The following is a 282,340-nucleotide window of genomic DNA, read 5'->3' as shown; positions in this document are numbered from 1 at the left end:
AACCATAATTATAGCAACTGTAGCATGATGAAAAGGGAGTCATGCTCTATCTGTGCTTATATGTAACGTTATCAATATATAAAATATACAAATTATTCTGACATACTGATAGTAAGCGCTGCTATATCATGGCCGTCAGATGCTGAACTGGTCTTCTGCTGCAGAGTCTTACTTAGATTATCACTACATCGCATGATTTCCTTACCAAGGTTGATACCAGAAAGAACCTGGGTCTTCACATTGATAATTTGTGCACGGGTTTCTGAGTCTCTTGAACCTTCATACGACATACCCCTGAGAGGGACTGAAGCCCATAGGAGTTGTCTAACATACACTTAAAGCTAGTAGCCCGTTCATCTTGTAGAGTATACGTATGCCAGTTCAGTTGCTCGAATATTGTGTCCCGTTTGGCGAGTACTTGAAAAGTTTTTAAATTTTATGATAAACGGTGTCCAGTGAATCTCTAAAAACTTTACTTTCACGTATTGTATCTCCGACAGTCAGGTCAGCTGTCGGTTGTTCCTTCTTTGAGTGAGCGGTTGACAGAATATCACTGATATACTAGTATTTAACCTGCTTTGAGAGTCATTTGCGCCACCTTGTAGCAGCTTCGAGAGAGTCGCCTGCGCCACCTTGTGGTAGTCGGATTGCTCCTACTGACACGTTGTGTCTACTTGACTCCTTGCAATTAAATGCCGTGTCTGTATTTTAAAGTTGTAGCCACGAAGCCGCGGCCCCGTTACGGGCAGCTTGTTGAAATATTAGGGCCACGGCCCTCGCGGCCCCAGTTCCTACACTTCTGTGTCAATGATTATTAACTATAGGCTACATCCTTGCATTTCCGAATACATTTTAAAATACACCAGAGCTGTTCTATAATTCTTTTTTTTTTTCAGATTTTAGGGGGAGCATGCCCCCAAACTCCCCCCACAAAGTGTCTAGCTATTATACTTATTCCAATTACATATAGCAACCACCCATATGCATTCCACACACATGTTTTATTTGTTATGTAATACTGTTAGAGTCTCATGCATGTAATATGCCATGACTAAATGAATAAACTTGAAACTTGAAACTTAAAGTAAAGCTCACTTTGTATTCATGATTAGTAGATCTGAAAGAATTTGCATATTATATATGACAGTGGTCAAAACTAGGAGCTATAGTTTAAATCAAACTGCTTCGTAAGCTTTCATGTTGCAATTTCGTGTAGTTCGAACAGCAAACTACTCAATACTGCATGAACTGATCAATATATTTTTATCGTGCATATTACGTCTTTGGTTAACTCTTAAAGAATCTTGGTTGTAAGCAAAACCCCAGCCCTCCCTCCGCTTTCCCCACTCAAAGTTCAAATAGTCGGCCCCTTACTTAAAGAAAACCGGATAGTAAAAATAACAGACAGAGTTACCTCCCGCGGATAAGAACGGTAGGCCTAAAGTACGAAAATAAGGTTATTTTCGCGAAAATAAGATTTTTTTACGAAAATAAGCCATATATTTTTTATTTCTTTATTTTTTTAAATTCTTTCTTTGGTTTCTTAAAGGCTATATTAGTATATGCTTCTATACGAAAAATGAGCGATTTTTATCTAATAATAAAGAAATAATCATCATTTATATGCAAACCGCGCTGATTTTACTTACGAAAATAACCGTAATAAATGCGAAAATAAGCCATATATTTTTTATTTCTTTATTTTTTTAAATTCTTTCTTTGGTTTCTTTAAGACTATATTAGTATATGCTTCCATACGAAAAATGAGCGATTTTTATCTAATAATAAAGAAATAATTATCATTTATATGCAAACCGCACTGATTTTACTTACGAAAATATCCGTAATAAATGCGAAAATAAGGCATATATTTTATATCAGTTCTTTTTTCTAAATTCTTTTTTTAGTTTCTTAAAGACTGTATTAGTACATTCCTGCATACGAAACATGAGTGATTTTTATCCAATAATAAAGAAATAATCATCATTTATATGCCAACAGCGCTGATTTTACTTAAGAAAATAACCGAAATAAATGCGAAAATAAGCTATTTCTTTTATGTCAGTTTATTTTTTAGATATTTTTCTTTACCTTTCTTAAAGACTATAACAATACATGCCCCCATACGAAAAATGATTAATTTGAATCTTATAATAACGAAATAGTAAGCATTTATGAGTCAGCCGCGCTGATTTCAATTACGATAATAGCAGTAATAATTGCGAAAATAAGCCATATCGTTTAAACTTTTTTTTTTTAAATTTCTTTGACTTTCTTAAAGACTATAACAGATAATGCCTCTATGTGAAAAATAAATCATTTTTATCTTTTAGTGAGAATAACGGGAATTATTAACGAAAATAACGGGAATTATGTATTAGATTACGGGGATTTTAACTACGAAAATAACTTTAATAAATTTACATATTTTTAATCTCTTTTTATTATTTCTATTTTTTTATGAATGATACATGCATCTCATTTCAATGGGTTTCATCCAAATATAAATAAATGTAATGTTATTCATAGTTTATGATGTCACCATCTTCATTATATTAATATTTACAATCATCAACAGGAAAACGGCCTATATATATTTATATATGCAGAGAGATGCAAGTTTCGCATTTTAATAAACGGGAATAATAATTACTTATATGGTGAAATTTCCGTAAAATACATAGAAAAATAGTTTATATCTTACAAAATAACGATTTATGTCTCTTTGAAATAATGTGGTATATAATAATTATATTCCTTTAATTGCTACTACAAACAACATATCACGTCTGATTGGATTATCACACCTTGATTAATTGTTTGTTTATATAAAGCACGTGTATATTATCTGCAATGCGCATTGCAATTAACAACCAATTAAGCGATTGTGCTGACATCGGGTAACGCTTTGGTTTTTAAACTTCAAAGAAAAGTACGACTATTATGAAAATATTTCTTTCTTCATTTGAGAAATTGCAATTATGACTCTCAGTATATATGCATGTAATTTTTTGTGCGCGTTATATTTCGTTCATTCAAAATGTCGAAAAAATACGCTTGTAACGTGTGTTCTCTAAACTGTAAGACGGATTGTATATTGTGCGAGGTGAGTTTATTTCCTTTTTTTCTTTACTTACGAAGACTGTCATTTATAATCGGTCACCTATGATTTTCCTATACGATTTCTTTTAAAATTTATTAGCGCATTCTTAAAAAGTATGAGAAAATTATAGGTGACAGATAATAATTGTCTATGAGTGTATATTTAAGAAATTTGAATCGAAACAACAGAATAGAACAGAAATATAATACAGACTTGTACATAGTATATCGTCTACAACATATCATTATTTGTAAAGTGTGAATGATTTATTGTGAAATCATTAATATGCAGTGGGGGACTTATTTTCGTGGATTTCGTGGTTTAGTCACCACTGTTGTAATATTGTTGTAATGGTTATTACAGAAGGATATTCATTCTACAAAATGACAATTTTAACCGTATAATATATAAAATAAGAAAAAGTCAATTTATGTATAATTTATTCACAACTACAATACACAACTACAAGCATGATAAAGGCGAGCGAAACAAGTGTAATCAGTATAAATTATCTACATCCTTTTATTGGTCTGCATAAAACACCGGTGTATAACAAAACTCAGTATCCTCAAGCCGCCTTCAACTTTTCCTAGATTGTCCAGGATATCGTCTATATTCACTTTGTCCAATATATCATTTCCGCCTAGATTGATAAACACATATCTGAAATATATAATAGAAGTTAAGGCATTATACAAGGTTATCAAAATATAAATCATTTCAACAAATTCTCATCGAAGTCGTAGTTACATACTGTTTTCGTTTATAAATTCTGAATTATAGCCCATCTGAATTTAGGCATTATGGGCATTTCCTATTTGCAGCACGTGCAAATCGTGCAAAACTGCACAATCGGGAGAGATAGAAATATATGAAATAAAAAAGTAAGTAATATAGCCACGTTATAAATACTTAATAAATGGAAAACATTAACGAAAAGGTTTAGTGTTAAAAAGCAATACATAAAAACGGTATTAACCTTGGTTTATCTGCAACCATTTCATAGAATTTGTTCCACATCTTTCTTTGTGTTGACATTCCTGGTACTCCATAAAATTTGTAATTGTGTCTTAGATCTCTGTTTCCTCTGGTTGTGTAATCGTCTAAACGAGAAATATAGCTATCTCCAAAAACAGCATACATTTTTTTTCATTCATTCAGCAGTGGTTGATATGACATTGAAGGAAAAGTAACACATATATATATTGGTGAGTGATTAACATCATGTCTATAGTTAAAAGTGTCAAATTAGTTATTTAGTACTGTAAGCTGTGAATACATCCCAGAAAAATATGAAAATATTTTTAAGGTATTTTGTTTGCGTTAATAACAATATACATAATTACTACCTTTAAATCAAGTTTGCACGTGACGTGTTACGAACTTCAGCATTACGTGACATCTATTTTCGGAATTAATTTTTGTAGAAAGTATTATTTAACATAGACATATATGCACCACTTAGGATATCGGTATAAATTCTGTATATTCCAACAGAATACTATGTAGCTTATACAGCATATAGTGATGTAGATAATTTTTCATATTTCAAAACGTAAATATAAACTGCAACTTATTTGACAACATGTAAGGAAAGAGTAATGGACAAAATGAACATATTTTACAGTAATCCATTTAAAGATTATTGAAAATTAAAGATACATTCAATAAATAAAAAGTATTGGATATTACATTTTGTTAAGAAAGGAAAAAAGGTCATTCTTTAAATTAAAGGGAAGTAATAATATTTGTTCATCTTAAATACTATAACACCATACATGAAGTAATAGACTATTAAATACTTTTGAATTTTTTTTGTTAATGTGCGCGCGCGTGTGTGTGTGTGTGTGTGTGTGTTAAAATTCTTATAAAAGCAAAACCAAGGTAACGCCTCACCGAACTCAGTTTATAAACGCCCTTTCGGGTGTTCAGCTAGAGCTATATTAATTAAATTGAATAAAAATACTTAAAAAAAAAAAGAAATAAATGCTATATCATTTGTAGAAATATTACGATTCTGAATAGTTATAGAATTTTCCTCTGTTTTCAGACGTGCAATACATGGGTTCACTACAGCTGTGAGAACGTGGAGAAAACTGACCAGAAAGAATGGTCCAGAATCTCACTAGCTTACATCTGTGTCAGATGCCGCTGTCAAGACGACGGTTCTTTTGATTTCTTGATGGGGTTAGAAAGGCTACGTCAGGTAATTATTTTTTTTGTGTGTATTTGATAATTGACAATTACAAGTCAAGTCATCTGTAAGACATTTTCAAGTTGGCATTGTCTTAAACAGAATCTACCTATTGAGTGCGTGTACCCATCAATCAACGGCTGTAAACACATAGCATTTCAAGCATTGAACACCACATTCCGCCCGCCATTTGCGGATCCGGAAAAAGGGCGCATCACAATCATGTGGACAAGCATGTCGCGACCAGGCAGTAACCATTTCACAAACAGTAAGAAAACCAAGAGAGAATGGCTTCCAAATCATTTCGTGCCACTGGTAGATGCCACTAGAGAACGACCAATTGATCATAGCGAGAGTACAGCCGCATGCGCAAGAAATGATACAACAAAATCAGTGTTTGCGTCACCGAACAGATTTGAAAATTTTTCTGTCTTAGATCAGCCTGTGTGTGAGGATATGATTGACAACGACGCACAGGAAATCACAGCCGAGATAAAATCACAGTCACCACAAAAAGTGTCACACTCGCCTGAAAAAAAGTCTCAAAATTTGTCTGTCATTATTGAAGAGAGTGAATATATCACAGAAACAGTGTCACCATTGAATAGTAATGTAACGAATAGTGCAGGCAGTGATTCCGAGGAAACTTCACCAACTGATGATGTCATTGACACACACATACAGATTGAAAGCCCTAATCAGTCACCTATTCAGTCACCTATTCAGTCACCCATTCAGTCACCTAACGACAGTATTCAAGATAATAGTGAAGAGGAAGAGGTTGAGTTCAATCCAGGTCCACTAGGCAATAAGTTTATGGATATTACGGAAACCATAAGAATTCTTAAAGGACCCTACAGCCAGTTAAATGAAATTCCAACGGGACGGAAAGACGGATACTATTATGTACTGAACAATACTGAAAACATTGAAAAAAGACAGGAAGGAAAGCGCTCAAACTTCTGGGATGATTGTGGAGCATGGAAGAACGCCGCATCCCCAGCAACATACTACGTCGTTCATGAAGGAAAGCTAGTGTCGGTAATAAAAAAAAATGGAGTATTTTGCACAGCTAAACAGATCAACAAAAAGAGGGAGTTTATTCCATTAGAACCGCAACCAGATCCTACCACTGTGTTAGAAATTCATCGACTTTACCAGGCATTAAAAGCCTCTCCCACTGGAAAAGAACTCAGTGGAAACTTAAAAATCTGCCAGACTTCATTAGAACACTTTATGATATTGTTTTAGGGGAACAGATTGAGAGGTGTCGAGCAATACGGGGGGCTGGTAACTTTAAACTTGACAATAACTTTGCGCACCATTTCATAGACATTGATCGTTGGTCAGTTATCACACAGGAACAACGTGAAAAACGGGAAATAAAATTCAAATCTGATAAAGGGAGATGTAATCAAAACACTGTTGTTTCAACTGATGGATTGAGAACAGTGCTGAAAACACCTACAGCGGGGAAAAAACCAAATCAAATAAAACGGAAACGCGCTGAAAGAAGCCAAACACCATCTGCTAAAAGGAAACTAATTCAATAGTGTATGTCGGTACAGAACAGTGTTGCACTGTCTCTAGCGTGATTCGCGCCGACATATGCTATAAAACACATTTTAGTAGGAGTGAACAGACCTGTTTGTGAAATGCTTGGCTTCTAAACGAAAATAGTTGTATGTTTTGAAACTAATTCAATAGTGTATGTCGGTACAGAACAGTGTTGCACTGTCTCTGGCGTGATTCGCGCCGACATATGCTATAAAACAGACCTGTTTGTGAAATGCTTATGAATGTGTATGTAAATATTCATGATTTAATAGAGTATTGTATTACAAATCATAGATGATATATGTAATATTTTGTTATGTGAAATCCTGGCATTTTAAAGAAAACAGTTGTATGTTTGATTGTTCCTGTTATTTCATGATTTAATTTATGAATGTGTATGTAAATATTCATGATTTGATAGAGTATTGTATTACAAATCAAAGGAATCCTGGCATCTTAACGCCAACAGTCGTATGTTTGATTGTTTTCCGTTTATTTCATGATTTCATTTATGAATATGTATGTAAATATTCATTTTTTACTCTTAATGATATATGCGATGTGATATTTTGATATGTATTTATTTCAATGAATGATGTAATGATTCATAAATGTTCCTGCATGTATGTAGATATTCATGATTTAGTAGAGTATTGTATTATACAGTCATAGATGATAAGATGTAATACTTTGATATGTATTAGGTACTATTAACTCTTATGCTGTAATGATTTGTACATGGATGATATATGTGATGTGATATTTTGATGTGTATTTAACTCAATGAATGATGTATTGATTCATAAATGTTTCTGTGTTTTCATGCTATTTTTTTGGAATATATGCTTGTAAATATACCATGTCATCAAAATTTATATCTGATTAGAATATTTATTTTACTATCATATATGCTATGTCTTGTGTATTTATTTTAATGTATGTTGTATTGATTTGTAATTGAATAGTATCTCAAATAGCAACAACTTTCTCGACATGTCTTTACATTCTTTGAATATTTGTTAACTTATATTTTGAGCTTGTAACTGAATACACAGAAAATTTTGTAATTTTACTGGTATTTATACTCGTATATATTTATGCTCATGTGAAAATAATAATAATTAGAAATTCATTATGTGTTGTTTTGAAACCCACCAGTGACCTACCACTATTACTCGGATATCCTGTCTCGAAACTGAACAAAATGATGTCACAAATAAAAAACAGCTGCTGTTGCCTTATTTTCGCAATTTAAACAAGTCATTATCGTAAATGAATGAAACGATAATCGATCTCTATCTTATAACTAGTCTACCAAATTTCAGTAACTTATTTTCGCAAATAAAAAGCTATTTCGTTACGATTTGAGGTATGTTAATAAATTTCACTAATTCATTAATTTTCGCTTCATAATTCACTCTATATACTGATATAAATTAAAGTTGAATTAGATAAAAAATAACTAAAATATAACTTATTTTCGCTGATAAAAAGTTATTTTCGCAAGCGATTTTGACGCATTATAATTAAAAATCGCTTATTATTTCCTAATTATTGGACTAAAATCCCTTAATTTTGCTTTATAAGTGTCTAATGATCGTATCTTTATAATGATATATACTAAAGTTCATTTAGATAATAAATAAATAAAATATAGCTTATTTTCGCACATAAAATGTTATTTTCGCAAGCGATTTTGACGCATGTTAATTAAAATCGCTAATAATTTCCTAATTGTTGGACTAAAATCGTTTAGTTTTGTTTTGTAAGTGTCTAATGATCGTATCTTTATAATGATATAAACTAAAGTTCATTTAGATAATAAATAAATAAAATATAGCTTATTTTCGCACATAAAAAGTTATTTTCGCAATCAATTTTGACGCATGTTAATTAAAATCGCTAATAATTTCCTAATTGTTGGACTAAAATCGTTTAGTTTTGTTTTGTAAGTGCCTAATGATCGTATCTTTATAATGATATAAACTAAAGTTCATTTAGATAATAAATAAATAAAATATAGCTTATTTTCGCACATAAAAAGTTATTTTCGCAAGCGATTTTGACGCATGTTAATTAAAATCGCTAATAATTTCCTAATTGTTGGACTAAAATCGTTTATTTTTGTTTTGTAAGAGTCAAATGATCATCTCTATATAATGATATAAAATAAATTTTAATTAGATATATAATAAAAAATATATGGCTTATTTTCGTAAAAAAATCTTATTTTCGCGAAAATAACCTTATTTTCGCACTTTAGGCCTACCCGATAAGAAGACGCCATTTATGTGTACACTGCAAGGATTGGAAAGTGCATGTCTTGGCATGTCTTGGCAATTATGGGAGTTCATACTCTCTGGAATATTTTAGAGGAAACTGGAGTAGAAATTATTACAGTGCGAGATTTGAGAGGCAAGAAACTTGCAGTCGACTTAAGCTCATGGATTGTTGAATTACAGCAAAGTAAAGTTTCCACACAGTTCCGAAATGCTTACATCAGGTAATTTTCTGATTTTGGGTATTGAATTAATAAGCTTCATTTGAACCTTAATTTCATATACATTATACATTTTGTTTCGACGTAGATATATTATATAACGGACATACAAGAAGAAAGTGATAATCATTTTCTAAAGAATTAAGATTACAAAATTTACATTTTCTATCATTTCGATCACTGTTGTTATATCTACCTCTTTCTATTTCCAAATTATGTGATGATAATCTAAATCTACTAAGAGCAATTCGAAACGTTTTATCTTCAATTATATTTAAGTATTTTTCAAAATTAAATGAATGTTTAAATCTACTATACTGGTACTGATGATAAACCCAAACAGAAAATGAGGTTTTTTACCTGAAACTTTTTTATTTCTGCAAATTGTAATCAATGGTCGGTATCAAAAGAATGCTTATCCTTTGCTGAAAACTTTACATAATTCAAATTTATATTTAGTAAGCAAACTCACACGAAGTGAGGCCCTGAAAGGGGTATTTAAATGGGGACTGTATGAACGTTGACTGATGATAAATATTAATTTCGAACACTTTGTCATTTACAAAATATTCTTGGTATTATTATATTGAAACTTTCCCCAAAAAGCTGCAACAGTCATTCCTGATCAAGTAATGAAAAGTTACCAAATGTCAGGCCTTCATGTTTCGACAGTGAGCATGCGCAAAAAACATCCTCTTCCCCAGTAATTTTGGATAAATATTTTTTATAAAAATAAATGTAAGTCATTTATTTATTCAGAATATTTACCAATTTTGTTTTTGTTTACACTAGTTGGTGTTTTAAGTGGAAACTATTAGATGGTGTGTTCAAATTTATAAATAACCGATTGCAATCGAATATTTCCAAGGTGGCCGACTTTATCATCTGTCCGGGTTTATCATCAGTACCAGTAAGAGAGTAATCGTTGAGAGATTCAAAGTCATTATATTTTAATACAGCATTTATACTTACCATTATATCATTATCGCCTTTTTACATATTCTTTGATGTGTCTTGTGATGTCAAAATCTTCAAATAATTTGATTAAAATTGTATTATTTTCTGATGTCTGTTCCTTTCAAAAAGGTAAAATAATGTGAAATACTTGAACCAGAATCTCTGTCAATATTCAACAAAAACACTAAAAACTAACTAAGTAGGGGCCATGCATCTTCTAAGAGTGATTTCCTTTGCCACATTTGCTTACTTAATCACACTTCTTTGGTAGCTAGTACTTTTACTTAAATTGACTTTCACTTTACTAAATAATTCCTATATAGCTTCTCTCACATTTTTTCTACCAAAATGTCAGAAATACATCCACAATGAATTTTTAACAAAAAACACATTAGTGGCCATGCCAAGTAAAAAATTAGTGTACAATAACCTGTCTGTCATCATGCAACTAGACAAGGTGCCTCCCTTTAGTAGAGTCAAGCCTGATAATGAAAATCCCACTTCTTGGCAACCATTTTAAATGACCATTTGACTATGACAAAGCTGATATTAGGACTAATTGTGACCTCCACCAAATAGCAATATTCAAAACCAAACTTAAGGATTTTCTATTTTCATATGAACCATATTAATAATTCATACTTTTTCTTCAGAAATCTGTTTTTTCGTACGACTGACTTCATGAAAGAAGGTGTAGAGTTGGTATTTGTTACTGATGGTAGAGCACCAGAACTCAAGCAGCAGGCGTTACTGACAAGACAACAGAATCAGTTTGGTTCATCGTCCAGTACAGCTAATACAGGCAGACATTATCTTAGAAATGCTGCGTCATGGGTACTATTTTTTTTTTATCAGTTTAAGCCATATCATATTGCTGGGACTTGACAGCTAGGACATACCCCAGTAAAGCATACTGAAGTTGCATAAGCACTTCTTTTGAGGATACTTAAAGATACTTGTTGCACCAGTATTGACTGAAAGATGAAGGTATTGACTGAGAGGTGACTGAGAAGCAAGAGTAGTGGATGTTAATGTTAAATTGTAATGAGTGTACTTTTGCAGAGAGAAAGGTTTAAGGAGAAATTTAAAAGAAAGCAATAATTTTATTAGGAAGTCGATGCCTTTAATTTTATTTTTTGTGACGAGTTATGTTTGTGATTATAAATGAAGGTACTTCTTGTATTTACTTACAAAACCAAGAATTGCCTTTGTTACAGTGTGTTGAGATGCTGGGGTACCTGGGGTTACCGTGTGTACAGGCTGCTGAGGAAGCAGAGGCTATGTGTGCCTATCTCAACAGTCAACAAGTATGTATATCTCAGAAAGGCTTATCCTCACGTATGATTCACATTTGCTTTTTACTTTTACCATTGCAGTTACATTTGAATAGTGTATTGAATAGTGTGTTTTTCTTTGCCGAATTTATATTTATGCTATTATTAAGACTCAGTCATTGGTGTAGGTATGTCTACTCAGCTATAGACAGGTTTGTCAGCAATGAAGAGTACTTCCATATCTGTAAACCAGAAGTAGATACCAATTGATTGAAATCATGTTCAGTTTTTGCTGCAGTTGATAATGTTGAAAAGCTTAATTTCTCAGCTTAGTGGTAAATGCAAAAATGATGGACCACCTCGATAGCCTAGCTTCGAGTGCGGGAGATTGTGGGTTCGATCCCTGGCTGCGTCATACCAAAGATGTGAAAAATGGAACCAGTAGCTCCCTTGCTTGGCGCTCAGCATTAAAAGGGAAACTGGCCTCTTCTCTCATACCCTCGTGGCGATGGATTCCATCAGGAATGAAGTGACTAGAGTGATTAATATAAGTTGTAGAACTTCCTTCACAAATGACCTAAATTGAATTATGTATGAACTAAATGCAAAAATGAAAGCATGAGGGTACTTGACCAGGATGTGACATTTCTGTTTATTTTGGGTGGTTTTACTCTTGCAATTATGCATGGCCATTTTACAGGAAAGTGTAAACTATACTGTTAATTAAACAAATCGGTAAATGTATCATCAACTTCAAAGTGTGATCTCCAGTGGTAATAAAGCTGTTCATTATTTTTGTTTTGTTTAAGTATCACCTTATTTATCGTATTTGTTAACAAATGACCAAAACTGCACAATACTAATAAATATCCAAACTGTCCTACAGCTAGTGGATGGTTGTCTAACAGACGACAATGATTTCTTCCTTTATGGTGGAAAAACACTTTACCGGAAACTATCTAAACATAATAAGGTAGGAATATTCTGTACATAGTTTTATGATAAGTCTAGTAGAACTGGAATAGAGAACAAATGCACATACAACTTTGACTTGATAGTGTAGGCAGTAAAAAATAGTTGTTAGCTCATCTTAACTAAGGGTGAGCTTTTAATGTAGTCGTATGATACGGTTTCCACCTGGCTTCAACATTATGCATTCTTTGCTTCCAAAGGATCTTCCTACAGATTTTATTGCTTTTCCATGTTATGGTTTATCATGTCATAAATTATTTCATCATTCAGAAAAAAGTGCCATTTTAAGTTTCAAAATTTACTTCCTGAATACCTGTCTGGTGAATTTGTTTACAGTGGCTCACAAACACTGAAAAATGGTTAAAATATCACAATGAATTGCAGGTGAACAGTATGTGAAAATTTTCTTTGGTAGCAACTGTGTTACTGTTGGACTATATATTTGCTGTATGTTGCTGTCATATTTCAGATGTATGTTATTGAAAAGTTTGATATGGATAAGATAAATGCTGACTTAAGACTTGAGCGGAGAGATCTGGTAGCACTGGCGTTGCTGTTAGGCTCCGACTATGATGAGAAAGGTGTTAAATATGTAGGAAAGGAGAAGGGAAAGGCACTTGTAGAACTCCTCAAATCTAGAAAACTTGACGTGCTTGACAGGTAATGTAAAATAAATTTCAGATGTATATCTGTTTCGAAGTAAATATTTAGTGCAAGTGAGATTTAACTGAAGAAATTTATTACTGAAGTGTGAGAGTATATACCCAGTATGATCAAGTATACACTTGTCACACAGTATATGGTCTATCATTTTTTGTTCGATTTTCAAATGAGGCTTATTGCCAGAAACCAGTGTACGCAGTCACGCTTTTTGTTCCAGTTTTGAGAAAATGCCTTTGTTTCAGCGCTACTGTTTTTCTAACTCTAGCTTATATCTTTTTAAAAAATTATTCCACTTTTTAACATTGCACTGAATGCTTCCAAACATCTTCGAATGACAGCTGTAAGCCAGGCTTCATCACTCTGACTTACAAATAACAAAATTATGCTCCCTTTTCACCTAAGAAAACTTCCATAAAGCTTTTGTTTCTAGTGTTATGTGGAAGATTGCCACATAAGCTCAGTGTGCTGTCATCAACCCTTACCCTGCTAAATTTTTAGCTCACCTGTCACAAAGTGACAAGGTGAGCTTTTGTGATCGCGCACCGTCCGTCGTCCGTCCGTCCGTGCGTGCGTGCGTAAACTTTTGCTTGTGACCACTCTAGAGGTCACATTTTTCATGGGATCTTTATGAAAATTGGTCAGAGTGTTCCCCTTGATGATATCTAGGTTAAGTTCGAAACTGGGTCACGTGCGGTCAAAAACTAGGTCAGTAGGTCTAAAAATAGAAAAACCTTGTGACCTCTCTAGAGGCCATATATTTCATGAGATCTTCATGAAAATTGGTCAGAATGTTCACCTTGATGATATCTAAGTCAAGTTCGAAATTGGGTCACATGCCGTCAAAAACTAGGTCAGTAGGTCAAATAATAGAAAAACCTTGTGACCTCTCTAGAGGCCCTATTTTTTATATGGGATCTGTATGAAAGTTAGTCTGAATGTTCATCTTGATGATCTCTAGGTCAAGTTTGAAACTGGGTCACGTGCCTTCAAAAACTAGGTCAGTAGGTCAAATAATAGAAAAACCTTGTGACCTCTCTAGAGGCCATATTTTTCATGGGATCTGTATGAAAGTTGGTCTGAATGTTCATCTTGGTGATATCTAGGTCAGGTTTGAAACTGGGTCAGCTGCAGTTAAAAACTAGGTCAGTAGGTCTAAAATTAGAAAAATCTTTTGACCTCTCTAGAGGCCATATTTTTCAATGGATCTTCATGAAAATTTATCTGAATGTTCACCTTGATTATATCTAGTTGAAGTTCGAAACAGGGTCATGTGCGTACAAAAAGTAGGTCAGTAGGTCTAAAAATAGAAAAACCTTGTGACCTCTCTAGAGGCCATACTTGTGAATGGATCTCCATAAAAATTGGTCAGAATGTTCATCTTGATGATCTAGGTCAAGTTCGAAAGTGGGTCACATGCCATCAAGAAGTAGGTCAGTAGGTCAAATAATGAAAAAACGTTGTGACCTCTCTAGAGGCCATATTTTTCATGGGATCTGTATGAAAGTTGGTTTGAATGTTTATCTTGATGATATATAGGTCAAGTTTGAAACTGGGTCAACTGCGATCAAAAACTAGGTCAGTAGGTCTTAAAATAGAAAAACCTTGTGACCTCTCTAGAGGCCATACCCTTGAATGGATCTTCATGAAAATTGGTCAGAATGTTCACCTTGATGATATCTAGGTCAAGTTTGAAACTGGGTCACGTGCCTTAAAAAACTAGGTCAGTAGGTCAAATAATAAAAAAACCTTGTAACCTCTCTAGAGGCCATACTTTTCATGGGATCTGGGGGCCTCCGTGGCCGAGTGGTTAGAGTCGTTGACTTCAAACCATTTGCCCCTCATCGATGTGGGTTCGAAACCTCATTTGGGGCGTAGAATTCTTCACGTGAGGAAGCCATCCAGCTGGCTTACGGAAGGTCGGTGGTTCTACCCAGGTGCCCGCTCGTGATGAAATATGCACGGAGGGGCACCTGGGGTCTTCCTCCACCATTAAAAAAGCTGGAAAGTCGCCATATGACCTAAAAGTGTGTCGGTGCGACAATAAACCCAACAAAATAAATAAATAAATAAATTTCATGGGATCTGTATGAAAGTTGGTCTGAATGTTCATCTTGATGATATCTAGGTCAGGTTTGAAACTGGGTCAGCTGCAGTTAAAAACTAGGTCAGTAGGTCTAAAATTAGAAAAATCTTTTGACCTCTCTAGAGGCCATATTTTTCAATGGAACTTCATGAAAATTTATCTGAATATTCACCTTGATGATATCTAGGTCAGTTATGAAACTGGGTCACGTGCGGTCAAAAACTAGGTCTGTAGGTGTAAAAATAGAAAAACTTTGTGACCTCTCTAGAGGCCATATTTTTCATGAGATCTTCATGAAAAATGGTCAGAATTTTTATCTTGATAATATCTAGGTTAAGTTCAAAACTGGGTCACATGAGCTCAAAAACTAGGTCACTATGTCAAATAATAGAAAAAACGACGTCATGCTCAAAACTGGTTCATGTGGGAACAGGTGAGCGATTCAGGACCATCATGGTCCTCTTGTTATAATGAACTTGTCCATCTTTCATTTTGGACAGAACCATTATCTGTTAAAAGGGGTGCTTACCAAAATGATACTGACTGAATGTTGAACAGTGCAGATCATGGTCAGACTGCATGGATGTGCATGCTGATCATGATCTACACTGCTGTCAAAGGCAGAATCAATCGTGTCCAGTATGGTAAGGGTTAAACAGCTCTTGGTAATTGTTAATACAAAGTAAAAACTCAGTGACGATGTATTCATTTCACTCAGTGGTTTCACCAAAATTGTTAATGTCAAGCTTTTTTTGTTGAAAACGGAATTGTGATGATATCTGTTTGAGCTGTAAACTCTGGTGAACACCCCTGGACTGTCATGTCCCTCTTGTAATACGTTACATTAAAAATAATATTTTGAATTGGAAATTCATTTCCATCAGTGCTAATTGTTTTGCAGGTTACTGGGTTGGAAAAACAATCAGGAACTAGATAGTATTGAAGAACAGTTGTCAGCAGAAACAAAACAGTCTCACTGCCGCAAGTGTGGACACCTAGGTTTGTATCAATTTTTCTTTATGCCCCCGAAGGGAGGCATATTAGTTTTCAACTGTCTGTCCGTTCATCACAACTTTAACTTTTTGCATGAAGGCACTTTACTCGCGAACCACTGCACCAAGGACCTTCAAACTTCACATGCTGATAGTACTTATTGAGTACACAAACCCTACTGACTTTAGGGTCACCAGGTCAAAGGTCAAGGTCACCAGGTCAAAGGACAAGGCGCTGTGGGGGCATTTGTCACCATTAGTGACAGCTCTTGTTTCATATGGTTTTTAGCTCTGATGCTCCAGCTAAGCTATATGTTCACGTGGTGTCTGCTGTCATCTGTTTATGGTCTGTCAGTTTTTATTTTCTTTATGCAACTCTTCTGAAACCATTTATTTGATGTTGATTAACTTCCCTTTCCAAAGTTGTTATAACGATTCCAGTTGCCAAAAGGGGCTGCCAAATTTAAAATTAGATAAAAAGGGTTGAAAATTATTTCTGACATTTCAGAAGAATTTGGCAGAAATGTTTCTTGTATAATTCTTTACTAAAATTGTTCAAGCTGAGCAATTCAGAACAAAAACACAGCTGCAAGAGGTTCTTTTAACCCTTACCTGCTAAATTTCTAAAATGAACTTGTCCATCTTCCAATTTGGACAGTACTATTAACTGTTAAAAGGGGTGCTTACCAAAAACATACTGGCTGAATAGTGAACAATGCAGATCATGATCAGACTGCACAGATGTGCAGGCTGATCATGATCTACACTGGTCGCAAAGACAGAATCAATCGTGTCCAGCATGGTAAGGGTTAGGACCCTACCAGTTAAAATTGATGTTGTACTACTACAAGTTTGCCCTCTGTCTGTCTGTCTTCTGCTTGTATAAAATAATAATCTATGCATAACTTTGGATAAATGAATAACAAATTAATGTAAAATTTTATCAACTACTGCTTTATAATACTTTATATAAATGTGTAGTTATGCTATTAAGTTAATGCCACTATTGACTGACGCTACTTTAATGCATTACTTTTACAAGTGTTTGAAGCTGATAAGAAATAACAGGAAACATCAGATTGAAATAATTGTGTCTCCTTCAAAGAAGAGGAGGTATATTGTTTTGCTCTTGTTGGTTAATCTGTGTTTAGGGTATACAGTAGTAAATAACTTTGCTGTATGTTCTGTATAAAATTAGCAATCTTCTGAGAGCTGTAACACATAGCCAGTTCCATTTTAAAAAAGGATTACTAGCATTATGTTTTTAAATGGCCTATAAACCACAAAAGAACACCTAGAGAGATTTTTAGTCTGACAGGTCAACAATATGGAGTATCTTCCAAACTGACAGCTAAAATGTGTGTAATAAGGTTTGTTTACATTTCTTTAAATGCAAAAAATCTCCTTAGAAATGCTACCAGAATGTCAGGTATAGGTCCACAATGAAATAAAAACAGGACCTGAATACATAAAAATAAAAATGCCACTGTAACGGGAAAAATGGAGGATTCTTTCTTTCCACCGTTATCTGACTAGCCCAGAAGTGCTGTTTGATTACCTGTTTAGTACTATTCTACCTTTAGACACTTAAGTTTCCAACCATCAACTGGTGAATACTTTGGCCTTTGATAATGCATCATAAGACAAAGGCCTGTGGTCAATAGGAGATATTTGAGAGCAGTAGATCAAAGGTCAAGGTCACAGTGACCTTCAGACTGAAATAAAGGCTTCAGCTTGATAGAAAGAGAAGACTTGGACCTGCAGTAGTCAGACTTCACAAGATGATTGCCTATGGTCAGTAGATAATCATTATTGTTTTGAAGTCAGTAGGTCAAAGGTCTAGATCACATTGACCTTAAAACTGGAAACAGTTTCAGCTCAGGAACTTGAGAAAGCTTGTCAAACTTTGTAGGAGGATTGGCTTAGTCAAATGATAACTGGCTTGTAGGTCAAAGGTCAAGTTCATTGTGACCTTTAGACTGAAAACAGTTTCCAGACAGTAAGTGTGAAAGACTCTGCCTTATGTCTGTCAATTTTAATACGATAATTGTGGTGAAATGATGACCCTTATTATCTTAGGTCTGTAGGTCGATGGTCACGATCGGAGATTCAAAGTGGTTATTAATCAATTGCTTGGAAAAAGATGGGGTCATACAGCAGTCATAAGATCTGTTTTGTTGTTAGGTCAAAGGTCAAGGTCCAAACAAATTATACACTCTGTAACTGTTTACAGGCCATCATAGGGTCATAATGTGTTTTACAACAACATTTTGTGATTTCCATAAGATTGATTTTCGGACCAGTTCTAAAAAAGTACATGCTCTATGTATTTTAGGTCGTGTTAGTGCCCATGAAGCATCTGGCTGCAGTGTGTGTGGGATTGACTCAGGATGTCAGGAATCATCAAAGGTTACGTGTCAGTGTGCATGGCACAAACAAGAAGCCCTAAAGAAGCAACATAAACTTGAGCTATCACTTAGACAGAAGTCATTGCAGAATGAATCATTTCCAAATGAGAAGGTATATTCTTATAAAAGATATGATATATTTTTCCTGTGGGGTGGGGTTGGGGGCATATAGTGTTGCTGCTGTCCTAGTCCAACTTGTGACATAACTATCAGTTTCATTTCATTTCAGTCTGATATTACGTCCAGCTCAGCCATGTCCGAAAACAGAAATAATCATTAGTGATTACCATCTGAAATAAGGCTTCTCTTTATGAAAAACAAAAGAAATATAATTTACTGTAGGCAATACATTTATCTCTTGAACAGAAATGTTATTTCACATGTTCTGCAATAAACCTATAGAAAAACATTATCAAATATATGCATGAAAATACAGCATTTAGCAGTGTGAAGTCGTGCTCATTTGCTCATTTGCTCACCAAACTTTATTCTGGGTGTTTATGAAGGAACAAGCATATGAGAACAGATATGGATAGATCTCTCCCCAGATCTGTTTTGTTTTCAAATGTAGTAATTTAACTTTAGATCCATGTACAATAATGAAATACTGTTGAAAAATGGTGTTAAACCCAAAACAAACAAACAAAACAAAACAAATAATATTGTGCTAATACACTTTATCAGCCTTGTGCTCCCATTACATGATGGTGAATGGAATGCCCCAAAAGTGATGTAATAAAGCTGTGACGTCACCAATGGCGAAAAACAAATTGATAATTTAGGTCAGTGGGTTACTTTCTTCAGGTACTGCGAAGTGCTCGTGACATGACATATCGCATATTACTCTAAAACAAGCACAAGTCTTAGAATGAATTTGCTATTCAGAAGTATTTTTCTTTTCGCCATTAAATCATTATGCCAGCAGTCATGTCTGAAAAACTAGTTTATGAATTATGTCCCCCCCCCCCCCCCCCACCCCCCATTTCATAGCATACCAAATGTGTAGCAATTATATCAGTTTTAATGTTTCACAAAGGGGAGTAACAAATCAAAATTTTTTTTTTTGATGATAATTTAAAATTAGCTATATTTTTAAAATAAAAAAGTTTTCACATCCACACTGAAAGTTCTTTAAAATATGATACGATTGGTATCTTTATGTAATTTGAAAAGAAATTATTAATAAGAAAAACATTCGTTACAGAATAGAAGTATCATTCACTAGGCTTATTAAAATACCAATCTTTCAGGTGATACAAGAATACCTTAATCCACATCTCCAGTCATGTAAGGAAATCACCAAACCTTCAATGAATGTACCAAAACTAATGGCATTCATGAAATCTCATTTTGGCTGGACATCTGACAAGGCTTTAGAAAAATTGGTTCCCATTGTGATCTTAAATGAGCTTAGAGAAAAGGGGAGCCAATCTGATCTCATGTTCACTCCAATCAGGTAAGGACTTAGCAGGGCCTCCACTTGGCCTCAGAAAGTTGTAGCCACTTTTTGAGAGAAACTGCCATATTGAAGCTGAATTGCTGAAATTTGGCCACATTTCAATAAAATTCTTGTAGCCACTTTCAAAAATCTGTAGCCAGTTCTTTGAATTTGTAGCATTTGGCTACATTGGCGAATGGCAGAGGAGGCCCTGCTTAGTATGTTTTAATATAAAATACTAGCAATAGGAATTGTTTATCAGTTGAGCATGTAGGAAATGACAAGAGCAGTGATCTAGAGTTTGTACAAGTAAAACTGGAAAGATGTGATGTGACCTTACCTGTTGATTATAAAAGTCAGCACAGAAGGGTCAAACTTTCTCATGCTTATTTAAGCTTGACTTTATGAAGGATACAAAGAGCTATGAGGTACAGACAAGTAATGAGTTACAAGTAGTATGAGCTTCAAACCAGTAATTTTTCATGTCTGCCCTGTAAACTTTTTTATGCATGAATGGATATTTTAATAACTTGACACAAACATTTACCATCTGTAAAAAAGACAGTGTGTCACATGCAAGACTCGGCCATCTATCTGAAAAGTTACAGTCACAGAGGTCAAAAATTTGAAAAAGTTTTAGTTTTTTTTTTTCTTGTACAGTCTGAAACTCCTTTAAACATGGATGTATAATCAAATTACTTGGTGTAAACATTGCTATAACAAACTTAACATGTCCGTAGCAAGACTTTGAACCCTAGTTCAAATGCTAGCTCAAAAGTCTTGTTCAGACTTAAGACACGCACTTCTGTGCCCTTACATTTAGTAGCACAAGTAATGCCCTATGGTGACGTGTCTAGTTTTATGCAAAGACTGATATTCAGATAACATGGCACAAACATTTACCATAAAAGACAACAGTGTTATGTGGCATAAAGGTCAAGACTCTGACTAAGTTATGTTTGAACTTGGTATTGTCAAGGTTAGTCTTATTGACCTTCACTTATCAAGTTCATTGCTTAAACAGGTAAGTGGTTATGCTTTTTTGTTTTTATTTCAGTTTCACTGATAGGAGCATAATAAATATATTCTGTTTCAGGATATTGAGAAGTTGTAAAGAAAGTCATGTAGACTGTTATGAAGTGACATGGGATAAAACTGGTATGTTAATTCTTAATGCAGGTGATGTAACTTCTTAATTAATGTATTTAAACTTTTTACAGCTCATGTTTTCTTCTTCAGACAAAGCATTTGATTATATTGTTTGCTTATTATGACTTTATTACAGTTGTACAGTACTGTTGTGGTTAACTTACCCTAACCAGTCTTCTTAGCTTTAATGTTTTTGATATTAACTTACCCTAACAGTTATTTCTGGCTTTAATACATATAAACTCTGTCTTGCATGGTGAAAACTTTTTTCCTGATTTTTTGCACCTTTTGAAAAATAAAGATTATGACTTTATTGATTAGGACTGAATGTAAGTCATTTATAACACAGTATAAATGGCAAAAAGCAATTGATTTTGCCTTTGCGAACAGTGCAGACCAAGATCATCCTGCACATCTGTTCAGGCTGATTTTGGTCTGCACTGTTCGCTATTCAGTCAGTAAATTTTCAGTGAAAATCCCTTCGAATACTAATACTGTCAAAATTAAATGAGCCGTGCCATGAGAAAACCAACATAGTGGGTTTGCGACCAGCATGGATCCAGACCAGCCTGCGCATCCGCGCAGTCTGGTCAGGCTCCATGCTGTTCGCTTTTAAAGCCTATTGGAACTGGAGAAACTGTTAGCGAACAGCATGGAGCCTGACCAGACTGCGCGGATGCGCAGGCTGGTCTGGATCCATGCTGGTCGCATACCCACTATGTTGGTTTTCCCATGGCACGGCTCAAATGATGGACCAATCCATTTTGAAAATATAGCAGGGGTAAAGGTTAAAAGCCTTACTGAAAGTAAATCCCCAAAAGGAAATTTAGTTGTTTTGTATGCACTATTAACTGATAATATTACAAGAAATCATGAGTGTTGCTATTTTCTCAGACATAGCATTTTTATGCCCCCAAAGGGAGGCATATAGTTTTTGAACCGTCTGTCGGTCTGTCCGCAATTTTCGTGTCCGGTCCATATCTTTGTCATTGATGGATGGATTTTCAAATAACTTGGCATGAATGTGTACCACAGTAAGACGACGTGTCGCGCGCAAGACCCAAGTCCGTAGCTCAAAGGTCAAGGTCACACTTTGACGTTAAAGGTCATTTTTCATGATAGTGCATTCATGTCCGGTCCATATCTTTGTCATCCATGGATGGATTTTCAAATAACTTGGCATGAATGTGTACCACAGTAAGACGACGTGTCGCGCGCAAGACCCAAGTCCGTAGCTCAAAGGTCAAGGTCACACTTAGACGTTAAAGGTCATTTTTCATGATAGTGCATTCGTGTACGGTCCATATCTTTGTCATCCATATGGATTTTCAAATAACTTGGCATGAATGTGTACCACAGTAAGACGACGTGTCATGCGCAAGACCCAGGTCCGTAGCTCAAAGGTCAAGGTCACACTTAGATGTATAAGGTCATATTTCATGATAGTGCATTGATGGGCGTGTCCGGTCCATATCTTTGTCATTCATGCATGAGTTTTAAAATTATTGGGCATGAATGTGTACCACAGTAAGACGACATGTCGCGCGCAAGACCCAGGTCCATAGGTCAAAGGTCCTAATCTCTAACATCGGCCATAACTATTCATTCAAAGTGCCATCGGGGGCATGTGTCATCCTATGGAGACAGCTCTTGTTTGGAGGTATGATTAACTTGTAGTGATAGCTCTAGTTAGTGTATTAATTAGAGAAGATTTACAGTCCTACACACACATTCTTACCATTAGACCAATTCATTTATTGTTTTACCTTTCCCTTGTTTTGTCTTTTCATCATACAACAGACAAAAATGACTGGGCTGGAACAAATTTTTCAACTAACATACAGAAGAAAATAGAGAAAGGTTTGTTCAGCACTGTATACCCAGCCATGGTGTCTCAGTATGAGAAGTCACAGATGCAGAGGAAGTCAGCAAGTGGTAAATATCTATATCTAGAAGTCTGTTAAAAAAAGTTTGTGAGGAACATTTGCAATATCATTTGTTGTAGTCTCTTATATACAGTGAAGTAAAATGACTGGGATCTTACAAGAAACAGGCAACTAAACAATCAGAGTCAAGACCCAGGGAGGTCAAAAGCTTTCATGGCAAATTAAAAATAAAAGTAAGACATCCAGCTATTTTTTTTTCAGCTCACCAGAGCACTATATTTTTTTATATGAAAATGCTGTCTATATTTTTATTATATAATTAAAGGTTCAAGAAGAGCTATTAGTATAGGTGTATGTTCTGACCTCCATTGTTCATCTTCTACAAATAACTTAAACATTTTCTATTCATAAAATGACACCAGACTTTGTATGTGGCATCCTAGCATAGACCTTTCTCAGGTTTCTTGAAATGGTTTACTTGACCCATTTTGGAGCTAAAAATGGAGAAAAAAATGGTTTAATCAACTCTTTTCAGGAATCACTTCATGGATTTTAATCCTTGTATGGGCTTCTCTAAAATTTGTTCAGAGGCCACCAAAATTAGAAATTTGAAAACCCTTTAAACTAGTTTTTCTGATGAACCATGTGATAATTTTTAACCGAAAATGGGCTGTTCCTTGTATTGGCCTCTTTTAGATTTGCTACAATAGTTCAGCTTCTACTTTTATGTTTTGTTGTTGAGTTTAACAGTCACAGTTATAGGTCTAATGGTGACATTCCAGCTTTGATAGTGGAGTAAGGCCAATGTTGCCCATGTGGACATTATGTCAGTCACTGATTGACATCTGGGTGGAATCACTGACCTTCCACATTCCAGCTGAATGACCTCCAGGCATGAAAGAATTTTACACCCAAAGTTTGATCCTTTTAGGGGCCACAAAAGCTAAAAATAGCAAATCATAACTTCTTTTCCTTGCGATGATGCATGTACTTTCACCAATTTTGGTACATATAATCCTTTATTTGTCTCTGCCAAACTTGTTAAACTTTTACTCCTTTTTGGGACTGCCAGAGCTAAACGAAATAAAAAAAACAAAACAACTCTTTAAGCCACTTCTTTAAATGAACTTTTGATGTATCTTCACCAAACTTGGTCTGCTGCATCCTTGTATGGACTTCTCTCAAGTTTGTTAACATGGTTTTAGGGTCCACCTGAGCTAAAACTTGAAGAACTAAAAACAACTTCAGAAACCTTTAAACAGCTTGTTGTTACTATTCATTAAACTTTCATGTGTTTTGACATATATACAAGGTCAAACTGTCAAGGTCAAGAGAGTGACTTTAGGCCATCATCGTTGTTTTGCCTTTTTGTAAATCATGCCTTTTTTATCTTCAGGAAAGAAGAGAAAGCCTGAGGTAGACAAAGGTCAATTAAAACTGACACAATACAAAAAAATCAAGAAAAAGCTGCCTTTTAATGAAGAAGAGAGTGGGAGAACTCAGAAAACAGATTTTGTTGATATTTATGACATCAAAAACGTAAGTAGTACATCTACAGACACAGCAAACAAGACAACAGCAGATCACAGTGAAGATGCTGATGAGAAAGTAGATACTACTAGTCATGATATAGTATCTGGCTCTAAATTAGATACCAGATATAATGTGGAACCTGAAACTTCATGTAGTATTCCCATTGGGTCTCCATCTGGTCAAAATAGAAAATCTCATGGAAATGCTAAACTGCAAAAAAGTAAGATGGGTAAAAAAGGTGGGAGTGGAAAAAGAACAGTTGACAAAAAATCCACAACAGACTTGTCTCAGGCTTCTATTAAGAACTTTTTTGCAAGGAGAGAAATTAAGTCCGACACAAAAGCTATGGAATTCAAGCAAAATGACACAACTGCCTTCAAGACATTAAATAATTCAACTGGTTAACAAGATACTGTTAAAAGAATATACTGTGAAATCATAAATATTCGTGGGGGACTAATTTTCGTGGTTGAGTCAATCCACGAAATTTAATCCCAACAAACAAGTAAAAATCCCATTCATTTTATGTTGTAAAATTGAAATCCACGAATTCATATCCCCACGGAATTTCTGTTTAGACCCCAACCATGAAATTTCATGCCCACGAAATTAAATGATTTTACAGTAAACATAGCTTGATCTGTAAGAAAGGGAATTTCAAACTAGAGATATTTCTTGGTGCCAAAGAAGGATATCGTTGATTCAGTGGTGACAGCCACTCAAATGACAAAGAGTGTTTCTAAAAGATAAATACATGTTATTCCATCCATAACAAGTAACAGAAACTGTACAAACTATAAATTAAATGTATTGAAAGTATGCACATCTAGACACATACGTTTTAAAAAGTGAGTTATTTCACATAGTCATACTCAAAATATATCCCTTCATTCATTTATACCCCTAGTTTCAAAAATTACCAAACTGGGTCAACACATGTATCACCGCCAAGGGGTAAGGTCACTTTCCCATATATGTTCAAAGCAACTTTTACCCTTATCATGCTGGTTCCTATTGATTCTGCCTTTGCAGCCAGTGAAGATCATGATCAGTCTGATCAAGATCTGTACTTTTTGCCATTCAGTCAGTATCTTTTTTGGTAAGCACCCATTGTCTTGTTTGATATTTCTCTTAGTATCCTGTGTCAAATATTCTTGACAGAAAACACTGGCACTACTTCAAAATAATTTCATAGACATCCTCCTTGCATAACCATCTACCAGAACTGTTAAATCACACATTGTAATTCAGGTGATAAATCTGGGGCCATCATGGCTCTCTTGTATAAACCATTAGCCTGGACTGGTACATCATTCAATCTGGGCAGTACCATTAATTATTCAAGGGGTGTTCACTGAAAATTTACTGACTGAAGAGCGAACAGTGCAGACCATGATCAGACTGCACAGATGTGCAGGCTGATCTTGATCTGCACTGGTCGCAAAGACAGATACAATTGCCGCCAGTAGGCTAAAGGTTAAAGTATCCAATAAGGGCAATTTTATACATTTTTGATACCTTTTCATATACTTGTCTTGTAAATGATTTATAAAAGTAAATTTTCAGTCATTTGATTAGTATAATTTTAAAGAACTTTTTGTATTTTTCAGAAATATCCTTAATTTTTTAAAGCTTCGATTTTTAAAGCGTTTTTTAATAACTTGAAATAGTTCATAATTCTGATTTACAAGTACAAAAAAAAATTGTCTGTGTAAATTTCATCTTTTTACTGAAGAATTCCAAGAAAATTGTCAAAAATACATTTGAAACCCAGTACATTGGTGATATGTGACATAAACTGAGTTCACAAATGGTTTACACAGAAGTTTTACAGGAGGACGCTAGATTGCTAAGATCAATGAAAACTGGTGTTCAGGTGTTTGTTATTTGATATTTACCACACACTTCAAGAAAGTTGTCTTTGTTTAAAATGTATGATCATATTATTCCTTAATACCATGGTAATATGTGCTTCCAGCACACTATTGATATAAGTTGAAGAGGAGGCTTTCTGTTATTGACAGTCTACCTTTAAAGTTGATTAATCAGATTTTCACCAACTAATGCGTTTGGTCAAAACTTTAACAACTATTCTAATATGCTTGTCTCTGTTAAAACACTCTTATGCTAGAATGACGTCACATTAACAAGCGCTGAGGTCAATGTTTTTGTTGCAACAAAGAAAGAGCGGTTCTATATTTTATCTACTTTTTAGATCAAAGGCATATTAGAATCGAAATAATTTATTGCAAAATCGTGTTTTAACACTATTTATACACTCGGGCGTAAATACGTCGTACAAATAATTGCATGAGGGCGTAGCCCGATGTATAACAACCCATCATGCATAAAGTGTTAAAACACTCTTTTGCTATAAATTATTTCTTAAATCATTTACACTTATTTGTGTTCACCGTGTCTTTAGTACATGTTAGATTTTCACTTGAAGTATTTTCAAAATTTGATTTTTCTATCTCCCTTGTCCAACCTAGATAGTGTTAATTTCAACACAAGTATGAATTTAATAGAGCAATGTTGGCAGTAAATATTTTGCCAGGCAATAACAGCTTTTGTACACTTTGATATGCTTGCAATAGATTATTGTTATGTTGATTTAAACTCTTGTTATTTTATTAATCACTGTACTGATCAAAATATGATTTATACTCTAGTCATAAATATTAAAGATTTTTATACAGTTTTCTCGTTTTATTTGCATCCTGTTTTTGACCATACATATTATATTTAGTCCCCTACCCATTTGTCACCTGAGGTAGGGTTTGCCCCTATCCATCAGTAAATCTGCAATATCATATACAAGATTACATTAAAAAAATGAACGTGACTTGAATCCTTAAGGACGTATGCTAGAATTTGGGGCGAAATTTTTCCCAATAACAGAATTTCTTCAAACTTTGGATATTGAAAGACAATCATCTAAGAAACAAAATTATGCAATAAAAATCAAAGGTCACCGTTACTGAAAAAGAGTTAACTGTCCTTGAAAAAGGCATTTCCCTCCAAAAAATACATTTTCAAGGGCAGATAACTCTTTTCAATACCAGAGACTATGATTTTTATTGCATATATGATTGTCCTTCAATATCCAAAGTTTGAAGAAATTCTGTTACTGGAAAAAAATTCGACCATCTCATATTCAGGGAATTCTAGCGTAAGCCTTTTAATAGGTACATTTTTTCCTAGAGTCTGGTACATGAGTGAATGGCAGTATGAAGTATGCACATTCTTTTATTTTGTTGCAGCATGAAACAAATGTTGATTGCAAAAGTCAAAAGATGAATCTGGTGTTTTTTTCAGTTACCTTGGGAGTTATTATAATAATTATAATAATGAATATAAGAATTAAATCTGTACCTTTATTTAGGGAGATAACACATTAAAAAATATACAGTTATGTACATCTTATTTCAAATTTAAAAATATTCCAACAACGTACATGTACAGTCAGAAATATGTAATCACTGGAACAGGTAACACAACATACATACCATCACCATTTGCACATGATATGGTCAAATGACTGACCTATTCATGTATTTTACCATAGGCTCTCATATTTCATATGGAAACAAAACTTAATACGCATTCTAACTCCAGCAAATTTGTTTTCCTATTAAAGAAAGAAGATAGAAAATTCTTATGATATTTGAAAATGAACAATTGATGATTCTGTAATTTATAATTTAGATAGGTCTTACTTTTCTTGCTTACTGGACTGGGGTTTCTGGTGATTTAACCAGTGCTGGAAAACTCCATCATACACTCAAGGGTGTAAACCGACTCGTGCTGTATATGACGTATAACGAACTACATCTATGTAGTAATTTCCGAACTATATCTATGTAGTAATTTCATGCCTTAATTATTATTTTTAACATAAAACTGGGCAAAAATCAAATACCTTCATAGTTCCTCTTTGTTCCTTATTATATATTTATCGATTCAAAAAATGTTATTTTACAAAAAACTGTTTGATTATGGTAACATAAATGCCCTAAAGTTCACTTGCACATATTTAAACACGACATTAAGAGCTCTTTCATAGCATATCTAAGACGTTACAAAAAACTGTTTGATTATAGTAACATAAATGCCCTAAAGTTCACTTGCACATATTTAAACATGACATTAAGAGCTCTTTCATAGCATATCTAAGACGTGCTACTCGGATAGCATAAATGACTGGGTTTAAGGTTTGGTTCAGAAACATAAAGACGTAAAATCCTCCGCGCAGTTGGAATGGCGGTGTAAGCTGTAGCCCTATCAGTCCCACGACAACCGGCCACATGCTGACGTTGAAAACCATCAGAAGAAGTCCTATGGTCACCATAACATGTATACTTCTATGTCGCCGCTTTTTACTGGAGTTACCTTCCGTAACGGGATTTTCCCGATTCGCTTTAGATACAGTTCCATTTGATTTAAATCTACATGTTTTTGTAATATTTTCTGGAGTGTTGTCCATCTTGGTAGTATTTGCTGTAGAAATTCTTTCTACCTGTTCAACTACTTCCGAACGTCTTGCAAAATGCATTTCTGATGTTTTTAATACAGCATTCCTTGTTTCTGACGACTTCATGGAAGGTATCTTAAGAATCCCTTCTGATGCCTGAAAACAGGTAGATGAAAACGTGTTTGTTTCTTGACAATCATGGAAATCTGATACAAAGCGGGAATGTACTGTTTCTGAAAGCTCAGAGAGGGGAACTTCTCGAGGCCGTTCTAATGACTGAATTTGCCGAGAAGAAGTTTTGCCCTTGATTTGTTCTTGCGTTTCTGAATGCACTGAAGGAGGTGTTAATACAGACACGCTCCTCTGGAAACTGTCCGCTATAAACACTTTCAGGGATGCCATACATTCCAATCTATCCGATATTTGACTTGTCATGTTATTGAACTCATCAGTTGTTCCACATTTCTGAAGAGGTAACTGACTGGATGTAACTTGATTTTCAGGACATATTGCCGATGTAAAGTCGAAACAGTCGGTCTCATTTCCAACAGTAGTATCTCCATTCGGAGATGAAATATAAGAGATGGTGTCGTCTGTAATGGTATTCTTTTCTCTTTGGTTACGCTCATGCATTTGGTTTGTGAAGTCTTCTGTATGAACTGGGTAGAGAATTGGCTGAACAACTCGTATTTTCCGCCATAATATTACAGAGGTTACGACAAAGAGAACATTAGTGATGAGCCAAGGCACTGACGTCATGATCGTCTGAAAAATTATCACTGACCTTGAACTCAAACCCAGTGCTGTAACATTGGAAAAACATGCATTCTTGTATTCTGCGAGTTCTTTACCCGGAACAAAATATGGTATAGCTACAAGTATAGAAGCGCTAATCCATATCGCCACACTTCGTTTGTAGGGACTTAAACCAGGTCTTTGTAAATGGTTAATATTCACTGCTACGCAATATCTGTCCATACACAAAGCTAAAATATGATTTAAAGAAATACACTGCATTGTAACATAAAGGTACGTTCTTAAATAACATAACTGCAAAGGCCACTGTTGGAAAGGCACAATCCACGTGATGCAAATCAAGGTGTTTACAATAGAAATCACAAAGTCACTCATAATGTTGCATATCATATTCTTTGTGTCCCTTATCCAAACAGCATTTTTGTTACGATAAAAGCACAGTAAGAGAATTCCATTCCACAGTATTCCGGGAATTGTAAACCCAAATACAAAACAGTTTGATTTTGCATCCTTTTCAAAGTTCGTAACATTATCATTTGTCACTGTTGCGTTCATAAAATCGTTGGTGAAATTCATGCTGAAATAGTCATATTAACTTACAGAATCTTAAATTATCTATGCTGCTGTTTGAATTGCAATCTGCATCAATACAATGAGAATTCTGCTAGCACCGAATAGTGACGTCTTTTTCCTGTCTTTTATATACCGATACTGCAGAATAATTGAGTCTGTGCAAACATTATAGGTAATAAACTTGATGCCAAGCATCTACAATTAAATTCATTTTAGAATTATTCTGGTAATTCTTTGTTTTTCGTATGATATTAATTGAGATTAAACACCTGGGTACAATAAAGGAAACCAATAAAATATTACTATTTCTGAGTTTATTGTATCGTACAAGACGTGCAGTTTGTTGACACATGAGCACCGCCTACTGGTGCCATCTGCAACTCGTCTGCAAGTGCAAGTACAAAAAAGGGCCATAATTCTGACAAAATGCATATCAGAGCTATGGTTCTTGGCCTACTAAGTCATCTAATGATGACAGACAAATGTGCAAAGTTTAAAAGCTGTAGCTCTTACAATTTTTAGAAAAGGTGGACCTAAACAAAAATTTTAACCAACACCGACGCCGACAATACCTCGTAGATTTTTTTTCAAAAATCAGTCGATCTAAAAATCTTATAAAATTTAGCACACGTCTGACATTTATACAATACAAGCGGATAGCTGACAATTTAGTTTACCGGTATTGAAAACTGGCAAATATCGATAAATTGTGCCTACACAATTATTTAAGATGTCCTTCCTTGCCATTCAGATAATATATACAATTATATGAGCCGCGCCATGAGAAAACCAACAGTGCGTTTGCAACCAGCATGGATCCTGACCAGCCTGCGCATTCGCGCAGTCTGGTCAGGATCCATGCTGTTCGCTGATGGTTCCTCTAATTGCAATAGGCTTTGAAAGTGAACAGCATGGCTCCTGACCAGACTGCGCAGATGCGCAGGCTGGTCTGGATCCATGCTGGTCGCAAACGCACTATGTTGGTTTTCTCATGGTGCGGCTCATATTAAAACAAGATGCTTAAACTGGCCTAACCTGCTCATCTGGTAGTATTGTTTAAAGTGTTTACCTCTAAATTTAGCTGCAATCAAGCTCAACTGTTTGATGAAATTTGAACGGAGATGTTTTGCAAGAATATTTCATACCAAGTTTTGTGACCATCAGTATAAGAAGCAATTAAAAGTTTTTTTCTGATTAAAGCTCTTGCAGCCCCTAAGGGTAACCATCTACGGCTACAGTCCAGCTACTTATCAGGTTAGGACTCCTGAGGGAACCCTTACAGAAGAAAAAGGCCTGCTGCATACTCTTTCTGTGTACATACAGCGTATATGATGCGTACAGGATGTGTACTGAAATCAAGGGCTTTAGATAGTACGCAGGATATACACCGCACATACACCGATAGTATGTTTGTAGTACACTTTTGACATGCAAATGAGCTCTGCTGCGTACTACTTGCTGCGTACATGCTGTGGACTACATAGTACACAGGATGTACGCTGGAGGAATTTAGTATGCGGGAAATAGTACGCGGCATATACGCGGCACATACACTTTTCACATGCAAATGAGCCTGCGGTGTACTACCCCTGCGGCGTACATGCTGTGTACTCCTGCAGCGTACAGCGTACATGCTGTGTACTCCTGGCCCGAGTCCTGCGGCGTACATGCTGTGTACTCCTGCTGCATACATGCTGTGTACTCTTGTGGCGAAACTGCTGTGATAATGTAAATTCCTTACCCCACCAACTTTCGTATGCAAATGCTGATCATTTGGACAGAAAAAAGATAAGTGACATGCATCAATAAGTATTTACCCTTACCAAAATAATGTAGATTGATGTTATCAAATAAATTAGTATGCTTTTCTTCATCCACTTTTCAATGAAATAAATCAATTTTTGTAGCATGTAATTTGGTAAACATTTGAAGAAAATGGCATAACTGCATCAAGGGGAAACAACTTTAATGCAACTAAATATAAGTGTTATGATTTATTATAGACTATCTGTGCGTAGTATGTATTTATTTTGATTAAAATCCATCTGAGAACAATCTAGGACTGGAATTATATAAGCATTTATACACTTTTACGTCCGTAAAAAGTAGCGCACCAAAAAATTTTGGATTGATTTTTTCCAATGGGATAAGCGCAATTAGCCAAAATCGTTCTGTAAATATACGAACGGCAAATCCGATGGACAACTTTTTAATTTGGTGAGGCCCTAATGAGTTAACATAATGAGCATTAAAGCCTTTATAAAACTTGATAGAATGGTGTTTTGCTTAAGAGTATTCAAATAACAGTGAGAGCTATTAATTCTTCTCATTCGGGCGCTGTTGAGGCATTATCTTGGTAATTATTTTATGTATTACAAAATGTAATGCAACGAAGTTCAAATAAGGCTTTTCAATTATCCAAGTTAGAAAGCTCCAGGATTAATTCAAAATGAAAAAGAATATATTTTTACACTGCATGCAAGGTGCAGCTCAGAAATCACTAAGATGTAAGCTTCACAAAATTTGAACATTGCAAATAGTTTGGCAAATTTTCATTATTCAGAATACCGGTAATCTGAACTATTCTATGCTATTAAGATAAAAGTTACTCGGAAATCAAGTTCTTGCTTCCAAAAAAAAAAAATGTACAAATCCTTCCTGCATGAAGTGTACTTCAGACTTTTACCTAAAAAAATTCAAAGTATAAACACCAAAAGAAAATGAACAAGTCCCTCCCGCGTATATGAAGTTTACTTCAGACATTAACTTATAAAAAAAAAACTAAGTATAAATGCCAAAAGAAATTGTACAAGCCTTTCCCGCGTATATGATGTGTACTGCACAAATTTCAAAGTATCTGTGGTGTACATGCAGTGTACTGTTTTCTTGTACAAGTCCCTCCTGCGTACATGCAGTGTACTCCTTAAATTTTCAGAGTCTGTGCTGCGTACTTGAAGTGTACTAGTGACCTCCTGCGTACATGCTGTGTACTAGTCGAAATAGTACGCAGCATGTACGCGGCATGCGGTGTATGTAAAATGTACTCCTCTGGCGTACTACTGTGTTCGCGGCATATACACAGCAAATACGCAGCATGTACGCCACAGAGGCTTGCTTCTGTAAGGGAAAGGCTGATATGTTGGGAGGAGGCACCCACCTGAAAATGGAGCTAATTTCAGTGCTACATCATCCCTGCACTCGTATATAAAGAAATAATTGTAAATAAGTTCCGTTCACTTATGTAAAGATTTAGATAATTAGAACTCGAATGTCATGTTCCCCCACCTTGCAAATAAATTTCAAACATGTAAAAAAAAAATATCAAGTGATTTTTTGCAGGAAAGAATGCTTGGTGCTCATGAAGGACTCTATCCAACCATTGGTCTGCTTTACTAGGTTGCATTCTTTGCTTCAAAAGGATTTTAACTACCATATTAACAGGCGTGTGGGTGCTATAAGTCTTCCTGTACTTAGACTCAGTGTTATATTTTCTGGTCCTTTGGGATCATGGAGAACATTCCATTATATGCTAATAAAATTCTGCTAAAGCTGATGCTAGGAGGTATTAGTGTTGCACTTATCATTACGTCTCGTAAACAGACTCAGTCAAACTGAAAATGCTGTTGTGTTGCTTGGCTGCATTCTATTATTTACCAGATTTTTTAGCGCTCAAAAGCGCTTTCAAAGGATCTTTTCACAGAATTTGTCATCAATGTTGTTATATTTTCTTGTCATTTTAGATCATGTCCATTCAATCTTGATATACAGAGTTCTGCTAATGGTGGTTCAGTGGAGTAGGGGAGGGGGAAGATGCATGAGAGATGTTTCACAGTGTAGGACATCTCATGAGTAAACTCGGTCTGTAATTATCTGCTTGTTTACATTCTATTTCAAAGGATCTTACTGATCTTAATGAAATTATATTTGATTTCCCTATTCCGTTTCATGTACATAATTTTAAAACACTTGATGAAAATACTGATATTATACAACATTTTAGAGGAATCAACCGTGTGGTAAGAGGGACATCATAGTTTTTCTTCAAATGTAAGGATTGGTTTCCATTATTAAAAGTCCATTTTGATAATAAGGTATTTTCCATTGCAAATATCAACATTTTAGACACCAGAAACTGGGCAATTTTTTTTTATTCCTGTAAAAAGTCATAAAACTTGCTTGCGTTTTATTTGGATAGAAATGCTTTTTTATAACTGCTAAAGAAACTAGAGCTATCACTAAAGGTGATGAATGTACCCCCCGCATGCACTGACACAGTACATTGCAATTTGACGCACACAAGATTGCATAATTATGTGGACTTTATGTATATAGACTGTATGTATACAGTATAGTAACAAAAAACAAAGTCCCATAACTATGCAGAATATTTATCTAAAAGAACGTAACATGCACCATGCACAACTAGGTTTGGTACTGATCACTTGTGTGGAGTTTCATTAAGTTGTGTGCAAGGGTTTGGAAGATTAGGCGCGCACAAGATTGCATATGCAGACTGTATGTACATAGTATGTTAACAAGAAACAAAGTCCCAAAACTCTGCAATTTTTGTTGTTGAAAGAACTTAACATGCCCCATGCATAACTACTGTTGTTACTGATCACTTGTGTGAAGTTTCATTAAATTGTGTCAAGGGGATGAGGAGAGATGGTGCGCACAAAATTGTGTCTATGTATATAGTATAGTAACAAAAAACAAAGTCCGGTAACTCTGCAAAAAAAATTTCTGAAAGAACCAAACATGCACCATGCACAACTACTATTGTTACTGATCACTTGTGTGAAGTTTCATTAAATTGTGTCAAGGGGATCAGGAGAGATGGTGTGCACAAGATTGTGTCTATGTATATAGTATAGTAACAAAAAACAAAGTCCCATAACTCTGCAATTTTTTTTTCTGAAAGAACCTAACATCGCTTGTGTGAAGTTTCATTAAATTGTGTCAAGGGGATGAGGAGAGATGGTGCGCACAAAATTGTGTCTACGGACAGACAGACAGACAACCTGAAACCAGTATACCCCCCCTTACAACTTAGTTGGCGGGGGGTACAATAACAACACTAAGTCTAGTTATATTTCTGCCTTGTTTTACATATACAGTTGAAACTCAGTATCTCAAATTCAAAGGGATCAAGCATTTTACTTCCAGGTAACTGAAAGACTTAACCCTTACCATGCTATATTTCTATAACCAATTGTCCATCTTCCAATGGGACAGTACCTTTGACTGTTAAAAGGGGTGCTTACCAAAAAGATACTAAATAGTGAACAGTGCAGATCATGATCAGACTGCATGGATGTGCAGGCTGATCATGATCTACACTGGTCATAAAGGCAGAACCAATTGTGTCCAGCATGGTAAGAGTTAAAATGATATTTTGTGCACATATTTTTTCGGGACAGGACTTGAAAATGTCTTCGAAATGGCCGGAACATTGAGATAAGCGAGTTCTAGATATTGAGTTCTAACTGTATTTTCATTCATCTAAAAAAGTGTTTTGCTCCATGTTTCAATACTGTGACGACCTTTCTGCATTATTATAATACACATTATTCTTGTAATGCCAATGCAAACTGTTCAGCTTTCTGATTTAATGTGGACACTTTCCTGATATATCATCTACCTAGAACATTCTGCACCTGTACACATCGATTTAAAATAGATAATATACAGCAATAAATTTTGTTCAAACAGTTCAGATTTTTTCATCTGACTGCCATTTGACAGGTAATTCTTAACAAAACATCTGCTCTAGATTAGATAATTTCTCACAATCCTATGAATCTGTGTTTTCTGATAAAGAAATATTTTCTTGTATTGCTGTTATATCTGCAATCTTTACATGTTGTGTGTATGGATACGACAAGTATCCTGATACCGTTACAATTATTTTGCTGAAACTATCTTTGTCACATATCTGGAACATTGACAACAAAAATGACTAAGTTTTGTCAAGGGAGATATATAGTTAAACAAGAGCACCGCCTACAGGTGCCATCGCTCCTCTGCAGTTCAGATTTTCCAAGTACAAAACAGCCATAATTCAGACAAAATGCATGTTAGAGTTATGGTTATTGACCTATGTTGTCCCCTAATGATGATCAACAAGTGTGCAAAGTTTCAAAGCAGTAGCTTTTACAGTGTTTGAGAAAAGGCAAACCTAAACAAAAATTTTAATCAACGCCGACACAGACAATCAAGTGACGACAATCCAGCGCTGATTTTTTTTCAAGAATCAGACAAGGTAAAAATCAGAAAATATCAGTACTAGGACCCATACAAACAGGAAACACTAATGATGCAACAGAACAATAGTGTTGATTTTACTGAATGTCTAATTAAGAATGGAAGCAAAGGACAAGTGTCATTTAAATTAAGAAGAAGTCTCACCCAAGTATCAAACAAGTTCAAATTAACCTTTTGCCTTTGCGACCAATGCAGACCAAGATCAGCCTGCACATCCTTGCAGGCTGATCATGGTCTGCGCTGTTCCCTATTCAGTCAGTAAATTTTCAGTGAACACCCCTTTGAATAAGAAGTGGTCGTGCCAAAATTAAATGATGGACCAGTCCATTTTAGAAATTTAGAAGGGTAAAGGTTAAGAGACAACATAATTGTCCTGGCCTAAATCATTTTATTTTCCAAATAATATATAACAACATGTATCACATTAAGAATAATAACATTAATCAAAGAACATACTTATGTAATTCTTACAAATGCATTTTAATTTAAAGACAAATTTACAAATCAAGTAAGAAAAAATTCTAAAGATTGTGTATAGCATTAGTATACTCTTGATTAAGGTGATGCTCAAACACTAAAATATGTCCCTTGCCAATAAAACTAGGGTTTTCAGTAGAAACAATAGGTATACAGGCATTTTTTTAATATCATTTTGGGTATTCCACCACCAGTGGAATTGGAAATTGTCTTAATTGGGAAATTTTGCAAATTACCAAAATCTATGTAAAGATGTTTTTTGTGTAAAATATTAATGGACTGCATTTCAGTAATTGCTCAACAGTATAAAACCCTAAAAGGTCACAATCATTTAAAAATTTTAATTCAGAATTGGGAAAAAAGATAACTTTTTTGGCTTTGGGATAATCACCTTTTACCACAGGTAGATTTATAGGGAAAATAAGCCCTGGTATAATAAAGTTGAAGATGTTTTGGTTCATTAAGGAAAACTTCACTTTTTACATAACAAGGGAACTTGAGAGTTACAATTTTACTGAAGTCTATTAAAACTGATGTACTTGTATACACTGAAAAACAAGAAACGGGGCAATGCCACGAAACCAGGTTTTCAACACTTTTCATAAGAATAAAAAAGTATACTGAATCACAGTGCACCACTTTAAAGCACAACCCTCACCCTAACCCTAAACCCTAACCCTAACCTAACCCTATTTTTAGTAACAATGACATTGACCTTGATTCCAGAAACCCCAAAATCAATCCCAAGCTACAACTTTATAAAAGTTTTCTTTACACCAAGTTTCATCATGATTCTCATTCCTAAGTTAAGTTATTGACCGGAAACCCTTCTTCTATTTTAAGTAACAGTGACCTTGACCTTGACCCCAGAAACCCCAAAATCAATCCCAGCCTTTGTCTTGATATAACCTACATACATACCAAGTTTTATTCAAATATCTTTACCGAAACAAAAGTTATTGACCGGAAACACCAGTTTGACGCCGCCGCCCATCCGCCCACCCAACCAACGACATACCCCAATCTAATAACTCAGGTTTTCAAATATTAATGAACATACCAAAGTAATTTTCTGTATCCCATTATTTCTAGTTTATAACATAATTATGCACTGACAGAATTGGTTAAATTTAATTGGTAAAAACATCTCTGGAAACTGGAAACATTTAAATTATTTTATAGCTAAGCCACCCAGCTGCATGATTACAACATTTTCATTGTTCATGTTATATAAAGTTATACAAAGACCACTCCCTAATGATACATTATATTCCTACAAAGACATATACCTCTATATAGCAAAACTATAAAAGGGCCATTACTGTGGTAAAAATAATCACAAACAAGGAGCTGCGTTCAATAAATACTTGATGCCCCCAGTGGCATCTTTGTCGATAGATTTTGCACCTAAGTCCAAAACGAGGTCAAGGTCAAGGTCAAACTGAGGTCAGGTGATGTTTGAAGATGAGGAATGGTCACAGTTTACATCTGTATTAGTATCAATTCATTCTTGTAAGGGGTATTGATGCTAGACAAAATGGTCCCATTTGGTTAACCAAGAGATGGCCCATATAAAGCAACCTAAGTCCGAAATGAGGTCAAGGTCAAGGTCAAACTGAGGTCAGGTGATGTCTGAAGATGAGGAATGGTCACAGGTTACATCTGCATCAGTATGAAGTCATTCTAGTAAGGGGTATTGATGCTAGACAAAACGGTCCCGTTTGGTTAACCTCGTACAGACGGACGGACGAACGAACGAATGGATGAACAAGACAATCACTATATGCCTCTCGCATCAGTAGATGCTGGGGGCATAAAGATTCCTTCCTTTATGGTCATCTGCACATCAATGTTATTAATCTGTGAAAGTTTGAAGCAAATTCAGCTAATAGTGTAAGAGGAGTCAGACACACAAGATTTCTGGACATAACAGAGGGCAGGAACATATTGATAATGAAAATTGGACTAGCAGCCAACACTACTCATGTGGAAATAATTATGGTCCAATCCTCTATACCACTGCCCTCTCCATGTGACCCTTCAAATTGACCTTGTTGAGGTGTCCTTGACATCTCAACATTAGCTGGGGTTCTCCGCTTTGGTAATTCTGGTGTCTTACTAGTAAAAAAGTCATCAATTCCATCATCTTCATCAAGATTTACTCCCCCTGACTGTAATATTTTGTCATTTGCTTCCAGTAAGTTATCAATATCATCATCTAAATTTTGATCCAAGTCAGGAATTTCTATATCATCAAGATTTTCCGTCAGGTCCCAGGAAATGTCAGTTTCTTTCAAGATGTTTCCATGATAACCAGGAGAACTGTCTCTGCTGTTGCCTTGGTTACCACTTGCAGTCTCATCTGGTAATTTCAATTCATCAGGTGCATCTGTTGATAAAGGACAAAATGGTTTTTCACAATAACAAGAGCTGTCCGTAAGACAGCCAAGCTCGACTATTCGAAATATTGTCCCAGAAGCAGGAAAATATTACCCAAAAAGGTTAAATATCAAAAGAGTTTTAAGTTTAAAAGGGGGCATAATTTGACCAAAATGCATATCAGTTATGGGACTTGCTGCTATCAACTAGTTTTATAACCCCGAAGGCACATGTGAAGCTTCAATTCAATATCTGCATTAGTTTTGGAGATAGAAACTCGCATGTAAAACTTTAACAAGAATAAAGGGGGCATAATTTGCCCAAAATACATGCCAGAGTTATGGGACTTGACCCAGTGAGGATGGTAATTGATCTAGAAAAAGAAAAAATAAGTTTCAAATCTATATGCCTTTTAGTAATTGCTGTATGTACTTGCACGCAAAACTTTAACCAGGATTTTCTAAGTCCAAAAAGGGGAATAATTTGCTCAAAATACATGTAAAAGTTATGGGACTTGATCCAGTGAGGTTAGTAATTGATCTAGAAAAAGAAAAAATAAGTTTCAAATCTATATGCCTTTTAGTAATAGCTATATGTACTTGCACGCAAAACTTTAACTCGAATTTGCTAAGTCCAAAAGGGGGCATAATTTGGCAAAAATGAAAGTCAGAGTTATGGGACTTGATGCTATCAACTAGTTTTATAACCCCGAAGACACATGTGAAGTTTCAAATCAATATCTGCATTAGTCTTGGAGATAGTAACTTGCATGTAAAACTTTAACCAAAATTTTCTAAGTCTAAAAGGGGGCATAATTTGCTCAAAATACATGTCAGAGTTATGGGACTTGACCCAGTGAGATTGGTAATTGATCTAGAAAAAGAAACAAGAGGACCATGATGGTCCTGAATCGCTCACCTATCCCCAAATGACCCAGTGTTCAACTGAGTATGACATCGTTATTTCTATTATTTGACATAGTGACCTAGTTTTTGAGCACATGTGACCTAGATATCATCAAGATAAAAAATTCTGACCAATTTTCATGAAGATCCATTGAAAAATATGGCCTCTAGAGAGGTCACAAGGTTTTTCTATTATTTGACCTAATGACCTAGTTTTTGAAGGCACGTGACCCACTTTTTAACATGACCTAGATATCATCGAGGTGAACATTCTCACCAATTTTCATGAAGATCTCGTGAAAAATATGGCCTCTAGAGAGGTCACAAGGTTTTTCTATTTTTCGACCTACTGACCAAGTTTTTGACCGCACATGACCCAGTTATGAACCTAACCTAGATATCATCAAGCTGAACATTCTCACCAATTTTCATGAAGATCCATTGAGAAATATGGCCTCTAGAGAGGTCACAAGGTTTTTTCTATTTTTAGACCTACTGACCTAGTTTTTGACCCCACGTGACCCAGTTTCGAATTTGAATTAGATATCATCAAGATGAACATTCTGACCAATATTCATGAAGATCTCATGAAAAATATGGCCTCTAGAGAGGTCACAAGGTTTTTCTATTTTTAGATCTACTGACCTAGTTTTTAAACCCACGTGACCCAGTTTCGAACTTGACCTAGATATCTTCAAGGTAAACATTCTGACCAATTTCATGAAGATCCATTGAAAAATATCGCCTCTAGAGAGGTCACAAGGTTTTCCTATTTTTAGACCTACTGACCTAGTTTTTGACCCTACGTGACCCAGTTTCGAACTTGACCTAGATATCATCAAGGTGAACATTCTCACCAATTTTCATGAAAATCCATTGAGAAATATGACCTCTAGAGTGGTCACAAGGTTTTTCTATTTTTAGATCTACTGACCTAGTTTTTGACCCCACATGACCCAGTTTCGAACTTGACCTAGATATCATCAAGGTGAACATTCTGACCAATATTCATGAAGATCTCATGAAAAATATGGCCTCTAGAGAGGTCACAAGGTTTTTCTATTTTTAGATCTACTGACCTAGTTTTTAACCCCACGTGACCCAGTTTCAAACTTCACCTAGATATCATCAAGATGAACATTCTGACCAATTTTCATGAAGATCCATTGAGAAATATGGTCTCTAGAGAGGTCACAAGGTTTTTCTATTTTTAGACCTAATGACCTAGTTTTTGACCCTACGTGACCCAGTTTCAAACCTGACCTAGATATCATCAAGGTGAACATTCTGACCAATTTTCATGAAAATCCATTGAGAAATATGGCCTCTAGAGTGGTCACAAGGTTTTTCTATTTTTAGATCTACTGACCTAGTTTTTGACCCCACATGACCCAGTTTCGAACTTGACCTAGATATCATCAAGGTGAACATTCTGACCAATATTCATGAAGATCTCATGAAAAATATGGCCTCTAGAGAGGTCACAAGGTTTTTCTATTTTTAGATCTACTGACCTATTTTTTAAAACCCCACGTGACCCCAGTTTCAAACTTCACCTAGATATCATCAAGATGAACATTCTGACCAATTTTCATGAAGATCCATTGAGAAATATGGTCTCTAGAGAGGTCACAAGGTTTTTCTATTTTTCGACCTAATGACCTAGTTTTTGACCCTACATGACCCAGTTTCGAGCTTGACCTAGATATCATCAAGATAAACATTCTGACCAATACTCATGAAGATCTCATGAAAAATATGGCCTCTAGAGAGGTCACAAGGTTTTTCTATTTTTAGACCTACTGACCTAGTTTTTGACCCCACGTGACCCAGTTTCGAACTTGACCTAGATATCATCAAGGTGAACATTCTGACCAATTTTCATGAAGATCTTTGAAATATATGGCCTCTAGAGAGGTCACAAGGTTTTTCTATTTTTAGACCTACTGACCTAGTTTTTGATGGCACGTGACCCAGTTTCGAACTTGACCTAGATATCATCAAGATGAACATTCTGACCAACTTTCATAAAGATCCCATGAAAAATGTGACCTCTAGAGTGGTCACAAGCAAAAGTTTACGGACGCAACGGACGCACGTACGCACGGACGGACGACGGACGACGGACACCGCGCGATCACAAAAGCTCACCTTGTCACTTTGTGACAGGTGAGCTAAAAATAAGTTTCAAATCTATATGCCTTTTAGAAACAGCTGTATGTACTTGCACCCAAAACTTTAACTAGAATTTTCTTAGTCGAAAAGGGGGCATAATTTGGCCAAAATGAAGGTCAGAGTTATGGGACTTGCTGCTATCAACTAGTTTTATAACCCCGAAGACACATGTGAAGTTTCAAATCAATATCTGCATTAGTTTTGGAGATAGTAACTTGCATGTTAAACTTTAACCAAAATTTTCTAAGTCCAAAAGGGGGCATAATTTGCTCAAAATACATGTCAGAGTTATGGGACTTGACCCAGAGAGGTTGGTAATTGACCTAGAAAAAGAAAAAATAAGTTTCAAAGCTATATGCCTTTAATTGATGGCTGTATGTACTTGCATGCAAAAACTTAACCAAGGTGTGACGCCGACGCCAGGGTGAGTAGAATAGCTAGACTATTCTTCGAATAGTCGAGCTAATAAAACTGACTGCTTGAATGTCATCATGCTTATTTAGTGGGGTCATTCTTTTTCCGTTACATTCATATAAATGTAGAAAACCTAAATGCCAAGGTTCAAGTAAAGTATTTTCATAGAAGAAGTAACATTTCAGGAACGAAGGTTTCTTTTTGCCACAGTGTGGTTCAGACAGTATTGTATGCTTTACACAAAAGACTGGCATAAATATTTTGTACTTTACCCACAACTTATATAATCACTGCACAAAATTAACACGTGAAATCATTTCACATTTGTGACCAAATTAATATAAGAGCTAAATGAACAAAATTTTAAGTGTTCACTGAAGAAGACATATTTGGAAGGTAGCATTTGAGCTGCTTTTCAAAATCATATTTTTCAACCAAACCTGACTTACAAGATCTTTGCTCAGTTTTGTCCTCTGGTGGTGGAGTTTCCTCCACAGCTTTTTTAAACATCTTTCGTATTTCCTCACTTAGTGGGCTACGCTCCATTACAAGTGACCGTGACAGAAAATCTTTAGACACAGGAGTTTTTGTTGCTGTAAGCATGTAAATATACACATTATCTAGTGATTTGTGGAAAAGGGCTATCATAAAACTGATACATAAACTAGAGCTGCTTTTGAGAAAAGCGCATGTCTCCCACAACTGCCTAATCATTTAAATAGTAACTCCGTCTTTATATATTGTTTATGCACCACAAATATACCTCTGAAGAGTAAAAAAGCCGATTTTCGGTAATTCAAGGGCCATAATTCCGAAGTGCCTAGGCCGATTTGGCTAGTTATTGAACTTGGCCAAAGGCTTATGGTCAAACACATTTTGTTTAAGTTTGGTGAAGATCGGAAGATGAGAAATGTTCGACTTAGAACGCGGACAAGAGTAAAAAGGCCGATTTTTGGTAATTAAAGGGCCATAATTCTGCTGCCTGGACCGATTTGGCTAGTTATCAAACATGGCCGAGGACTTATGGTCAAACACATTTTGTTCAAGTTTGGTGAGGATCAGATGAGAAATGTTCGACTTGGACAAGATTTGTGACAGACAGACACACACACACATAAACAGACTGTGTGGTGGGAGACATAATGACAAGTGAAGTATACAAACATCAGCAATGTTTTTGACATGTATGCTTAAAATGAACTGTCCTAAATCATTTTATTAGAAACCCTACAGATAAGTTAAACAATTACTAGCAAACAATTATGACCAAGTGATTTTGGTGACTGAATTCATTGTCCCCCACTGTTCAATTCCTTCATATGAGGAAGAACATGCTAGAAGGGTCAGTGGTTCTACTGAGGCAACCACTGTCAGTTAAAATCCCATACTGAAGAGCATTGGTTGAAAAAACAAACAAACAACTTCAACCAGCTCTAAATTCGATCCCAGTGACCTTGACCGTCATGATATTTGACCCTTAATTATCAGATGACTGACCTTTAACAAAACTAACCCTTATATGAAGTTTGGTGATAACAGGATTAGTAGTTAAGCTAAATATATAAAATATTGGAAACCTGAGAAGCTTGCAATAAAATTTTGACATGAAAGCAAAGCAAATGGTGACCGTAGAATTGCTGGCGTTTGTAAAACAACCCTCATTTTTTTATAGTCAAGCAAAAACAGGAAAAGGAACAGCTTACTTGACAGCCTGAGTATATCCCCATTTTCTTGATCAATCTTTAACAAATTATGTAAGCTGTGCAATCAAAGAATCTTTCAAGTGAACTGGATAAAATGAGCATACCTGGTGAAGGTTTTCCTTGGAAAGACATGGACAAAAGGCCAGGAGACATTGACTGTTTTCCTAATCCACTAAGAGACTCATTCATTGATAGGGACAGTGGCTGCCTTTCATGAGCTCCTGTAATAGTAATAAATTTTTAGCTTTCTGAAGACTTTTCCAAACAAATCGTAATGTACAGCTAAATCTGTGATAGTTTTTTTTTTATGCCAGAAGCAATAAGATACAATAATGAGAGTTCTGGGTAAAACTGAATCCCGACTCCTGCAAAAAGTAAGGGGTTTACCATATTCTCCCACTTGCGACTCTAGACATTGATTGGACAAGATATCACCTTTTGCTTAATCAATCTGCTTACAACAATAAACAACTGCATATCTACCTCAGTCATTTGTCTTGTTCTTTAACCCTTATCCTGCTAAATTTCTATAATACACTTGTCCATCTTTCAATTTGGACAGTACCATTAACTGTTAAAAGGGGTGCTTACCAAAAAGATACTGACTGAATAGCAAACAGTGCAGACCATGATCAGACTGCACAGATGTGCAGGCTGATCTTGGTCTGCACTTGTCGCAAAGGCAGAATCACTTGCCGCCAGCGGGCTAAGGATTAAAACTGTTATGATCGCAGTCAAAGTTATCAGTAACTTACCACAGTTTCTTATTATAAAGCAATGATTACTATGGGGAAATCTGACTGCTCTTTCAAACTAAAAATTTAATCCAAATTTAATTTTAGTAACTGAAACAAACTGTTTCATCATTCTATGATGCTGGCCTTTACCTGGCGTCTGAAAGCTCCTGTCAATAATGATAGCCTCCCTTGGGGAATTCTCCAGTGATGGAAACTTTTCTTCATCTATCAGCATCTCTGGGCTCTCAGGGGAAGATAACTCTCTATGTATTCTCTCTACAATAAAATAAGACTGCATAATTAGTATGTATCAAAGTTTGCTTTACATTTCTTCCTTCTAAAATTTCCATTTCTGCTAAAAACACATTTTGCAAAGCAAATATAATGTGTTTCAGCTAACGTTTCATGTTTCTCAATCTTTATTCCTATTAAACTTAAACACTGAATACTATTTTCATTGATTACTATTTACACCTATCTTTACGTCAATTTAGACCAGGGTAGCTAAATTTAAAACCGAGTTTGGCCACTAATCTCAAACCGCCAGCCTGTTGAACAGTATAGTCTTATAACTGACCAAAGACACGGTTGCATTCTTAGAATTGACTCCAAACTTGTCTTTGGTCATGTTTGCTTTCTCAGAATATACTCCTACTTATGATTTATAATCACTGGTCAGTCATTTTTTATTGAGATGAATTTTTAAGGTATACAGAAAAGTAGACAAGTGTGTACCAGTAGGTGGTTGCGGTGAAAGCTGTAGCAGACTTCTATCTATGACTATAGGTTGTTCAGTGGAACGCATGGACATCTCAGACATATTGTCATCTTCCTCTAGTTCTGGTCCACACACATTGTCAATCTGTACATCTTCCTCCTCATACCTCCTTCAATGTACAAATATACTGCCCATACAAAATACCACTTAATATTAAGGTTGAATGTGGTTTTTGCCAGTGATTTGTTTCACTCAACTCAGGTTAGAATGTTTACTGTCAAATTAAAAGCAATGTCATACAAATTTTTATGACAGCATTAACACTAATCAACACTACTGAACTGTGATAAAAATTTCTTCTGCATTAGTGACAGAAAAAGTAATGTTATTTTTTGACAGATCGTATCAATTTGAACAGTCTTGGTAGAGGGTCACCCAATAAACAGTTGTGGGAAATTATTTCCTAATTGTGCAAACAGTTTCTAAGAGAAGTTTCCACTTTGGACATACAGGGGAAAATAACAAAGCCCCCTAGTTGTGAACAACTTTAATAATTGGTTGAGGGTTACATAAGGAATATTTCTGTGAACTGATTTCAGAATTGGATCAGAAGTTTTAAAGAGGTCACTTATAAGCTTTTCTGTTTTTAGCTCTAGCAGCACTATGTGCAGCCAAGCAAAACAGACTGAACAATTTTGGAAGAGAGCATCCATACCAAACTTAATCAACTTATCCAAATAGTTTCAGAGGAGATGCCGTTTGAAGAAAATATGAAAAGACGTATCCGAATATTTGGTGCACATGGATGGACAGCAAAAGATAGTATTAGCCGACTAAACAGGAGTAACACAATGCAGTCATAACGAAAAGTTTGAAAGATGAAAAAAATTTGTAATGTATGGTGTTGTAAGTTTTCCTAAAGTAAAGACAAATATACAAACCTGTCAGGTGAAACATTAGCGGGGTATTGTACTGTATCTTCCTCTAGATCGTTGAGACCATCTTGAGTGACCTGTCTGATCCCCTCTTCAATCATTCCTTCAATAACGTCATCATTCAGTTCTCTTGCACCTTCTGTCCATGGTGAGCCATCCCCGTCATTTCCTCTTTCTGTAAAGTCATCAGCTACCTGTTCTGTGTTTTCTTTATCAAGTGACATCCCAGTAACAAGACTAGCATCTGCGGTATTATCCGGCAACTCTCTGTAAATGTTGTCATGATCTGCCTCTAAACTTCCCATCATTCCACTCTGTGCAGTATGATCACATATACCCATATCACTTGTTGGTCCCATGCCTTCTGTTAAGTTATCAAGATCTATCTCTGGTCCTTTTATGTCGACAATTTCTTCCTCATTGTTGTCTTGTTCATTATTGTCATCAAACAGTTCATTAGTTGGGGTTAGACTTTCTCTTGACAAGTTTTCAGTTGTGTCAGGTGTACGAACAAGACTGTGAGATTCAAAAGCCTCCATACCTGCAAAATATTTACATCTGCTTCTAAACATGTACCTTTATATGTGAGGAAACTACATAAAATTGCAATAATTTTCTGTTAGGATAAAGTAAACTGTGTGTCAGATTGCCACAACCTGTAATATGTGTATTTTTACAACCGAGTTCTCAGTATTTGTATAACTGTACCATACAGGAGATGAAGGTAAAGGTAAGCTTTATTTAACATGACCAACAGACAACATGAGCTTTAAAGCTCTTGTGTGTCAAACGTAGTATCTGGTAACAGATACTTACCTAGGCTTATTTTACCTCCTGGTACAACCCTTTAAATACTGAGTGCCAAGCAAGGGAGCTACCAGTACCATTTTTCACGTCTTTGGTATAATGCAGCTGGGAATCAAACCCCCGACCTCCCGCACTCAAAGCGGACACTCTACCAGTGAGCTACTGAGGCGGTGTACTGAGCTACTGGTGGTGTAAAAAGAGTATTTGACTTGCATTGTGTCAGATTTTCCCTTTCCAAATTTATTATATCCTAACTGTACCCTGAATGTCATGTTTTAAAGCCATATTTTAAGTTCCTCAAGTGAAATTGATCATGAATGTTACTGATTTAAGTTTGAAGATAAAACCTCCTTGCTGTGTCAAAAGTAAATGTGTGTATGGGTAACATCTTCAAAATTTGAAGGTATGGTAGGTAGGTTTAATTGGATGGGACAGAAGAAATGTAAATTTTACATAGATCAGAAACAAGCATTTTACTGTTACACTTAATGAACAAGAAGCTGCATTCAATAAACGCTTGATGCCCCCGGTGGCATCCTTGTCGATATAAAGCAACCCAAGTCCAAAACGAGGTCAAGTTCAAGGTCAAACTGAGGTCAGGTGATGTCTTAAGATGAGGAATGGTCACAGGTTACATCTGCATTAGTATCAAGTCATTCTAGTTACGGGGTATTGATGCTAGATGAAACGGTCCCATTTGGTTAACCAAGAGATGGCCCAGATAAAGCAACCCAAGTCCAAAATGAGGTCAAGGTCAAACTGAGGTCAGGTGATGTCTGAAGATGAGGAATGGTCACAGGTTACATCTGCATTAGTATCAAGTCATTCTAGTAAGGGGTATTGATGCTAGACGAAACGGTCCGATTTGGTTAACCAAGAGATAGCCCATAAAAAGCAACCTAAGTCCAAAATGAGGTCAAGGTCAAGGTCAAACTGAGGTCAGGTGATGTGTGAAGATGAGGAATGGTCACAGGTTACATCTGCATTAGTATGAAGTCATTCTAGTAAGGGGTACTGATGCCAGACGAAACGGTCCCATTTGGTTAACCAAGAGATGGCCCATATAAAGCAACCCAAGGCCAAAATGAGGTCAAGGTCAAGGTCAAACTGAGTTCAAGTGATGTGTGAAGATGAGGAATGGTCACAGGTTACATCTGCATTAGTATCAAGTCATTCTAGTAAGGGGTATTGATGCTAGATGAAACAGTCCCATTTGGTTAACCTCGTACGGACGGACGAACGAACGGACAGGACAATCACTATATGCCTCCCGCATTAGTAGATGCCGGGGGCATAATAAAAAGCTTAAGATATTGTATTGACAAATTAAGTGTCCATTCCTTCAAAATTCCCTTCTTGAGAAAATTTTGCAACAAAAATGGTAAAAAACTCTAGTTAATAGGGGTATCCTTGTCGATTTTTTTAGGCATTAGTAACAAGCAGTTTTAATTTACTAAATGGAATTATTCAGACATAAAACAGTCTTTGCGAAATTAATCCTACCTGAATTGAAAGGAGGCAAGATTTTTCCTTCCCCCATGATTTCCTCTACAAGAAGATCTGTTGGTGTTTTCCTGCCTGTGCCGGTATGATGATTAGCATTTCTTGCCTGTGAGTAATCTTCCCCAGCACCTGACAACTCTGATTTCACAGATCTGTGTGAAGCAGACGACTTTTCAGATCTTGATGTAAGTGTACGGGATGAAGAAGCGTTTGATCTGTCAGAACATGCTGACAATGGCCTAGATGAAGGAATACCAGTCTGCACTTCCTGTCCGTCTGCTTCCTGTCGCAGACTGTCTCCCAGCTGTAATTTTTCCATCATAGTTCGTGGACTGGGTACTTTAGTGAAAGATTGTTCATTTTTCATATCTCTAGTTTGTTTTTCTGTACTTCTGCTTGATTTTGGAGTTGACTTTACAGAAGCTTTACTGCCTACAATATGAAAAGGATATAACTTAAATTTTTAATAATATAATGGTCAACAGGTCATAAGGTTTCAGCCCTAACGTAAACTATCTTAAGTTCCTTCCAACTTTTGACAATAATTTGTACTGCAAAACAACTGTTATAGAGTTCCAGACTTTGTATTGTATATCATTATTCATTAAGTTTATAATCATAATAAAAATCAGTTTAATTATAATCAAATATTTCTTTTAGTATTAACAAGAAATCAGCGACATTCTGATCAACAATATATCAGCAGTAAATGACAAACTGAGAGGGACCATGATGACTCTATACTGCTCACCAGAAATTTCACAACTTATTAACAAGAAACATTTCTGCCAAATTACTTTTGAAAAAACGGCCTGTAAATTTAGACTTTTATAAAGTTTCCTACTAAGCAATATAGAGATACTAGACCACAAGCTAAAATGCTGTTTGAAGATTTTTCTTCTGCGATGTTTTTTATTCTAACACGATCCAATTCATTTTCCTATTAAACAAAGAAGGCTGAAAACAGTGAATTATTATACAACAAATCACTGTTCTGACGTCACAATTATTACGTCATGGCGTCAAACGGCATAGCGGTGCGCTTGAAAAGAAACCAATTGAAAACGGGCAAATATTTAATGAATGTCGTCAAGGATGTACTTAAAAATCCTTGGTAACGTGTTAGAATCGAAATAATATATCTCATTTAGTCATTTGCTCTTGAATAAATCATTGTTTGTCATTCAGATGCGTATTATTATATCACTCGGGCGCATATAATTCCTTCGCATCTGAACTCCAAACAATGATTTATTCAGCGACAAATCACCGGATGAGATATATTATTTCTTAAATAAATCACAATGATTTGAACACTGTTTCTGGTGTCAACCAAGGAACATATATGTAAAACAATTTTGCAAGAGTTTCCACTACATATATATATAGAAAGAGAGAGTGAGAGACAGAAAAGTGACCATGCCCTCTAGGGTCATGTTTTTATAATCTGAACAATCTTGGTAAAGGGTCATCCAATAATCCTTTATGTGATATTATTTTAAAATTGCGATTGTAGTTTCTGACTTTTAAATTTTCCACAGTATACATGTATGGAAAAGTGACCATGCTGTCTGGCAACCATGTATTTTTTTTTTTTTGATGAATTGCAATAATCAGAACAATATTGTTTGTGTATCACCTAAGAAACATTTCGGTAAAATTTCTGGGTCATGATTTGAACAAAGTTTGTAGAAGTCTACTAGGCAATGTTACATATCAAATTATCTAAGATCTAGGCCTTCTGGTTTATTTTTAGCAAATTTATGAAGATTTCCCTATGAACAATCAAGTAACCCCTGGAGATGTGTCAATTTGACCCTGGGGGGTCAAGATTTGAACAAATTTTGTAGAGGTCCACTAGGCAATGCAACATGTCAAATATCTAAGCTCTAGGCCTTCTGGTTTATTTTCAGAAAATTTTGAAGATTTTTCTATGTACAATCAAGTAACCCCATGGGGTGGGGTCATGATTTGAACAAATTTTATAGAAGTCTACTAGGCAATGCTACATGTTAAATATCTAAGATCTAGGCCTTCTGGTTTATTTTTAGAAAATATTTGAAGATTTTCCTATGTAAAATCAAGTGACCGCTGGGGCGGGGTCACATGATTTGAACAATTTTAGTAGAGGTCCACTAGGCAATGCTACAAGTCAAATATCTAAGCTCTAGGGCTTCTGGTTTTTGAGAAGAAGATTTTTTAAGATTTTCCTATGTAAAATCATATGACCCCTCGGGCTGGGTCAATTTTGACCCCGGGGTCATGATTTGAACAAACTTGGTAGAGGTCCACTAGGCAATGCTTCACACCAAATATCTAAGCTCTTCAGAAGAAGATTTTTAAAGTTTTTCCTTTCGGTTGCCATGGCAACCAGAGTTCTGCATGGAATTCAATTCTTTGAATAATTTTTGTAGAGTTTCACCCAAGGAACATGCCTGTTAAGTTTGAATGAAATTGGCCTAGCGGTTTATGAGGAGATGTGGTTTAAAGTAAAAGCATACGGACGCCGGACGGTGAGTGATCACAATAGCTCATCCTGAGCTTTTGGCTCAGGTGAGCTAAAAACTCATATAATTTAAAAGTATCTTTTTTAATCTTACTAGCTGTACTTCTAGCAGAAGTGGGTCTAGATGACTGTCTTGAACTTGTCTGTGATCTTGCAGGTTTAGGTATGGATGATGGCTCCTGTGGCCTAAAATGGATAACAAGTATTAAATGAACAGGACAGATTAATCTCCAAGTATTTGTATCTGTTTGGTGTTTAATTTCCGTTCTCAAAAGAAATTCAGTAATAACTGTTTTACAGTAAGTTGACAATTTTTCAATAAAATCCATTCTCTTCATTACATTGCTTTTGTTGGATTTTATGTCACATAAAGTTAAGTTCATACTGCAATTACACAGCTATTGACGGTCGAGAGACCCCTCTAGGCATTATTTCAGGCATGCAAGGACATCAGAGTAGAACCAATGACATTCAATAAGCCATAAGTGACATGTGGCCAATGCAGACTGCCAAGGCAGTAAAGATTTAATATGAAGCACTGCACTGGTAGTGTGAGCTTCTCTAAACTGAACCAGTCTGACAGGAAAATTTGTCATCCATATGTAGACTGTATACAAACAAATGTGAACTTGATTTTGCCAATCCTATAGAAGTATTAATACTGATTTTACCTGTTAGAAAGCTTGAGAAGTTCAGGTTGTTTGAACAGCTGATCCGGCCCACGTCGTACAGCGTCTCTCATCTGTTCTGTAATCTGATTGGCTGCTTCAGGAGTGTTAGTTACTATATATAGATACATCTTATATATAGTGAACATACAAATAACAAGTCAAAAACTATCATATATATGAAAGTTACAAGATGGCTTTACATCATCATTTGTTCTATTAATACATCTACAACAAAAAATCCCATAGAGTACAGAGAAAGTCAACAAATTAAATTACAATCTATTTTAAGTATTTAAACCTATATAAACATTTGCTGTTTAAGCAGTATCTGTAAAACTGATTCAGTATCACATATACATTTATGTAGTTCTGCATATTTTGTACTTTCACAACTCTTTTTAATCAGCTACCTTTGAGTAATTCAAAATCCAGTAGAAATTATACATTTTTACACATACCACTGCTTGGTGACTTGGGAACTCCTATTCCTCCAGCTGGTGTCTTTCCCTGCCCGGGCGAAAAACTTGGTTGCGGTGAGGGGCCAACCAATCCTAGTCCTAGAGACTGAAAATCAACAGCCATACATGTACATCTTGTCCAAGATCATTTCTCAAACAAGGTAAATGTTGCTATCTAACAGGGCACTGCTTTTTTATTATTTTTTCTACTAAGCTGAAATCTCATTATCTGTTTACAGAGAAATTACACAACCAACTGTTTGATTTATCTGTTATGTAAAAAGGTTTTTCCATCTTTCTCTTTAATGTAAGACAATACTATTCTTATCATAATCATTCTGAATAACTCTGGTAATAGGTACACTTTCTATTTTCAAAGAATCTAGATTCCTTAAAACAATTTTGATGATGTATCTTATCTATTTTCGGAACTAATTTTTTTTTTTTTTCCAAAACTCAATTGACTTTATTTGTTAATGGATTATCATAAAATGTTTAGGATATCTTAGTTAGCATAAAAAACATCATTTCTCTGTACACATTTTGTCATCACTGAAGATACCTTAAATATTCAACACGATTGATATAAACATCATATGCACTCCCCCCACCCCCCCACTGAAAATTCTTGATAGAACAAAATATAATGTCAAAAGGGGGAGGAGGAGCAACTGGGAAAATCTGATATGAAATTGCCAAAAATATGTGACACTGTATGGCTACCAAGTTCTGCTGGAACTGAATGGAAATTGTAGCTCAGTTCTGTACATAAGGTATAGAATGATGTAGCTGGATGTCAAGTCTAAATGGGCGTAACTCAAAAATTTAATAATCAGGCACAAAAGTCCCTATAATATATGCATGTTAACCATGTATATCAAATTTCATTTGAACTGAACAGAAAATGTACGAAGTGAGTACAAGGTACTGATGTAGTTGTGAAATGTTCGATAAGTGCATAACTGAAACAAGAGCGCCGCCAAGCGGGGCAATATACGCCCAAGGCTTACATCATAGGATGGGAGCAAAATTTTAAGAACTTGACAGTTGTAGCGCCAAAGGACTGGAACAACGAAAGGAAAACTTCAAAAAACAAATCTAAGTCCACAAAAAAAAATTCAAAGTCTACAAAAAAATCCTTATCAGGTACAGGTATGTAAAAATATACCTTAAAATTGGAGGTACCATCCATGTTGTACCACAGAAAAGTGGTCTCGGTTTTTCCCTACGGCCAATAATAAAAAAGTTTCAAAATAAGCTATTTATAGTAACATAAAAGGGAAGTAATTCAAAAAAAAAATTATTGTAAGTACAAAAAAGAGATCTACCAAATAAAAACAAGAGCTGTCCGTAAGACAGCCAAGCTCGACTATTCGAAATATTGTCCCAGAAGCAGGAAAATGTTACCCAAAAAGGTTAAATATCAAAAGAGTTTTAAGTTCAAAAGGGGAAATAATTTGACCAAAATGCATATCAGTTATGGGACTTGCTGCTATCAACTAGTTTTATAACCCCTAAGGCACATGTGAAGTTTCAGTTCAATATCTGCATTAGTTTTGGAGATAGAAACTTGCATGTAAAACTTTAACCAGAATTTTCAAAGTCCAAAAGGGGGCATAATTTGCCCAAAATACATGCCAGAGTTATGGGACTTGACCCAGTGAGGTTGGTAATTGATCTAGAAAAAGAAAAAATAAGTTTCAAATCTATATGCCTTTTAGTAATAGCTGTATGTACTTGCATGCAAAACTTTAACCAGAATTTGCTAAGTCCAAAAGGGGACATAATTTGGCCAAAATCAAGGTCAGAGTTATGGGACTTGCTGCTATCAACTAGTTTTATAACCCCGAAGACACATGTGAAGTTTCAAATCAATATCTGCATTAGTTTTGGAGATAATAACTTGCATGTAAAACTTTAACCAAAATTTTTCTAAGTCTAAAAGTGGGCATAATTTGCTCAAAAACATGTCAGAGTTATGGGACTTGACCCAGTGAGGTTGGTAATTGATCTAGAAAAAGAAAAAATAAGTTTCAAATCTATATGCCTTTTAGAAATAGCTGTATGTCCTTGCACGCAAAACTTTAACCAGAATTTTCTAAGTCCAAAAGGGGTCATAATTTGGCCAAAATGAAGGTCAGAGTTATGGGACTTGCTGCTATCAACTAGTTTTATAACCCCGAAGACACATGTGAAGTTTCAAATCAATATCTGCATTAGTTTTGGAGATAGTAACTTGCATGTAAAACTTTAACCAAAATTTTCTAAGTCCAAAAGGGGACATAATTTGCTCAAAATACATGTCAGAGTTATGGGACTTGACCCAGAGAGGTTGGTAATTGACCTAGAAAAAGAAAAAATAAGTTTCAAAGCTATATGCCTTTAATTGATGGCTGTATGTACTTGCATGCAAAATCTAAACCAAGGTGTGACGCCGACGCTGACGCCAGGGTGAGTAGAATAGCTAGACAATTCTTCGAATAGTCGAGCTAACAAGAGCACTGCAATGCAGAGCAATATACACAAAGCAAAGTCATATATGACCTTTGACCCTTAAGTGTGACCTTGACCTTGAAGCGAGTCATCCGGAACATGCACTCTGCACATCGTTACAATGTGGTGAACATTTCTGCCAAGTTTCTTTGAAATCCTTCCAGCAGTTCAAGAATTACAGAGCGGACACGAAACAAACTGATATGACTTTTGACCCCTAAGTGTGACCTTGACCTTGAAGCAAGTCATCCGGAACATGTGCTCTGCACGTCGTCTTGGTGTGGTGAACATTTGTGTCAAGTTTTGTTGAAATCCTTCAAGGGGTTCAAGAGTTACAGAGCGGACACGAAACAAACTGATATGACCTTTGACTCCTAAGTGTGACCTTGACCTTGAAGTGTGACATCCAAAACATGTGCTCTGCACATCGTCTCGGTGTAGTGAACATTTGTGTAAAGTTTCCTTGAAATCCTTCAAGGGGTTCAAGAGTTACAGAGCGGACACGAAATTGCTAACGGACAGACGGATGGACAGACAGAAGGACAGACAGACGGACACCAGCATCATAACATAATACGTCCCTTTGGGCGTATAAAAATAATAACTGGACATGAAATTCCCCAAAATATGCACATGTCCACTTTGTGCACACCAGATTTCATTTGAAATGGGTGGAATCTGTATGAGTAAAGATGTAGTTGTAATATGGTCAAGTATTAAAAGGGGCATAACTAAAAAATAGTAATTGGACTTAAAAGTCCTGAAAATATGCACATGTCCACTTCATGTGGATGACATACACCTACCTTCAGTTTGAATTGGATGGAAACTGTAGGAGTTGAGTACACAAGGTACAGATGTAGTTATAATATGGCTAAGTCAAAAGAGAGGCATAAATCAAACAAGAGCACCGCCTATGGATGCCATCGCTCGTCTGCAAGTGCTGGTAAGTATGTAAGAAAAGTGTTCAGAATTTCTAAGTACAAAAAGGGCCGTAATTCTGACGAATAGCAGGTTAGAGTTATGGTTCTTGGCATACATAGTCAACTAATGATGATAAACAAGTGTGCAAAGTTTCAAAGCCAGATGTATACCAGATCAAGTTTCTATATCTTCCATCTGAGGTAAAACTTGGGCTAGATTTGACAATAAAGGATAAGCTGTGCCATCTAGGCAGAGACAAATGTAAACGACTAAGTCATTCAATGACAAGTTTCAGTTACTGAGGTATTACCAGTGGAAGTTATCAAAAGTTCTGTTTACACAATGCCCCTCTAGTTATGGACTAACTTTAAGATAAATTGCATCATTTTTCAATAAGTTGGGACAGCTTCCTTTACAATAAATTTCAGTCTAAGATTGTTTAACACAAGGACGACGATGGAATCCTTAAACATGATGAAACTATTTAGTAAAGTTTCGTATATAACAAGACATGTGTAACTAAGCAAATACTCTATGGGGCAGATTTTACTCTATTTCAAGTGTGTAATTTTATTTTACAGTGTTTTAAATGATGTTGTTTTTTTTATATATATAAGCATGTTTTAAAAAAGTTCTTATTATTCCATTTCTTAGGGAGCATTTTTTTTAATGCCATGAAACAGTTTCTTCATGCTATCAAGGATTCCACCAATTAATGATTTGTTTTTCTTGGAAAGTAAGAAAGAGTAACAACAATTTTGTTTAACTACAACTTTATTAAAAATTAAAAGATAATGCCATGTAACAGATAAACAATGTTGCCAAACAATTAAACACAAAGTTTTTATGAACACATTTAAGACTATAGCACAATTTTCTTTGTAAATATCTGTCTTTTCAAACATAAATATGAACAAAAACATTTTGAACACATATTGGTGGAATCCCTGATAATCTCAAAACTTAACAAGAGCTGTCAGTGGACAGCGCGCTCGACTATTCTCAGTGCTTGATAGTATAATATAAGCAATGAGTAAAACTTTAACATTACAATAAGCATATTCTAAGTCAAAAATGGGCCATAATTCAGTCAAAATGCTTGATAGAGTTGCCTCCTCCTTTTTACAGACTGGGGTCATGATGGTAAACAAGTATGCAAAATATGAAAGCAATATCTAAATGGACTTTGAAAATATTTGGGGTGGTACGCAAACATTAACATTTATTCTAAGTCGAAAAGGGGCCATAATTCAGTCAAAATGCTTGATAGAGTTGCCTCCTCCTTTTTACAGACTGGGGTCATGATGGTAAACAAGTATGCAAAATATGAAAGCAATATCTCAATGGACTTTGAAAATATTTGGGGTGGTACGCAAACTTTTACATTTGTGTGACGCTCACGCTAACGCTCACGCCGACGCCGGGGCGAGTAGGATAGCTCCACTATTCTTTGAATAGTCGAGCTAAAAATCACAGCATACAAATAACAGCGTATCAAAAGGATGATCTGCAAACTGACACATTTATATATAGATAGAATTACACATGATGGTACTACATACAGTCGAACTTCGTTCAATGGAACTTGACAGGACCTGCAAAATTTGTCAGATTTATTGGTAGTTAGAGCCATCAAAAATTATCTATTACAGAGATTTTGTCGGGACATGACGATAAGTTCGAGCAAAGGGTGGTGTTTGAATTATACGAGTTCGAGTGAATGAAGTTCGAGTGTAGTTTAAAATGTATATGCGCCGTGCCAAGAGAAAACCAACATAGTGGGTTTACAACCAGCATGGATCCAGACCAGCCTGCGCATCCGCGCAGTCTGGTCAGGATCCATGCTGTTCGCTAAAGGTTTCTCTAATTGCAATAGGCTTTGAAAGTGAACAGCATGGATCCTGACCAGACTGCGCGGATGCGCAGGCTGGTCTGGATCCATGCTGGTCGCAAACCCACTGTGTTAGTTTTCTCATGGCACAGCTCATATGTTGTTTATTATGTGACTGTAGAGAAAATTCTATACATATTTTTTAGATACCCCCAGCAGGGCAATACAACAGTCTTTTTAATTAAAACATTTAAGTTTTAAATGCAAGTAAGTGAACCATGCCTGCCATAGTTAAGTTTTAACGTTAAACAATGCCCAGAAAAACACTTCCCCAGTGTAAACAGTTGAGGTAACTGTTTGTCATGATGCAATGCACTCTTTTAATGGGGTGAAAATGAATGCCAGCTTTATAAAGCAATTTGTACAGACAACTTTTGCATAGATTTCCGACAGAAATATTGCCGATTGAGAAAGTCAGTCAGTAGGAAAATAAAACCGAACATGTTTTAATGTTCCTTTTGGGCTTCTATAGAATTTGTAACCTGATGTTTCCTCAACCTGAACAGACCTTAAAGCATCGTTCACAACCTGATCACACTGCACCGACCTGTTGCATGACTCAAGATCATTGGCCACAGTACCTTTAATGGAGTTTGAACTTTTCAGCCTACTGTTACTCTGACCAGTGACACCACTGTTTGAAGCAGCCAGACTGGAGTTATCTGGGTAATCAGAAGTATGTCTCGAGTATAAATTCACAGAATAATCTCTATCAACATACCCAGTCCTTGAATGTCGGGAAATTTCTTTATTTCTATTAACCTGACTTTTAGACAAGAAATCCATTTCAGTTTGACCATTTCTTTGCTTTCCTACACCCAAGTCCTCAGTACTAATTGTGATAACATCATCAATTTGGCCATCAGTGCTTGTTTCAACATATGTGTAAACCTTAGGCTCGACTTGCTCAGTAATACACAAACTTGCACGTTCATTTTCACATTCTTCCACAAATGACATATCTTTAAGTGGGGAAAATTTCCTACAAGGACTTGAATAATTTTGTTGATCATGTGGAGAACTAACATGTTTAAGAATGATATCAAAATCATCACATACGGGCTCCTCTTGTGTCATGTCTTTCAAGGGCAGACAACTTTTCAGTGAACAGACCTGTCCTGACGGACTCAAAACGCCACCTAATGGGGCCTTCCCTTCAATATGCATATCTTTCAAGGGCAGACAATTTTTCAATGAACAGACCTGCCTTTCTGTTGGACTCAAAATGCCACCCAATGGGACTTTCTGTTCAATATGCATGTCTTTTAGAGGCTGAAATTTTTTACCTGTCACAGTAACCTGTTCTGAAATACCTGAAGATGATAAATTTCCAAATGAAATGGGAATATGTTTTTCACCCTGATCTAACAGATTTTCTGTATTAGGTGAAAAATTTTCAGCAATATTCCTTCCTGATATATCAAAGGGCCTAGCAACCATAGCAGGGTGTTCCTCAAACAACTGACTATGCTCTGTAAGACCAGACATCTCAGAATTCTTGTAGGAAATGTAACCTGAACTACCTGAATGATTCAACAACTCAAGATTCAAAGAATCAGGATGAAGATTATGTGACCTTAGCAGTTTTTCAAACTCCTGCACTTTTTCTGGTGTGATTTCCTGACCACATTCATCTGAAGATGCATGCGAAATAGAAGTTGTTGAAAGACTATGACCAGCTAATGCCTCAACATAACTAAACTGCTTACTTAGCAGTTTCTTCTGACCAGAATTAAGCAATGAATCAGGACTGCCCAATTTTAACAAAGAGGGGTCAGGGATTTCCTTACTACATTTAGCAGCAGAAGAGCTACTTGGACTTGGACCACTGGAAACTACAGCAACAGCAGTCTGATCACAAACACATTGAGCACCACACTCCATACATTTACTATAACCAGCTCCTATGGAATACTCCCTGGATACCTTACTTTTGTCTGCAATTTGACAGATTTCTAGATCTCTATTCTTTTGTGGAGGACGATTTAGATCTATATCCTTACATGCTGACTTTCCATCGACTTTGTTATCCTTTAATTTTGTAACATTAGTCATTTCTGTTTTACCAGGTTTACATCTTGTTTCAATTATTTTTACTTCACACTCTATGTATGTATGTACATCCAACTGTTCCTTAACATTTCTTGTATTTAGTTTATCAACTTTGTTATTTTCTGCAACTTTACCACTACATTTATCAGTTTTAAATTTAGTTAATCTCTTCTCCATATGCCTAAAACTTTTTTGGCTTAATTCAGTGTTCTGAATGGTCCTATTTTTGGCATTTTTACACTCTACCTTGGGAGCAGGTACATTCACAGACAATGGTTGCAGTTTATTACATGCATTTTTGGTTTTAGTCTCGCCAGATACATCGTCTGTTTCACTTACTGTAGTTCTGATAGACTCAGGAGACTTGTCCTCAAACAATGCTGCATCTAATTTGGCTCGTAATTTTTCTATTGAAGATTTTAACACTGGTATACGCTCCGCCATCTGTTGCCTATGAAGAAATAATGATAATAATGATTTCATATCATACATATCCTTGTTTTCTATGCTATATCAAAATATTTGTATAAAGGCACCTTGGGATTACCTGCCAAAACATTTGATTATTATTCTGAACTGCTTTAATAGAAATTCAAAAGACATATGATCTCTTTAGAATTTATTTACATAATAAAAATACATGTACAAGTAAGCATCATTTCTGCATCTTTGGTCCATTTTGCACTCTTTTTCTTTCAGTTCTTCAGGCATTAGCACATAGGTAATCATTAGTTCATATTTTTTCTTTAAAATCTAATCCTGGACAACTCCATTCATGTAAAGTTAATACAATACAGTAATATGTTAACTAAGAAAAGACACACTCCTCCCTTCATAACAGAGATGAAGGACAAATGAGGCTATCCAAGGTCTTTGTGCAAACAACACTGACAAATCAAATCAATGCTAAAACTAGAACTGCTTTTGAGAAAAGCGCATGTCTCCCACAACTGCCTTATCAGACTTTCATTGCTTTGATTACAAAAAACAAGTTTCAAGGGCCATAATTCTAAAGTGTCTGGGCAAATCTGGCTAGTTATCGAACTTGGTCGAGGTCTTATGGTCAAACACATTTAGTTCAAGTTCGGTGAAGATTGGATGAGAAACGTTCGACTTTGAGTACGGACAAGCTCTGTGACAGACAGACAGACACACACAGACAGGAGTCAGTAAGTCTCCCACACCACTGTGTGGTTGTAGACATAATAAGTGCACTGGATGTGCAGTTTGATTAAACTATACAAGTTTTTTTTTTCAAATTACAAACAACTGTTTTGTTGAAAGACAATTGAACAAAGATGTACCTGAGTGTTTGAGCATTTTGTGCGTAGTTCTGTTGTACATGTACTTGTGAAGTCAACTTCTGAACTTCTTCCTCAAACTTTGGAACACCAACTGTAACAGGAAGTATATAGTTACACATTGGTATTACAACCTAAATGGCAGTGAATTATTATGGTTTTGAATATTATCATATATCATTTGGAACATACACAAAACAGTTTCATGGTATTGTAAATATAACAAGAACACCGCCTTGCGGGTGCTGACACTCATCTGATTTTTTTTTTGTATAATAGAAAAATTGTCCCACCCGTGATTTTCTAAGTCCAACAGGGCCATAATTCTTGCAAAAAGCAGGATGGAGTTATGTTTCTTGATGTACATAGTCAGCTTATGATGGTGAACAACTGTTGCAAGTTTCAAAGCAATAGCTTGAATAGTTTAGGAGAAAAGCTGACCTAAACATAAAACTTAACCAATAAATCTGATATTTTCTTAGTCCAAAAGGGGCCATAAGTCTTGCAAAAAGCAGGACAGAGTTATGTTTCTTGCTATACATGGTCAGCTTATGATGGTGAATGAGAAAAGCTGACTTAAACATATGACTCAACCAAGACAAGAGATCACAGAGTGATCTTGGCGCGCACCAATGTGCCATTTTTGAGTGTTCCAAATTTCAAGACTTATTGACTAGCTCAAGGTCAAATTTCATTTCAGTACATAACACTGTGCATGTGGTCCGAAATTCGAAAGCTGTAGCTTGAGAAATGTGAAAGTAGGTCACTAGGTCAATGTCAAGGTCAAAGTTTGTTTCGGTACACAATCTTATGCATGTAGTCTAAATTTGAAGCCTGTAGCTACAGAAATGTGAAAGTAGGTCACTAGGTCAATCTTAAGGTCAAGTTCATTTCAGTACACAAAGCTATGCAAGTGGTCCAAATTTGAAGGCTGTAGCTTGAGAAATGTAAAAGTAGGTCACTAGGTCAAAATCAATGTCAATTTTAATTTCAGAATACAAAACTATGCATGTGGTCCAAATTTGAAGCCTGTACCTTCAAAAATGTGAAAGTAGGTCACTAGGTCAATGTAAAGGTCAAAGTTCATTTCGGTACACAAAACTATGCATGTGGTCCAAATTTGAAGGCTATAGCTTGAGAAATGTGAAAGTAGGTCACTAGGTCAAAATCAAGGTCAAATTTTATTTCGGAATACAAAACTACGCATGTGGTCCAAATTTGAAGCCTGTACCTTCAAAAATGTGAAAGTAGGTCACTAGGTCAATGTGAAGGTCAAAGTTTTTTTTGGTACACATAACTATGCATGTGGTCCAAATTTGAAGGCTGTAGCTTGAGAAATGTGAAAGTAGGTCACTAGGTCAAAATCAATATCAAATTTCATTTTGAAACACAGAACTATGCATATGGTCCAAATCTGACGCCTGTACCTTCAAAAATGTGAAAGTAGGTCACTAGGTCAAAATCAAGGTCAAAGTTTTTTCCAGTGCACAAAACTATGCAGGTGGTTCAAATTTGAAGGCTGTAGCTACAGAAATGTGAAAGTAGGTCACTAGGTCAAAATCAAGGTCAACTCATGTCAAGGTTCATCTTGCCACTCAAAAATATACATGTGGTCCAAATTTGAAGGCTGTAGCTACAGAAATGTGAAAGTAGGTCACTAGGTCAAAATCAAGGTCAACTCATGTCAAGGTTCATCTTGCCACTCAAAAATACATATGTGGTCCAAATTTGAATGTTGTAGTTATTGACAAGAACATTTTAAAAGCTTTTCCCTATATAAGTCTATAATGAACCATGTGACCCCCGGGGCGGGGCCATTTTTGACCCTAGGGGATAATTTGAACAAACTTGGTAGAGAACCACTAGATGATGCTACATTACCAGTATCAAAGCCTTAGGCTTTGTGGTTTGGACAAGAAGATTTTCAAAGTTTTTCCCTATATAAGTCTATGTAAACCATATGACCCCCAGGGCGGGTCATATTTGACCCTAGGGTATAATTTGAACAATCTTAGTTGAAGACCACTAGATGATGTCACATACAAAATATCAAAGCCCTAGGCCCTGTGGTTTTGACAAGAGGTTATTCAAAGTTTTTCCCTATATAAGTCTATATAAACCATGTGACCCCAGGGCGGGGCCATATTTGACCCCAGAGACATAATTTGAATCATCTTGGTAGAGGACCACTAGATGATGCTTCAAACCAAATATCAAAGCCCTAGGCTCTGTGGTTTTGGACAAGAAGGTTTTCAAAGTTTTTCCCTATATAAATCTATGTAAAATATAGAAATAAACAAAGGGCCATAACTCACTCATAAATTGTTGAACCAGTCTGATTTTCAGGGGGACACTACTAGGGTACCAATACATCATTCTGACAAAGTTTGGTCAAAATCCCCCCAGTAGTTTCTGAGGAGATGCGATAACGAGAAATTGTTAACGGACGGACGGACGGACGGAATGACGGACCACGGACGCAGTGTGATTTTAATAGCCCACCATCTGATGATGGTGGGCTAAAAACTGATTTTCTTAGTCCAAAAGGGCAATAAATCTTGAAAAAAGCAGGATGGAGTTATGTTTCTTGATGTACAGCGGTCAGCTTATGATGAGTGAACAACTGTTTTCTAGTCCAAAGGGCATAAATCTTGCAAAAAGCAGATGATATGTTTCTTGCTGTACAGGGTCAGCTTATGATGTGAAATGTTGCAGTTTAAAGCAATAGCTTTGATAGTTTAGAAAAGCTGACCTAAACATAAAATCATACCAAGCAAATCTTGATGTCTTCACTAAGTACAAAAGTTCAAGGGGGGCCAATAAAACTACTTGCAAACAAGCCAGGAATGGAGTTATGTTTCTTGCTGTTCAGGGTCAGCTTATGATGGTGAACAAGTGATGCAAATTTCAAAGCAATAGCTTTGATAGTTTAGGAGAAAAACTGACCTAAACATAAAACTTAACCAGGCAACGCCGACGCCGACACCGATCAAGTGATGACAATAACTCATCATTTTTGTTTTCAAAAAATCAGATGAGCTAAACATATAATATCAAATGTAAGGATACAAACAAAATATATCACACAGAGATAATTAAAATCAAACCAGGCTATAGACATTACCATGTGATAATAGTTTACGTACATGTTCATCAAATATTAGGACTTATTGATGAAAACAAATCTGTACAGTAAAATTAATCAAAGCCTTTTATTTTTCTTTTCAATATAAACTAACCCTCATTGATTTTTTCCAGGTATAGATGCAGACAGAGATTCCAAAGCTGAAGAACACTGACAAGGTTTAACCTTCCTCCCTGGTATGTGTTGTCCACATTACGCTGAAACATTTAAAATATCACATATCTATGCAATAAAGTTATACAAATCTTTGATCCTCGGGCGGGGCGTATGTTCTCCGTGACTATTTGATAAACGACATTGCGTCTGAAATCATTAGTCCTCCACCTCTGATAATTCATGTGGGGAAGTTGGCAGTTACTTGCGGAGAACAGGTTTGTACTGGTACAGAATCCAGGAACACTGGTTAGGTTAACTGCTCGCTGTTACATGACTGAAATACTGTTGAAAAACGGCATTAAACCCAACACAAACAAACAAACAAAACAAATCTTTGAACCAGGTAAAATATGTTTTAAGCTAATTTCTATAGCTGAAAGGAGAAATTTCTTTTAGATGTCATCAAGGTGTGCACAAATATATTTATGGAGAATTTATATTGCCCAGACTTTTGTGGTTAAGGAATGCCCCCAAGTCCCCCTTTAGGGGCTTCATTTCTTGCAGAGATGGTCAACTTGGTAGAAAACTGATCTTCTGTAGCTTGAACCCAACGTGGTGAGGAGCAGGGATTTGAAATAAGTAATCTTAACCACTCAGACACATGGTCCTAGGATAAGAAATTACAGAGAAACTTGTGAATTAAATATCAGGTTCTTTAAGGAAAGAGAACATCTACAAAACAAAACTGTGTTTTTGACAAGTGAGACATTTACCTTGATTTGACCTATATTCAAAAACATTATTCAAATATTTCTCACTTACCCTTCTGATTTCCTCCCCACACTCTCTCAGTAACATGTCAGGAACTTTAACACTGATATCAGCAGCATCTAGCCTGTACTTGTTGATTGTTCTCTCCACTATAGACTCTACAACTTCACGTTCAGCTGCCTCCGTACGATCAAAATCTTCCAGCTGTTTCCACATATCTCTCACCTGAAGAAGAATGAAATGTGAATAATCATAAAACAAGAATTTTACACTGCGTATTAATTCATTTTTTCTTAGTTTTTGTTTCCCTTTATAAGAAGTCATCAAGGAACTTGTTAAATATTCAATTTTAAGTGTCTGCTCTTAAAAATAAACATGGTCAGAAGCTCCCAATATATTTCTAAATAAAGAAAACAATTTTGTTGCATACATATTCACATTCAAAAGGGTAAAATAAATATACATGTACCTGTTGAATTCTCTGAGCTCGTTTAATTGTTCTTGGATCAAATTCTGGGTCAAAATGTTCACTCTGACCACTTCTTCGCTTCCCTGGGCTGCAAAGTAAGTAGCAAACCTTTTTCTCATTTTCAATTATGCATAAATTATTATCAAATGTAAAATGTTTAAGCAAAAGGGCCAAATATGCCAAACTGTTTCTCCAGTGGGAGACCTTCACCTTTTGACCTTGTTTCTGAGTTTGGTGAATCATAACAAAAAGTTACAAATGTATTTGTAGGCTTTAATATTTATTACTTTCCCCTATACAGGTTGCTGAGTAAAGAAGCTTAGCTTCCCTCAGCATGAATGTTGATCGCGGTAAGCTTATATTCCCTCAGCAAGGTTTTCCAGAGATGAAAACTTACCTTTCCCTAGTAAGGTTGTTAAGTGATGAAAGCTTAAATTCCCTTATGAGGTTGTTAAGTGATAAAGTTTACATTCTCTTAGTGAGGTCAATGGGTAATTAAAGCTTACATTCCCCTAGAGAGGTCGATGAATGATGAAAGCTTACACATTCCGTCTGTGAGGTCATTGACAGATGAAAGCTTACATTCCCTTAGTGAGGTCATTGATAGATGAAAGCTTACATTCACCTAGAGAGGTCGATGAATGATGAAAGCTTACATTCCCTCAGTGAGGTCATTGACAGATGAAAGCTTATATTCCCTTAGTGAGGTCATTGATAGATGAAAGCTTACATTACCCTACTGAGGTTGATGAATGATGAAAGCTTACATTCCCTTAGTGAGGTCATTGATGGATGAAAGCTAACCCCCCTAGCGAGATTGTTGACTGATGAAAGTTTACATTCAGTGAGGTCTAGAGTGATGACAGCTTACCCTCCCTTTGTATGTAGTTGATTGATGAAAGCTTACCCTTTCCTAGTGAGGTCTTGAGTGGTGAAAGCTAATCTTCTCATAGCGAGGTTGTTGAGTGATGAAAGCTTACATTCTCTTAGTAAGGTCTTGAGTGAGGAAAGTTTACCTTCCCTCAGTGAGGTTGTCGAGTGATGGAAGCTTACATCCACTTAGTGAGATTGTTGAGTGATGAAAGCTTACCCTCCCCTTTTTAGATTGTTGAGTGGTGACAGCTAACATTCACTTAGTGAGGTATTGAGTGATGAAAGCTTACATTCTCCAAGTGAGGTTGTTGAGTGATGAAAGCTTACCTTCCCCTAGCTAGTGAAGCTTCCACAGATCTCTGTTCTTCCTCCCGGACTTTATAATCCAGCTCTCGAATCTCTTTGTTCAGTTTTCTGTATTCTTTAACATACTCACTGAAAAGTATAAAGAAATACAACCTCTGTGTGGAAAAAATAAACAATGGCAGGGCCTGTAGGTGTCATCTCTGGTCTGTAAGTGCTTGAAATTAGGCAATTATGAATATGCAGAAAAGTGTTATGGTTCTTAGCCTTCTTACTCATCTACCAATGATAAAGAAATGCATTATGTTTAAAAGCTAAAGCTCTGATAGTATTCAAGAAAATTGGAATTAAACAAAACATAAGCTGTTTGTAAAACACACATGCCACACATGGTGGCCTTTCGGAGACAAGTGGGTATGTAAAACACTGATACGCATTCATGTCACGTTGACCTACCATATTTGGTGGCATTCTTATGCCACGAAATAAGGCTGAAATATTTCATACCATTGTTTGAAATTATAAAAGACATAATAGAATAGAAATGAAATAAAACATAGCAAGACCATGTTTAAATATACATCAAAACACTTCAAATCAGTTTTATATAGCATGTAAGAATACACTTTGGCTACGCTCTCCTTAAAATATTCTGCAGGCTGATAACCTCTTCATATTGTTCTCATATATTAAAATATGGTTCTGCCATACATTTCTTAAATGATCATCAACTTACTCAGCTGTGTCTTTCCATGTTTAACTGGCTTTCACATTAAGTTGTGCCATTGAGAAGTAGTTGGTCCTGTGCCTGATAGAGGAACAAGTCAGATCTTTGATTATCACATCACCAAGCTGAAGATTCTGGGATGTTAGTACTGGATACTTTAATCGTTCACTCATCTTAGAACCTTTAAAACAGAACAGGATTATAAATTCGTAAAGACTATGTCTTTTTCGCAGATTTAAAAAAAAACACATATTATTTTATATTGAAGACTTTTAAAAGTAGAACATCTTTAATACTGAGAGAAGTATTTTAAATTTTTAATCAGTGTAAATGTTTTACTCTTCATACTGAAACATTTCAACACTTTCACATTTGTTGAAGATAAAAAGAGAGTATTACTTTAATTATTTATTGCTTGTGTAAAAGTATTATTACATGACACTAAAGGACAAATAAAATATGGATGTTACACATTTATAAGCAACCTGAAGTGATTCAATCCATGAAACTGAGTTACTTAAAACAGTAGCTGACAGTATTTACTATTAGAATGAGGACAGAATGGTCAACAGGAGTTAAAGAAACGGGTTTCTAGCAATGTTACATACTTACCTAATTCAGTGTCTAACACTTTCTGAAGAACATATCCAGAGAAATGGAAGAGAAGTTGATAGAATTTCTCCCCTCCAGGTGACATGAACAGGGATGCATTGATTCTGGGTAAATGACTGTCAGGTTCCTCCTATAACATCAATTAAAATAAAAATAATATATTTTAACAAATATAAATAAATACAAATATAAAGTAACCTAAGTATTACACCTTGGTGACCTTGACCTTGGGTATACAATGTAATGGGCCCAGCCCCTGCACATACTTTGTATGCTAGACAATGTATATGTGAAGTTACAGTAAGATATAAGCAACAGTAACAAAGAAAACAAAGGTTGCTGAAAAACTTTAACCAAAAAAAGCTCACGCCGACGCCGGGGTAAGTAGAATTGCCCCCCTATTCTCTGAATAGTGGAGCTAAAAGCTCTGATTCTGGCCTTAATAAGTCAAAAAATTATTATTCTTGTTTTAATTAGTGAAAAACATAACTCTGATTATGGTCTTAATCTTGTCCTAAAATTTTATATATCATAATTCAGGTCACTACATCTGAATCTATTGCTTGACCAATACTTTAGCAGCCAACACTTTTTAAACTTTAAATGCATGATATACATTTCAAAAAAATAATCAGTCAGAATGTAAATAAAGGTGGCTTGAAATGAATTTACCTGAGAAATATTTGTCAGCCAATTAGAACATGTTTTTCTAAACCCCTGTTCTCTTTTCTTGTCTAAAATAGGCCAGCAATCTCTGAAATACAAACAAAACATTGCTTCAAATTTACCCAGCTGAGATACTTGACAAGGTTTAATCTTACACCTTTAAATAGTTACAAATAGTCCTGAATTCAATTTCAATTAACACTGAACTAAAACATTCTAGGTGTGTTGTAACAGGAGAGTATGTGCGTAAACATGGAGATCATATTCTGTTAACACAGCTGTTTATATATGCCCAATCAGTGGAGCATAAAAGTATTTCAGCCAGATAAAGCATAATTAAAACAAGTCTGAAAGGAAATGAATGCTTATTGTAAACTATTTATTTAAGTCAGCTTTTGACAAGTTTTGTGCTGGTACAGCATTAACACAAGTTTGTTTTGTGTTATAGATTCTGTAGATAACATGAAAAAACATGCGTTATCCAAATATGAACACACTTAATTTTTAATAACTATATTAAGGTATAGACTCCAAAATTGATGAAATCTTTAATTATTTAAATATTTTACCTGAAAGCCTCTCTACACATTGTTGGATTAAGTCTTTGAAAAAGATAATGTAAAACAATCTCTGCTCCACGTTTATTTGGCAACTCAAACATTGTCCTGTAATTAAAAGTCAAATATGGAAGAGAACACTCTTTTCTTATTTGACCATTTTATTCATAGTACCAGTAAGTTTATACCAAAACAGTAATAACAGAGTTCAAAGTTATGAAATAATCAAGAGGCAGACTCAGTAAGACTAAAAATATTCTACTTCAAAAAGTATATTTTCATTCTGAAATATTTTAAGCACAAATCCAAACAAAAACTATCACTAAATTTAATTCATAATCCTACTACTAAAGGCCTTGTTTGAAAAGGCTGAAGTTTTCATGTGGAAGTATATCCAATAATTTTGAAACAAATGATAAACAAACACCTGAGGAACCTCAGGCTGGCCACAAGGGTCACTCTACAATCACTTCCGGGCAAATCTACCCTCACTACCCGAGCCATTTGCTTAATCTTATTGAAAGATACCATCACCCTTTTCATGTAAATCTTAAATTGTGGTTATTTTCTTATAATGTAAAATTCTAATTATGTTACTTCTGCACAGTAAGTGTCTAAAAATGTTTTTATCTATTGTGGCCACTTACCTATTGAAAGGTATGTGACTGGCTGCCTCCATGGCTGGAGCATCAAAGCCGAGCAACTGCAGATTGTTGAAGAAGAGCTGCTTCATGTCGAGCATGCTGTTTTCCACCTCCATATCTCTATTCTCTACTCTCATGGTAATCTCCAACCTACAGCAAAATTAATATTTCATCCTATTAAAATTATACCTTTTAATAGTATACAATATATATGCTACATTATATTTTTCAATAAAAGCTGTATTCTTTCATTCCTGCACACCATTTTGTTTGTTTTCTTATCCTTGGGTTAAATTAGAATCACACTGACACAATTTAGGTCATATAATGACTTTTTCAGCCTTGGTGATGGAAGACCCCATGTTGCCCACAGAGCTTTCCGGCATTGGCAGGCACCTGGGTATAAAAACTGCCTTCATGGAAGCCAGCTTGATGGCTTCCTCACATAAAGAAATCTGATCCCCAAGCTAGGTTTTGAACCAAGTGGTTTGAAGCCTGAGGCTGAGCCACCATAACCCCCTGGCCACAGACAATCCCTTAAGTGTATGTATAAGCCAGTGTTTACTCTACAGTAATAAACAAATGGAATGCTGTTGAAATAAATAAATTTCATGAAGCATTAGGCTGCAGATAATTGTCACAGAATTTTGGAAGCACAATTTACCTTATATCGCTACATCTTACTGGTGTTTAAATTATGTTGATTTTTTAAAAATATTCATACTGAATTCTTTCTGAGTTTTAAAGGGATTATAGGGAATCGATCCCACGCAAAGCAATGAAAATCACTTTTTTTTTCAGGGAAAAAAACAATAGACAAACTTGGCGTGCGCGTTATTCGCGTGCGCTTTTGCATTTCAGTAAAAAACATAAAACAGGGTATTTATAACTATTTAATCTTTTTTTGTTCATGGACCACTTAAACACACTTTATTTTTCAATTATCATTATTCATGTTTATCATAGGCTTTGAATAATCAAACAGTTCAGTCATAAAACAGCATTTATCAAACAAACAGGAATAATGTTGTGTTTTTTTTGTTTGTTTTTTTGTTGTTGTTTTTTTATTCGAATTCATTGCAAGTTTCTTCTAGTGCAAATCTGAATACATTTTCAATAAATGTCATTATACATTCCCCATATCACTGAACATACCGTTGAACCTCGTGTAAAATGTGCAGATTTATGACCCCCGGGACCAACCCTGAGTCGTGAATGCATAGTATTCACGGGTATAGACGATTTTCCAACTTGTAAATAAGTTTATTTGCAATTTTCGCCATTTCGGTAAAGGGAAACAACTCTCAGCGCTTACTGTATATGCTAAAATCTAAGATTGCCGTTACATACCGTAAAAGAGCGAGTGTTTTTTTTTTCTTAAACAATTTTAATTTCATATAAATTTAATATTATTTTGATGAAAGAAATATAAAAAATAATCTATATTATTATGATACTAATTAAAGATCGAGTGTTACCTCCAACCGAGATCAAACTGTGAACAACAAAACTGACACAAGTTGTCACGCTAATTGCCGATAATTACTGGCGATTTAATAAACAGCAGACTGTGTTCAATTAAGCGTGTCAAAGTCACCGTTTAGAGGTGGTAATTATGCCTCTGGGCAAATACACTTCCTGCTACCGACTTCGCACGTTTTTGTCGATAAAACTATGTATGTTCCAGCTGTTTATGGACGATTTTTTTTTGCAATGTTTTTTGTAGCATTTTTATTAATTAATCGCCATTTTCTATCGCAAAAAATTGCGTTTTTATCGACTTTTGAATAAAATAATCGCCATTTGGCGATAATGTCGATTGGCAGCGCAAGCACTGCATAAATTCTACACACACATACAACAAGCATAAATAAATACATCAATGTAAATATACAAAAGGGGTTGGGACAGGTTATAACAACATTATCGGGGGCCCTCAATGTTATGAGATGAGTTTAAGTCGGATCGATTCCTGATTAAGGCAGTGCCTTATTTCATATTATGACATAATGCCTGAAATATGTTTAGCAGGAATTATGATTTGTTTCACAGATTTGATTGCAATCCCGACAGCATGGAATTGTTGAACTTTCACTTTGGCAGGCTATCTATGTTACATTTGCAAGTAAGCTGAATAAACAAACATACGTTTTTCATGTTTTTTGTACTGCATACATTCAATTTTATCAAAATTTTAGATCAACTTCCAGTAACTTCTACATATCCGAAACCACGACACATGGACAATTTTTTTCAAGAACATTAAATGACAGTTTTTAAAAACTGTTCATAACAACTGAGTTATTGCATTAGTAAATATTACTTTATTTTGTTGAGGATATGAAATCTTGCATGTGTACTGCAAATAAATACACAAAATTCAACATTTTTGCAGTTGTTTAGACAAGTTGAAAGACGCCGCCAACAATGAAGACGGTGCAATGTAAAATGTGTCCCGAGCGAATTGTTCACGGAAGTAGCTCGTCACTAATGACACAAATATGTGACAAACAGGTAAAAAGCTTTTTTTCACTGCATTAACATTGACAGTAACATACGGAATAAATTTTTCGTCAATAACAGTATTTGTTTGCTTCAGAAACTAACATAGTTCAGGTAAAAATTTTCACTCCTCTAATTAAGGTCAATTAAGGTACTTCCGCAAATTGAAATTAGAAATCCATGTGAAAAATCAGAATCCTCGAAACAGCTTTCGAAATGCAAGGACACAAAAGATATATGATAAAACTTGAAAAGATATATCTGTAGGTAAACTTGCGAGTATGAAAGTTACGTTGAACCCTATATCCACAGTGCTTTGGAAGAAAATGAGTGAACATTTTTGGTGCAAAATTTTAGTATCGTATGCATCCTAAATTGCTATAAAATATTTATTTTCAAATCAAAGAAATGCCAAAATAGTGCACACGAGCGCTATTTTCTCAAGAAAATGTCGTTCTAATGCGCAAAACACGTGCACAGTTTTTCTAAAATATTTCGCCGCCATGTTTATTTCAAGAAATAAAATATATGATTGTTCTTTTACCTCAGATTTCCTTACTGAAATATATATGCCTCCTTATCATTGGTTAGAGATATCCATTTAGTATAGTTTTGCACTGTCCTTTCTCCTTAATTTGTTACCGATCCTTTACATTTAAAGAATAAACGCAATGTGTAATGATATTTTTTCGCTTTACACACCTCTTTTGGACAAGAAAGCCGTTTCACTTAAAATTTGTAAGCATCCGCTGACAAAATATTGATGAAAGATCGGGTCTTTTTCTAAAAACAAGTTCGATTTCAATCATTTTCAAAAACTGGAAATATTGCACATTGTGTTGAATTTATAAATAAAACAAAAATCCTCCAAATAAGCCATTTTAGAACTTTTCCGGGAACTTTACGTTTCAGCCGAACAACGCATTTCAAGATGACACAAAACTGATTTCTCTTTGTAAACAATGTCAAAGTTCACCTGAGGAACATTGCTGGAAAAGTAAAAGTGCTTACTTGTTTCAGTTTTACGTCCTGTATAAAACAACCAACTTTCAACTTTAAATGCATATATGTTCTATGATTATTCCAATATAAAAAACCGTCCGATCTTTTCCGTGAGAAATAAAACGAAGCAAATTTAACTATTTGTTTACACTTCAACCATGTGAAATAAAGGCATGTACTATCACGAGACTCCCGTGCATTTTGAACCTCGTGGTGAATAAACTGAATTTACTTTAAAGTATGGTGTCTCAGCTGAGCCAGTTATTTGTTAATTTCAGAGAACATACAATAAAGAAGTGTTTATGAGATCATGCATATGTTCGAATATTTACTAGTTTACTTTATATTAACGATGATAGAAAACAAGTGTGCACTCGGCAAATAGCAAGTCTATCATTTTCAGGTGTATACTGAACACTGATCCCAATGTTCGTAATTTTCAGATAAAGAACTCGTTATCCTTGGTTTTGTAGACAGTCTTAGTACTGGACCGCTGCTTCCGCTGTCAACACCGCAGTGACCACTAATGTAAAGTCAGTGTCCATTTCTATGCCGGAATTTCAATACACATTTATTGTAGGGATAATACACGCTTTTTTTTGTGTGTAGTAACGTCTGCAGAAGCCCGCGGGATTGTTTGTGACCGAGACCGAAGGTCGCTATTCTTGCATAAAAATATATTTCACGACGATTTATGTATTGTTTTCATATGTGATGACTTGACGATTCCGGTACATTTTTTACTTACCATTCCAGTTGTTCTCGGAAACGGTAAACATGTTTTAAATATCCGTATCCAGGGCTCAGAAATAAACATCACTATCAAAAGCACATCCTGAAGGTTTTTAAGCGATTTTGTTATCTCTCATTATTACAATATAAAATTACCGATAATTTTTCATATCAGTTCACAATTTGGTGGACTCGATCACAACTTCAAGAATAATAACTTTACATTCGAGTTATATTGGAGTACGGATGAGTATGAACGTAGTGTCATGTTTCCAAGCTGTTTATATAATTTCTCTCGAGAAATTAGATAAAAACATACTGATTGATACATATCAAAATCATAAATATAATACCTAAAAACAAAGAATCGTACAGGTAAACACGCAATTCTTTAAAATTCACGGTTGTCTACAAAATCTGAATTGACGCAGAGTTAAAATGGGAGTTTAGCGTATTCGTTACTTACTCAACTTACTGATACAGTAAATCATTCTATGGTTTAGATTGCATATTTAATGCTTCAAGTAGAGGTTTTTATGAAAGAAAAAAGACGTAGATACTAGATGTCAATCTGCGCAGAATTACATATACGTCCCTGGGTAAGCATTTTTAAAAATAAAAATCGGGTATTAACAGCACGTGAATTGCCTTGTTTGCACACGATTTTTCTCCCGTTAATACATGGGCGGATCCAGTGAAAAAAGTAGTTTTTATGCAAGAATATCTGTTTAAATCTATGAAAGTGTGACAAATCATCAGGTTATCTACAATTGTATACAAATTATAATACCTCCTAACATATGTTGTTGCACATTTTTTTCTGCGATTTATTACATGCTGCATAAATTCTCACATTGTATAAAAAGTCGAAAGATCAAAATTGGCAAGTTTACGACGCATGAAACCTCTAAGGAATCATTATACACATCGAACTTGTCCCCGACCAGTATGCGGAAATACTGTGGCCAAATGTTTTAAGATTGTCTAAAATATTTGCATATATCGTGATAACGCAAATATTTCGATTGTTTTTATAACTTATAAATATACAATCACGTATGTGTGAGAAAGTTACGTTAAGTAATTTCGGTAGTTAGCGCAGGAAGTGCCGAAAATTCCATTTCCATTAAATTTTCCGTGAGATAAGCAGCGCGTTAGTACATAAAGTCCACAATAGTAAATTAAAATTTTCTTATACTTGCACAATCCTTGAAAAGAATTTTGGATCGCTGCAAATCTTGTTCACATTAAGTCTGAGACTTCTCTTACAATTTTAGGCAGTTTGGTACACCATACATAGAAAAATCATTGTCCGCACATTGCACTACTTTTATGTATGCTGAAAATAGCAATATGTACAGATTTATTTTGTTTTAATACATGAGGTGGTCAGATTTGAAAACAGATTTTGTACTAAGTTTAGTTCTATTCGGTAAGACAATTCTCCTATGCACTAATTGATACTTTGAAATAACTTTTGCCATTCATGAATTTTTAATGAAGTATTTTGAAAGGATTTATAAATCTAACCAAAAATTTGGAAAAATACAGGTAAAATATCTTCTTTGTTTATTTCCAAATTTTATTATTACTTTTTATACAGCTACTTTTACTTCAGATCTTGCAAACTGAGCTGTTTTTGTACTCTGGAACAGCTGCATTTGAAAGCTTTTGTTCACAATATTTTCACACCTCAAATGAAGGTCACTCTAAATTCAAGATGGCGGAAGTACCTTAAGAAGACAAGCAACCTGAGTTTGAAAAAGTCATTAAGTTAACATTGCTGTTCAATATAAGTGTGTTATACATCAGTGATTCAGTCGCATTGATGTTATCAAAGATGTAGCCTTACTCATTTGGCTCATCAGGATGCCTTATTTAAAAAATTATGATCTGTTATAGTGACCGGACAGTGATAGTTAAAATTTTAAGTTATCACGCTGCCCCGAAATGTCCTATTATTTGGACTGTCAAAGATGTACCTTAAGTATATCCATGGAGATATTTCTGAAGTACTAGGCCAGTTCTTGTACTTGTACTTGCGATGCTGGCGGCTGGCTGTCTGGTGTATTCTGTGCCGATCTTGTATTATAGGCTAAGCAGCAAATATAGGTTCATATATGAAACATTTGGAAATTACTGCTTCATACCAGTAAAGGTAGTAACATACCACAAGAAAAATTTCGCTTACTTATTTTGAACAGGCTACAACAGAAAAATCATAATTTGTTAATTTTCACAGCTCAGCTTGTTGCCAACAGAACAATAGTTTAATATTAAAAACCAGTTAGAATTTTTCCTCGCTGTGCCTAGTACCAGTTTATCCTGGGTTAGGTGAAACAAATCAGCTCATTGGCAGAAATATTCTCACTGTAACAGGCTTAATGAAGACATCAGACTAAGAATTAAATTAGTATTGTCAGAGGTTCTGGATGTTATAGGCTGGTTATAATTTATGGAGACAACAGGGTATCATACAAATTAGACCAACTGGAGGTTCTAAATGTAACAGGCCTGGTATTTCTAAAGGCCGAAGACCGTCGATCAATTTAGTCCTGCCGGGAGAGCCTAATGTAACAGGAAGGTATTTTTCAGTCTGATCAGCCCCGCAAAAGGTTCAAATGGTAATGGAATGGGGAATAATGATCGTGGACCATACAAATTTAGGATCATGCTGAATGTCTCCTAAGATAAAATTAGGTTGCGGAATTGAAAAGACACTACATGTACTTACATTATTTACAACATTACATTGTATCTAATGTTATCAAGTTGAGATGATGTGTTGTGGCATGCAAGACTTAGACTTAGTTTAAAGGACAAGGTGACTGGTCAATGCCATGTCTGAACTTGTAAAGACTGTTACTTATGATATCTCTGTAGCAATCATGCATGTAACAATGAATATATTAAACCCTGTGCAGCTTTTGAGCAACTCAAATTTAAGAACAATTTATCAATCATAACTTACACCTTGCATTTACTGGTACCCATTTGCTGCAGGGTCGACTGAGGCAGTTGTGTCTTGCAAAGCATTGCAAAAGAAGTGTCACTAAGGATTCAAACCCAGGGCTTCAACTCTGTGGAAAAGCATCATAGCCCCCTTGATAATTGGGTAAAAAGGAGGAAATTTATTGTTTAGCCTGATATTTTTTATCATTGAATTGTACAGCTTTTTTCTAGTCTAGTCTTTATTAACTTCAGATTAAACACTTACATATGTACACTTCCTTTTCTTACGTGTGAGAATATTGAGATTCTTGCCCGGTGTAATGAGTCAGCAACTTGCAATGCAATTGTGCTGTGTTACTTAGTCTAAAGTAAATTATTAGTACAGGAGAAAGATAGTCATTAGGTGCTTGACAGCTGTTTTTATGCCCCCTGCATCTACTGATGCGGGAGGCATATAGTGACTGTCCTGTCCATTCGTCCGTTCGTCTGAGCTCACATTTGCATACTTAGGTGGCTATAGGAACAATAGGTAACTGTACTTTTTCTTTGATGTCATTCATTCCATAAGGCTTTTATGTGGCTATTTTTCTCTTACCTGGCTAAAAGAACAATAGAGAGAACAAAAGAGTAGCCACATAAGTATCCATATGTAGGAACGTCCGTCCGAGGTTAACCAAATGGGACCGTTTCGTCTAGCATCAATACCCCTTACTAGAATGACTTGATACTAATGACATGTAACCTGTGACCATTCCTCATCTTCAGACATCACCTGACCTCAGTTTGACCTTGAACTTGACCTCGTTTTGGACTTAGGTTGCTTTGTATCGACAAGGATGCCACTTTGGGCATCGAGCGTTTATTGAATGCAGCTCCTTGTTTTGTTTTTTTTTTTTAGAAATTTTATTACTTTTATTACTTTTACAGACTGTGAATAAGATGTGCACAGTGAAGGCAGACTGGTAAGATTGTGACAATGTCAGAACGTACATATGGAGGAGCAAGGAAAATATCTATAAACTCCCGTCCAAAATCAGGCTCTAAATCTCAACGGCCAGCGAGACGTAGACATACACCTTCAAGCAATGCAGTTGTCTTCTCTGAATCATCCAAACATCATTCATCAACAAACTTTCCCTTATTCTCCAATAACCTGGTTGCAAGAAAACCGCCTGTTACTCAAGCTGCAAAACTTGCACAAGTATCGGCCCGAAATCAGCAGCTTGTTGGTCATGTGCCAAGAACTCGAGCATATTTACGGGCTATTAGATCACCAGCACCGGTTGAAGAACCTCCACCAGTAACTAGCAGCCAGATGAGCCTGTCATCTGTGTCCTCTAAGCCTTCCAAGCCTGAAGTACCGATATTAACAGTATCCAGTCAAGGTGGTGATAATGATGCCAATTCAAGTCCAAGGTCACAATGTCACACACCTGCAAGCTTTTGTAGTGAGTTGGATTACGACCCGGATTTATTCCCATTCCAGTATCTTCCAGATGACTGTAAACTAAAAGTGTTCTCATTTCTTCCGATTCATGACAAGGGAAGATGTGCTCAGGTTAGTATCATGAAATTCTGTAATTTATCTCTCTGTAATACGGTATTCCATATTTTTACATACAAAATATCAGTGCAACTCTAAAATGTAGCTTTAAACTTTTGTCCAACTTTATCCACATTGGGGACATTAACCAATAGTTTCCTCAGATATATGCCCTATTTCACTATCCATCATCAAAATAGTAGAGCATGTCCATCTCCCATACTAGCTCTTGTTACAGTATGTCGTCTATTAATAGTAGAGCTATGATTTGTAAGCACCTTTTTTGTCAGTGTCTGTGTACAAGTCACAAACTTTTTGTACGAAAGCACTTTTCGCAAAAACTACTAGGTCAATGTTGTTAAACTTCACACATGATTTCAGCATCATGAGGTCATCTCTCAAGACAAGTTATATAACTCTCACTTTTATTTTGGCACAGTTATGCCCATTTTTATCTTTAAAAAAAAATTAGTTAAATTTTTGCCAGTAAGCAGGTTTTTCTAAACTTACTTGGGCAAAATTTCGTCACCTCAATGCAACAAAGTCGTATCTTATTTCAAATAATAAGATACGACTTTGTTGCATTGAGGTGACGAAATACTTTTAAACTTCAAACATGCTTTCAGCGTCATGAGTTGACCTCACAGTGCAAGTTGCATAACTTTTAACTTTTTTGTGAAAAATGATTTCCCCTTTTGATATAGAAATGTTGTAAAAGTTTTGCATGTAAGCATATTGCTCAGAAACAGTAGAAACAAATGTTTTCAAATTCATCACACGTCACCTACACCATGAGTTTTCCATGGTAGAGCAGTTTAAATAACTCTGGGTTACATTTCAGCGAAGTTATGCCCCATTTTCACTTAGAAAATTTGGAGAAAGTTTTATATGTAAGCAGGTTTTCTCAGGAACTATTGTAATGAATATATTCAAAGTATTCATAAGTCTTCCGCATCTTGAATTGACCATTCAGAGCCAGGTTCCATTTCAGCCTTACAGAATTATGCCCCTTTTACAACTTAGAAAATTTGCTAAAAATTTGTATATATAAGCTTTTATTAAGTAGAATTGTAGAAATGTTTCAAATATTCAAGCACACTGACATTAGACAGTTCTTGTTATATATAAAGTCTACATAGCCTGATTCATTATTTTCAGAATTCTTTATAAGGTCTAAAAAAAAATTCTTTGTTTCCGGTAACATACTCAAAAAAATTAGGGTAGGTAGGTTGGAAATTTTTTTTTTTTTTCAAATTTTTTTTTTATTAAGGGAGACTTTTCGGAAATTATTTTTTTGTCAAAAAATGATTACAAATAAGGTGGTTATGCCTTTAGAGCATCAGTAAGTTGATTTCTAACATCACCTGCTATGTTTAAAGCATAAAAAGTGCAGTTTTGCATCTTTTTGTTAAAAAGTTGAAAAAAATATTCTCCAAGGCCATAAAAACATTTAGGGTCGGGCCAAAAATTTAGGGTAGGTCGGGATACCGGAAACAAACAATTTTTTTTTTTACGCCTAAGCATAATAACATTTACTTGCATATTCCATCTCCTACAGAATAACTTGCTATATCAACATTAAATGTATGGGGAGATATGCATTTGTTTTTACTGGTTTATTGTTGCATTTGGCTTACCTGGTACCTCAAATATTTCAGGTATGTGTGTACTGGAGAGCCTTATTGAAGACCTCTAGCGTCTGGTCACATGTTGCTTTCAGTGATTTCCCGTTCTGGTGTATTACCACTGACGAACACAACTGCATTGGTAATTGCTATATTCGATACAGGGTGCGCGTAAAACAGTTTTTGTCATATCTCAAAGAACTTAGACCAATTCTACGAAGTCTGGAGTTTAAATTTGACATAGGTGAGAAAGCAGATGGATTTCTCCAGCCTTTGGAAAATTTGATTGACAAGGCAAACACAAAAGAATTAAAGTACGCAAGTATGAATTGGAAAGAAACTCCAATGCGGCCGTTTTGGACTGATTCCGTGCGTGATATCCGTTGCGATGAAGTGATGCAGAAGCATCGACTACGCCAAAGACATTTTGTCTCATTCTTTGATTTATTTACAATGCAGTGTCCAAAAGTTGAAACTCTTGTTGTTCCGTTTGATTGGTCAGACAAGAGCGTTGACTGTTTACTGCGTCTACAAAATTTACGTAGCTTAGTATTAGAAAAATACTTTGTCTTTCAGAAACTATGCCAAGATCTCATAGACAGACTATTAATTGGGTTACCATGTCTTAAGCAGCTCATGCTGGAAGTCTGGACGCCAAGTGGGCATGGTCTTGTCTTTTTTGCGCTTGTGTCAAAATCTGTAGAATATTTAGATATCTCCCAAAGTCGGGGATTTTACCTAAACACGGTCCATTTGCCGAAACTGAAGACTTTCAGAGTTGCTCGACATCCTTGGAATGGACCTCTAGTGCTGGCAGATAGAGTCAATGTGCCTTGTATTTATGATGTCTTAGCAGAAGGAAGCCCAAAGTTAGAGAAGATCAATGAGCATTACCTGAAGCCGACATGGAGGGACGGGATATACCAGACTTTAGAGGAAGTGCTCAGAAGTGTGTGTTCATGTAAAAGACATAAATCTGGCTGGGCCATGTAGGAATGGTAGATTTAAGGTGTTCAGCATTAGACTGCTTTGAGGATAACTTCTAGTTTAGGAAAAATCATGCAGGAATGCCAAGTCACTGAAGTTTTTGAATTATACAGCATAATTTGCATCATTCTGAAATGTGTTAAGAAACAGGGATGAAAATATTCACAAACTAGGAGCAGTCAAACATTTTCCATTTATATTTAGCACATTCTACTTGGAAAGAAATGTCAGTGATTTAAAGTAGTTAGCTTACAAGAACACAAAGTGCTCCAGGTGAGCTGTTGTGATCACTCACGGACCGTTACACGTCCGTTCGTCTGTCATACTTCCGTCAACATTTTCTTCAAACAGCGTGTCCTCTTAAACCTTAGGAAATAGATGAAACTTGGCCTGGATGTTGCTGGGGTGGTCCTCTTCCAAAGTTGTTTGAACAGTTCTGCTTAGTTGCACTGCACATAGGGTCCTTCAGAGCTAAAAATCTTCAAATGGCTTATTCCTAAATCATTGCTTTGATTTTGAAATTATTTCATAGAAATGTCCTTTTGGTGATTGTCTGCCAAGATTGTTCAAATTATTACTATTTGTCAAAAAACATGACTGCCAGGGAGCATACTATTATGCACTTTTTCCAATATAAATATAATTGAAACTTTAAAAAATGTTCTTGTCAGAAACTGTTCACCCAAAATAGTTTCAGTCAAATGATTCTTGGATGACCTTGTGCAAAAATTGTTAAATTTTTTTGTTTTCATAAAACAAAATGGCTCCTAGAAGGTGTGGTCACCTTTATCTACATAGGTAGGAATTTTAAAACCCTAATTGCCAGAAACTGCTGGCCAGACTTTAAAATATTTTCACAGAAATGATTTTTGGTGATTTTCTACTATGATTGATTAAATTATTCAGACACATCAAAAAAGCATGGCTGCAAGAGGGGGTAGTCTCTTTTCTCTTTATATACACAGTAGAGACTTTTAACAATAAATGACTGTTGCACAAAAACTTGTTTCTTGTCAGATGGAAATCTAACATGTTCCCTGACTGATCCTTCACTAAAAGGTTAAGCCATCTTTATATAACTGTTTGAACTGTGAAACTATGGAAAGTGATTTAGAGCCATCATGACCCTCTTGTTTTAGTACAAAGGCATACAAGCTAGTTCTGTCAGCTGAAATATAGTATTTTGAAATTTTAAACCAGTGCAAAAGAAGTTTTGTATCACTGCAGTGCATATGTTTGATTCAGTGTTTCACAGTAGCCTGTTTAAAATGATATTTTAAATTTTTGTACTGCATTATATTGTGTCTCAATGTACATTTTATATCGTACAGTTATTTAGTGAAGTATAACCTGGTGTGGGTATTTATAGTTCAATAAACACAAATGGTCAGGGAAATCATAAATGAAATACATGAGCTGATTGTTTTGCAGGTATGTACCACACCTTGTTGCTTGTGTCATATCTTGGTAACAATTTACACAGGCAACTTAACCTTAGTCTGCTGGTGGCAAGTGATTTTGCCTTTGCGACAGGTGCAGACCAAGATCAGCCTGCACATCCATGCAGTCTGATCATGGTCTGTACTGTTCGCTATTCAGTCAGTAAATGTCCAGTGATCACCCCTTTGAATAATAACTGGTACTGCCAAAATTGAATGATGGACCAGTCCATTTTAGAAACTTAGCAGACTAACAGTTAAAATGATACAAAAATACAGAACAACAGAATGTTTATATTTTTCCATATGAAGAATTGCTCAAAAACTGTCGTCTGTTTGTCACAGAAGCTTTAATGAATGAAAAGTGCAATATTTACTTTTTTCATCAACAAGAGACTTTTAACCTAAATGATTTAAATATTTAAAGCAGCTCTCAATATAAGTGATAAGTGCAGAGGATACACCATTGACTTAGCAGTAAATGTTCTAAATGTTTTTGAAGTATTTTGTTTAGATTTGTTCAGATATAGGTTCTGCTTAACATCTTTTTACATTAATTTGAATAACAAGTTAGATAAAGACTGGGGGATAGTATTATTTAGTTAATACTAATTTATTTTAGGTCGATAGTGAAGCAAGGTCTACAACTTACATTAATAACTCTTGACACCTCATTCCACGATTTACCTGTAGTCCTGAATTAGAATGATTTCACACTGTTTAGAATGTTTGAAATGATATGACTGTGTATGTATGCAATGTAATTTTGTGTGGCATAGGAGATCAGTTGTATAACGTAATGACAAGTGCAGTTTACTATTTCTGTATATTTTTATACTGTTAATACTTGTTTCTACCAGTTTTATCCAGGTTTTTATGTCATATACAAAGTTTGTTATGACCAATCCTTTTTAGCTCGACTGTTCGAAGAATAAGGAGAGCTATCCTACTCACTACGGCTTCAGTGTCAGTGTTGGTGTCAGCGTCACACCTTGGTTAAGTTTTTCATGCTAGTCCTTATTTTGATGAAACCTTTTGACATATAGCTTTGAAACTTTCAACACTTGTTAACCAACACCATGTCGAGTTTTAGGCAAGAGTACATAACTCCATCAAGGATTTTACAAATCTTGGTTAAGTTTTTCGTACCAGTTCATATTTTGTGTAAACTGTTTGACATATGGCTTTGAAACTTTTATCACTTAAGTTTATTATAACAGTCTCTATCTGTAGGCAAGAGTACATAACTCTGTCAAGTATTTTGGCAGAATTATAGCCCTTTTTGGACTTGGAAATTGGTTCAGTTTTCTTACAAGTCCATGTTTCATCATAACTATTTGACATGTGACTTTGAAACTTTTAACTCTTGTTCGTCATGATGATCTCCATCTGTTGCCAAGGGTATATAACCATATAAAAGATATTTGGCTGAGTTTTGGCCCTATTTGGACCAGTCCATATTTTGTCTAAACGGTATGACATAATGGCTTTGAAACTTTGACCACTTGTTTACCATCATATTCTCCATATGTAGGCAAGACTGCATAATTAGGACAAGGATTTTGGCTCAGTTATGGCCCTTTTTTTTGGGCATGGAAATTAGTTAAGTTTTGCATACCATTCCATATTTTGTCTAAACTGTTTGATATATGGCTTTACATTTACATAATATCATTACACATTGCCATATAGTGCAAGACTTATCCAGTTCCACAAATACAGGTACATTGTTTGTCTTATCAATTTTCCTTCTTTTGTCTGAAAATCACTGGTAATATTTTGACCCCATACTTACATCAATTCTTCGAATAGTTGAGCATTTTTATTAATAGGCTATATACATTTTTCAATCTTTTTCAATGGTGAAGTAAAAGGACAGTGTTCCATTGTATATTCATATATTTTAGATTACAAGAGAACGTTGCCTTTCAAATTTTTTATGTTTTATTGTTTTATTTGAAATACTTGGAGAACCAAGTCATGAACATTAATTAAAGAAATCGCATACGGCTGCTTAGCAATACATAATATTTGTTTTGAATATGAAAGAACTAGAAATACTGGTTACGTTTTATAGCATAAATTAAATGTTAGGGAATAATATATCTTTGAATAATTATCTTTTTATAATTACAAATTTATGATCCTTGCAATAAATGTACATACAAAAGTTTCAATACACAATTTTTTATTACACATGGAAATTCTTTCAAAATTTCTTTTTTTTTTAAAAACTTCTTTTTATATAATTTGTTTTTGCATTGTTTGATGTTCTATTGACTTTTTTATCAACTTATGTGAAACGAGCAATATTTTTTTCTTCACTAAAGGCTGGTCCTTTTTACTAAATTGTGCTCTGGCATTGCTGTCTGTTGGTGTTTTACATTTTCATAAACTTCTTTTGGCCATCAGTTCAGTAAGAAACCCAGTTTCTATTAAGCTCAACTTCTTACTAACAGGGTTCACACAGTCTTAATCCTAACCATGCTGGACACAATTGATTCTGCCTTTGCGGCCAGTGTAGATCATGATCAGACTGCACATCCGTGCAGTCTGATCATGATCTGTGCTGTTTGCTATTCAGCCAATATCATTCTGGTAAGCACCCCTATTAACAGTAAATGGTACTGCCCAAATATGAAGATGGACAAGTTCATTTTAGCAGGATAATGGTTAAAAAATGCTTAAATTTGATGCCAGTTCTTACAAAATCTTGAAAAATGCTAAAATGTCCTTGAAATAACTTGAATTTATTCCTTACTCTTATACAAAATATATGTCCTAAACTGAACATATAAAGAAAAAATAAAATAAAAAGGAATTTAGTGGTATATCTTGTGACCCTATATGTGTTATCAGGGAAATACCATATTCGTATCGGGATGAAATAGAAGGGAGGTGGATTTGTATTGGTAATGCGTTTGTGACTGGGAAGCTGGCATCCAGGGGTTTTAACAACCCAAACTGTTAAATGTAAAAACTCAGGCAGAGAGCACATGAATTGCTCAAGTCAGTCAACGAGCACATATTGATGTTCGAGCAAACAATGTTCCAGTATATCGTCACCTCAGCGCAAGAAGTGGATAACTGCATTGACTTAAAGAAGCACTTATTCACTTGATGCGCTAAGTTGACGAATTATGTAAATTGTTTTTGTAATAGTCAGTACTGTTTGAAGTGTCAGAACTCTCTAAATGTGCCAAGGTAGTTAAGAATAACACTATGCTCTAGTTTGTCACTAATCAGATACAGTTACAAATCAATTTTGAAAATAAAGTGAAACCCTAGTCATACTTAGAGACTGTCTTTGATTTGTTATCACGTTAATTAAGAAATGTAGTTGGTAATAGACACATTTACTTCTGTTTTTACACTGATACTTCAGTTTTAAGGTGAAAGATTTTCAGAATTAATGTAAAAGCAGATCTGTGATTTCAGTTTGACTGATTGTGTAAAAAATGGCCTTGTACTTGATTGTTGTTAAATATTAGTGTAGAAGTTGTATGTCTTGATATTATATTGTGCCTCTTTTATTTCCACGGGATAATTGTTTGTGAAAGTCAGTTCTTTTTCTGCAGGAGCTGTCCATCATATATGTGGAGTAAATAGGACACATGCCGTGAGGGACCTCCTTTGCCACGTGGTTAAGGTTGCCGACTTCAAATTATTTGCCCCTAACCGATGCGAGTTTGAGACCTTACTTGGGGTGTGAGGAATCCATCTAGCTGGCTTATGGAAGATCTATGGTTCTACCTTTTTGCCCACCCATGCCAGAAATAATGCCCCGAGGAGCACCTGGGGTCTTCCTCCACCATTAAAAGCTAGAAAAATCGCCATATGACTTAAACTGTCTTAGCGACGTTAAATCCAACAAGACAAAAAAAAAGATATACCGTTATTGTATTAAGAGCAGACTAATATTGTTAGTCGAAATGTACGACATTTGTTTCTAGGAAACAAATTTAAAATAGGTCACATAGAAATAAGGTAGAAAATTAGTCAGAAAGATTGTTCAGTATTTGATTAAGTTTTTAATCAAATATAAGATGGGTTACAACAGATTTGAAACTAGGACAATTATGGATTATCATGGATACATTGTATTTATACACTTTTATTTAGATGCTAAACTTTAATAGCTAGTGTAGGAAAATATACTCCATTTTCTGTTTGTAATTTTTTGTATTAAATGTTTTGATTGTTGCTTGTTAAAAGGGAATAAAGTATATTTCTGGAATAATTCCATTTGGTTTCTTTTCTATGAAATTGGTCCCCACTTGATCACAATTTTATTTTAGCATCTTAATCAGAAAGAATTTGACTTTCACTGCAAAATGCCTATAATCTGCCTGTAGGCAGAACAGGAAAACAGTTGCTCTATGTTTTATGGTAAGGTAACTAAAAACCACTTTTATTATGTGAAAGGTAATATCGGTCTGTCCAAAGTTTTCTTCAACTTTTTTGCTATGCTAATTTCTGGAGAGATTTGAAATGTGGAGTACTACTTTTGGTTAGACAGTTTTAGGAAAGTTGTTCCTTGTAGTAATTGTAATTTTTTCATTGTCTGCACTTATTGCCATACCAAGAGATTGTGAGATGATTGTTGTGTACAGGTGCGTAGAGGATATACAGATCACGATTTATGTCCAGTTAGATTATATTTAGCCAAGGTATAGTGGCCCTTGCTCTTGGAATGTTATTTCCTTTCCACACTTTTTACAATGCAGTATGTTAGATTTAGGTGTGTAATGAGGATCTACAGGTTGATTTTTATGTCCCCTTTGAAGAAGGAGGGGTATATTGTTTTGTAGATGTCTGTCTGTCAGTCGGTCGGTATGTAGACCAATCCGTTTCCGGATGATAACTCGAGAATGCTTGGGCCTAGGATCATGAAAGTTGATAGGAAGGTTGGTTATCACCAGCAGATGACTCCTATTGATTTTGAGATCAGTGACCCGGAACAGTTAAACGCTTTCCGGATGATAACTAAAGAACACTTAGGCCTAGGATCATGAAAGTTAATAGAGAGTGCTAGTGATGACCACTATAGATTTTGAGATCAGTAGGTCAAAGGTCAAGGTCACAGTGATCCGGAACAGTAAAACGGTTTCGGGGTGTTAAATCAAGAACGCTTGGGACTAGGATCAGGAAATTTGATAGGGAGGTTGGTCATGACCAGTAGATGACCTCTATAGATTTTGAGGTCAGTAGGCCAAAGTTCAAGGTCACATTGGCCAGGAACATTTAAACTGTTTCTGGACGATAACTTGAGAACGCTTGGGCAAAGGGTCATGAAAGATGATAGGGAAGTTCATCATGACCAGCAGATGACCCTTATTGATTTTTAGGTCAGTAGGTCAAGGGTCAAGGTCACAGTGACCCGGAACATTTAAACCGTTTCCAGACAATTACTTGAGAACGCTTGGGCCTAGGATCATGAAACTTGATAGGGAGGTTGGTCATGACCAGTAGATGACCCCTATAGATTTTGAGGCCAGTAGGCCAAAAGTCAAGGTCGCATTGACCCGGAACAGTTAAACCCTTTCCAGATGATACCTTGAGAATGCTTGGACCTAGGATCACGAAAACTGATAGGGAGGTTGACCATGACCAGCAGATGACCCCTGTTGATTTTGAGGTTTTTAGGTCAAAGATCAAGGTCACATTGAACCAGAACAGTAGAACTTCCGTTCACAGTGAGCAAATAATTTCTGTTCCTTGTGCAGTTACTGAATGCATCAAGGGGGGCATTTCGTGTTCGACAAGCTCTTGTTACTTTGGTTTATGATTGTATGATTGTAAAGAAAGTTTTGATCTTTGCCCTCCTATTTTATCCCAATAGTTTTTACCGTATGAACATTATCATGGTATAGTTGCATTACTCCTATTAATTCGTACTACGTACAACTGCAGGATAGGCATATCCGACTCTAATTCAATAAACAAAATACTGTATTCCACATTTAGACTGGCACCAGCAGACTGGAACCTACAGCCAACACAGAAAACATTGCATTTCTCGAAACACACTTTAGGACTAGCTGCAACATAAGCCCCACACAGAAAACATGGCGTTTCTCACAGTAAGTTCATTTTTAGCTTGACTATTCAAAGAATAGTAGAGCTATTGGATTCACCCATGTTGGTGTCCACATCCCAATTTCGTTAAGTTTTTGTATGTAACCACTTGTGGGAATGGTTTGAAACTTTACACACTTTTTTACTGTGATAAACTGACTTAAATTGCACAGGTTCCATAACTTTATTTTGCTTTTTTACAAAATTATTCCCCGTTTTTGACATAGAAATTTTGGTTAAGGTTTTGTATATAAGCTGGTATCTCAGTAACCACTAATGGGAAAGGATTGAAACTTCACACGCTTGTTCACTGTCATGATATTACATGCAGTGCAAAGGTTCAATAACTCTGCATTTTCACAAAATTATGCCCCTTTTTCAACTTAGCAGTTTTTTGGTTAAATTCTTGTATGTTAGCTGGTATCTCAGTACCCACTAATGGGAATGGATTGAAACTTCACACACTTGTCCACTGTCATGATCCAATAAGCACTGTGCAGGTTCCATAACCCTGTATCCCATTTTAAAAAAATTATGCCTCTTTTTCGACTTTTGTATTCATTCAATTGACAAGGCTGTTGAATAGTAGAGCGTTGCTGTCCTCCTACAGCTCGTTTGTAGTGGCATCAACAGCAGTCCAACACAGAAAACTGTGTTTCTCACATTCATCTTTCCACTTGCACATAACATCAGTCCAACACAGAAAACCAGGTATTTCCCACATTCATCCTTTTGATTGCCATGTTCACAAAGCAAGTACTACAGAAGCCTGTTTTGGGCTGACAATACCTAAATACCTTGCATTGTTTTTTAAAGATACGTTCTTTTCCGTATTCCAGCACACATCATGTCAGTTCCTAAGTGGTGCTTAGGGCATAAGGTGCGTTGCACTATTACCTCTCATGAACACTCGATTAAGCCAAGTCTCCTCTTTTTCTTCTTGCATTCAATGCTTCCAAAAGATTCTGCAGCTTTTATTAAGTATCAAAACTGCACCAATATTACTGGCTGTGAACCTACAAGCCAGATATAAACTATACCACAAATGTAAAATTACACCACCTAAGGCAAGTTACTTGTCATGCTGTCATGAGTAATAAAGTAAAAGAAAAAGAATTAAGTACAAGTTCATTTTTAAAATCTTTATTTCTTATCATAGCAGAATATAATGGTGAAACAAGCTTCCCTTAATAACTGCACACAGTTGAAAATCTGATACCAGACTCTGTCCACTAACACATGTCAACAATCTCCGCCACACATATGTATTAAGTTACATATGTTGTACAGAGCCAAAAATATAATTATTTTTGAAATCTTCATTTTTAAACTTCTATTTAAATTTAATATTACATAACATATATGCTTCATGATCAAAAATTGAAAATACATTTAATTTTTAGTTATTGCTAGTAAGAGAGAAACTCTATGAAAATAATTAGACTATATTTAGATATACAACTCAATACACAAATCATTATGTGAAGTTAACATAGTTCTTCCTTGTTTAATGTTAAACGTAAAATTATTTTACCATTTCAGTAAGGGATATTCAGTTCATTGGAGGCATACCCTGTTTTCTATAAGGACAAATCCTAGCACCAGATCTCCAGTTTTAATAATCTAGAAAATAGTCTCTCATTATCCAAGCTTGTTGAATAATATACAGAAATAATCACTCAAGTTACTGCAATGTCATTGTATTTGTTTAACAAGTCTGAAAGCTTGCTGAGCATGTATTTCACATATGAGCCGTGCCTTGGGAAAACCAACATAGTGGGTTTGCGACCAGCATGGATCCAGACCAGCCTGCGCATCCGTGCAGTCTGGTCAGGATCCATGCTGTTCGCTTTTAAAGCCTATTGAAATTGGAGAAACCGTTAGCGAACAGCATGGATCCTGACCAGACTGCACGGATGCGCAGGCTGGTCTGGATCCATGCTGGTCGCTAACCCACTATGTTGGTTTTCCCATGGCACGGCTCATATATCTTTCTTTTAACAAGGCTCAGCACAAATTTAAGTGCAAGGTTTGGTTCACCTTATGTTCAAATGAACAGCTTTAGAAAATAAAATCAATAAATTTTTATTTTCTGACAATATGTTGATTAACAGCCATAACCAGTAGAAATTCCACCACTTAGTCCTCGCAGAACTCATAAAACATATACCGTGTCATTACAGAAAGATTACATGGTATGTACATACAATATGATTTGTTAGCAAAAGCAAAGGAAATAAACAACTGCCATATATGTAACTGGCTAAGCATAAAACAATGGTGAGCATGTGATGTATATTAGGCCCTCGTAATTAAATGAACACTTTTGTGATGTATTAATCTATTTAATAATTCACCCAACACCTAATGCCCTTAACTGCACATACAAATGGACAGTTTATGCAAGTATGCAACTTTATAACCAAATTGATAAACAAACTGTAAAATTACATTTTTTTGCATGCTAGGTGATATACGAGTAATTTTACAGTGCACATGGGAAAATCTCAGTCTGGCATTAGGCCATATATGATATCATTATTAGATTCATCTTGTCATTCTGTGTGCCTAGCAACAACACATTATAAAATGTCTTTAACTATTTGTCAATCCGTGTTCCTAGCTTCACATTATAAAATGTCTTTAACTATTGTCAATCTTTGTTCCTAGCTTCAACACACAAAAATAACCATAACTGTTGTCATTCTGTATGCCTAGCTACAACACATTACAAAATATCTTAACTATTGTCATTTTGTGTGCCTGGCTATAACACAATTACAAAATCTCTTGAACTGTTGTGCCTGGCTACAATATAAATAAAATAACTTTAACTGTTGTCATTTTGTGTACCTAGCTACAACACAAAGTATCTTGAATTGTAAAACAACTCATTTTAATCTTTGGTATGAAGTCTATGATCTACATCGCTTCTTAATTTTTACATTTATCTGTTAACCATGTTAGCGACATACATGATAAAATTAATGACAATGCCTCTTTGAAGTGTTAAGAGTAAAAATTGCTTATAATATTTTCTTAATTCAACTCTCTGCTGAAATTTATTAGCATCTCACTTAATAAAAAAAATTTTTTGGGTAGAATTAAGAAAACTTAGAAAATAGGCAAGAAATGATTCATATGAAGGCAAAGCAGGGTAGCAGAGGTTTTTACAATAAGCTAAACAAAACTGAATTAATGTGTGATAGCAAATTAATAAATCTTTAAACACCAAGGGTTGTGGGGGGAGGGGGTGAAAATTAAGTTCTGAAGTTCAATCTGAATGTGCAGCATGGAGTCTACTTTACAGAGCCCTGTCATGGATGTCTGAAGTCAGGGTGATGAAATCACGGTCAAATCTCCAATGATACAGTCAAACAACACGATAACTATGACGTAACTTTTCTATTTTTGAAGTGATTCAAAATATTTGAAATAATGTATTTAATTGATTGTGGGATAGATGATGTCCAGGGTTTCAGAAATCCCATGTCCGTAGCCCGGGGGCTACCAGAAAATTCTGTCGGGCTACTAAATTTTTTCAGAGCGTGCCCGGCGGGCTACCTTGAAACTCCGTATCGAGTAGCCCGGAAATCAATAATTTAGTCTTCAAATATAATTTTGATAGTAACGGTTGTCTATAAACCCCTTGTTTATCAAGAAATACATGCCCGAGGCTTATCTTAACACCTACTGTCACAATCGGCAAACAATTAACCGTTTAATCATACCCGCAGGCAATTGTTTACAAAAACATGTGCAAGATTGATTTTAGACTGATTCAGTAACATCAAAGACGCTGATCGGTATTGTTTAAAACAATATGCAAACCAGTCTTAAAATTATGTCATTTTAGCGCCACCTGCCAAAGTGTACTTTCGGTTTCGCTGACCTTAATATTTATCGAGTGATCAGAACAGATGTTTGATTTTGAGGCATTTTAGTTGCCTACACTGATTGTTTATGCTTTCCAATTTAAATACTTGCCTAACATGAAAAAAATCGACCATGATTTTGCAAAATATCAGAAAGTATACAGAAATTTGGACAAACATAAATTCAGATAAGTGAATTCATATACGGTGTCAAGAAACAGAGACACTATATACGCAGTTCTAGTCTGTTTATTAAACCAGGCAGATGTTTAGAATCAGACAGGATCAACTTTAAATAATTTTGAGATAAATTACAATTCATACAGCTCTAAGTTAGTAAGTTCTAAGGAATTTGCAAGTTTATAAAAAGTGATTTGCATTCCTTTTTTATTGCCATGTTGCAATAACTATCAGGAGTACTCCTGATAATATTTCAGTTTAAAAACATGTAGTTTTATCTTTTAAAATGAGCAAAAGGAGTAATGATAACTGCTATTTAAGAGAACAAAATTTATAACAATGTGCGTAAGGCTAAAATGATGAAACTCTAATAATTTATTCATTCCATCCAATGTAGTATAGAAGCACATAGTAAATAAACCGAAATGACCATTGCCAAATACACTTAAACGTTCGGGCTACCAGATTAAAATTTTGGTAGCCCAATGAGCTACCAATAAATTTGCAGATTTTTGAAACCCTGATGTCATATATTTGTGATAGAACTAAAATGCACCTACATGTTTAGTTTATATTACTTTTAACAATTTAAACAGTTTATTTAGATACTGTTGAATAAACTTGACATCAGTGTCTCTGTTATTTCCATGCAAATTTTCTAGACTCTAGATACGTAGGTACCTAAGTATCGCTCAATTTAAGCATACTGAAATTGTACAGAAATAGTTCATTCCACCTTGAATCAATAAGTTACGGTAACATTTATGTCATGTTTTTGCTGAGTTTAGCTGATATCTAACAAGGGATTATGTGCAGATGATCTATTTCAAGTATAAAACACTGGGACATCAACAACAAACACTGATACTTATGAAATGTCCTGACTCTGATCAAAGTTAAACTTCATACCTCTGTCCATGTATACATCCCTTCATATTTAAATAAGTAAAAAAACTGCATCTGGTGTTCACCCAGTGAAAGATTTTCGACCTTATAACGAAGACGATGTCTTTTATATAATGAAGAAGGAATCTTATTTGATCTGCTGTGAAATTTAAACATAGATGAAACATGAAGTGAGTTTTCCTATGAAAACTTAACCTTCTATGTCTGAAAAACAATATAGCGATAAACAAGCACTGAATTTTATGTAATGGAATGTAAAGTAGTCAGCATATTAACCTTCACCCTGCTAAATTAAAAAAATTGACTGGTCTACCATTCAATTTGGGCAGTACCACTTCCCATTTAAAGGGGTGTTCATTGAAAATTTATTGAGTGAATAGCGAAAAGAGCGGCCATGATCAGCCTGCATGGACGTGCCAGCTGATCTTGGTCTGCACTGGTCGCAAAGGCAGAATCACTTGCCCTCAGCAGGCTAAAGGTTAAAGAGCGTAAGGTTGTAAGAGCAATAAACATTGTAAACAAAGGTAATTCTTACACGGTTTTTGTTACTTTTCCTTCTAAAAATAACAAGAACTACAAAGAAACTACAATTATGTAGTTAACAAAAAATATGGAAATCTCTACACAATGAACTATTTTCAAAACAAGCTATTTACTTCAACACTGTTAAGTAATATTGCACATATACAGTCTTTAACACAACAATTTGTTTAATGTATAAATATATACACATGAATAAAAACAGAATATGTACACAAATTGCAAACACAAATTTATAGCTACAAAATAGCCAGTCATCACACACTGGGGTCACTGTTCTATTTCTACTATCACACCTCCTTTCTCAAAATCTTAAATGCAGAAAACGAAAACTCTCTTTGTTCATGATAATTAAGGTCACTCATATAATCTATAGTTGTAATCACTTCAATTTTATTTACATTATATTATAATTTTTACAGTTTTACTAAATTACGCCAGAATCTGAACGGAAACTATAAATGACAGCAAGACCAAGCTAAATCAAATTATCCAAAGTCTATATACTAGAACATGGAACTTCCTAACACAGATACATTAAATGAGATCATTAAAATAATGGATTTATACCAATGAATTAATGTATCACACATCCTTGCTTCACATCAGCCACAATCCATTACCCTTTTTCTCAAGCAATCTTAAATTTACTAGAGTACTTAAATACCTCACACAAATTCATGCAAAATTAAAGCAAAGCATGTATGCCAACGAAACAACTAGTCAAATATAAATATATCTCTGTTATTCTGTTATAAATATTCCAATAAAACTTTCTTGTACCCAATTATATTAAAAAAAAAAAAAAAGAAGTCTTGCCCACTAGTAATATACCTCAATCTATTTCGCCCCCCAGCATTGCATTTTCATATACAAGATATATATAGAAATATCCTGGCACAGCACACTAACACGATTGTTTAAATAACAAATAACTGTACTCCTGAGTGATTTTCCTTATATCAAATGCTATTAATGTACAGCTATAATACAACTGGTCACTTTCCAAACCATTATCCATCTTTGTCCATTATGTATACAGCTCCTGGGAGTGTACGTCACCATTTTATCATTTCCGTAAAACCATTAACTGTTCCCAGTGTCACTGACCCGAAATTTTTATTAACTGTAACTCTAAAAAGACACGGCGACAACATTGGACAGCAGGAGATCGTGGTTTATCGTCCCGCTGGAGTCTTTTCAATTCACCAGGTGATAAACGAGAAAACGCCATCTTATACTCTCTATCAAATGCATCTGTAAAATAGGGAAATAAGTTAACATTTTTAACTTCCACAACAACACAGAAATAACATCGGCACTTCGTAATTAAATCATTTACTGTAAAATCATTTAATTTCGTGGACATGAAATTTCGTGGTTTTGGTCAAAATGGCAATTTTGTGGGGATATGAATTTGTGGATTTGAACTTTTGAAGATAAAATTAATGGGAATTTTACTTGTTCCTTGGGATTATGTGGATTGACTCAACCATGAAATCCACGAAAATTAGTCCCCCATGAATATTAATGAATTTACAGTAAACATTTTATCGCTCAACACAGTTTAATCTAGGACAGGAACATTCGAACACTACAACAACTGAAAACCTTGTCAAAATTGTAAGTATTGAATGTTAACAATGACTGCTTTCAAAATGAACCAGCGGTTCTGCCTCTGTTGCACATGCACAAACAGCTGTCTTGTGATGGCACCAATGTGTATCTAAAATACATGTGCTTACAACTCAACAAGCAGTCAACCAACATAGAAAGGCAAGGAACAAGTGCAGGCACACTTTATGTGATATCTATGAAACTTTAATAGCAACTTACTGTTGTTTTCCCATCTAACAAAGTAACATGGCCAAGTTTTAGTATGTTAATATCTACACTGACCTTACTAGTAAATACATAGAGAATAACAGGTTAGTGCTATAGATGAGAAATTTTATCTGGTGAGGTGGAGGAGGTTATCGGGTGAGCCGAAGGCGAACCTGATAACGTCTGGAGCCGAGCCAGATAAACTTTCTCCATCTTAGGCACTAACCTATTATTCTATTTATCTTGTCATTACTTCATTTTCCGATATTTGGCAATTTATTTTACAAAAATAAGTGTGCGACAACTGTTTTAATGACGTCATATTCGTAATGACGTCACTTATATAATGACGTAATCAGTGACACAGTAATGTTGTTACAATTAAAAATCGCAATAACTTCTTCGTTTTTGAATAAAAACTCATTATTTGACCACTCATTTTCTTAGTTCGGACATTTCCAACACAATGGTGATGATTTCAATGCAAAATTTCTTCTGACAACAATATCGATCATAAGGTCACATGATCAACTGACCGTATATCACTGGTCACATGTCAACAAGAAAGATATACAGCACCCTGATATCGGGTCGAAAATACTGCAAGTGACAGGATAAACTAAACTGAAGGGTTCAAATATACATGAAACCACTGTCAATAACTTATAAATCTGCTCTTTTGTGAGGTTTAATGTTGGTTCCAAACAATTATAGGTCATACAGTGGCCTACAAATTATAGTATAATACCAGTACTATTTTTAATATTTTCAACTTTTTTTAAAAATGAAAACAATCAGATGCCATTTTATATACCCCTAGGATGCAAAAACACAAATTTTATGTACCCCTTTCTAGGTGTCTTAATAGATCATGTCCTTTTTCTATATGTAACTTAAATGATGTCACCTGAAAAGTGAACAGCTGAAGTGTTTTTTTTGTTTTGTTTGTTTTTGTTCTTGTTTTTATGCAAACTGTGAAAGATTTGCAAAGATTAGTAAAAAACTACCAAACAAGAGCTGTCTAATGACAATGCGCTCAACTACTTAAAGCACTTCCACTTTACACTAGATTACATATAAAAACTTTAGCAAAATTGTCTATGCTGACAAAGGGGCAAATTTTTTATAAATTCTAAGCTGGGGTAATTAAACTTGCCAGGTCATATCATGATGCCAAAAAAGTTTACTTATATGTAAAACTTCTACAAAATTTCTAAAAACCTGCTTACATACAAAACTTTCGTGACACGGATGTCAACACCAACGAAAGGGTGACAACAAAAACTCTACTATCTGAAAAATTGCAAATAAATGACCTAAAAACTGCAACTTAGTGTTTATTTAGTTTATCATGACAAGCAGTGTATTTTACCATTGTCAATGTTTTCCCGTCCGCAGGCAATAAACGCCAGATAAAGAATTTCTCTGTACAAACTTCGGAATCGTTTCCGTTTGGTTCGCAATCTACGTCTACCATTCATCACCATCTTTATTGGACTGAGTACATCATTACACTGTATATTGGTTATGATCTGGTGCATCACCCTGTAATGAAAGACATATAATATACATTGTATTGAATGTTAAAAGTGGCCATATAAAAGCTGCTTAAAGCTGGACCTTGCTTAAAAAAAAAACCTGCATTTTTAATCGATAAATTATCAACCTTTAACTTATTCTCAATAATTTTGGCTAAATTATGAAGAAAGCTTCAGTGAGTAAGCCTCCAGTCTACTAAACCAGTTCTGATGTTATGCAGGCAGGCAGTAACATGACCTCAACCACTACACTTATAAAACAGACACATAACCAAGTTTTGCGCTTTGCATTATTTTCATGAATGGTATCAACTTACATGTTATCAAATAAACATCTTAACTAAAACTGATATCAAATAAACCAGCATAAACAATATAGTATTCTAATAAAACCTCATTTCTTAATTTTTCAAGTTAATCAAAGGCTGAAACTGCATGTTATCATGCAACAAAATCGTAGCTTATTTACTCCATAGCATCAAATGTCATAGCGGCTTGTTGAAAAAAATCCACAAAAAAAAACAAGAAAAAGTTTTCTGGATGTCATCACGGATGTAGATAATAATCATTGAAATAATATATCTCAAAGAATGAGGTAATTCCTTCACATCTAAACTCCAAACAAACTTTTTTCAATGACAAATCACTGTTTTGGAAATATCATTTCCTAAACAAAACTAGCATCAATTTAACAACAAAATGAACAAAAAATTTACTTAAAAATTCAATTAACAGTTACTTTAGATTTACAGATAGAAACTTACGCTCTATTGAATGGCTGTGACTCTGTAAGCAGTGCATCGACCGTTGTTGAACTTTGACATTTATTCCAAGCCATGTGCATGGGAAGTCCAACCTCCTGGTGAAGACGTACATTATCCCACATTGGTTGTATCAACACATTATCACTGGTAAACTCTGCATCATCTGATACCTGTATTCACGTAGGAATAAAGTGTACGTCTTACATAGACAATTTATAATATGATGGACTGTTCATTTATTCTCTTACATCTAGATCTTAGGAAATGCTTAAATGAAAGGTAAAAAGCAGTTTTTACTGAGCAAAGAAAAAAATATAGCAATAACATACTAGCATTTGATACTCTTAAACAATCATAAAAATCTTAAACAAGGTCTCTTTTTTCTCTTTTATCTTCAACGTAACACATTGAGACATAATAAATGCATTTAGACGAGTGTGTATTCAAATGTCAACATGTAAACATGTAAATATATAAGATAAACTTACCCCTGAAACATTGAAGGATTTTGCTGTGAGCAGAAGACCAGGTAAATGACTTGTTGCTGATATTCTCTTAAAATACCATACCTAGAATAAAACACAAAATCTTCTATTTTCTCGAGTTTTATATGGTAGGAAGATTATATGTGATCCTCCTGGCATTTCAGACATTGAAAGGTAGCAGGGTAGAGATTGCAACTGTTAGTACACTTAGTACATAAATGTATATTCAAAGTGTGTAGTATAAATCGCCTCATAATTTCGTAAGCATGCCACATCTGAAGCTGTAAAGCCAGGGCACTAGGCAACTTTTGAAGACAGGTACCCATACCCTCAGGAAGGGGAATTTTTTCATTGTTTTAAGAAAAAAAAAGGAAGTTTTTAGCTATATATATGTTACTCCTTTTCACACTTATTAATACTGTTTCCAATCATTAACTAATGTAACTATATTGCAGCAGTAACCTTCCTTAAAGGCACTATAAGATAACCTGAAAGAGAGTTCATATCTAGTTGTGTCAAACAACCTATTATCAGGGGAATTTTCTTCTGAGGAAGGGGAAAAAAACATATTACTTTATGAGGGGAATGGGGCCCATATTCGGCCCCAAAAGCAGCCAGACCAGTGCCCTGAAAGCCATTAAGCTATATTCCATTTGGAAGGGAAAATTAATGAGGTTGATGGAAGAACCATCAATATTAATATGTTAAATTTCAATCAAAGCAGTAAACACTTCTGTTAGGGAACAACATCTCTTTAAGTACTTATTTAACCCGTATTCAGAAACACTAGAAACCAGAAATATAAATCTCGGCTCAATAATATAATTCATTTCAACTATTCAAATGATTCTAACCATTCACTGAATACATTAAAGCAAGAATGTTGGTATTTAAAGGTCTTTCATAAAGAATCATTACTGAAGTATAAAGCTAAAGCAAATTCTGAATTTAAAAAAACAGCCTCTTAAAGGGATGAAATGGAACCACCTGAGCAATGTTGAAAAATGTCTATACAAGGGCGCTACAGACTAAGTTTGGTGAAGACCTCAACTGGTTCATGAAAAGTAAATACTTTTCTATTCTTAGTCCTTATGATGGACATCAGAGCATTCACCTATATATGAAAAGCACATTCTGAACAAAGTGTGTGATGTACATGTCAGCATGGCAGTTTAAATTCTTCCCAAATTTTAAAATCATCATGAACAATTGTAGGTGATAATCACTCACAGGCACATTTTAAAATTGTACATACCAAATTCCAAAATATAATCGGATGTTCATCAACGAAGGTGTCCAAACCAAGGGCAGAATTACCCTCACTCTCGATGATACTTTCAAGGTTCTTCCTCAGTACAAGTGGACTCAAGTATGGTACAGATATTGGTTCCATGGATGAGAAACCACTAGAAAACATACATAAATTAATCAATTTCACATTCAAACAAAAATAGTCATATTCATCAAAAGTTTAACTTCTGTTCAAAATTCGCATTTAAAAAAATCTTAAAAGGAACAAAGTTTCCTTAATATGACCCTGATTAGGTTTTCTGAAACTTTTTCAGTGGATCACAAAGTAACTGGTACAACAGACCTTTTTTGCTAGGTTATAAGCCACTTTGACAATTCAGGCTATATGGCAACTAGCTTTAATGAACGGACGAAACCTTTGCTAACCTTTTAGACCTAGTTTCAAACATGCAAAGGCACATGGGTAGAACCACCAGTCTTCTGCTGTACAGCTTTCTAACTTCTACATCCCATCCTGACTTTCAAACCAATATCATCATTGGGCAAGTTACTCAACAATATTAACCCTTTAACCACAGAGACTATCCTGACAAGCAAATAAGTTTTCTGCTAGAGAGCTTAATATGCCTCGTTGTAACACCTACCCATTAAAAGCATTTTTCCTGTTTTCTGTTGAGACTGACGAGTGTTCTGGAAGTGATTCTGACTCCATAGAGATACTAAGTGGAGACCTCAAGTTGCGGAATGTTAAACTCTCTAAAGAGTCTATAGAGGAACTAAACATAAATTCTGTAGCACTAGTCAGGCATTCACTACCGGTTCTCCGATGACCTAACCTAGCTAATTCTGACAGATTTGGGGATTCATGTGATGGTCTTTCTGATGGAATATCAGTTGGTTCTGATGGAATGTGAGTGGACTGTCTCATCCACGGGTCGTGGCTTGACCCTGGACTTTTCACAGAAGAATCGTCCTCCATTTCTTCACCGAACATTAACAGCGGCTCAGGAGATGGACAGATGTTCGAGTCTTTTCCGTAGGAATGCTCCATGGGCGAGTGCCTATGAGCTGGACTATCCTCAAACTGAATAAGACTGTCATCTACCTCATCATCCGACAGTTTAGATTTCTTCTTTCCTCGATGATCCTGCAGAAGAACAGAAATTTCTTCTAATCAATATAGAAATAAATTAGCACTTACACTGAATAAGTATCATTGGCTATATACTGTGTACATAGAAACAAACTTAATACAGAAACCAACTCAATATAGACAACTTTTGAGACATGCTCTTTCCATTCATTACGCCAATGATTTTTAAGAAAACGTAAAACAGCATTCAGTTAATTATGAAAAGGTAACATAATTATATCTCAATAAATTTTATGACAAATAGTACTTTTCTTTTAAAAATCTATATAAAATAAAAAAATATATACTTTCCATAACTGCTTTGAATATGTGAAGTACAAGGAATATTACCTTTATGTAAATGAGTATTGCCTTTATCTTTCTGTAAATGAGAATTACGTTTATGTACATGAGTATTACGTTTATGTAAATGAGTATTGCCTTTATCTTTCTGTAAATGAGTATTACCTTTATGTAAATGAGTAAGTGAGGAACCATCTTTGTGTTACAGAACTGGCAGCTGAAAATATAAAATTCATTACACTATATTACCATACATGAATTTTTTACCCTCATCATAAATACTAGTTTTACCTCGTACTGTTCCGTTTTTGTTGGATTTAACATCACATCAACATAATTATAGGTCATCTGGCGACTTTCTAGCTTTTGATAGTGAAGGAAGATCCCAGGTGCCCCTCAGTACATTATTTCATCATGGGTAGGAACCTGGGTAGAACCACCGACCTTTAATTTTACATTAATTTATCTATGTTTTACTCAAGCTCAGATGTGCTGAAAAGCTTTACTGCTTGGTATTAACTAGAAATATCACTGTATTAATGTGTGTGTATGTGTGTTTGGGTTTAACATCTTTTTCAACAATTTTTCAGTCATATAAACAATGGCGTCTACTTGTAGCAGTGAGCAAAATGCTCAAACTTATAGTGCTGCCTCCCTGGAATATCACGCCGTAGACACATGACATGATACCCCACCCAGTCACATTATACCAACCCCAGGCTGACCAGTCCTAGCACTATCCTGTTTATGCCGGGTGCCAAGAGAGGAAGCTACCATTTTTTACATCTTTGGTATGACGCTGCCAGGGATCAAACCTATGTCCTCCCGCACTCGAAGAGGGCACTCTACCACTAGACTACCGAGGCGGTTACAATATTAATGTCTTTGACTCCTGATTAAAATTTTTAGTATAATCTCTAGTTTTACTTGTACTTTATTTCCATTCAATTTCACATTGTGTATACCTTGTATTTAAATTGGAATCATCTGCGCTCCACCCAGCCATAATTTCTTCATCATATAACAAACATCTACATCGTACACAACGGGAACAACTGCTTATTTCTGCTTCAATAGCTACGTCTTTGGTCTGTGTGTCGCAGAACTGAACATGAATGCTGTGACGCTCTGCCTCACAAAGACGATCCATCTGATCCATGAATGACGGATGACTTGGAGGTGCGCTCTCTGTAGAAAAAAGTATGCTACATTCTTATAACAATATGGTAACAACATTCTGTAATTTTTGTGGGTAACACTATGTACGTGATTCCTTACATTAAAATTCTGAGGTGAATTCTTTCAGTCATACAAAAAAAAGAGATCAGTCTAGGCTTTATTAACATCTTCTTAGATCCAATCCAGTCAAATAGGAAAATACATGAATTTCAGAATAACTATAACTCCATTATTTGAACTAAAGTCATTCAATATCAATTGCAAGGACTGTTGAGTTTCTTGGTAACAATGAAAATTGCTTTCTTTTAGACTATTTAACTGATCTAAAATAAAGAATGCAGTGCAGCTTATGGTTGCTAAAAATCCTGCCTCCCTGAACTGAAAACTTTAGTAGCCGAATTGGTAAATTTCACAACAGTGAATAGCTTGCAAGTACTTTTAAAGAGCAACTATTTGAAAGAAAAAAAAAGTTCTGCAAGTCCATTACGGCTGCATGTGTTTAAATATTCCTGTGATTCACGTTTATTTTACTTTTGTTCGAGCAATGAAAACAGCTACATATAAATAGCCTCTTCTGCTATCAAAAGAGCTAACTGTGAGTGTTACTGGCCTTCTAACTTGTACAGGCCTTGTGAATTAGGCAATCCATGTGTTACAGCAGATCATATACTGTTAAGCTATTAATAACCAGGAAGCTTACCTTCTCGTTGTTAGAGAATAAAACTACGAAATCAAGCAAATAGTAAAAGACAGACTTGTTCAGTTAGAGGAAATTTGAAGAAAGCCAGTTCTATGGAACTTGTTCATGCCAATGCAATTTTCAAACTAATTAAATTATTAAAGACTCCAACAACATTAAATAATAAAGAAAAAACAATTGAATATATCACTTGACTTGAACATCAATCCATCTCTTTTACAATTACTTTTATTCCACTCTACTGTAAAGCATTTCTTTTCAATTCTTGGAAAATACAATTCTAAGGGTTTCTAGGTAAGAACTTGTAAAAAGTAATAATATTCCTTTATAACATATAAATGCATTTTTCATTGGTAAATCCCAGTGGATTTATTTCAGCAAAGGGTACCAGTGCATGAAAATATATGCAAGTGTTCAAGATTGCCATATGATTTCACTATCATCACCAGCAATTTTACAGAAATTAAAGACAAACCATGTTACACTATAGGAAAATCAAATGTTAGTTACTTGAAAATGTAAGAATACATCACCTACAATGCACATGGTTTCATCTATACATAACCCATGGCATCAACAATGAACATTGAAGTGTGCAAGTGCTATATGTAATAGTTATAGTATGTGTGAGAGTGTGTTACCAGGATATATCAGAGCTAGGGGTACATCTCGTTATTTTTCTCTTCACATATCTGTCTCGGCCTACCGGCCTCGACGATATGTGCAGAGAAAAATACCCTCGATGTTGCCAGGATATATCAGAGCTAGGGGTACATCGAGGGTATTTTTCTCTGCACATATCGTCGAGGCCAGTAGGCCGAGACAGATATGTGAAGAGAAAAATAACGAGATGTACCCCTAGCTCTGATATATCCTGGTAACACACGAGCATTACATATTATAACTGTTTTATCGCATAGTTTATCATTAAAATTTATATATTATTTTCATTTAAATTTGTTTATTATTATTTTTACTATTTTGATTCCCTTTCTGCGCCTCGCTGACTGAAACACTAAAACTTCTGTTTTAGAAAATGTGTTCCCCAGATAAAAGTACCCAACAAATTTCTGCATTGGTTTTAAATCTTTGCATTTCATTGGCCAGACATATTGTAAAACTTGTTGTTTTGTTTGTAAAAAAAAATCAAAGAAAAAGAAACATTTGAGAAATCTCAGAATTTCATATATTTCATGTATTTCTGAATTTGGCAATAACTATCAAGTTTTTGAAATATTCTAGTTTATTTATTCTTTTACTTTATAAATGTAGGTGTTTGTGACAATTCTTTCTCTGTGAACTGTAAATTGGAGCTAAAATCATCTTTTCTTTGAAAGGAAAAAATTATACTCCCTTGATAGGGCCTCAATAGAGAAAAAGTGTTCCGATATATATCGGAACAGTTTTACTGTGCTGATATATATCGGAACACTTTTTTTCTTATGAAACTCCATAGAGATTTCCGTGTTGATATATATCGCAACAGCTTTGTAAGATATCAGCACAGTTTTGTAGTAATAATGTGTGTTACTATGTATAACATGCTGCAAAGATCAAATGAAAATTGCCGCACTATGCGATAATAGGAAATATTGCCCGTGTTCTATGGTTGGGATACTGTGCAGAAATTCTGTTTTCTTATGACATGAAAGTTAATGAAACTTATCATATAATAATTTATTCCAATGTAGATGATAATAAAATATCGATGAAAAATACTGAAATTATCAGCAAAAGAACTTGGTATATAAGTATAAACATCCGAAAAATATATAATGAATAACACTGCAAAAACTTTTAGAAAGAAAATTCAATTCCATGGGAAAAACTGGCAAAATTTCTATATCCCGAGATCCTTTTCATCACGAGATAATATTTAGGACTAGTATACCTCTATAGCTCTTTTCAGTTTCTAACAGCTGTATTCAATGCCAACCAGCTGTCAATATCTGTGACTGTGTACCCACATTAAAAATTTCTAAGTAAACCAAAATCTTTTCTCTCACCACACCAATCTATACTGCTGAAACAGCATCTCACACATCAGAGTTGAGCAAGTGTTTACTATATACCGGTGTGCAACAACTGCACATTGTGGGAGGTCTTGAAATTTATATTTTAATTACTTCCAAATCTGTAGTGTCAACTGCTGCCTGCAGCATTACATTACCAAATTAAAACGGCATAGATCTGCATTACAGAAATCCCTGTTTAGCTTCTCACAGCAAACACACCATACTTACGTGAATAGGGAACTAAAATAATCAGTAAAGTATACAATATTCTGTACAGATATATATGTAAAGAAATCATTCAACAACATACTCTAGTATAGGCTAATCATACTGAAGTACTTTCCTACCATGCAATAACTCTATCCAACTTTTATATTATGAGAGAGGATAAGAAATTATACGTTAATGGAGTGAAAAAGGTAATTCGAAGATGTTTTTTCCAAGCAGGTATATTTATAATTTTCCTACTCCAGCAGGCATACTCATAATTTCCCTTCTTCTGCCTAAAACTCTTCATTCATTCAATGGAACCATAATTTCCCCTTTAAAATTTTTCTCATGTAACTTTTCCTATAATCCCAGCTGATTCAAATTACATTTAAGGACAACAAGAAACAAGAAAACTTCCAAAACTAACATCCAATTGTTTTCATACATACCTTGTACACCATTTATACTGGATGTATCAAGTCTATCAATACTTCTATGTAGGAAATCTAGGCTGCCTCTTTTTCTTGCTGCCTCTCGATATGTCTCGTCCTCCGAGTCTACTTCCTCATATGACGGAGTCAGGGACGTATTTGACCCCAATTTACTTGGTGTCATAGACATCTTAATCTCAGTAAGTTTATGTGCAACAGCACCTGTGGCAAATTTGAGCATACCACTGAAATTTTCTTTGTGTCGACGGAAGCTCCGAGTTCGGAAAAACCCTGACTCTGGTTTAGCCGACTCAGTTCTTTGATCGTACAGTGAGGTACTAGATCTTCCAAGCGAGGCTAGGTCAGTTTTATCTGCATTAGATTTGTTTTTTTCACTTTCATTTGTTCCATGATTTCCAAGGTTGTCTGGAAAACTATTAGTTCTCTCTATTTTAAACAAAGTTTTCTGTACTTTTCCAACAGGTGACATAATTTTACTCAGAGTTATTCCACTAGATTTATCTACCCTGTTATCATCATTATTAGTTGATGCATCAATATTGCACTTACCCAAATCTAATTTTTCAAGATTTTTTCTCAATTTCACTTCATTGGCGAATGGTCTACTTTCAACAAATTTTTCCCTTAATTTTTCTGGTGATTTCTTTGGTGTTAGTATTTCCTTATTAGAATTAGTTCCTTGGTTCTGATCTTCAACAAACAAACCTAACGGATCATTTTCTGTGACTGGGGTGGCACTAACATGTAATGGACTAGACGTGACTGATTTCAAACTTCCCTTCCTACTAACTTCAGTAATACTTTCAAGTTTTTCTTCACTTAACCCAACTCTATTTCGTTTCTCTTCCCTCAAATTTTCATCATTTCCTTCTTCACATCTATTTTCTTCAATTTCAAACAACATTCCCTCACTTTCAGCATCTAAATTACTGACTTCCGTATTTTCATCCAAATCAACACCACTATCTTTTATTTCCTCTGAGATGCCTTTCATCTCGCTTCCAGCCTCAGCTTCAGCAAGAAGTTCACTTTCCTCTTTGGCCATTAGGTCTGAAAACTTCATTCCTTTCTCTTCACCGCTGAAATGGCGATGCCTCCAGTTACTGAAGAGGCTGTTTGAGCGAGTTTTGGTGTTGAGATGATCACCGGCGCTACGGTGCCGCTTCCTCTTATTTTCATCTTGTACACTTTCAGATCGTGTGATTGAAGGACCCATGCTTTTGGACAATGAACCATTAACAAGTGACTCACTGACCATCAAAAGTCCTGCTGATGACCCAACTGAAAGAAAGAAGTTTATTTATAAAGATTTTGATGCATGCAAACTCTGTGAAATTAGGGAAAAAATGTACCAACAGCAATTACAACTTAGAACATTTCTCTATTTCAAACTATTTGACCAAGAACTCTTTGTAGCAAATTAGAACTAATAAATAAAATAAATTCTTATGAAGATCCACGTTCTAAGAAGCATATTTCACCACATCCTCTCACAGATATTATGGTGACTGCCTCTGATGAAAAAGAGAACTCAAAACATTTTTTTTAATATACAAAGTTTTCTTCCTCTCTCTCTCCTTACACTAACCTCTTTGTCATTTTACCATATTTAATTTAAGAAGACAAATATTTATAATGGCTTGCTTCACACCATTAACTTGTTCAAACTCCCCACAGTGTTTCTGTCACGTGGCACAGAACTTGGTTCTTTTACCTGTTTGTTCCATCCTTGTACAATCTATTTTATCAATCCAAGCAGACAATGCAGATGTGTTTCATTTAGTGGAGGCTGCATTCTTGAAACATGGCTATTCCTTTTGGACCTTTGCTAGATTTTTGATTTTTGTTGTTGTAGGGTTTAATGTCCTACCGATACATTTATAGGTCGTATGACGACTCAAGCTTAGATGGTGGAGGAAGACCCCAGATGCCCCTCCCTGCATTATTTAATCACGGGTGGGTACCTGGACAGAACTCACCAACCTTCAGCAAGCCAGCTGGATGGCTTCCTCACATAAATTCAACACCCAAGTGAGGCTCGAACCCCCATCCTTGAAGGGCAAGTGATTCCAAATCAAAGGAGGCCCCTCGATCTTGCTCTTTTGTTTAAAATATTCTTAATTTTTACCTGCTAATGCATCTACATGTCCGTTACTACCCAAGGAAGGTTTCTTGACAATGCTGCCTACCCTGGACCTAAACTGGTCAATAGATCTTGTATCTGTACCCTTGAAGGCACTGTCATCATCTGCAAATGTATAAAACAGGTTTATATCAATGATATATCATATTATTCTCCTAAATATCAACAACAGCAGTCAGAATGACAGTTGGCTGGACTATTCGAAAATATTTTGTTTACTACCTTATCATTTTAAGACATCAGTAAAGGTGAGAATTGCAATACAGGTTTTTAAAGGTTGTTTCTTTTTTTTTTTTAAATAAATATTTGACCTCTATGACCTTAATATTAACTTCAGAGTTCTTCAGCCTATACTATTAGACATCTGCCCCTTCCAAAAACCATCCGTTATGTGAATTTTGATGACAACTGGGGCAAAAGTTAAGAAGATACAGTGAAACTGAGCTTTCATCTGAATGCAAAAGTGACAGCAACAGAGACACCAGGGTAAGGACATCAGTCCTCCTCCTTCAAATACTGGAGTAAAAAATAACAAATTAACATTTACACAGCATATATGTAAAGAAAACCTTCAAAGATCAAGGTAATTTAAACCAAAATTCTTGATTACATTAAGCAAAGCAACTAAGTTTCTATACACACACATAATGGGATATATAACCAGTCTAAGATGTGGTTACATTTCAGTAAAGGAAGGATATTCTATACAAAATAATACAAGCAAGCAATACTTTGCATCTACAAAGCATTTATATCCGCTTGAAAGAAATTACATTTTGCTGTCAACATCTAACCAATTACAACTCTGATATCCATCAGAGATTAAAGTGGTTTTCATGCTAATTTACAATTAAAATGTTAAAACGAAAATCCCATTATAATAATAATAAAAAAAAAAAACACTCTTGCTTAAAATTCAGTGTTCACTTCCTGTTAATTAACATATGCAAGTGCTTTTTTAGTTTCAGCACTTTCTAACGATGGAAAATACCTGAGCTTTAGCACATGTCAGCTTTTCATTCTAAGAAAAAATATTTGCACTCGGAATAAACACAAATCCAACTGGGGACCGTGACAGATTAAGGATATATGGAGATTTTTGGAACTTTGTCAAATCTTTCAAAACGTCCTTTTGATGTTGTCTAAAAGTGTCAGTATATGCCTCGGATGTCAGATATTTCCGTATTTGAGAGCTACAGACATAGACATTCCAGAAATATCTTCAAAATCCATTTTGTGCGATAAATGTTGATTCTACGGAAGCGTAAAATGGCCATCGGACACTTATACATTTTAAGAATATGGCAACTTTACCAGCTGCTGCATAATGGTGGATGACCCCCTATTCTGCTCCAGGCATTGTGTCAAGGAAAGGTCACTCATCTGGGTAAAACCAATGACCTTCTGTAAGCTGGCTGGATGGCTTCCTGACATTAAGAGTTCTACACCATAAGCCATTTTTTGAACCAACATCAGTCAGGGGCAAGAGATTAAGTCAGTGACCTTTACAACCCAGCCATGGTTGCCCCTTATACAAATTGAAATACTACATACTAAAATACTGATAGATGCTCGGTCAAAGAAAATAACAATGCAAAAAGTCTTTATCTTTCTGCCATCATTCCTGGTTACGGTACTATTTTCTGAATGCTGTTGGGCCAGCGAGGCTGCAAAAAAGTTAACAGTAACAAACAGTTACAACAAAACGAGTTGAGAGCTTACCTCCAGTTTCCTCCTGTATCTCTGACTCCTTCTTTCTGTGTTTCCTTCTAAAACTAAACCTCAGCACATTTTTAATGTCAGTTTTATGTTTAGATTCAGATTCCTTGTGTTCTTCACTAATATGTTCAGAAAAGTTCTTTGCTTCCTCCTGTGTCATAGAGTTGTAACCGCGATCTGAAGCCGCCCCTAAAGCACAAGCATTAATACAAAAACATTTACTACATCCCTATCCATACAGATACACTAAGTTGATACACATATGTATGAGATATTCCTACCGAGTTTACGACTCCCAGGATTTCACTTGTGTAACAAATGATTGCTGCATATCTGTGTGGATGGGTGGGGGATGGGGTATGAAATGTACATGAAGACTGATGAATGGACACATTATGGTAATTTGTAAATTGTTCATCAACATGTGGGTAGAAACAGTTAATACCCACTCTCACTCGGGTAAAATATCACATCAGGAGTGAGAAAGTTTGAAAACTGCTTATCGCTATTGAGAGAATTGAGATGAACTTATATGAGAGTGGTATGGATGCTCACAAAGCTAGATGCACAGTTTATGGAGTGTAGTCTTTGCAAGTACAGTGCTGTTTTAATGTTTGTAGCAGAGTATTCAGTTACATGCTTACGCACATGCAAAATTCTCTATAATGCAGTCATTTTAACATTAAAAGCGTATGCATTTTTAACTTATATTTCCTATACTATTTTTCCATTTTAATGTAACATGCTAAAAAGTTGCCCTTCGGAAAGTCAGTTTATATAATTATACTGATGGCTGAATGGAAAACTGCTGTAACTCTTTTGTATAATGAGTTTCAACACTTTTCCATTTAACTCTCAATATATGCAGTGATATAAAACCAAGACTTTTCGTCAGGCAAAATCTTACTCAAGTGAATATTTATGAGTAGTAATTAAATGAAGTCTAGTACAGAGAAACATTATTATTCTAACAGATTGCATTAATCTCAGAGAAGTAAACACATATATATGCTGAAGAAAAAGCAAAGGATTCCGAGAAGGGATAGTGGAATCTAAGTGAGAAGTGTATATTCTATGACACTAGCAGATAACAGGGGAGATAATTAATGTGAACGTACCAGTACTTTCAATCTCCTCTGTACCCCTTTCTGCCTTCCCAGCATGACTGTCCTGTTTCATTATTGACTCGTGTTTCATTTCAGCTTTTTCATCTTCTAGGAAACTGTCAAAGCTAGTGTGACTGATTTGATCGTATTCACTTCCAGAGTTAGAGTACACTGACAAACTTCGTCGCCGGATGGCTTTCCTGAATTTGGCCACTCCTATGATCACATTTCTCACTTTTCTCCACAGTAATCTCCCTTTACTGACGCTTGACGGCCATTTCCCTTCCAGAACAGCCTGTTATATATCATTGGTTAGATCATCTTACATATAACTTAAAACCCCTATCTAATCCAAATAAACAGTTTGAATATCTATCGTTTTAATAACATGGAAATTATATTTAACTTTTTAGTAAATGGTAACAGGCATATGTTGAAAATTCTGCAGGTTGTCAAAATTGATAAGACAGTTTCAGCAGTCATAGCGTGAAGTATTACATCACATAAAGATTTAAATAACCATCAGTCTCAAGTGATAGGATATATTCATTTAGTCAGAAGTTGGTAGCACACGTAACTGGTATAAATCTTTAACTTATTTTACCTTATTATAATAACCATATGTGATAGCATTAGGCTGAACTCCTGCATGCTTCATCTCAGAGTAAACTTTTACTGCAAGTACAGGTTGATTATACTGTCCACACAACTGTAACATCACACGGTAACACAACTGCAATACAAATCATAATATATATGTATTATGATATACAACCGCGATACACACATAAACAAGACAGTCTGATAGTGGAAGGGTAAACCTTTGACCTTGAGCTGTGACCTTGACCTTGAACTGACATGGCTGACCAATCAATTCTGCATATCATCTTGATGAGGTGATCATTTGACCCAAGTTTCATGATTATCCTTCAAGGGGTTTAGGAGATACAGAGCGGACACAAAATGTTACGGAAGGACAGACAGAGACCACTCGTGGCGGGGGATTAAAAACCATCATACAACAAAAGCTGTCTAATGACAGTGGCCTCGATTATTCAATGTATTGAAAGCCCTTCCACATATTACAAGCCCATATACCGGCCGGTACTGAACTTGTAGGAAATTTTTCTAGTCTGAAAATGGGGCTAAGTATTATTAACTATGACTCAGAGATATGGCTTAGAAGACTTTGCAATGAAATTGAGAGCCAGAATAGAAGCTGAGCAAATAAACTTACCTCATCTGGAGGCTTTAGTTTCTGCCTCTGCATGTTTTTCATAACATCATAGGCAAGTGATAGAGCTTTGGTAACAGATGAGCTTTTCTTAATGTATGCAGGAAGCACCATAAACCACAGGCTGAAAATGATAAAAGAAGAGTGTTTAAACTTATCTTAGTTAAGTTTGTATACTTTACCTTTCCATGAAGTTTTGTACACTGTTGTCTCATAGATACTTTTGCAGATTATTCAAAACTATCGCCCTTTAAAAGTACATGTATCTCAAACAAAACAACGTTTACATCCAATTTTTATGAAACAATTATCATTGCATTATTTGAATTCTATCAAACTCATTTCAAAACAAAACAGTAAAAAAATACTGCTATGTATTACTGTTAATTTTCACTATAACTGCAAGGCCAAACATCTTGCGAAAATTAATCCTCGCATAAATACTCACCATCAGTATAATTCAAATTCAAGTAGGATACCATTTTTACAATTTCGCAAATATTAAATCTCTCGAACATACCCAAAATTTCAAATTCACAAAATTTTGACCTAGCGAAAATATATGCCTTTACAGTATACTAATCATTTTTTATAATGGTCAAATGGTTACTATTTTTGAGCATTTCCTTGATGACTCTTGAGAAAATCGGCTATTTTCCATGATTTTTCAAAGTCTAAGCAAAGTCTGTTTAATAATGACTTACTACCAGTAAACTTAAAACACTGCATACAATGAATGCAAAATTAGCTCTCCTCAACTAATGTTTTGTAAGTGTTTCATGAATTTTATAAATAAAGTATGTTTAAACTAAAATTACTTACCTGTAACAGTGACTGAGTAGACATTTTGCCCACAATGGTGGTTGTGTGATGTATTGCTGGGCCAGTTTCTGTGCCGTCTTGATCTCCTGCTTCGTTCTACGAGCAACTGGACTGTGTTGACTGGTCTGACCTTTGTTCTTTGACGATGACCTTACCGGCTTGTTCTTCTCTAGGAATAAATCTGAACACAGGTTTGGGAAACCGTTGTAACTGCAAACAGACAAAACTCATAATTATGCTTCTGCTTTTATCTTATATTACATTTGAGCCACTCCATGAGAAAACCAACATAGTGCATTTGCAACCAGCGCAGTCTGGTCAGGACCCATGCTGTTCGCTTTCAAAGCCTACTGCAATTAGAGAAACTGTTAGCGAACAGCATGGAACCTGACCAGACTGCGCGGATGCACTATGTTGGTTTTCTCATGGCGTGGCTCATGTCTTTGGTGCGCTTCTAAAAGATGGCAAATGTATGTGTGTGCGGCATGAATTACATCATGAAACCTTAAAGATATCATTATTTTTCAGTTGCTGTTGTTGACCTCAGACAGAATTCATCAAAGTTTATTTTTCAGATGATGTACTGATCTTTTTCTTCACATTAACACCATCTTTTTTATAATGCCCCATCTTCTGCTTATTACTGTAACAATGGAAACCTGTTTAAAACTTTTCCAAGAAAGGTGAGCTATGTCAAAATACTACAAGGATAACTATAATGAATTTACCTGTAAGTTTTTCCCTCTGGCAAGCCTACAGGCTCTGGTGGTAATATGAACATTGTCCTCTCACTGAAATACAAACATCAAACTCGGTTCGGTATACCAAGTTACAAAATCAATAACCAAAAACATTTTCACAAAGGTGAATAAGAGCAGTGTGACAGGTTACCATATCCCCTGCTTTAGTGCTTGACATAAACACAATCATGTCTGTCCAAATATTTACATAATCATGTCCAAATAATTTCTTTCAATTTTTTTTACATTAATTTTTAATATGTGAATGTCAAGTTTACATCAACATTAATATAAAAATTTGTGATGTACCTTTTAGAAGAGTCATCCAGCTCAATTAATTTTGGTTCATCTTTTGTTTCATCAACCTGAAATTGACCAAATAAAGTTAATGCAATCTATAAGGAAAAGGAACCATAATATAAATGCATTGGCACAGAATCTTACTGAATGTCGTTACGGGTCCACCACTTTACTTAACTTTCTGTATCATAATATACAGCGTAACCTTTCCTGAACACTGTTGGAGAAAGAATTTGTTTGTTGTAGATAGGCTGCTGCTCTTGAGAGTTTATTTATCTATTAAGTGGGCTGGGTTTTGGCAACAACTGCTATTTTGTAAGACATAAATTTGTGGATTTTTACCTCTGAACATTAACTGTATGAAAATTTAAATAGTTAAGTGAAATTTGATTTCATGAACTAACTCGATAACAAAATAACTGAAAATTAGTCCCCCATGAAAACTAATGGTTTTATAGTATACCAAAAGGGATGGACAGTAGCTTTCACAGCTATGGTACATTTACCATACATGAAATATTAACCAGATTCATCTACCAGTACTGGGCAGTATGAAAACAAATGTTCACATTAGTATGATTAAATAATATACATGTATTTGACAATGAAATTCTTGTTCAACACTCACAAGTACCTATTTTGACCTTTTCATACACAGAATTGTTTTGCATGTAGATATCGTACCAAAGATCAGTCTAACAATCCAATAATATGCCTCATTATTATTATCTTAATAAGCAACCTTCAGACAAAATGCGACATTCTGTCCTATATTTCTGCCTTTTGATTTAAACTTTTGTTGACCTTTGCCAACTGTAATCAATATGGATCCATATAATGTTATCAGCTTTAGTGACATACTGCTAGCTATGGTAACACCTTTCTCAGTTATAGATAATTGGCAGCAGCTTTTGTTATCTAAATTACATAAAATCTGCTAAAATCAACTGTTAAACAACTATACACGCATTTATTACACCCATGTGGAGATTTTTATTTAAAGCTACTTGCCCCCAGTTAGGGTGAAATTTTTCAACATGTTCGTTTCTACCAAGTTTGGCACAGAATGTATGAGACACTGAAAAAAGATTCAGTGGGTGAAAATAAAAGTTAGATATTGGTAAAAATGCAAGAAGAATGTAAATTTTCTGCATTATTTCAAAAGCGTTGCAACGGTTTACTACCTTATACACAATATTTTTGGTTATTTATAAGAATATCTTGCAAAAATCTTATGTCAATAAGTTTGTAACACTAGTCACTTTCAGAATACTCATTTTTTATGGAATTCCGAGATAAATTATTTTTCGCCTAAAATGTGAGGGTTAGTCCCTTTAACCTATACAATGGAACAGAAAGATAAAATGAAAGTATCTTCACCTTTTCTGTACACTCGTCGAAGAAAGCCAAACTATCGTCTTTGTCCGAGACAAATGACCGCTCCTCTATGAATCTATTAAACAGCTGTGTCCTTAATAATGTCTGGAAAAACTTGTGGTTAGCTTTCTCCCGACTCTTTAAAAAACCTGAAATGGGTTAAGGTTTTGAAAATAATAAATTCTGTAAAGTTAAATGCTTAATACTGATTTCTACTCTACAGCAGCACATTCAAGTGTTTCAAAAACTGAACTGTAGAAAAGAAAGAAAGCTTTAGCCTGGATGGCTAACATGCTTTACACAGACTGGTGTATAATTAACTAGACTGGGGATCAAATTCTGGACCTACGGATTAGCTGTTTTTAGGTTATGCCTTGTGAGTCCAGATTTCCCCATGAAAGGTTATGCCATACATACCTGCCATATCAAACAGTGAGGCAGCATTAGTTGTATCTAGGTCAGGAGCATTCTCTATTGGCTTCAGGTAATGTTTGTAACCTTTCAATATACAAGCCATGAACCTCAGGAATGACTCCTGAATCTGTAGCTCTAGGATCATCTGAAAAAGGGATACAATTTTTCTAACACTGGTCGGCTAAAAACGACTTAATATACTTTCACCTACATCTACATGAAGTTCATTTTGAAAACACTATATTTTTTAAACAAAACAGTGTACATTAACTTAACTAGGATCATCTGTAAAAGGGATACATTTTTCTAATATTGGTCAGCTCAAGACTACTTATTTAACAAGAGCTGTCCGTAAGACAGCCAAGCTCGACTATTCGAAATATTGTCACAGAAGCAGGAAATTATTACCCAAAATGTTAAATATCAAAAGAGTTTAAGTTCGAAAGGGGACATAATTTGACCAAAATACATATCAAAGTTATGGGACTTGATGCTATCAACTAGTTTTATAACCCCGAAGAAACATGTTAGGTTTAAATTCAATATCTGCATTAGTTTTGGAGATAGTAACTTGCATGTAAACTTTAACCAGAATTTTCTAAGTCCAAAAGGGGGCATAATTTGTTCAAAATACATGTTAAGAGTTATGGAACTTGACCTAGTGAGGCTGGTAATTGACCTAGAAAAGGAATAAATAAGATTCAAAGCTATATGCCTTTTGGTAATAGCTGTATGTACTTGCACGCAAAACTTTAACCAGAATTTTCTAAGTCCAAAAGGGGGCATAATTTGCCCAAAATACATGTCAGAGTTATGGGACTTGATTCTATCAACTAGTTTTATAACCCCGAAGACACATGTGAAGTTTCAATTTAATATCTATATTAGTTTTGGAGATAGTAACTTGCATGTAAAACTTTAACCAGGATTTTATAAGTCCAAAAGGGGGCATAATTTGCCCAAAATACATGTCAGAGTTATGGGACTTGTCCCAGTGAGGTAGGTAATTGATCTAGAAAAAGAAAAAATAAGTTTCAAATCTATATGCCTTTTAGTAATAGCTGTATGTACTTGCACGCAAAACTTTAACCAGAATTTTCTAAGTCCAAAAGGGGGCATAATTTGGCCAAAATGAAGGTCAGAGTTATGGGACTTGGTGCTATCAAATAGTTTTATAACCCCAAAGACACATGTGAAGTTTCAATTCAATATCTGCATTAGTTTTGGAGATAGTAACTTGCATGTAAAACTTTAACCAAAATTTTCTAAGTCCAAAAGGGGGCATAATTTGCTCAAAATACATGTTAGAGTTATGGAACTTGACCTAGTGAGGTTGGTAATTGTCCTAGAAAAAGAATAAATAAGTTTCAAAGCTATATGCCTTTAAATGATAGCTGTATGTACTTGCATGCAAAAACTTAACCAAGGTGTGACGCCGACGCCGACGCCGACGCCAGGGTGAGTAGAATAGCTAGACTATTCTTCGAATAGTCGAGCTAAAAATACCTTCAATTCTACCCTCATCTGAACATGACAATCGTTCTCTGATGCAAAACCCTGCATGACTGTACATGACTTTAGAGATGTATAAATTATGTTGCAATTAGAAAGAAGTATTAATAAGTTATAAAATCATAAAAAAATCATAATATGTAAAAACATTATGTCCTTCTATTGTACCAATGCCCAATGATATTTTACAGTTCCTATTCTTACCTCTTTATGTTTTCTCTTGAAATCTTGATCTATAGGTGCTATATCCAGCGTGACTTCATCATGTCCCTGTCGTGGCAGTTCCTGATTCAGTCTATCATACAGTTTGTGTAGAGACTCCTGCAGAACTTTGGTTGCCTTCTTTGGTAGCAGTTTGTATGAGATATTCTTCTTATCATCTGGCCTGTATTAAACTAGAGCTATCACTGAAGGTGATGAATGTACCCCCCACATGCACTGACACAGTACATTGCAATTTGACACACACAAGATTGCATAATTATGTGGACTGTATGTATATAGACTGTATGTATACAGTATAGTAACAAAAAACAAAGTCCCATAACTATGCAGAATATTTATCTTAACGAACGTAACATGCACCATGCACAACTAGGGTTGGTACTGATCACTTGTATGAAGTTTCATTAAATTGTGTGCAAGGGTTCGGAAGATTAGGCGCGCACAAGATTGCATATGCAGACTGTATGTACATAGTATGTTAACAAGAAACAAAGTCCCATAACTCTGCAATTTTTGTTGTTGAAAGAACCTAACATGCCCCATGCACAACTACTGTTGTTACTGATCACTTGTGTGAAGTTTCATTAACTTGTGTCAAGGGGATGGGGAGAGATGGTGCGCACAAGATTGTGTCTATGTATATAGTATAGTAACAAAAAACAAAGTCCCGTAACTCTGCAAATTTTTTTTCTGAAAGAACCTAACATGCCCCATACACAACTACTGTTATTACTGATCACTTGTGTGAAGTTTCATTAAATTGTGTCAAGGGGATGAGAAGAGATTGTGTCTATGTATATAGTATAGTAACAAAAAACAAAGTCCCGTAACTCTGCAATTATTTTTTCTGAAAGAACCTAATATGCCCCATGCACAACTACTGTTGTTACTGATCACTTGTGTGAAGTTTCATTAAATTGTGTCAAGGGGATGAGGACAGATGGTGCACACAAGATTTTGTCTACGGACAGACAGACGGACGGACAGACAACCTGAAACCAGTATACCCACCCTCACAACTTTGTTGTCGGGGGGTACAAAAAAATCGTCCAAAATCTTTACTCAAAACTTGACAAATTTTGCCATCATGTTTATTCTCATTGCCATATTCTTCCAATAGGAATAATATAAGGTGTATACATGTATACAACTCTTAACTCCAAGCTCTACTTCTGTAGTTGTTCCTAAAATGTACTAATGCTCAATGCAGGGATGCATTTCTGTCAACATTTGAAGCATCTTAAGTTTCAAAAATTAACAGAACACTACTTACGGCCAGATCCTGATTGTGTCTAGATCTATACATATCACATCTGGCGGAGGATCAAATAAGTCAAAGTATCTTGAGTCTAAACCTGTAAACATATATAACAATATATAAATACAAGAGCTGTCCGTAAGACAGCCAAGCTCGACTATTCGAAATATTGTCACAGAAGCAGGAAATTATTACCCAAAATGTTAAATATCAAAAGAGTTTTAAGTTCGAAAGGGGACATAATTTGACCAAAATACATATCAGAGTTATGGGACTTGATGTAATCAACTAGTTTTATAACCCCCGAAGAAACATGTTAAATTTCAATTCAATATCTGCATTAGTTTTGGGGATAGTAACTTGCATGTTAAACTTTAACCAGAATTTTCTAAGTCCAAAAGGGGGCATAATTTGCTCAAAATACATGTTAAGAGTTATGGAACTTGACCCAGTGAGGTTTGTAATTGACCTTGAAATAGAATAAATAAGTTTCAAAGCTATATGCCTTTTGGTAATAGCTGTATGTACTTGCACGCAAAACTTTAACCAGAATTTTCTAAGTCCAAAAGGGGGCATAATTTGGCCAAAATGAAGGTCAGAGTTATGGGACTTGGTGCTATCAACTAGTTTTATAACCCCGAAGACACATGTGAAGTTTCAATTCAATATCTGCATTAGTTTTGGAGATAGTAACTTGCATGTAAAACTTTAACCAGGATTTTCTAAGTCCAAAAGGGGGCATAATTTGCCCAAAATACAGGTCAGAGTTATGGGACTTGGTGCTATCAACTAGTTTTATAACCCCGAAGACACATGTGAAGTTTCAATTTAATATCTGTAGTAGTTTTGGAGATAGTTACTTGCATGTAAAACTTTAACCAGAATTTTCTAAGTCCAAAAGGGGGCATAATATGGCCAAATACATGTCAGAGTTATGGGGCTTGACCCAGTGAGGTAGGTAATTGATCTAGAAAAAGAAAAAATAAGTTTTAAATCTATATGCCTTTTAGTAATAGCTGTATGTACTTGCACGCAAAACTTTAACCAGAATTTTCTAAGTCCAAAAGGGGGCATAATTTGGCCAAAATGAAGGTCAGAGTTATGGGACTTGGTGCTATCAACTAGTTTTATAACCCCGGAGACACATGTGAAGTTTCAATTCAATATCTGCATTAGTTTTGGAGATAGTAACTTGCATGTAAAACTTTAACCAGAATTTTCTAAGTCCAAAAGGGGGCATAATTTGCTCAAAATACATGTCAGAGTTATGGGACTTGGCCCAGTGAGGTAGGTAATTGATCTAGAAAAAGAAAAAATAAGTTTCAAATCTATATGCCTTTTAGTAATAGCTGTATGTACTTGCACGCAAAACTTTGACCAGAATTTTCTAAGTCCAAAAGGGGGCATAATTTGGCCAAAATGAAGGTCAGAGTTATGGGACTTGGTGCTATCAACTAGTTTTATAATCCCGAAGACACATGTGAAGTTTCAATTCAATATCTGCATTAGTTTTGGAGATAGTAACTTGCATGTAAAACTTTAACCAAAATTTTCTAAGTCCAAAAGGGGGCATAATTTCTTCAAAATACATGTCAGAGTTATGGGACTTGACCCAGAGAGGTAGGTAATTGACCTAGAAAAAGAATAAATAAGTTTCAAAGCTATATGCCTTTGAATGATAGCTGTATGTACTTGCATGCAAAAACTTAACCAAGGTGCGACGCCGACGCCGACGCCAGGGTGAGTAGAATAGCTAGACTATTCTTTGAATAGTAGAGCTAAAAACTGAAATCCATATGCAGACTAGTGATTTTTATGATATTCTTTTAACTTCTTAATAACCTAACACAAAAACAAATCATTTAACATGCAGACCACTTTCATGAGATTATACAGAAGAGCAAATTACCCACTTTACTTAGTGAAGTGAGAAAGATTTAAATGGGCACCTCCTGGCAATAGTTCAGGAACCGGTGAAACTGAAGTACAATCCCTAACCATGTGCAAGCAAATGGAGGACTTCTTTTCATAAAAGACGCAAACAATAAGCAATGGAAAGTGAATAATTAGATCAACATGCCTAATTGACCTTCAAGGCCATACATGAGAAGCAAATAATAAGATAAACTATGCCAAACTGATCTTTGAGGTCCCAAGTACAGGTATAGAAAATATTGGAAAACAACAAATTTGTTAAAATATTTTACCAATAATATATGGTGTTGGAGCGTTGAGCACGTCTGAGAGACCAAGTGGACATAGAGGAATGTAAGGGCACTGCCACTGTAGCGGAAATATCAACTGTAAAACACAGAAAAAAAAATCATTAAACATGTGATAAATAAGTAAAATGTAACATGCTCTTATATGATCATGATAATGTTCTAACCACCAAAATTAACTATGGCAAAACTTGTGCATCAGGAATGACAATATTTGAACAGTAAACATATTACAGTTACATATTTTTGCTATAAAGAACACAGACGTCCGACGTTATTTCTGTGCATTTTCAGCGTCCTTACACCTGCCTATTGTGCTACCTGCTCTTAGTTCTATAACAGTGCTACCTGTTCTTAGTTCTATAACAATCAATGGAAGAGATCCAAATTTTGTTAAACATTAATGAAAAACAAGCAAATTCGATGAATTGGTATCCCCTGCCGAAAGGGTTTGTGGTGAGGAATGGCAAAAAGATATATCCAGCAAAAAGTGAAAGGATGTTAATAAGAAGCAAATAATTTCATTAGTCAAAATCAATTTAACAGAAAACAAATGTTTAATTAAAGAGTATATAATAAATGTATGATACTTTGATCCTGACTAAAGAATTTATTTTGAATGGGATATGCTTACTGTAATAAGCTTAGCTTTTAAAATTAAATGCAGTTAATTGAAATATGAGCTTGAAGTTTAACTGGAACGAAATATTGTCTTCGAGTGGTTTGGCACCAGGTGTTGCTGTTTAACATGTACATTTGAACTTAAAAGGACAGTTTCCTTAAGAGAACACAGGTAAGATATCTTGAACATGGCTGAGGGCAAGGTTTGTGCAGTCACAACTTAACATGTTGAAGGTTTGAACATTTAAAAAAAAAAAAAAAGGAATAGAAATATATATATGTATATATACATATATGTATATATTTATTTTTTTAGGGGGTGGGGGTGCAGGGGAACGGGAGAGGAAACAAAATTTCACATGCTGATTATAAATATTGATTGAAAATTAAACATGAAAAAAAAAAAGGGTAAAAGGGTGAAGTTGGTGGGGGTGGGGGGGGTGGGAAGAGGATGCATGATCAGTGGTTTGGCATGACTGGGTGGAGAAGTGAGGTGGGGGAATGGTACAACTTGGAAGGTTTGAAAAAAATCTAAAATAAGAAATGAAAATTTTTTTTTTATTTTTTTTTGGGGGGGGGGGGGGGGGGTGGGAGGGGGAGGGGGTGTGACCAAGGCAAGTGGGTGACCAGGTGTGGGTGCGCAACTTCACATGTTTATAATAAATGTTCATATAAAAGTTAATGAAATTCTGCCAAATGGTAAGTTTGTTATCTACAAATAAATTATGTGGATTTTTAGACAATTAAAGGGCAATAACTCTGAAGTTACAAAAGAAATCCATACAAAACTGTCTGTGCACAACCACATTATAGTGCTCTAAATTCTGTTAAAGTTTCATAGTTCTAGGTAAAATATATCAAAAGTTACGATGCAGAAATTGCCATATCTATAGATCTATAGTACCCTATATAGTTAACACTAGAAATTTCTAAGGGCCATAACTCTGGTGTTACTTGGGCAATCTGTCTGAAACTTGATGGGCCCCATAACCTCATAGTGGTGAACATGTATATGAAGTTTGTTTGAAAAAAATCTAAAATAAGGAATTTTTTTTTTTTTTTTTTTTTTTTTTTTTGTGGGGGGGGGGGGGGGGGGTGTCGGGGGGGGGTGTGTGATCAAGGTAAGGGGGTGACCAGGTGTGGGTACACAACTTCACATGTTTACAATAAATGTTCATGGAAAAGAATGAAAGAAATTTAATGAAATTCTACCAAATGGTAAGTTTGTTATGTACAAATATGTGGATTTTTATACAATTAAAGGGCAATAACTCTTAATTTACAAAATAAATCCAAATGAAATTGTGTGTACACAACCACATTATGGTGATCTAAATTCTGTTTAAGTTTCATAGTTCTAAGTCAAATATATCAAAAGTTATGATGCAGAAATTGCCATATTTATAGTACCCTATATAGTTAATACTAAAAACTTCTAAGGGCCATAACTCTGGTGTTACTCGGGCAATCTGACTGAAACTTGACGGGCCGCAAGAACTCATAGTGGTGAACATGTATATCAAGTTTTAAATAAATATTCCCAACCATTTCCTAGATATGGCTCCGGACGGACGGACGGACGGACGGACGGAAAGACGGAAGGACGGACGGACGGACGGAAAGACGGACGGAAGGACGGACGACGCCAAAACTATATCCCTCCGACTTTCGTCGGGGGATAACAAGAGGGCCATGATTGCCCTGGAGCGCTCACCAGAGTTACGCCCCACTTTGTGATCAGGGGAGCTAACAATGCCACAGAATGATTATTTCAGAATTATAGAAAGCTTTAAGAGTGAATATAATAAGAGACATAAAGAATTTTAAAGAATGGTATACTTACAGTGGAAACAGCTTCAGCTACACTTGTCAGGACAGCTGGTCTGAGGGAATGTATCAATATCTTGTGTTCATTCAGTACATATAGCAGTATCGTCATACAGTTCTCAGGACCTAGGTTCCTCAACATTGTGATAAATGAAGCACCACTGTAAATATAAAGTAAACAACCACACCTACAACAAGAGCTGTCGGAGGACAGCAACGCTCCACTATTCAACAGCCTTGTCAACTGAATTAATACAAAGTCGAACAAGAGTGCCAGAATGTCACAATATACGCCCGTCACAGCATATTTCTTTACTCTAGCACCTGTATTTGCAAATGGAATTTTAATTTTGTGGTTGTTTAGTAATCATTGTAAGTCATTTGTTTTTCTAAGTCCACAAAAAAAATCCTTACCAGGTAGAGATACATTAAAATACACCTAAAATTTGAAAGCAACATCTATGTTGTACCACAGAAAAGTGGTCTTGTTTTTTCCCTACGGTCAATTATAAACAAGAGCACCGCCTTGCGGGTGCTGACGCTCATCTGATTTTTTTTTGTGTAATAGAAATATTGTCCTACCCATGATTTTCTAAGTCTAAAAAGGGCCGTCATTCTTGCAAAAAGCAGGATAGAGTTATGTTTCTTGATGTACAGTGTCCACTTATGATGGTGAAAAACTGTTGCAAGTTTTAAAGCAATAGCTTTGATAGTTTATGAGAAAAGTTGACTTAAACATAATACTCAACCAAGAAAATGATTTTCTAACTCCAAAAGGGGCAATAATTATTGCAAAAAGCAGGATGGAGTTACGCTGCTTGCTGTACAGGGTCAGCTTATTATGGTGAACAAGTGTTGCAAGTTTCAAAGCAATAGCTTTGATAGTTTAAGAGAAAAAGTTGACCTAAACATAAAACTTAACCAAGAAATCTGATATTTTCTAAGTCCAAAAGGGGCCATAAATCTGGCAAAAAGCAGGACAGAGTTATGTTTCTTGCTGTACAGGGTCAACTTATGATGGTGAACAAGTGTTGCAAGTTTTAAAGCAATAGCTTTGATAGTTTAGGATAAAAGCTGACCTAAACATAAAACTTAACCAAGAAAACTGATTTTCTAAGTCCAAAAGGGGCAATAAATCTTGCAAAAAGCAAGATGGAGTTATGTTTCTTGATGTACAGGGTCTGCTTATGATGGTGAACAAGTATTCCAAGTTTCAAAGCAATAGCTTTGATAGTTTGGGAGAAAAGTTGACCTAGACATAAAACTTAACCAAGAAATCTGATATTTTCTAAGTACAAAAGGGGCCATAAATCTTGCAAAAAGCAAGATGGAGTTACGTTTCTTGCTATACAGGGTCAGCTTATGATGGTGAACAAGTATTCCAAGTTTTAAAGCAATAGCTTTGATAGTTTAGGAGAAAAGCTGACCTAAACATAAAACTTAACCAGGCAACGCCGACGCAGACGCCGACGCCTACAACCGCTCAAGTGATGACAATAACTCATCATTTCTTTTCAAAAAATCAGATGAGCTAAAACTGGGAAAAAGGGTTATGGAACCTTCACAGTGCTTATCAGCTCATAAAGTGAATAAGTGCGTGAAGTTCAATCCTTTCCCATAGGTGGATACTGAAATACCAGCTTACATACAAAAACTTAACCAAAAACTGCTAAGTCGAAAAAGGGGCATAATTTTGAAAAAAATGCAAAGTAGAGTTATGGGACCTACACAGTGTATGTCAGATCATGACAGTGATCAAGTGTGTGAAGTTTCAATCCATTCCCATTAGTGAGATACCAGCTTACATACAAAACCTTAACCAAGAATTTCTAAGTCGAAAAAGGGGCATAATTTTGTAAAAAAGGCAAAATAGAGTTATGGAACCTGTGCAATGTAGGTCAGTTTATCACAGTGAACAAGTGTGTGAAGTTTCAATCCATTCCCACAAGTGGTTACAGAGATACCAGCTTACATACAAAACCTTAACCAACAATTTCCAAGTAAAAAAGTGGCATAATTTTGTAAAAAAGCAAAATAGAGTTATGGAACCCTTGCAATGTAGGTCAGTTTATCACAGTGAATAAGTGTGTGAAATGAAATTTCAATCCATTCCCACAAGTGGTTACTGTGATACCAGCTTACATACAAAACCTTAACCAAGAATTTCTAAGTCGAAAAAGGGGCATAATTTTGTAAAAAAGCAAAATAGAGTTATGGAACCTTTGCAATGTAGGTCAGTTTATCACAGAGAATAAGTGTGTGAAGTTTCAATCCATTCCCACAAGTGGTTACTGAGATATCAGCTTACATACAAAACCTTAACCAAATCGGGATGCCGATGCCGACGCATGGGTGAGTCCAATAGCTCTACTATTCTTTGAATAGTCGAGCTAAAAATTAGGGCTGATTACATTCAAATGACAAAATGATACCTTAGTGTTTAGATACTGTATTCTATACTAAGACAGAAAGTAAATGGCCAGAAGTGTAAAGTGCAAACTACCTAGTACTATGTACCACTCATCTTTACATACTTATTAATACATTTGGGAAATTCTAAGAGTACGACATAGTTCTGACGTGATGATCAAGCTTTTCTTTACCATAACATGTATATAGGTAGATTTTTCAGATTTTCTGCTCAAGGAAGACCATGTAACCCATCAGGTCAGTATTTCTGTCAACTGGCCGTGACAATATTCTGCCAGTTTGATATTTTCATGACAGAAAATGATTACAAAGTAAAGATGTCTGAACCAATATTACTGAAATGTGATTCAATGCAAGCTAACTAACACTTGACCTTGAAAACCATCCATTTCTATGGACTTGCTCTTGTTGAGCTTTAACCCAAATTTGACACATACAAGGTTATGGCAATTTCTTAGCAGCAATGATGGTGAAGATCCAAACTGGCCCTATTTGCACCATACCAGACAAAGTTACCTAGACCCATCAACAGATCCATACCACTGTGATATAGCTTAATCAAAAGAAAGAATTTGATGCCAGACCAGGCTCAGTCTCAGTAAAGGGTGGCAAGAGACAAGTGACCTTGACCAGAATGCCAAGAAGCTCTTTGCTATTTCAAGGGAAACAAGGATCTGCTAAATGATAGGAAGTATTAAGATGTGAACTAAAATAATGCCCAGATCAAAATGATTTTGCTACAGACATGGTAATTGTGGGAATTTACGTTTCGAAAGAAAGATTAGCACTAGACACTGATAAAGAAGAAGCTTACATCAATGCACATCAAATTGTGACAGCAGTATTTGTTTTGTTTTATACTTCCTCAATAGTTGTGTATAGTTGGCATTACCTGTACCTTTAAATAATATGTCATATAGGTTCCTAACATTATTGTTTATACATGTTTTTTTCTGTTCTTTAGACATTGGCATTTGCTAATGAATGTTGTTGTTGTTTGTATTATAGTCAACAAATATGATATTTAATATACATGTCCTGTGATATACTGTAAACAAATGTTTACTGAAAGTTGCCAAATTACGTCATATATGTGGTATTTTAATATACATTCAGACCAAGGACATCAGGAGAATTATACAATGTTGAAGATTAAAATCATTATTAGTATATACAAGTTTGAAAATGAAAGTAATCATCAGGTATAACTGAAACTAGTCACCTGGCGAAACTGAAAGTAATGACCTCGTGAAACTGAAAGTATCTATAAATAAAAATTTCCAAATTCACTAAAAATAAATTCTTATTTTGTATTTACATGTTTACTGTTAATCTGCTCAATCACCATGATGAAAAACAATACTTCAAAATGTAGACATCAACAACCTTACCTCTAACAATTACTTTGTTTATTCAAGTATGTAACAAGGATATCATACTTTAATATATTAAATAGTTTTTCAGGAAATAAGTTTTCTTTAAGATCTGAGCAAACAATGTTGTTGTTTGTTTTTTTCACCAGACTATGAGTGGGATAATACAAGACGGAAAATAAATTTGTGAAATGTAAATTATTCACTATTTACATAAAACAGAATGACTGTTCAACAAAAGAAATTAAATTTACTCAGATTTTGAATGAGTAACAGATTTATCTAAAACTTTAGCAACTTATCGTTATATGTATTTGTGTTAACTGAGTGCTTATCACATGTTAAGATTTCATTAAAAGTATCTTACTTCCCTGTCCTAGATGCCCAAATTTGCTTTGCCTAATGAATAAATTGAATATAAGAATATAGCATTATGTTTGTCAAAGCTCTGTAATCACAAAATTACATATCCAATCAAACTTTATAAAATATGTAAGTTTATCTCCATTTGCCTATCTTGGCTGTGCAACTAAGACAGGTAGGAAACTACTTTTAGTAACAGCACCTAACTCCTGGTACTGCTTAAAATGAAAATGTGAACTGATGCACTATCCTGCCACATTAAAAACATTCTAGGTCAAACACTTTTGAGATATTGATGGCACAAATTCTGATAGAATGCTAGACATACATGTTAACCACAGTAAACAAGTGTCCCCCAATTTTTTTGATTTGAGGGGCGGTGGGGGGCAGGGTTGGGGAAGGACACAAAAAGGAGAGTGAATAATTTTCTTCTGAAAATATTAATAAGAATAGAAAGATAAAGAACAAACCTTTGTGGTAGAGGTGAATCTTCTGGCATTGAGAGTGATATTGAATCATGACTCAACTGAAATATATAATTTGAATACTTCTGCACAAATATGAAAATTGCTTTTCCACCACCAGTACGTAAAACTAAAAGTACCTGGATCCTTTTTATATCTACTAATAATATAAAGCTATCAACATACATGTATTATATATCTTCATACTACACATATTTACAAAAATGTATTTAAATGACAAATCTATTTTTACTTCAGTTTACAAATGATACAGAGTCTTTATAGAGCATGTCTTACCAGTAAATGTTTAAACTGAAGAAACGAACCTTGTGATTTTAAGTTGGGTTCAATTCTGTCTATTTTAACAAAGTTCTACTGCTTTCTAGAGTTCATACATATTTGCGAACAGGCACACCATGATCAGCTTGCATGGATGTGCAGGCAGATCTTGGTCTGCACTGATCGCAAAGACAGAATCACTTGCCACCAGCAGGCTAAAGGTTAAAATGAACTAATGAAAGAATAGCGTAAAATGTCATACAAATTGAACATAAATCTGGGGCTAGTTCCGTAAAACAATTTTTTTCTATTCTTACCTGAACTAAAATTCTAGGCCTTTGCGGTGATGGATAGGGTACGTCGTACATAAAATGAGATATATGTCTGAAAAAAAAAAAAATTAAATCATAAACTGAAATTTACATAGTTTATTACATTGTAGGGGAAAGGCTTAGCATATTTTCTTTCACAATACGACTGTGTTCTCATAGTGTCCCTGTTATAGAACTATTGTTGTACTGACCCCAGGCTGCAGGCCAATATGACAAGATTGTCGATCTATAACAGGACAATGGTAAAAACACAATAAGAACAATTTTACTGCTTGATGACTTTTAAAATGTTTTAAATCAAACACATACAAACAAAACAGTCTCATTTTCCTGAGAAAATACCATTCATCTGCATTCCTACAGTCATTCTTAAAGGTACCATAAAAATTCCAGGTTATGAAAAATCAATGGCTGTATCAACCCCAGGAATTACAGAAAGGGTGTCAATTAGTGACCATGCTTGTTAAATGATGCATAGATATGAATGACTGTAACAGTGCCCAGATAGGAAAGTATTATTTTCTGTGTAATACCGATTCCAGTTTACCCTTCAAACTTGTGTAAATTTGCAACTTTCTAATCACCTAAACAATTACAAAGTCTTGACCATTTCCATATCTGCTGTAAATGATTTACAAGTTCTACCGAATAAAAGACTAAAAGAGGGACTGAAATTTCATGCATATTTTAGCAAATGGACAGAAATGTCAACATGTCTACTGGTAATGCAAATATGACATACCTTTCTATGGGAACAATATGAGGTCCTGTGATAGATATCCTGTACAGATAGCTTAGTAACTTCTTAAACGCATCAAAGAAAGGCCAATGTGATAACAGACAGATACTTTTATTGGAATGTACTGTCTTCATTATACGATACTGTTCTCGGATGTGCTTGTTCTTCAAGCCAAGATGTCGCATCTGCAAGTCTGTAAGCTTGTCTTCAGGAAATTCCTCGTAAAATGTGATAGCTGCTCCATATACCTGTTATATCAATAGCATGGTCAAGTTTGTTACCTTGATGAAGCTAAAGGTAAAGTTAAGATTTATTTAACAATGCATATAATCAACATACAACATGAGGTACAAAGCTCTTGTGCGAAAAACTAGGTATCCATTAACAAGATACTTACCTGCACTTATTTTTAATCTCCTGGTACAACCCTAAATGCCGAGTGCAAGGTAATGGAGCTACCAGAACTGTTTTTCACATCTCTGGTACGACGCGGCCTAGGATCGAACTCCTGCACTCAAAGTGGACACCTTACTATTGTTACTGTGGCGGTGCTATAGGTAACCAAAAATAGTCCAAAAGCCTGACAGGAAGACATTTATATCTCTAAGTAAACCATCAATGAAACCCAGCAATTCTAGGAAGCTTCAACCACATCTTTCTACACAACGGTACACCAGCGTTTTGAGACAAAACTGAAAATAATACAAACCTTATTCCATCCAATTCCAGTCAGAATAAATGTTGAGAAAACAGGATATGGATGTTGAGCCTTGGCAGACCAACACTCGATGGAGGCACCCATAGGTAAACAGAACATTGCTACTGACTCTGGTAGCGGGAATTCTGGGTAATCTTCCTTTGGATAACGATCCAAAATGGCTGAAAAATAGAACAATTCCACTGAAAGTTCTAAGTAGTGGACGTATTAACCAAGAAACAAGTAATATTATACTATACATTGATTAATTTCCATATCTTTTTGTTAACACTTACTTAACTCTGCTATTAAATCTCTTAATGTTAGTTTATTAAATAAAGTTTAATTACCTGGTTTGTATGCTAATATATCTATTTTTGTCATTGCCTTTTTGTAGCAAAGGAAAACATCAGAGCCAACCTGTAAATACAACAAAATATATATTACGTTTTTCATACAACAAGACAGAAATGTGCGGTTAAGCAATCAGATACTGCTTTCAGTCCATCTGTTGTCAATAAATGTCTCCTTTTGCTCCCTGATTTAACTAGGCTTCTGATTGTCCAAGCCATATTCAAAGTTGAGACAGAGTCACAATTTAATCTGAATACGAAGCGCAGTTAAAGCAAACTCTTCACCAAGTTCTTGTTTATTTTTGCAGCTAAGCTGAATTGTTAATCTACAACTGTTTTTTTTTTTTTACTGAACTTAAGTAAGGTCAAATTTGATCAAATAAAGCAATGAATTGTTTTTGCATACCCATTACTATAAACTACTTTTTTTGAGGGGTTTAACGTCGCACCGACACAATTATAGACCATATGGCGACTTTCCAGCTTTGATGGTGGAGGAAGACCCCAGGTGCCTCTCCGTGCATTATTTCATAACAAGCGGGCACCTGGGTAGAACCACCAACCTTCCATAAGCCAGCTGGATGGCTTCCTCACATAAAGAATTTGATGCCCCAAGTGAGGCTCGATCCACTTCGGTGAGGGGAAAGTGATCTGAAGTCAGCGACCTTAACCACTCAGCACAGAGGCCCTCCATTACTATAAACAGCTTATAAACAGAATTAAAATTGCAGTTTTTTTCTAAATGTACAGACTGTACTCTCATAAGTACATGACGATGGTGTTACTTACCAAGCCTCTGTTCAAATTCTTACTAATCTGGCAATAAGAATGAGGTGGGCTCTCACCCTGAAATAAAAACAACAATGTATATATTTAGCCTCTATGGTGAGCCCTCTCCTTAAAATTTCAAACTGATATAACTTCTTCAATAATAGTCGCATACTTAAAAAAATTGTTCTGTGTTAAGAATTTGAGAATGGTGGCTTTTGTATAAAATCAACCTATAGCATTTCTTCCCCTTAAATAAGTCAGGATTACTAGAACATTGATCAAACATTCTTTAGCAATGATCATCATTTCATGTCTGTTAGTATTTCCCCTTCTTTCAAAATACCTTTCTGTGATTTTGTTTGATGACTAGAATGATTGAAATAGTCTATTATATTACTGTATCATCAAAATTATTTCCCCACTTGTGGCAGGTAAGAAAATTATATATCATCAACTACATATGTCCACAGGACACTGGTGCCCTCATCTTCTGTCACTGCATGGCTGTATGTTACTTTCTGACAATGCAAAATTAAGGAAACTTTTATATTACCTTGGGTTTGGATTATGAATTAACCTGGGGTTGGCAGTTATGGATACCACTAAACCATCAAGAAACACAAGATAAATGAAACAGATTTTTTAAGGTGTGCAGAGAGCAGGAGGAGTTATATCCCAAATAACCCAAGGTGCACAACTTCACATGCTGAACAACAATCAAATAAAGTTTTGTCAATACTTCTAGAGATATGTGTGACACAAACTTTCAGGCTTTTAATGCAAATTTAGAGTAAGTCATGGACCATAACTCTGGTCCTGCCGAGTCAAATCTAAAAAAAAGATCCCAGGTGCACATGCTTAATAATACTCCTACAAGGTTTCATGACTCTAGGTCAAACACTTAAGATACGTGTGACACAACCTTTCAGGCCCTGACAGAAAGTGGGGGTCACCAGTGTTTTTAGTTTTCTACAAAGATGCTTTATGAATGTGGATCTTGTTTGATAAGATCTGATTTTGTTTGTTTGTTTTGGGTTTAACGCCATTTTCAACAGTATTTCAGTCATGTAACGGCGGGCAGTTAACCTAACCAGTGTTTCTGGATTCTGTACCAGTACAAACCTATTCTCCGCAAGTAACTGCCAACTTCTCCACATAAAATTATCAGACGTGGAGGACGAATTATTTCAGACACAATGTCTTTTATCAAATTGTCACGGAGAACATACGCCCCGCCCGGGGGATCGAACTCGCGACCCCGCGATCCGTAGACCAAACGCTCTCCCTACTGAGCTAAGCAGGCGGGCTGATAAGATCTGAAACGTAACAACTATACCACTTACCTTATTCTCCATTATAATACAGAGATCAACGACAGCGAGCATGTCACTAGGGGCGTTCTCTGCCGCACGTCTGTATGTGATATAGGTTCTCCCATTGTTACTATTGTTTACATTAGCTGGTGTACCAAAATATGTGGTATGTATAACCTCACAGCCAGCCATCAGACGCTCCTTACTCTCGTACAAAACTCTAAGAAAATAAAACTGAATTATTTGAAAGCATCTAAGTATTTTAAGATTAATATTAAGTCAAGTTTCCAGCCTGATAAACGGAAAGAAACCTGTGGATATATTTCAAACAAGAAAATACTGGTTCCTAAGCTGAAGTCTGGAAAATTTTCTTTTCCTCAAAAGAAAGTGAAACATAAGCAATTTAACTGATGCTTGGTTTTTAACTCTTCAAACAGTCTTACATCCCAGTGTAATGTAGCTTTCAATTACAATTTATCTTTACAAATCTACCTAAATTTTGCACTGGTCAGTCTATCAAAGTACAGCCAATATATTACAGAATTAAATGGAAGACTACAGCCACAGAACACTGTAACCAGACAATAAACATACCCCACATCTGTAAGCGGAGGTTTATCCCTACTCCGTCTGTAACAAATGTACATTTCACTTCCACGTATACTGCCATGATTCAAATCCGCTGGATATTCATTAGGTGTCTTGTCAAGGCACTGGTACCCACGTGGGACTCGCTCGCCTAGTGACTTGTTGATGACAGTTACATCTGTAATCGGGTCCTGTTTATATGTGGGCTTAATGGCAGCCTCATTAGAGAACTCTTCCAGGGGCTGTGGGTTCTCCGGTAGCCCAGCTACCACAAAGTAATCTGCAACCCGACGACCATCCATCTCTGAAATAACAATAAACAGTAATACATGCACAGAATATGACTTAGGCATTTACATGTACTAATTTGTTTTAGCTTGATTGTGATGAAAGCTCCAAGCTTATTGGAACCGCTCTCGAGTCCGCTTCCTGGAAAAACCAGTACTGGTGTCACTGTCATATGAGAAGTCATGGTCATGACCTTAGCGGGGCTCGCACCCATAACCCCTGGATTGAGTGGCTGACACCTTATCCACTAGACCACCACTCCCGTAAGTCCACAAAGGCATTTAAAGAACAAGTTGAACTGACGTTCATTTTGCTATAATTAACTCAGTAGTTGAGAGTTTCTTCTCCTTAGTTCCATACTGAGGCAATACTTTTGTGTACGACCTAATACCAGTTGTTTCTAGTTAAATGTCAATCCTTTGTATCAGACAACACCTAATCCAGGATGTAAATCATTCCTGAATAGAGGGCGTAATTAAGTCTCCAGTGTGACCAACACAAATGTGAGATGTGAAAATAATAATGACAGCTTTTTTTACAGAAAATGGAGAAAAAATAATGCCAATTAGGATCAGATTATGTGTCCTTTACTGATAGACAGAGCCATTTTGGGAACACGATTTGTACAAAGATTAATTTAAATCATGCATAAACTGTAGGCGAGTGAGACAGAAATAAAATATAGTCTTAGTATGTCTCAATTGTCCAGTAAATAGACCAAACTAAACTGTCACTATCTGACTTTCAAACACAGATATTATCAAATTGAAGCATTTAACTTTCTATTATATCAGAGCTTATTCTTTTATTTAAGCTGGTCATTAACTGATACAGTGATACAAACGGCAACAGTAATGGCAAAATGACAAGTTTTGTTCGTTAATTTTTTTTTTACTGTAATACAATATGAATATATCCCCCACCACTGTCCTGGATAGTGAAAGGTTTGATGGTATAAGATGGAAGCATTGATGCTGTTGAGTATATTCTATAGTCCATGTATGACGGCATTAATGAATTTGAAAATCCTTCAAGGGGTTTAAGAGACAGAGCGGACACAAAATGGAAGGCTCAAACCTTTGACCTTAAGTTGTGACCTTGACCTTGAGCGGACATGGCTGATTCATGAGTTCTGCACATCGTCTTGGTAAAGTGATCATTTGACATAAGTTTCATGAAAATCCTTCAAGGGTTTAGAAGACACAGAGTGGACACAAAATGGAAGGCTCAAACCTTTGACCTTGAGCTGTGACCTTGACCTTGAGCGGACATGGCTGACTCATGAGTTCTGCACATCGTCTTGGTGAGGTGATCATTTGACCAAAGTTTCATGAAAATCCTTCAAGGGGTTTAGGAGATATAGAGCAGGCACAAAGTGTTACGGACGGATGGAGCCCATTCTTATAACCCCCTACCACTTGTGGCGGGGGGTTAAAAATCAACCAGAAAGCTCAACAACAATAACTTAATACTCAAACTGGCTGCTAATATTTAAACTAGACACTGACTTTATATCAAAACACTGATAAGTAAGGATGAGATAAAACAAAAATACTCCAGTTATTTTGTGGACACTGCCAATTTTTGCAATATAATGTCTAATTCAAGAGCCATAACTCAGGAGACAAAACTGACTGTTACTTAACGTAACCAGGATTTTATTGGATAAGTTCCATAAAAATTCAATACCCGTAGTTACTGAGCAAGCACAAATTTCATCTGCTGACAAACTATTTAAAACATAACTTTACCTTTTTAATTCATAAATCAATCATGTATTAAATCAATTCCTTAAAAAAGTTTCCTTCCATCCTTATATATCAACAAGCTATGGGAAATACTGCTGGAATGTTGGTGTACAATCAATGACACATGTTGTCCCACCTGGAACCTACATTGTACATACCAATCCCCTTTCAACTCATAAAATGTTGTGTGGTAATGTCATATGCTACATTTAATATACACTACTGTATTATGTTACTTTATAACTGCTACAACTACAATCTGTGGCCTTGAAACTAAACATGCATTATTCATATCTGTACCTCATGCATAAAACTACATATAAACTTTCAAGAAAAAGCTATTAAAAGATAAAATCTGGAAACTGAAATTCACAGTAAGAATTCAAAATTTTAATGACATGCTTAAATTTTATTACACATATTATAGTAAATTTCTGTATAAAAATGCCGAGTTAATAGTTCATACAATTTGACATAGAAAAAGTTGCTACATCATGTAATGTTTGGGTTCGACTGAGTGTAGGTAACCAAAATATGATAAATAATAACAGTGAGCATCTTTGTTTTTCTTGCAGTTAAAAGGGCAGAAACACTTAAAACTATACCCTGTAAGTGCATCCCTCTACAAAAGTAAATGGGACTCAACTGTATATAAATATGCCTTGGTACATCAAATGAATAATATGAGCTACAGGCTTGCAATCCCTACTTTTTATTACAAATGACACGTTGAATACATGTTTGCTAAGACTTTTACTTAGTAAATTTAGAAAAAATCACTGACCAGTTTGATATTTATTGTTCTAACATGACAGGATTTGATTTCCAGTTAAACAAAGAAGGAAATCAAGCTATGTATATTCTGTGATAAACAATGGTTGACGCGCGGACCGTTAAGAGAGCATCATGACGTCAATTATGACGTCAAATTGCCACATAACGTCCAATACATTACTCCTTGGGTAAATGAAGTCCAGCAATATATTTATTAAAATATGTCAATGAGCATATCATAATGAAAACGATCAAGGTCTTCTTGTGATTTATCTTCTAATTTACCATGGTTCATCATTTAGATGCTTCAGTATTTAACCACCAAGGCTAACGCCCTCATGGTTCAATTCCTACGCATCTGAACTGTGGTAAATTAGACGATAAACCACTCGAAGGCCTTGATTATTTGTTAAGTATTACTTATGCTAATCAAGATTTATCCAAATGACTACACAAAATTATATCTGATCTTTAGTTTGTTTAAATTTTTCTTTTTTTCTGAGAAAATACCAGCAAGAATAAGACTGCTAATTCCAAGTAATGGACCTTCACTGTATCAAAGCAAAGATACTCAAATTTCATGAAAAGATTTCTACCATTTCTGTTGTCTACCACTTACATTGATCGCTTATGTAAATTCTGTCTTGTTTTAAGTGGTCATTATAATGCATTAATTGTCGAGGAAAATCAATCCAGAGAAAATCGCGCAGTAATTACACCATCACTTGAGTCCACTTGTAAACATCTTCATAGGTCACAGTTAAACACTTCACAATGATGTTTCTAGCAATCACTGCACCTACTTCCCTGTCTGGCAATCTGGAAAATAAACAAGCAAAATTCAATTAATTGTCCCCCATTTAAAGTGTTACAGAAACATATACAGGCTTTATATATAAACTACATTGTAATTTCCTAAAGTCCATTCAGGGGCAATAACTGTCATGTACTGTAAATGGGACACACGAGAAGTTATAGATCTGCGGTGAAGTGTTCACCTAGGGAATAGAAACGCCATCAACTTCATAATGGCATTGGGAAAAAAAAAGTGGCCCTGATGTTAATAAATGAATATAATGAATCAATTAGCTGAAAAAGCATCATTCAGTTATTACATGTATCAACATGTAATGTTCACCTAAAGTTTGACAAAGAAATCAGCAAAAATATGATCATTTTTAATTAAACTAGTGGCATTTCCATAAACCAGGGACATTTCACAACATGTGTAGGGAAACAGTTACATTCATACAACACAACAATTCATTGTGATTAACCATTACCAAGATATAGCTATTGAGTACAGGCAAATCTAACAAAGACTGGCTGACAGACAGATGGATCGAATGATGGATGAAAAAACAGGCACCCAGACAGCAAAACTATATTCCTCTGCTTTTAATGGGGGTTAACAATTAAGAAATAATTTATAGCAAAACCGTGTTTTAACACTATTTATACATGATGGACAGTAATACGGTAATAATTTCATGAGTGAAATTATTTCGTACGATGTAACTATAACCACAGTGTTCAAAAACAGTTTTGCTATAAATTATTTCAATTCTAATATAAATTATGTTTTATTGTAAAGTTTAAATAAAATATGATAGAACTGTTTATTGGGGCATAATTGGTGCCTGACTAGTGAAATGGTAGGTCATCATGCTTGTTTGCTTATAAACACCAAGACCGGAAATGGTAATATGTCTTGCAGAATAGTTCCATTAGGGCGCAAGTGACGGCAAATTATTCTGCACAGCTAATAACCAACTCCGTGTAAATTAATGAAGACAGTTATGCTATGTGACATTTTATTTCAAACATGTTTTTAAGTAAAATATTTGATAAAATTTGAAAGCGGTATTTCTCGGTGCGTACATGGCACTAACTTTCATGTAACGTGATGTCAACATAATATCGTTGTGATGATTAAAGCATTGTTAGTCATATTAGAATATCATTTCAAAATGTGATCTTTCTAATAAAGCTCATTTCTTTTTTCATTACAAGTTGGTTAAAAGTTCTTAGTAATACCCAGTTACATCCCTATAAAGTAACCCAAAATTATTAAGTATCGAATTAAATGTACTTAATATCAAAACTTCTAACCCCACCCACTTTAATATTTTTGCAATATCTTTCAAATGACAAGTAGTACATCTATGCAATTTATCACTTGGTGGGAAGAAAATACTGTAAATAATATACTGAATTTTCAGCAAAGTCAAGTACTGCAATGATAGTTATATTTCACTCATTTTAGGACCTCTACCTATTTACAAAAATTCACAATTATTTTATGTACTATACCAGGATGTTCTGTTTTGATAAAATTGCAAAAATAAATAGGGGCAGATCATTTACATTTGGTTTCCAAGATATGACGAAGTGAAGTCAGTTTGCTCGAGCCATGATCTTCCTGCCTTATAACGAAATTTGTTCGTTACTTCATTCTAGATATTTACGGAATAGTTTTGATTTATTAAAATTAGAATGAAGTAGCAATATGAATAAGAAGATATATTTACCTTTTTCGATTTCACTGAAATCTTAATATGTTATTTAAAAAATATTGCTCTAAACTAGTGCGAAAATTTCAAAAATACAATATGGAAAATACTGCACAAAATACGTATCGGGAAGTTTCGTTCAGTGTATTAGGTTTTCCCACTAGATAATTTCATATCATGACTGTACCCCTAAACATAGATTATCTGTCTGGTTTTCCAAATAAATTCGTTACTGTAAAATCCTTTTTTTTTATTTCATCATCTTCTATATTCAATTTTCTACACCCTGATAATCTTTTGACAGTAATTTTCTTGACTTTGTTGGGAAATACATTTCTTCGTTTTTGACATTTCAGACAAATTAGATTATAAAATAATGGAAAGCTTTATGCATGTTGTCAGCAGTATTATGTAACCATGAGACCTTGTATAAATCAATATTGTAAAATGTCATTAAAATATTTAACCAACCCACTGTCTGTTCATTCAGATATTACTGCTATTTAAAGTGGGCAACATCAGCATTTTTCCACAATCACAAGACTAGTAAGACATGCAATTCTGAATCAAGTTAACTTGTACTGAGAAACAGCTGAAGCAGACACTTTGGAGGTTCCAGATAATTTATATATTTGTGTAAATATGTTTAGATATTTGCCATAAATGCATTAACCTGAGCAGTGCTTACCTGTACACACTAAAAAAACAGGATACATATTTTTTTTTTTTTTTTTTTTTTTGTTGGGTTTAACGTCGCACCGACACAATTTTAGGTCATATGGCGACTTTCCAGCTTTAATGGTGGAGGAAGACCCCAGGTGCCCCTCCGTGCACTATTTCATCACGAGCAGGCACCCGGGTAGAACCACCGACCTTCCGTAAGCCAGCTGGATGGCTTCCTCACGTGAAGAATGGATACATATTTTACTCAAATATGTGTGTACATTGTATTTTGTTTTTACACACTTTTAACAAGATCGAACACATCAAAAATGGTGTCAACCTCGAAAAACAAAGAATACCATTCATTTCAGAAAACAGATTCTTTTGTGACATCTGCATCAAATATTTTGAATATAAAAAGGTGTATCTCACATTTCAACACCCAATAATAAATTAATATAGGTGTACTTCACATTCAACAGCTTAGACTGCTGAAAAAGCCAAAGCACAATGCAGGTGGGGTAAGTAAAACTGAAATTTAAAGGGTTCTCTATTGAACCAGATTAGTTTTATCAGATTTTAGACTAGCTACTAGTCTGATAATAAGTTTTTTTATATACTTGTATTTCCTAGTCAGAGATCTTTCATTTATAGATTGCTTCCTGTTGAATATCTGGCTGTAATACATTCGGCAGGAGGAAAAGGTAACCATGTTATAACTATGAAGGGAAGTAATTTAACATAAAATATGAGAAGAGACTATGACTAGCAAATGAAAGGACTATGACCAGTCTAATCAGATTGTAGCAGCTGCAAATAAAACTAAAACTGTCACAGGAGTGACGAATAATACCCCCACAATACGGCATTGTCACAGTACGGAAAAAAATTTAAGTTGGAAAGGGGCCATATTGCCGCCATAACTACATCAAAAAGTTGTTGGTTTGTAGCAAAAGTCATTTATTTTATGATGTTACACCTGTGTACCAAATATTATTTAAAACTGTTAAGCCTTTCATTCGTCATTGTCTGGAAACTGTGAGTTTGGCAAATTTTAAGTTGGAAAGGGGCTATAACTATGTCAAACAAGAGCACTGCCTTGTGGGTGCTGACGCTCATCTGATTTTTTTGTATAATAGAAAAATTGCCCTACCCATGATTTTCTAAGTTCAAAAAGGGCCATAATGCTTGCAAAAAGCAGGATGAAGTTATGTTTCTTGACGTACAGAGTCAGCTTATGATGGTGAACAACAGTTGCAATTTTAAAGCAATAGCTTTGATAGTTTAGGAGAAAAGTTTACCTAAACATAAAACTTAACCAATAAATCTGATATTTTCTAAGTCCAAAAGGGGCCATAATTCTTGCAAAAAGCAGGACAGAGTTATGTTTCTTGCTGTACAGGGTCAGCTTATGATGGTGAACAGGTGTTGCAAGTTTTAAAGCAATACCCTTGATAGTTTATGAGCAAAGCTGTCCTAAACATAAAACTTAACCAAGAAATCTGATTTTCTAAGTCCAAAAGGGGCAACAATTCTTGCAAAAAGCAGGGGAGAGTTATGTTTCTTAATGTACAGAGTCAGCTTATGATGGTGAACAACTGTTGCAAGTTTCAAAGCAATACCTTTGATAGTTTAGGAGAAAAGTTGACCTAAGCATAAAACTTAACCAAGAAATCTGATATTTTTTAAGTCCAAAAGGGGCCATAATTCTTGAAAAAGCAGGATGGAGTTATGTTTCTTGCTGCACAGGGTCAGCTGTTGATGGTGAACAAGTGTTGCAAGTTTCAAAGCAATACCTTTGATAGTTTAGGGGAAAAGCTGACCTAAACATAAAACTTAACCAGGCAATGCCGACACCGACGCCGATCAAGTGATGACAATAACTCATCATTTTTTTTCTCCAAAAAATCAGATGAGCTAAAAATGGTGGTTGACCTGTATTTTATGATGTTACACCGGTGTACCAAAATTTATTTAAATCTCAAGCCTTTCTAGAGTTATTGTCCGGAAACCAAGTAAACCAACAGACGGTCAAGCTCTCGCCTATATACTGGTACCCCCCAAACTTCGTTTGTTGGTAGTAGTTTTGTTTTGGGTTTAACACCGTTTTTCAACAGCATTTCAGTTATGTAACGGCAGACAGTTAACCTAACCAGTGTTCCTGGATTCTGTACCAGTACAAACCTGTTCTCCACAAGTAACTGCCAACTTCCCCACATGAATCAGAGGTGGAGGACGAATGATTTCAAACACAATGTCTTTTATCAAATCATCACAGAGAACATATGCCTCGCCCAGGGCTCAAACTCACGACCACGAGATCCGTAGATCTGCGCTCTCCCTACTGAGCTAAGCGGGTGGGCTTTGTTGGTAGTAAGTGTATGCACTTCAATATAAAACATCAATCCTATTTCAAGACATTGAGTGAAAGACAGTGATTCACCTCATGTCAAACCTACTGCACTTGCATTTACAATGTAAACAAGTGATTGGCCTAAAGTCAAAGAGAACAATGAAACAATCTTTAGAACTTTAAAATACTCTTTGAAGAACAGAGGGGGTGGAATAATCTTATCTGGAACTCTGAATAAAACCATATAAAAATTCTTGTTTTATACATTGATAGAATCTACCTAGATTAAAAGAGAAGTAATTGTTCTTTATTTATATACAGTTACAATAGTTTTGCACTAAGCTCACAAGTTGCAATTACTTAGAAAAGCTGATAACAAATCCCAGCACAGATGGAATGACTATTACTCTATATAGAATAGGAAAACATATTAAAATACACAGCAGAGATCACTGAAAGTAAAGATATATTATACATATACATACATAAAGAGAGGATATTAACCAAGTGTCTTTTCATATTGAATTTATTAAACAAGTTTAATAAAATAATAAAATGCCAGGCACTGCCGAGCATTTTATCGATTTTTTCAATGAGTTTAATAAATTCAATGTTGTAAGACAAAAATGCATTATTCTTTTTATCACATGTTAGCTTTTCACATATTTCTTTCTTTCCTGTACAGAACAGGTAACAAACACATCTTAAATCATGTCTTTCTATTTCCTTATGAAACAGAACAAGTAAATTAAAATTCGTTTACATCCAATCACAACACTCCTATAACCCTTAAAAGACCACGTCAACGTCAAAGCTTTATTACACTAGTGTAATACCAAATTTATGTAATGGCTTTAATTCACTCCCAAGATGTCAAAACATGTGATAAATATATATACTGGAAGCTTGCTTTAAATCCAAATGACAGTGACTCACACCTCATAAAGGTGCAACAATCAATAACCCAGACAAAAAAATTCAATCTACAGGTAAAACATGACATGCATTCCTGTTCATATATGATGTATCAACATTTCCTATGCCATCATTCATGTAATCTGTAACAGTTTCCCAACATTTCTAAAATCTCCGCAGGTATTAAAACATTTATTAAATACTGCATCTCTCCGAACTATATTAATAATATACACTAATTGAATTGCTTGTCTGTCAATAGCCATTCAGAAGCATTTTATTATAAGACATCAGAAATAATTTATATTACTCATGTTATAATAATCATTTAGCATTTTTCGTCCTGGGGTAAACACCATGCTTTCTGATAATGACACCAGTACTAGGTTTTCCTGTTAATCAAGGAATCAGACTTGAGAGGGGCTCAAATAAGTTTCAAGCTTTCATTTCAATCAAACTAAAATCCATTACTAAAAGACAAGCTAATGACATACTGTTTTAAAAATAGATCTTTAAAGAATGTTTAGTAACTGCTAACAAAATGTGCAATTATTTTACTCCAATGTTTTCGACTTCCTTAGATATCATGCAGTTTCTCATCATTTTGTATTTTCCAACACTATTGAGAAGCATGCAAAATAAAGTGTAAATGGCAGTGCATGATACACCAAACATCATGAATATTCATTTAACTGCAGAAATAAACCAGGTTGGCTATCGCTTTAACATGCACTACATTATACAACAATCAAAGCATGTGGATGAATCACACTTGTTTACTACATTATACTACAGAACAAAACATAGTACAAAATGTAATACACTACAATATAGAATAATATTAACAATTCAACTGGCCTGAAAGCTTGACAAATAGATATAGTATTGTTGGAGCCTGTGACTTTAGCAATTGAAGTCAAGTAAAGTTGTAGGTTGTTTTGTTTTTTTCTCTCATAAATTATGCTCACTAAAATAGTGCCAGTACTCTGACAGTCACGCATAAAATGTTACTAATACTATGACAGAGCTATTCAGCATAATTTGGGGGCATATTTTTGTTACAGATATAATTCATAAGACAATTTAAAACAAACGGCCATTCATATTACATACATGTGTCAGTAATGATAAGCAAGTATTGTTTATGAACTAAGGTATTTACATGATATATAATGTGTGATGTTAAGAATAGGTTGTAAAGATATATTATTCATATTTCATATCAAATTTTGACTTTTTAGTGTTACCTATGTATTTTATTAACAAAAAAGGCCTTAATGTAGACAACAAGAATTCCAGAGGGCTGCAACACTTGACTAGTTTAAATGACATAAACATAGAAATAAACAAGTACTAAAGACTGAAAAGAGGCATGATGTTAAACACTGCTAAGTTGGAAAAGGGGCATAATTTTGTTAAAAAGCAAAACTGAGTTATGGGACCTGAGCAGTACATGTACATGTCTTATAATCACTGTAAACTAGTGTATTAAGTTTGAATCCATTCCCACAAGCGGCTACTGAGATACAAGCTTACATACAAAAAACATAACCAAGGGTTTTTTTTTCGGCCGTTTTTATAGCCATTATTCGGCTATATTCCCAATGAAAAGAAGTATGTATTTTTCCAATAATGAGTGCAAAAATTCCCAATCTACATTCTGAAAAAAATTACATCAAAATTGCACAAAAAATGACCAAATTATGGACAATTTTGTAATGGAAGTATGCTAAAGAGGTTCTACAATGTGAAACAAGTGAATGAGAAAGTGCTTAAACACATCCTTACTATATCCTATGGGACTAAATATTTCCCAATTTGGAACATTTACACGTCAAAATTCCCAATTTTAGGGGTATATGCTATGTTCCCAAATTAGCCACAAAAAACCCTGTTACCAACAAGAATGTCAACATTGTATGACATATGCCCCCTGAAAATGCTTGACAGAATAAATTCAATAATTATAAATACAGTCAGCAACAGGGCTGCAACTACATGTAGAAAACAAGAGCTGTCAGAGGACAGCAATGCTCGACTATTCAATAGCCTTGTCAACTGAATGAATATAAAAGTCAAACAACAGCTGTCTCAGGGCCTCCTCTGGGTTTTTCATTCTTGTCGCCAACCTTTTCGCCAATTTGAAAAAGTTGGAGCCACTTTAGAGCCATTTTTAAGCCAAACTTCTGAGCCACTTTTATTTCTCTTAGTTGGCTGTCATAGTGTGCATAGAGAAATAAAATATTGTAAATAATTTCAATAGGAATAATAACTTTCGAAGGTGTATTAGTTTATTGTAGAAGTAAATTCAATTTGTAGCTGGATACAAATGACACAAATCATTGCCTTAGTTTAAGAATCATATCTATCCATGAATTACCAATATTCCAGGACTCATTTATTTTCAGAATTGAAAATTCTGAATTTTTTTCTATTTTTTCTATATCTTCCAGTTTCTGAACATTTCAAAGAACTTAATGAGGTCCAGGATACAAACTGAGGTTGTTGTGTTTTTGTTTTTGGATCCATCGTTAAAATCTTTTATGAAAACTGAGGAATTACAAAATTATCTAATATATTTGCAAAAAGTAACAAATTAAATGTATCTTTCATACTTATTAAAAATTCGTCAGTCATACAACTGCATGCCACAAACATGTCGATCTTTTTTGTAAAAATCACAACACATAAAGTAAACCAAAATCGGCATTAATTTTGGTGAATTCTCGGCAGAGTTCAAACATACAAGCGGGTAGATGTTTTGCTTACAGTCTGTTGACAGCACTTGACTATTCAAAGAATTGATGTAAGTATGTGGTCAAATTTTCTCAAAATATTACCACGTAGATTTTCAGACAAAAGAAGAAAAATAGATAAGACAAATCAATATGCCTGTATTTGTGGAAATGGATAAATCTTGGACTATATGGCAATGTGTGATCATGATGGTAAGCAAGTGTTTAAAGTTTCAAAGCCATAAATATATATCAAACAGTTTAGACAGTCAAAATATGGAAAGGTATGCGAAACTTAACTAATTTCTACGTCAAAAAAGGGCCATAACTGAACCAAAGCCCTTGTCCTAGTTATGTAGTCTTGCCTACATATGTAGACTATGGTGGTAAATAAGTGGTCAAAGTTTCAAAGCCATATGGCAAACAGGTTAGACAAATTTAACTGATTTCCAAGTCCAAAAGAGCCATAATTCAGACAAAACAGATGACAGAGTTATGTACTCTTGCCTATAGATGAAGATCAAGTGATACATGTAAAAGTTTCAAAGCCATAAATTATGTCAAACAGTTCACACAAAACATGAACTGGTACATGTATGAAAAACATAACCAAGGCAAGATTTGCAAGTGAAAAGAGGCCATAATTCAGACAAAATCCTCGATGGAGTTATGTCCTCTTGCCTAAAGCTGGACATGGTGGTGGTACACAAGCTTTATCTGAAGATATTGTGGTGGTACACAAGCTTTATGTCAAAAGGTTTTGTCAAAATGTGGACTGGTACGAAAAACTTAACTAAGGTGTGACACCAACGCAGACACTGCAGTGATTTAAGATAGCTCTTTTTATTCTCCGACTAGTAGAGCTAAAATTATGTTAACCGAGTTAAGGAACCTGTATAATGCATGTCAGCTTTTGACAGCGAACAAGTATGTTTGTGAAAATTCAATCTATTCAAATTAGTGTTTACTGAGATACCAGCTTACATACTTTACTTCTTTGGGGATTTCATTGGGGATTTCCTAACAGTAACAGAAATATGCAGAATAAGTTTAGATGTGAGGAGACAGTGACACTGAAAAGCAGAGACACTTGGAAGTCAAGCCCCCTCCTCTCCTCTCTCTGCCCCTGCCAGATTAAAACACACTGAGCACATATCTCAAACACTGAGTATGTTTTGTTACAAATTCAGCACGTTTTAAAAATTACCATTAAATTTTACTATCAATGCAATAAAAACTAAAGATAACTTACTCCGAGCGTTTCAATACAAACTGCTTCTCCAAGGAATACGAGAATCGATCCGAGCTTGATAGGTGTTGCGCAGTCAAATTTACCAAGAGAGCTGGGACACTACAAGTGGTTGTAATAAAAATATTTGCTTACTGTCATCTGCCACGATGGCCAAAAGTTCTAAGGGCCTAGGCACTTGTTCATATTACTGTAGTCCAAATAATTGTACTCAAGAGTTGAATATCATTATATTTTTTTGACTTGTTGATATCCGCCTCCGAGTACAAACCAGAAAAGGTAAAGAATGTGATAGCACTGTCCTCTTCCTTGCGTAAGTAACACCCAATGGAATCCGTTGGGCGGGAATTATGTTATAATAATGCAACGGATAAAAAAAAGAAATACATACACAGAAAGCCTGTAATTTTTCCTTTTCAATGATGTATATATTACCGAGATTTCTTGAGAAAAATTCAAACTATGGCAGTTAAAAAAATGCCAAGGTTTAACAGGAGTGTACTACATATTGGAAAATTGCCGATCACCGGTAAACACATTACTACACGAAGCATTTTCATTGGTCACGCCTCCGACTGCCATTACATGAAGACGATTGAAACGATAGAGGTTTAAATTTTTTACAACAGAAATTCTTGATAAATATGACCTGTTCTTATGTTTTTTATTTGCAAGTTGTTAGGGTTAAAGAAAAATCGTGACTACTGATAAATCAAAATTTCAATCGACCACAGTTTCAACCACAGTTTTGATTGTTTCTGGTTGAGACCTCTAGGTAGACAACGTTAAAGATCAAAATGTAAAATCGGTCTACCTGAGGTCTCATTATTTAGACTAATATTACTGTAGGGCCGCGTGTTCGCTCCCAACTTTAGGCTATTTTTTTTTTCATGATTTTTTTACCTTTGAGATATATTAAAAAGAATATGAAAATATTACATTTGAAAAAAAAACAAGAGCTGTCGGAGGACAGCAACGCTCGACTATTCAACAGCCTTGTCAATTGAATGAATACAAAAGTTGAAAAAGGGGCATAATTTTGTAAAATGCAAAGTAGAGGTATTGAACCTCTGTACTGCATGTCATATCATGACAGTGAACAAGTGTGTGAAGTTTCAATCCTTTCCAATTTGTGGATACTGAGATACCAGCTTACATACAAAAACTTAACAAAAAACTGCTAAGTCAAAGGGGCATAATTTTGTAAAAATGCCAAGTAGAGTTATGGGACCTTCACAGTGCATGTTAGATCATGACAGTGAACAAGTGTGTGAAGTTTCAATCCATTCCAATTAGTGGATACTGAGATATCAGATTACATACAAAAATTTAACCAAAAACTGCTAAGTCGAAAAAGGGGCATAATTTTGAAAAAAAAGAGAGTAGATTTATGGGACTTGCTTAGTGCATGTCAGATCATGATAGTGAACAAGTATGTGAAGTTTCAATCCATTCCCATTAGTAAGTACTGAGATACCAGCTTACATACAAAACCTTAACCAAAAATTTCTAAGTCGAAAAAGGGGCATAATTTTGTAAATAAGCAAAATAGAGTTATGGAACCTGTGCAATGTAGATCAGTTCATCACAGTGAATAAGTGTGTGAAGTTTCAATCCATTCCCACAAGTGGTTACTGAGTTACCAGCTTACATACAAAACCTTAACCAAAAATTTCTAAGTCGAAAAAGGGGCATAATTTTTTAAAAAAGCAAAATAGAGTTATGGAACCTGTGCAATGTAAGTCAGTTTGTCACAGTGAATAAGTGTGTGAAGTTTCAATCCATTCCCACAAGTGGTTACTGAGATACCAGCTTACATACAAAACCTTAACCAAAATCGGGACGCGGACGCGGACGCCGACGCCGACGCGGACGCCGACGCATGGGCGAGTGCAATAGCTCACTATTCTATGAATAGTCGAGCTAAAAATGGAAAAAAAGATCGCTCATAGTAGGAAGCGAACCCGCAGCTCTGTCAAAAACATGTACTCAGTTTGTTTTAACAAGAGCACCGCCTTGCGGGTGCTGACGCTCATCTGATTTTTTTTTTTGTGTAATAGAAATATTGTCCTACCCATGATTTTCTAAGTCTAAAAAGGGGCACATTCTTGCAAAAAGCAGGATAGAGTTATGTTTCTTGATGTTCAGTGTCCACTTATGATGGTGAAAAACTGTTGCAAGTTTTAAAGCAATACCTTTGATAGTTTATGAGGAAAGTTGACTTAAACATAATACTCAACCAAGAAAATGATTTTCTAAGTCCAAAAGGGGCAATAATTATTGCAAAAAGCAGGATGGAGTTATGTTGCTTGTTGTACAGGATCAGCTTATGATGGTGAACAAGTGTTGCAAGTTTCAAAGCAATAGCTTTGATGGTTTAAGAGAAAAAGTTGACCTAAACATAAAACTTAACCAAGAAATCTGATATTTTCTAAGTCCAAAAGGGGCCATAAATCTTGCAAAAAGCAGGATGGAGTTATGTTTCTTGCTGTACAGGGTCAACTTAAGATGGTGAACAAGTGTTGCAAGTTTTAAAGCAATGGCTTTGACAGTTTAGGAGAAAAGCTGACCTAAACATAAAACTTAACCAAGAAAACTGATTTTCTAAGTCCAAAAGGGGCAATAATTCTTGCAAAAAGCAAGATGGAGTTATGTTTCTTGATGTACAGGGTCTGCTTATGATGGTGAACAAGTATTCCAAGTTTCAAAGTAATAGCTTTGATAGTTTAGGAGAAAAGTTGACCTAAACATAAAACTTAACCAAGAAATCTGATATTTTCTAAGTACAAAAGGGGCCATAAATCTTGCAAAAATCAAGATGGAGTTATGTTTCTTGCTATACAGAGTCAGCTTATGATGCTGAACAAGTATTCCAAGTTTCAAAGCAATAGCTTTGATAGTTTAGGAGAAAAGCTGACCTAAACATAAAACTTAACCAGGCAACGCCGACGCAGACGCCGACGCCGACAACCGCTCAAGTGATGACAATAACTCATCATTTTTTTTCAAAAAATCAGATGAGCTAAAAATTAGGAGGGAAAAAAATATTAGCTGAAGGTTGGCAGGGATGGATTGGGAGGGGTGCTGATCCCCCAAGTGTCTGTGGTTAAAAGTTATCAGGCTATCCCAAAACGTCCTATTCTTTGGACACCCTGCATTGCACACCCAAACTTGCTACGTTTGTGCATTGTAAACTTCCGGGGACCACCAAAGTACATTTTACCCAAGCTTTGTTAAGTACCTGTGACTCTGAGTTTAAAATTAAAACATCAGTTCAATCAATTTCGAATATCCCCACACAACCTATTTTCGACCACAACCTATTTTCGACCGGCTAGGACTTTGTATGATAAAAATCCTTACAAGCCAAATTTATCAGTTGTGATTGTTTCACTGTTTACAGCAGAGACAGAACATGTTAGGAACCTATTCTCCTTCAGTTTTGGTACTTGGAAAATTATATAAATTCCATTTATGTAGCAGTACTATGTTTTTATGAGGTTTTTCTTATTACTAAAAAAACTGCATCTTTTCTTGAATACTTCCTATTCTTGCTTAAGCCAGTATCTGTATTTATATATCTTTTCCACTAAATGTTTATTGCTTAAGACATGCATACTGCCAGAATTGTGAAGCATACTATTATTAAACTATTTTGACAATGCAATCATGATGCCTGTCCTTGCAACAGTTTTCTTCATTTTCTAAGCAATTTGAAATATTCGAAGTGTCAAAAGCTTAGCAATTATATAATACATTGTCATCTGTGACAGCTATCAATGCAGCAGATGTGACACCCTGTTTCTCTGGATTAATTGAGCACATGATATAGTTCTTTAGATAATGCACTAAATTTTGGCTGCCATTTACTTTACCCTACCCCCTGTAAATTAGGTGCCAATTCAGGCAAGAGTACCTACAGTATATTGACCTGCCAAGTTGGTTTTGGTTTTTGTTGCCAGACTTGAATTTTGGGTGTTCTATGTTTGCCATGTTATAATGAAACTACAGTAAAAGTTTAGTGTTGTTTCATTTTGCTGGAAGGAAAATACCACCTGTGGTTGAATTTAGGTTGTAAATTTTCAGCATGACTTCCTACTGGTGGCTTTCAAAACCATCATGCCAGGGATTCGATCGGTAAGAAACTTGAAACTTAAATGGTATGCTTTTATAGCGCTTATGCTGATAGAAAGTGTTAGACAATAAACCAATGATTTGGACTTGCATTTGTACAAAACTGTTAAGCGGTCGAAAACTGGTTGTGTCTGGATATCACATGTTTTCGTGATCTCGTGTTTCTGCAGGTGCCTTTATCTGCAAATTAGCTGGTGTTATTTGAAAATTATAAATATCAAATGAATACCTTTCAATATCAATTTACAATATAAATCCTTTGTTTCACAAGTTAAGAATTATAGAATTCCACAGCAAAAACTGAATGTTGTTGATGTTGTCGCCCATTTTGTGGGATGTATGCCAGGTATTCATACGCAGTTTGCAGCTCGTTTCTAACACCATATGTAACATTTACAACAAATATTTTCATCAATTTAATGTCTAGTTTGTAAAAGGAAATATAAACAATTACTGCTAAGGTCGTATATCATTGTTAAAATATTATAATAATGTAGTCAATGAATCCACTTTCGACCGTGTTTGGTTCACGGTCACATCCGGAAAATGTCCGGATATTTCCGTAAAAAGGTCAGTGGCCACCAATTAGTTTTCGTAGGCATGATTGAGCTAAATCTTGTTCTATAAAATTGTATACTATAGTGTTGCGTTATCATATTTTGTCTCCCAAGTGAAATTTATTCAGTCACATTTGTTTAATTTCAATATTAAATTGTTGTGATTTGGTACTGCTAAACATATTGTATATTAAGAATGCACCAGTATCCATATGCAGAGCTGTAATTTAAATTAGTAAATCTGTCTAAACTTCTATTAGTAGTAGTAGTGGGCATTTAACATATACACGCCCGACTAAGGCGTAAAAAAATTGTTTGTTTCCGGTATTCCGACTTACCCTAAATAATTGGCCCGACCCTAAATGTTTTTATGGCCTTGGAGAATATTTTTTTTCAACTTTTTAACAAAAAGATGCAAAACTGCACTTTTTATGCTTTAAACATGGCCAGTGATGTTAGAAATCAACTTACTCTAAAGGCATAACCCCCTTATTTGTAATCATTTTTTGACAAAAAATAATTTCCGAAAAGTCTCCCTTAATAAAAAAATATTCCAAAAAAAAAATTCCGACCTACCTACCCTAATTTTTTTGAGCATGTTACCGGAAACAAAGAATTTTTTTAGGCCTAATAAAATAATTGGTCCTCCGACTTAATTAATGGGCATTTTGTTTCTGACCTAGTCTCAAAATTGATGGCCGACACGAGTGTGTGTATATATATATAATAATAATGTTACTCGCATAAGTTATTAGTAAGAGACATAGAATTTGTGAAATTATATCTATAAAAATTTATTCATTCTCGGAAGTGCGCCGAAGAAGAACGACGGGAACTACAAGACAACAACAACAACAACATGGCAAAACTATTTAATGCCTAATCTGACTTACTGTACTTTACAGATAATCTTAAAATACTGAAGCAACACAATCGTAATCAAATAGAGGAAGTGGAAACTCCACAGGTCGTTCAACACGACAAAAACGAAAATGTTGCAGGCCCAGTAAATATATATAAACCTAGTAGCATACCCGTGTATCATTGAAGGTTCCATGTTCACCGCCGTTTGAATACATCTGCGGATGTCTCCAAATTGCTTTTTGTACTTTTAGCATGTGTAAATGTTGAGTTCTGCTCAACCCGGGGCTAGAGGGCGTGGACGATAACATGCATTTCCACTACCGTCCATGAACAGGCTCAGTCAAACCGAGCCTGCAACATTTTCGTTTTTGTCGTATTGTGCGACCTGTGAAGTTTCCACCTTTTCTAATTGATTGAGATCAATATGTGCAACACCCCTCCCTCCCACCAGCTTCAGCAGATTCTGTTATAGTATCTGTATCTGCATGTATTAGGTGCAGGACCAGTTACCGTATCGGACATCGGGGAGAGGGAGGCGCTAGTAATATCTGAGGACCGACTTAAAGCCTTGACTGTCTTTGCGCACACTATATAATCTTCCAGGTGGTTCCAATCCTGAAGCGTTTTCACAAAGAAACAGTTTCTTAACTGCTCAGTTTTACAGTCTTACTAATAAATCACGGGAATTATTAACAACTTGATTTTCGAGAACGTTTCTCGTCTCATAGTCCGTGAATTTCCTGATTTTAATGAGCCTCATCTGCTTCGCCGGGTGCAGGTATTCAGATGGAGGTAGTGCTGGCACCAGACCCTCAGCCACCTTGAACAAGAAGATCAACCGGTTTGACTGAATGTTCTCCATGATCCCAAAGGACCAGAAGATATATCAACATCTAATACATCATATAGGGCCTAATACACCTTTTAGCCTTTAGACCTGGTTTTGGATGGCAAAACACCATTTTTTAAAACATTGTAGATTAAAAAGTAATGCTAACTGCTGCCGGAAACAACCAAAAACCTGACCATAAATTCTGTGAAAAAGGCGGGAACTATGGTCAAAATATGTTAATGGTTCTTAACTATGCACGCTACCAAAGACCTAATAAATGCATACTTACATATTCTTTAATGCTACAAAACATTCTAAGTTGTCTTTAATATGATAAAATGCAACTTTTCTTAAAGAAAACAGCAGTATTCGGTGACGTGTTTTAAACAAAATGATAATTATGTTTCAGAAATATATAATATGTAGAAAGGAATAAACGCTATGGTAGGAAACATTTACCCAGTTATCATCAACTTGTCTTTTGTGGTCGCAATTGTATTCGATCTTTCTAAGACATATGACTGTCTGCTTCATGACTTATTTATCTCAAAGTACAACAGTATCACTTATTTGAAATCTGAATCTGATTTGAATTTAACAACAAGTATATAATATACCCAAGGCAATGCGCCAATCAAACTGTAGGATCATAGGTCAAAGCATTCTGAAGTTAACTAGCTGATTCAGACGGAAATACGTTCGTCACAATCATATGATACGTCGCTTCGGGCGTATAAAACAATCTCAGTAATAGAAATCAAAGCGTCTAGACAGAGGGTGTAAATATGTACAACTTTCCTTACTTAAGACCGGGATTATCATTTTTATCTCTTCCAAATTTTGAGAGATTTAAATGAAAATTGGAGACATAGTTTAATGAGTATAGAACATAAGAACAATAAATCGAGCGTTGAACGCAATACTGTCGTAAGTCCTTCTTTATTTAATAGGAGTTACTACAGTATTGCGTTCAGCCCTCGAAATAGTGTATGTAATTTCATAGAGCCGTGATTGTTGCAATAAGAAAACTCCATAAAAAAGTCTCAAAATGAGAGCAACTTGGTGCTCGCTATGCGGCAAGTAGTGTCATCTGCGGGATTAAAAATTGTGACCATCATTACATTCCTCGGGGGATAGAATATGCCATTATGTTGACAATGGATACTATTCTGCATGTGTGAATTACTAGATTAACATCTAGGGTAATATTCCTGCTTCTGGAACAACCGTTTGAATAGCCGAGCATTGACTGTCTTACGGCCAGCTTTTGTTTTAAATGGCAGTTAAAGTTTCATTATCAGTATAACTGTTGTTAGTTTTTTTGCTTCATAATCCCATGAAGAGTGCCTTTTTACATTTGAAAATTTACTATTTTAAAATGACACTGAAAATTTCATTATCTGTATAAATGTTGTTAGATTTAGTTGTTTATAATCCTAAGATGAGTACATTTTCAAATTTGAAAATTAACAGTTTCCCTCTATTATCAATCAACCATGTCTGTCTCACAGATCTATTATTTACACACATTTTATACTTTGTATCATAGTAATGTATATTGTTCTTGCTTGTTGGTTGTTTCTTATGACAGTCAGAACTTAAATATATTTGTCAGCTTTCCATTTTTAGCTCGCCTATTTGAAGAATAGGTAGAGCTACATTGGACTCACCCGTTGCGTTGACGTCAATGTCAGCATCTCAATTTGGTTAATTGTTTTTGTATGTAAGCCATTTTCGTCTTAGCAATTTTTAGTTTTTAAGTTTTTGAATGCAGGCTGGTATCTCAGTACCCACTGATAGATATGGATTGAAACTTCACATACTTGTCCACTGTGATGAACTGACATGCATTACATATAGCTCGTAACTCTGCTTTGCAATGTCACAACATTATTCCCCTTTTTGGACTTAGCAGTTTTATATGTAAGCTGGTAGCTCAGTAACCACTAATGGGAATAGACTGAAACTTCACACACTTGTCCACTGTGATGAGCTGACAGGCATTATACAGGTTCTATAACTCTGTTTTGCATTTTTACAGAGTGTGCCACTTTGTTTTACTTTTATGTTCTATGTTTTATGCTAGTTGAATAGTCCAGTGTTGCTGTCCTCTTGTTTTGTTTTATAATCCCAAGTTGAGTGCCTTTTTACATTTGAAAATTTATTAGTTTGAAATGACAGGCAAAATTGTATTATTTGTATAGACGTTGTTAGATATTTTTTGGTTTATAATCATGAGAAGAGTGCATTTTCACATTTAAAAAGTAACTATTTCCCTCTATTATCTATCAACTATGTTTCTCACAAATCTGTTAATTACATACATTTTATGCTTTGTAACATAGAGCTGTTTACATATATTCGTCAGCTTTCCATGTTTTATTAAGGAGTTTTGCTATTTGCGGTGAGAGCATAGTTGAATTCAATGAATTTTTGTACATGTATTAAATTTAAAAAAAGAAAAATCAGAACTGTATGCCTCTCACAGATCTGTTGATTACACTAAATGTATCAAAGAGCTGCTTACATGTATTCGTCAGTTTTCCATGTTTTATTAAGGAGTTTTACTATCTGAGGTGACAGCATAGTTGAATTCAATGAATTTTTGTTCATGTATTAAATATAAAAAGAAACATTTTCAGAACTTTATGCCTCTCACAAATCTGTTGATTACGTACATTTTACACTTTGTATCATAGAACTGTTTACATATATTCGTCAGCTTTCCATGTTTTATTAAGGAGTTTTACTATTTGAGATGAGAGCATAGTCGAATTCAATGATTTTTTATACATGTATTAAATTCTAAAAATATTTTTCAGAACTTTCACACTATAATTATGATTTATAATGTCACATGTGACTATTTATGCTACCTTTTGCTGCTTGAAAAATGAATAAAATGCTATACAGCTGTGTTGATTTTTTTTCTAAAATAAAAGGGCATCAAGTTACTTCCACTACCATCCTTGATACCATTTGCAAAATAAAGATAAGGTTATTATAACCATATACTTTTTCCATCCTAAGTTATCTCTCTTACCCCCTTGATGCCATTTTCAAAATAAATGGGAGACTACTCTAACCGACATTTTTTTCCATTCAAAAGTTACTTCCCCTATCATTGACGCCATTTTCAAAATAAATGGGAGGTTACTCTAATCGAATTATTTTCTTTCCATCTTCAGTTACCTCCCCTACCATGTTGACGCCATTTACTAAATAAATGGAGGTGTACTAACCATATTTTTTTTCCATCTTAAGTTGTCTCCCCTGCCCACTAGAGGCCATTTGCAAAATAAAGGGGAAATACTCTAACCATATTCTTTTTCCATCTTAAGTTATTTCCCCTACACTTTGACATCACTTGGAAAATAAAGGGGAGGTTACTCTAACCGATCCCTTTTTCAAATCAAAAGTTACTTACCCTACACTCCTTGACGCCATTTGCAAAATAAGGGCAGGTTACTCAAACCGACCTTTTTCCAATCAAAAGTTACTTTAAGTTACCTTACCCTCCTTGAAGCCATTCGCAAAATAAATGGGAGGTTACTCTAACCGCTAAGTTTTATCTCCACTATTTGGAGAAAAGGAATGTTATTCTACTTGCATCGGCGCTAGCGTGAGCTTTCTTGGTTAAAGTTTTTCGGCAACCTTAGTTTTTCTTTGTTACAATTGCTTATATCTTACTGTAACTTCTTATTAACATTGTTCAGCATGCAAACAAAGTATGTGCAGGGGCTGGTCCCATTATACCCAAGGTCAAGGCCACCAAGGTGTTATACTGGTTAAAGTTTTTTGGCAACCTTTGTTTTTCTGTCATATCTTTGTTACTAATGCTTATATCTTACTGTAACTTTACATAAACATTGTCCAGCATACAAACAATGTATGTGCAGGAGCTGGACCTATTGTACTTAAGATCAAGGGCACCAAGTTGTTATACTTGGAATGTTATTTTTTTAGAAAGATTCGTTTATAGACATATCTTTGGTTCTTTAAAAGATAATGACTTGAAATCAAAAAACATTTATGGAGACTTATGCCCCTTTTATACTTAAAGATTTTTGGCAATCTTCGCTTTCTGGATATAACATTACTACAATATAAGATAATGACTTGAAACTTAAAATGCATCTTTATCATCATCATCATCTGCATGTGTGGTAACAGTCCCCATAACTCTGATTTGTATTTTTGACCAAATTATGCCCTTCGTTTTCTGAACATAACTTTGGTACTACATAAGATAATGACTTGAAACTCAAAAAAATATTTTTACCATAGTACAATTTGAGTATAGCAAAGTCTTTATACTTCATGTGCATGTAATTTCTTGGATTGTTTTCTTTTTCTGATATAATCTAATTCCATCAAAATAAAGAATGTCAGTACGCCTTCCATACTTGACCTTTAACCAATCTGAGTAGTAGGGTCTTTTTATATCTTGGTGTATCTTCCTTTTAAAGTAGAGGTCTTTTATTGAGGCATAAATTCATTTTACTGTCAAATTGCTGAATAGTGGAGCGCACTGTCTTATGGACAGCTCTTGTTCCAATCAAAGGTTACTTCCCCTACCCTCCTTGACGTCATTTTCAAAATAAAGGGGAAGTTACTCTAACCGAATTCTTTTCTTTCCATTTTAAGTAACCTCCCCTACCACGTTGACGCCATTTGTGTATCAAGGGGATGTTACTCTAATCATATCTATGGTGGCATATTTCTGCATACGAGTTTCTTCAAAGTTCTGTAAGCTTTTTTTTTTAAATTTTCATGAAAACTACAAATTTTTGCAAAAACTATCTGGTTAAGTGAATGCAGAAGCATCATACATATTATTTTTTCCATCTACAGTTTTCTTCCCTAGAGGTTACTCTAACCGACCCCTTTTTCCAATCGAAAGTTACTTCCCCTACCCTCCTTGACGTCATTTGCAAAATAACAGTTTTCTTCCCTACCCCATTGACGCCATTTGCATACTAAAGGGAAGTTACTCTAACCGAATTCTTTTTTCCATCTAAGTTACTTCCCTTACCATATTGACGCCATTTGCAAATTAAAGGGGGTGTTACTCATATTCTCTTTTTCAATCTGAAGTTAACTCCCCTACACACTAGACGCCATTTACAAATTAAGGAGGTTACATTCTTTTTTCCATCTTAAGTTATCTCCCCTACCCCTTTGACACCATTTTGGAAAATTAAGGAGAGATAGTTTTACTATATTCCTTTTGCCAACTTACGTTATCTCACCTACCTCCTTAATGCCATTTGCAAAATAAAGGGGAGATTACTCCAATATATTATTTTTCGTCTTAAAGTTACCTCCCCTAGCTACAAGATGCCATTTGCAAACCAAAGGGGACGTTACTCTTACCATATTATTTTCTCCATCTTATGTCCCCTACGCCCATGACGCCATTTCCAAAACAAAGGGGAGATTACTCCAACAAACATTTTTCCAATCAAAAGTGACTTCCCCTACCCTCCTTGACGCCATTATCAAAATAAAGAGGAGATTACTCTAATTGAATTGTTTTCTTTCCATCTTAATTTATCTCCTCTACCACGTTCGCGCCATTTCCAAAATAAAGGGGAGGTTACTCTAACCATACTCTTTTTTTCATCTACAGTTTTCACCATTACCCACTAGAGACCATTTGTAAAATAAAGGGGAGGTTACTCTTACCATATGCTTTTTCCATCTTAAGTTACCTTGCCTACCCCCTTGATGCCATTCGCAAAATAAAGGAAGGTTATTCTAACCGACTACTTTTTCCAGTCAAAAGTCAGTTCCCTTCCCTCCTTGATGCCATTTGCAAAATAAAGGAAGGTTACTCTAACCACTACTTTTTCCAATCAAAAATTAGTTCCCTTCCCTCCTTGACGCCATTTCCAAAATGAAAGGGAGGTTACTCTAACCATATTCTTTTTCTACCTTAAGTTACCTCCCCTACCCCCTTTGACACCATTTGCAAAATAAAGGAAGATTACTCTAATCGACTACCTTTTTTAATCAAAAGTTACTTCCCTTTCTTCCTTGACTCCATTTGCAAAATAGAGGGGTGGTAACTCTTACTGAATTCTTTTTTCATCTAAATATTTTTGAATGATTTAACTCATTTAACTCTTTTAGTTCATGTCTGCAAAAATATTGATGTATATTTAAGGCTATTTTTGTTATTGTATGCAGATGACACTGTTTTATTTGCAGAAAGTCAGACGGATTTGCAGAAAGCTTTAGATGCTATGTTTGAATATTGTGAGATATGGAATTTACATGTTAATGAAGCTAAAACTAAAATAGTTATATTTCGTAAAGCTAAACGTAACAAAAGGGCATTCAGTTTCGTGTATAACGGTAAACAGTTAGAAATTGTTGATGATTTTTCGTATTTGGGCATTCTTTTTGATTTCAATGGTAAATTTGATAAAAATAAGGAAAAGCTAGTTGATCAGGCACATAGAGCCATGTTTTCAGTTATCCAGAAAAGCTGCAAACTCAGTTTGCCTATTTCAGTTCAGATACATTTGTTTAATACTTTTGTTGTTCCAATACTGTTACACGGTAGTGAGGTTTGGGGTACGGAGCGGATAAGTCTAATAGAGCAATTTCAACTTCAGTTTTGTAAATTGATTCTAAATTTGAAACTACAACTCCTAACTGTATGATTTATGGAGAGCTGGGTTAACAGCCTTTAGCATTACAAGTTCAGACTCATGTATTATGTTATTGGTGTAAAGTAATTACTTCAGGTAGTGGCAAGATTTGTAAATTGTTGTACGATACAATTTTCTATTTGCATATGAATTAGAGACTTACCCTAAGCCTTCTTTACACAAGGGAAACAATCTGTTTATATAGTGAAATTGTTGAGTGAACACCATTTCTTAATCCTATTCTTGCCCATGTTATATCAGTGCAAAGGAAAAGTAACCTATCAATGATAAATGCCATGTATGATTACACAGTTATGCATCTAACAGTCTTAGAATTGATTTCTTTGATTTTCTCATATTTCTAGATATTTTTCCCATACTTTGACGCATATGTATGGGTAGTTGAGATTGTTCTCTTTCCAGCAGTAGCCTTTTCAACATTTTTCACCTTGTGAAATTCTGTGGGTTTTGACTTTTTAAAAAACTACACATAATTATATTTGATATAGATAGCTCCTACTCGAAGTTTGTATTTTCAGTTACAATGCCTATATATGAATGGTACACATACACTTGATTATATTGTACACATACATGGATTATATTTTCATGCAAGGTGCATAGATATTAATTGTTTTAAAACAACTGTGAAAAGTAGGTTAAAAGATCAGTTTTTGGAAAAAATTGGCATGATAGTGTTGTCACTTCACCAATATGTTTAGTCTATCATACTTACAAAAAAAAGAATTTGATTTTGAGGCATATCTTGAGGTAGTACCTTCTAATTTAAGTAAATACTTGTGTAAATTTAGAACTATGAATCATTTGTTGCCAATGGAAAAAGGTAGGCACTTGCATATAGAGCGCAGTCAAAGAGTCTGTCACCTCTGTCTGAAGCAGGTACTAGGTGATGAATTTCATTATCTTTTGGAATGCAGTAACTTCAAATCCATTGGAAAGAAGTTTATTCCCAATAATTTCACTACTCGTCCTAATATTCATCAACTTGATAACCTCATGAACAATAAGAATTTACTTGTTAAATTAGCACTGTTTTGTAAAATTTTAATTTCAAATTTTAAATAGCTCATTCTCCAGATTCAGTATTCTTTTCTAGAATTTATGATTTGAGTAACTACATTACTTGTAAACACATACAGATGGTATTAACATGCTTCAGTTCTGGGTATAAAGTATGTAGAAATTAAAATTATAACATATTGTTGTTTTTTCGATCTCTGGTGTAACATTTAAATGTTTTGGACCCCCCATTATTGAGGTTTATATGTAGTATAAGGGAGAACATTAAGTATTCAACAATTAATAGGCAATATTTGGGGGAATATACTCTGTCATTATTTCTGCATAAGTAGTTGCCTCCCTTTTATCTTTGCTTATTTTAGTGTGGTTGGTCCAATTCATTTTTTCTTTGTCAGACATTGTACCACATTTTGTACAATATTTTGCACAATATTTTGTACAATATTGATTTGTGACTGTTTCATTATTTCACTTTGTTTTATCCACATGCATATTATATGCCATGGATTATAAATAAATCTGAAATCTAAGTTATCTCCCCTACCCACTAGACGCCATTTGCAAACTAAATGGTGCAAGGTATGTCATAGATCTAAGATCTATACATAGAGCTCCGAATTCGGCTGTCCCTATCGGGCCTCAGTCAAACGGCAGCACGTCAGTACATGCGATCAGCTGTTTAGACGGCATAGAAGCTATGACTAGGAATATTAGGGTTATGTTTAAATTGCGTGTCAATAATTTTCAAGTTATCTCGAAATTTCATAAAATTTAGATTCTGTAAATTATGTTCATCTTTTATTATGATATATCTGCATACATTGTCACCAGAACACATTTGAAAGGTAGCCTACATGTCAAGTGTCCAGGAACTTCAAATACATCTTTTAAATACATCAGTGGTATATCAACAGTACTACAATTACTATAGATGGGAAAAGAGACCTCCCACTACAGATATACTTTGACCTTCAAAAATGACCTTTGGGCGAGTTCATTTACTAAAGTAGGTCTGGTATTCGGATCATCTCGGCTGATGATTTACGTAAGAAATAGGTATGTAATGTTAGAAATTAATCAAGTTTGCGATTAAAGACTGCACAGTGTATTAATTGGTAAGTGTGATTGCCCCTGGATGAATGGCATGCACGCAACCTGTGGGTTAAAGGTGGTCAATCACATTTAAACAACATTTAATGACATTTTTTACTTTTTGTATATTCTGGTAGAGAATTATTTAAGGAACAAAAAGACCGATTACATAGAGTTAGATTCCTATTTGAAATGTATATTTTATTATTTTTATAAAATTTTGTAATTACTCCCCTTTAATATGAAAGTATATAAAAAGCTGGGTATTTCTTTTTATTTCAATACAATGTCTAGTTTTACATTTGCATTTGATAGACATATCAACTATTGAACAATCTGAACCAAAATGCAAGTTTAAAAGCTGTGTGTAGCTTCTGAATTCATTTATTTCCAATCTATCTTGGTTGCGCAACGAAGATAGGCAAAGGGAGGTAATAATAATTTTTCAAACTTGCGTTTCTAATGAATTCCATCTAAATACATAATTTTTAATGCAAATATTTTACAAATATATTACAATATGTCTAATATTTATACATTTCCTTAGGCAAAGTATGTTTATCAAATTTATACTTATGATAAAATAACTCTATCTTGGTTGGGCAACCAGGATAGGAAAATGAAATTTTAAAAATACCTCCAGTGAAAATCTAATTTGTATTAAGTGTTAAAGAGAATTCCTATAGTTTTTTTCCTTTCATAGAATTTTTTTAAATTCACATATATGATAGGAAAATGTGTGCTGAAAACAATGAACAAATAAAAACAATAGGTCACCAGGCTTGTTTTTGTGAAAAATTGTTTTGAACACACCCACTGTTGCTGAAACTGCCAGCGATTTTTCAACATTTTCATAATTTTCTGCTTTTTTATAAATACCAACCAAAATATACATCCAGGCAGCACAATACGGTTTTTTCTTTTTACATATTTTATTATAATACTTATTTGATATCATAGTCATATTTGTAATACTCTATCCTTACAATAATGTGTACAAATGAAAAAATATATTGTTTCATATTTACTTTTGTGAATTTTTTTCAATGAAAAATACCCATAGAGAAGAATTTTTTTTTTTAATTTTGAAAAAACTCTTTCATAGAATTTTTTCTTTTTCTTCTTGTGTATAGATAATTGCATTGTGAGCATAAAAATGGCTAAAAATGTATGGGTCACCAGGCTAAATTTTATGTTAAGACAGCTAGAATACAACACCTGTTCGGACGGAAATGGCACGAACCTGGCCAAATTGATTACATGTATGTCTGCTAAAAGTTAAAAAAAAGTTTTAAAAATTCTTAATTCCTTCTGTAACTGAATACTAAATAATCTGAAAGGTGATATTGTCTTATCAGTACTAAGTCTATTATCTTACATTATATAAACAACACTGTCTTTGTACTAAAATGCGATGTGAAAACACAACCACAAAAATAGCAAGATAACTGTCATGCATGATACTTGTCAATACAACATAAACCAGTATCAACATTTGATTACTGATATAACTTATCAAAAATGTTATTTCATTCAAAATTCCTCATATTTAAGATTGTCTGTAACATGTTTCAACAAATGTTGACTTCAGTTCAGTTTTCCATAGAAAGTGTCGGCTGCGCAGAAAGATGCGCATAAAAAACTATAGGAATTCCCTTTAAGTGAACATAAATGAGTGTAAATGATCAGATGCTAAAGTTTCGAACAAATCCGTTACATGGCCAAAATCTGATTATCCACCTTTAAAAAACCCAACAGAATTTCTTTTTATTGTATTATAATTCAAAAAGTACGTATCATATTTTATTGCCTGGACTTTAATATTTACTGTTTTGAATTATTTTTTCTTCCTTTTTTTCCCATCTGTTTTCTTTCATATTTTTCTCCCTCAAACTTTATTTCATATCAGAAAAAAATATTTCAATTCATAAACAAGGTTAATCCTCAGATTCGCTGGCAGTGTCGGTTTCAGAATCGTCCGTTGAATCATCAGCCTTAATAAGGACTGGTTCAGGAATCTCATCACGCGCAACTTGCAATAGTTCTTCGCACCACACCCTGGTTGAACTTGAAGTCATCGAAGATGATGTTATTCTTTGTCTTCTTATTCTGTTGTCTGGCATCTTTCTCAGTAACAATCTTTTGTGCCGTAGATCTGCTGATGCCGGTGAGTGCAGAGATTCTCTCCCAGGCACAGCCAAGTGAAAGTTTCAAACCAGATTCCTTCTCTTCCATACAAAATTTGTACACGTTTCTTATAATTTCTCTAGCGTCATAGCTATAGCTATATCTATACACTGGTTTTGACATTGTTACTGTGACATATTTTACTTAAAGTATATTCACAAACTTGCTTTCACAAAATTGCAAATTTATTTCATGAAAAAAAGCTGCACATAATGCAATGTAGTTATCAAAAAAGAAAAAAGTCTTACCTTTCCGGGATTCGAACCCACACCTGCACCTCATACATTGTATGCAACGTTCAGTCTAACCTACTGTGCCAACGAGACAAGTTTATATATGTCCGATTGGTTGATGTGTTTTATGTATAAAATATGTATTCAGTAAACTATAGCATCCCTTTACTTGGATTAGTTCAATATTAAAAGTACATTTATGCCCAAATGCACAATGTATATCTATAGCAAATTAGACAAATGGACTGAGATTCTGGATGCAGGTGGATATCTCGATGTAGCATACTGTGATTATATGAAGGCGTTCAATAAAGTAAGTCATCGCTGCCTCCTTCACAAACTGAAAATATACCAATTCATACATCAACTGGTTAAGGTAACTTCTTGGAAATTCGTCAACAGAAAGTCATTGTGAATGGTAGGGGATCAGACTGACTCTTAGTAACAAGTGGGATCCCTCAAGGATCAGAACTTGGACCAATGCTCTTTATTATGTTTATCAGTGATCTGCCTGAAAATCTACCAAATAACAGTAAGTTATTTCTGTATGCAGACGACACAAAAATTTTCTGAGAAATTCGAACTCCAAATGACAAAGAAAAATTACAAGAAGACATTTATAGTATGTGCAAGTGGTTGAACTAGTGGCTTCTTAAGTTCCATCTGGATAAATGCAAAACAATGTCAATTGGTAATTGTGAAACTGAAAGACAATATAAGCTAAAACTAGAATTACAATTCATGGAAATCAGTACAGCAGAAAAAGATTTTGGAGTAGTCATTGATAATAAACTGTCGTTTAGCCAACATATCTCAGAGAAAGTAAACAAAGCCAATTCAATACTGGGAGCCATGAGACGCTTATTTGAATATATCTTGACAAGGACACATTTAAGAAACTTTATACTACTCTCGTAAGACCACACATATCTGATATGCACACTCTGAATGGAACCCATACAAAAAGAAAGACATACTAGTTATTGAAAATATTCAACGAAGAGCAACTAAGATGATACCAGGATTGTCAAACTTATCATACGAAGAAAGTCTAAAAACTCTCAAACTACCGACACTAGAATACTAGTCCTGTAAAATGGTGTAAAAATACTTCAGAAAATGGGAAAAGCACAAAACTTGGTACATAAATACTTTAAGGCAAAACACTAAAAATGAGCATGAGACCCACTCCAAAAAATCCAATATGGCCGAAAAATCCAAGATGGCCACCATGCATGAAGAATATTTTCAGAAATACTTAATATTATCTATAAAACTTCTATAGACGCTCACAGTCATCAGTATAATTAGCTAAAATCACCCGCTTGAATAAATTCAAACATATTATATTAACAAAAGTACTGCTCTTCCAACAGAAATGAAAACAGTTGTCTCCCTTGGATAAAATTTGCTATTAAGCAGAAGAAAAGTCAGAATGCATTTATGTGAGTCAAAATTAAGTATATAATAGTAACTAGCATATCAAGAATGTTTAAAATGGCAACAGTCCTGTGCAGAACTTTATAACAGTTGTAAATTAATATAAATACATTCCAACTTCGATAACAGGAACCCGTCAGGACCGACAAAATGTATTCGAGTAATCGGTACTTTGAGTGATCGAGGAAAATATTATAAAGGAATTTGGATGGGACCTGATGATAGGTTCAAGTTAAGGATGGTGTTCGAATTATCAGAGTTTGAGCGAACGAAGTTTGTCTGTAGTATGTATTAGTGAATAAATGACATCTGTTTCACTTTGTCATTAGTTTTCACGACTCAGAATTTGTTAGTGTTTGCTGTATTCATTTCAATTTATTTACACTAAGAGAACTAATGACACTTAGTAAAACTATATAATTCATTAACTATGTTAGTGCGACAGACCATGTGAACATCCCTGGCCTGTCAGACAATCATGAGATCAGGCAACTAAGAGGGGACATGAGTGAAGTGTTCAAGCTCCTAAATGACATGTATTACTGTGACAAATCACAGTTACTGAAACTATGAGAAGAGACAACAACAAGGGGGCATGCCAAGAAGCTGTTCAAACATAGACCCAGACTAGACATTAGAAAATTCTCCTTTGGTCACAGAGTGGCCAACATAAAGAACTCTCTACCAGAAAGTGTCATCAGTGCAAAGACTGTGTTAACGTTTGACTTGACTTGACAAATACTGGCATACACATGATACATTGTACAACTTTGGATCGGACATTGCAACCTGGCTGATAAAGAATGTAGAGCTGATGAACGAGACTGAGACCGGCCTTCTATCAGAAGAGGACATAAATGGTAACTTATGGTAACTTTTAGTGTAGGTAATTGGTACGCCATCCGGTTTCCATTGTCCTGTGACAAATCCTTCATGCTCTTGCTTGAACTTCTGGTTTTTGAATAGTGTCTTTGAGGTATTGTTGTTATTTAATCATTGGCATTGGATAAATTTTTTGTCAAGGTACACTTTTTCTCAAAAAACCATTGAAGACCCATTGGTCTAAAACTTTGCACACTTGTTTATTAGTACCAGTTTAGTAAGTAGGCCAAGACCCTGACCTCTCACATGTGTTTTATCAGAATTATGGTCCCTTGCATACTTTTGAAAGTCAAATTTTTAGCTGCACTATTCAGAGAATAGGGGTGCTATTCTACTTGGCCCAACATCGGCATTGGTTTTGTTGTTGGCGTCAACGTGAGCTTTCTTGGTTAAAGTTTTTTGGCAACTTTTGTTTTTCTTTGTTACTATTTGTACACTCATATTGAAAATGGTTTAAGCCTGTTTTCACATGCGATTTATCTGTATTCTTGTATATTTGATCTTTCATATTTAACATATTTTCTACTTATCGATTATTGACAAGCTTTAAATGCAAAAGTGTATCATGAAGATTCCTATATGTATATCATTATTATACATGTAAGTAGGTCATACTACTATACTTCATGTAAAAGTTAAAGGGTAAATATAAAAATGATTTTAAAAGAATTAGGGACTACTTGGGTGGTGTTATCTCCCTTGGCACCACTTCTTGAAAGTATGCGAGTTCTTCTGAACATGTCAAAGACCATTTAAAGGGACTTAAGATGAAACCAGAGTGTTAAAACGCAGATTTTTTCATCGTTACCAACAACTCTTTGTACGTGTTGTGTCGTTTCAGGAAACTGATGGTTGACCTCCTGCACCACCATGAGGACCCTCTCGGGCAAGAGGAGGTAGGGGGAGGCAGTGAGGAGGACCTCTATATATTGCGGCGTTATGAGAACCACCAGTTTCTGGACTGTAATGATCTCTCACTGGAATATCCTGTTTGAGGGTAACTAAGTAAATTTACAGCAATGTTCCTTAATATAAGTGATCATCTACCTAATTTCTTCAGATCATTTTGTTTCTTTTAAAAAACTTTAAAGTTGTTCCTGTCAGAAAATACCACTAGGGGGGCTTGGTCACTTGTTTTGTCTGAAATCGCAGACTGATTCCAAAATTACTTCACCCCCTGCCAATGTTGTTCAGAGCATTCCAATTTGAAAAAGAACTTGGATGAGACAGTGTGTGATCACTGTTCCTTTAACCCTTAGCCTGCTTTTGGCAAGTGATTCTGCCTTTGCGACTAGTGTAGACCAAGATCAGCCTGCACATCCATGCAGTCTGATCATGGTCTGCACTGTTTGCCATTCAGTCAGTGTCTTTTTGGTAAGTATCCCTTTTAACAGTTAATTGTACTGTCCAAATTGAAAGATGGACAAGTTCATTATAGAAATTTAGCAGGGTAAGGGTTAATGTACAGGGTATCCCATAATATATGATACCTTTTCATATGGCCATATTGTCCACCAGAAGTTTTGTATATTATATTATAATCAGACATTACAATTCTGCGCATTTTATAGTTTCATTTCATTTTATATTTAAGGAAAATGTGATTTACAGAAAATGCACCAACTGAATTGATGCCGTTATATAAATTAGGATGTTCAAAAAACTTAATGTGACTTCCAAAAACTTCTTCTTTCAAAATATTTATTTGGAAGACAGAGACTTCAAATTTACATCTGCAACATTGAAAACCTGCTATTAAACAGAAAAATCTGCAATAAACAGGAGCTGCAAAACTTTACAATAAAAACATGCATGCCTGCAGAATGAGAGTGATGGTTCACATGTAATTTTGAATACATTTCATAAAAGCATACCTTCTGAAAAATTTCAACTCTTACCCTGCTAAATTTCAAAAATGGACTGGTCCATCATTTAATTTGGGCAGTACCACTTATTATTCAAAAGGGTGTTCACAGAAAATTAACTGACTGAATAGCGACGATCTTGGTTTGCACTGGTCGCAAAGGCAGAATTACTTGCCTCCAGCAGGCTAAAGGTTGAATAGCTTCAGCACAAAATAACATACAAAATGGTACAACATCTTCTTGTGCCCCATTTGGAAATTAATTTTGTACAAATATTTTTTTTACAGTTCCTTGGCTGATCTTCTACCATGACTGTTTAACCTTTAGCATGCTAGATAAATTGTCGTCTGCTGGAAATGTCTGCTAAAATTGTAAAGTTCATTCAATTTGCTCCAAAAATGGAATAAATATTGTCAGAGTAGCAAACAGCTTGGAACCTGATCAGACGCCGATTTAATCGGCGTCTGATCTGGTTCCAAGCTGTTTGCAAAGGCTGTTAAATTCGCCTGCAGCAGGCTAAGGGTTAAAATATTTTAGATTCATCTAGTTGTGCCCTACTGAGTATGATAACACAGTTTTCATGACATTTCGAGACGGTGAGTATAAGTAAACAGAAAAAAGTGTGCACGTTGTTGTGAAGATTTTTTTTCGTTGATAATATTTATAGTAAATAATAGTTTGTTTTTTTTTTATTTTACAAAGAAAAACAATACTGGTGTCTTAAGTATTGATATTAATTTGAACTGTATAGACCTAATGTTTGTTTTCTACATTGCTTCACAAATACACCTTTCAGCTTTGAGATATCTTAGATTTATTCCATTTAAGGATAACATGGTGTAATAGGCCTCAATTTCACCAAAAGCTACATAAAACTTGATAATTTAAGCTTTAAAAATGTCAAACGATAGAAATAAGGTGCATATTGACAAGTTATATAGTGACAGAATTTCTCAAAAAAAATCCTTTAGATTGCCTCCCCTGATAATTTTGGTTTTTCATGAGTTATCTCCCCTGAAAACTAGAAAAAAATGATTTTCTCCTTTTCCTTACGGCGAATTTTAGATTTCTTTTTGATATTTGTATCAGAATCATGAAATGCAGCTTTCTACCGCAACTATTTCTTGAAACTCAAGTTCAGATTCTCATAATCAAAGAAATTATATATTTCCCATAGGCATCAATGTTAACTTCAATACCGATTATCTCCCCCAAAAATGATAAAATTTGAAAAATCTCTCGGTGAAAAGATTTTAATTTTGAATGTCTTTAAAGTGACCAAATTTCATTTAAATATTACCATCCAGTTACAAGATATGAAATATGGCTATTACACCATGTTATCCTTAAAGGGGAAGTCTTGTGATTTGTGTACATTAACTGTATAATAGTAGTAAATGACAGAAAATTAAATTTCAGAAATACGGTATAACATCTTTAAATCATGCACCAAATTGATAAAGAGGTTGTTGATCTTAAGAGATTAGGTTCCAAGTAACAACTCTGCATATTGTAGCAGGAAAACTTCCGCTTGAGAGAGATATCTTAAACTTTTGAGATTATTCTATAGCAGTAGTCATCTTTCTTATGCCTATATGTACCACTAATGTTATTTGTTATATGTAATGATTTATTCGCTCTTCTGATTTTTGAAAAAAATCTGCGAGGTATTGTTGTCACTTGATTGTGGGCGTCAGTTAAAATTTTTGATTATGTTCGCCTTTCCTCAAAAGGTGTTAGAGCTACAGCTTTGAAACTTTGCACACTTGTTTTATCATCATTAGGTGACTATGTACAAAGGGGTCAGACATGTGTGGGTCACCTTAATATGGCATAATAAATAGTCCCAAGCCACTGGGGGCAAAAACATGGATCACTAGATATATAACTGTCACAGTTATATATCTAGTTAGTAACCCATGTTTTTGCCCCCAGTGGCTTTGAACTATTTATTATGCCATATTAAGGTGACCCACATGTGTTGGACCCCTTTTACTATGTAGGCCAAGAACCATAACTCTGCTATGTATTTTGTAAGAATGTTTACTTATTATCCACTGACAAAAGTCGGAGGGATATAGTTTTGGCGTCATCCATCCGTCCGGAGCCATATCTAGGAAATGGTTGGGAATACAGCAACACCTGGTGCCAAACCACTCAAAGACAATATTTCATTCCAGTTAAACTTCAAGCTCACATTTCAATTAACTGCATTTAATTTTAAAAGCTAAGCTTATTACAGTGAGCACATCCAATTCAAAATAAATTCTTTAGTCAGGATCAAAGTATACATTTATTATGTACTCTTTAATTAAACATTTGTTTTCTGTTAAATTGATTTTGACTAAAGAAATTATTTGCTTCTTATTAACATCCTTAACTTTTTGCCGGATATATTTTTTTGCCATTCCTCACCACAAACCCTTTCGGCAGGGGATACCAATTCATCGAATTTGCTTGTTAGCTGTGGTATTCATTTAATTGCAGGATGACTGTGAGAAGGCAGTTTGTTTGAGTATATGCCAGTAAGCAGGAAAACAGGGAAAGCAATATCTTAGGAGTAGGCATGTTTTAACTTTCATCCGATTCTTTATGTAACAGTTGCTTCTATAAAAGACAAAAGTCTGTTACCTAAAAATTAAGTTGAATATACAGCTTATATGTCACTGTTGATTTGTAAGACTTAGTAACAGAAAAACAAAAATGTCATATGTAAAGTAAAGATGTCATACGTAAATGTTGGTCCTCCGTTAGCGTGTGGTTAAGGTCCCTGACTTCAAATCACTTGCCCCTTACCGATGTGGGTTAAAGCTTCAATCAGGGCATGAATTCTTCTTGTGAGAAAACCATCCAGCTGGCTTACTGAAGGTTGATGGTTCTGCCGGGGTCTTCCTCCACCATCAAAGCTTGAAAGTCGCCATATGACTATAATTATGTCTGTGCAATGTTAAACATACGTAAATTTTGCACCAATTCTGCCGTAAAGTATAGCCCCAGGGGGTAGTGATGTATGTGACCTGGTATCTATGTTCATATAAATTCTCTTTAACTCTGTCATTACTTAGGCTCTGTCATTACTTAGGCTCTGTCATTACTTAAGCTCTGTCATTACTTAAGCTCTGTCATTACTTTGGCTCTGTCATTACTTAGGCTCTGTCATTACTTAAGCTCTGTCATTAAATAAGCTCTGTCATTACTTAGGCTCTGTCATTACTTAGGCTCTTTCATTACTTAAGCTCTGTCATTACTTAAGCTCTGTCATTACTTAGGCTCTGTCATTACCTAAGCTCTGTCATTACTTAAGCTCTGTCATTACCTAAGCTCTGTCATTACTTGGGCTCTGTCATTAATTAGGCTCTGTCATTAATTAGGCTCTGTCAATACCTAAGCTCTGTCGTTACTTAAGCTGTGTCATTGCTTAAGCTCTGTCCTCTGTCATTACTTAGGCTGTGCCATTTTTCCAAACCTTGTAGTAATTGCAGAAGCCCTAAAGTACTCTGTTCATCAGACTGTCATAGGTCAGGACTCTTTCTTGTCAGGGTGATAACCTTCTAATCCCTGCTCTGATTTTATTATGCAACAACAAAATGAGTATGGAATCACTGTCCAAACTGTATGTTTATCCTGCTGTCGAGAATTATTTAAGTTTTGGAAGAAAGTATGCCCCTATTTGTACTCTGCCATTTTTCAACAAAATTTTATGTGTGATTGTCAGAGTAACTTCCAATCACAACTGCATGAAACTACATACATGCCTTCTTGTTAATTCCAGCAGAATGACATTTGTTCTATAACTCAGTAATTTGATAATGTTATATTTTTTTGCTTACCTATTCAAAGAATAAGGTGGGTGACTGCACCGCCTCAGCATCCCCGTTAGTTAAAGTTTATTATTAAGTCCAATATTTTTTTCATTAAGATAATCAATGGAAATGTGCTGTATTTGCTCATAGTGACAATGTATACATTAATTTGACAAGATGGGTAACTCTACTTGCAATATTTCTAGAATTATGCCCAATCTTATCTTAAGAGTTTTTATAATGTCCAATATCTTCATTGATTAAGGTATTCAACTGACACTTGCTGTCCTTGCTCATAGAGTCAGTGTACTTTAGTGAGAAAATATACACATAATTCCACCTGCAGGATTTTCAAAATTATGACCCCTTTTTAACATTGAAATTTTGGTTCATGTTTTTCAAATAGTACAAAACTGTATTTTTAACAATTGCAAATACAGTGTATTTCACAATCATCCTTCAAGTAATTACACAAGGTTATGGCACCAAGTCCCATAACTCTTACATGAATTGTAACAAAATGATCCCACTTCTTGGACTTAGAAATTCTAGACAAAGATTGCTGTCTCCAGAGTCAATGTAGATATCTAAGTGAAACTTTTTACAAGTTATTGAGGTGGATAAAGCATGGTGAAAGGTGCCTATCCCATAGCTATGCATTGTATTTTGGCAAAGTTATGTCCCATTTTAGACTTGGAATCTGGGAGATTAAGTTTTGCCTGGAAATGGCAAATGACTATCTCCAAAACTAATGCAGATACTTGGTTGAAACTTCACACAGTTATTTCGTGCAATTGAACGAGATCACAGCATCTGGTCCCATAATTCTTACATGAATTTGGTAAAGGTAGATAGACCATTTTTGTCCTGCCAACTTTTAGTGGAAGCGAAATTTCTTCTCGTTCCATTTCAGAAATGGCAGACCAAGACATCCCTACCCACTCTCGCAAAATAAAACATTTACAAAATTCATCACTTCTTTTTACAAGAGAAGGAGCTAGTACAAGTGAGGGCTACAGCAGTATGACACTCATATGTATTGAGGTATCTAAAAATGAATTTCAGCTGAATGCTTAGTTAAAAGCAACTGAGACTTAAAATTCCAGTTGAATGCATCAAGTAAAGTATCCAAGAATGAATTCCAGTTGAATGCATTGAGGAAAGTATCCAAGAATGAATTCCAGTTGGATGCATTGAGGAAAATATCCAAGAATGAATTCCAGTTGGGTGCATTGAGGAAAGTATCCAAGAATGAATTCCAGTTGGGTGCATTGAGGAAAGTATCCAAGAATGAATTCCAGTTGGGTGCATTGAGGAAAGTATCCGAGAATGAATTCCAGTTGGGTGCATGAGGAAAGTATCCAAGAATGAATTCCAGTTGGATGCATTGAGGAAAGTATCCAAGAATGAATTCCAGTTGGGTGCATTGAGGAAAGTATCCAAGAATGAATTCCAGTTGGATGCATTGAGGAAAGTATCCAAGAATGAATTCCAGTTGAATGCATTAAAGAAAATATCTGAGAATGAATTCTATCTGAATGCAATTTGAAAAGCGTCTGGGAATGAATTCCAGATTAATGCATTGAGAAAAGCATCTGAGAATGAATTCCAGCTTAATGCATTGGGAAAAGTGTCTTGTTATTTCCTAGGAAGGTAAGAGAATATCAGTTTTCCTATGTGTAAGGCTAATCTAAACCTTTATGTCAAATGCTCAAATTAAGCCCACCTAAGCACGAAGTGTTTGGGGTGAACTATTGTGATCACTCAAACCCTTTCATCCTTCCACAATTGACATCACTGAAACTACTGATCAGAATTGCACCAAACTTGGTCATTAGCACCTGGTATGGTCCTGTATCAAACTTATTCAGATGTTTTAGCTTGACCCCTTTTAGAAGCAACCAGAGCTAAAAATAGAAAAAAACTTTGAATGACTTCTTCTCATGAACTGCTTGATGGAACTTCATCAAACTTAGCCTGTAGCATCATTATATGGTCCTCTCCCAAATTTGTTCAAATTAGGTTGCTTGGCCTCCTTAAGATGCAGCTAGAGCTAAAAATAGACAACCCTTAAATGACTTCTTGAAGGTACCGCTTGAGAATCGTCATCAAATTTAGTCTTTAGCATCATTGAAGGTCCTCTTCCAATTTTGTTCAAATGGGGGCACTTGGATCGCCCAATTTAAAGAAGCATATAGTGTTCGAACTGTATGCCATCTGTCGCAGTTATTCATGTAATCAACTTTTACTGGCTCTTCAACCTTCATCGCCTAGAGCATATGAGCCATGCCATGAGAAAACCAACATAGTGGCTTTGCGACCAGCATGGATCCAGACCAGCCTGCGCATCGGCGCAGTGTGGTCAGGATCCATGCTGTTGGCTTTCAAAGCCTATTGCAATTAGAGAAACTGTTAGCGAACAGCATGGATCCTGACCAGACTGCGCGGATGCGCAGGCTGGTCTGGATCCATGCTGGTCGCAAAGCCACTATGTTGGTTTTCCCATGGCATGGCTCATATTATGATCTGCTTCCAAAGATGCACTCTGTCTAGCCTATTTAAGCTCAGAAACTCAGATGAGTGATCTAGGGTCATCATGGCCCTCTTTTTAAGCTCATCTGCTCACAGACTGCTTAAGGTGAGCTTTTGTGATTGCCCAGTGTCATCGTTTGTCATCAGCTGTAGTGCCAAAATCAATCAAGCTACATATTATTAAGAGCCTGCCATAAATCTAGGTTTCACCAGGGAACTGACATAAGAATGATACGAAAAGCTTCATGTTTTAATTATTATTATCAAACTTAAGCCAATTAGAATAGATACCAGTAGTTTTAAACTACAACTGGATGCTAATTAAATCACATTTAACACATTTTGATTTGACACATTTTTTAAAAAATTATATTATTATGATTAACTACATTTTAAGGCACATGATGTTTTGTTGAAAACTGCTGCATACAGCAGATATGTAAATTAAGACATCTTATCTTTTGTTGTTACTTTCTCATTATGTTTACTAAGGGAGCTAACAGTTTTCTTGGAATTAGTATTTCTATTTACCTCCCTTTAACTTGTCATGGTTTATGAATTAAAAATTACTATATCAGTACAACACTAAGTGACTTGAAGAGAAATGACACATCGTATAATTGGGCTTATGACTCTGCCAACTTTGCTGTCTTCATTTTAACAAGGATGCACGACACCATTTGTGACAGCAAGAGGTATTTTATGTCTGAAGTTTGGTATAAATTACATAAATGTAGGATTTATTACAAAGATAATATATTTTAAAAAATCTTACTAGTGTGACTTGGGCATTTAAATTTGCATTTTTTTCTCATGTGAGTTGTAATTTTAAATTAAGTTTTTATATTTTATTATTATTATCATTATTATCATCATTATGCATTATGTACAAAACTTAAGGACAGTAGAACAAAAATGGATTTACTTTTCAAAAAAATTTGAGGCTGCCTTTAAATTGGATTTATGTAAGGAAAATGTATGTAAAGGAAATTAAATAAAACCCTACCAAGTTTGTTCAAGGTTGACCAAAGGGGCCAAGTTTTGGGCTGCCACAGGAGTCCTCAAGTTAAAAATAGGAAACTTAGTTTGCCTCTTCGTATAAACAGCATTAGTGCCATAAGGGTTTCTTGTTCAGATTTTTCGACAAAGGTAAATCGTGGGAAAGGTATAATATGTACTGGAAATGATTTGATTTCATGGTTTTGTTCAAAATAGCCATATCATTTTGATATAAATTTGTTTATTTTAACTTTTGAACATGAAAATGAATGTGGGATTTCACTTTTTTTGTTGACCTTGAATTTCATAGATTGACTGGACCATGAAAGCTACGAAAATTAGTCCCCCATAAATGATGAATCCCTCCCCCACCCCAAAGAGGAATGTAAAAACCTTCTTTTATGTGAAAATTTATGGTAAAAAATTTGAAATAACAGACAAGAAACTGTTTTACATTTTAAGAGATTTATGTAATATGTCACACTGTCTAAATTAGTTACCTGTTAATTATTCATTATTTCAACATTATGAATCAAAAACCCATATGAATAGTGTTTATTTGTTGTTGTTTTTTTCCATGATAAATATAATTTTCTGAGTTTCCCTTTAATATAAGCTACACTATAAATTAATGCTTGAAGGTGATTAGTAAAAGTTTAGTCAAATCCATTACTTGGTCGTTCAACATGGCTTGACAGGTGATTGATAAGGGACAATGTTTTAATCAGCGGCCATTCAACATCTAGATTAGGCTGGGATTTAAAATGTTACATTAATGTTAAATATGTCTGGAATTATCTCTTTTATGTGCAAGTTATATTTTATGAAGTCAGATTTTCCATTTTTGGAGGAAAAAAGAAAATGTCAAATAAAATCGTTGGTTTACAAAAGAATGCAATTTGATAGATGATGGGATGTGTTTTATGCAATTAAGCAAAGTTACATTAATTTTGAATTGAACATTAGAATAATAGAAAAAAAAAGATATACAGCTTATTTTGTGTAGTGATGTGATTGTTTTATAGAAGAATAATTTATTTTCACTTCCTCTGTCACCAGGAAACAATAATGTTGATGTTTATCATGGTGTGATTTGTGTATGGAATTATTTAAAATTAATGGATGATTGTGTTGTTGAATGTGAACATTATACTAAGATATTACTAACGATTTGCTGGAATAATAGACTGTAGTTGTATATATTTTTTTTTGTTGTGCGGAATATAAAGTGAGAATATCTGTTGATGAGACACATATATGTTTGATAAGTTTTCTTAGAACTTTAGACAGGAATATTTGAATTACAGAATAAGAATCCTTTGGAAAATTATAAATAAAATGGTTTTAGATCCTGGGAGCCTGATACACACAACTGTATCTACATAAGTCTGAAGACAGCTTTATAAGTATCTGTAAGTAAAGTGTTGTTTTATCCAGCCAGTCCGTAACTGTAGATGTTCATATATCTGGTAGCTCAACTTTTGTTCTGAGAGAAATTGAATATTCATATTCATTTAACCTTTAGCCTGCTGGCAGCAATTGATTCTGCCTTTGCGACCAGTGCAGACCAAGATCAGCCTGCACATCCATGCAGGCTGATCATGGTCTGCACTGTTCGCTATTCAGTCAGTAAATTTTCAGTAAACACCCCTTTGAATAATAAATGGTATGACCCAAATTGAATGATGGACCAGTCCATTTTAGAAATTTAGCAGGCTAAAGGTTAACCCTTATCATGCTGAACAGGATTGATTCTACCTTTGCGACTAGTGTAGATCATGATCAGCCTGCACATCCATGAAGTCTGATCAAGATCTGCACTGTTTTCCATTCAGTCAGTATCTTTTTGGTAAGCACCCCTTTTAAATAGTTAATGGTACCGTCCAAATTGAAAGATGGACAGGTTCATTATAGAAATTTAGCATGGTAAGGGTTAGTATATTTAAAAATCTCTTTTATATTGTTTGACATTATTAAAGTATCCATCTTCAGTGAGACAATTTAAGGAAACATGGTAAACTGTACTTTTAACCTTAGGCATTTTCTCATCAAAAAATTGTCAGTCTAATTGAAATTAAGTTTATGAAATTTACAAATTTACAAATTTTAGACATTAAGTACATAATGTTGCCCTCAGGTTATTGTCTAGAAATTAGGTAATATTTCAATACACAAATAGTTAATATTATATAAAGGTAAATTTAAACCTGTTTAGCAAGCTACTGAATCTTTTGAAATTCTCCCAGTGATGCATTTCACAAAGAGTACTGGCTCATAAATTTGTCACCCAAGGGATCAGATACAGAAAAACTGGAGACTTTCTAGTTACATCCAACTCATACAGAAACAGTAAAAGTCCAAACACAGAAACAACAAACTCAAAGATAAATATGGCAAACAAAGATATAGCAAACCTAGGCACAACCAGTCAGGAAACAATAAATACAGCTACAATAATCCAAAACCAACACATTCAGGTACATGCAATACAATCCAATACCAAGAGATTCAGGTACTACAAACCAAGGAACTGTAAACTTAGATATATCAAACTCGGGTGCAATAAGACAAGAAACTACACACCAAGGTACAACAAACCAAGGAACTGTAAACTCAGATATATCAAACTCGGGTGCAACAAGACAAGAAACTACAAACCAAGGTACAACAAACCAAGGAACTGTAAACTCAGATATATCAAACTCGGGTGCAACAAGACAAGAAACTACAAACCAAGGTACAACAAACCAAGGAACTGTAAACTCAGATATATCAAACTCGGGTGCAACAAGACAAGAAACTACAAACCCAGGTACAACAAAGCAAGGAACTGTAAACTCAGATATATCAAACTCGGGTGCAACAAGACAAGAAACTACAAACCCAGGTACAACAAAGCAAGGAACTGTAAACTCAGATATATCAAACTCTGGTACAGCAAAATAAGAAACTACAAACCCAGGTACAACAAAGCAAGGAACTGTAAACTCAGATATATCAAACTCGGGTGCAACAAGACAAGAAACTACAAACCCAGGTACAACAAAGCAAGGAACTGTAACTCAGATATATCAAACTCTGTACAGCAAAATAAGAAACTACAAACCAGTACAACAAGCAAGAACTGTAAACTCAGATATATCAAACTCTGGTACAGCAAAATAAGAAACTACAAACCCAGGTACAACAAAGCAAGGAACTGTAAACTCAGATATATCAAACTCTGGTACAGCAAAATAAGAAACTACAAACCAAGGTACAACAAACCAAGGAACAAGCACAGGTACATGTACAGCAATCTAAAACCAACACACTCCATTACAATAATCCAAGAAACAGTAAATCCAAATGCAGGTACAACAAGCCAAAAAAGAACAAAGCCAGTTACAAAATTGAAGAAAGACAGGTATAATACATTTATGTAAACAAACTTAGAAACAACAAACTTGAGTAGAGCAAATTAAAAAAAGCGAATGAACTTGCATGCAGCAAATTTAGAAACAACATTTTAAAAACAGCAGACCACAAACTCCTAAGATACATTTGACTTTGTTACAAGAAAGTAAAATACAACATAATCAGATGCAGCAAACTAAGGTACAAAACGCTCGGGTAAAGCAAACTAAGATACAACAAACTGACATGCAGCAAACTAAGATACAATAAACTGAGATACAGCAAACTAAGATATATCACACTCAGATACAGCAAACTAAGATAGATTTGACTCCAGTACAACAAACTAAGATAAACATAATCGTGTGCAGCAAACTAAGGTACAAAACACTTGGGTACAGCAAAGTATTAAAGATATAAAAGAAAAACATATACAACAATACAGCACAGATGGAAGAAAAAACTCGGTACTTATAAACTGCTGCAGAACAACCCCATATAGAAATGCAGATACAGAAAACTTTTTTTCAACAGACTCAGATACAGTATAGATGCATAAACTCTGTAGGACAGCCCTAAACAAATACACAGCATAATTATAATTTATACTGCAAGCTGAAACAAACTTGAAAAACATAAAACTGAAACAAACTTAGGTACAGGAAATTCAGAGAAACTGTTGTATGAAGACACTTTAGATATTACATGCATATTAAAGCCATTTTAATGCCTTTATTCAAGACTTCTTTAAGGTCAATTTAAGTATGGCACAATTTTATTTTATTTAAACACCATGTACAAATGTTTATTGTGAAAGAGCCATTTGCATGCAAGATACAGCGATAAGTGGCTTCAGTTGATTATACCTTGAAAGGCAATTCCCATAATAGGGAATATTAAAATGCACAAATTGTTTGTAATATTTCTCATAAGTGATAAAAATATAAAAGTAATGTGTCTTTGTTTAGATATGCTAATCCTGTGGCAGATATTAATGCAAATATTCAAAATGAATCACTTTTGAGAGGAAATTTACATAATTGTTTAAAGAATGAGGAGGAGCAATAACACCGTAATCATAATATAGAATTTATTTTAATTTCTACAGTTACGTGCCAAATTAAAAAATCACAAAATAATTTTCTCTACTGATGTACATGTATTTCTCATGTTTTTGTAAACTCAGCTGCAATTTTTCTTTTTATCAGCATTCATAAAAATCCCGTACTAAAATTTTTTAGGGGCCTGTAACTGTAGCTTTTTTAGAGTAGAAAGATTTCTGAATTTAAGTTAGATGCATTCCATGCACAAGGAGCAGTTGGAGCTGAACATAGTCCATCATTAGTACTTTGAGTTCAAACAGATTGTTCATTTAAGAAAATCTCTTTCCTTACCCTAGCTGTTTTCACGAATATGTATTTTAAGCTTCAAAAAGTAACTGTACAAGTAGAAAAGTTCTTTACTCCATAATACCAGATCTGTTACGTGACTTTCAGACAGTATCTATGCTGTAGAAAAGCTCTTTACTCCATGATAACAAATGTCTTCAGAAACCAACAGACAGTATCTATACTTGTAGAAAAAGCTCTTTACTCCATATTATAAGTAACAAATGTATACAGAAACATTCTGACAGTATCTATAATTGTTGAAAAGCTGTTATCTCCATAATAACAAATATCTACGGAAACCCTCAGACAGTATCTATACTTAAAGAAAAGCTCTTTACTCCATAATAACCAATGTCTACAGAAACCTTAAAACAGTGTCTATACTTAAAGAAAAACTCTTTGCTCCATAATAACAAATGTTTAAAGAAACCTTCTGACAGTTTCTATACATGTAGAAAAGCTCTTTACTCCATAATAACAAATGTCTACAGAAACCTTCAGACAGTATCTATACTTAAAGACAGTATCTGTACATGTAGAAAAGCTCTTCTCTCCATAATAACAAAAGTCTACAGAAACCTTCAGACAGTATCTATACTTAAAGACAGTATCTATACCTGTAGAAAAGCTCTTCTCTCCATAATAACAAATGTTTAAAGAAACATTCTAACAATTTCTATACACGTAGAAAAGCTCTTTACTCCATAATAACAAATGTCTACAGAAACCTTCAGACAGTATCTATACTTAAAGACAGTATCTATACATGTAGAAAAGCTCTTCTCTCCATAATAACAAAAGTCTACAGAAACCTTCAGACAGTATCTATACTTGTACAGTATCTGTACTGCTCTTCCCTCCTTAATAACAAAAGTCTACAGAAACCTTCAGACAGTATCTATACTTAAAGAAAATCTCTTTGCTCCTAAATAACAAATGTTTACAGAACATTCTGACAGTATCTATACATGTAGAAAAGCTCTTCTCTCCATAATAACAAATGTCTACAGAAACCTTCAGACAGTATCTATACTTGTAGAAAAGCTCTTCTCTCCTTAATAACAAAAGTCTACAGAAACCTTCAGATAGTGTCTATACCTAAAGAAAATCTCTTTGCTCCATAATAACAAATGTTTACAGAAACCTTCAGACAGTGTCTATAATTGCTGTAAAGCTGTTTTACCCCATGTTTACAGCTGTATAGAGAAATCTTCAGACAGTATTGATGTAAGTTAAAAAGCTCTTTTAATTCATACTAACAAATGTTGTTCAAACACCAATGTATTGAATGCATGTAATATTTAAATAGAACTTTGAAATTTTGTAGTTTGTAGCATTCTCACGGGCATGTGTGGTAAAAAATGAATTTGATTTCTGAAATGGTGTGATATTCATTTCTAAAGTCACTATATGTTCATTGTAAAATGGTTCATATTGGCAAGTGGAAACTGGCAGGTACTCAAACATGCAGCTCTCTGATTGGTCAGTTAGAATTCTTAAAGTCACCTTAAAATTATGAATACATGTAAACCAAGTAAAGACAGAAGATTTTTCATGTTTTGTTGTGACAAAGAACTGTAGTAAGTGTTTACTCATTGATGGAACATAATTTATGTATTAATTAACCTTGAATACCTAGATATTTCATGCTAACAAAGTACCTGTCAATGATTGCTTCCAAAAAAGGTTCAATCAGCACGTATTTAGCAAATAATCTTGACATATCATCACTTTAAAATACTATTTATAAGAAACTTCTCTCGCCAACTCTGATAGTTTTCTTTGTAAGCCGTATGAATTTATTTCCCGTAGTTTCTTTAATTAAAACATTAGCTCAGAAAAAAGGTTTCATTATAAGAACAAGATGATTAATTAAGTTCATAAAGAAAACTTCTGCCGTTATATTTGTTTACTTTGAACCTATTTATTTTACGTCAGATGTACAGAAATGAGCCGCACCATGAGAAAACCAACATAGTGGTTTTGTGACCAGCATGGATCCAGACCAGCCTGCGCATCCGCGCAGTCTGGTCAGGATCCATGCTGTTCGCTTTAAAAGCCTATTGCAATTAGAGAAACCGTTAGCAAACAGTATGGATCCTGACCAGACTGCGCGGATGCGCAGGCTGGTCTGGATCCATGCTGGTTGCAAAGGCACTATGTTGGTTTTCCCATGGTGCGGCTCAAATGTTTAATTTGCTCAAGGACTGCCTCAGTACTCCGGAGATTTAGCTTAATTACATGAGGTTTATCGAGAACTTTTGTATTCAACCTCGTCATCTAGGTTTTATTTTTACTGAAGTTGTGACGCTCTTTCCATTGTTTCACTAGATTATTGTTTATTGTCTTATGGATTTGATTCAGACTGAAAACACTTGTTCCCTGCCATCACCTTTGTCACAATCAATAACTCCGACAAAAAGAATAACATGAATTATGCCCATTTTTGTGTGCTTTCCCCAAATCTTTCATAGGGCACTTAGCTTTGCCCTTGTCCATACATCTGTCCATCCATTCAAATTTGTGTCTTGCATATCTCAAAAAGATTTTGACCTACAGTCATCAGACCTCACTGGATTGTTATTCAGCATGTGAAAATGCATCTTGGGAAACAACCAGTCAAGAGTTCTGACCCTTGACATTGTAAAAATATGCATGAAAAGGTCCTAAAAGTTTGTGTTGCATGTGTCTCAAAAAAGTATTTTATCTAGAATTGTGAAACATCTTATGAGTATTATTCAGAATGTGAAGTTGTGCACCTATGATTTTGTTTGGGATTTCTGTCTGTCAGTCCAGAGTTACAACCCTTGATTTAGTAAAAAAATGCACAAAAGGCGTACAAGTTTGTGTCACATGTATCTCAAGAAGTATTTGTTGTAGACTCATGGAACATTAGAAGATTGTTATATAGCATGTTATGTGGTGCCCCTGGTGTTCTCTTTTGGATTTCACTCATCCAGACCAAAGTTATGATCCTTGACTTAAAAATACATATAAATAGCTTAAAAGTCTAGCTTGCATATATCTTAAAAAAATATTTCATCTGGTGTCATGAAACAGTGACAGGAAGTTGGGGCACCAGTGTCCTATGGACACACATCTAGTTTCAAGTTTGATTTTAGAAAATTAATGCATTTACACATGTTTCATCAATTTCCTACCATCTTTCCATTATAAGGTATGCCCCAATAATTTTCACTATTCATCAATGAATTAGCTAAGTTAAGGTTCTCTCGCAGCTCTTGTTTTTGTTAAATAGCAACTCTTTGGGATTAGCTTTAAAGGCGTACGCTAAAATTCCCTGTATATGAGATAGGCAAAATTTTTCCCAAAAATAGAATTTCTTCAAACTTTGGATATCGAAGGACAAACATCTAAGAAACAAAAATATGAAGAGAAAAAAAATCATAGGTCAAATGGGGAAATGCCGTTTTCAAGGGCAGATAACTCTTTCTCAGTACCGATGACCTATGATTTTTATTGCATAGTTTTGTTTCTTAGATGATTGTCCTTCAGTATCCAAAGTTTGAAGAAATTCTATTATTAGGAAAAATTTCGCCCCAAATTCTAGCATACCTCCTTAAATTTATGCTTTTTAGATTACTCTTAGCACTTTATGACTCACCATCTATTGTCCTCCTGCCAACACTTTACTTCAGACTACATCTCCTCTGAAACCATTTGGTGGAAGTTGATGTAAAATGGCCAGGGTTTTTCACGGATGATCCTCTAGCAAAGTTTTTCAAGTAACTTCAGAAATTATTATTTACTTGCTCAAAACCTTTTTATCACAAGATTTGTCAATGTCTATTGCAGACTGAAAAATGTTACAATCACTTGTCAGCAGAGCAGTGTTGTGAGTTTGGATAGAAAAGATGGCGCTGATCAGTGTAGACGACATCGGACTGTATCGTACTGGACCAAATAATGATATAGATCTTCAGGTAAATTACAGAAATATTTCCTTACACTAGGAAAGGTCAGTCAAACACACTTTTCAACCACTTTTAAGCTCAACAGCAGTAAAACACCATTAGCTTGAGCATCAAGAGCCTCGTTTCCTCCTTAACAGTTACCCTCGAGCTGTATATCCAGTGAAAGAATCTTATAGTGATAAAAAGGTTATTAGCTTTACATTGTTCTTGTGTGTAGTAATATTTCCTTTACCTTTACCCTGCTAAATTTCTAAAATGGACTTGAAGATGGGATATATTGTTGTGATCAGTCTGACTTTTAGTTGATCAATAGATCATTTGGTTTCCGACCAAGAACTAGACAATGCTTAGGCCTATAGTGGTCAAACTTCACAGGATGATTTACTTCTGGTCCTTTGTTCTTTTTGGGTTCAGCTGGTCAAGGTCTTGACCTTAGTCATGATGACCTTGAGACAGAAAATAGTTCCCATTCAAATAATTTTTATTCACGTAGGACAAATTTTCGCGTATTTCGCGCTAGGACCGATGCGCGAATTTAAGACCGCGCTATTATTATTTTTTAATTTTATTTTTCATTTATAAATTGCAAATGCGCAAATTAAGGCCTGCACGAAACTACGAAAGACCCGTGGTGACATTTCAACTTCATTATTTCATGATTTCTGTTTCATGATTTCACGATTTCCACTTCATGAATTAACAATTTCACGATTTCCACTTCATGAATTCACGAATTCTCGATTTCCACTTCACGATTTCACGATGGTGAAATCATGAATTCATGAAGTTGAAATCGTGAATTCGTGAAGTGGAAATCGTGAATTCGTGAAGTGGAAATCGTGAATTCGTGAAGTGGAAATCGTGAATTCATGAAGTGGAAATCATGAATTCGTGAAGTGGAAATAGTGAATTCATGAAGTTGAAATCGTGAATTCCTGAAGTGGAAATAGTGAATTCATGAAGTTGAAATCGTGAATTTGTGAAGTGGAAGTAGTGAATTCATGAAGTTGAAATTGTGAAATCGTGAATTCATGAAGTGGAAATCGTGAATTCATGAAGTTGAAATCGTGAATTCGTGAAGTGGAAATCGTGAATTCGTGAAGTGGAAATCGTGAAGTGGAAATCGTGAATTCATGAAGTGGAAATCGTGAAATCGTGAATTCAAGAAGTAGAAATCATGAATTCAGGAAGCAGAAATCGTGAATTCATGAAGTGGAAATCGTGAAATCAAGAAATCGTGAAATCAAGAAATCGTGAAATCAAGAAATCGTGAAGTTTTTTCGTGAAATCGTGAATTCATGAAGTGGAAATCGTGAAATCGTGAATTCATGAAGTGGAAATCGTGAAATCAGGAAGCAGAAATCGTGAAATATTGAAGTTGAAATGTCACCACGGGTCTTTCGTACGAAACAGTCCTTTTTCACGTTTGCGCGAAATTTAATGCCAGCGAATTTAAATGATTTCACAGTAACGGAAGAATGCTCTGGACCTACAGTCCTATAACCTTGTAGGATGATTGCCTGTAGTCAGAAGATGACCCCTATTGTTTTTACGTTCATTGTAAAGGTTGACATTGAGACGGAAAACTTTTTCTGCTTAGTAATCTAGGGTGTACAATGTTAATACTTCATAGGATGATTTCCTGTGCTCAGTAGATGACCCCTTTTGTTGAAGGGTCATAAGGGCAATTTAAAGGTCATGGTCGCAGTGACCTTGACACTGAAAATAGTTTTTTTAGCTCGACTATTCAAAGAATAGTAGAGCTATTGGACTCACCAATGCATCGGCGTCTGCGTCGGTGTCCGCGTCCCGATTTGGTTAAGGTTTTGTATGTAAGCTGGTATCTCAGTAACAACTTGTGGGAATGGATTGAAACTTCACACACTTATTCACTGTCATAAACTGACCTACACTGCACAGGTTCCATAACTCTGTTTTGCTTTTTTACAAAATTATGCCCCTTTTTCGTCTTAGAAATTCTTGGTTAAGGTTTTGTATGTAAGCTGGTATCTCAGTAACCACTTGTGGGAATGGATTGAAACTTCACACACTTAGTAATGGGAAAGGATTGAAACTTCACATACTTGTTCACTGTCATGAGCTGATAAGCACTGTGAATGTTCCATAACTCTTTTCCCATTTTTACAAAATCATGCCCCTTTTTCGACTTTTGTATTCATTCAATTGACAAGGCTGTTGAATAGTCGAGCGTTGCTGTCCTCCGACAGCTCTCGTTAATATTCAAAGAACACTGTGGCCTGCAGTAAACTTCATAGGATTATTACCTGTGGTCAGTAGATGACCAAAGTTGTTTTAAGGGTTAGTAAGTCAAGTGTAAAGGTCACAATGGCCTTGAGACTGAAAACTTTTTCTGCTCAATAACTCAAGTATTCTTTGGACTGTAATAGTCAAACTTCATCAGATGATTGCCTTTGGTCAGTAGATTACCTTTTTAGCTCACCTGTCACAAAGTGACAAGGTGAGCTATTGTGACCGCTTGATGTCCGTGGTCTGTCGTCCGTCGTCCATCGTGCGTCAACAATTTGTAAGAAAATCTTCTTCTTGAAAACCACTGGGCAGAATTACACCAAACTTCACAGGAATGATCCTTGGGTGGCCCCCTTTCAAAATTTTTTAAAGAATTGAATTCCATGGAGAACTGGTTGCCATGGCAGCCGAAAGGAAAAACTTTAAAAATCTTCTTCTCAAGAACCAGAAGCCCTAGAGCTTAGAAATTTATGTGAAGCATTGCCTAGTGGACCTCTACCAAGTTTGTTCAAATCATGACCCCGGGGTCAAAATTGACCCCGCCCCAGGGGTCACTTGATTTTACATATGAAAATCTTCAAAAAATTTCTTAAAATAAACCAGAAGGCCTAGAGCTTAGACATTTGACATGTAGCATTGCCTAGTGAACCTCTACAAAATTTGTTTAAATCATGACCCCCGAGGTCAAAATTGACCCCGCCCCAGGGAACACTTGATTTTACATAGGAAAATCTTAAAAAATCTTCTTCTCAAAAACCAGAAGACCTAGAGCTTAGATTTATGGTGTGAAGCATTGCCTAATGGACCTCTACCAAGTATGTTCAAATCATGACCCCAGGGTCAAAATTGACCCACCCTCAGGGGTTACTTGATTTTACATAGGAAAATCTTAAAAAATCTTCTTCTCAAAAAGCATAAGCCCAGGAGCTTAGATATTTGACTTGTAGCATTGCCTAGTGGACCTCTACTAAAGTTGTTTAAATCATGACCCTCGGGGTCAAAATTGGCCCTGCCGCGGGGTCACTTGATTTTACATATGAAAATCTTCAAAATTTCTAAAATAAACCAAGGCTAGCTAGATATTCACAATAGCATGCCTAGTGGCCTCTAAAACATTTGTTCAAATCATGACCCCGTCCCAGGGGTCACTTGATTTTACATATGAAAATCTTCAAAAATTTTCTAAAAATAAACCAGAAGGCCTAGATCTTAGATATTTTACATGTAGCATTGCCTAATAGACTTCTACAAAATTTATTCAAATTATGACCCCCGGGATCAAATTGGCTCCGCCCCATGGGGTTACTTGATTGTACATAGAAAAATCTTCAAAATTTTCTTAAAAAAATACCCCAGAAGGCCTAGAGATTACATATCTGACATGTAGCATTGCCTAGTGGACCTCTACAAAATTTGTTCAAATCTTGAACCCCAAGGGTCAAATTGACCTAGCTCAGGGTTACTTGATCGTGCATAGGGAAGTCTTCATAAATTTGCTGAAAATAAACCAGAAGGCCTAGATCTTAAAGCTTTAGCTAAGAAATTTGTTCAAGCAAGCAACTCTACTCAGGTGAGTGATATAGGGCCATCATGGCCCTCTTGTTTTTTTTGTTTTTTTTTGAGGGAGTGGGGGGTGTCAAACGTCAAGGTCACAGTGACCTATAGACACAAACAGTTTTCACTGTAAAACTCTTAGGCCTACTGCCTTCTAACTTCATATGATGACATTTCTAAACATCTTTAGGGTTACATGTCGAAGGTCAAGGCAACAGTGACTTTGAGAATGAATTTTTTTTTCCATTCAGTAAGTAAAAACACTTCAGCCTACATGCCTGGATTCAAACACATCAGCCACTTGCAGTTGTTTATATGATATTGTATTTTATTATGTAAACAATTAAGTGGCAATTTGTGACCACAATTTGTGACCACAATTTGTGACGTTATGCCCTTCCCACTCATTAAGATATATTTAGATATCACATCTCCATATTATAATATAGCACGTGTGGGTAGGGTGTTTACTTAATGTGTTGGTTTGTTAAATGATGATGCAACATAGATGCGATGTGGGATCAAAAACTGATATTTTATTGGCAAATGTTGGTCTATAGGGCTTACTGTTACTCTACATTAAAACTGAAATGCTACACTACCTGATCTCCGATCATATTGTTACCATGGCAACCAACGGAAACAATCTCTAGAATATTGTCACAAACTATTTTATTGTTTTTATTCAAACTTCATTGAGCATTTTACCTTCATAAAGGAATTGTTGCAGTGTATTGTGTTATACTGGAAGTATTTGAGAAATATTTTTTTTTATTTTTTTATTTTTTGACAAAAATGTTGAAGCTTATTTGAGTAAGTATATTCTTCATAAGATATTTTAGAGCAATTTGAGGATGGGTGTGGCCATTCTGTTTTACCATGATGTTCATTTTCCTAGATGTTTTATTTTCATGTTTTAAGTGTGACTATGGAGTGAATTAATGCATGTTGTCATTATTGTCCTATAATTAAATCTGCAATTTGTCAAATTGGCGGAAGAGCTCTCCGAGCGCCAAAACAGCAGATGTTATTGAGTCATTGTGAAAAATGACATATCATTATATGATCCATACCTGTCAAGACACAGGCATTGCGCGTGTGTCACACGCATTTCGGCCTTAGATCACACTCACACGCCTACTATTCAGGGTCACACCCATTTTAAAGCAATAAAGCAATCAATTGTTTTTTCGTAGAAAATTATTGAATCAAACATGCGAGGCGACGTTGACACAGTGTTTTCATACCATATAATACAGCTTTTACATTCACCGATGCAACGTGTTATTTCTATCGCATGAATAAATGTCACAAAAAGTAAACATGGAGGGAGACTATTCAAAACCATATCTATTTTGTGTTAAAAATCTAAATTTTCCATGTGAGGGCATTTCCGGCTTTTAGGGATCATCGCCCTCACGAGGGACAACCTTTCCTTCGAACCCCGATCACACTCATGGCCTTAGTGGAGCTATGCATGATCGGATTTAAATCGACCATAAGGCTCTTGGCTGGAAACAGTTTACCAAGCATTGGTATTTATATAAATTTTTGAAAAACTGCTGTGGCATGGATTTCTTCAGAAAGGAGGTGTTGAGAGTGATTTATATTATTTTTTCCATTGCTACACTCATCCAGAAATAAAGCATTAATTTTCTTGATTAAACAATGAATAGGAAAAAGAAAACAACACTAATGACAGTTTCAAAGAATGCACTGTGTAACTGATCTTTAATTTAAATTATCACAACAGTGGTATGAATTTGTAAAATATATTATTTAGATATAGAATAAATATTTAGTATTAAACAGCTGTTTGAATATGTGTATGAAAAACCACATGTATGAAATTTAGTAGAAAATCTAAATAGGATCAGAAAACCCGCCCACTTAGCTCAGTAGGTAAGAGTGTTGGTCTGCGGATCTCGGGGTCGCGAGTTCAATCCTCGGGCGGGACATATGTTCTCTGTGACTATTTGATAAACAACATTGTGTCTGAAATCATTAGTCCTTCACCTCTGATTCATGTGGGGAAGTTGGCAGTTATTTGCGGAGAACAGGTTTGTACTGGTAAAGAATCCAGGAACACTGGTTAGGTTAACTGCCCGCTGTTACATGACTGAAATACTGTTGAAAAACGGCGTTAAACCCGCCCCCCCCCCCCCCAAAAAAAAACAAAAAAACAAATAGGATCAGAAAACTTATATCAATATACACTATATATGTAAGTATTATTATATATTTATATCTGGCCTCGCTTCTATGAAATTTAAGAAAATTTATCGCACAAAAGACCTTCTATCAGTAATGCCTGTCGACTGATTTGACAATTATTATAATGATACCTACACTAACCCAACTAATTTTGCGCCACACCTTTTATTCCTGTTTATTGATTTCTTAAATACTTTTAAAGGCCCGATAATGGAGCTTTCCTTTCTAAGCAGTTGATGAGCTTCAGTGCCATTCTGTCTTTGAAACCTGCTGAATCCTTTGAGACCTGCTGCTGTTCTTAGCAGCTGACTTGCTTGAATGCTCATCTTGTACCAGAAAGTAAGCAACTGATGAGCTTCAATGCTTCCTGTTTGTGCCTACTTCAAGGAGTCGCAGAAGCTGTGGAGATTGAATGTCCTTCTGGTCCTTCAGACCTGCTGCAAGGAACCTAAGGCCTAAAAAAAAATCTTTTGTTTCCAGTAACATGCTAAAAAAAATTAGGGTAGGTAGGTCGGAAAAAATTTTTTTTTTTTTTTTGAATTTTTTTCATTAAGAGACTTTTCAGAAATAATTTTTATGTCAAAAAATGAATACAAATAAGGGGGTTATGCCTTTAGAGCATCAGTAAATTGATTTTTAACATCACTGACCATGTTTAAAGCATAAAAAGTGAAGTTTTGCAACTTTTTGTTAAAAAGTTGAAACAAATATTCTCCAAGGCCATAAAAACATTTAGGGTCTGGCCAAAAATTTAGGGTAGGTCGGGATACCGGAAACAAACAATTCTTTGTTTTACGCCTAAACAGCTGGGCAGCTTGAATGCCATTCCTTTTGTTGGGGTCTGCTGCAAGGAGTAGCTGAGTGCATTTCCATATACACAGCTGAGGAGCTTTAGACTCCTGCAGAATTTTGTTAATTTAGCAGCTTGTTATGAAAAGTAGGAGTTTCAATGTTTTCAGTTGAGAAGAACCTTTGATAACATCTGTTACTATGATTCTCAATTATATATGTTGCACATCTGAGTAATTTTCTAAAGTGAAAATGGGAGAACACATTATGGATTTGTCATATTATTATGTAAAAGGCTGTATTTTGTTTAATGTGTAGAAATGTCATATCCCTACAAGTATCCACTTTATTCTGTGGAGTTATACAGGTCTGTTTCAAAATTTTGCTGTATTAAGATTTTTTGTTAGATATTTTTATGCCTCTCTTCCAAGAAGGAGGGGTATAATGTTTTGCAGATGTCTGTCTGTCGGTTGGTATGAAGACCAATTGGTTTCCAGATGATAACTCAATAACGCTTGGGCCTAGGATCATGAAAGTTGAAAGGGAGGTTGATCATGACCAGCAGATGACCCCTATTGATTTTGAGGTCAGTAGGTCAAAGGTCAAGGTCACTGACCCAGAACTGTTAAACACTTTCCTGATGATGACTCAAGAATGTTTGGGCCTAGGATAATGAAAGTTTAATAGGGAGGTTGATCATGACCAGCAGATGGCCCGTATTGATTATGAGGTCAGTAGGTCAAAGTGACCCGGAACAGTTAAATGGTTTCTGGATGATAACTCAAGAGCGCTTGGGCCTAGGATAATGAAACTTGATAGGATGGTTGGTCATGACCTGCAGATGACCCCTATTGATTTTGAGGTCAGTAGGTCAAAGGTCAAGGTCACAGTGACCCAGAACAGTTAAACCGTTTCCGGATGATAACTTGAGAACGCTTAGGCCTAGGATCACGAAACTTGATAGGGAGGTTGATCCTGACCAGCAGATGACCCCTATTGATTTTGAGATCACATGGGTCAAAGGTCAAGGTCACAGTGCACAGTGACCTAATAATTTCTGTTCCCTGTGCAGTTACTGAATTAATCAAGGGGGGCATTTCATGTTCTACGAGCTCTTGTTTCCCACAGTTTTACCTCAGTATTGCTTCATTGTTAAGTACGCACTAATGCTTAGATATCTTTTCACTAAGAGGCTAAACCTTTTTCTGTTAATGTTCATTGATGACTTCCTCAACTAAAATGTTTTCGATGATATGTTTAATGTTTCTGTTAATGATTTTAATTCAAATATATGTGTAAAAAAGGAGCAAGAACTCTAAACTGTAAAAATGCATCTTTCATTACTAGGTTTACTGAACTTGTGTGTCAGATCTTTAATATGTAAACAAGCTGTATTGAACATTTACTTAAAGCATTCTTGTAGACTGATTCTGAAGTGGTTCTGCTCCCTGAAACAATGTTTTGTGCGATACAAGTTATCCATAAAAAGAGGTTCTAAGTCAGCGTGGTGTAACTGAGGTATGGAATTGCATTTGCAGTGGGCAGTTGTACAAAGCTTTCTATGTTTATAACGCTTTCATTTTGATAAAATGAGCCATGCCATGGGAAAACCAACATAGTGGGTGTGCGACCAGCATGGATCCAGACCAGCCTGCGCATCCGCGCAGTCTGGTCAGGATCCATGCTATTCGCTAACAGTTTCTCCAATTCCAATAGGCTTTAAAAGCGAACAGCATGGAGCCTGACCAGACTGCGCGGATGCGCAGGCTGGTCTGGATCCATGCTGGTCGCACACCCACTATGTTGGTTTTTCCATGGCACGGCTCAAATGATGATGCATTACATTTTGTATTAATTTAAAGCCTGAAAAGCTATAATGGATATAATTATATACTGGACAAAACTGCTAACCCACCATTTGTTATTTTTTTATATATTGAAAAATAATGAAAATACTCTTTTGAAATTTTGAGCATACATGTATTATGCTTAGAACAATATCTTGTTGATAACTTTTCACACTTTCAGTAAACTTATACTTTGCCGTCGTATAAATTGACTCAGATGGCTTCAGACTATTTATTTAAAGTCACCAAAATGTCTAGAATTTACAAAATCGGCAAAAAAAAAACATTTTGGAGAGAAGAAAATGACAACAAAATACAAAATTAATGTAGTGTTGTTTTGCCCATTGTAAAAGGGCATTTAATATTTGTATGCTAAACGTTAACCATTTTCAAGCAAAAAATCACTGTTTATATCTCTATGTTCTTGTAAATGGTATTTTCTTCTTTTCTTAAAACACATCTTTAATAAATGTATTTTTATGACTTAAAAATGGGGGTGTGGTAATAAAATGATTACAATTAAATTGTAATCATTCTGTTACCACGCCCCAAATTACATCATCATGTGATTCATAGTATGTTATTGGTAACATTGATCAAAGTGACTTCTTAATCTCAAAAATGTACTCGTAGTACTTTTAACCCTTAGCCTGCTGGCGGCAGATGATTCTGCCTTTGCGACCAGTGCAGACCAAGATCAGCCTGCACATCCGTGCAGTCTGATCATGGTCTGCACTGTTCGCTATTCAGTCAGTAAATTTTCAGTGCAAACCCCTTTAAAAAATAAATGGTACTGTCCAAATTGAAAGATGGACCAGTCCATTATAGAAATATAGCAGGGTAAGGGTTAAAGAAATTTGTAAAATAGCAAATGGTGCATTATATCTTCTGTTCAGTGTGTTAAAGGGACTGGCCTCCAGATCATTTGACAACCAAAAGGAATATAGTTTATTTAATAGATATCTGGAAATAAATGCTATATTTCTTAAGAAGGCTTTAAAACTTAATTACTGACAAACTGTATGTTACGGAAACCCATGAGAATTTGCTGTTTTTACTACTTTTTACGATGAAAATCGAAAAGCGTTTGTAACGCTTTACACCAGGTAAACTGTCTTGATTATCTTTATTTTGAGGTCATAATTTACTGATTCCGCTATAGCACTATTGGTTACGACAACGGGAAAATGTCTTTATTGCCGCGGAGGTCCGGGGTTTGATTCCTGACGCAGTCATCTTTTTTTTCCTGATTTGGAATTTTTAAAATATTTTAGAAACAAAAACTCATATTCTAATGTTCATAATATGACTAAACTTCGGCGATTGACGAGTATAGTCGCGGCACTGATATCATGTTGATGGCTTCACATACCTGTTAATTTTTGATAATCTTGACAAAAGCAAAATTAATTTGCCTACTGGCTATTATTTCTTAGATGTTATGATTATTGATTGTGCTAATAATTAGTTTCTTTGAAAGAAAGATATTTTTTTAGCCAAATCTGGAGGTCAGTGCCTTTAAAATTAACAAAGTAATCCATTGATGGATCTTCAACAAATTGAAACAAAATTTATAGATCACAGTAGGGTGGTAGAGCAAGTAGATCTTTCATCAGGATCTCTTTAGTTACTAGATAGTTACTGCCCTTTGATTGTTTTAGAATTTATAAATTTCCACAAAACAAAGTAACCCATTGATGGATCTTCATGAAACTTAATACAAATATAGATCACTAAAGGGCAGAGTTGTTCCCCTTGATCTGGTAAAAATTAGGAACCAGCAAACCATGGAACAGTCCTTTAATCTAAAAATTGAATATCTTTCAAAATAGAATCCCTCATTCACAAAAACAACCTATTCAGTCAGGGATATAAATTCACCGAATTTGCTTGCTTATATTGAACTTTATTTTAACCACAGTTTCTGGTACTTTACTTAGATCAGTCATTTTTTATGATTTAATAAGTCCTTTCTATTTCACGCATACCTCAACTACAAAGAGATTTGACTTGAATTTCTGGAACATTCATGCAGTGCTTGAAAGAAAAGTTAATGCCATGTAAGGTTAGGATAAAAGACAACAGTTACTGATATCAGATTACTCTCCCACACATCGGTCAAATATTACAATACATTTTCATATCTAGTCAATGCTGATAAAGGAGTGTAATATCAGATGTTTTTGCAATAAGAGTAAGGATTACAGACCTTCATTGTAAGATTTTTTAGTGTATTCCTTTCCACAGAACAATTAAATTTCGTTACAGAAAAAAATTATTCTAGTTGTACATGGTCAAATTATTTTGTTTTCAATTTTGAAGCAATGATTTGATAAAAATCTGTTTACTTTAAAAGATTTTGATTGGAAATAACACAAATCCACTGACTGTTGTTCACAACACTAAAGCAATTGCTTTCTTTTGACGGGTTTTTATTAAAATGTCCACCTATGTAGCGATACCATTTTCAGTTACATCTTAAAAGCTATGAAATAACCTGTACTGTAGTTACAAATGCTTATAATTGCCTATATATGTTTTTGGAATTCTTAGTTTGCAAAGACATCAAGGTAATGAGCAAAAAAAACAACATTCTTTTTATGTTATCCTGTTTCACTAAGGCCTAACAAAAAAAATGTTTGTTTCCGATAACATGCTAAAAAAAAATTAGGGTAGGTAGATCGGTATTTTTCTATTTTATTTTTTATACTGTTTTTTATTAAATGGGACTTCGGAAAATATTTTTGTGTCAAAAAATTAATACAAATAAGGGGGTTATGCCTTTAGAGCATCGGTAAGTTGATTTCTAACATCGCTGACCATGTTTAAAGCATAAAAAGTGCAGTTTTGCAACTTTTTGTTTTAAAAGTTGAAAAAAAAAAAATTCAACAAGGCCATAAAAACATTTAGGGTCGGCCAAAAAATTTACGGTAGGTCTGGATACCGGAAACAAACACTTTTTTTTTAGGCCTAAGAAACCTGAAATGAAAAGTGTCACCAAACAAATGAATACCTGGTTGCTGTGCTTAAATACTGCTGGAAGAATGTAAGTCAATGATGCCTTGTTATCATTATATGCTTGTTTATAATAAGATTGCTGTGTGTTGAAGAAAGCTTACACTTAAAAGCAATTCAGTATCCATTGTTTACTGCCGTGTCCATTAGGCGGGAAGTAAACTGTCACCCTGTATCCTCGTTATCTAACAGAACTGCGAGGATGCTTGCTTTATCGTTTCATTAGCTAATGAGGAATTCGGTAAATAAAGGCAAAATCCCAAATATAGTATATAGATGCGAAAAAATATTTGAAGAGGATTTAAGTGCATAAACAAGTTTTTAATTTACCATGTAAATGGATGTTGAATAGACTCAACTTTGGCATTAAATGACGACATAAATGAATACATGAATTTAAGTTCTTAATTTTGTTTGCGATCAGTTCTGTTTTAAGAAAAATTGTGAAAATGAACCCTTTTGATTTTTGCTAATAGAGTTTTATAGTAGTTGTGTAATTAAAGAGAAAAGGAAGGAAATAAAAGTAAATCGGTTGCGAGATTGTAAAATTTCAATGACGTCCATTTTCAAGGTAGAAGAGCTTGTTATTCGGAGAAAGTTGAATTATGTTTGGGACAAACAGGTTAGTTTCTCTCTCAATATTTTTACCTGATCTTAAATTCCTTTCAAAGCTTCATGTTAGAAAAAAAAGATGGTCTTTTGAATAATCTTTTATAAAATTATCCCTATAAATTGCAAAAATAATAATCTGAAGTGAGTATTCCAAAATGCTTACAAAAAGATGAACAATTATGAATTAGCATTCTTTGTGGCTTTACTGATATTTGACACAAGTTCTTCACAAAGCCCAGTCTTTATTGCAAACTATATGTTAAAATGAAGATGTCATACTCCAACTGTTATCAAGTAGATATAAAACTCTAATGAAAAAAAAAAATAAATAAAAATAAAATTTGACCGAAATTTATATTTTGACCAAAGTAGCATCAATTCATGGATTTCAACTTTTATATATAAAATGAATTATAGGAATTTTACTTAAAATAGAAAAATACTTTTAAGCAACTGCTTGATTGACATCTCTTTATTTTGATCTATAGCATCATTTTGAGTTTTGTCAATAATTTTTAGATGGTTCCATTTGACCCCGTTTATAGCAGTCACCAGAGCTAAAAATAGAAAAACATTTAAACAACTTCTTCTTGTGAACTGCTTGATGGATCATCACCAAACTTGGTCTAAAGCAGCATTGCATAGACGTTTCTCAGATTTGATGAAATTATTCCATGAAAACCCATTTGGAAATATTAATATTATGTTATGGTTTCTATAAGAAACTCAGGTGAGCAATCTAGGGCAATCACAGCACTTGTTACGCATTTAGTGAAATTAGTTTGAATAAGTTTAACTCTTTTGAAAGGACTTTATCTAAATAAAATCATCTCCTGTTAATGCCATATATGGAATCTGAAGACAACCAGTAGAAGGTCATGTTTAGCCAACCTTTCCGCCTTACTTTCAACATTTTGAAAGTGAAAGTAGAAATGAAAATATCTATATTTAACCTGGGATTCCAGTTTTTGATATGTGATTATTCTGGGTTATAGTTCTACGGCTACGCCCTTGTGTTTTTAGATAATAATTTTACACAAGTGGTCCTTGTGTGACCCTCTACCAATATCTTCCTTTTTGATTCGTCAAAAAACATGTATGCCAGAGGGCGTTGTCACTTTTCCCTATACATGTATCTATATAGTGGAAACTTTAAAAATCTTCTTGTGTGAAACTGCTTGCCCGATTTTAAAATTATTTTACCCAAATCGTCCTTATGTGACCCTCTACCAAGAATGTTCAAATTATTCCGATTCATCAGAAAACATGGCTGCCATGGGGTAGTCCTCTTTCAAAGTTTTTCAAATGTTTCCAGTTCGATTAACATAAATTATGGGTCTTTTTGTTAAAAATAGGCTTTCAGCCATCAGACTTTAAGTCTTTTTCTCTAGAGCTTTGATATTTGGCATATGATATAGGGGTGTGACTCTCTACCATAATTGTCCAAATTATTGCCTTAAAATCAAAAATGGCCATTCCCCTGAGTGTGACATGTACCTACTATAGGCTTATATATAAGAAACTTTGAAAATCTTCATAGCTAGAGCCTTGATATTTGGTGTGTGATATCACAGTTATACTGTCTACTGTAATTGTTCAAATTATTGCCCTAGGTTCAAAAATATGTGTGACATGTTTATAATATAGGCTAACATAGAAGAAACCTAACTCTGTACTTGTACCATTACGTTATACAAACACACTTGAATCCTTGTACTTAGGTGAGCTTTTAGGATTAATGACCCTCTTGTTTCTTTTCGAAGAAATAAAATGATAAAGATATGGCAGAGTCCACACTTCAGAAATAATTCTTGCTCCGGTTTTAAATTTTTTCAAAGCATCATGTAACATTTTGTCAATTGATACCATTTTGAAGATTTTTAACCCAATTTCACAAAAAAACTTAAGTAATTACTTAGTTAAGTCTGTTATTTTAAAATCATGCTATTGCTTAAGCTATTGTTATTTAATGTTGATTTTTTCTATACCAATGTATTTATAGCTTAATTAAACTATGGTTAGTAGTATTTGCCTGTAGTGCTTATTGCAGTCACGCAAATTTGATATTTCGAATTAAGCACGAGGTAGCGAACTTAAGTATTTGCTTAAGTATATTTCTTATTTTTATACTTCATTTTCTGTAAAATTCAGAATTGTTGTGTTTTGATCTATGGAATAGTCATGTACGGGTCTGATATAGATGAAAAAATAAACATTGAAGAGCATAAAGGGCAAAAATAAGCATTTCAAATAACAGACTTAGGTAAGCAATAACTTAAGTTTTTTCGTGAAATTGGGGCCAGGAGTCCAGTCCCAAACACTTGTTAACCCTTACCCTGCTAAATTTGTGAACTTGTCCATCTTTCAGTTTAGATAGTACCATTAACTATTAAAAGGGATGCATACCAAAAAGATACTGACTGAATGGCAAACAGTGCAAATCTTGATCAGACTGCACAGATGTGCAGGTTGGTCATGATCTACACTGGTCGCAAAGGCAGAATCAATCATGTCCAGCATGATAAGGTTTAAGACAAGTTGTCAGATAGGTTCAAATAAAAATAGATTGGTGGAAATAAATATAGCAATATCGGAAATCCTATGAATATCAGATCTTGCATTTTACCCCAGTTACACAAACGGCGTGAATAGCTACATCTAGCCACGGATAGAAACGTAGAAATCCGTATCGATCCGTGCCTGAGCCGTACCTTAAAGTAGTAATCCGTATCAATTCATACCAATCCGTACGGCTCAGGTACGGATCAATATGGATTATTACATTTCTATCCGTGGCTAGACGTTGCCATCCGTGCCGTATGTGTGACTGGGGTATTTAGGAAGATCTAGTACCTTAAAATATGTACCAATAATAGTTAGACCCAGTCATATTCGCACCACTATTTCAGCCCACTGATGATCCGTCATAATTCAGTATTTTAGATGATAGACTTAAAGAAATAAACATTAATGTTTTATGAATTCCTAGAAAAGAAAGTTCTATCTACTGGTAAGTTAATTATGATAGTTTGAGGCTCTAATTATGGAAAATACACAAATTACAGACAAATTACGCGCTTCGTTAATCATTATACTAAGGAGCTTGATTTCGTCATAATCATTGAGCGCTTATTAATTGTAGTTGGATAAAAGATTATAAATACCAGGGCAGAGCCACAAAGAGATGAGAACCTACCTGGCTACCAATGAGTCGAAAAAGTCAATATAGATATATTATAGAATCTGCCTAGCTGCTGGGCGATAATAAATAAGAACATATTACCATATACTACTGGATTCTTGACCTTCTACCACAGTCTGAGTCCTTACTCAAAACATTGAAAAATTTATGTTATATTTCTTATACCAAGCTAGACCGTGCATGCTACACTATCATAGATATATCGGTAGTTAGAATTATTTATCATTTTGTACTTAATTACATTTAACAACTGTTGTTTCTATGATTCTGCTGTAGGGAATTTGTTTCAAACAAGCCGTAGGCAGGAGTATGAATACCATCTGTGATAGCTCTAGTTAGACCCACTTTCCAATTACAGTTGCTGTCTTAGGTCACCAAAGCTCCTTGTTATCTGAAATAGGAATTAGATCTGGAATAACCCATAATGTGAGCATTTGTATGTCTTCATTGATTGAGGTGTTGTTGGGGAAACGTGAAAAAACAATTGATGCATCAGGTGTTATTGATTGAATTAAGTCTCATAGCATAAGTTATAATACTTTTTCTTATTTGTTTCTAAAACAGTTTGTCAAACAGAAAAAAAAGCATTTGTGTTTGGTACAGATTATTGGCTCCCTGTGTGAGATTTTTATATGGGATAAGTGGTCTTTGAGTGTCATCTTCAGATATGTAGCTTTTATTTTGGCCAGAAAGGCTATCATATATATCCATTTTTCAAATGCAAAAAGAAATGCTATGTAATGCGAAAATAAACAAAAGTACAGAAAGTCAGCATGAATGCACCGAAATGAAAATTTTTTTAAGGGAAGCATGCTGAGGCCGTTACGTAAATCTGTTCCTTGCTTCACACTTTCTTTCAGTGGCACTTGAGAATTGGTTAGAAATACAGGAAACAGATATTCCAGTTATAGTTGTTTGAACATTTACTGAACAATAGATTTACAGTTGATAAATTTTAATGAAAGAGATATCGATTCAGTCACTAAGGAATAGGAAACCTTTAATACAGTATATATATTTTCATACACCTTTCTGAAAGACAGGATGTATAATGGGAACGCCCTTGCCTGGCAAGCGGCGTGCACAAACCTTTTCTGGAGCACTTCTTCTTCATACATGGAGGGATTTTGATGTAACTTGGCACAAATGTTCACCACCAAAAGATGTAGTGTCATGAGCAAAAACAAGGTCCCTAGGTCTAAGGTCAAGGACACACTTAGAGGTCAAATGTCAAATTCAAGAATGACTTTATCCAGAGCATTTCTTCTTCATGCATGGACGGATTTTGATGTAACTTGGCACAATTGTTCACCGCCATGAGACGGAGTGTCATTTGCAAGAACCAGGTCCCTAGGTCTAAGGTCAAGGTCACACTTAGAGGTCAAAGGTCAGATACAGGAATGACAACTTTGTCCGGGTCATTTCTTCTTCATGAATGGAAGGATTTTGATGTAACTTGGCATAATTAAGCTTTCAATGGGCATTTTTTTGTGACTATGGCACCCTTGTTTTCATAATAAAGTACTCAAGAGATGATGGGGTGGGGGTGGGGGGCATTGAAACTGGCCGTCTTTCTAGGTCTTTGTTAAAGATCTAGCTGTTCAGATCAGAGTGTAATGAATGTTTTTGTAAATGGTTACATATTGAATGAAAACAATGGACTTTTCAAACAAACAATAGTATCGACAGACCCATAAAACAAATAATGTAAAACTTGTGGCCTATGAGCAGATATAAAAGATGAATGCATTGGCCATGAATTTAAATATGTGACAAAGTGGAGTCCTAATATTTATGGATTAAGGCAAAAAATCAGTTGAATAAAGACATTTAGGAGATTTTTTTATTAAACATTTATAAATGATAATGTTTTTCTATTCCTTATGGAAATGATATACTGTGAAGGAGTTAAAATGTATGATACTGCAAAGTGGGGAGATTTGGTATGCAATTGTTTACATAGTTCTCATTAGTTTCTATTGATAATGATGTGAATTAAAGTAAGTGGAGGATTTTGACTGTGAATGACACGGATACCCGATACTAACACATACGTACTGGGTTTGGAGGATTTTGACTGATACCAACAAAAAAGTTCTTGATTTCGAAGATTTTGACATTTTTCAATGTATAATTGTTGTCTATTAATAGCCAACTGCTGTTGAATACATTACAAGTGTAAAATATCATAAAATAATATTCCATACAAAAAATATTACTGATAAGAGCCATGATAGAGTAAAATAACAAAGGGGAATCATTGTATGAAGAAATGAAGTACAGTCGACATCGTACTTGCGACCACCTCTATTAAGCGATTTTTGTATTAAACGACCGGTCAAAATCCCTCCCGAACATTTCCAGTACATAAATGTATTCCATTAAACGACTTTTTTATTAAACGACCAGCGACCACTTTAATGGAGTCCCGACAGGAAAAATATTTAACAAAAGTATCTATTAAGCAACTTTGTACCAAATTCCTGCCGGGTATTTTTTCACCTGTGTAATTAGCGAATACATTTTGCACCTGCCTGGATGCAATTAACCTTTGTAACAGTCGAACTGACGAACAATCAAGATATAATTTTCAGTTTGTGAAATTTATATACATATATGTGGCATCATGATATATACAGTTATATTAACAGTTAAAAATATCTTTTCTCTTCACTTGACTGAAATTCATTAAGAAACCACTCCATTAAGAGACCACTTTTTAGCAGTCCCTCGGGCGGTCTCTTAATACAATGTCGACTGTAGTTATGGTTCCTGCACATGGCATTTCCTCTCAGAGTCTTCAGTCATTGTATGAAATGTCAACTAATTAACCTCTTGAATAGTTTTTAGTTCACTTGAGCACAAAATACTCATGCTGAGTTATTGTGGTCACTCACTATCAATTGTCTATCCATCCACACTTTTGTTCAAACAACATCTCGTCTGAAACCATGAGGTGGAAGATAATGAAACTTGGCCTGGATGTTCCTTTGGTGGTCTTCTGCCAAAATTATGTTAACGGTTCCACTTGGTTGTACTTGGGGGCCGCCAGAGCTGAAAAAAGAAAAATCATCAAATGACATCTGTTCCTCAACCATTAGCCTTTTTTTTGAAGTAATTTTACACAAATGACCCTTGTGTGACCCTCTACCAAAATTGCTCAGATTTTTCTGATTCATCAAAAAGCATGGTCACACAGAGATGTGGTCACTTTTCCGAATATGTACATAGCGGAAAATTTAAAGATCTTCTTTCATAGTATATTTGAATTAACTCCATGATCACAAAGGACCAGAAAATATTACAACACTGTATCAAATTACAAGGGGACTTTAGCATATTGATCCTTTGCTGTTCTGAACACAGGTGCATGGCCATGACTGAAACTACTACCCCCCTCCCCCTGTACAATCCCCCAAGTCCCTTATGTACATTGAATGTATTCTAAAGTCTTATGTATTTTTATGCCCCCGAAGGGAGGCATATTAGTTTTCAACTGTCCGTCAGTTCGTTAGTTCGTTCGTTCGTCACAACGTTAACTTTTTGCATGAAGGCACATTACTCGCAAACCACTGCACCCAGGACCTTCAAACTTCATGTGCTGATAGTACTTATTGAGTACACAACCCCTCCTACTGACTTTGGGGTCAAAGGTCAAGGTCACCAGGTCAAAGGTCAAGGCGCTGCGGGGGCATTTGTCACCATTAGTGACAGCTCTTGTTTAGAGTATAAAATTTTTGCTGATCCATATAATTCACATCTGTCAATAGTTATGATGTTTGGATTATGTTTAATAAATTTTAGAATTCTGGGGGTTGTAGAGGGAGAGGTGGGTAGTAGTTTCAGTCATCATGCCATGCGCCATGCCCCAGTAGTTCTGAAGACATTTTTGTAACAATGCTCTGGTGATTAGAATAGACAGACAAATCAACTTACATACTTACAGATGAAACACAACAATTTGATTTTATCCTATTATTCTAATAACAGTGGCTTCATCTTCATGATAAAATCAATTTGTAGTTTTTTTGCATAAATATTGTATTTTAACATTAAGTTAAGGCCTCATCCACTTTCTTTTACCTTTTTAATCATTATGATATCATCAAAAGGTGTATTGTTTGTCAACGGAATCAGATTATGAAGTTTTTACTATAATCATGATAAATTCATTAATAAACGAAGTAGCTGTGACATGAAGCCTTATCAAAAGCATTTTCTAGTTGTTTCCATGGTAACCTTTTTAGAAAAAGAAATAGATCGGATCTAGACTAAAACTGATGAAAATTAATGAGTTAATTAATATGTCAGTTTATTAGAGAAGAAAATTTGATAGACGATGCAACAGCTTTCATGATGCTATAGATTTACAACAGCTTTTGCCACATTTGTTCATTTTATAAGAAATAATATGTCTGAGACCGTGATTGTATCATTGAATAAATTCAGATGTGAAGGAATTATATATCACAAGGGCACAGCTAAACAGTAGATTACTTGTTTTTGTTTTGGGGTGTCATTACATAAAAGGTCAAGGTCACAAAACATATTGTTTTGGCCTTCATTTAAAAAACTCCATAGGATGATTCAGCCTGTGGTCAGTAGATGACCCATGTTGTTTTGGGGTCAGTAAGTCACAGTGACCCCAAGACTGAAATTGTTTCTGCTCAGTGATTATAGAACCTAGCTTTTAGCCTACTGCCTTCAAACGATGCTTGCTTACAATCAGTAGGTGACTTCTAATGTTTAAGAAATTAGTTGTCAAAGGTCTAGGTCACCGTGACCTTGAGACGGAAAATGATTTTCTCTCACTAGTATAAGAATGCTTTGGCCTGCAGTCAACAAACATCATAGGGTGATTGTCTGTGGTTATGAATGACCCCTATATCTTTGAGTTCAGTGGGTCAAAGATGTAGGCCATAGTGATCTTGATAATTAAAATGGGACTGGCCCACATATTATGGGTATAAATGTTTAATAACAGCTCCTGTCTGTGATTACACTGGATGATTCAAACATTTCATTCATGGCTTTGCGACCTTACATAATTATTGTTTTATTGTTTTTTATAGAAAATTGTAATTCATACCCTTGTCTGAACCTCATACATTCATAAGTCTGCTTCAGAAACTTAAATACTTTGATTTACTTTATATTTTGCAGGCTGTGTATGGTGGAAGGTTATCAGGAAAAAGGGAGAGAGACTTGAAAGTGAATCCTGTTTACAGTGATGTTAACAATGCAAACCAGTATTCTGATATTAATGGAAACATGAGTCCAGTACATGTGGTCACATACGAGTCTTTTCCTAGAACCAGAAAAAAGACTCTAACCTCAGAGAATGGAAAAATCCAGAATGGTGATATCGTTCAATCTGTAGGAAAAAACTGGGCAGAAAGTAATAATAATAACATTAGTCATAGTGCAGTTGTTGAAAATTTCAGAAAAGACATTGAGAAAGATAAAAATGATGCGAACCATGATAGTGAGATTGAAGCAAAGAATCTGCAGTTAAATGAAAAGTCTAATGATACTAGGGAAGATGTTCAGGTACAGTGCAAAAATTCAAATAAAGCATCAAGTGAATTGTTGAGTAACCAAAATGATTCCAGAGCAAACACTGAAGAAATTCCTCATGCGACAGAGGATGTGCATACTAAATCAGACAAAGGATTGCAAACTAAAGGTTTTCTTAAAAATTATGGTTTGCTTGGTTATAATAATGAATCCTTTGTTTTGGATGGAATAGAAGTAGTTATTGAATCAAAACAGACTGAAGACAGTGATCCAAAACATAGTCTTTCTACAGAAATCCACAACAACAACAATTCAGGAAAGAGTGAAATTCCAGGATCCAAAACTGAATCTTTAAAAAATTCAGACGCAAATCATGTAAATCCAAAAACTGTGTCTGACTCAAAAGAAATTTTGCCAGAAGTTACTGATTCAAAGGAAAATTCACAAACTGAAATATCAGTCGCTACTAGTGACTTACCAGAATCAGCGTATCAAGAAATATCTGATCTCTGTGATTTTCATGAACCAATTTCAGAAGATATATCCAAGTCTAATGGTTTAATTGTGAACACTGATGATAACTTATCAAATCTGTGTGAATCCCCACAAATATGCCATAAAGAAATTGTGACTGAAGTGCTAGTCCATAATTCAGCAGTTCTTGACACACCAACAAAGCATTACATTTCAAAATATTCTGAAAGTGATACTACTTGTCACAGTTTTGATTTAGAGAATAATCCAGTCAGTATGTCGTACCAAACAGACTCTTCTGATTGGCCAGATATGGATGTATTGGTACGGCAAAATGAAGACGAAACTTATGATCCATCGATGAATGAAATTGCTCAAACTAACGAAAGCGAAGTTGAATGTCAAGGACATGTTAGATCAATTTCTGATGTTGTGATTCAGGAAAAAGAAACAAATGAAGGTACTGACAACACAGGTAATCAGTCTAGTGATGGTAATCTTGAGGGATTTTCATTGTACAAGAAAAAACAGAATAAATCAAATTCTAGTTCAAAACCCGGTGTTGTCAGTGAGGCTGGCTCCTCAACCAGAACTCTGAAATCCATCCTTAGCAACGGCAGCTCACATTATTCCTGTACTTCAGAATGTGAACACAAAAGACAAAATTCAGACCTTGAAATCCATGAACTGAAAACAGTGAAGTTTTCTGAGGACACTGTTTTTAATGAGAACAAAAGTAATAAATATAAGAAAGAGAAGTTTGGACAAATAAACTTACGAGAGTTGTACAGAGGTAAGATCATGAATGATGCAGCTGTAGCTAAGTTGAATCCACTTTATCAACCAGAGCAGAATGATATAGAGGTAGAGGAGGAAGGTGATACAAACAATGAAAAACTCACTTACCAGCTAACACTGAAAAATGCAATGAGACTATCCAAAGGAAAGGTAGGGTGAAACTGTAAGATTGTTTCCATTTATCTTTCTTTGTTATAGCCACAGGTAAGAGATATATGTGGGCTATATTGGAGTCCCACACTCATCTGTGTGTCCTGCTGTCTGTCCATCTAAAAACATATATCAAACCATGGATTTTCAAATAACTACACATAAATGTTCAACAAGCTCTTGGTGAGCGTATTTTGTGACTATGGCACCCTTGTTGTCAGAACTAATTACATTTGCAACATAAGTCTGCAAAATGAAAAGTTAACTAACTACTTCCTATATAAAGTTTTTTTTTCACATACATACTGGAATGTATCAATAAAGTCAATACTGATGATTGTGTACTATGTTTGCAGACTAGCAGTTTGAATGGCCCATCCTATATGGAACAGTACCTGATCTTGAAAGCACATGGAATCAAGGTAGGGAACACCTAGATTTGTTGATATAAAAGCTCTCATACATCAAAACAGCAAGACTAATGTATTACTTCCATTTATTGTCAACAATGAAATGAATTATTTGATATCTGTCTTTAGGGAGTTCTGCAGTTTCAGATCAATATTGTTTCTGTAATGTTGAATTCCATTAAACACCCTATTTTTCAGGACCTCAGGATATACTAAGAAAATTTTGCGAATAAAAAGACAGAGCTGTGTGCCTGATATTTAGCTTGCTATGAAAAATGTCACAAGAGATATTGCTGTGTCATGTTTGTTTGTTTGTATGTAAGCCTATTTATAGTCACCAAGAGCGACTCCTCCAGAAGACTGTTAGTAATGTTAGTCAGAGGGTAGCGCGAGACACAGAAGACGCTCCAATTCCAGAAGCTTCCCTGGTTCTGTAGCTTGCCAGGTGTAAAGCACCCATACACTACTATTAAACTATTAAAACTACATGCAATTCTTTGCCGTACTAATACCAACTGTATAAATGACATTACTCCTTTTACTCTTGCTTTAATTTAGATAAAATTATGCCCTTTTTAAAGGTCAAGGTCATAGTGACCTCAATATTAAAAATGTTGTCCATTCTGTGAGTGAAGAGCACTTTGACCTACAAGTCATACTTCACAGGATGATTGATAGAATGGCCCCTATTGTTTTATAGGTCAAAAGTCAAAGTCCCAGAAACCTTGAGACTGAAAAGGTTTTGGCTCATTTACTAAAGAATTTCATAGGATGACTGCCTGAAATCAGAAGTATAGATGGCTTGACAACCCTGGCTAACTATAGCAATGGTCACTGTAGTTTTCCTTATATTTTCTGCATAAAATTACCTTGGCGGTGTCAAGCATCAGTGACTCCATTGCTGGAGCAGGACACGCAGTCCCTGTGAAATAATTTGTTCTTTGTGTTTACAGGCAAACTCGAGCTTATTTGTTAAGAGTTTTAGTTCCTTTGATGGTCAGAGTAGATATTGATTTCAAACTTGGCATAAACCTGTAGGTAGGTGTCACTGAGGCTATGTTCAGAATGCATGCACCAGATCAGTAGGCCTCCGGTCAAGGTCACAAAAGTTAGATCATAAAAAAATGTTATTAAGACTCTAGAGACCTTATTGTACCCCCCGACAACAAAGTTGTAAGGGGGGCTATACTGGTTTCAGGTTGTCTGTCTGTCTGTCTGTCTGTCTGTCCGTCTGGCCGTCTGTCCGTAGACGCAATCTTGTGCGCACCATCTCTCCTTATCCCCTTGACAGAATTTAATGAAACTTCACACAAGTGATCAGTACCAACAGTAGTTGTGCATGGGGCATGTTAGGTTCTTTTAGAAAAAAAATTGGCAGAGTTATGGGACTTTGTTTTTTTGTTACTATACTATATACATAGACACAATCTTGTGCACACCATCTCTCCTCATCCCCTTGACACAATTTAATGAAACTTCACACAAGTGATCAGTACCAACAGTAGTTGTGCATTGGGCATGTTAGGTTCTTTTAGAAAAATTTTTTGCAGAGTTATGGGACTTTGTTTTTTTGTTACTATACTTAATATACATAGACACAATCTTGTGTGCACCATCTCTCCTTATCCCCTTGACACAATTTAATGAAACTTCACACAAGTGATCAGTACCAACAGTAGTTGTGCATGGGGCATGTTAGGTTCTTTTAGAAAAAAAATTTGCAGAGTAATGGGACTTTGTTTTTTTGTTACTATACTATATACATAGACACAATCTTGTGCACACCATCTCTCCTCATCCCCTTGACACAACTTAATGAAACTTCACACAAGTGATCAGTATCAACAGTAGTTGTGCATGGGGCATGTTAGGTTCTTTTAGAAAAAAAAATTGCAGAGTTATGGGACTTTGTTTTTTTGTTACTATACTATAATATACATAGACACAATCTTGTGCGCACCATCTCTCCTCATCCCCTTGACACAATTTAATGAAACTTCACACAAGTGATCAGTAACAACAGTAGTTGTGCATGGGACATGTTAGGTTCTTTCAGAAAAAAAATTTGCAGAGTTATGGGACTTTGTTGTTTGTTACTATTCTATATACATAGACACAATCTTGTGGGCACCATCTCTCCTCATCCCCTTGACACAATTCAATGAAACTTCACACAAGTGATCAGTACCAACAGTAGTTGTGCATGGGGCATGTTAGGTTCTTTCAGCGACAAAAATTGCAGAGTTATGGGACTTTGTTTCTTGTTAACATACTATGTACATACAGTCTGCATGTGCAATCTTGTGCATGCCTAATCTACCAAACTCTTGCACACAATTTAATGAAACTCCACACAAGTAATCAGTACCAACTCTAGTTGTGCATGGTGCATGTTACATTCTTTTAGATAAATATTCTGCATAGTTATGGGACTTTGTTGTTTGTTACTATACTGTATACATACAGTCTATATACATACAGTCCACATAATTATGCAATCTTGTGTTTGTCAAATTGCAATGTACTGTGTCAGTGCATGCGGGGGGTACATTCATCACCTTTAGTGATAGTTCTAGTTTTCTACTTGATTATCATAAATCTTTGTTAGAATGTCTGTCTCTATAAAATAAAGAATAAGTTGAAAATTAGATTACATGAGGTAAAAAACTAGGTTACAAGGACAAGGCTTGATTTTCATAAAACTTTGTCAGAATGTTTGTCTCTTTGAATTCTAGTTTGAAATTAAAATGGGTTAACCTGAAGTAAAAAAAAATGGCCACTAAGTCAGATCGTAGAAAAACCTTGTTAACACTCTAGAGGTGACATTTTCAATTTGATCTTTGTAAAAACTTGTCAGAATGTTTGTCTTCAAGAAATATATCAGATTCGAAACTGGGTTATCTGTGATCTTTACCTAGGTCACTAGGGCAAATCTTAACAATCAATGGGGTCACATTTTCTACTTGATCTTCATGCAACTTTGTCACAATGTTTGTCTCTATGAAATCTATGTCACGTAACTATTATCTAGGTAAAAATTTAGGTCACTAGATCAAATTATAGAAAGACATTATTTACATTCAAAAGGCCACATTTTCTACCTGATCTTCATGAGACTTCATTGGAATATTTGTCTGTTTAGGTCTAGGATAAATTTGTAACTGGGTCACATAGGAAACAACTAGGTCATTAAGTAAAATCATAGAAAAACTTTGTTAACACTTCATAGGCCACTTTTTCAACTTGATCAGCATAAATCTTTGTCAGAATGTTTGTCTGTATTAAAGCTAAGTCAAGTTCAAAAGTGGGGTACCTTAGGTAATAAACTATGTCACTAGGTGAAATCATTGAAAAACTTGAATAATGTTTTACCTGATTTACATAAAATATGGTCAAAATGTCTCTATGAAAATAGGCCATCTAGGTCATCTGGGGTAAGGATTAGGTCAGATTAGCAATACAGGCCCTCTTGTTTCACTTGTCTCTTTTCATCATCACTTTACAAAACCCACCCTTGCCCGAAAAACCCGGCCGGCCGGCCACCCACTGCCAAATGAAACAACACCCCCCTGCCCTCCCAACAAACACACAAACAAAACTCTTAAAGGGTCTAAAACTTGGGTAGTATACAGACCAGCTTTTCAGGGCAGTTGTTTTAAAGAAACTAATCTATTTTGCAGAAAGATGACATAGACATCGAGAAATTGCCAGAGACCATGGAAAAACCTGTGTATGACAGACTTATACAGCGAACCTTAGCAAAAGAGCGGCGTAAATTCTGTGTAAAATGGTCCATGGTGATAATTACTGTGGCTGTTATAACAGCAGTGGCTACAACCTTAGGTGTATATTTTAAAGAAGGCTTCTGATGTCACATTGTGTTAGTCTACTGGAACTGTTTAGTGAGGCTTCCAAAGTCATTAGATGTCAGTCTACTAGAACTCTTCAGGCTTCTAAAGTCCCTTGTTCATGATACCAGTAACCTGATTATCTGTATAAATACATTGTTTATGTTTATGCAGTGTAAAAATTATACTATGAGGTAATCGTTGATGGACTTCACTCTGCTTTGCGTGTATCTGGAAGTGGTAAGGAAAATAAGCTGTACTTTCAATATTACACATGAAATTAAAGAAATAAAGCCATAAAGGGAGGTAATAAAAAATAATGGATTCCCATATAAAATTCTAGTTTGTCAGTCGGTCTTCAAACCTTTGGCAAATATGTATGAAAACAATTATTCAAAATAGGATTTAATAAGAAATTGACATATTTTGTGTTTATAAAAAAGGAAATATGGCTTCCACATTATAAATAAAGGCCTTTGACCCTTTAATTTGTATGATCTTCCTAGTTCACAGGGCTGGTACTAGGTAATATGAGGACTGATTCGATGATTAGTAAAGTATCAGTTTGATGATGAAAATTATCTCAGTTTTATACATTATATAATGGCTGGAATGAAGTTCCTGATATTGTGGCTTTCATGAACATTGAAAATGATTCATTTTGATTAACATAACAGTACTTTAGGTTTATTACATGAATCCAAGAAAATTTTAGTCTTCATTTGAGAGAATTTTGTCTTTAAGGGACAAACCCACACATTTTAGGTGAAAAATAATTTCTCCCAACTGACTTCCTAGTAGTAGTGTAGTTTAAGGTGTCAAGTTATATGACGTCAGTATGTAACAGTTATAATGTCAATATCAATTTTCATGTCAAGATTTGATGATGATTTATACCTTCAGCTTGCCTAGGTTCTACTGTAACCTAGTAGAAAATCTTTGTGAAAGAAAAAACCCGGTACACCATTTCATCACTTATATCAGTTCAACAATCTACTTCATTTTGATTGACAAATCTCAAAGAACTTGCAGCACAAATAAGGTAATGATTTTAAGTGACTGGTACATGTAAAATGTAATTACAGCTAACTTTTTCTCCACATTTACTAGAAACTGCCTATAATATTGTATGAGCCACTCAATGCTTTGCTTAATGCATCTCAAATTAAAGTTCTAATTTCAAAGCTGGTATGCTTTTGACCTACAACCAAGATATAGAAAACATTATCATCCACTTGCCTACAAAGAAGAAGAAGATTATTATCCACTCAACTGAGATAATGTGACAAGATTTATTTCTTGACAACTAATGTATTTCTTACAGAAAATTGACTTTTCATTCATGTCCACTGATGCAGTGATCGAGGTAATTATTAGGTCTTAAATCCTTGTCAGATATCTATATCAGTTAAATAAAAGACAAAGTTATTCTGTGTTATTTGTGAAAATGCATTATCTGTATGTAAGATGTTATCAGAGTTTTCCATATATATTTGTGAACTTTAGATCATGACTTTTTTTTTCATCTAAATGATGTTTACAAACTGCTGAACTGACAGAAACATACAAAACCTAATTTTGTTATCATCATCAAACTGATACTGGAACCTGGTTGTCCAGATATTCCTAGTGTTACCTGGTATAGCCTCTGTAGAGAGTACCTTCTCAGACTAGTTCAGATAACTGCATGGTGTGCATGTATTTTAAATAACTGGAATTAACAAAATAGTTGAGAAGTTTAGCAGATAAATAAGTAAGACATTCAATCTTGTTTTCTGTGCTTTGATCATAATTATGTCTGTTCTTTTCAACTTTAATAGAAAATATATAGATTACAATTGTTTTTATAAAAATACTATGAAAATATGCCAGACAATGAGTGCTTAGCACATAGTTTTGTTAGAGCTAGAAAAGTTGTTGATATTAAAGTTTGTTTAAAATTTGAGCTGCGCCATGAGAAAACCAACATAGTTCATTTGCGACCAGCATGGATCCAGACCAGCCTGTGCATCTGCGCAGTCTGGTCAGGATCCATGCTGTTTGCTTTCAAAGCCTATTGCAATTAGAGAAACCGTTAGCGAATAGCATGGATCCTGACCAGACTGCGCAGATGCACAGGCTGGTCTGAATCCATGCTGGTTGCAAACGCACTATGTTGATTTTCTCATGGCATGGCTCATTTGTTGTTTTATTTGTATTTGTTATTAAGTTTAACAATATTGATTTTAGTTTTTTTTATTTAAATTTTAATGTAAGAATATTTAAGTATCCACTTTTAACCAAAGCTTCTAAGAATATTGGTTGGAATCTTGTTCTGTTGTTATTTCTATGTGATAGGGGAACAACTTTATGTGTGTTTTCAGGGATATATTATATTTTCTTAGAGTACATTTATCTTAAAGGTATTTGTTGTACATGTCACAGAACAATAATTATTGTCATTACATAAAAAATTGCAAAAGAAAGATTAACATTTGAGAAACTAATGTTTTAATAGCTTGTCTTTACTAGTGAAAAATGAGTGTTTAGTGATATACAAAAATATTGAATGGTTTTGCTGCATGCAGTATGCATAGGTTTGATTTTTAGGTCACCTTGGCACATTTACCTAAACACAAAGTACTCAAGGTGAGCTGTTGTGATAACCTTTAGTCTATTGTGGTCCAGTGGCATGTGCCATCATCATCATTTGTACTGTTAACACACTAGAGATCACTGTTTTAACCCAGTTTTATGAAGCTTGTTAAGAATACTTGCCTCACTAAAACCTTGGAGGAGTTCAATACTTGGGCGTCTGAGTCAATTGGTCAAATGATAGAAAAATCAGATCTTCAATAATCTAGATGCCATGTAATGAAAAAGGTTATGAAATCTAGGTCAAGTTATAATTAATACAATTGTAGTGGGCGGGGGAGGGGGGAAGCATATGTTTTGCACTACCCCTCTCCCCTCACACATACAACCTTTGACCCCAAAAAGCTGATCTTACTCAGAAATAACAGTAGGCAAAAAATCCTGAGAGAGCATTTAGATGCATCTATGAGGATTTGATGTAATATATATTGTCATATTTCAGGAAGAATGCTGTTTGTTTGGAGGGGGCGGGGCGCAGTTGTTAAATTTTCATCTGGGTAGCTCTAGCTGGGCAGCCCAAACTTGCCCCGCAACTTTAGAGATTGTACTTAGGCCAGTGAGTTTTAAAATGTGTCACCTGGAATCAAAAACTATCAGTAGAGAAAAATTTTCTACTTGATTTGTATGAAACCTAATCATGATGTCTTCCAGATCTGAACCTGGGTCATCTCAGGACATTAGGTCAAAAATTAGAAAAAAATTGTTTTCACTCCAAAGGTCATGTAATTATTATGTCTCCCCACCTCTGGGGGAGACATATTGTTTTTGTCTGTCCGTCCATACGTCACACTTCATTTCCGAGCAATAACTGGAGAACTATTTAACCTAGAACCTTCAAACTTCATAGGTTGGTAGGGCTTATGGAGGAGACAACCCCTATGTTTTTGGGGTCACTCCGTCAAAGGTCAAGGTTACAGGGGCTTGAACATGGAAAACCATTTGAGAACCACTTGACCCAGAATGTTGAAACTTAATAGGATGATTGGTCATGCAGAGTAGATGACCCCTATCGATTTTGGGGTCACTCTGTTAAAGGTCAAGGTCACAGGGGCCTGAACATCGAAAACTGTTTCCAATCAATAACTTGAGAACCTCTCGACCCAGAGTGTTGAAACTTCATAGGATAATTGAACATGCAGAGTAGATGACCCATATCGATTTTGGGGTCACTCTGTTAAAGGTCAAGGTCACAGGAGCCTGAACATGGAAAACAATTTCTGATCAATAACTTGAGAACCACTTGACCCAGAATGTTGAAACTTCATAGGATGATTGAACATGCAGAGTAGATGACCCCTATTGATTTTTGGGTCAGTCTATTAAAGGTCAAGGTCACAGGGGCCTGGTCATGTAAAATCATTTCCGGAAAGTAACTTCAGAACCACTTGACCTAGAATGTTGAAACTTAATAGGATGATTGGACCTGCAGAGTAGATTGACCCCTATTTATTTTGGGGTCACTTGATCAAAGGTCAAGGTCACAGGAGCCTGAACAGTGACTTGAGAACCACTAGGCCAAGAGTGTTGAAACTTAGCGGGATGACTGGACATGCCAAGTAGATGATCCCTATTGCAGCCAACTATCAGTGTCTCTTTGACTTTCGCTCCTGACCCCTATTGACTTCTTGCCTATAGGACTTTGCATTGGGGGAGACAGGCGCTTTTTTACAAAAGCAATTTCTAGTTTTCTATCTGATCTTCATGGAACCTGGTGAGAATGCTTGTCTTCATTAAGTATATGATAAGATAGAAACTGGGTCATCATGGGTCAAAAAACTAGGTCACTTGGTCAAATCATAGCAAATCCATTTTTAACACTTTAGAGTTCACATTTTCTACCTTATGTGTTTAAACCTAATGATTTATGAAATCCATAGAAGTTTGAAACTGGATCATCATGACATATATTCAAGGTCAAACAGTCAAAATCAGATGAGTGTCTTAGGGCCATTATGACCTTCTTGTTGATTAGTCGCAATTGCATATATTACTATTTTAAACCATTAGTGATTTCTTATTCTATTTTTGCTTAGTATAAACTTTCGTAACATTCTAGTGTGTCCATCCCCAGACACTCAACTAAGTTGTATAGATCTAGTGTGCTTTTACCAAAAATAATCAGTAGTTTTCTCTTCTTTTTTTTTTTAAATTTAATCTACTCGTACCCTATGTGTAATGTTAAAGCTATGCTTTTCTTGCCTTTAGTTTTTTGCTCTCATAAGCAGTAGAAGCTTTTATTGTTGATATCCCGTCTGTTGCATGTGAAAATACTTACCCATATACTTTTAATAATTCAATTTTATCTGATGTTGAGTTTTTAACTCACCTGAACACAAAGTGCTCAAGGTGAGCGTTTGTAGTACCTCTGTGTCCATCGTCGTAGGTCCATAATTTTACCGTCAACATTCAACAGTTTAGGCCAAATTTTTATGACACTTTTTTCTGCCTCATTAAAATCTATAACAAGTTAGATACTGGTGATCTAGAGTCAAAAACTAGGGATGCGAGTTTGAATTCTTCATGTGAGGAAGCCATCCAGCTGGCTTACGGAAGGTCTGTGGTTCTTCCCATACACATGTGCCCATCTGTGATGAAATAATGTATGGAAGGGCATCTGGAGTCTTCCTCAACCATCAAAGCTGAAAAGTGGCCATATGACCTACCCCCTGTGTACTTTTGTCGGTACAACATTAAACCCAACAATAACAAAAACTAGGCTAAAGTTTTGGTTGCAGCTAACTATCAAACTAAATCTCAGATTGAAACTACTTCTCATCTTGGTTGAAACTAAATTAAATTTAATATAGACATAGTTTTACTAAGAAAATTTATTTAAGTTTTGTATGCAAAATGAAGATTTAGTTTGTAAAAATTGTAATAAAATAAGTAGGTTATGCAAGTTTTGCCAAGCTATTGCCCTTGTTTGACTTTGAAGTTTTTCAAACAGTTTAGCACCTTGTCTTATGGACTGCTATTTTTTGTAATTTTTAGTTGCTTTTTCATGTTGATATCAATATAATGTTCTTTCAATTTTTTATTATATAATAAATAGTTTGTTTATTTATTTTGTTAATTATGTAATATACATATATATTTTTTGGTTAACATACATGAAAAGAAGTAACTATCTTAATTATTCTGAAAGATTATCGGAGGATAAGGGTTTCAAGTTCTGAAAATATATGTAAAAATCAGTTTGTAGCAATTAACAGAAAATGTTCAGGTACTGAATTTCTGTAAGTGATTTCTTATTTCACAATGTACACTGAATATCCACAAATTCATGTCTCCACAAACTATCCATTTTTGGAAAAACCATGAAAATTCCATGACCACGAAATTAAATGATTTCACAGTATATTGATATATACTGTAAAATCATTTAATTTCTTGTGTAAGAAATTTCTTGGTTTTGGTCAAAACAGCAATTTCATGGGGATCTGAATTCGTGGATTTCAACTTTTGAACATAAAATGAATGGGAATTTTACTTTTTCGTTGGGATTAAATTGCGTTGATTGACTCAACCACGGAATCCACAAAATTAGTACCCCACGAATATTAATGATTTCACAGTATGCAACTTCAGATTAAGTTGTCTTTAAACATTTAAAGACACTTTAGATATGTGAATTAGAATGGTGATGTGCTGAGATATACATAATCTCAAGTTTACAAATAACGATTATCAATCAACTGTCTGTGGAGAGTACATTAAAAGTTCATTATTCTTGACTGATGCCTTTGCATTCGAAAATCAATTTGTTTACATATTGTTAAAGAAATCAATGAAGCATTTAAACTATTTGTTAACGTTTGTCAATGTTTATCATTAAATGTGAAATAAATTATAGCTATTAAAGTGTTTTTATTGTTATTTTGTCATAAATGAAATGTTAGATAATTATCAGTCTACAAGTTAGGGAAACATCCTGGCCATTCTTAACATTGTTTTGTTTCGCCCACATTGTTAGATGATTCTGTCTTAATGACTCAATCAAACCCAGTCTGCTATTGTTTGCTTGATTTTTATGCATTCAAAGGCTCTTTTCACAGATTCATTCACGGTTTTGGTTAACCGTTGTTAGATCATTTTTTTTCTCAGATCAATAACTATAGGGAACTCTTGGGCCTACAGTGGTCTAATTCAGTAACATTGGTGCGTATGGTCAGTAGGTGACAATTTTTGTCTTGGGGCCAAGACACAGTAACTGTTTAATTAAAAAGATTTCTGCTATAAACGAAAGAAGTTGTTAAGCTTCATAGAGTGATACAAGCATTATTTCAGGCAGGTACCGGAGTTCATATGAGTGCTGGTGTTGGCTTCCTCATACTACAGCCAGAGCAGAGCTTGAACCAGTAAATGATAGAGGCAAGTGTATTGAAGTATGTAAATTTCGGCATGGACTTAAGTAAAGCCATTTGAACAATCATGAAAGAGGTTTATGCATTGATGTTACAGACCAAGTTTGGTAAAGATCCATTAATGAATTGTTGAGAAGATAATGCTGAAGTTCTTTCTTTTTTTAACCTGTTTAAAGGTTAGTGGAACCTTTTGATAAACTTAAGGATAGTCCATTGATACATGCTACAGACCAAGTTTGGTAAACATCTATGAGAAGTTAGTAAACTTTAGAAGGGTTACAGTCATGATACAATCATCAATTTTTGTGGGGAACTAATTTTCATGGAATTCTTGGTTGCATCACTCCGCAAAATGAAATTCCAACAAACCAAATCAAGAACTATCGGTAAAACTGATGGATACTCCCTGAAATATGATTATTGAATGTTTAAAGAACGAAAGTGGAATTCACTGAGCACATATACATGCAGTTCACTAATGCTGAATATCTCTGAAAAATCATCCCACCAGAACCTGAAGACAATATGCCCACCACCTCTTGGGAGTGAAGCTTCCTATCAAATTTAGCTAAATTCCAACCAGTGTTTGCTGAGAAATACTCTGGACACAGATGCTACAGGCAAAGTAATGTAATGGGTAATCAAGCAATTCAAGAGAATATTTTTATTTTTTATTTTTTTTTTAGTTCTGGCAACCCCTATATGGGCTAAGCAAAACCATTTGAACAAGGCAGTCCGAAAGACAGCTAAATCCCCCGCCACTGTTACGGATAGTGGAAGGGTAAACCTTTGACCTTGAGCTGTGACCTTGAACTGACTTGGCTGACTCATGAATTCTGCACATCGTCTTGATGAGGTGATCATTTGACCCAAGTTTCATGAAAATCCTTAAAGGGGTTTAGGAGATACAGAGCAGACACAAAATGGAAGGCTCAAACCTTTGACCCTAAGTTGTGACCTTGACCTTGAGCTGGCATGGCTGACTCATGAGTTCTGCACATCGTCTTGATGAGGTGATCATTTGACCCAAGTTTTATAAAATTCCTTCAAGGGGTTTAGGAGATATAGAGCGGACACAAAATGGAACGCTAAAACCTTTGACCTCGAGTTGTGACCTTGACCTTGAGCCAACACTGCTGACTCATGAGTTCTGCATATCGTCTTGATGAGGTGATCATTTGACCCAAGCTTTATAAAATTCCTTCAAGGGGTTTGACCTCGAGTTTTGACCTTGACCATGAGCTGACATGGCTGATTGAGTTCTGCACATCGTCTTGATGAGGTGATCATTTGACCAAAGTTTCATGAAAATCCTTCTAGGGGTTTAGGAAATATGGTGCGGACACAAAAGTTTTACGGAAGGATGGAGACCATTCCTATACCACCGCCCCCCACCCCAACTCCCCAACACGCGTGGCGGGGGATTAATAAAATTGAAAGAAGACCATACAAGGATGCTACTGACCAAGTTTGGTGAAGATCTATCAAATGGACTTTTTTTTATCTATTTTTAACCCTGGTGGCACTTAAAATGGCCAACCAGAATCATTTCAGTAAATTTGAGAGAGGGTCATACAAGGATGCTACAAACCAAGTTTGGTGAAGCTCCATCAATTAGTTTTCAAGAAGTCATTTGAATGTCTTCTTTTTTTGACACTAGCAGTCTCTAAAAGGGGCCAGCTGGAACCTTTGAAAAACATTTTAAGGGAGGTTTGTCTATAAAAGTACGCTACAGGCCATATTTGGTGAAGATCCATCTAGCGTTTCATGAAAAGAAGTCAAAGTTTTTTCTACCTTAAGCTTGGGATCATACAAACCAAATTTGATGTTATTCTGATGACTGATTTTAGAGGGAATATGAAGTTTAAGTAAAAATGTTGACGTGAGAAGAAAAAATACGCTGGAATATCCTCCTATACTAATAGCTCATCCTGGACAAAAGTAAGCTAAAGTGTTGATTTTCTGCAACAAAGAACTTGCTTCTTGAAATTTTACTAACCAACACCTTTGCAGTTGCTGATAAATTGGCTCAAAACATTAGTAGAAAGAAGATTCACTTTAACAAACTTGTTGAAAATAAAAATAATAGCCCTTTACTTGTGCAGAAAATAATTACCCTAAAAGAATCTGCTCTTACTTTGTACATCATGATATAAATTGGAGATTCTTCTCAGGATTGTGACAAACTTATGATAGATGAGAATGTGTACATCATGCATCAGGTTTGTTGAAATTTTCCTTGCATAAAACATATCTATATTTTTGTCAGTTTTCCAAGGAATCTTGGGGGCCTCCGTGGCCGAGTGGTTAAGGTCGCTGACTTGAAATCACTTGCCCCTCATCGAATTCTTCATGTGAGGAAGCCATCAAGCTGCCTTAAGGAAGGTCGGTAGTTCTACCCAGGTGCCCGCTCGTGATGAAATAATGCACGGAGGGGCACCTGGGGTCTTCCTCCACCATCAAAGCTGGAAAGTCGCCTGAAATGTGTCGGTGCGACGTTAAACCAAACCAAAAAAAAAAAAAGGAATCTTGACAAAATACATAGCAATTTAAAAATGCTGTCATTCTGTATTAAAGGGTTTTAGTCCACATTTCTGCCTAAATTTTTACCACATACAAGCATGTGGGCCACAATTATAAACTGACCTAGCTGATTAAGAAATTAATTAAAATATTTATTTTCACATTTAATCATTAAAATCAATAGCAAAAGTTTGAATTAATAACCCTGAATAATATAATCTAATACTATATGTGGACTGGAACAAAGCCTTACAAACAAAATATCCATTAACTAAAATTTAACAGTATAATTTATACAATATAAGGCAATGACGTAAAAGCGAGTTATTTAAGGCTTACATTTACGTTGTCAATAAAACAGTAACAAGAGGACCATGATGGTCCTGAATCGCTCACCTGTTCCCACATGACCCAGTTTTGAACTGAGTATGACGTTGTTTTTTCTATTATCTGACATAGTGACCTAGTTTTTGAGCTCATGTGACCCAGTTTTGAACCTGACCTAGATATCATCAAGATAAAAATTCTGACCAATTTTCATGAAGATCCATTGAAAAATATGGCCTCTAGAGAGGTCACAAGGTTTTTTATTATTTGACCTACTGACCTAGTTTTTGATGGCACGTGACCCAGTTTCGAATTTGATCTAGATATCATCAAGGTGAACATTCTGACCAATTTTCATGAAAATCCATTCAAAAGTATGGTCTCTAGAGAGGTCACAAGGTTTTTCTATTTTTAGACCTACTGACCTAGTTTTTGACCGCAGTTGACCCAGTTTCAAACTTGACCTAGATATCATCAAGATAAACATTTAGACCAACTTTCATACAGATCCCATGAAAAATATGGCCTCTAGATAGGTCACAAAGTTTTTTTATTATTTGACCTACTGAACTAGTTATTGACCATACGTGACCCAGTTTCAAACTTGACCTAGATATCATCAAGGTGAACATTCTGACCAATTTTCATGAAGATCCATTTGAAAGTATGGCCTCTAGAGAGGTCACAAGGTTTTTCTATTTTTAGACCTACTGACCTAGTTTTTGACCACATTTGACCCAGTTTTGAATCTGACCTAGATATCATCAAGATGAACATTCAGACCAAAATTCATACAGATCCCATGAAAAATACAGCCTCTAGAGAGGTCACAAGGTTTTTTTATTATTTGACCTACTGACCTAGTTATTGACCGCACTTGTCCCAGTTTCGAACTTGACCTAGATATCATCAAGGTGAACATTCTGACCAATTTTCATGAAGATCCATTCAAACGTATGGCCTCTAGAGAGGTCACAAGGTTTTTCTATTTTTAGACCTACTGACCTAGTTTTTGACCGCACGTGACCCAGTTTCAAACTTGACCTAGATATCATCAAGATGAACATTCAGACCAACTTTCATACAGATCCCATGAAAAATATGGCCTCTAGAGAGGTCACAAGGTTTTTCTATTATTTGACCTACTGACCTAGTTTTTGAAGGCACGTGACCCAGTTTTGAACTTGACCTAGATATCATCAAGGTGAACATCCTGACCAATTTTCATGAAGATCTTGTGAAAAATATGGCCTCTAGAGTGGTCACAAGGTTTTTCTATTTTTAGACCTACTGACCTAGTTTTTGACCGCACGTGACCCAGTTTCGAACTTGACCTAGATATCATCAAGGTGAACATTCTGACCAATTTTCATAAAGACCCAATGAAAAATGTGACCTCTAGAGTGGTCACAAGCAAAAGTTTACGGACGGACGGACTGACGCACGGATGGACGACGGACGCTGCGCGATCACAAAAGCTCACCTTGTCACTTTGTGACAGGTGAGCTAAAAATGTAGCAACATAATTGTATTATGAATTAAAGAGTCATAACTCTGGGATAATTTACACAATCTATGATCTGTACATCAAATGAGGCTTCTGTGTTATGGTGCATTTGACTAATTCTAGGGTATTAACTGTAGTGTTCTTTAAACAATCTTGCCCCAACATAAAATTTACCCAAGACAATATAAGTACATATATATTTGACATAAATTTTGCAACAACTACTTAAGAAATGCGGCTTAAAAATTTATAATGTGTTTACAAAGTGAAAGTTTGTTATTTTTTATTTATATACTGATGTTTTAAAGACCACCAACAGAGTTAAGTTCCAATTTTGTTTTATCCTTTTAACATCGTAACATTGTACATTTTTAGCCCACCATCATCAGATGGTGGGCTATTCAAATCACTCTGCGTCCGTGTTCCGTCGTCCTTCCGTCCGTTAACAATTTCTCGTTATCACATCTCCTCAGAAACTACCAGGGGGATTTTGACCAAACTTTGTCAGAATGATGTATTGGTACCCTAGTTGTGTCCCCCTGAAAATCAGACTGGTTCAACAATTTTTGAGTGAGTTATGGCCCTTTGTTTATTTTTATAATTTACATAGATTTATATAGGGAAAAACTTTAAAAATCTTCTTGTTCAAAACAACAGGGCCTAGGGCTTTGATATTTGGTATGAAGCATCATCTAGTGGTCCTCTACCAAGATTGTTCAGATTATTTCCCTGGGGTCAAGTATGGCCCCGCCCCGGGGATCACATGGTTTACATAGACTTATATAGGGAAAAACTTGGCTTGAAAATCGTCTTGTCCAAATCACAAAGCCTAGGGCTTTGATATTTGTAATGAAGCATCATCTAGTGGTTCTCTACCAAGTTTATTCAAATTATCCCCCTAGGGTCAAATATGGCCCCGCCCCAGGGGTCACATTGTTTATATAGACTTTTATAGGGAAAAAAATTGAAAAACCTTTTGTCCAAAACCACAGGGCTTAGGGCTTTGATATTTTGTATGTGACATCATCTAGTGGTTCTCTACTAAGATTATTGAAATTATTCCCCTAGGGTCAAATATGGCCCCGCCCTGGGGGTCACATGGTTCATATAGACTTATATAGGGAAAAGCTTTTAAAATCTTCTTGTCAATAACCTACAACATTCAAATTTGGACCACATGTATGGTTTTGAGTGGCAAGATGAACCTTGAGTTGACCTTGATTTTGACCTAGTGACCTACTTTCACATTTCTGTAGCTACAGCTTTCAAATTTGGACTACATGCATAGTTTTGTGCACTGAAAAAAACTTTGACCTTGACATTCTACTTTCACATTTTTGAAGGTACAGGCTTCAAATTTGGACCACATGCATAGTTTCGTGTTCCGAAATGAAATTTGACCTTGACTTTGACCTAGTGACCTACTTTCACATTTCTCAAGCTACAGCCTTCAAATTTGGACCCCATGCATAGTTTTGTGTACCGAAACACACTTTGACCTTTACATTGACCTAGTGACCTACTTTCACATTTTTGAAGGTACAGGCTTCAAATTTGGACCACATGCATAGTTCTGTGTTCCGAAATAAAATTTGACCTTGATTTTGACCTAGTTACCTACTTTCACATTTCTCAAGCTACTGCCTTCAAATTTGGACCACTTGCATAGTTTTGTGTACCGAAATGAACTTTGACCTTAAGATTGACCTAGTGACCTACTTTCACATTTCTGTAGCTACAGGCTTCAAATTTAGACCACATGCATAGGATTGTGTACCGAAACAAACTTTGACCTTGACATTGACCTAATGACCTACTTTCACATTTTTGAAGGTACAGGCTTCAAATTTGGATCACATGCATAGATTTGTGTTTTGAAGTGAAATTTGACCTTGATTTTGACCTAGTGACCTACTTTCACATTTCTCAAGCTACAGCCTTCAAATTTGGACCACTTGCATAGTTTTGTGTACCGAAATAAACTTTGACCTTAAGACTGACCTAGTGACCTACTTTCGAATTTCTCAAACTAAAGCCTTCAAACTTGATGCACATGCATAGTTTTGTGTACAAAGAACTTTGTCCTTGAAATTGATCTAGTGACCTACTTTCACATTTCTCAAGCTACAGCTTTCAAATTTGGACCACATGCACAGTGTTGTGTACAGAAATGAAAATTTGACCTTGAGCTAGTCAATAAGTCTTGAAATTTGGAACACTCAAAAATGGCACATTGGTGGGCGCCAAGATCACTCTGTGATCTCTTGTTCCTAAAATGATGTTGTATGAATCAAGCAATAAACAATACCGAACAGTGAGGAACTATCAAGGTATCATACCAAACAGTGGGGAACTATCAAGGTATCTGATTTTTATCCAATGTAACAGGACAGTTACCCCCCTAAAAATCTACCCCAACCCCTCTGAAAAACTAGGAAATTCCTGCCTTGCCCCCAACCACACCCTGAAAATATTACTCTACTACTTTTTGTTGAGCCCACTTGCACTGAGCTTGACATAGTTGTCAAAATAGCTGTTTCACAGAATATTATTTGAGTGCATGCATGTATGCATTAATGCAATAATATGTTTAATACTTTAATACTTTTAAAGGGGAGATTTTCAGATGGGTGTGGGAATATTTTCTGTAAAGCTATGAAAGTTACTGTAACAATCTACCATATAAATGTACTTCATTACATGTCATATATCAGGGCATAAGACTAAAACACCAGAAACTTTAGTATGGTATGCAAGAATTAACATCTGCAGGAAAAACTGCTTAAACACTCTTAATATAAACTCTGCAGAATCATTTTGTCCACTACTCAGGAGTGCCAATGGTGACAGACATTCCTTTCATAGGTCTTGACTAAGTTGAAGCAAAATTGAAGTTCCTTTTATCTAGAGTAATATCCAGAATGTGGACTGCTTAACTCTTCTTAAAAGCAGGCAAATGTTCCATAAACCAGCACTTCTGAATCATTGATGAATGAGTATATATTTGTTTACTTCTTCATTTATTTTGATAAGAACAAACAAGTGTCTATCAGTGAAACAAGGATATCTCTTTATAGTGTCACACATTCCCAATATTGCACCAAAATAAACTTTCCTTCATAATTTCAAACATATCGGTAATGCTTTTCAAAGGTCAGACATTTCTAGCCGGGAAAGTATACAATTGTCCCAGCATGCGCCAGGGAAAGATATTCCCTTGGGAAAAACCTTGTCTAAAATAGCATGCAGTTAGGTGATGTCACATAGTACTGGCACTATTATGATGTATTATGATGTCATAAACTATAAAGATAATGCCAGAAAATATCCATATCTATTTGCCACTACAATTTCTTTTGAACGTGATAGGCAAGAAAAAATATCTAACATGTCTGCCTGTGTAAGACAGCTTTTTTCCCAACCCTCTGAACAGCTTGGATAAACAAGGAGCTGAGTTCAATAAACGCTTGATGCCCCCGGTGGCAGCCTTGTCGATACAAAGCAACCTAAGTCCAAAACAAGGTAAAGTTCAAGGTCAAGGTCAAAATGAGGTCAGGTGATGTTTGAAGATGAGGAATGGTCACAGGTTACATCTGTATTAGTATCAAGTCATTCTAGTTAGGGGTATTGATGCTAGACGAAACGGTCCCATTTGGTTAACCTCGAACGGACGGACAGACAGAACAATCACTATATGCCTCCCGCATCAGTAGATGCCGGGGGCATAAAAACCTTGGTTTTTCATTCCATACTGTCCCTCGAGTAGGCAAAACCCGTAATAATCTCTAATTTCTTGAAATAGTAATTACATTTTTCATCTCAAATCTGTTGCACTGGGAAGTGAATCTTGTGTAAACAATATTCAAAATAGTTACTCTGTTTATCAACCTTAAGAAGTAGATATCCTATACGCAGACAGTATCAGTCAGGAGAGAGAACAAAATCCACTTTCATATCTGATTCTGTTACTGGTATACTATCACAGATTTGTTGTTTGTAAGCCAAGGCTATAGTTTTAGGATGAAATCCCTTGTCACGACATTTCTGCAGGTAGGTGTCATAGTATCCCTTGCCCCGCCCTATTCTGTCCCCTGTAAGTGTGAATCCCAGTCCTGGCATCAGTATAAGGTCCAGGCCACCTAAAATACAACAGAGACAGCATTTGTAGATATATTTAACCGTTACCCTGCTAAATTTCTAAAATGAACTTGTCTATCTTTCAATTTGGACAGTTCAATAAACTGGTGCGGAATGGTGAATAGTGCAGATCTTGATCAGACTGCACAAATGTTATACATGATCTGTACTGGTCGCAAAGGCAGAATCAACCGTGTCCAGCATGATAAGGGTTAAGAATGACTTACTTCAAAGCACAGTTTTACAATTCTTTTATCACAAAATAAGTTCTCTACTAAATTATGTCAATCAAAATGTTGTTGATAAATTGTTCATAATTACTGATATCATCATAGATGTCAAACAAAACGTAACACCTCACAATGTAGCATAATACACCTGTATAACAGAAACCACCCTTGTCAAAGCTAAGTGCACCTGGTGTTATATTATGTGGGTTATAATGAGGAATAAACATTTAAAGTCAGAAGCAAGTCCTACGAGACATTACAGTGACAGAAATCTTGAAGCAGATGCTTATGCAAGGGTAAGTAGGAAAGCCCTCCACACAGGCAAACACAAACTAAGTACCAGATCTTCTTTATTCTTTATAAAACTTATAATGGCTGCAGCCCTTACCAGGATCCTTTTTAAATGTATGTTAACTTGCATTTACTTGAAGAACATTTTAACGCTGATGAAAGTGGAAATCGTGTTTGAGGCCACAAAAATATTTTCAGTCTAACAAACACATTGTAAACTTAAACCAGCTTAAAAATGCGACCCCAAATTCTAATTGTGATTTATGACCTAAATTTCTATGACAAATTCTAGTTGTGATGTATGACCTTAGTTCCCATGACAAGCTCTAGGGGTGACAGGTGACCTACATTTCAACATGACGTATTCTGTAATGCATCATTCCAGCTACAAATTCTACATAAATGTTCAGCATAGACCTTCCATGAGATTTAACTCATTCTGCCCTAAAAAGTTATATCCACTTCTACTCTGCTGATATTTATCTTTCAGCCACCTAGGAGGCTGATAAGTCAATCTACCCTGAATACCGAGAGATGTTTTGAGAGATAACATTGATTTTGTAGTTTTTTGCTCCGGATATTGCTGTTAATTAGTGACATATGACAACAAATATGTGCTAATAGGTATGGAATTTGCACTCTTTGTAAGTAAATTGAAGTAGCTACGCAACAAAGTTAATTTCATGCAGCTTTGTAGTACAGTCATTTCAACAGACTGTTGAATTAAAGACACAAAACAAATGACCGTATTCTCTCATCAGATATTGTTTTGGCTAAAAAACATTTATAAAATGCTAAATTTTATCATAAACATATTTAAACAACAAATATGAACAATTCTTAAAAATAATTTTATAAATACATATTATTGTCATTTTCTAACACTGGTTTTACTCATTTATACGCATCCAGGCAATCAAAACGCATCAAAATAAAGTTATTTCTCATAAAAAATAGCGTATGTATTTAGTATGAAGATGTAATAAAATGAATATTTTAGCTATTTTAGACAGAAACTATTGTGCTGAAAATGAGATTATTTTGGGCTAATTTTCAGAAAACATGTACATGTACTTTATGAAAATTTGAATTTTGAAACAATTTTGTGGAGTTACTAAAGTATCACAAACAAGCTGTCGAAATAATTGAGTTATTATTAACACTTTATTCTATAGATCAAGAGACAGTCTCGAAGTTTAACAACAAAATAAACAGATGAATAAATAAATAAATAAATAAATAAATAAATAAATAGATAGATACCAACGAAGATGTTTTTACTTTTTTATACACACATGAGCATTGTTATATCGCATAAGTAAGAATTAAAGATCTGGTGTGCATGAGTTGAAGATAGTTTAATCTTACATGTAAAAGAAAATATTTTAGTTCTTTTCTTTTCAATGATATAATCCACAATTCTACCAGTTTTGTTCAGACAGTGTTGTGTGCGTTCAGGGTCACGACGCAAAGATATGACAATGTTCACGTGGTATAAAAGTGTAAAATAATTCCATGAAATTTTTGTTTTGCATTTTGGTATGATACTTACACGTTATTTTTGTGTGGTAATTATGTACGTCTGTCTTTACTGAAGTGTATTTTTTATAACAGTACCCGATCATTTATAATTCAATTTTTTTCTGCACTCAAATGTTTAGAACCGTACTTATAAAGAATATACTCAGTGCCCTTTATAGCTCCATAGCTATGTTTTTATATTTATCTCTGTTAAATTTTGACAGATTTAAATGAAATTCTGGCACAATGTTTAATGATAATTTTATTGAAATAAAACGTAAGAATGATAATAATGAGAATAAACTCAATTAGCCGTAAAATTGTTTGATCCCGCAGATGGCATTATTTGCCGCATAGCGACGAGCGAAAAAGTATATAGTTTTGGGTTGCATTATTTCAACTGTCATTTCTCAATGAATATTTGTTGGTATCTATTTATTTATTTATTCATTTTTTTTATGTTTAGATCATATAAAGAATCATCCGTAATTTTCAGGCTTCGAGAAATCACAAATTATAACTCGAACGACGCTCGCTTTTACAGCTTTTTTTCAACGGAAGCATTTATTTTTTCACAACATCCGGTTTTATTTATGTTTTATAAATGTTACGCAACAAAAAAATGATGGGTCCAACTTGTTAGAAAGAACTAAAAGATTTTATTTAAGACCAATGAAATGTGACGACTGAATGCGTCATGCGGAATTTAGAGCTATTACTGTAAAGACGCATGTACGCGGCGTGCGGTTTCCAGATGTAGATAACAACACTGCCTAGAAGCGGCACGCGGTATTCAGATAACAGTTGGTCAACGCATTAATGCGTCACGCGGGCAGAATGAGTTAAGCAAACAAATTGAATTAAGGAAAATTTCTCCACAGAACAAAAAAAACAAAACAACAAAAACTGGAAACTATTTGAATCTGCAATTATATGACTACCTTTTTATATCATTTCCCCATTACATGTCTTGAAACCGCCTATACCTCGTCAAGCTAAAAATTAACAAAGGCCCCCGGATGGTCAGGTTCTCAGACTAATTAGAATAATTTCAATTTGCGTTTTAAAACTCATTTATATATATAAAGGCAAAAGTGACTATGCCCCCTAGCAAACACAGTTTTAAATCAATCTGATCATATGAACTATTTGGTACAGTGTCATCCAAGAAACCTCTTGAAATCATTCCAAACTGTACCCAGAGTTTCACAAAGTTTCAGACGAGACGTTGTTGATAAAAATCGGAATGGACAATGCACATGTGACATGCAGATAGTGAGTGGTCAAAATAGCTCATTCAAAGTGTCCTGTACTCAGCTGAACTAAATCTAGAGGTATCAGTTCAGGTGATTAATTTGCCCAGACACCACTTTGATAGAGGGAAAATGAAATGATGTTGCCATGATATTTAACTTTCAAATGTGACCTTGACCTTGAACCTAGTGACCTTGTTTTGTCCTCTATATATCGTCTTGATGAGGGTAACAATTGATGCTAGTTTTATCAAAATCTTCAAAACAGTTTAGAAGATATGGAGCGGCACAACCAATACACGTACTGACAAATGGATGGACATGCATGACTCCAATATAGCCCATATATACTTTGTATCTGGGGTAAAATGAAAAAGTAATAAAGACATCATGTGTATATATTGTACCTGTTTCTAAAGCATCTGGTCTGACATCATCATCTGCTGGCTGTTTTATTTTCCATTTGGTTTCTGGTAACTTCTCAAAGTCTTCCCATGAGTCTAATTTCACCATTTTCATTACCGGACCTGAATGGATATATATTAACTGCCTGAAATATGGTGTGTAGACATGAAATACACAAACAGGACTGAGGCAAAGCAGAGAAAGTAACATTACCTAAAATATATGTAGACGGCTATGATGATCCTATACCACACTACTGACACAAATGGGTACATTCTTACTTTAGTCCAACTGGTGGTTTTAACATATGATATATGAAAGGCAACCATTTAAAACTTTACACATTCCAAGTTGTAACAGTATGCAGCACATATCTGCATTAAAAAGTTTTTATTGTCTAAGTCCTTGTAAAAAATATGAACCCTAAGATGGAGCCAAATTTGATCCCAGCATCATGTGAACAAACTTGGTAGTGGGCCACTATAATTCTACATGCCAAATACCTATGCTTAGGACTATACAGTTTCAGATGAGATTTTAAACGTTTTTCCTATATTATGTAAAACAAGTGAAGCCCAGGGCAGGGCCAATACATACCCCATGGGCAAGATTTAAACAAATTTGGTAGAGGACCACTACATTATGCTACATGCCAAATATCTAAGCTCAGGACATTACGTTAAAGACGAGAAGATTTTAAAGCTTTTCCTACATAAGACTATGATCTGAAACTAGAATGTGTCTGTAGGCCACAGGGTGTGCCCCCCCAAACCCCCACTGGTACATTTGTCACAAATATGGGGCAATAATTCAGATGTTTGCAGTCTTAATGGGGTAGAGCCTCAACAAACATTTTATGCAAAGGATTCATTATTCTACGCCCTATATTTTTTGAGCTATGAGCATCACAAACAAAAAATCCACTGTTTTGGCTATTTCAACGGCCATAACTCTGTAATAAGAGCTAAGATTCTCAAGAAGAATGCCAAGTGTGCAAGGTCACATCACGATAAAGACTACAGCAAGGTTTCCTGAATTTACATCAAATACTTTTTGAGCTAAGCACATAATTAGGTGAAAAAGTGCATTTTTTTACTATTTCAGGGGCCATAACTTTAAAAAAAGGGAGTGGAGCCAGCCAAAAAATTAGAGGTGTGCAAGTTTATATCAAAGACTTATGCAAGTTTTCAACCATTTATATTAAATACTTTTTGAGCTAGGTGCATCACAAGGTGAAAATGTACATTTTTGACTATTTCAGGGGCCATGACTCTAAAAACAGGGAGCGGACCCAATGAAAAATAGCACGTGCGCAAGTTCATATCATGATTAAGACTCATGCAAGGTTTCATGAATCTATATCAAATACTTTTTGAGCTAGGCGTGTCACAAGGTGAAAATGTGCATTTTTTACTATTTCAGGGGCCATAACTCTGAAAATAGGGGGCGGAGCTAAATGAAAAATAGGAGGTGCGCAAGTTCATATCATGATTAAGACTCATGCAAGGTTTCATGAATCTATATCAAATACTTTTTGAGCTAGGCATGTCACAAGGTAAAAATGTGCATTTTTGACTATTTCAGGGGCCATAACTCTGAAAATAGGGGGCGGAGCCAGACAAAAAAATAGGAGGTGCGCAAGTTCATATCATGATAAAGACTCATGCAAGGTTTCATCAATTTATATCAAATACTTTTCGAGCTAGGCATGTCACAAACTTCGGACGGACGGATGCCCCACCAGATTCGTGTATTAGGTGGTCATTCCATTGTTTGAAAACAATAGAATGACCACTTAAGGAACAAAAGAATTAAGTGGTTACGGAATGAATACAAAGGATTTCTATTGTCCTAGGCCACACCTCCACCTAAGGTACCAATAATATGCTCGGACTGATGCACGGACAAGACCAAATCTATATGCCCCCACCACTCATGGGGGGGGGGGGGGCACAAAAATTTGATATATGACAAACAGACAATGCTATATACCAAAGATCTGGGCCTTAAGTTTTGGAGAAGACAAATTTTCAATTTTTTCTTTTTCTGTTGCCATGGCATCCAGAGTTCTGCATTCGTGCAGCTTTGACAAAGGACCATCCAAGGAATATTCAGGTCAAATTTCAATAACTTCTACCAAATAGTTTTCAGAGGAGATGTTGTTTGAAGAAAAGAGTGAAAGTATGAAGACAAACAATCGCACTGAGTGATCACAAAGACCAGGTAGCTTAAAAATGTTTCCACTCAGTATCTCCTTAACCTTTTGAACAAAGTGATCTTGGATGGCTTCCTCACATGAAGAATTCAACGCCCCAAGTGAGGCTCAAACCCATATCAATGAGGGGCAAGTGATTTGAAGTCAGCAACCTTAACCGCTCGGCCACGAAGGCCCCCTTAGCAGGGTAAGGGTTAAGGGTTAATGTAGTTTTACCTTTATACTGTGGTATAAAGCAATCCCTGTCAGTTTCTAAAGCATGTTTGAGTATGGCAGTTGTATGCACCTCCTCGGCCATGTGTAAATACAGGCATACCCTTTTACTAGCTTGGTACTCCGGCATCAGAAAAACCTGGAAATATAAATATTTACAGAAATGATGGCCTCCAAAGTTACAGCACTGTACACATGAATAGCTTACTAAGATGTACTGCAAGTGGAAATGGTCTAGAAATAACTTTGAGAAACATAAACCAGAACTGTTATACTCATATTCCCCTTATCAACAAGTGTTTGAGCATCTCCAGCATGTGACCAAGCCATCTAGCTAGCTCGGGAAATATCTCCAGCATGTGACCAAGCCATCTAGCTAGCTCGGGAAATATCTCCAGCATGTGACCAAGCCATCTAGCTAGCTCGGGAAATATCTCCAGCATGTGACCAAGCCATCTAGCTAGCTCAAGAAATATCTCCAGCATGTGACCAAGCCATCTAGCTAGCTCGGGAAATATCTCCAGCATGTGACCAAGCCATCTAGCTAGCTCGGGAAATATCTCCAGCAGGTCACCAAGCCATCTAGCTAGCTCGGGAAATATCTCCAGCATGTGACCAAGCCATCTAGCTGGCTCAGGAAATATTGGTATTCAACCATGCAGTCTGTGCAGGACAGCCAACTGAATTTGGTGGGTGATGATGTGGAACAACTATATTAAGTCTGATTTGTTCTTGTTGGGTTTAACATCGCACCAACACAATTACAGGTCATATGGCGACTTTCCAGCTTTTGATGGTAGAGAAAGACCCCAGGTGCCCCTCCGTGCATTATTTCGTCACAAGCGGGCACCTGAGTGTAACCACCAACCTTCCGTAAACCAGCTGGATGGCTTCCTCACATGAAAAATTCAATGCCCTGAGTAAGGCTCCAACCCACAGCGGTGAGGGGCATATTAAGTCTGAATCAAATATATTAAGTAATAACCCTGACAAAATGAAAGTAGATCAAAATATTCAGCCAGAACTTTAAAGTAAAAAGGAGGCATAATTCATGAACAATTTGAGCAAGAGTTAATTATGGGCCTTGTGTAACGTGATGTTGGTAATGATACATGACAGCAATTTTAAGTTTTAAATAAGCAGCGCCATGAAAAAACCAACATAGTGCGTTTGTGACCAGCATGGATCCAGACCAGCCGGCGCATCCGCACAGTCTGGTCAGGATCCATGCTGTTTGCTTTCAAAGCCTGTTGCAATTAGAGAATCCGTTAGCAAACAACATGGATAGTAACAACAGAGTGGAAGTGCATCACAATTTTAACCAGAAATTCTAAGTAAAAAATTGTCATACTGGTAATTGAAGAAAAGTTGTTGCAAGAGTTATGGATCTTGTGTCATATGATGTGGGTGATGATGTTGAACAACAAATTAAAGGTTGAATCAAATCCATTATTTTATATAATAATTATCAAATTAATAGACAAAACAAAATACACCGGCGTCGCTTTAAATCCGTGAAAACTAACAAGGCATAAGCGAAGATTTATTTTCTTGGATATAATATCAAGTCTGAAAGAATCCAAACTTTAAACTTTTTTAATATTTAACCTTTTTGGGTAATATTTTCCTGCTTCTGGGACAATATTTCGAATAGTCGAGCTTGGCTGTTTTATGGACAGCTCTTGTTTTTTGAATTACTTCCCTTTTATGTTACTATAAATACCTTATTTTGAAACTTTTTTATTATTGGCCGTAGGGAAAAACCGTGACCACTTTTCTGTGGTACAACATGGATGGTACCTCCAATTTTAAGGTGTATTTTTACATACCTGTACCTGATAAGGATTTTTTTGTAGACTTTGAATATTTTTTTTGTGGACTTAGATTTGTTTTTTGAAGTTTTCCTTTTGTTGTTCCAGTCCTTTGGGGCTTCAACAGTCAAGTTCTTAAAATTTTGCTCCCATCATATGATGTAAGCCTTCGGGCGTATATTGCCCTGCTTGGCGGCGCTCTTGTTTATTCTTATGGAAAGGGTTGAAAACCTGGTTTCGTGGCATTGCCGCGTTTCTTGTTACTAAAACTTTAACCAGAATTTTCAAAGTCCAAAAGGGGGCATAATTTGCCCAAAATACATGCCAGAGTTATGGGACTTGACCCAGTGAGGTTGGTAATTGATCTAGAAAAAGAAAAAAAAGGTTTCAAATCTATATGCCTTTTAGTAATTGCTATATGTACCTGCACGCAAAACTTTAACCAGGATTTTCTAACTCCAAAAAGGGGAATAATTTGCTCAAAATACATGTAAGAGTTATGGGACTTGATCCAGTGAGGTTAGTAATTGATCTAGAAAAAGAAAATAATAAGTTTCAAATCTATATGCCTTTTAGTAACAGCTGTATGTACTTGCACGCAAAACTTTAACCAGAATTTGCTAAGTCCAAAAGGGGGCATAATTTGGCCAAAATGAAGGTCAGAGTTATGGGACTTGCTGCTATCAACTAGTTTTATAACCACAAAGACACATGTGAAGTTTCAAATCAATATCTGCATTAGTTTTGGAGATAGTAACTTGCATGTAAAACTTCAACCAAAATTTTCTAAGTCTAAAAGGTATAAAAAGTATACTGAGTCACATTGCACCACTTTAAAGCAAAACCCTAACTCTAACCCTAACCTAACCCTATTTTTAGTAACAATGACCTTGACCTTGATCCCAGAAATCCCAAAGTCAATCCCAAGCTACAACTTTATATAAGTTTTCTATACACCAAGTTTCATCATGATAGCTCATTCCTAAGTTAAGTTATTGACCGGAAACCCTTTTTCTATTATAAGTAACAGTGACCTTGACCTTGACCCCAGAAACCCCAAAATCAATCCCAGCCTTTGTCTTGATATAAGCTACATACATACCAAGTTTTATTCAAATATCTTTACCAAAACAAAAGTTATTGACCGGAAACACCAGTTTGACGCCGCCGCCCGCCCGCCCGACCAACAACATACCCCAATCTAATAACGAAAACCTGGTTAAAAACAGGGAGAAAGTGCATCAAAACTTTAACTGAAATTCTATGTAAAATGGGGGGATATTTCATGAAGCACTGGTGCAAGAGTCATGGCCCTTGTGTCATATGATGTGGGTGTTGATGAGGAATAACTATCTTAAATCCATCAAGTAATATCAGAGATAAAGTATAAGTGCATCAAAACTAGAATCAGGGTCCCAACTCCAGCACCAATGCTGGGCAAAGTAGGATAGTTCTCCCTATATTTTGTATAGTTGAGCTAAAAATTATATTTATATCATAAAAACACTGCAAAACTGGTGTCCCACTGACATATTATTAAGTCTTATTCATGCTTAGGCTTCAAACTCACCAACCTATTATCCGCTGTTATACTTGCTCTAAGAAATAGTGCTTCCTTCGCTTTTCAAAGAAAGACATATTAGAATAAATAATATATTAGCAGAACCATGTTTTGTTAAATTTAAACAATTAGAATCAGTTGTACACCACTTTATAGAATAATTACAGAATAATTCACTCAGAGTAAAATTTATTCCACAAGCATACTTGCAGAGAACAGGTTTGTACAGGTACAGAATCCAGGAACACTGGTTAGGTTAACTGCCCTGCAGCACCTTGACCTTTGACCTGGTGACCCCAAAGTCAGAAGGGGTCGTATACTCAATAAGTACTATCAGCATGTGAAGTTTGAAGGTCCTGGGTCCAGTGGTTTGCGAGTAAAGTGCATAAAAACTGCTAAATTGAAAAAGGGGCATAATTTTGGGGGGAAATGCAAAGCAGAGTTATGGGACCTGCATAGTCATGTCAATTATGACATTGAACAAATGTGTGAAGTTTCAATCCATTTCGGATCCATTAGTGGATACTGAGATACCAGCTTACATATAACAAGAGGACCATGATGGTCCTGAATCGCTCACCTCTTCCCACATGATCCAGTTTTGAGTATGACGTCGTTTTTTCTATTATTTGACATAGTGACCTAGTTTTTTAACTCATGTGATCCAGTTTTGAACTTGACCTAGATATTATAAAGATAAAAATTCTGACCAATTTTCATGAAGATCCATTGAAAAATATGGTCTCTAGAGAGGTCACAAGGTTTTTCTATTATTTGACCTATTAACCTAGTTTTTTAAGGCACGTGACCCGGTTTCAAACTTGACCTAGATATCATCAAGGTGAACATTCTGACCAATTTTCATGAGATCCATTCAAGGGTATGGCCTCTAGAGAGGTCACAAGGTTTTTCTATTTCAAGACCTACTGACCTAGTTTTTGATCGCAGTTGACCCAGTTTCAAACTTGACCTAGATATCATCAAGATAAACATTCAGACCAACTTTCATACAGATCCCATGAAAAATATGGCCTTTAGAGAGGTCACAACGTTTTTTCATTATTTGACCTACTGACCTACTTTTTGAAGGCACGTGACCCACTTTCGAACCTGACTTAGATATCATCAAGGTGAACATTCTGACCAATTTTTAAGAATATCCATTCACAAGTATGGCCTCTAGAGAGGTCACAAGGTTTTTCTATTTTTAGACCTACTGACCTAGTTTTTGACCGCACATGACCCTGTTTCGAATTTGACCTAGATATCATCAAGATGAACATTCAGACCAACTTTCATGAAGATCCATTGAAAAATATGGCCTTTAGAAAGGTCACAAGGTTTTTCTATTATTTGACCTACTGACCTAGTTTTTGACGGCACATGACCCACTTTCAAATTTGACCTAGATATCATCAAGATGAACATTCAGACCAACTTTCATACAGATCCCATGGAAAATATGGCCTCTAGTTAGGTCACAAGGTTTCTCTATTATTTGACCTACTGACCTAGTTTTTGATGGCATGTGACCCACTTTCGAACTTGACTTAGATAACATCAGGGTGAACATTCTGACAAATTTTCATGAAGATTTCATGAAATATATGGCCTCTAGAGAGGTCACAAGGTTTTTCTATTTTTAGACCTACTGACCTAGTTTTTAACCGCACGTGACCCAGTTTCGAACTTGATCTAGATATCATCAAGATGACCATTCAGACCAACTTTCACACAGATCCCATGAAAAATATGGCCTTTAGAGAGGTCACAAGGTTTTTCTATTATTTGACCTACTGACCTAGTTTTTGATGGCACGTGACCCAGTTTCGAACTTGACCTAGATATCATCAAGGTGAACGTTCTGACCAATTTTCATGAAGATCTTGTGAAATATATGGCCTCTAGAAAGGTCACAAGGATTTTCTATTTTAGACCTACTGACCTAGTTTTTGATGGCACGTGACCCATTTTCGAATTTGACCTAAAACCCATCAAATAAAACATTCAGACAATTTTCCCATACAATCCCATGAAAATTAAAAAATTTTTATTTCAATTTAAAGGAATTTTTATAAAAAAAATTTTTATTTAAACCCTGACATTAACATTTCGGGAAATTCCCTTTTGGTTTGGCCTATTTTTAAAAAAAACCCCGCTCGAAAAAAACAAAAACACATGTTTTTTTTTTCCCCCCTTTTTTTTAAACTTTTCCCAAAATTTGGCAATGCGCACCATGCGAGACCCACGGGGATTTTTCCTCCATTTTTCGGTTTTCCCTTTTTGGCCCCTACAGCCCAACCCTAAAAAACTGAGGGGGGGCGGGGTGGGGGGTTTAAACATAAAATTCGGGGTAAGTATAATTTTTTTCAAAAAAATCTTAATTTGAAATAAAAATTTTTTTTAAATTTTTTTTTTTCAAAAATTTTTTAACTTACCTGGGAATACTTTTCCGGGATTTTTTTTATGATTTCAAAGCATTTGTAATGGGGGGGGTCTTTTTCCCCACATTTTTTAAATTTTTTCTTCTTGAAAAACAATAAATTTTAAAACTTCTTACATTTTAAAAGTATTTTTATACTTCTTCACAATTTTCCCTAAAAAACGATAAATTTTAATGGTCCGAAATCAAATAACATTTCCCCTTTTTAAAACCATATTTAAAATTCAACAAAATTTAAAGAAAAAACCCCACTGAAATCCTGGCAACCCCCCAAAAACAAAAAAAACCGGAAACTTGGTACAGTTACAAAAAGAAACAACTAATTTTTCAAAAAATTTAAAAAATCTTTTTGTTAGATTGCCGCCAAAAAATGTTTTTTTAAAGGGGGGCCCCCTTAAACCAAATTTCAGCCGACTTTTTAAAAAACCTGATTTCACTGATAAAACCCTTTGGAAATAAAGCCCAAGATGGTCCCACCCCCTTCTAGTCGAATAAACCTTTTCCCTTTGACATTTTTTGTTTCCCTTCTGTTTGAAACCCCAAGTTTGACTGCGTCACAAATCCATCTAGATAGGGTTTGAGAAGAAACGGGATTATGGGGTTTTTTAAAAACAAAAAGAAAAAAAAAACCCTTGTCTCATTTTTTCCCAACTTTGGTCAAAAAATTTTTTTCCAGTTTTTTTGAGATAAAAACCCAAACCCATTTTTTTTGGGTCAGAACTTGTTGTTCAGGAAATGAAGGTATAAAGAAATAAAGTAGGGTAGATTTTGCCCCGGTCTTGCTTTACAGCCCCTTGGGTTTTTTAAAAAAAACAAACCCTTACTTTGAACGTTGACACAGCCTTCTCCCAATTTTCCATAATTTGAATTTTCGCGCATTTTCGGAAGGGATGGGGACGGCGCCCAAAAAAACAATTTCCTTCGGGGTCAGGAACTTCAATGGTGCACCCCCGGGGGGGTTTAAAAAATGGTGATCTTCGTAACAACTAAAAAAAAAGGGCAAACCCCCATTCAGGAAAAAAGGGTCTTTTAAGGGGTTTGGAAAGGGAAAAATTGAAAACACCCCTTACAAACTTAAATTGGTTAAATGTTGTCCAACTGAAATGCCCACAACAGACTTTTTAATACTGAAGAGAAAATTAAACCTTTTAACCTGAAAAATTCTTTTGAAATAACAACCTTGGGGGAAAAATTAAATGACAAAAAATCTGCACACAAAGAACCGAAAACCCCGGAAAATCTGTTTCCACAAAACCCGGGCACAAAACTGTTGACTTAAAAGACTTGTAGTCTTTTCTCGGGGCCTGACCTCCCAAGAGCGGGCAAAAAGAGCTCTTGTCTTTTTAGAAAAGCCTTTTGCTTTTTTGCCCATCTGTCAAGGGCCCATGCAGTAAAGGGTTTAGAAAACCGGGGGGTTTTAAAAATTAACTTTTTCAAACCTTTTTGCTTGAGAAAAAACAATTCGCATGTACGGGTAACTGAAACTGGCAAGCATGAGGGGGGGGAAACAGCCCGGGGGATAAAAAACCTTTTGGTTTCGGCAGTGTGGGCATTAACAACAGAGTGAACTGAACTGAACAGGGAAATCAGAACGGGGGGTATAAATTTGTATTGGGGGAAAAGCATAAGCATACTTTGTTTCTGCCAAAAAATTTTGACAGGGCACCCCACTGCAAAGGCCCCTTGGGTTGGGGAACCCATGAAAAAAAACAGGGGTGTCTGTTTTTTTGGGTTTGAATGTCGCAAACAGATCTAATTTAAGGGCGACCCCCAAAGGTGAAAAAAAAAAACTGTTCACCTTTTCCCTTTTTTCAGGGCCCAAACTCTTTTCCTTTCGGGGCAATGTCAAACTCAAAGTATCTCTAAGACATTGCGTGCCCCCTGCCACAAATGCGTTTTTCAGAGAGATCGGTTTTTTGGATATGGCCAAAAAAAAAACCCAGTTTCCAAAGCCTGCCAACAAAAAAGGGAACTGCCCTTGGTCCCGCCCTGCTTGTTGTTTATACGGGGGATGCTTTTTGTTTGTCTGCCCCTTAATCAAAACAGACTTTTTTTTCCCAGGAGGCAAAAAAATTTTTCACTTTAAATCCCACAGCTTCCATCCCCAAAAAAAATTGGGGGAAAAAATTTGGAGTTTCGAAATTTACCAAAAGCCCCTTGCACAGAAAGGGGGTTTTCAAAGGGCCCACCCCCCAACCCCACGACGAAGAGGAAACTGTTGTTTTTTATCGTATTTGTAACAGACTGGGTTGAAAAGAGCGACCCCCGGGGAATGTTTGTTTTCCTGTAACCCCATTCAAATGGTTTTTTTAACTGGGACGGGAAAAAAAAAAGAAAAAAAAAAAATTTGGAAAAACAGTTAGTTTCCTTTTGGAGGGGGACCCCAAAATTTTGGAGCAAAAGAAGTTGGTTTGGGCCTAAAGAACAACCTTGCTTTGGGGTTTTTTAATTCTGGGCCCAAGATGCTATTTTCCCCAAGAGAACCCTAAAAACCCCCGGAAAACCCGGGGCGTGTCCTTGAAAAATTTCCTTCAAAATTTTACTTTTAAAACCATTTAAAATTCCCCTTTTTGGATTTTGGAAATACCAACCCTTTCCTTTTAAAAAACTAAAAAAAAACTGCCTAAAAAAATTTAATCTGTTAAAACTTTTTCTAAAATTTGATTTCTTTTTTTTTTAAAATTAAGAAACCAAAGTCCGGAATAGAAAAGGGGAGCAAAATCGGGAGGGTTTCCTTTTTTTTTTCAGATTGGTCTCATTTGTTTAGAGCAAACCAGTCGTCGAATTTATTTTCAAACCGAAGGGCTTTTTTTTCCCTCAAATGAGCTCCCAAAAACCCACGGCTATTTTTTTTGAAAAAACACCGTTGGTGCTGAATTTGGGCCCGAAGCATAGAGCCTTGAACCTGGTAAACTTTTGACTGGTAGCAGAACCGGAGAAATTTGCGATGAGCTTTGAAAAATTGGGAAAATGGGAAGTAAGCATGGGAAAATCTAGATTTATGCCCCCAATCCCCTACTTCCCCTTTAGATTTAAACCTTTTTAAAATTATCCATTTTGAAATGTTTTTTTTCTTGAGATAAAATGTTGAGGGTTTTAGATTTTTTTAACGGGCCCTTAAAATTTCCATTTTTTTTTTTGGTACAAGAAACAAAAGTACGGGAAAAAACCTTTTTGGGTGATTCTTTTTTTAAAAAAATTTTCGATTGCATTTTTGGAAAAAATTTTTCTTAAATTTTTATTTTTGGGAAAAAAAGACGATTTTTTGGAAACTACTTTTTTTTGGGTTTTTTTTCCCCAAAAAAAAGGGGGTTTTCCCCGCAAAAACCCAAAGCTTTTGAAACCCCTCTTTTAAAACACATCTAAGCCCCCATCGCCTCAAGTTTTTTTTTGCCTTTTCTTTTAGAAAAAAAGTAAGCTCCCCCAACAGGTATCTCTGGAAACTTTGCTAAAAATTTTTTTACCGAGCCCACGGGCTCCCGGGTTTTCCCAAAGTCCTTCCTTCCCCGGGGGAGAAGGCTTACTGGGGAAAAGGGTGCCCCTCGTGGTTCCTTTTGAATAGGAACGACTGTCTTTTCGGGGTACTATTAGATTTTGGGGTTTACTCTGGGGGAACAAAAATTCCCGGCTGCCAAATGAAGCGGGTTTAAAGGAGAAAAAAGACCTCCCACATGGCTAAAATTTCCCCCTTTTTGGGCAACGAATTTGGGAACTTACATTTTAAAGGCCCCAAATTTTCCCTCTTTCGTTTATATCAGGTCCCAAAAATTCTTCTAGCTGTTTTTTTCCTTCCTTTTCTTTTTTTTTTCCAACAAACCATCGAAAATCTCCACCCAAAAAACGCCATCCCCCTTCGAAAAGGGCCCCTTTCAAAATCATTGGCATCATTTAAGGTCATACAAGGCATTTATCTGACATAGCGAAAAGCCTCCAATAATTTTAATGGGGCGGGTTGCAGGCTTTTCCCCTTTTACAAAACCTTCAAAAAAAACCCTTTTTTGTTGACATTGAAAAAAAAACACCTTGGGAACTTTTTTTAACTCCCGATGATTTGTCAATTGCTAAACTGTACAGTTTCAACAAAATTTCCAAAGCTCGGGCTAAATTTACTTTAAATTCCCCAAATTCCAAGACGACGCATGTTGACCCTTATGGGCCCAATACCTAAACCAATTTACAGGGCTGAGAAAAAAGGGCCTTTTTGATTTTTGGGGTTTAAAAAAAACACTTCATTAACCAAGTCCTTTTTGGATGGGGAAATTTCCCTCCCCAAAGGGGGCCCAAGGGGTTTTGGGACTAAAAAAAAGTCTTTTTGTAGACTCGTCAATTGGGGAACATTTCAAAAAGTCCCCTCATAAAAACATTAAAAAGTTTTTTAAAAATTACACCTGAAATTTTACCCCCCAAACTTCCTTCGGGGAGCATCAAGTTTTAAACCCTGGGGTTTTTGGGGTTTTGGACTTCCCCTTTTGCATTTTCCCCCCGAAAATGTCAAAAAAACATTTTTTTGTTTCACCCCCCTAAAATTTAATCATCATTAGATCAAAAATTTTTCACCTATCAGAAAATTTACTTTTAAATGAAAGGACAAAACGTCCCCTCCTCGAATTTTAAACCTTAGATTCACTATTTTGGGTATAAAGAAAACAAACCGACCACGGTTTTGCTGATTTTTTTTGACGGGGGCAAAATTTTAAACACCCAATTGGGAAAAAACCCCCTGTTAAATTTTTTTCATCTAATTTGGTTAAATTTTTTTTTTCCCCAGAGCCCTTATTTTTTATTTAGACTTAAAGGGCTTCTTTTGGGGGCGCCCCCCGCATAAAGAAATGCACTGAAAAAACCCCAGATACCGAGTTGCGTGGTCGAAAAATCTGAGTCCAAAACCAGAAAGTTTTTTTTTTACACTAATTTCTTTCCCTTTTCCTCTTACGGCAGGTATCCGGCCTTTTTGGCCTTTTTTCATTTTATCCGTTTCCATCCCTACCAAAAAAACACCCGCGAAAAAATTTGTGAAACTTGAAAATTTTAGTTTCCCTTTATGACTGTAGGGGCCGGAAAACAAAAAAACTGAAATAATGGGGGCAACATCCCCCCGTGCTCTCGCTTTGGTGCGCATTGAAAATTTTTAAAATTTTTAAACAAAAGGGAAAAAATAACACTGTTTCCCGGGTTTTTTTGCGAGCGGGTTTAAAAAGGGGGCCAAAACCCAAGGGAAACCTAAATTAAAAAAAATTTTTCAGGAAAAAATTTTAAAAATAAAAAGGGCCCCTTTAAAGAGGGACACAAAGTTTTTTTTAAAATTTTACCTACTGACCTAGTTTTTAAAGGGCCACGTGCCCCCATTTTCCCCCCTTTGACCAAATATCATCAAAAATGAAAAATTCGCCCAATTTTTTAAAAGAAAAAACCTTTGGGAAAATTAGGGCCCTCTAGAGAGGTCCCCTTTTTTTTTTCTTTTTTTAAAAGACCACTGACCTATTTTTGGGAGGGCACGTGCCCCCCAGCTTCAACTTGCCCCTAGATATCATCAAATAAACCCTTCAAAACCAACTTTCATAAAGTTTCCCATAAAAAATTTTAAACCCTCTAGATTTGGTCAAAAGCACAAGTTTCGGCCGGGAAACGCACGGCCCAGAAACGGAACGGAACGCACGGAGGGAGGGAAACCCCGGGCGCAAATTAAAACAAAAGCTAAACCTTGCCCTTTTTGTGACAGGTGAGCTAAAAACTTAACCAAAACTTCAAGTAAAAAAAGGGGGAAAAAACCCGAAAAAAGCATAGAAAGGTTATGGGCCCCAAACTTATTCATTTCAGTTTATCACAGTGTTTGAGTGTGTAATTTTAAAATTCCTTTCCCCTTTAAGGGTTAAAAGAGATACCACTTACAAACAAAACTTTTAACAAAAACTTCAAAACAAAAAAAGGGGCCCAAATTTTGGGGAAAAAAACAAAACAGAGTTTTTGGAACCTGTGAAAATTAAGTCATTTTGGGCCCAAAGGTGAATAATTGTTTTGAAATTTAAAATAAATTTTCCCAAACAATTTGTTACGGAGATACCAGTTTAAACATAAAAAACCCTTTAAAACCAAAAACGGGACGGGGGAGGGCCCCGGCGGGGCCCCAAATATCACCAATTTCAAATTAATATTAAAGCAAAAATTTCCCTTTTGACTATAGAAATTTGGGATTGTTGTGCACGTTTCTTCCACTGTAAATAGAAGCTAGTTTTCCAAAATTTCAGTTTTTTTCCCCCCAAAGCGCTTTTCCCCTCCCTGAATGCCAAAAGCTGAAAATTTTACTCATATTTTTTTCTCATTATATACCCCTTTCTGAGTCAAAACATTTTTACTGAATAGTTATTTTGTGATGATTAAGAGGTTATTAGAATACTTATACCTTTTAAACCCAAAACCCAGCTTAGCTATAAAATTTTTTCAGTCGTTTCATACCCCCAACAAACAAAACCCCCATTTAGGGGGATTTTTTGAAAAACCGGTAGGTCAAATTAAAAAAAAAAAACGCTTTTGCCCCAATGGTTTAGAGAAAAAACAACAGATTCAAGACAGTATAAAAAATTAAACTGAAGAAAAAATTACAGTCTGGGAAAAAAGTGGTTCATATAAAGTCCATAAAAAAATTCTTTTAAACTGAAATAACCCGGGGTTTGAAAAAAAAGAGGAAAACCAAAAGATGGCCAAAATCGCTCACCTGTCCCAACATGACCCTTTTTTAAAATTTTGAGAAAGACGTCTTTTTTTTTTCTTTTAATTTAATATTTTACCTAGTTTTTGGGCCCCAAAATGTACCCATAAAAGAACCGACCTAAATATCATCAAGATAACTTTTTCAGACCAATTTTCCATACAGTTTTCCCAGAAAAATTTTCCCCTTTTAAAGGGTCAAAAGGCTTTTTACATTATTTGACCCTACTGACCAATTTTTGAGGCAATAAACCCATTTAAAATTTTTGACCTAGATATCTCAAGATGACATTCTGACCCTTTTTCCCCATGAAGATCCATTCAAAAGTATGGCCCTAGAGAGGCCCACAAGCTTTTTTTCTATTTTTAACCAAAATGACCTAGTTTTTGATCGCGGGCTGCCCCTTTTTTCAAATTATTCAAGATATCTTTCAAAGTGAACTTTCCCCGACCCAACTTTCAAAAAGACCCCCCTTGAAAAATATGGCCTCTAGAAAATTTTCCACAAGGTTTTTTTTTTTTATTATTTGACCTACTGCCCCTAGTTTTTTAAAGGGCCCACATGACCCATTTTCAAATTTTAAACAGTTTATCAAAAACTTAAACCATACTACCATTTTTTCATGAAAAACCTTGGTGAAAAAAATGGCCCTAGAAAAGGTTTCACGAAAGGTTTTTTTTTCTATTTTTAAAGCCCCTATTTGACCATTTTTTAAAAAAAAACCAAAAAGTTACCCATTTTTCCAAAAATTGGCCTAGATACATCAAGATGAATATTCAGACCCAACCTTCATATATTTCCCCCTTTAAAAATTGGCTTCAAGGGGTCACAAGGTTTTTTTTTAAAAATTTTTAAACCCTATTTGACCTAGTATAGACGGAAATGTGACCCATTTTAAAAATTTGGAAAAAAGTTTATCATAAAGGGGAAAAATTTTTACCAATTTTAAATGAAGATCCTTTCCCAAAAGTATGCCCCCTTAAGGGAGGTCAAAAGGGTTTTTTTTTATTTTTTAAAACCAAAATAAACCTAGTTTGACCCGGGCGGGCCCATTTTCCAACTTGCCCCTAGTTTAACATAAAGAAAAACATTAAAGCCCAAACCCTTTCAAACAAAACCCATGAAAAAAATGGCCTTTTTAAGAGGGGGTTTAACAATTTTTTTTCCTTATTATTTCACCCTACTGCCCAAATTTTTTGAAGGCACGTGACCCATTTTCCCAAAATTTTGACCTAATACCCATCAAGATGAACTTTTCGGACCAATTTTTCATGAAAACTTTTGAAAAAAATTTGCCTCTAAAAGGGGGGTCCCTTTTTTTTTTTTTTTTTTTTTCTTTTTTTTAAAACCCAACTGACCTAGTTTTTTGACCGAAACTTGACCCAGTTTCAAAACTTGACCTAGATATCCAAATGAACATTCGACCAAATTTCATAAATTTTTGAAAAAAAAGGCCCCTAAGCGGCAAAAAGTTTTTCTATTTTTAGATCTACTGACCTATTTTTTGGGACCCCCAACGTGACCCATTTTTTCCAACTTGACCTAGATATCATAAAGACGAACTTTTTCTAAACCAACTTTCAAAAAGGGTTTCCCATAAAAAAAGTGCCCCTTCTAAAAAGGTTCACAAGAAAAAATTTTTAAACGCACGGAACGAAACGGAAACGGGGGGACTTTTGGCTGGGGAAACACAAAACCCAAAACACTGTCACTTTGTGAAAATGAGCCAAAAAATTAAAAGAGTAAGAAAACCCCTTTTAAATTTGTTTGGGAAAATTTTTAAATAACTGCCCTTGGGGGAGGGCAACGGGTTTGGGAAAACCCTTTTTCGGTCCCCAGAATCATAAAAAAAGCCCATCCAGATAAGCCAAATGAGGGGGGCAAAACCCAAAACCCTTTGGGCATGCCCTTTCTTTTTTTTTTTTTCAACATGAAAAAACCAAAAATAATGCAAAAAGCCTTAAAGAACGGGATTTACACCAAAAATACTCAAACAAAAAAAGCTTAAACACACCTAAATCATCAATTTTTTGTACAATTAATTACATTGAAAATCCCGGGGGAAAATTCCCAAGAAATATTTTGAGAAAAAGGGGCCCACCTTGTAAAAATTAAATTTAAATTTAGGAAAACTAAACAAAATAACTTTTTTGGATGCAACATTAAAATAGGAAAAACCTTTGGGGGGGCCCAAAATAAATTAAAAATCGGGCTTTAAATTCCAAACCCGAGCCATTTAAAAAAAAATTCCAGCTAAAAAAATTTTAAAAGGGGAAAAACCTTGGGGGGGAAAGGTGGCTAGGGGGGGGGGGTGGGGGGGGGGGGGGGGGGGGGGTGGGGGGGGGGGGGGTTTAAAAGGAAATTTGAACTTTGGTAAAAAGTAAAAAATAATAAAAAAATTCTTTTAAATTTCCCAAAATTTGTTTTTAATCTTTTAAATCAGAAAATAAATACAGTCAAAACCATCTTTTTAAACCGAACCAGTTTTCATAAAAAAAAAAATTGTACAAAGGACTTAGAACTATTCTTTCAAAAAATACAAATCTTTTAAATACAAATAAATTCTGAAAAAAAATCTTTTAAAACTGCCAAAAAAAAAAAACATTTATCAAAAACCCGGGAAAATATCACTTATTAAAAGTTACTTTTAATTTTAAAAAATTTTCCCAAACCTGTGACCTTGGCAAATTTTGAGCCCCATTTCGGGGGTATTCCGAAAAATTACTGCCGTACAAAATTAAGTTGTTTCAAACCTTGGCATTTGCTAAAAGGGGCCGGTTCCGGGGGCTTTAGTTTGCCTTCTACCTTTAGATATTTTTACCTACAGATTCTAGTTTTTAAAATGAAAAAAAATTATAATTTTTCTACCCAGACAAGTTTTCGGGCCCATTTGGGGTGGCTGTTTTTTAAAAATTCGCCCATTTTCACCCAAACCATCTTTAAACATTTTTGGCCGTCACAATAAAAAAAACAAACTGTATGCCTCAAAAAGTCCGACTGATCTAGGGAAAACTTCTGGTTACCTTATTTTTTGATTTTTTTTTCCAAAACTACCAATTTTATTATTAAGGGAGGAATAATTTAAAGCCATTCCTTGTAATTCTACGTACATTTTTATTTTCATTTTCATATACATGTACATGTAAAAACCGAAAATTAAATTTAAAAATGGGCCCAAAAAAAAAATTTTGAAACAGACCGAGTACAAACCCTTTCCCTTTTTACGAATCCTTTTAAAAAAATTTTATTTGTGTGTTAGACAAAACAACAAAGGGTAAAGTCAAATTAAAACCATGTTTCCAAAAATTTTAAAAGCTTTAAAAGAAACCAAACGAAAGTTTTAAAACAATTTTTTATTAAAAACGGTTTCATACCTAGATCTACGTGACATTTGATGGGGTTTCCGGCAATCCCCCCATTGGCCCCTTTCCTCCCTTGGGACTAACTCGGTTTGGCAAAGGGACATAATTTTAACTGCCTTGATAATATAGGGTTTTTTGGGGTTTTTTTTTCCCTTCCCTTTATAAGCGTAAAAAAAAAAGCGCCCGTGGTTTGAATATACGGGAATTTTTGTTTTTTTTGATAATATTGTTTGAAGTTCTCATTTTAACCCCAAAAGTAATTTAAAAAAAACAAAAATAAAAAGTAAATAAAGGTTTTCCCGAACTAAGATTTTTAAAAATGAACCTGGTCCAATGCAAACCTAAAAACCTCAAGAACAGTAATTCCCGTAAAGAAAATTTCCCCAAATAATAACCCTTTTGTTGATAATTTGGCCAATCGAAAAATCCCTTTTTATTGATTTTACTGGGTAAATTTTTTCCAGCAATGATACCCAAAAGGGCCTTTTGTATTTGGGGGTCCCAAAGCTAACCATTTTCCCGCAATAATAGAAATCTGGCACCAAAGTCCCTTTTGAAAATTTAGGGCACTGTTAAACTCTTCCCCGCATTAAAAAGAAACCCAAAGGAATTTTGTAGGAAGGTCCCCTTTTCTAACCCATTCCCCAAAAAATAGCACCAAAGATTTATTAAATGAGGGCAAAATGTTAACTCTTTCCCCGCAATAATAGGCCCCCAAAGTCTTTTGTACTGGGTCACTGTTTTAAAAACGTTCCAGCAAACACAGCACCAAAGTCTTTTTTGTACTGAGGTCACTGCCCAACTCAATTTTCCCGGGGAGTAAAAGGGACCAAAAATTTAGAAAAGAAGGGGCCCCTGCTAACCATTCCCCCCCAGTAAAAGCACCAAAAAATTTAGGGACGAGGGCACTGCTAACCATTCCAGCAATAAGGGAGCACCAAAGTCTTTAGAACTGAGGTCACCCGTTAAATCGTTTCCAGCAATAACAGCACCAAAGCTTTTGTACTGATGTCACTGTTAACTCGTTCCAGCAATAAAAACAAACCCAAAATTTTTTAGTACTGAGGTACGCTAACTCATTTCCCGCAGTAATACAAAATAAAAAAAAGTACTAGTACTGAGGTCACCGCTAAATTTATTCCACAATAATAACACCCAAAATATTTAGTTCTTTAAAGGGCCCCGCTAAATCATTCCCGAAGAATAAAAAACCAAAGAAAAATTTGTACTGAGGTCACTTTTTAAAATCAATTTCCCGCAATAATAACTCCAAAGTTTTAAATACGAAAGGGCCTGGAAAAATCGTTCCAGCAGAAAAAGCACCAACTAAAGTCTTTTGTACTGGGCACGTTAACTCGGGGCCCGCAGTTTAAAACACCCCAAATAAAAAAATTTAAAAATTTAGGTCACCGCTACCCATTCCAGAATTTAAAAAACCAAAGTCTTTAAAATACGAGGTCCCTTTTTTAACCCGTTTCCAACCCGAAAAAAGGGGCCAAAAACCCTTTAAATTTCTGGGGGTTTACTGGTTTTTAAATCGTTTCCCCCCTGTAATAGTGTTAAAATTTCTAGTCCCCTGCAAAACCCTTCCAGCAGTAATAACACCATTGAAGACCCTTTAAAATAAAGGATCACCTAACACGTTTTCCAAACAGGGAAAACACCTTTTAAAACTTTAGTACTGAGGTCCCCCGGGTAACTCCCTTTTTCCCGCAGTAAAAGCACCCCCAAAATAATTTGTAGGGTAAAGAATTTTACTTGGTTTAAATCAAAACCAGGATAATAACACCAAAGTCTTTTGTACGAGGTCACAACTAACTCATTCCAGCAGTAATTGAGGGAACTGCTAACTTTATTCCCCGCATAAAAAGCACTAAAACTTTTGAAATTTTAGGTTAAAAGCAAACTCATCCCCAAAAATAAGGTAGCACCGAATTTTTTAAAAAAATGAAGGGGCAAATGCCAAAACCCATTCCCCCGAAATAGCCCCCAAAATCTTTAGTACCAAAAGGGCACTGCTAAAACATTCCAACAGTAAATGCACTAAACCCTTTTTTATTGGGTTCCCCTGCTAACTCCCCCCAACAATAAGGTAGCACCAAAGTTCCCTTTTGTTTCTGAGGGCCTTGGGTAACTTTATTCCACAGTAATAGCAAATAAATCTTTTTGACAGAGGGTTCCCCCTGCTAACTCATTTCCCGCCCGTTTTAACCCCCAAATCCTTTTAAAAACGAAAGGGCAAATGCTTAAAATATTCCAGCAGTAAAAACACTAAAAGTCCCTTTTGTAATTTTGGGGACTTTCAAAATCGTTCCAAACAATCAGGTAGCCCAAAATCTGTTTAAAAAGAGGTCACTGCTAACTTAAAACCAGCAGTAAAATAGCACCAAAGTATTTAATACGAGGTCACTGCTAAAACCCCTTCCCGCATAAAAGCAATAAAGTCTTTAAATATTGAAAGGGCACGCTAAATCGTTCCCCAATAAGGGAGCACCAAAGTCTGTAGTTCGAGGTCACTGCCCAACTTTTTCCAGCCGTAATAGCACCAAAGTCCCTTTTTTTAAATGGGGGTCACTGTTAAAATCTTTAGCAAATAATAGAAACCCAAAATCTTTAGTACGGAAAGGGCACTTTTTTAACTCGTTTCCCCGCATTTAAAACAAAACCCAAATTTAAAATAATTTTTTGTACTGAGGTTTACGCCCAACTCAAATTTTTAGCAATAATAACACCAAAGTCCTTTTTAAAAAAGAGGTCACTGCAAAATCTTCCAAACAATAAAAACACCAAATTCCCTTTTTCTGAGGTCACTGTTAACTCGTTCCAGCATAAAGCACCAACTAAAGTATTTTTTACTGAGTTTCCCCCGCAAACCTTTTTCCAACAATAATTAAACCAAAACCAAATTTGGGGACGGGGGCCCCTTTTAAATCGTTCCAGCAGAAATACGCCAAAGTATTTTGTACTGAGCACGGGTTTAACCCCGTTTTCCAAACAGTAAAAATTTTTAAGTAATGAGGTCGCTGCAACTCGTTCCAGCGTAAAAAGGGACCATTGAAGTCTTTTGTACTAAAGGGCACTGTTAACTCGTTCCAGCAGTAATTGCCCCAAAATCTTTAAATAATGAGGGCAATCGAAAATCGTTCCGCAAATAAAAAGTCTTAAAATACTGAGGTCACTGCAACTCGTTCCCGCAGTAATAGCACCACGAAGGGTTTTTTTATTTTTTGGGACTGAGGTCACTTTTAACTCGTTCCACAGTAATAGCGCCAAAGTTCTTTTTGTACTTGGGGGCCCCCGTAAAACCCTTCCACATAATAGTCTTAAGTACTGAGGCACTGCTAACTCGTTCCAGGGAGTTAAAAACGCCAAATTTTTTAGTACGAAGGGGCAAATCGAAAATCGTTTCCCCAGTAATAGTCTTAAGTACTGAGGGCATGCTAACCCGCCAACAGTAAAAAGCACCTTTTAAGTCTTTAAATAATTTGGGGCACTTTAAAATCGTTCCAGCAGTAAAAAGCCCAAAAATCTTTATTTTCTGAGGTCACTCGTAACTCGTTCCACAGTAATAGTCCCTTTAAATACTAGAGGGCACGCTAACTCGTTTCCCGCAGTAATAGCAAACCAAAAGGGAAATCTTTTGTACTGAGGGCACTTCTAACCGTTCCAGCAGTAATTTGCACCTTTAAGTCTTTTGTACTGAGGTCACTGCTAACTTTGTTCCAGCAGTAAAGCCCCCAAAGTATTTGTTTGGCTACGAGGGGCACTTTGGGAAAATCATTCCACAATAAAGGGACCAAAGTCTTTAGTACGTTGGGCCCCAAAAACCATTCCACAGTAATTGAGGTAACGCTTAAATAATTCCCCGCAGTAAAAGCAAATAAAGACTTTAAGGGATTGAAAGGGTTTCTGCTAAATCATTTCCCCAAAAATTTAAGGGGACACCGAAATATTTAAATACTGAGGGCAAATGCTAACCCCTTCCCCCGCAGTAATAGCACCCAAAATCTTTGTAAAAAAAGGGCCACTTTCTGGGAAACTTCCAGCAATCCCTTTGCAAATAAAAACTTTTTTTATGAGGGCACGGGGAACTTTATTCCCAGCAAATTAAAAAAGCACTAACGTCTTTAAAAACTTTAGGTCAAAAGCTAACTCATTTTCCAAACAATAAAAGCACTAAATCTTTAGTTTCTGAGTCCTGCAACTCATTCCAGCATTTTTTAAACACTAAAGTCTTTAAATACTTAAGGGGGCACTGCAAAATTTATTCCAAACAGTAAATCACTAAAATCCCTTTTAAAACTGAGGTCCCCTGCAAAATTTATTCCAGCATAAAAGCACTAAAATCCCCTTTTTTATTAAAGGGCACTACCAAATCGTTCCAGCGATAAAAGGGAGGGACCCAAAATAAATTTTGTACGGGGTTTACTGGTAAAAATATTCCAGCAATAAAGCAAACCAAAGTCTTTAGAAATTTAGGTCCAGCTAACTCAACCACAATAAAAAGCACCAAAAATCTTTTTGTACTGAGGTTTATGCAAAACCCCCCTTTCCCGCAGTAAAAACACTAAAGTCTTAGTATTAGGCCCCTGCTAAAAAATCCCCCCCCCCCCCCTTTCCCCCCCCCAAAAACAATAAAGGGAGCACCAAAACCTGTAGTACTGAGGTCCTGCTGACTCATTTCCCGCAAAAAAAATTTGCACCAAATCTTTAGTACTGAGGGCCCCTTCTGAATCATTTTCCCCAGTATTAGCACTAAAAACTTTTTTAATGAAGTCAAATGCTAAAATCAATTTCCCGCAATAAAGGGACACCAAAGTTTTTTAGTAAATGAGGTCACGCTTAATCATTTTTCCCCATAAAACAAAAAAGTCTTTAGTTTGAGGCACGGGAACTCATTCTAGCAAAAAGGTTTGCACCAATTCCTTTTTGAAAATGAGGGGCACGCTGAACATTTTCCCGCAAAAAAGTACAAACAAAAACTTTAGTACGAGGTCACTTTCTTTAATCAATTTCCCGCAATTTTTAGCACAAAACTTTAGAAAATGAGGGCCAAATGCTAACTGATTCCAGCAAAAAAATACACCAAAGTCCCTTTTTTACTGAGGACCTGCGAATCATTTCCCGCAATAAAAGCACTTAAAAACTTTAAACGAGGTCACGCTAACTCCCTTTTTTTCCCGCAATAAAGTAGCAACCCAAAATCTTTAGTTTCTGAGGGCACCCGCTGAAACATTTCCCCATTTTTAGCACCCAAAATCCCTTTTGTACTGAGGCCCTGCTGAAAACAATTTCCCCAGTATAAACACAAAACTTTAGTACGAGGTACTGCTAACTGATTTCCCCCCCAATAAAATAGCACCAAAATCTTTTTTGAAAGAGGGCCCTGCCCGAATCATTCCACAGTAAAAACAAATTAAGTCTTAATTTCCGGGGGGCCCTGCCCAATTCAATTTCCCCAATAAGGGGAGCACCAAAGTCTGTAGTACTGAGGTCACTGCTTTACTCAATTTCCCCCAGTAAAAGCACTTTAATTCTTTAGTACTGAGGTCCCGCTGACCCCATTCCAGCAAAAAGGTAAGCCCCAAAAATCCGAATTTCTGGGCCACGCTGACTCATTTTCCAGCCCGTTTAAAAACACTTAAATTTTGTAACAACTGTTAAAAATTTCCCAAAAATTAAACCTCCACTGCTTTTCTTCATCCTGTTCCCCAAAGATCCCCAGGGGGACCATGAAAATCTGGGTTTTAAAACTTGTTTAAAAAAAAGACCCTTTTTTATCTTTAATTGTAAAGTTAAAAAGCCATTTTGGGCTATCAAAGGATTTAAAATTATAATAACCCCTTTTGTACGAAAAAAAAAAAAAATTTTCGAAAGAAATTACTTTTTAAAGGGGAAATAAAGGGAAAATTTCAAAAAAACAAAAAAAAAAAAAAAAAAATTGTACAACACAAAATTTATTTTAATTTGATTATTATAATTTAAACCACAAATCCCCGTTTACGGTTTGTTAGAACAAGGGGTTTTTACTTCCCCATTTGAAAATAGATCAATAATTTACAGAACACCCAATGAATTTCCTTTTCCTTTTTTGCGAATAAAAAAGTTTTTTAAAAAACCCATTTTTTCCCGTAAAAAAGCATTTTTTTACTCAAAACAAAGGCTGTCAGGCCAAGGTTTTCATGGGCAAATTTAAGTGAAATTTTTTAAAACAGAATAAAAAAAAAATTCTTTTTATTTTTGTTATCAATTTCATGCGGGGACTTTCCTTGCATGCCCTTAAAATTTGGGAAAAACAATTTGGTACTTTTGCTAAAATTTTCCCCTGCTGGGTTTCTTAAAAAACCCCTTTCCCCAATTTCTTTAAATTTTTTATTTAAAAAAAAGGCCAAACATTCCAATTTTTGGGGAAATACCAATTATCATTTGAAGGGGTTTACTAAAAATTTACGACTGAATAGCGAAAAAGTGCAGACCATGATCAGACCCCCCCCCGGATGGGGCCGGCTGATCTTTCGGGACTGGGCGCAAAGGCAGAAAACCCCTTGCCGCCAGCCAAACAAAAGGGTTTAAACCAATTTAAAAAAAAAAAATGAAAGAATTTTAAAAATCAGCTTTAAAATGAGAAAGTGCCCAGCATAAAAGTAAAATTTTTATCAAAATGGCAGGCCCCAAAAGTTTTTCCCTGGAAACCCCCAAAAAAAAGGGTTTATTAAAATTAAAAAATTTTAGAAACCCTAAACTGAACTGAATATACTTTTTTCTGTGAAAAAAAAACTTTACTTTTCCAAATTTGATGAAAAAAATTACCATTTCTTACAGCTTACCCTAAAAAAACATATGGGAAAAAAAACTAATTTAAAAAAAATTTTTTCTAAAAAAGAAAATTCCAAAAAAGTGGGGTAAACACATAAAAAAAAACACCAAAAAAGGGTTTTCCTCCATGATCACCATTTTTTTTAAATTCAAACGCCCTAACTTTTCCCAAAATGAACCGATTTTTTAAAAAAATTTCAGGGGTTATGAAAAAGGGCCCGAAAGGGCTTTTTATATAAAATTTAAAATTATTTGGGTTCCGGCGGAATAGGAAAGGAAAGGGGGCCTTGGCCCTTTTTTAAAAAAACGGGGGTTTTCCAAAAAAAAAAATTGGGGCCCCAAACCCAAATTGGGGGAACCAAAGGGGAAAAACTTAAATTTTTTGGGCCCGGGGGGTTTTTTGTTCCAAATTCCCCCCCCCTAAGGGAAACCGGGCCCCAAAAATTAAAAAACCCCCCCTTTTCCCCCCTAAACCCCCCCCAACCCCCCCCCCCACCCCCCCCTCCCCCCCCCCTTCTCCCCCCTCCCCCCCCCCCCCCTCTTCCGCCCCCCCCCCCAAAATTTCCCCCCTCTCCCCCCCTCTTTTTAAATTGGATCCTCTTTTGACCCTTTTAACTGTCCCCGCTCTGTTTTCAAATTTACCCCAAATACCATTATTTTTTCCCTGGGAAACAACTTTCGAGAGTGTTCCAAATAAACTTAACTTTTTACCCTTATAAAGCTAAAAATATTAAAGTATAAACTAAACACACTTTATAACACTACCGAGCTTACATTAGCAGGAATTAAACAGTTGATCCTTTACCATGATGGCGACGTCGATAAAATCTAATAAAAAATACTATATATGTGAAAGGCAGAGTAACCTCGCCAAATTTTGCGAATCGAATCACATAGGACTTCATGATGCCAAATGGGACTCTTATCCAGACATACCTATCGTTTTTATTCTGTAAAAAAAATATTCTGTACGTTTTTAAAAGAGATATTAGGCCCTACCTTTGAACAAGGTACACAGAGTACATACAGATTTAAAACAATGACATATAGATTCGTACGAACTATGTGGCTTCGTTTTAAAATTCCCAGCAGTGCTAACTCATTATCGTACAACTATATTCATTTAAATATAAAATTTTTAAAAGGTTCGAGACTTCTCTCTCGGGTAATTATATTATATATGTCGTTGAAATATGACGTGCAGGTCGTTTAAAAAATCAGAGACGCTTAATAAATGACAACAATATGCCCTCGAGCCTCTGGTTAGTTTGTAATCATTTTGGAATGTTGAATGTTCGCGTGTAGTCTGGTATTTTTCAACTTTTTTGAGAGAGAGAGAAAAAAGGAATTTCAAGGATATACTAACAATCACTCTACAAAATATACAACGCCAATGAGGCGCGAACAGTTAGCGGAGTAGAAAGTATTGCCGCAGTTAAAATCAGATCTGCTTCAATGAACAAATAGCTTTTTTTCTCTTTTGAAAATTGTATTACTCACCCCCCTCCCCTTTCTCTGTAAATTCAGCATAAGTTACAAAGCAAACGCCATAATATCTACATCTCTATCAACTTATTAAAAAATATCTATTAAATATACACTAAAGTGATACGATCATGCACGTATGTTACTATAATCATACCAAAGTGAATTTTGTTTTGTCTGATCAGTAGAAAAAAAGAATAAAAGAATGGTGTGTATATATTACTTCCGCCCACAGAATAAAGGAATTATGAAACTGAAACATAATAAGCTCCCCCAAAGAACACACATAGAACTTTGCATATACATCTGTATGAATTCCACCCCATCGACCCGAGTCCACCCGCCCCTATCTCCACATCTTAGTGTACCAAAAAGTGGAACGTATGAAAATGTGAAACCATATAATTGTTTTTAACGAATCTTTCATTAACCACGTAAAGCCGTTGTTCTTTCACTGTTTGATAACATCACTGGTCTGAAGAAAGCCAATTATTCTATTAAATCTTGATTAAAAACCTTTGTTCAGATATCTATATATTTAGGCACATGCCACGACAAAAGTATTAACCTTCGAACATACAAGTAATCTTTTTTTTTTCAGAATCCGCGATTCGGTGAAATAACAACACCAGTCATTTTCTACAAAATGTAAGTTATCAGGCGAAATTTGCCCAAAGCTATAAACATGGCTTGTTGACAAAGGCAATTATGGTAAAAAGTGGAAAAAATGCACATAGGGTAAAATGGGGTAACTGGGACAATGGGGGAAACTGGGACACTTTACACTTTTCAGTAAATTGGGGTAAATATTGGTTACGTTCCCTAAATAAGATCATATGTTGAAAAAGGACATTCAGTGTTAAAGCCTAATATGACAAAACTTTTCTGCCGATGGATTGAAAAATATTTTAAGAATCGATTTTCTTAGACATATGTTGAGAGTATTACTAATTAAATAAAAATAAGAAAACATAAAATTACACGCTGTAAATAATTATGCCTATTTTTTTCAGATGGTGCATTAAAATATTCTACATCAATATATTTCAGTGCATTTCCAGCAAACTTTGAATAAATTTACACTTTTAGAACGTATATAGCGATTTTCCCCTCTTGGTTCAAGTTTGAGTTAGAGGTCATTAAGTTCGAACTATCATATATTGTTATTGCCTTTTTTTAAATATGAAAATATGGTAGGACTACATTTATTCTCTATATTTCTTGAGAAACACTTAAAAATGCCATGGGTTTGGAATTATTTGTTTCGGCCTCCTTATGTAGATCATAGGCCCCTATCTAGCAATACGCATTGTTCTTCACTAGGTTAGTTATGTTTTGATATATTAGAAATGGGAAATGTTCTCGAAACACAGCTATTATAAAGTGCCACCTGATTAAAGTCACATTTTATGATATAATTTTCAGATACGTCATTTTAAAATTCGGATTTAGGTGCCAAACATAGAGGTACAGAAGAAAACTAAAATATCTCGAAATATTTTGTAAACAGTTTTGGCGCCCAATCCGTATGAACAATAAACGATGTAAATTAATAGGGGTTTTACATGAAAACTATCTTTAAATTTGCACCACACGAATTTATGTTAATATTAGAACACCAAACAGTCAAAATATTGACAACTTTCATTCAAAAATATGCCAAAATTAGCGAAAAACCGTGGTTCTTTTCCAAAGACTAAATACTAAACATTTGACCTCCATTGTTATTTGCTTTTGAATCTCGCCAGTTGAACGATGGTGTTTGCTTCGAATTCTTGCCCATTTTCGTGTGAAAATACCTTTAAGTGGCAAATAACAACATTACGACGAAGTTTCATTTAGATTATGCACCAAAAGTTGATATTTTAAGCCGCCTGAGAAAATAATTTTGTAGAATTTTCCACATATATTACTCAGTAAAAACAAGACAAAATGGCGACTCGACCAAAACTTTGTGCTTTGTTGGTAAAAAGTAATCGCTTCGTGTAACGTCAGATACGAGCATTAAACCAAAACTTTTCGTTAGAACTTAAGAGGAAGGATTGAATTAATGGTTTCTAGCAAAAAATATGTTTGCACTGCATTTATTTTTAAATATGCAGCTTTCAAACTTTAAATTTGCTGTTTTCACATATTAAATTTTGAAATTTATCATCAAAATTCTCGCTAATAATTAGTTGTCATTGGTAAATGAGTAAAGAAACATAAATTTCAATGTATCTTCTTATAATTTTATTAATAATACATGGTTGGCAAGTTGTCACTTGCTTGTAATTTAAGGATAAATTTGGGTTAACAAACACAATATGCCAGTTTACAATAAAATACAAGTAAATCGCTCGCGCACTTGCCAGTGCTCTCTATCAGGTCCGCGCGCTATTAATAAATATCTGATTGGCTACAAACGGTAAACATTACGCTTACGCTAACCGTAGTAAACAACTGTCAGACGTCCGTAACTGAATAGTGCTTTGGAATTTTGTCATCATGAGTGCCACACCAGTTAAAGCTAAGAAGGCGGCAAAGCCTAAGAAGCCAGCCGCTCATCCTAAATATATTGACATGATCGTGAAGGCTGTCGCAACGTTGAAAGAACGTGGAGGTTCATCGAGGCAGGCGATATTGAAATATATCATGAGTAACTACAACGTTGGGAAAGATGCCGCGGCTGTCAACTCGAGACTTAAGCTCGCACTGAGGAGAGGTGTTCAGAAAGGCGCTTTGAAACAGGCAAAGGGCACTGGTGCATCCGGTTCTTTCCGAGTTGGGGAGGCAAAGGCACCTAAGAAGAAGGCCGTTAAACCAAAGAAGGCCAAGAAGACTAAGGCAAAGAAACCAGCAGCCGAGGGAGCTGCAGCCGCGAAACCTAAGAAGGCAAAGTCTCCAAAGAAGGCAAAGAAAGCAGCAAAGCCGAAAAAACCGAAAACCCCTAAAAAGGCGAAGGCAGCAAAACCCAAGAAGGCGAAATCTCCTAAGAAGGCAGCAAAGCCGAAGGCAAAGAAATCACCGAAGAAGGCAACAAAGAAAGCAGCTAAGAAGTGATTTGGTTTAACTGCTGGACAGTGACTGTGTATATACTTTGTACATTAAACGGTGTAAATAGGTCTACTTGTAAATTATTCAAGTAAGTTCATCCAGGATATCGTTTTCGTTCATTAAATGCATTAACTCTCAGAAAGGCAGCTCTTTTCAAAAACTGTAGAATGGATAAATCTAGTGAACAGTGGACTTCGTGGGACATGGGACATTTTATACCGGGAATCCATCAACCAAAGTTTGTGCACAAAACGTTTGCTTTATGGATTAACGCTGTGCCGGTTCCAGGACCATCATCGACTGTTTTAATCATTTCTACATGTATCATTAGTATTCATCTCATTTGTCATTTTCGATAATTTCATATTTATTGCATTCTCTTGTTCATATTTTTTGTAAAAACTTGTTTGAAATGACGTCATTTGATAGTAATTTTTCACTCTGTGAGTGTTTTTTGTAACGTAAATTAGAAACGAAACATAAAGTTTACTCATTGCTTCATTCTAATTTATGTTGTTTATGAATTAAAGATATTGAAATTTTAAGTTTGTTTTTCAAGTACTTTAAGTAAGAATACTTGCCAGATTGTGAACATGAATTGATACTGAATTTAATTCCTTGATAAAATGACACGTGTCGCAGATATGTTTTCCTAAACATATGGTTCAGTATAAGTTGATGTTCACGAATTGGAACCCAATTAGTGTCGTCGCTAAAACGTTTCAAGACGTGAAAATTTGTATGACCAGGAGTACTTTGGTATTGCGTAAAATTTTGTTGACACTACTCTTGTTCATACAAAGTTCCATATTGGCACGTTTTTGGGACTGTCTATTCCAAACCCTTGACCGATTTTCGTACATTTAGATGAAACCCTAAATGTATCGTACTCTAGTTCCCCTCCCTCCCCTACCTCGCCCGTATCAGATGACCCAAACGAGGGAAATTTCCACTCGGACATCAAAAGGATTCAGCACGAAAAAGGAGTACTTCTCAAAAATAGCCTTTTAAAGAGAATAAGGTCCAACACTCCGTTTACTTTATTAGCTCACCTGAGCACAAAATGCTCGGGTGAGCTATAATTGTGATCATTCACCGTCCGTCATCTGTCAGTCCGTCCACACTTCTTCAAACGACATGTCCTTTGAAACATTGCGGTGGAAGTTTATGAAACTTGGCCTTGATGTTCCTCAAGCGATCCTTTTCCAAAATTTCAAACGCTTTCGCTCGAATGCAGAAAGCCCTGGGTCGCCAGAGCCGAAAAAAAAGAAGAAAATTCTTGAAACGACTCGTATTAAACGACTCGTATTAAACCGCTGGACCGATTTTGAAATTGTTTCAAACAAATGGTTCATGTGTGACCATTTTATACCAAGATTGTTCAAAGTATTCCAACACCTAATATGCATCATTCCCCCAGCCTCCTATTTTCTTATTTCAAGCCCTGTTTCAAACCATAGCATTGTAATTTATGGGTTTGGAATGAGCTGAAAGAGTGATGTCCCGCCCCGAGCAGCATTTACACTTTAACAATGTTCAGTCAGTTGTTTTAAAGTTAAAGAAATCAGTTTATGGTACATGTGTATATAGTAATCATAAGCAACCATTCGGGTGAACCTGTGATAACGATAAAATCCTTCTGAAGCATAGAGCTCAACCATGCAAAGTAATAGCATACTCGGTTGCATACACCCCCCCCCCCCCCCACCCCCCCACACACACACGCCTCCTAGCAGCGGTTTCAGTGGAATTCTATAGAACAGCACTGATACTAGTCTAGTTTGCGATGATATAGGATAATCTGTTTATTTCAATGAACGGGCTTAAGATTTTTAAGATTACTGATTAAAAGATACAGGCTGAAAAAAGGATTGTTTATCGACAACAAAAGCAAAAGCACTTTGCATTTCCGTGTATATTGTCTGACAGATAAAATAACATTACATAAGAATGCTGTATCATTTAGCGAGTGTTTTAGTTTTCTTGTCCGTTGAAACACTGTGAGTTCCAAGATTCGAACATTATTTCAATTTGAAGCAGAGCTCAAAACTGGTTACGCCAATACCACTTACTAATAGTCGAAATCATTTGTGTAATAACGAACTTTAAAATTTAACAAAATCGCGCAATACGTACATTTTACGACTTTTACGTGGCCAACCCGCGTGACATTTTGGAATCGTGCACATGGGGAAATCGTTCTTTTTGCTGTTATCTTTTCCATTACTTGGCTGATTTTTAATGATATTAAAAGCATCGAACTTTCCTCGGCACAAACCCCGTCCGCCAGGCAATAAAAAGGGTATCTTCAAAAATGATACCTGAATCATATTTTTCCCGTGTGTACGATACCGAAAACTGGTGGGCTGGCCACCAAGCTGATGTTACCAAGATACACTAATGAACAGAAATTTTTTGAAGGAAAAAAAAACAAAACAAAAAAAAAAACATGCCTGCGGAATTCATTATCTGTTCCACATAATCCCCTTCAAATATGAGCACTCCGTTAATAAAACTGTATGTCTCCATATAAATGGAAAGCAGTAGTAGAATCTAATATTATAAGAATCTTTCACTGACTGAAGGTGTAGATGGAAATATATCTGGCTCTAGGGTAACTGTTTAGGCAGAAACGAGGCTTTTGCGCGTTACCTCAAGAAAAGTTACCCGATTGATTGAAGAAATAAATCAAAAGGGATGTTTTTTTTTTTTTTTGTGTGTGTGTGTGTGTGTGTGTGTGTGTGTGTGTTTGTTTCTCTTAGGTATTGAGTTTTATTGTAGTAGCGTATGAATTTACACATTCTTTCATAAGTTCATTCTTACACCCCGGGGTGTAAATATCGGAAGCAACGAGAAAAAGGCAAACAGTCAAAATTGCCAACTCGGTTTGATTGAGTCTGTTCATGAGCAGCACTGGAAAAACACGGGGGAAATACTGTCTGGCATGCAAGAATAATAAAATATGAAACCAACCCGAAACACCCCTCCCACTTAAAACAGCTACAGAACCCTTTACTCCATTGGTAAATTTAGAAGTGTGACATGGAATCATCATTATTACGGATAGTAAATAAATGGTCCTTTGGATACTTGTTTGCGAATTTGGTTCCGATTGTGACACCATAGGCAGTGTCTCTAACTAGTACGATTATTATTACTTGAGTTATGGCCTTTAAAATTGATTTGTTGACTTTATTTATTATTCTGTGAAGCATTTAAGGGAGCACGTGCCATGAATTCATACGTTCTAGCTAGCCCCCTTTTGTATATTTTTGTAATTTTCAGTTAATTAAAGTTAAGTGATATAGATATCTCAAAGTGTGCCGAAATTATGATATCGGTATTTGCACGACGAATAAATTTGACAATGTAATTTGCTAGTGATCACCGCATACAGTTAGTAACTTCCTTGTTGAATGCATTTTTTTTTCAAGATTAATACTGTGAGTTATGAGACTAAATAGGTCTAAACGTAACCGTGACGGACGACAGTATTTAGGATTACTTAATAGGACACTTGGTGCTACAAGTGGGTTAAAAAGGACACATCGTATGTCTAATGTCCATGTAAGTATTTTTCTTCCTTTTAGAATTGACATACATTAATCTAGAACACAGGTAGCAGTAACGTACCTAGGATACAGTATGGGTCCATGAGCCATATGCACTTAAATTTATTACAATTATAATGTTTTCTAAGGAAAAAATGACAAAAAGCCATTTTGAAAAAAAAATTTGCTCCTGTGACAATGAGCCATATTTTTTTTTTCAAAATGGCTTTTTTGTCATTTTTTCCCTAAGAAAACATTATAACTGTAATAAATTTAAGTGCATATGGCTCATGGACCCATACTGTATCCTAGGTACGTTACTGCCACCTGTGATCTAGAACAAACGACTTCAGAAATCCTACGCTGTCCGCTATATTTTGATACTAATTTTGTACTTGGAAAAACAACCATTAAGAAAGTAATGAATATTACGTCACCACAGACTGGACGTGGGCAACCTCAAGCGACCTATACTGACACTATCACTGAGGCATCTGGCGATGCCACCAGAGTGACATGTGCAGGTAATGCATTGTTTTTTTTTTTCATTTTTCAAAACATCCTGTGGCTTTCTGAAGGGGAAATTATAGCGCAAAAGGGAAAATCCAAATCATTTGATTTTCATGATGACGGACACCGTACTAGCTTGTTGCCTTGAATAATTGATGCGCGACGATGTCCTTTAAATATGAATTTTGGCATCTGATGAGAGGTAAACATTGTTAGTGTGACATAATTAACTTTGAAGCAACACGGGGGTAATTGGGAAACGCCGAATTTCGTAAAGTATTCACTATGCATATTACGTACGGAATATAATAATTTTAGGGAAAATATGGCTATTTTTGGCCAGGGGAAAGTGTACTCGGCTGTAAAATATAACAAAAAAAAAAATTAACTGTAATGGAAGAAGTCCAGATGTATGATGCACATATCACCTTTTCGGTTTGGGAGTAGCACCTGATTAAAAAAAAATATTGTAAGAATTTAAGAATTTAATTTTGTTTTTGCTATGACATAATGCCATGCTCCTCTGTTACACTCTGCGGCTAGGGTTAGTGTGTATTTCAATAACACTATAGTGTCTAAGCTAGCTAGCTGGCAAGACTAATGCTTTAATTCATGAGAAAGTTTTTTCATATTTCAGGGTAGCATTTCATTACTTTTTGTTTAGGCTTGCCTGAAAATGGGTGTTTCGATATCGGAAAAAAATCTAGTCTCAAGAGTAAATACTTGTCGTTTATCCGCACAATATTTTCGGATGTAGGAAAAGATATACACTTTATACACTTTAATCAACCATATCACCACTTGCATATTTTTAAAAAACTGTGGATTCGTCGCGATTTGGACTTTTTAAAGAGACTTTTGTTATTTGAAAGTGTTGATTTAATACATTTCTTGAGTGTCAGCCGCCAGTGTGGACTAATCTATCTACTGTTGATGTTATTCATTATTGTTAAAATGGATTTAAGTTTTAAACTTTCATACAGTCTTGTTCAGCATCCTGGTGAAGACTTTTTTCTGTTTTCAAGATGGATATTAAAACATTAATATCGTTCAGAAGGGATTATTAAGGCAAATCTAACAGACCTTAAAGAGTCATATCGCTAAAGTGGACAAGTTTAGAATAGACTTTGACTTATCAAAAATCGTCAAAAAATATGAACAGTAATTCTACTCTCTTAAAGCGAAGTTTCCATATGAAAAGGAAAATTGATATATATTTTGACAAAGCTGATGGCCCAACTATGATCGGAAAGTGCAGCATACCAAACGTCTTCCGCGTTTCTTTATATAGTTAGCTATACACCTAGGAAGGAATACAATAATACATTTTGGTTGAAATAAGATTTTTTTCTTTTGTATAATTTAAAAGAGTTGTTAAAACTCAACAAGATGACCCAACGGTACAAACATAAGTTATTTTCTTCCGCATAATCATCTCTTAAGTTTGAAACTGTAAAAATCGGCGATACTATGGCAAAAATGAAATGCTTACATCATGACAAAAAAGATCTTAAATGGTTTAAAAGATGAACACGAGTTGTACATCATCCGACTAAAGTTGAGACAGAAATAAGATGAGTCGCGCCATGAGAAAACCAACACAGTGCGTTTCGACCAGCGTGGATCCAACCACCTGCGCATACAGCGCAGTCTAGGTAAGATCCATGCAGGTCCGCTTTCAAAATTCAAAGCCTATTGCATTAAGAAACTGTTAGCGAACAGCATGGATTCCTGACCAACTGTCGCGGATGCCAGCTGTCGGGATCCATGCTTGTCGCAAACGCACTATGTTGGTTTTCTCATGGCGCGGCTCAAATGTCAAGGAAACAACTGAAGACAATCGTTGCTTACAGTGGGTTCGAAATGTTTGAAAAAAATATTTCTTGTACCTGTCTTGCAATTAACAACATTGCTTAAACTTTAGAACTTTGAAACTGTGAAGTGCCCGTCATCAATGTATGGGAACAAAGAAACATTATGAAATTTGGAGATGACCAACAATTTCTAGTTATTTCTTGAGAAAGTTTTGAGTTAAAGATGTACAATTTGAGAAGTTAGATTTTTCAAGAAATTCATCTTGAATTCAAGCTGTTTAATTTATATCCGGTGGACCATGTGTTCTTGTACATATTTGGATATACATTTGTGTTTAGTATGATATTATTCTGTTGGAATATAGATTTCTTTTTCTCATACTGGGTGGATTGTTTTTATTTCTTCATATTTTATAATATTCATATTTTAAATGATAGATCGTAACAATGAACAAGTGTGTGAAGTTTCAATCCATTCCCATAAGTTGGTAGGCTACTGTCGAGATACCAGTTTTACATACAAAATCTTAATCAACCGGGACCCGGCACGACCCGAGCACACGGGTGGTCTCAATCTTGAATATCAGCGAAAATTGGATGAATATGTGAAAAGAATATCGATGGAAGCTTAACATCACACAGGTTGTCCATCACAAGAATAAGGGGCTGTTGTACACGATCTACTGGTTATATTTAGAAGATGACTTGAAAAAAACAACAATAACAATACAAAACAAAATAAAACACACTCAAAAAAAAACAACAAAACATATAGCCCTTTTAAAATATACATGAGTATAAATTTAGTACTACACCCTTTGGAATAGATAATCATCCGTGTTTTGTCATAACATCAGTGTGTAATTAAGTACTTCCCCCAATGGCAAAATGAAAAAAGGATGAGCTATCAGTTCAATCCTTTACCCTATTATAATGAATATTTTTTCAAAAGTTCCGCTTTCTAATATTTGGTAATTCAAAATGTCTTGTCCACATTGACAAGTGGGCGTGGCAATAACTTTCTTGAACGTAAACATCCGAGTAAATCCGAATCTAACATGGATGATGTTCTTTCGTAGCCGCTGTACGCAGTAGCTAGGTAATTATTGCGGAGCTAATTGCATATTCATAAAATGTAATTTCCCACTATATTGTGCATTTCGCGGCGCCCACAAGATAAGTAGGAATCGTAGCTACTCAATAAAATGGTAAGTTTCAGCTCGTGTGAAAGATTTGTGCAGTGAAGCAAGGACAAGTAAATTGACAGATAATTACTCTTGCACTTACTTGATTTATGCTTTGAATCAATGGCTGGGCCGTTTCTGAAGTTCAAGTTCAAACACGTGTTACAACAGCCGGATCGTTACAAAAATCGGGCGGTGTAAACACCCAGGGACACGCGGGATACCTTTATTTTTATAGAAAGCTTTGAATTTAATAGTTTTTTAATTGTAATCGCACGATCCTGACATATACAATTTTGTTTATATTGTGACGGAAAACTGATGCGGTGGATTGCAAAAGTCAGAAATTAATAAGCAGCCACTCAGCGACAGTACTTGTCTAGTTTTAATTGCAGCTTAATCATATTAAGCAATAAATTGAGCATAAATAAAGGTGTATCAGAAGTAGCAAACCCAGGATCTTCTTCCCGATTACACCCACAAACCCAAGCTCATATAGGTAACCGTAGTAGCCTGTTCAACGGATCGGGGGTCGTGAGTTCGATCCTCGGGCGGAGCATGTTTTCTTGTATGTTCCCGTGACACCTGATATACAATAATGTGTCTGAAATCATTAGTCTCCACCTCAGATTCATGAGGGGAATTAAGTTACTCGAGAACATTGGATTGTACTGGTACAAAATCCAGGAACAAACCGTTAGGTTAACTGCCCCGTTACCTTACTGAAATACGGTGAAATAACGGCCAGCGTTTAAACCAAGAACAAACAACAAATTTTCGCGGTAAGTACCCCCTCTATAGTATGCCAGTAGCCGGTAAGTATCCTGTCTATAATAGCAGTAGCCTGTAATACCCAGTCTATAGTATGGCAGAGCCGGTAAGTACCCGTCATAAAATTAAACAAAACCGGTAATACCCCGTCTATTATAATGATAGTAGCCGATAAGTACCCTGTTTATTGTATGGCAGAACCCGGGTAAATACCTGTCATAATATGGCAGTAGCCCGGTAAATACCCTGTGTGTAATATGGCAGCAGCCGGTAAGTACCCTGCTATAATATGGCAGTAGCCAGTAATAACCTCCTCTGTAGTAGGACATAATCCGGTAATTACCCTGTGTGTATTATGACATAGTCGTAAGTACCCCAGTCTTAGTATGACAGTAGCCCTACGTACCCGTCTTAGTAAGACAGTAATGGTAATCGACCCTCTCTGTAGTAGGCCAGTACCAGTAAGTACCCTGTCTGTATATGCAGTAGCCAGCTAAGTACCCTGCTAAAATATGTAGTAGCCGGCTAAGTACCCTGCTATAATATGGCAGTACTGTTAAGTACCCTTTCTATAATATGGCAGAAAGCCTAGCAATACCCTGTCTAATATATGGCAAAGCCAGCTAAGTACCCTGACTATAATATTGCAATAAGCTGGGCTAAATACACATGTCTATAAATGGAAAGTACTGTGTAAAGTACCCTTCTATAGTATGGCACCGAAGCAAGTACCCTGTCAAATAAGGCATTAGCCAAGTAAGTATCCTCTATATATGGTATAACCAGTAAGTATCCTGTACAATAATATGACAGTAGCCATAAAAACTTGTTATGTAGTATCCCTAGCCACTCACATGCCACTAAGTACCCCCTGTTGAAGTATGCCAGTACCAGATAAGTACCCTTTGTTAAAAATATGGCAGTCGCCATTAATACCCTTCTATAGTATGGCAGTCAGCCAGGTAAGTACCTCTGCTAAATATTACAGTACCAGTAACTACCTTTCTGTATATGCATTAAGCCGGTAAGTACCCGTCTGTAATAATGACGAGAAGCCGGGTAAAAGATAAAAAAAAACCCAGACTCAAATATGGCAGTATCAAGGAATTACCCTGTCTATATATACATAGCCATAATAACACGTCCTATAATAGGCAGTATCCAGAACTAGCCCCTCTCTGTATGTAATTAGCAAGTAGCCTAAGTACCCTGTCTGTAATTATGACAGTACCTGTAAGTACCCTGTCTATAATATGGCAGTAGCAAGGTGATACCCTGTCAGTAATATGACAGTAGCCTAAGTACCCTGTCGAATAATATGGGCATGTACCAGGTAACTACCCTGTCTGGTAGTATGGCAGTAGCAATGTAATACACCTGTTGTAATAATACAGTAGCCGGGTAATTGACACTCTGTCTATAAAATGGCAGTAGCCTGTAACTCCCCTGTCTGTAGTATGGCATTAGCAAGTTAAGACCCCTTCTATAATAAGGCAGTAGCCAGTAACACCCTGTCTGTAGATGCAGTAGCCGGGTAAGTACCCCTGCTGTATAGGCATAGCCGGATAAGTACCCTGTCAGTATGGCAGTAGACCGGTAAGTACCCTGTCCTGTAGTAAGGCTAGCCGGAAACTACCCTGTCTGAAGTATGGCAGTAGCCGGGTAACTACCCTGTCTGTAGTATGCAGTAGCCAGGTCACCTACCCTGTCTAAGTAGGCATTAGCCGGTTACCTACCTTCTGTAGTATGGCAGTAGCCGTGTAAAGTACCCTGACGAGCATGGCAGTAGCCGGGTAATAACCCCTTCTGTATATGGCAGTAGCCGGAAAACTACCCTGTCGGTAGTATGCATTCCAGGTAACTACCTGTCAATATATGGCAGTACCGGGGTACGTACCCAGGTCTGTAGTATGGCATACCGGTAAGTACCCTGCTGTAGTAGGCTGTAGCAAGTAAGTACCCTGTCTATATATACAGTAGCCGTAAGTACCCTATCCAATAGATGCAGTAGCCGGATAAAGTAACCCTGCTAAAGTATGGCATAGCCAGGAACTACCCTGGTCTATAATAGACAGTACCTTTAAGTACCCCCTGTCTATAGAATGGCATAGCCAAGGTAAGTACCCAGTCTATAGTATGACAGATCCGGTAGGGGGGGAGTACCCTTCTAGTGTTCTATAGTATGCAGTAGCCATTACTACCCTGTACGATATAATGACAGTACCGTAAATACCTGTCTATGTCTATATATGCAGTAACAGGTAACTACCCTCTAAAGTAAAATTGACCGTAGCCGGTAATTCCCTGTCTATGTCTATAGTATGGCAGTAGCCATACCTACCCTGTCAATATATGACAGTACCGGTAATACCCTGTCTATGTCTATATATATGGCAGTAGCCAGTAACTACCCTGTCAATAGAATGACATACACGGGTAAGTACCCTGTCTAGTGTCTATAGTAAATGGCAGTAGCCAGGTAACTACCCAGTCTATAGTATGACAAAGCCCCGGTAAGTACCCCTGTCTAGTGTCTATAATGGCAGTACCAGTAACAACCCTGTCTGCTAGTATGACAGTAGCCGAGTAAGGACCCCTGTCTATGTCTATAGTATGGAAGACGCAAGTAAGTACCCTGTCAATAGTAGACAGTAGTTCGTAAGTACCCAGCTGTATATACAGATATCCGTGTAAGTACCCTTCGAAGTGTCTAATATGCCGTTAGGCCAGGTAACTACCCTTCAAAGTTATACAGTACCGGGAAGTACCCTGACTAGTGTCAATAGTATGGCAAGTACCCGGTAACTACTCTGTCAATAGGTAGACAAACCGGGTAAGTACCCTGTCACGTGTCTATAAAATGGCGTAGCACAGGTAAAGGTACCCTGTCTATAGTATGACAGTCCCCGTAAGTTCCCTGTATAGTGTCTATGAGTATGGCAGTAGCCAGGTAAGTACCCCCTTCTTAAGTATGATATAGCCGGTAAGTACCCTGTCTATGCCTATATAAAAGGCAGAGAGCAATTAATAACCGCCTTCAATAGTATGGCAGTAGCCAGTAACTACCCTGTCTGTAGTAATTGCAATAGCCGTAAGTATACCTGTCGGTAAATATTCAGTAGCCGTAAGCCCACTGTCTTGTGTCTATAATATGCAGTAGCCAGTAACTACCCTTCCCTGTAGTATGGCAGTACAGGGTACTACCCGGTCTGTTAATATGGCAGTACCGTAAGTACCCTGTCTAATATGGCATAGTCGGGTAAATCCGTCTGTAGTAATGACATAGCCGGTAAGTAACACTGTCGTAGTATACATAGGCCGGTAAGTACCCTGTCTGAATAAGGCATAGCTAGTTGACCCAGTCTATAATATGCATACGTAAGTAAAAAATAAATTATATAAACAAATAAAAAAAAATAACGAAATATATAAAACTCCTGTCTGAAATATGGGTAGTAAAGCAAGGTAATACCACCCTATCTATATATGTGGCATAGCCCAGTAAGTACCCTTCTATAATATGGCATAGCCCAGCTAAGTAACCTTCTATATATGACAGAGGCGGGTAAGTACCCTGCTCTATAATATGGCATTAGCCAGCTAAGTAACCTGTCCCTATAGTATGACAGTAGCCGGTAATACCCTGTCTATAATATGGAAGTAGGCCTGGTAAGTACTCAGCAGTAGCTGGGTAAGTACCCAGACTATAGTATGGCCAGTTAGCCGTAAAACCCGTCTATAAAATGCAGTAGCCTGGAAAGTACCCAGTCTATAAAATGGCATAAGCCGGTAAGTACCCTGTCTATTGTCTATAGGTCAGCAGAACCAGTAACACCCTATCTGTATATGCAGTAGCCAGGTAAGTGCCCTGTCTATAATGTATGCAGTAATCCTGGAACGATACCCAGTCAGTAATATGGGCAGTAGCAAGAAAGTACCCTTCTGTAAATTATGCAGTAGCCAGGTAAGTACCTGTCAATGTCTAAGAATGGCATAGCCAGGTAACTACCCGTCTGTTCTAGTATGGCAGATACCAGTAATAACCCAGTCCTTAATACTGTCATATCGGGTACGTAGCCTGTCTATAGTAGTGCAGTATCGGGTAAGGATCCCTGTCTAAAGGTATGGCATACCGTACGTACCCAGTCTATATTATTGCAGTATCCGGTAAGATCCCTGTCTATATAAAATGACAGTAGCCGGATAAGTACAAAGCTGTCTGTAGTAAGACAGAAGCCGGTAAGTAACCCTGTCTATAGTATGGCACCGCTAAGTACCCAGTATATAATAAGGCATGTATCGAAGTATAGTATCCTGTCATAAGTATGGTAGTAACCAGTAAGTATCCTAGTCTAAAATATGACAGTAGCCAGGTAAATACATTGTTTTTAGTAGGCCATACCAATCACATGCCCCTAAGTAACCACCCTGTATGTATTAGCCAGTAGCCAAAATACCCTGTCTATAATATGCATAGCCATGAAAAGTACCCTTTCTATAGTTGGCAGTAGCCATTAAGTACCCTCTATAATTAGACAGTAGCCAGAAACTACCCTTTCTGTTGTATAGCAGAGCTCGGTAGACCCTGTCTGTAATAAGACAGTAGCCGGGTAAGTACCCAGTCCAATAATATGGCAACAAGGTAAAGTACCCTTCTATAGTATGCAAGTAGCCATAATTACCCTTCTATAATATGGCAGTAGCCAGTAACTACCCTCTCTGTATAATGGCAGAACCGGTAAGTACCCATGCTGTATATGACAGTACCGTGTAAGGTACCCTTGTCCGTATAATATGCAGTTAGCAAGGTAATACCCTGTCTGTAAAATACAGTAGCCGGGTAAGTACTCCCTGTCAAATATGGCATGTAGCCCGGTAACTACCCATCATATATGGCAGTAGCAGGTAATACCCCAGTCTGTAATATGAACAATCCGGATAAGTACCTGTCCTATAATAATGGCATAGCCATGTAACTACCCCTGTCTGTAGTATTGCATAAGCAAGGTTAAGACCCCTTCTATAAATGGCAGTAGCCGGTAAGTAACTGTCTGTAGTATGACATAGCCGGAAAGTACCCTGTCTAAGTATGGCACCGCTAAGGTACCCTTATATAATATGGCATAGCAAGTAAGTATCTGTCTATAGTATGGTAAGTAACCAGGTAAGTACCCGTCTATATTATGACAGTAGCCAGTAAATATCCTGTTTGTAGTATGCCATAGCCAACTCACTAGGCCAGCTAAGTACCCTGTTTGTAGTATGCCATAACCAATTAAGTACCCTGGCAATAGTAATGCCAGTAGCCAGATAAGTACCCCTGTCTTAATAAGATGCAGTAGCCCAGTAACTACCCTTCTGTAGTATGGCATAGCCAGGTAAGTCCCCTGTCATAATATGCAGTAGCAGGGAATACCACTGTCTGTAATATACAGTACCGGGTAATACCCTGTCAATATTAATGGGCAGTAGCCAGGTAACTACCCTGTCAGTATATGCAGTACAAGTAATACCTCTTTCTGTAATATGACAGTTAGCCGTAAGTACCCTGTCTAAAAGATGGCAGTACCAGGAAATACCCAGTCTATAGTAGGCCAGTAATCCGGTAAATATCCCTGTCTATAGTATGACAGTATCCCGGTAAGTACACTGTCCTGTATTATGACAGTAAGCCGTAAGGACCCGGTCCTATAGTTTGGCACCCAAGGCTAATAACCGTGTATATAATAAGGCATTAGCCAAGTAGTACGTGTCTATAGTATGGTATAACCAGGTAATACCCTTCTATAAGATGAAAGTACCAGTAAATACCTCTTTTTTGTAGTATGCCGTACCACTCACTAAGCCAGCTTAATACCCTGTAGAAGTTATGCCAGTAGCAGATAATTATCCTTCTATAGTAGCCAGTACCAATAAGTACCACTGTCTATAATGATGCATAGCCAGTTAACTACCCTTCCTGAGTAATGGCAGTAGCCCAGTAAGAAACCCCAGCTTCTCTAGTATGGCAGTAGCCGGGTAAGTACCCTGTCAGTAGTATGTCCTTAGCCTGTAAGTACCCTGTCTATAGTAATGGCAGTAGCCGGTAAGAATCCTGTCCTAAAGTATGGCAGTAGCCAGGTAAGTACCACATCTATAGTATGGCAGTAGCCTATAATACCTGACTAAAGTAAGGCAGTAGCCCGTATAAGTACCCTGTCTTAGCATGGCAGTAGCCGTAATAACCCTGTCTATAATATGGCATAACCGGATAATACCCTGTCTATAGTATGGCAGTAGCTGGGTAAGTACCCTTCATAATATGGCAGTAGCCGGATAAGGTACCCTGTCTATAATATGCAGTATCTGGGTAAGTACAACTGTCATAATATGCAGTAGCCGGTAAGTACCCTGTCTATAAATATGGCAGTAGCTGGGTAAAGTACCCGTCTGTAGTATGGTATAGCCCAGATCTACCCTGTATAGTATGACAGTAGCCGGGTAAGTACGCTATTCTATGGTATTAGTTGTGTTGTTAGCATGTGTTTAATATGATTATCGGCAGGCTGTATTTCCATGTCTTTGATATGGCAGTATCCAGCTAAATTCTTGACAGTTACCTGTTGAATATCTTGGTCAGTTCACTGACAACAATTTTGCAAAAGCTCACTAAGAAGGAAGTCTGATATGGAATTATTATCATGTTTAAATAGAAACTATGTTTCTGTTACAGATGAAGACAACTAGAATCTTTAACAGCGACGAAGACTTTCAAAGCTTTCTTCCTTCAAGAAATAAATAATAATTTGTCCAAGATACGAGTTGGTCAAAACAAGAAATAATCAGAGGGAAAATTGTAAATACGTTAAAAATAATATTGCAAACATCAATGTTTAACTAGTTAAATTTGTAGTCAAAAATTACTTTTCATATTTAAAAACCTAAAACAATAAAATATTTTTTTCAAATTATTTTTGAAAAATTTGGTGACTTTGAAAGTTTAATTTTTTAATTTTACTCAAGGGGTTTTGCTTCATAGACATTTTTGAAATTTTTTTTGGTGAATAAACATTACAGTGTTTTATTGTGGGGGAAAATTTAGGGGTAAAAGGGGAAAATTGATAAATTTTAATTTTTAACTTGATTTTTTGTATAAATTTTAATATCATTTTTTTACGGGGGGCATGCAAACGACATTCTTACATACTTTTTAAAAATATTTGCTTGTTTGTTTTTTTTCTATGTCATCAAATTAAAAAAAAAGCTTCCCCTAAGACTAAATCAGTGTATACGTAAAAAACACTGGGGGGAATGAAAAGTATTGAATCAAAATTTAAAAAACTGAAAATTTTTTTTTAAGGAAAAAATACAATTAATTTTTGCTTTATAGTAAAAAACTTGGAAAATTTGTTAAATTTGGATTTTAAAAATAATTTAAAAAAAAATGACCAAAAAAATTTCCCTTTCCCCCCCTAAATCAACTCATAAGTAAAAAATGGCTTGGAGAGAAAAAACACATGAATTTCTATAAAAACTGAATGTTTTTTAAAAAGAAAAAAGATTTTTTCTTTTTGATTACTGAAAAAAAAACGTACTATTTTTTTTTTCTTTTTAAATTTTGGGGGGAGGAAAAAATTTAAAAAAACTACCCCTAAAAAAAACGCCCTAAAGCACTGTTTTAAAAAACTTTAAAAAACCCCGTTTTGAAAATAAAAAGTAATTAATTGCACACCCCTCCCGTCTTTTCCATCATAATTTTTTGGGCCCAAGGGAAAACGGTTGGGGTATTTATTGCTTAATAATAGTTTTAGTTTTTCCAAAAACCTGAAATTTTAGCCCTTCCCCCAATTTTTTTTAAATTTTACAATCAAAAAAAAGGGAAAAAAGGGTTTTTAATACAAGTCTTTTTAATGATTTTACTTTTAAACAACCCAAAACGGTTTTGCTGGAACTAAAAAAAACTATTTACAAAATACCAAAAAAATTTTTTGTACCTTAGTCATTTTAAAACTGGGAAAATTGTGCAGTTTCCAGATTAAAAGAAAATTTTGTAAAGAAACCCAAAATTTTTTTTTTCTTTTAATGGTGAACATTCAAAGCACACATTTTTTGGAAATTTGTTAGGGTAATTAAATCTTACCCCCTTTGGGGCCCTCTCTCTGGGCCCAAATTCGAAACTGGATCTTGAGGTTATAAAAATTTTAACAACCCCCTCAAATGAAAAAACAAGCTTTTAACACGTAGAGGCCACGTTTAGGGCCCTAACTTCCCTGCACTTGGGCCCGAATTTTTCCCTTTATAATTCCGGGGCCCCCTTTTTAAAGGGGAGTAATACCCCACATGACCTCCGTTTTTATTATTAACCGGTTTTAGTTAAAGCAAACAAATTTAGGTTTAAATCAATTTTTAAAAAAATAAATTTTTATTTTTCCCTGAACAAACCAAAACCCGTAAGGCTTCCTGGGTTTTAAACAAAAATCCCAAAAAAGGGACAACAGCCAAAAAAAAAGATTTTGGAAAAGGAGTTGGGGGGTTTGAAAAATCTTTAACTATATAAAACTTTTAAAACTGTTTTGTAAATAAAATAATGTTCATAGAATAAAAATTTGGTTTGTAACTGACAGCTGTTGTATGCTAATTCATATCCATGTAAACAATATCTTGCTTTCTGTTTTTTTTATAAGGTAACTGAATATTGCGATTTAAAAAAAAGGTTAATCCCGCAGAATTTTAATTTAAAACAATCTCGAAATCCTTAACATTAAGGACAAATCATCAATCTAATGATTAACCAGTGAACCCAATGGTTGATACGTCCCATGTCATATATTCATTTGTATCATACAGACAGTTTCACGGTCGAGTTATACCAGTGTCTTGGAACTTTCTTTCTACATTAATTTATATTTAAAAAAAAATCACTGGCTTTCTCTTTTTAGGCTTTTTGAGTGGTGTCATCAAACTGTGATGTCACGGTTTTTGTACAATTTACAACAACCCAAGGTAAGATTTTTAGTTTTCAAAGAAAATGTTTGCAAATATAAGCCGCTTTATTCTGCACGCATTTCTGCCCTTATTTTCAAAGGTTCTCTCTCTTAATAGAAGCCTTGCATTAATTCCTTGTACTTTAATTGGCAAATAAGTCTGTTTTTTATGTTTCACGGGCGATCTTTCCAGTTGACACCCAATTGCATGCTGAAATTCTCTTCGCCTTCTAAAAACAATTTTTATAAGCCCAGTCTCTTGAACCCCCCTTGGGTGGGCGGGCTGGACTTTTCGCTTCCAAAGCATGTCCTGCTCTCTAATCACAGTTTTCATCAAATCCGATCTTTACCACTTAGTGACAGTGTTTTGTTGGGGCATAATATCTCGTCCAAGTGTCGATAACCACCAAAATCGCTTTTGGCACCTGAGTATTGCCCTTGAATTACTCAAAATTCTGCAAATGTGCCTGGATCCACTGCAATGTTTTCATCCGATTTCAACCACTTGTGACAATGTTTGTTGGATCATACATTGTATATCGGCCAATTTCTTATAAACAAAATCCCCTCAGGCACTCTGCATTATGCTCTCTGAATTACTTGAAAAATTGCGAGTGTTTAGCCTTTCTGCTCTCTAATTCCAACACTTTTCATAATCCATCTTCCACAAACTTGGCACTGCACATTCAGTTTGTTGGCATAATACTTAGCCATGTTCGATAAACCACCAATTGCCCTATTACACTCTTGGATTATGGGCCTTGAATTACTTGAAATCTGCGAATTCAGCCTTGTTGGTCTCAAACAGTTTTTCATTTGATCTTCACCAACTTGCGGACAATGTTATGTGGACATAATAATCCTTGGGCCAAGTTTTCGATAACACCAGCAAACCCCCACGGCCTCTTTGATTATGGCCCTTGAAATTAGGCCAGATTCGGACGGGCGTATTGTGACAGTCTGCTACTTTTGTTGTTAATATTATATAATTATTTAATATTACACAGAACCCCAGCTACAAGCACATCAGCCGAATTCAAACGATGCAATTAATTCAAGACTTTAAGCATTTTTGTAGAGTTTTGGGAAAAATCAAACTACAATTTCTTTGTTTTATATCAATAGAAACGAGGGATGGGATGCCTGATCACCATTGACATATACAGTTGTGTTTACTAGTTACACATAAGTTTTCCTTGTGCATGTTTTCTGTTAAGTCTCAATCCAAACTTGATCATAAGCATCCTTGTTTTGCCTTTTTGAGTTGATCAATGCTTCCATATAATTGTACAATGGGTTTCATCACAAAACGTAAGAAACCAGGTCCAAATTCATGGTTCGCTCATCATGTGATAATTTTTAGGCTCATTTTTGGCCGTTTGTTGCTGAATAGTAAAATGTGATTGAAACAAAAATGATTCCAGATCTAATTGAAATAACAGTCAGTAATTTCAGAGTCTGTAATTTTGTGGTCAGGGAACTTATTTTCTTTGACATCTGTTTTTTTGTCCCTTTTCCATCATAGCATTACATTATTTATGATGTAGTTATAAGTCCTGTTTTGAAAACTAAAATGTTTTTTAAGATATTTCCTCCTATATTTCATGTAGTCTTGTTATTTTCAGACTACAATGAATACCTTTACTGTGTTTCCTTTAAAGAAGCAATGGTGCAAGAAACTTACCATATGACCGAAGGCAGATGAGGCCATGATGTTTGACTGAGTTTTGACAGATACGAACCACAAAACTAACTTATAGTTAAAACCCTGATTTTTTTGGCCAAGGATATTCTTAAGCAGAGTACGGGCTGTTGTTACCCTGTAACAAGAAAATGGATGTTTTGTCTTTTTGAAGTCCCTTTGTTACGCCCACTGAATGACATCATTCAATTACATGATTGTGTTTTTTACCACCAGCTTTGGACATTGGAAATTTGTTGCAAATTACTATTTCAGTGTACTAAGCAAGAAATTAGGTAATTAGGTCAATAATGTGCAATATATCTTAACACATATGAAAGTTTCTGACTTGCGTTTATGAGACCATCTTCACTATCCTTATATTATTTATAGCATCTGTGTGTACCAGGATAAAATTTAGTAGTATATGTTTTGTATTAAGTTGTGGAAAATTTTATAACAATGTGAATCTGCACATTTGAAAATTCTTATTAAAATGTAATAGAGTCCAAAAAACTGCCCGTTTTAATGATCCAATTTAATAAATGAGGTTTTGTAATATCATGTACGCTTAAATGTTCAAAATACTGTTTTCGTAGCTTTAAGTTTGATAATTTATACATGCTACTTTGATATTGAAGAATAGTGCGGATCGAAACCACAATTCTATGCTTACATAAACACAGAAGATTTGACTTTATTTCCAGCTGTTTAATTTTTATTACAATAATTAAACATATTCTCCTGTTTATTATTATATGGTTTTTTGTCTTGCACACCAAGAAGTCCTCTGGTAAATAATTTGAAGATCGGGTTTTTTGAAAAAAAAAACAAAACAGCATAGTAACATATTTTGGATACTTCTTTTGGCTTTTCTTACAATAAGTCTATAGTAACGACACTTAGCATGTACTGTACATTGAAAATCGAAGTATGTGCTTGTAAGATAAACCGATTCTTCCACCAAACACATTAACATATTCTTAGCTACCCATATACTTCCAAATTCCACTGCAGTATATATACAAACTTTCAAATGTTAGGATTTCAAGGCGTAGGACAGTAACAAATATGAAAGACACCACTTCTGTTATGAGGTCTATGAAAAACAGGTCAATTACCTAACCTTTGCCAAAAACCCGAAATTACTAATGGCCCATGAATTAAATACATTTTTACATAGTATCGTGGGATCATTCCTCTATAAGACTGATATGGGTGGTATTACCAGTATAATACAGTGTACTGAGTCAGCTACTGGATACCCAAGTGACTTATTGGTTGCTCCCATATATAAAGACTGGATACTTACCCTGCCTACAGCCTATTACTAGACAGGGTACTTTGCCACATCGACGCCAATTAAAATAGACTGAGTATTTCACCTGGTTGCTGCCAGAAAAGATACTCATCCGCTATTGCCCAGCTACTGCAATACTAACAGGAGGGTAACGTAGCCAGCTACAAGCCATAGTTGGCAGAAGGGTTACTTACTGGCTACTGCCATAGCTATATACAGGGTACTTACCTGCTACTGTCATACTATACATGACATGATACTTACCTGGCTACTGCAGTATTAATAGACAGGGTACCTTTTGCCTGGCTACTGCCATCTTTGATAGGGTCTACTTACCTGGCTACTGCCATAAATAGACAGGGTCCTTACCCCTGAGCTACTGTCCGTACTATAGACAGATACTTACCTGCTACTGCAGTAACTATAACAGGGTACTTACCCTGGCTACTATGCCATACTATAGACAGGCAGGTAACGTACCCGTCTACTGTCATACTGTAGGCAGGGTAACTTACCCGGCTACTGTCATACTGTAGCAGTGTGTACTTACCCGCTACTGTCCATACTGTAGACAGGGCACTTACCCGCTACCTGTCAACTGTAGACAGGGCCTAACCCGGCTACTGTCATACTGTAGACATGTGCACTTATGTCGATTCCCCCGTCTACTGTCATGCTGTAGACAGGGCACTTACCTCGGGCTACTGTCTACTATAGGCAAGGGCACTTACCTGGTCAACTGTCATAACTAAGGCAGTGGCACTACCCGGATACTGCCATACTATAGGCAGGCACTTCCCGGCTACTCTGCCATACTATTCAGGCAACGGCATTTCTTGTCATACTATAGACATGGTAACTTTACTCCGGCTATCTGTCATCCTATAGACATGGCCTTATCTTTACTCCTTGCTACGCTCATATTCTACCTACAGCATTCCTTACCTCAGCTACTGTCCTACTATATGGGCAGGGTCCTTACCTGCTACTGTCATAGTTTTTTTTCTATAAGAAACAGCTACTGTCATACTATAAGCAGGGGTACGTTACCTTGGCTATTGTCATACTATAGACAGGGTACTTTCCTGCTACTGTCCTACTATAGAACTGGTACTTACCTGACTACTGTCATACTATTGACAGGTTACTTACCTGTGCTACTGTCATACTATATGAACGGGTAACGTCCTGTCTACTGTCATACTTAGACAGGGTACTTACCTGGCTACTGTCATATTATAGACAGGTACTGACTAGCTACTGTCATATTATATAGCCGGTGGTACTTACCTTGCTCCTGCCATACTATAGACGTCACGGCCCTAGCTAACTGTGATACTATAGACAGGGTATGACCTTGGCTAACTTCTGACATATATTATAGACAGGTTACTTACCCAACTACTGTCATGAACAGGGTACTTTAAGCCTGCTACTGCCGTACGCAGACAAGGGTACTTACCCTGCTACTGTCATACTATAGACAGGGTACTTACCTACCTGCTAACTGCCATACTATAGACACGTTACTTACCTGGTTACTGCCATATTAAAGACAGGTCTATCTGTCTACCTTACTGCCACATCTACAGAGAGGGACTACCTGTTTTACTACTGCATACTACAGAGAGGTTACTTACCTGGCCTGCCTATTATACTGTAGCATGTAAGTACCTCCACTTTACATCTCGCTACTGTCATATTATAGACAGGAATACCTTACCTGAGTTACTGTCAATTAAGACAAAGGTACTTACCTGGCAACTGTCGTATTATAGAACATGGTTTGTGATGACATATTTCAATTTGAAGTAAAATTTTACA

General features: G+C 35.5%; 9 protein-coding genes across 17 annotated transcripts; 5 read left to right on the top strand and 4 right to left on the bottom strand.

Moving 5' to 3' along the window:
• Window positions 1-3,532: 3,532 nt before the first annotated feature.
• On the bottom strand, window positions 3,533-4,632 carry LOC128559174 (uncharacterized). Its single transcript, XM_053550386.1, has 2 exons — window positions 4,083-4,632; window positions 3,533-3,766 (listed from the first exon to the last, which is right to left on the bottom strand). Exons 1-2 carry the CDS (start codon window positions 4,244-4,246, stop codon window positions 3,616-3,618), a joined length of 315 nt encoding a protein of 104 aa, XP_053406361.1. The 5' UTR covers window positions 4,247-4,632; the 3' UTR covers window positions 3,533-3,615.
• A 4,484-nt stretch (window positions 4,633-9,116) lies between these two features.
• Window positions 9,117-27,408, top strand: LOC123566421 (flap endonuclease GEN homolog 1-like). 2 transcript variants are annotated; one of them, XM_053549899.1, is made up of 12 exons: window positions 9,117-9,357; window positions 10,965-11,057; window positions 11,100-11,145; window positions 11,529-11,618; window positions 12,472-12,558; window positions 13,027-13,217; window positions 16,205-16,302; window positions 18,631-18,815; window positions 19,954-20,159; window positions 21,238-21,299; window positions 23,091-23,225; window positions 24,573-27,408. In XM_053549899.1, exons 1-12 carry the CDS (start codon window positions 9,173-9,175, stop codon window positions 25,112-25,114), a joined length of 1,920 nt encoding a protein of 639 aa, XP_053405874.1. In that variant the 5' UTR covers window positions 9,117-9,172; the 3' UTR covers window positions 25,115-27,408. The 2 variants fall into 2 exon arrangements, with proteins under 2 accessions (XP_053405874.1, XP_053405873.1); XM_053549898.1 differs by having other exon boundaries at window positions 9,118-9,357; window positions 10,965-11,145.
• An 11,827-nt stretch (window positions 27,409-39,235) lies between these two features.
• Window positions 39,236-67,953, bottom strand: LOC123566419 (uncharacterized). The gene is made up of 17 exons (XM_053549135.1): window positions 67,939-67,953; window positions 67,507-67,640; window positions 66,307-66,394; window positions 65,889-66,062; window positions 65,065-65,167; window positions 61,829-61,919; window positions 60,864-60,975; window positions 53,165-53,270; window positions 52,707-52,818; window positions 52,130-52,221; window positions 49,530-49,961; window positions 47,226-47,760; window positions 46,302-46,453; window positions 45,717-45,842; window positions 44,934-45,050; window positions 43,576-43,719; window positions 39,236-39,642 (listed from the first exon to the last, which is right to left on the bottom strand). Exons 1-17 carry the CDS (start codon window positions 67,951-67,953, stop codon window positions 39,236-39,238), a joined length of 2,940 nt encoding a protein of 979 aa, XP_053405110.1.
• Window positions 67,954-73,079: 5,126 nt separating this feature from the next.
• LOC123565371 (uncharacterized) lies at window positions 73,080-87,712 on the top strand. Of its 2 annotated transcripts, none has more exons than XM_053549896.1 (3): window positions 73,080-73,202; window positions 78,804-79,434; window positions 81,078-87,712. In XM_053549896.1, the coding sequence occupies exons 2-3, from the start codon at window positions 78,853-78,855 to the stop codon at window positions 82,035-82,037; spliced, it is 1,542 nt and encodes a 513-aa protein (XP_053405871.1). In that variant the 5' UTR covers window positions 73,080-73,202; window positions 78,804-78,852; the 3' UTR covers window positions 82,038-87,712. The 2 variants fall into 2 exon arrangements, with proteins under 2 accessions (XP_053405871.1, XP_053405872.1); XM_053549897.1 differs by lacking the exon at window positions 73,080-73,202 and adding an exon at window positions 77,925-78,039.
• Window positions 87,713-90,675: 2,963 nt separating this feature from the next.
• Window positions 90,676-152,033, bottom strand: LOC123565370 (C-myc promoter-binding protein-like). 6 transcript variants are annotated; one of them, XM_053549890.1, is made up of 33 exons: window positions 151,726-152,033; window positions 137,554-137,753; window positions 134,131-134,428; window positions 133,567-133,756; window positions 132,242-132,298; window positions 131,450-131,519; window positions 131,112-131,281; window positions 130,406-130,650; window positions 129,649-129,715; window positions 129,059-129,114; window positions 124,439-124,583; window positions 121,960-122,053; window positions 119,768-119,849; window positions 118,474-118,654; window positions 116,761-116,902; window positions 116,347-116,492; window positions 114,976-115,031; window positions 114,655-114,717; window positions 113,927-114,136; window positions 113,108-113,228; window positions 112,475-112,603; window positions 111,883-112,165; window positions 110,768-110,953; window positions 109,031-109,150; window positions 106,900-108,183; window positions 103,312-103,534; window positions 102,512-102,563; window positions 101,556-102,058; window positions 100,916-101,066; window positions 99,664-99,744; window positions 99,176-99,345; window positions 98,246-98,418; window positions 90,676-96,306 (listed from the first exon to the last, which is right to left on the bottom strand). In XM_053549890.1, the coding sequence occupies exons 3-33, from the start codon at window positions 134,424-134,426 to the stop codon at window positions 96,152-96,154; spliced, it is 5,901 nt and encodes a 1,966-aa protein (XP_053405865.1). In that variant the 5' UTR covers window positions 134,427-134,428; window positions 137,554-137,753; window positions 151,726-152,033; the 3' UTR covers window positions 90,676-96,151. The 6 variants fall into 6 exon arrangements, with proteins under 6 accessions (XP_053405865.1, XP_053405867.1, XP_053405866.1 ...); XM_053549892.1 differs by having other exon boundaries at window positions 151,951-152,012; XM_053549891.1 differs by lacking the exon at window positions 151,726-152,033 and adding an exon at window positions 139,466-140,601.
• A 16,101-nt stretch (window positions 152,034-168,134) lies between these two features.
• LOC123566418 (RGS domain-containing serine/threonine-protein kinase A-like) lies at window positions 168,135-216,569 on the top strand. 2 transcript variants are annotated; one of them, XM_045360470.2, is made up of 7 exons: window positions 168,135-168,280; window positions 171,636-171,708; window positions 173,865-174,604; window positions 185,086-185,213; window positions 205,869-207,644; window positions 208,001-208,066; window positions 211,735-216,569. In XM_045360470.2, exons 4-7 carry the CDS (start codon window positions 185,145-185,147, stop codon window positions 211,921-211,923), a joined length of 2,100 nt encoding a protein of 699 aa, XP_045216405.2. In that variant the 5' UTR covers window positions 168,135-168,280; window positions 171,636-171,708; window positions 173,865-174,604; window positions 185,086-185,144; the 3' UTR covers window positions 211,924-216,569. The 2 variants fall into 2 exon arrangements, with proteins under 2 accessions (XP_045216405.2, XP_045216406.2); XM_045360471.2 differs by lacking the exons at window positions 168,135-168,280; window positions 171,636-171,708; window positions 173,865-174,604 and adding an exon at window positions 177,131-177,894.
• Window positions 174,300-179,428, top strand: LOC128558880 (uncharacterized PPE family protein PPE62-like). The gene is made up of 3 exons (XM_053549134.1): window positions 174,300-174,425; window positions 178,462-178,496; window positions 178,960-179,428. Exons 1-3 carry the CDS (start codon window positions 174,300-174,302, stop codon window positions 179,426-179,428), a joined length of 630 nt encoding a protein of 209 aa, XP_053405109.1.
• A 9,980-nt stretch (window positions 216,570-226,549) lies between the features above and the next one.
• LOC123566417 (5-formyltetrahydrofolate cyclo-ligase-like) lies at window positions 226,550-233,681 on the bottom strand. Its single transcript, XM_045360469.2, has 3 exons — window positions 233,526-233,681; window positions 231,097-231,216; window positions 226,550-227,396 (listed from the first exon to the last, which is right to left on the bottom strand). The coding sequence occupies exons 1-3, from the start codon at window positions 233,650-233,652 to the stop codon at window positions 227,179-227,181; spliced, it is 465 nt and encodes a 154-aa protein (XP_045216404.2). The 5' UTR covers window positions 233,653-233,681; the 3' UTR covers window positions 226,550-227,178.
• A 26,436-nt stretch (window positions 233,682-260,117) lies between these two features.
• Window positions 260,118-261,287, top strand: LOC123566416 (histone 24-like). Its single transcript, XM_045360468.2, has one exon. It carries the CDS (start codon window positions 260,194-260,196, stop codon window positions 260,746-260,748), a length of 555 nt encoding a protein of 184 aa, XP_045216403.1. The 5' UTR covers window positions 260,118-260,193; the 3' UTR covers window positions 260,749-261,287.
• Window positions 261,288-282,340: the final 21,053 nt, after the last annotated feature.

Source organism: Mercenaria mercenaria, chromosome 8, assembly GCF_021730395.1.
Source record: "Mercenaria mercenaria strain notata chromosome 8, MADL_Memer_1, whole genome shotgun sequence".
NCBI lineage: Eukaryota > Metazoa > Mollusca > Bivalvia > Venerida > Veneridae > Mercenaria > Mercenaria mercenaria.
This window is presented reverse-complemented; position numbering and strand designations above follow the sequence as displayed.

Excerpts from the sequence above, each read along its gene's own strand:
- LOC128559174 (XM_053550386.1), bottom strand. The coding sequence starts at position 4,246 with ATGTATGCTGTTTTTGGAGATAGCTATATTTCTCGTTTAGACGATTAC. Across the intron at positions 3,767-4,082 it reads ATGGTTGCAGATAAACCAAG|ATATGTGTTTATCAATCTAG; the intron begins GTTAATACCGTT and ends TATATATTTCAG.
- LOC123566421 (XM_053549898.1), top strand. The coding sequence starts at position 9,173 with ATGTCTTGGCATGTCTTGGCAATTATGGGAGTTCATACTCTCTGGAAT. Across the intron at positions 18,816-19,953 it reads AATCATTTCCAAATGAGAAG|GTGATACAAGAATACCTTAA; the intron begins GTATATTCTTAT and ends CCAATCTTTCAG. Across the intron at positions 23,226-24,572 it reads GCAGAGGAAGTCAGCAAGTG|GAAAGAAGAGAAAGCCTGAG; the intron begins GTAAATATCTAT and ends TTTTATCTTCAG.
- LOC123566419 (XM_053549135.1), bottom strand. Across the intron at positions 52,819-53,164 it reads TCCCAAGTCACCAAGCAGTG|TAACTAACACTCCTGAAGCA; the intron begins GTATGTGTAAAA and ends ATCTATATATAG. Across the intron at positions 49,962-52,129 it reads TTCTGCTAGAAGTACAGCTA|GCAGTAAAGCTTCTGTAAAG; the intron begins GTAAGATTAAAA and ends TTCATATTGTAG.
- LOC123565371 (XM_053549896.1), top strand. The coding sequence starts at position 78,853 with ATGTCAGAACGTACATATGGAGGAGCAAGGAAAATATCTATAAACTCC. Across the intron at positions 79,435-81,077 it reads ACAAGGGAAGATGTGCTCAG|GTATGTGTGTACTGGAGAGC; the intron begins GTTAGTATCATG and ends CAAATATTTCAG.
- LOC123565370 (XM_053549890.1), bottom strand. The coding sequence starts at position 134,426 with ATGGATGGTCGTCGGGTTGCAGATTACTTTGTGGTAGCTGGGCTACCG. Across the intron at positions 130,651-131,111 it reads CTGGAATTGGATGGAATAAG|GTATATGGAGCAGCTATCAC; the intron begins GTTTGTATTATT and ends TTGATATAACAG. Across the intron at positions 102,059-102,511 it reads ACTTACTCATTTACATAAAG|GATCATCGAGGAAAGAAGAA; the intron begins GTAATACTCATT and ends GTTCTTCTGCAG.
- LOC128558880 (XM_053549134.1), top strand. The coding sequence starts at position 174,300 with ATGAGGAAAGTATCCAAGAATGAATTCCAGTTGGATGCATTGAGGAAA. Across the intron at positions 174,426-178,461 it reads AGTTGGATGCATTGAGGAAA|TATCCATCTTCAGTGAGACA; the intron begins GTATCCAAGAAT and ends ACATTATTAAAG. Across the intron at positions 178,497-178,959 it reads AGACAATTTAAGGAAACATG|GTACATGCAATACAATCCAA; the intron begins GTAAACTGTACT and ends CAACACATTCAG.
- LOC123566418 (XM_045360470.2), top strand. The coding sequence starts at position 185,145 with ATGGCGCTGATCAGTGTAGACGACATCGGACTGTATCGTACTGGACCA. Across the intron at positions 185,214-205,868 it reads ATAATGATATAGATCTTCAG|GCTGTGTATGGTGGAAGGTT; the intron begins GTAAATTACAGA and ends TATATTTTGCAG. Across the intron at positions 208,067-211,734 it reads TGAAAGCACATGGAATCAAG|AAAGATGACATAGACATCGA; the intron begins GTAGGGAACACC and ends TCTATTTTGCAG.
- LOC123566417 (XM_045360469.2), bottom strand. The coding sequence starts at position 233,652 with ATGCCGGAGTACCAAGCTAGTAAAAGGGTATGCCTGTATTTACACATG. Across the intron at positions 231,217-233,525 it reads CTTTATACCACAGTATAAAG|GTCCGGTAATGAAAATGGTG; the intron begins GTAAAACTACAT and ends ATATCCATTCAG. Across the intron at positions 227,397-231,096 it reads ACCAGATGCTTTAGAAACAG|GTGGCCTGGACCTTATACTG; the intron begins GTACAATATATA and ends GTTGTATTTTAG.
- LOC123566416 (XM_045360468.2), top strand. The coding sequence starts at position 260,194 with ATGAGTGCCACACCAGTTAAAGCTAAGAAGGCGGCAAAGCCTAAGAAG.